Genomic DNA, 283706 nt, shown 5'->3' with positions numbered 1-283706 from the left:
TGGGACAGAGCCCGGGGGGGACAGAGACCGGGGGGGACAGAGACCGGGGGGGAAGAGCCTGGGTGGGACAGAGCCCGGGGGGGACAGAGAACGGGGGGGACAGAGCCCGGCGGGGACAGAGACCGGGGGGGACAGAGACCGGGGGGGACAGAGACCGGGGGGGACAGAGACCGGGGGGGACAGAGCCCGGCGGGGACAGAGACCGGGGGGGACAGAGCCCGGCGGGGACAGAGCCCGGCGGGGACAGAGCCTGGGTGGGACAGAGACCGGGGGGGACAGAGCCCGGCGGGGGCAGAGCCTGGGTGGGACAGAGCCTGGGGGTGATCGAGCACGGCGGGGACAGAGGCCGGCGGGGGCAGAGCCCGGTAGGGACAGACCCTGGCAGGAGCAGAGCTCGGCGGGGACAGAGCCTGGAGGGAACAGAGCTTGGGGGTGAGATAGCCTGGGGAGGGTCAGAGCCCAGCAGGGGCAGAGCCTGGGGGTGACAGAGCCTGGGAAGGGGCAGAGCCCTGGAGGGACCGAGCTTGAGGGGGACAGAGCCCGGCGGGGACAGAGCCCGGCGGGGACAGAGCCCGGCGGGGACAGAGCCCGGGGCGGCCGCAGTGACTCCCGCCCTGCCTGCCCTGGCAGTCGCACAGCCATCAAGCTTGGGAAAGACCTCCCAGATCACCGAGTGCAGCCTTTGACCGATCACAGCTGGTCAAACAGAGCACTGCATGACACGTCCCATCATTTCCTCAACACCTCCAGGGATGGGGACTCCATCGCCTCTCTGAGCAGCCCGTTCCAATGCTTGGCACCCTTTCCGTGAAGAAATTCTACCTGATGTCCAACTTCTCTGGCACAGCTCTAGGTTACATTGTCCAGACAGGATGAATCCCATGTCCACCTCATGCCTGGGGGACTCAGATGGGCTCAGGGATTTTCGGGGTGACAGGAACCCCAGAGACACCTGGCTGTGGGGCCATGGGCAGCACTTTTGGGCACTGATTCTGCTTTTCCACCTCGCAGTGCCGTGATGGAACAGGACAGGTCTATCCTGTCAGGACAGCCCCTCTTGGAGCTGAGGAGGGGAAGGTGTCCCCCACCCTCCAGCCTCAAGAATTGACAGACACACTCAGCAGCCAGCTGTGGCTGCACAGGAGCACCTCGAGCTTTGTCTTCTCTTAAAGAACGTCATCTCATCTCAGAGAGCCTCCTCCAAACACAGCCAGTCAATGGTGGCTTTTAAAGCAAGTGCTTTGCAGCACACTTGGACTGCTGAAGCCATTATTCCAACAAACATGATTTTTAAAAATATGCAAAGTTTCATGAAATAGTTTCTTCTTCCTTGTTAAAAAGTACCAAAATATTGTATAGACATGATCCTAGTTATCTCATTGAGTTCTTGAAATTCAAGTGCAAGGTTTCTTATTTAAGGTAGAATTTAATGACTCTTTTCTTCTTGCATTTCTTCTTCAGGTCATTTTTCACCTAAAGTAGTGATTCCCTCAAACTCTGTCACTTTTTCTCTTGATGGAGAAGTTGAATGAAAAATAAAGATTGGAACATTCATATTTCAATTACAAAAAAACCTCCTTTTTGTGCCACTTTAAGAAAGAGAATCTTTGTCTCAATTTTAAGGTTAAAAATAGATTAAAATATTTTCAGGTCATAAAATAGAAGTGTTTAAATTCTCTTTTAAATAAGTTTATAAAAAGGGATAAATTAAAGTGTATTTTTCACTTAATGTGTGGATAGGTATGCACACTGTGCTCCTTAAAAACGAATATTGTTTTCCTTCCCCCAGTCTCCCTGAATAAGACCAAACAGGCCATGATTTGTCACCACTGCAGTCCCAGCTCTGCCTCTGAGCTGCCATATGACATCAGGCAAGTCATTTCAAACTCCATTCCAGTTTTTCTTCTCTCCTTAGGTGACTGCTCCTCCTCTAAAGTAACCTCTGATCTTGTTTCCCCCAGCCCAGCCCGAGTGAAAAAGGAGCATTCCTAATCACAGCTCTGTGTGTTAAGTAGCATTGCTATTTATATTAAATTATATACAATAAAGGAAAACTTCTTATTTGCTCCTTGTGGAGCATTTTAATTAATGAGTGATGCACACAGTAGGACACACTTTTTTTTTAACATCACTGCAATACTAATTGCCAAAGATCACGAGTTAGAGCCCAAAATTCCACTCATGCAAGACATTTCATGTTTCCATGTGACATTCCCAGGGAGAAAACTAAACAAAATGAGATTCAACTGCTAGTAAGGACTGCATTAATTAGTGGTTAATGCATAACCTTGATAACTTATCAGTCAACACTTCCCAGGCGCATCTGTCTGATGCCATTTGGCTTTTTCATGAATTTTTGGAAGTGCATTAGAGAGTAAACTAATTATTTTTGCTGGTGGGTGTGTTTGAAGGACACCTTTTACAGCACTCAGATAGGATGATCAAACTGATCCCATCTCACAACTTCTTAAACTCTAAAAGCCAAATATTTGAAAGTACCTTTGAAAGTATTCAACATAATAAGGATCCAGAAATTCTGCCAAGTTTTGGAAAAGAGCTCTTCTCACAATATCATTAAAAAACCCAAAGCAAAACAAAGCAGTTTTGACAGACAGTTTGTAAATTGAAGATTGCAATTTTCCTGTCATAAGAGACAGGCAACTGATGAGCAAAAAGGAGGTCAAGTGGTGCAACTTCCCACTAAGGTCTGAACCTAAACCTGAAGGGACATTCAAAGAATCAGGAATTTTTGCCCAGCTACATATTTCTTTTTTTTTTTTTTTTTTTTTTTTTCCTGTGTTTACACAAGTGATTGAAGTAGGAAACAGTAGGGTACAGGATGGAGATCACCGTGCCACTGTTTTTACTGTCAGGTAATGAGGAATTTGCCTGGGGCACCAATAGGCAGAGGGGAGGGGCAAGGAAAATCATTGAGCATGTGGCTGGAAAGAGGAGAGATTTATGTTTAGGCTCCCTCTGAGCCTAATACAGGTACTAGTTCTCACAGCATTTGTGATCTACCCTGAAAAGCAGCCATCAGCATTTTAAGGGCAGATATTTCAAACTGCATTTGCATGCTCAAGAGGTCCAGATACATCTCTGAATACCCTGTTCTGTTCCTTTGCACCCATGGGGACTGAATTTCCTGGTCAGGAGTTTCAGTAAGTTTCCTTGTCCCAGGGAGTGAAAGGATCAAATCCCTCTCATTAGTAAACAGGAGCAGGAAAGAAGTACTGGATGTGAAGTGCAAAAGGGAAGAATTGTGATGAATATCAGGAGAAAATTAGGAGGAGCAGTTGTGCAATGGAACAGACCCCAGAATGTGGCTTATGGCCCTTTCACTGGTGATACCACTGGAATAGACTCTGTCCTGGGAGTCACCACTGAGTGACCTGTGTGTGTTTGTGAAGGACAAGGGGTGACCAAATGGCAGTCCCTTCCAACTCCAGCACTTCCATAATTATGGCTGGGTTATAAAACTCCTTTTAAATTGCCTTTTTGAACTGCTGTTTGAGTGGCTACAAAGTTTTCTGAGAACTAATAGCCTGTCTCTCTATTCATACTAGAATACACAGCACAAGTTCTTATTAACAATTAAATCTATTATTTTAGTTTATATTATATATTTATATATTACATGTAATTCTCTATTATTTATTTAGAGATTTCTTGCTTCAAAATGTGGTTGAGGGCCTAAAAGCAGAGATTGTACATTACAGAGCATCACTCCCCTCAGTTAGGCTTCTGCACTTCTGCAATTTTTATGTATTACTCTGAATAAAAAATATTTAAAACATGGACAAATTCTGAACATTCCCATCACTATTACTTTAATTTTAACAAAATGTCACAGTGTTACTCCCTACCAAGGCTCTCAAGAATATTTGGGCTGACAGTTTGGTGTGGGTCTCTTAGATTTCTTCCCAATCTGATAACAATGATTGCTGTTAACCAGGAGTCAGTACAGTGAAGCTGAATTTCAGCTATAGAAAATACAAAAATGAAATGCTGACCTTGCTGGAAGGTCAGGCTGAGCTTCAGGACACTCTCTGCACCCATCTCAGCTCCACAGTGAGTTTGGAAAACAATCAGCAATGCCTTTGAAGTAGAAACAGCAGCACCTTTCTTCTGCTGAGAAGTTCAAAAGAGAGGAAAAAAGTGTTATTTTGATGGTTCCCTCAGTGGAGGTGTCAACTAGCTGCTCACCTAGGATCTGTGTAGGGCTAAGGCATTGGTATTTTCAGTTTAAAAGTACGAAATAGAAATTAACAGCTTTTAATTTGAGAACAGGGGAGAGTTAATCGTCATTTGTCACTGTTGAACAGTTGATTTTGAAATTACAGAAATTATGTGTGGTAGGAGGAGTTACATAAAAATGTGAATCAACATCATACCTATGACTGAGGATTAAGTAACCATGATTTAATCCAGTGGTGGCTTTTCAGCTGAGTGTCGTGAGGAGCATGTGTAATGTAAAACCAATCCAGCTAATTAACTAGATCTTAAATGTTTTAAAAAACACTAAGGCACATTTAGTAATTCATCTAAGGCATTGTGTTTTGAAAAGCATTAAGTGGTTTCCTGAGGTTTTGATGTAAATTCCTCATAACAGGAGCTGCAAATAAATTGATGGTAAGTGTCAGAGAGAAAAATAAATTCTTGGAAAAGTCTGTAGATTTTTCAAGCAAGCCAGCTTTCAGTGCTGGATTAGTTTTCTCAGCATATTGTGTGGTCCTTCAGGTCAAAAGTGAGAAATGCTGATAGACTAGCACAGATATCCACATACTTGGCCTCTCCTGCCCCATTTCTGGGGATCAGGTTCCTCTACTCAGTATTTTTCATAAATTCAGGGTTCTCTCAGCTTTCATGGGGTTGGAGGGAGCAAAGCTAGCTACTTAAAATAGTTGCAGAAAGCATGCCCATGTGAGAAGCCAAGAAGCTTAAAACCCAAAGAAGAAAAAAGCATTACAAGAAGATAATTCTCTCCAGTAATGCATGAAAACACAGCTTGGCTGAAAGTGTTTGAGCAAGGAACTGGTCAGAGAATCAAAAAGCTGCTGCAGCTCCTCCCTATGGCTCATGCAGCTCCATCACACCCCACTTAGGCCACAGCATCACCTCTTTCTCCCCCACTGAAGGAAGCCTCTCCCCTGCCCTGTTCCTGCAGAGCCCACCTGGAGCAGCCAGGCTCCCTGTGCAGTGATTGTGCTCTGCCCCAGCTGCACTGGCTCACTCAGCACACAGAGCAGAGCAGGGTGAAGTGGAACCCCTGCACTCTTCTGGGTAATTTTATTTCTAAGCCTATGAACCTGGCTTGCTGTTTTGGTAAGAACAATTTCATTCCATTCTTCTCTCAATTTGTTTTCACAGCTTTAATGCTTCAAAGATTTGTGCTGGCCCTTGAGAACAGCACCTCTGAAGCTAGAAAATGGTTTTGCGGCAGGCTGCCCTCTGGTTTGCCCTTTAAAGAGTTTTCTGGCAAGAAGCTTCTGATTTTGCAAATAAAAACCTGTTGTTTTGCAGAACACATACCTATACTCTCCACAAAGCCAAGCTGAATAACAGTCCAGTTTTTTCCACTGTCTCACCCCTAACATTGCTTCTGCCACCACTGCCCAGCAAGAAGCTGCTGGAGCAGCAGCTGGAATGAGCTGGAGGGAGGCAAGTTGCTGGGAGTTGCTTCCAAACAGATCCAGTTATCAGCAGCTCTAGGCTGAAAGAAAACAAATCCAAGTTTCTAAAAGCAGCCCATATAACAAGAGGCATCTGGCTTTACCTCACACATTCAAATCTATTTGTTTTATCTATCTCTGTTCCCTAATCTGTCCCTGTCCCCAAATGCTGATCTGTCCCTATCAATCCTTCTAGTTGAGATAGGCATCAAAGGACTATATACATCTCTTCCCCTTTTCTCCCATTTGTGATTAAAATAAATAAATGGAGGAGAGCCAGATTAGGCTACAACAGTAATTTTTAGGACTGCTGTATTTAACACTGCAGCTTCAGTGCTACTATTTATTTTAGAGGAGGGTGAAAGTAAAGGACCTTAAGTCCAAGCACAGGTAGCCAAGAATTCCCCAGCTTTAATAAATAAAAAACAGTTATGCTAGATACATGATGCTGTTGTTTAGCAACTGATAGAGTATTGAACAAATCTCTTCTCACAGGTGAGTTATTTTCTGTCCCAGAGTCACAGCTATTCTGATGATGTCTGCTCTTGCCTACAGATTGTATATTCCTCCTTCTGAGCTTGACACAAATCACAGCTACAGCTTCTTCAAGTTGTTTTTCTAACAGCTTGTGATCTTGTTCTTTTGGCAGCTTATTCAAAGAAAAATGGCATTAACTCTGCTTAAATAGAAGCAGTAATTTTCTTTCACTGACAATTAATGACTCATCTACATCTCTGTTTCCAGGGGTTTGGGGTTATTAGACCTGCCATAATCTACCAATTGTCAAAATCAGGTTTGGGCACATCAACATTGGTAGAAATAAAGATATAACACACAGGGGATTCTGAGATAACTTTTCTATCACCAGCCATATGCAAAACCAGTTCAGTTTTTTGTGCAGTTCCTCTGTACTAGAGATTGGAAACACCTAAAAAAAAATAATGCAAAGCATCTGTTTGTTTACTACACACACAGCATTGCTACAGAACAGGGTGATAGAGACCACTGAGTAGAAGTCACAAGTTGATAATTAACAGAAACTGCTGTACAACCTGTGTAAGTGTGCAGGATGTTACCCTTAAGTTAGCCTGGACTGGAGGAAAAGCAGTGCAGTGAAATGGCATCTCCCCAACAGTGTCACCTCAAGTGCACATCCCACAGCACCTCCTCTGCTGCTGCTGCTGCCCCTGGGGCTGCAGAGTAAATCTGTCCCTGGCAGCATCTGCCAACATGAGAGCACTGAAACAGCTCTCATGACCAAGCTATGAATTACACTGTTTTACTGCCAGTAAAAATTCCATGTATTTTCTCTTTTTTTTTTTTTTTTTTTTTTTTTTTTTTTTTTTCTTTTTGGTTGTAAATATAGTTTTCCTCTATTAAGCAGAGGAATTTTGTATTACAGTAAAATTAGAAATCCCCTTTGGGTTTCTCTCACTCAGATGGACTCTATCTAGTCCTAACAGCTCCAGTTACTAAATGGATTTAGAATTTCATGTTTAGAGTATCCCATGAGATGCATGAAAGGATGGCATCCCTGTGGGGGTGTTTCTGCTCTTGCACTGCAAAGTTGCCTTTGGCAACTAAAGTTCCTGTGGTATTGTCATTGGGCTCTGGGTACTTTGGTCTGAACATACCAGATGGGGTAAATTGAGGATGATGTTTTGCTTCAAAACTGAGTTTTCTGCTTTTAGTAAACCTACAGTTTACTGGGCAAGTGGGAGACAAGATGATGGTTTTGATTCTCCACTTTCAACTGTGCTTCTTTGAGTTGTGTGCTGAAACTTAGCAACTTCTTAAATGTTTCCTACTTTTTCTGCAATTTAAAGAGAAAAAGTACTAACTCATGATAACTTGGACAAAATTTAAGGAAGAGATAGGGGAGTAAGTAAGAGAAGGCTGCTAGAAAACTAAAGAGGAATAGATGTTTCTGTTTCCTATATTTTAGTTACATCTTAAAATGAAGGGATTTACTCTTAAAAATATTCTCCCCTAGTCAAAACATCTGATTTCAATTCAAGTCTGAAACCTTTTTTTTGTGCTGTACATTTTGACAGCAAAGACAGTCAGCTTTCAACTCAGTTGACCAAAACTGGCTGGCAAACTTGAAACCCAAGCAGCTCAATCCATTATTTGTACAGCTGCAGGCACTGGGCTCTCCTCCACCCCCCTCAGATGATCGAGTTGCAGGACATCAACTCTGCACCAAGGCAGTAACCTCAGGGTCCTGCAGCAGGACATGGAAGGATCACAAGCCTCTTCTGTCCTTACAGCCTTCAGCAGCTCTGCCCATGTTTTGGAGAGAAGTATTGCTAAAATCTTCTAACCATAGAAATGTTCAAACTGGTGCTTGTACAGCTACAGGCACAGCATTGCTGCAGCCCAAGAGAGGTCTGAATGCAATACAGTCAGTCCAGGCTCAAAGCTTGGATATCTAGTTACTAATAATACACTTTTTAATACACTTTTTAAATGAACTCACACACAGATAGGTGTTGAATTAAATGGCCAACATTTAAGATGAGTCTGCACATTCATGAATCCACCTATCATGAAAATTTGAAATTACTTCTAAGCAACCTAAATGAATGCAGTTTTAACTTGGATGATCTAAAAATATCATAAGTTCATGAAAATATTTCAAATAAGGAACCACTGTATTTTATATAACATATCTTCTGAGTTCATTTACAAGAACAAGCAGTAAAACAGCTTCACAGTCTGTCCTGCATCTGCCACTGAAGTTACAATAAGAATTTCCATGTTGGAAACCAAGAGGAAGCATGTCATTTCACAAGAACCAGCATCCTTGGCACCAAGGACCAGAAATTTGCTACTTCAGCTTTGCAATGAATTCTGTGAAAGGTCGTTTGCTTCCTGAACTGTGTCATGTTAAGAAAATCCCAGATAGGGATCTTTCTCTTTTCCAAGAAATGGGGGATTATCATCTGCCATAATTACACATTACAGTTTATAGAAAAAAAAAAAAATCCAGTTTTGTTGTGTCTTAGTCACATTGTTTAATGGCTGTCTGAGTACAAGGAGCACAGATGTTGAATAACCAGCTGCAGCACCTTCTCTACGTATTAGATTTGAGAAGAGGGCTGCCAGGGGCTTAGCTAGTCCTTAGTCTAACTGGAGACAGTCATCATCCTGTCTGGACTGGGGCAAAGCTTCCTTATGACATCACTTCTGGTTGAGGCTGCTGTGACACACCACATCTGCTTCCCCATCTGCATGGGAGGGCAACACCTAACTCAGCCTGGAAACCCAAGAAGCCCAAAAATGAGAAGCAGAAACAGGACTTTTTAATTTTTTTTTTTTTTTTTAAACCAATTCCCCCAGTTCTAGAGAAATCTACCTAACACTTCTGAAGTCCCAGGCAATGCAGTTTTGTTAACCTGTATTTACCTGAGGCTTAAAGGCTTTCCCAGACCAAGGTGTGTGTAAACCACCTCGTGATTCACAAGCAGCACAGCTTCCAGAAGCTGGTGTTGAAACATCCTTTGCAGCAGATCACAGTGTGTGCTGAAGGATTTTAGCAGGAGAGATTCCACATGCCTGTTCTCTCTCCCACCTCCCCTTTCCTCATGGAAAGGCGGCTCTGTGTTATTTGTTACGGTGTTGCTTGTGCTGTCAGAAAGCTGCTGGCCCTGGACCAGAGCCCAGGCTCTCCCAGGGCTCAGCATCAGAGGAGTGTAACAAGATAGGAAATATTTGTTGTCTGAAGGATAATGGGAAGAAGAACAGCAGAGAAGGGTAGATGCTGGGGCACAAGATCTCTTGGAAAACACTCCAGAAAGAAGCTGCCAGGAGCTGAGACATTGCCATTGTCACCATAAAGAGCAACAAATCTAGATGGTGGGAATGGAGGAAAAACCTACAAAGTGGAAGAAACAGGTATGAGACTGAGAAGGGAGAGCTCAAGGCAGAGCCTGGCCAAGAGCACTGCCAGACCAGCAGCTGGGCTGGTGCCTGCCTTGGGAGGGAGCAGCACTCCTGTACTTTTACTCAGGCAAAGAATTTTTCACTCCTGCCAGAAAAATTCCACCTCCATCTTCTTCAAGGAAGTTGCAGTATTGAAATGCTGTATTCTGCTCTCACTAAGTGCATAGCAAACAAACTCAAACCAGTCTGCTCCTGTCTCAAGTCAGGATGTCCCAGGTTAACATTTGCTGTGCAGTTTCTACTCCTGAGCAGGAGAAAAAGTTCCTTGGAGGGGAAAAACTGCAGAGTTTGAACTCTTCAGTGAATAAATTAACATCAGTTCTCTGTCTCCTCCCCTTTCCTTTCTGAGGTTAGTACAACTGCAGGCTTTAGTTGGTGTTCTACAAATAAACCTGAATTCCAGAGAAGCTCTTAACAGCTCCTCTTCTCAAGAAAGGGTTTGCTGTGACAAATAAAGCAAACCAGGAAAAAGTAATTTTCAACTGATTTTCCTGTTCACTCACTTCTTAGGTGAAGGAGAGCAAAGAAACTCTTTAACACCCCTCACGATGAATTTTCAGCTCTGTTTGTTTTGACTTTTTGCAGCTCAGCCAAAAAATAATTAAGAAAAAACCCCAGAAAAATAACCCACGTCTGAAAATTTCCACTAATGAATTCCAGACTTTTGGACTGCAAAACCATCTGCTTTCTCCCAAGTCATGTTGTCAACAACTAAGCACAGCTGTATGAAGGGTAACAAAATATTGCAACTACTTGTGTTTCTACACCCCCAGATTTGCAGAGTTGTTGAGGAACAGCAGAGAAACCCACCAGGTCCAATGTAAAGTTTTATCTTTACCTTTAAATTTGCAAAAATCAGCAGAATTACCCTGATCACATTAAACAGACAGATTACATATGTAAACTATTTTCATTGTTTTAAAAAATTCTACAGTAAAGAGCCAGTGGATGGCAAAGCACTACCAGGGCTTTCACCATCCAGCCTGGGGAGCAGGGATTGGGATGCTGCTCATTACTGGTGTTAAACAGCTGCTCAGTTTCTCCTGTTGTCCAGGCAGCCCAGCAGCTCCAAGGAGACAGTAAATGTGTGAATTAGAAGGTCCATTGAGCTGATGGTGTCTCTCAAACTAACTAATTGCATTGACACTGCAAACAAGGCAAGCAGATTTGTCCAGCTGTGCTGCCATCAGGGCCACCCAAGCCTGCTCATGGCTGTGTGCAGTGCAAGGGCAGCAGCTTGGGCTGCTGAATGTGCTGCTGGCACCTGGAGCATCCTCTGCCAAAACAGCAGCCACCAGCCTCGGCCCCATGGCGGGGAGAACCTGATTAAAGCATCTGCACAAAGCCCTGTGCTCTTTGGGAAGACACTGAGGGACTTCAGTGACTCTGAGAGGTTCAGACCCACCTTCCTGTGCCTCCCTGCAGACACTAGAAGCTCCAGCTCCAGCAGCACAGGGATCCTGCTCACACCCTGGGCATCATCACTGGCACTCCACAGCAAAGGCACCAACCTGAGCCAGCCCCTTCCTGTGAGAGAACTTCCCACTACAAACCACACCAGGCAGCCTGCTGCTCCTCTTGAGTATCTCAGGGGTTTGTTTTTTGCCTTTGGAAGGTGGTCTCTAACTACATTTTCTTTAGATAGACACAGTTGAAGCAATTGCTTCTTAACTTCAGCCCATTAAACACATCCTCATCAACTGCAGAGGCAAATATTCTAAAGTAAATAAAGTTTTAGCTAAGTCTGATATTTTTGAGAGTTCCATCCTTAATGCCATCTTTTCCCTGAAAAAGTCCTAGATGCATTTACAATTTTAAAAGAAACACAAACTAATTGATCAACAGAATTAATACAGCAAAAACAATTCATTAATTAGAGGTGGAGGAGAGTTGATACAAGGAAGGCTTCCTACATGCTGCTAGAATGTTTTTAACTTTCAACTTTCCTCACTTCCTTTCTTACTTTTTTTTTATAAGGCATAGGGGAAAGAGAGGCTTTGAGATAGACATTTAGAAATTGAAACCAGATATTTAACATAGAGCCTGTCAAATATTTCAAGTCAGAAATACCCATCAATGCATAAATAGCTTGTGCTTCAATTTTTGCAGCCTACATGAAGATATTTTTTCCAGATAGGCTGGGAAAAAGCACAACTCTGAATAGAGCACATCTTTCCTCTTAAGGACAGAGCTCCTATAAATTTTCATGAAGAGAAATAAATATTATTTTGGTTATTTTTCTGACTAGCAAAATAAAAATGCCAATACTAAATCTTCCACTCTGTATACTGTTAATGGTGTAAACCACAGCTTTTTCACTGCCTTCAACCTGGTGTCTGCTAATACTTAACCAACTGAAGCTTCTTTCTTATCCTTTAAATTGATGGATTTAAAATATACAAAGAAAGCCCACAAAACCAAACAACAAAATAAATATTTCTCCTTTATAAGCATAATCAATCAGGTAAAATTGGTGATGACTACCTCAATAAATAATATAAAAATAATATATAAATAATATATAAATATAGCTAAGGGTCACCCATGGATAAGAGAAGTCCAGCCACACAATAGAGTGATTTACCTGATCTACAGCAGCTGAGTTAATTCACAGGTGGAGGCTGCCAACTTTTCAAGGAAAGATCCCAAATACACAGCTGCTTCAGGAACCTGAGTTCTATTTTCCACTGAGATGGTTTGAGGAGTTAGGATGAGATCTGAGCTTTTGGAAGCATGAACTACATTTGTGAGTGTAGCATCCATCAGGCCTTTCTGTACAGTGGCTCAGAATGAGCAGCTCTCACAGGAGTGTTGAAGAGCAGCAGGGACTGTGCCTGCTGCAGCACCTGGGAGTGGCTGTGCAGGACCTGAGCCTGGCCCCAGGGTCACCCTCTGGATTATCCCTTGAGTTAACATAAGTGAGGATAAATAGATGGAGCCTGTTTCTTCCTTTCTTATTCAGACAGGTGGATTCCTGGGTTTAACTGCTTCTTATCAGCTCTGGTGGTCACTGGCTATATCCAAGCCTAACTGTTGGCCTCAGGGAATCTTTTCCCACTGATAATTTGCATCCAATACCTGTGTGTCTGCTTATGCTCATATCTGTCACTTTTCCTTAGATAAGCAATGAGCTGCTAGGAGAATTCCTAAGAAAGCAAGTCTTTATTGCTAGAATTTCCCAAGCACAGAAGGGCAGTGCTGGGGGCAGTAAATGCAGTTTGGGGTTGGGGCAAGGGTTGTCTGCTACAGCTGCAGTCTCAGATCTGTGCCTGTGGCATTTAATGAACAGAGCTGTATGTAAAACAGATTATTCACTGCACCTACAAGGCAACATTTGCATTTGGTTTTAAAAGGGCAAAACATCTGCTGAGGAGATAAGTAGATATTCCTTCTCATGGGATAAAGGATTATCAAAGGTCCCAAAGAAAGCCAGAGACAGTGTGCTGAGGATGGAGCATCTGTGGTGTCTCACAAAAGTCATTCTCTCACCTCTCAGATCAAACTCGAAAACCAAAGGTAATGAAATATTTCATTTTTCCATACAAGAATTCTCTCAGATGATCTAGTCAGGTAGGACTTGCCCTTTACAATTTTTTTTTCTGAAGACTCTTCTTACCTTGCAATTCTTGCTGGTGTGTTATTCTACACTTGAGAAAACACATCAAAGAGGAGACTGAATGCTTTTTTTTGCAGCCAACAAAAGTAAAGAAGCAATTCCAGCACCCATGTCTTCTTTACCTGTTCCTACTGAACTGTAATGTGCATGCTAGTGAAGCAGTGAAATGCAGTAAAAGCTTTGGCAACAGAAAGAACTAAGAGGTATCCCCTGGTAAGCTACATCCAGTTCTTGTTCCCTTTTTATTGAAGGACCACCGCTCACAAATAGCATTTACTGACAACCTAGAGGAGGTTTCATTAATGACTGGCATGGTCCATCTTTTCATGGATCTGAGCACTCTTTCCTGGGCAGAAAATGAAAAAGCACTTCTGCAAAATTAGCAGGAAATGCATCCTTTTCTCGTTTGCAAAAATACAATTTCTTTCTATTAAATTTGGCTTAGATTTAACAAAACACTTTACACAGATAGAGATTTCATTCAAAAACAAATTAACCATCCTAAGATAACCAGGATTTAATGGTTCTGGTAGAGCAGTCAGATACAAAATAAACTATCAACCAATATTAGTTGCATTTTCTCTGTTAGGTTGATGTATTATTTGCCCATAGACTGTGTTTTATTTGGGCAAAATTGTTAGAGTAATAACACTAAAAAGCCAATTTCAGACTCTGATTTTATGAAAACGTCTATTTCCAGTATTTGTGGTTCCTCTGCTTTCCATGTTTTGGTTCAGGAAAAGAAAGAATTTGGGTTTTAATCCTGCTCAAAATGAAACTTAACCAACAGAGTTTTGCCAGTTCTTTTGTGGTAAAGCAGGATCCTCACTGTTTGCAACCAGCCTTTCTGCTTCCTTCACAAAGTGAGGCATCAGAAGGACACTGTTGGGAGAGAAGGAATCAAAAGAGAAGTATTTCAGAGGAAATAATTTCCTTCTCCAGACTGAATTTAGATATCTAAAAAGCTTCCAAGAAAATGGCTTAGCACATGCATTACATTCCCCAGCATCCCACTGTTAGCAGCTGCATGCAGAGCTTCAGCAGTCATCTCATAGAAATACAACAGCAATTTTCACTGAGACAAGAATTATCAATGGATGCAGAGTAGGAGCCCAATTTTACAAGAGACCCCCCACTCCTCATGACTTTCCTTTGAAGCACAATCCCCCTAGCCCAGATGTTGGAGTTCCCAGTCTGCACACTGTTCAGAACAGGCTCAGAGCAGCTGATTTCCTGACCTTCACAAAGAGCTGTGGAAGCACAGTGTACCCCTTCAGGGACATGAAATACCTATTGAGTCTGCTTTTTTTGGTGTCTCCAAGGTGAGCCCTAGCACTAAGCTTGTGGTATTTTCTTTTAGCTCTAAAGCCCCAGTTAGACCAGGGTAAGATGGTTCAGAGGTTAAACGGGCTTTAGCAGATCCTATTAAATCCCATACTCCATCACTGATTTTTTTTAAATAAATGTAGGGAAGTCACTAAAGTCTAGACCATTAAAAATACTCAAGTAACAGTTTCTTTGGTTTTATAATGCCTTGTGTTTTTGTGTTTAGGCAACCTGGGAATTTAAGAGCCTCTAAAAGCACCTCAGCAGCTCTTCCATCCCTTGGTAGCCACATTTAAAGTTACACATGGGAAGAGCACAGTTAAGGAGGAAAAGATGTCCTTGGGAAATAAACCCCACTGAAACATCAAATCTACCCATGAATGACCTAATATGAAAGATGATCAGATGATAAAGCAGATGCCCAATGTATCTCCCTGACCTGATGTGTGTATCTGAGACAAGGGAGAGTTCCCCCTGCCAGAGCCCTCCCACAGATGTGTGTACATAACATATCCAACCCCTACCAGCCAAACCCATCCCACGCCCTCCTCAAGTCCCCAGTTCCTCTCCAGCTCTTTCTTCTGTGGATGCTCTGTCTTTTTCCTTCTTGATGTAGGAGAACAGATTCAACTCTCTGGTCCCCACCAGTGACCATTTCCCTGACACTTTCTGCAGGAGCCATATGAGTTCAGATAATGAAGATCCATCTGCACAAGATGGGCTTTATTCTACTCTTGCTAGGAGCTTCTTCAGCTCTAATGCAAGGCTGAAAGAATCTGTTCCTTGCAAAATTGTCTAAATACTAAAGTTATGTCCTTAAATGGAAAATGCTCCACATGACTATGCCAAAAATGTCCCTAAACTCTCTCTCCAGTGAAGGGAGTGACATAAAAATTTTAATTCCTTCCTTGCTGCTCACTCTGCTGTCTGCCCTGTGCGTGGAAGCAGTCGGGTGACGGGCTCATGTGCGTCTCAGTGACAAATCCAGCTGAGCTAATGCAGGAAGGGGCTGTACCAGGACAGAAATGACCCACCCACACTGCAGCGTCAGGCCTGGCACCTTTGGGATCCACATTGCATAACCTCCTGCGAGAGACAGAAACTCAAGTGGCATCAACTGAGCAAGAGGCAGGGAGAACATAACCTAGAGAAAGTCCAAATCATTGTTTAGCTAACAAATTCAAACTAAAATTGACAGATTTGGACTGATGAGTAGAATTGTAGAATGAGCAGAAAGTAGACCAGATACAAGCATGCAGCTACCAAAGAGTTGTAAAAGATCCACAGAGATATATTGTGTCCTGTGTGTGTTTGCTGGAAAATTACCTGTAGTTTACTGCTGAGCTCCCTGTAGATCCTCAGGGCAGGATCCAGCTGGTTTCACAGAAAGGATGAACTGACTGGTGACATCTTCCTGACTTCTGCTGCCATGACTTGGTTGCCTTTGTGCCATAATTGAGGGAACCTGGCTCACCTTTTACTGGGTTATAAACCTGTCTAAGCAAACAAACTCGAAGTGTAGTTGGGTTAAACTAACAGTAGAGGTTAAAGACAGGGCCTCCAAGGAAAATAACTGAATAGCACAATTTGGGAAAGAGCTAAAACTGAACATTGTGTTTTGTTCCCAGTGCTCCTAATGAAGATCTAAAGTAGAAAACTTAGAATTGTTTGTATCACATCAGTAGGAAACTGGGTAGTTGTAGGATTCTGCAGCAGAAATGAATCCTAGAAGACAGCTAGAGAGGTGATTTCAAGTATCACCATTTTTAAAAGCTCAGTTGGAGTTACTATCCAGATGAAAACACCTCTGTAACCTCTGGTGTTTCCTTGTGAATCCAGCCCTCTGAGAACATCACTGCTTTTGCAGAAAAAGGTGTTTAAGATAACAGTGAGGACAATGCTTTAAACAAGACAGCAGAAAATAGCATTAGGTCTGAAAAGCTCCTCAGAGAGACTCTGGTTTATAGCTGAATGAGCCATACTTAACACTAATTGTAGCAGATTGTGACTTCTTCAGTGACATTACACACAGAGCTAGATTTTGGGGTGGGAGAGCTTGAATTATGACAGGTCAGTAGCTTCCATTTTCACTGCAAAGCCTATCAGAGCTGGGTTTTTAATTTGACACTGCAGATTACAAGCAGTTTTGACCCTCATAAAAATAATTTTCTCCTTGATCTTTACCTTTCAATTGAGCCAGTCCTACACTTCCCCAGCAGGGCAGACTGATGAAAACAGGCTGCTATTGGAGGTTCTGCTTTCTGTGCAAATCCAGACTCACATATTAGCTAAACCATATTTGCTGCTGGGGAAGAACTGTTGTTTTTTTTTTCATTCCCATTCCACTTTTTCTTTTCTCTGGGGCACCCATCCTAACATCTCATCCTAGCACTCTGAACATCAGGGCATGCATGACGCCACCAGTGAGGCAGGGAACATCAGCAGCAGCCAGAACTTTACCTCTGAGCAAAGTTACTCAGTGGCCATCTGAACATTTACACTGAATGTTTTCTTTTTCAACTTCTACCAAAGGGTGTTTGTTTTTATCCACTCCTTTTATTTCCTCAGTAGCAGCAGAGATGTTTTGAATAAGGCAAGGGGAATACTCCTGATTGCTTGGATTCTGTTCAACATAGACAGATTTATGTGTTTACCCTGGAAGTGACTTCTTGGATCATACTTTGAGCAGAGCCAGGGAGCCCCCTTGCCTCCACCCCCCAGCCAGTCCCCAGGGCTCTGCAATAATGTGGTTTTCATTATAAGCAGGAGCATTTTCTTCCTTACTACAGTATTTTTCATTATGCAGGGAGGAGAATAGCTAGGAAACTCAACCTCTGAAGGAAAAAATTGATTAAAATTATTAGGAGGGAGTGGGCAATAAAGGTCTTTTAGACTCATATGTGTGCAGTGGTATTAAAGATGTGATAATGGAGAGTGATGGAAGCCTTATCCCATGTCTGTAGTGCAGCAATGATAAAATAAAGATTAGTTTAGAACAGCCCTCAAGACTCAACTTAGATCTTTGGTGTGCCCAGGCATTGCTGCAGTTCAGGTGAATTTGTTTGATTTGGTTTCTTTCAGTGGTGATCTTACCAAGGGAACATTCCCCATCCCAGGACTGCCCCTTGCAGCTGTGTGAAAATGATAAACTTTTTCTAGACAGATGAAGATGTTGACTAAATTCCTCTTCAGTTTCACCTCTATTTGGGCTTTATTTTTTCCATGCCTAAATTATAGGAGGGTTAATCAAATCCAAGGTATCTCTCTTGTTTTTGTCATGTCCCTACAATGCACTCTGCAGGAATATAAGAACATAAACGTTTTTTGCCTGGAGGAGGAGAAGACAAAGATCCCCTGGGTGAAGAATTAATTGCCACTTTTTGGTGACAAAAGTACTCTTCCCAGTAACTTGCTGAGTGACTGAGCTTTTGCAAAACTTCTTTGCCAGCTTCATTCGCACCACATTTGCTGACTGTAAGGGATTAGAGCCCAACTGCCTGCTCAAAAAAACACTTTTGTGGTTATATTATCTGCAAGAGGAGCCAGGACACCAGCAGAGAGATCAATCTTGTGCATGTGAACCCCATTCACCCCAGCTCCCAATTCCTACACAACAGCAGCCCACCCACAGGAGACCACTTGCTGCAGACCCCAGGGCTGCTGTGAACATTTCAGCACAGTTTTTGGTCTCATGGAAGTGTCCTAATAAATCCCCAAAATAGCATCAGAGCTTGGAGGGATTCCTACCTCTGCAGCCCCTGGATATATATCAGTTTCAGAGGCTGATATGTATTGAATTACCAGAGTTAGCATCGTGGTAGAAGAGAAATTCCACTGGATGACAGAAAGATCTCCTGTTACCCTCCTAAGGGGGGAAGAAATGGAGGTCTGTAGGGCAGAACTGCTCTTTGACATGTCAAGTTCCAGCCACAAGAGGTTATCTCAAACATCTGCTGTTGATTTGCATCACCCTGGAGGCAGACACATTTCACATGGCAATTTTGCTTCTGCATTTGGTGTTACTTTCTTTAGCCTTCTCTTTTTCTTCTTCATCCTTCACTCCATCAGTGTGTGCTAATGTAGAGGAAGTTTTACTGACTGATTTCCTGGTTTATATGATATTTTTACTTTAATGAGGATGAGAGATGATGAAGCTGAGCAGTGAAGAAGTCTATCTGAAATTCTGAGGTTTCAGTGTGAATTCCTGGTGTGGGGTTCATGCACCCCTCCCACAGCAGACAGGCATAAGGAAGCTTTTGATGCATGAGACATGACACAGTCACCTTTCCACAAAACAAGACATTTCCAAATTCATATATTCTCTCTTCTGACACTTCCTTTTCAGCTGTGGCCTTGCATGAGATTACGCAGTTCCATTGGTTTCCAAAGAAAACACAAAAACTAGCAGATATAATGACTGAGGATATTGAGCAAGGAACCATTCACCCAATTGTGACCACTTGAACCATTCTCCAGATGTACCTAGAGCATCCCTACCATATCACATGGAATTTTCTGTAGCAGAGAAGACCAGCTGCCATGCCTGGGACAGAAACAGCACTGCTGAAGCTCTTCTAGAGGCATTTTATTCAACATTTTCAGTGTAATAGCAAAGCTTGGAGCAGTGTGACATTTCTTGCTTTGGGTGGGACAAATGATATTTCATTAATCATTGCTTGTTTTGGAGTTACATCACTGTCCATGAAATTGAAAAACAGAGTACATTTTGTAGTTTCAATAGGCTTGACCATCGAATTGCACAAGTCATTTGTAGTAGGGAAGTGAACAGGTCACTCTCATGGTTACAACGCCCAGTGTGGCTTTTTTTTCCCTTCCTAATGTCTTTTTCATCTGAAAGTAGCTGTGCCTAAATCACACTGAAAATGACACAACTCAAAAATTTTGTCAGTGACTTCAGCTCTACCAATGATAATATTGAAGATGCAGACTGTCCCAGAAAAACAACTTCTATTTTTCATGTGTTAAAAATCAGGGCTGCTAAAGTGAGGCCTGGTTAAAATTTGTCAGTAATATTTTAAATAACTGACATTAGGGAGTTTTGTAACTTGACATATTTATGCATGAGAAATGCACAACCAAATTTCCATCCCCTTTCAGTGTTACAAGGCAGGACTGGCCATTTCCAGCTGTGACCTTTGCCCACGCTGGTACATTGCTCAAGGACAGTAAAATTAATACCACAGGGATGGATGAATTCTTTGTGGGATCTAAGCTATGCTCTGCTGGGTACCCAGCTGCCCTGTGCAGCAGGGTCTCCTTGTAGACATGGGCTCTTCTAGGCAGAGCATTTCTGTGTGCACAGCACAAGTCAGGATCCTGCGGGAGATGCTGGAATTTTCTTGCCAGCTATAAGCCTGGGGAGGCACTTGGAGATTTGGCCAGTTCTTGCTCCTGTTGAAGATAATGGATTTTGACATCATTCTTGATGGGCAGCACAATCAGCCCTCCAGGGGGGTTTCTCCCACACGTGTGATTAAATACGTGTACAAGCTCCTGAGTCAGTATTTCATCGGTCATTCCTTCTATTGAGTTTGTGCTTTTCAGACATACAAAATAAACATTGATTTCCTTTGTTAAATGGAGAGCAATAAACAGGGGTTGCACACTTTTATTGTCAGGAAATAGTGTAATACTCAGGAATCAGGAGCGTGCGGGTTCGTGCTCTGTACCGCTCACCCGGGATGAAAAATTCCCATTGCTGGTATCAGAAAAAGACTCTGCACAACAGAGTTCATCCACACATGTGTTTATATTCCTACACGAAGCAAGATGTGGCCAGCCCATAAAAATGTAGAGAATGATAAAGCAGGAGAAACAATATATAAAATGATAATCTTCTCCATCTACAATATTCAACTACATCTGTGTTGGATCAGAGTTTGGCTGCTGAGGATGAACATTCAGATTATGTTGTTCCCGTTTTTGGTTCTTTAGGGAATTGGGGAGGTTTCCTCTGAATTTTCATAAGCTCTTATTTTTATAAGGCAAAGAGCTCACCAATTACAGTCACAGAGTGGTAGACAGGCAGGAGAAAATACTAAATGGAATTTTATTCTTTACATTTTTTAAACTTCATGTGCCCACAAAGTCTTGGGCAGAAAGCTCCTCAGCACATAACCATTACATGGCTGGGAGGCAGACACCCTCTGATTTCTGAAGTGGAAGAAACCAAGGTGTTGGAGCCTGATACACTACTTCAGAGGCCAAAATAATAATTAGTGAATAGTTACCACCCTGAAATTCCAGTATCCAAATACAGTCTGAGACCCTACTGCCACACCAGGAATTGAGCTAGGGAGTACCTGTAGTACCTTGTAACAGGAATGTCTACTGAGAGACAAGGTTTGAAGTAATTAAAGAAAATATAAGAGCCAAGAGTACAAGTAGCTGGCTACATTTAAAGATTTTAAGACCCAAGATACAGAATACACCATCTATTGTATGTTTCTTAGTGAATTTCTGTACAGTCCAGTTCTTATCCCTCTTTGAAGATTTATCATTTATCAGGTAAACAAGCTCATTCACTGCAGTTGTTTTTCATCAACAGTTCATGGCCAAGAGTTACCATGTCCATTGAAGCTGCTCAGAGTGAGCCTATAATTGAGAAATGGCCAATTTCTGTGTGCTTGAGGGCCCAATTCATTTCTAGCCCCACATTCTCATGGCAGCCCATGTAATCCCATAACCCCTGCAGCAGGCAAATTAAAATCCACAGCTTTTCTGCTTGAGATCCAGCTCCTTCTCCTAAACCATAACTACATGGTTGATTAGAATTTGGGGTTTCTAGTAATTGGGGTTGTGCACTGAAGACTCTGTCTAGGAGACCTCCTTCAGTGTGATGTAATCAGCCCACAACAAGCACAGCAGTGATGCTGGAGGCACCACAGCTGCTGTGCCACTCCTGACAGTGCCTGGGTGCAGGTCAAGCAGAAAATGCTGTCAGCATAACAGTAAACATTTTCAGCTTGGCAGTGAGCAGCCCAGGTAGTGCTGGCTGCCCTGTCCTGTTTTCTCCCTGTTATTTTTAATCCTTTGTTGCTATGGGAAATCTTGCTGGGCTGTTTCTGATTTGGAAAGCAGTGCTTTGCATCATTTCCCCTCTAAACCAGATTTGCTTTCTCTGTTGTGGTAAGCAGTGAGACATCATAGTAGTTCACATTTGTTTAGGTTTGTGGATTTTTTGATGGTAACTACTTACACATCCCCTTTTTGTAGCAGCTGTTTTTCTGTAACTTGCATCTGTGGCATATTTTTGAGGCCAGGAGATAACAGATTTGTTGCTGAATGCAGACATAGTGTATGTTGTCAAGGCTCATATGCAGTGAAAATCTGAATTGCTTCAGAATGCACCAGGGTTTATTTGTTTTTTCAGTTCAAGCCTCCCTCAGTGATCACTTGCTGGCTGGAGTTTGGCATAAATTCTGTGGCAGGATCAAGGGAGCTGATAGCTCAGGAATATTTGAATCACTAAGTCAGTTTGGGGTATTGAGGGGATGGGGAGGGGACTTACTCCTATAGCTGTGGGATTTTAAGGCAATAAAGTACAGGATTGTAACAGGACATTATTTTTTATGACACTTTAAATGTTCACAAGAGGACACAGGAGAAACCTTGGTTTGTAGCTGCAGAGAAGGAGCTGTTTGGGCTGTGTGGGGCTGTCATGCTTCACACCAGTGATTTGCTTTAGAGGATGTCCACAGTGGCCAGCACAGAGAGCAGAATGCAAGAGACACAAAACACATTCCCATGTCACTTACCCCAGGCTGGAAAATGGGCTGAGCTCTCCAAGTCCCACATTGAGCCCAACCTGGTTCCTGGGCTTTCAATCTGAATCTCTTGTCTCTGGCACTAAGCAGCTCTGACCAGTGATGGGCAGATCACATCCCTTCCACTCCCAGAGGCTCATCAGACATGGGCAGAGGCTCCTGCTGCTTATTTTGCTGTTCTGAAGTGAGAGCATTCATGTTTTCCATTGCAGCAGTCCTCCTTGCTCTCCACCAGCTGGCACCAAACCCCCCAGCTTGGCAGTTCACTAGAGAGGGGAAGGAAATGTGACCAGAGTGTATGAAAAAGGCAGAAATAATGGTCTTTAGGGGAGGGTCTCCTTTATCTGATCTACATACACCCTGTCAAGACTCACATGTCTTGACATGTGTCATACATCAAAAGAAAATCCAAAAGAAGGAACACAGATTTTTTTTGCTTACAACCCAACAGAATGGAGGATTTTCTTAAATTTAACAACCAAAGCATTTTCATTTGCTTTAAACCTCGTTTCCTGATGCTTTATCTATCTTCTGAAAGATGCCCACATCTATCTCCTTCAAATCTCTACCTTTAACCACTGCATTCCATACATGGAATAACCATTTTAGCACCTGAATGTGCCTGAAGTCTTATTTCACTTTCAAATCTGGAAAAAAAGGATGAATGTCTATTGCAAGTTATCAAAGGTAACAGCAATTACACTCTCAGAATCTTTCCTTGATATCTCATTTCCTAAAGATCAGGTATGTGGTAGATCTCACCAAGATTTCAGTAAAGGCTTTGGTTAGGTATCACCAGGAAAATCAAAGAAACTGGGGGAAAGGGTCATTAATAAAAAACTGCTGATAAAATAATTTCCCTAGCTAAAGAGAAAACATTTTGCATGAAAAATGGAAACACCAAGTCAGCAGCAGAAAAAGGAACTATTGACTGCTCACGTCACTTAGGGAGTTCCTCAAAGACAGATTTTGAGAAGTGACATCCTCAATCTGCCTAAGTGAGAATGGACATTGATTGCTTTCTATAAATACTTGGAAAGATAATGCCTGTGAGAGAGAAGAGTTATTTAAGAGCAATTTTGGCAGGGGAACAGATGAGGTGACCACAGACCAGTCCAGGCTCGGAATCGAGCACCCTCTGAGCAGTGGAGCTCTGGAACAGCCTCCTACAGGCAAAGAATCCAACTACCTGCACCACAGATTGTGGCATTCCCCAGGAGGGGGCTGTGCCAAAGGGGGAATTATTTATTCCCAGATTTATGGCACTGCAAACCCCTGCAGGATGTGCCACAGAGGTGGCAGCTGTTCTTTAGCCCTGCAGGTATCACTGTCAGAGCCACAGTGGGTGATGCTCCAGCTCCTCTCCCTGTGTCCTGTTGTACACTCTGGCCTCTGGGCATTGCCACTGAATCCAGGCTCTGGCTCCTGCCCCCTGCAGCACAGAGGTGTCAAGTTCCAGCCTCTGAAAACCTCAGAGAGAAACTTCTCTCTGAAATACAGCAAGACTGACCTCAGCAATGCCAAGGGGGTAAAAATCCTCATGTGCTGCTGGCATTCTGGGAGTATAGGAGGCTGGCATGATCTCTGGCATAAACTGAGGGTCCCTGAGCCCTTCATGAGGATCAGCACAGTGCAGCCAGCCCACACCCACCCTCTCCATCACCTTCCTCCCTCTGCTCTCCATCCTTCCTCCTGGTGTGCATCCCCCTAAGGGAAGGAGGAGGCAGACAGCACAGGGATGATGCCTAGCACACAGGTACACATGGGATTCTGGAGAGGTCGTTTTCCGCCTCCTCTGTGGTCTGTTCACCTCTATGTGAGTGTGTAGATAGGTGAAATGAAGTTGCACATCCTTCCCAGGCAGTGTGGAGCTGTGGCCAGTGCTGCCCAAGAGTGGCTTTTCTGGGCATGGTGTGCCTGGGAACAGTGGGTGCTGTTAGGAAGGGCAGGAAGAAGGAGATTTCTCTGGCTCCTGAGCAAGGGTCACAATTTGGCCCTTGAAACCAAAGAATGTGAAGTCAACTTGTGAGGATTAGAGATGCTGGATTCAGATTTGTTTTGAGTTTTTCTCTGCACTTTAGAAATCCCAAAAGCGCAGAGGGAAAAACTGTGGCCATGCAGTCTGAGATTCTTCTGGTTTGCAGCTCAGCTCAGGGTGACTGTGGCACAATGGATTCCAGATGCTGAATTTCCTGCAGTGGCTCACACACACACACACACACACACGCACACACACAGACACAAACATACTCACAGCTCCTCAGCTCCACAGGCTCAGACATAATCCCAGACTCCTACAGACAGCAGAGACTGGCAGCATGAGAAACAGAGACATTACAGACTCCCAAACTCATTCCCCCTGGACCTGACTAGCACACAGGCTAGTCAATATTTCGGGTATTTTTAGGAATGTGTTGGTGGGATGACTCCCCTGCCTGTGGCAGTCCTGGAGGAGCCCAGCACAGAGCATCAGGTCACTGAGTTTGGAGCAATGTCATTTCCAGCCCCATGGGTTTGCAAAACACCAGGATCAGGCCTCCAGTGGTGTAGCTCAGGAACACAAGTGGCTGGTTAACCTGTTGGTGCTTGTAGGCAGAAAATTAATGAACTGATTCCAATTATAAATATTCTGGAGAAGGATAATGATGATTAATCTGTTGTTACTGAGTTAGTCTTTTATGACTCGTTATTTATTGCTCATATGACTGTGCTCACTCGTGACACCTGCTCCTCATGGAAATATCTATCACCTATTAAATCTTTGTAAGTAATTTAGTAGGGTAGCTATCACATATAAATAATACTTACGTCACTTTTTAATATGATGAATGACACTAGAGCTAAACTGGAGATAAATGCATAACCCAAGTTTACAGAATCAAAACCACCAAATACATTTTATTTCTTGCATTTTGTGAGGCTGCTGCCTGTATCAGTAACAAGAAGCAATTAAACTGCAGCATCTCTTGGTGTGATAATGGAGAACATCTCTACTTAACCCCATGCAACACAAATCAGTCCTTGCTGCAGACAAGAGACTCCAGGAATACCTACAGGCAAAAGCCCTTGCTGGGACTCAGCACAAGGTCAGAGGAAGGCTAATTTTATTAAGAATTTTTGCTATGAAGATATAAACTTGCAATAAAATGTTGGCAACAGCTTTAGGCTGGAATTTTACAGAAACTTAAGGGGCAATAAGTCCCCAAATCCCACCAAACTGGTACTTTGCTCTTACAGGTTTCTCTGAACAGCCCAGCCTTCACTCTGACTCATTACCCATACCACTGCTATTATTTCTTCATAAGCTTTTGTTTAAGTTATTGTGCTCTTAATTTCCTGTTTCACAATCCTCTACTGATGCCAGCAAAATATATTAATTCAGAGTTCTGGATTTGCATTTGAGCATTTAAAAGATTAAAATTAATCACAGCTTCTCATTGGCTCAAGGCGATCAAAGGTTCAGCACACATATTTCAGATTAATATTTCTCCTGACTGTGATTTGTCAAAGCTCAAGTGAAGGCAAAAAGGCAACTGGATCTTTACCATGGGGCAAACCCAAGTCTAGCACGAGTAGGTGAGCCTCCATTAATTGTAGTGCAGATGTGCTAAGTCATGTCCAGCTCAATCCTAGACAAGGAAGAGCATGGACAGAAGTCAGGCTGTGCTCACAGTGAGTAACACACCCCCACAGCCCTCTGACTCAGGGCTGCTTCCCCAGAACCCTCATTATTTCATCACACTTTAATCCTCTTTTTTCCTTCAGCAAGAAACCCTTTCTCCCAGTAAATGGACAAAACCAGGTTAAGTGAATGTAAACTTGGGCATGAGCAAAAGATCTGTCAGCAGAAGTATCAGGTTTGTAGGAAAGGTTTGGAGACATCCCAATACCAGGATTTACTTCTGACTTGTGCCTCCAGAGCCTCTGTTATGTAAGATTCCTCTGCAGAGTGCCCAAAAGTGAGAAGGGAAAAAAAAAATCCAATAGCTGTGAAGCATCTGGGCTGCCAGGATTATCTAATTGTGGAATAATTCAACTGCCTTCAATGAGCCACAGAGACAAAGTTACAAAGTTACTTGCCCAAATCACTCAGTGGGCTCATGGCCAAGCTGGAGTGAGGATATCTCCATCTAAATGATTTTTGTGGACAAGATACATTTGCCTGGAGTTCTTCAAACAGATTTTTTCCCCTGCTACTTGGCCCAGTCCTCCCTCACCAGTTCAGCAATGGAATCTGGCCCTTTGAGTCTCATTTCCATTGCAGATTCACAAACATCTCAGTAAGGAGTCTGGTGTCAAGATGTTTGTTGGCTTTGGTGGTCAGGTCAGATAGGAATAAGGGAAGTTAATTCTCTAGGGGAATCTGTGTGCAGCCCTAATTCTTTCTTCTAACCATGCGTCCGGCCAGACAAATCCACAAACATGTGAGTTGGTAACAACTGCAGCCAACTGAATTTTTCTAATTATTTTTCTGTGCACAAGATCTAGTGTGTCTGAAGCTCAGATTCCCTTCCAAGTGTGTTCCAGTTGATGGAAAGGCTCCTTTTGGCTGCAGCAATCTCTGGGTCAGGGCCCTGGGACAAGAGGCAGAGCAGTGGCTCCATTTGCTTTAGAAATTGCATCCATCAGTGCAACTCGTGTTGGGGGAGCACCATTCCCTCAGCATGAGACAGCTCTCACTGCTCTCCCCTGCTGCTCCAGCCATTGCTCCAGTAAGTGTTCTGGTTACACAAATAATGATCTTTTGGACTCAGGAGGCATCACTTCCCCTGCCAGCCATCCCCTGCCCCTTTCCTTGTGTCTAGCACTGATCTACAGACCTTCTGTGAGCCTCAGGTATGAAAACCAGACCAGTTCCAAGGCCTGAATGGAAACTAGAAAACAAACCAAGCTAAATAGAATATCCAAGCCAGGCATTTTGTGCACATGTAGCAACATGTGCTGCTATCCAGAAAGCCTGAAGGCTCTCCTAGATTTTAGACAGTGAGCATCTTTAGTGAGGTAAGAGCCTTTTGGGCCATTTTCTCTTGCTGTACCCAGCACTGAAGAATGGGTATCAAACACCAAGAACCACTCATTTTCCAATCTGATCAATATTTATAGCCTCTGTTTTCTTAGTTATGGTATATGTTGTTTTCTTAATTTTAGGACACCTGGAAGGTGTTGATTGTTGAGTACTGAAGAGGGAAATGAGCTTTTTTTTTTTTTTAAAGTTAGTTGTTTTAAATTTATATTCATTTTAGTGGCTTGATAAAGCCAGCATTGCTGGAAGCTATTCATAAATCCAAGAAGGATAGTTAATATCCATCAAGGCTTTACTAGGCAGCATCCAAGCAGCTCAGGGTGAGTCAGCTCTTGTATTGGAAGTAGTTGTATGCAGGGGAAAAGGATGGGAGGGATGGAGCAAGGGAAGGAGGAAGGGAGAGGTGGGGACCATCATTTTGCCAAAGGATGGGGGCACACATTGTGCACCAGGTGATGCTGTGGTACAGATTGAAATCCTCCTGCCCACCTCAGGAAATTGGTGTCTGTGTTACTGCCAAATTCCTGATTTGTGGTGCTTAGGCACCACAGTGCCAATGCTGATCTGTGCAGGTGCAGGTGTGGCTCCAACCTGAGACCTGCCTGTGTTAAACTGGGCTGCATCCCAGGCAGGTGGGAAGAGAGTGGTGGTGCAGGTTTGGGGGAGGTGATAAACCTGTGGATGGAAAGGAAGGGATGGACTGGCCAGCCTGGGCTAGGTCCAGGTGACAGCAAGGAACAGGTATTATCCCCATGCTTGGAGAAAGAAATGAAAGTTGAAAGTGGACAGTAGGGGAAAGCTGACTCCAGCAAAGTTAATGGCAAAGCTTCCAGTGACTGCACCTAATTTCATAAAAATTTCACTACATTTCATAAAGATTCTCTTCCATGGCTTACACCCATGGTTATTAAATTCAGGTGTACTGCTCATTTCGGCAGATGCTTAAATTGATACAATTTATTGCATTTTTAGTATTAATAATGCTAAAGCCTATAAAAAGGAGGTATTTTGGGGAAATGACCTCCTGAAAATTTAGTTAATACAGGACAGATGTTTCTTCTCCTACTGACAGTCAACAGTTCATGATGATGGAATTTGCTCCCTTTTTAATTAAAGAGGACATTGTTCACTGAAAGGTGAATTAGAATAGATGTTTGGCAAAGGATCTTACAGTATATTTTGAAAGAGATCTGTTTTACTTCCAAACTTGCTGCTCATAAGTCTGAATCTCTGAACTGCCTCTGCTGCTTTCCCAATTAAATGTGATGTATCCCCTTATCTTCTCACTTTAAAAACCACCCGGCATTAAACGCTCCATTGTGCAACTTCATCTGCTCCTGCAGGGGTGGTTTTGGGTTGGATTAATTTCTCTTGCTGGAAAGCAACTGGAAACTATTTTGCATTAGAGTGCCATGATTTGTCACTAGACGTGGGGCGGAATCCTGCGACCCTCCCCTCCAGACGTCATGCAGAAAGTGAGACTGACCCTTCCTGGCTCCAGACTGGCTCTGTTCATTGCCTGCCTCCCTGGCAAACCCACCTCCACGGGAAGGAGCCGTGGCAAACGGGTTTTCAGTGTGTGTGGTCACGTTCCTCCTGCGCTGGAGCAGAAGGAACATCTCAGAGCTTTGGCAAAGCCAGGCTTGGTGTCAGGGAGAGAGAGGAGGGGAGAGGAGGGTAGAGGAGGGAGAAGAGGAGGGGGAAAGGCCAGTGAGGATAAATGCAGGAGAGGATAAAAGTCCCAAGCTGGCGTGAAGAGGCTTAGCTGCTATCAAGCACAGTCCCTCGACAATGAGGATGGGGCCAAAGGATTTGTCAAAGGGACAGAACTTGGCTGGGGACTGAGAGCCTGAGTTATTGGTTGGATAAAGGGAAGAGATCCAGGGCTGATGGGCTCCCCATCAAGATTTCCTGGAGAGGAAAAAATCTCTCCAAGAATCCTGCCCTGACCTTTCTCTGTGTTCCTGCACCAGCCCAGAGCTCACTGGTCTCTTACCCAAGCCAGAAAGGATTTACCTTGGCACCCAAGACTGGATCATGTTAGTTATTGTTTGGGCTTTTTAGACTTAGGGCTGGCTAGAAAACAGCATTATATTTAATAATAATATTTTTTTAAAAAAGAAATGGTGGCTTCAATATTTATTTTCTTATTTCTTAGAAATGAAATTGTTACTTTCCAAGAAAATTAGCTCCCCCCAACTCACCCTCATAAATTTTCCAGTCAGCTTGGCCTGAGGGGGAGTGTTGCTTGCTTGTTTTTTTTTTTTTCTAAAGTAAAAAGCATAATCAAAATTTCCCAGTCTTTTTTTCTACTGTGGAAGTAGGCAGGGAAAGAGATTGAGTGGATGTTTTCAAACTTTGTAAAGCACCCCTAAAGAATTTGGAGGTCTAGAAGTTACCAAATTTCCTTAGTGAGGGTCAGCTTTCGCCCCAGCCAGAACCAGCTGTGGCTGCAGTTAGAGACAACATGGTGTGACAGAAAAGCCCATGGCAGATGGCATATAAATAAATAAATAAATAAATAAATAAATAAATAAATACTTCTGTCTGTGTATACATACCAATCCATACAGTCACCCACCTTTGCCAAATGTTTTGTGACCCCCAGATGAACACTGATTTTTTAAGAGCAAAATATTAATATTGCTTCATTGTGGCAGCAAAGCAACTCTCCATCTCAAGAGCTTTATTAGCTAATAGGGAACAAAAATAATTTAACTGCTTGCTAGAAATGCAGAAATTAATTGCACTCAATTTCATTGAACTCCTAGGAAAAAGAATATTTAGTATTTTAACAGCTTTTAAATAAATGGACTGCCAACTGCAAACAGCTGAGCTCCAGAGAGGGCTTGGCTCACAGTGGGAACCAGCCCAGGGCTAACTGCTAACGTGGCTTTTATTCAGTGCTTTTTTCCAGGTATGGCTGTCATCCAAGAGGATGATAAACTGCAACACCTTATAATTATTCCAGCAAAAACAACTTGGAACAATGCATTCGAAATTAAAGGGTGCCTTAAAGATAGAAAGAGTGGTGAATATACTTTCAATACCTCTTTGTATTATTCTTCAAGGACAAAACTCTATCTTCTCTACAATTTATATGAAGTGGGAGAAAATCTGACAACTCCCAGAAGTGCTGGACACCCCATGTGCCAGCAGTGACTTTGGCTGGGTTGGTCTGAACCATTCTTCCCTCAGGCTTATCAGTGGAATATGGCTAGCTCCCCAAAAATATTCTATTTACACTTATATCTTCCAGCACTTCAGAGAGCCTCCCAGCAGATCTGTGGTTCTTCAGCAGCTGCAATTCATCAAATGCATTTAAGAATGAAAAAAATTGATAAGAAAAGCTGTGGATGAGATGCTGGGCTGGGAGTCAGGAGAGTTTGGTGCTGCTCCAGCACAGCCAGAGACTGCCAGGCAGGGTGGGGGAGCTCTCCCCACCCCCCCACGCTCCCCTCCCACCCTTTCCTTCATCCATTTAGGGCATGAAGCCTTTTGGGAAGGCAGGGTGTGTGTGAGGCCAAAGGCAGCACAGAGCATGAAGCAGCTACACTCTCATATTGGGCTTTGAGTGAAACATCAACAAGAATATATTGGCTGAGACAGCAGCACTCCCCTCCTCTCCATTTCCACTCATGCATGGCAAACACAACCCAAAACCTCAGCGGCAGCTCCCCAGACCCAGAAGTCCCCCCCGGGGCTGCCCCAACCCCCCAGGAGCTGGCTCTGGAAAAAGGGCTCTGCAGCTGTGCCAGGAAGGTCAACAGCTTCTGACATTTGTTCAAATAAAGGCTCAAATTCATTTGACTGCTGTGGTCTCTTAGGGCTTCCTGAAATTGTGTGGTGGGTATGTGAGGTGTGTGTGTGCCCCTGAAAACAGGATGCTGAAGGTACCAGGCTTGTGTTGGGCAGGAGTGTGTTCATCAGAATATTCTTCCTCGAGCTGCTGCTGTGCTGCTGCAGCCTTTGGAGAGCCTGAGGAATTTAGGAGATACCTCTATTATTACTGAAAGAGGAAAGGAATTAGGATATGAAATGAAAGCTGAAGACAGGATTAGGGCAGAGGGAACTAAAGGGTAGGAATGTTGAGTCAAGTGCCCTATTCTTAAAATCTTCTCCAATATTTTTTAAACAAAGTTAATAAAAATTTTTCCAGCCATAATTCTCTTTAGATTTTTATTTTCTTCTCCTATCATTTGTAGCATGCCCCACAGTGCACCTTGTTATTTATGAGAAATGTGAAGGCAAAGGGATATATGTGCATCAGGAGCACTGAAACTCAGACGAGGACTTTTCTCACAGAACCTCAGAAAATCTGTTTATTTTGTCACATCCAATTACCATGGAGATGTGAACACCCTGTGTTATTCACAGGAAGATGACATAGCTATTCTTCTGCAAAACAGAAATTGCTTTTTAAGTATTTCCAATCATAAATCAGGAAAACACCCAGAAATCCACGTTCCACCCATTGTCCAAAATACCACACCCTATTCTGTCAATTTAAAATAAATGAGTGTGATAACATTCAGCTCAATGTGATCATGAACTATTGATTTGTCCTTCTGGGAATATACAAGGAAAATTGTCTAGAGAGTGCAAGCTCCCCAACAGGAACTTCATTTCTCTCATTTTCCTTTCAAACCCTACTTTCCATTACCTCAGAGTGAGTTATGTCCTATTTGCATTACCTAAATGAGGGCATGTCCCATCTTTATTTAAAACCAACAAACCCCAGCATGGCTCAGTGTGTCACTGAGGTGAGAGCTGGTGTTGACTGAGGTACCACCCGTGGTGGCTGCACACCCCCCACATCTCAGGGAGCACCAGCACATCTTTGGAGTGGCTCTGTGAGCACTGTGGGGGATGTGTGTCCCCTGATCTATTTGGATAACCAGAACTCAGCTCTATTGGGAATTAATTCAGCACCTCCAGCTCTCACAACATTACAAGGACAATTGCAAGGCACAAGGTTTTCCTTTGTAAAGTGCAGCTTTAGTCTCATAATCCCAGCCTGATGCTTCACCCTCCAGCTATTTCCCACATTTTTTAATGATTAAAGTAGGCTTTCAATTAACTTGTCTTATGGATCAGATACCACCTGCAGATACAAATATAAGCATTAAAAAAAGAAAGGAAGATTGCTCGAAGGCTAGAGAAAAATCCCATACTTTGTCACTTGTTTAAATCCAACCAGCTTGATAGAGAGCAGAGGCTGCTGCTGGTGGCTCTGGAGGAGGTGAGGTTGAGTTTTCTGTTTGTTCACCATTCAGCACAACTTCCATAAGCACCAGCACTGCTGAGTTCTGTGGTACTGTGGGACAGGAAAGCAATCTTCTTATAGATGAGTGGTTTGTTTAATGCAAGAAGATTATAATCATGTATAATCATTTAAAAATATTTTAATAAACAGCTTCATATCTCTTTCAGGTTATTTTTCTGCAGAACTGTACACATTGGTGAGTGGGAGGGAATTCTGCTCTCTTACACCCTCACACCATTGGGAAAGCAACCATCAAAATCTGAAATGATTGGCTAATATTATCAGAATAAAACTGCACATTGCAGGAATTCCAGCTGATGCAAAATGAAGATGACTTATCTGGCTGCAATTTCCACTGGGAGAACCACAGGTTTGCACAGCTTTAGCTCTGGCAGCCCCAGCCAGGGGCACAGCCAGCTGAGCTCATCAGGGCCCTCAGCAGTGATGCAAAACAAGAATTGTGTAAGTTTGTGAGATAACCAGTCTGCTCTCCTGGGAGAGAGAGCAGTAAGGTTTCAGAAGGCTTCCAACCTGCAATGTAGTATTTTCTTGTGGAGGTCAGTCAGAGGCTCACAAATGTTTAAGGTTATACAGGCTGTTAAGTGGTCTGGAATACACAATTGTAAATGTTTGTGTACTCTTTTGCAATATTTTACAAATGAAAAAAATTGTATAATGGGCTATGTTTACACTAGAAAAATTTCAAGTGGTCACTAAGTTAAAAGAGCTTTGCTTGGCTTAGTCCTGAGTTTAGCTCATCAAAACTTGGTCTGATCAGCTCTCAAAGTTTTGTACCCACGTGTGTTTGGTGTCTGTGTGCCCCTGCCCTCCCTTGGCAGGTAAGTCAGGGTCTGGCAGGGCAGGGAGGTGACAGCTGGCACATCATCTGGTCACACATCTCAGGCTCCCAACACCTGCTGTGTGCACAGGGCAGTTTCCTGACTAACAGCCTATTCAGGCCTAGCAGTCACAATTAGGATCAAATCAGGATCCCACTGTGCTGAGGAGTGTGTTCTTCTGGAAAGCTGCAAATTTATAAATGATGAGAGCCAGGAGGACAGAGAACATAAAACATGTTAATGTTTTTAAATCATATAACATTCATGGAGTGTTTTTCTCCTAAATTAACACTAACTCTCCCTCTTTTTACTTTTTCTAGATGGCCATAGCTAGTCAGTTAGGTGACACAGCAGCAAAAATAAAAATCAGAGGCAGATCTGAGGAGGAGTCCTGGTCTTTGGAGTGAAGTAGGGCAGTGGATCAAGACACTAAAGCCAGGAGGGAGACAGAGGAATGAGCTGCCACATCAAGGAGAAAGAACCACATCACTTTTGGAAAAGAAGGGCAGGAACAGGTACAGGGGGAGGGTGACAGAAGAGAGAGGTGCTGGTTTACAAAATCCCTGGCAGATGGGCTCACATGTGCATCAATCAAAACACCTCTAAAGGTTTACTGAGAACTAAAGGAGCGACTGTTGGTTGAAATAGGTATTTATCCCCAAATCATCTTACCTTCAAATTAAGAATTTAGGAATTACTATTAAGTAATAATATACTTGTAACTGGTTCGTACAATGACCCCCTTTCCCTCAAAGGCAGCTGTGATAACAGAGTTGATTTTCCCTCCCACTTCTTACAAGCAACTGAAGGATTATGGAAAATCCAGTGATTTGTGTAAGCTCTGCTTCATGGCTGGCCCAGCTGAGCTGGACTTTTTATGGAGCACAATGTTCTGTGTGGGGAGCTCTGCAGTGCCTCACTGCAGGCACAGCCAAATCACAGGGCTCACCAGCCTTGCTCCTGCTGCTGCTGGTTTTGGAATTGGGACCCCAGTGCCCCCAGGATCCTCCTAAAATACCCCACTGGGCAACTATCCTGGGGCACTTCACCAAAGGCAAAGGCAATCTGGTTTGTAGAAAGCAAACTACAAATATTTCATACCATTTCTTCTTAAATTGCCTGTTCTCCAGTTCAGCTTCTCTGCTGCTTTCCAGGGATAAGCATCCAGGATTCTTCCTTTTAAATGCTTGGAAGTGAGTGGTCATCCCTTGGAGCTGTGATTACTCCCTCTGGGAAAGGTACCAAAGAGAAGCAGCACATCACAGCCCCCTTTCTAATATTGTTAAGTGCACAAGGATCATCAGTAACACTGTCAGATGCTGTAAGGCCAGCTATTGATTACAGGGAAGAAACAGATCTAAATGAGCAAAGGAGGAACAGTGATGACTTCGAGCTGGCATTCACTGCTGGTCTTTCTTCTAACCAGACCTCTGCCACTCCAGGAAGCTCCCAACCCTCCTCCTGTGTTCTGAGCCAGTTACACCTACTGAAGCTCAAATATCTTTATCTCACAGCTGATAGCTTGAACACAGCATCTGAGTGGATATGGAAAACTCCCGAGAATTCTGTGGTTTTGGTTATAAAGCAGGCAAAAATGACAATTACTCAGTCCCCTACAACATTTTGAAATCTACTTTTTATATATTACTAAGCTATGTATGAGGCAATCATCAGTTCTGACTGAGAAGAGCTGGAATTTTTGTGTTCAGCTGTTACTTGTGATATAGGAAGGAAAACACCTGCATCAATTCAGTCACCTCTGTGAGCAACAATGTAGATCAGACACTACAAAGTAGGGAGAACTTGTATTAAAAATCTGATGATTAGGACATATTTATGCAATATTTTTTATCTTTTAGTATATTTAAAAATATGATAAGCAACTAACAAGCAAAAAGCAAGTCTTTGACATCTGCTCACAGTGGTGACCAGCTAGGGCTAAACCCAGAAATATCCAGGGTTTTTTACAACTTGGTTATATGGAACATCACTTTTCCTGAGCACACCAGTGCAGCAGTTCAAAAACAGAGGTCTTTTATGGACAAGTTACAGGCCCTTCAAAATACTGCCCAACAGTTCTCCTGCCAAATGAGAAGGATTTTACACCATATAACATAGTGTAATACACCCAACACACCCTGTGACACACCAAGGAACTCTGTGTCACTAACAAAGTTACTGGAAGTGATACTAACAGAGGTAGTTTTCTTTAAAAGGATTTTTTCACCCTGAATTATCTGGGTTATTTTTTTATCTGACCTGGAGAAGTGGTCGGAGAAGCCTCATTTGAATTCAGTCGGTCAGCACAAAGGAAAATTTTCTTTTTCAGAAGTTTGAATGTTTCCATTAAATCGCTTTTTTTCTCTTCTATAGACTTTATAACCATGCAAAGCACTCCACCACTGAATTTATATAAACCACCAGTTTCAATAAGACCAATAAAATTATCCACACCCATTGCAGAAGCACTGAAATGCTTTGTAGGGCCTTATTGAGCCCATGCACAGTAAGTACAAACCAGATACTTTGATCTGAACCTCCACATCTCTCACTTGGAGATAGCAGGGTTGAGGCTGCAGTCTGCTTTGCAGTGATAACTGACAGAATTCCTGAGCTCTCCCATCCAAGAAACAAAGGGTGTTTCTGCAGCTTGGCTTTGTCACTGCTGGGACCTGGAGCAGATGTCCCCTCTGCATTCTTGCATGCTGATCACCTCCACTCCCCTCTGACTCTGCAGCTTGGGCTGCTCCTGCTCTTCCAGCTCTCCCGTGGTGATGAGCCAGAAGGTTACTTCACCTGCTGCACTGTATTATGATTTTCTCCAGCCAGTTCTGTGCTGAAGAGATACAGTTTGTGACAGGGACAGTGTGTTCCTTAGGACTGCACAAGCCTACAGGGAATGTACACTACAAAATTGTACATAATAAAATACCCTGAACCATCCTGACATCTGCAAGCACCACCTCAGCACCACAAATACTTAAATGAAAACTGTATAAAAGGAGAAAAACACAGGTATGTTTTGAATCTCTTCAGGCAAAGCTCCAATTCATCTTCTCTTTTTTTTCTGTCAAACAAGACTCGCAGGATCTGGGCTCTGTAGGGAAATTGGGCACGGCATCCTCTCACACAAAGGAAAACCTTCTCCCTTTGGCTGGACCCTACTAAACCCACACATCTCTAGAAAAACTCTAAATCCATTTTCAGCTTGCCCTTGTTCAGATCCATTTGGGAACACTCAGATTCACCATTTCCTTAAGTTAAACATTTTGCATCTGAAAGCTGCAGACATCAAAGGTCAGTTGTGGATTCTTATCAGCTTTACCAGAGTTTTCCACAGGAATCTCCCATTAGGGTACTGTATCTCCACCAAATAGGGTGGAGTTGCTCTGATTACTAATGCTCTCCTTAGCCCCATCTATATCTAATAGCAGGACACTGAGGGAGCTCCTGCCTGTCCTGGCCAGGAGCCAGAGGACTGAACCTCTGACATCCCACCAGGGAGCCAGAGCTGATGTAAAGCTCTGCTAAACTAGGGAAGGACACAGCCTTTAACCTGCTCACCCATCAGCAGCAACAGAGCAACTCTGTTCTGTGCCAAACTAAGTGAAGCATCACTTTATTCTCCAGGCATACACATGTTGTCACTTGGGCTAGAAAACAGCACCAAGTCAAGGGACAACTTAAGTATTACACCATGTGAACAACCACATGAATGGCAGGGCTTCCCAAATCAGAGAAAAACCTGTATCAGTTGGCCTTTCAGACTGAAGTGCTTCTGTTCCTGAATGAAGGTCTCTGACTTGTCTCTGAGAAATTCTATTTATTTTTTTTAAAAACAGGACTGAGAAACAAAATTAAAATCATTTACACCACTAAGCAAAACCAGGTTGTCCCAGTTCCACCTCCATGCTAGTGTTTATTCACAACTTGGGGTCTTTCTCTGGGAGGCACAAAAGACACCACACAAAGGAAGGATTTTGTCCTGGACCCTGGTCCAGCCCCTGATACCATCAGCCCCAGGAATGAGAAGATGGAAGAGAGATTGAGGTTTTAGTTTCTGTTTACAGAGCTGGGCAGGATCCTGCACATCCACATCCTTTCTCCAATGAATAGCATGTTCCCTACTGTACTGAAATTAAATAATAAAGAACTGACCTGCCTGCTGGGGACATCTCTAATAACATGAGCCATCTGCACTCCTACGATGGGTGGTGCCTCCCACGTCACCCCAGTGAAGGTTACTGGCAGGACACCCAGTCTACTTCAGGGCTTGTTCCCAGAGCTTGCCTATCATCCCATCCTGAAGGGAATTTTACTTACATGCTCTGATATTTCTGCAAGCACCACCCTTCTGAAGCAGCATGTTGCAATTACACATCAGAATTTGGCTAAGTTCTACCAAGAATTCATATCAGCTACTACTTCTACATTCACTTAGGAACAAAAAAGTCACTGCTAACAAACCCCCTTATTCTCTACTTCAAACATGTCTTTTGTAGGATGGTTTACTAGAGAGTATTTTTTTTCATGTAAGCTTTACAAAAAATAACTTTACAAAAAATGCAATGTCATTGAGGAGCCATTTTTGCTATTAGGAGTGACCATGTGATTTACCAGCTACTGAGACACAAAATTAATATTCAGTTTTCTGGAAAAGCTGGGGTTTGGCTCAAGTACAACTCTGGAAAGCAGGAGGACTGCAGAGCTAATTCATCTCCTAGATTATCCAGATGAAAATGAATGAGGTTTTACTGGTAAAAGTTTAATGAAACAAAAGGTTATATTGCCACATAAGGTAATAAGCACCTGCCTGAGTCAGGTGCTTATTTGGCACTGAAAACAAGTTCTTCAGCTGGCACTGAAAAACAGATGACACAGTGACTACAGTGTATTGAGAACCAATTTAAACTACTCAAATTCTGGAAGATTTCGAATTCTGGCCAGTTCCTTGGAAAATTGTTACTTTTTCTAAATTGGAGTTGGGAACAAAATCCCAGCCTGCTTCTGCAGAAGAAAAGTTTGGTTTGTCAAAATCAAGACATAAAAGCTCAAAGACAATTAAATTACAATAGGCTTATAGCTCCTGAGAAAACCTAAACAGTTCAAAACAAGTGGAGCCAAGTTGAATCACATATTCCAGTATCTATTTCCTAGAGCACAAAATGCTGGCATTTCTGCTCTCCCTGCTATAAATAGATATATACAGATATAAGAGATTAGACACACAATATTTTTACACAACAAGTAACACCTTGAGACACGGCCACGTAGGAGGGTTCAGCCTCCTGGAACTCATCAGCTGGGCTCTGGCCCAGGTCTGACAAGGAAACAACTCACTGGTTATCCCAGTGGCCAAACTGCAGGAGGTGTTGTCCACATGTGGGCATTTTTATGGGCAGTCTGAAAGCAATTATAAACCCAGTCAAACAAGAAACCCTAGGTTAGATTGTCTTAATTTCATGTAAGACATGTGATTGAAACTGTGCTTTTCAGGCCATAGTAGACTGTCATAACATGTCAGTTAATTATATAAGTCCAGTTATTAAAAAAACAAACAAGTTTTCACTTTTATTGGAGCTGAAATATTTCCAAGGCCAGCAGTAAACAAAGTGTCTGTATTAAATAAATCTCAGGATGAATGTATTGTTGACACATGTATTAACTGGGCTGGATATTTCAAAACCATGTCTGAGCCTTTGCCCATGCAGACACTCTCACCAGGCCAACAAAAAGTATTGTCTTATCATAAACCCTGCAGGAATATTTATCTAAAAATGCTTCCATTGCTCCTGTTGCCACTCAGCTTGCAGGGGAGAGGGATCTGTATATTTTGTCTGCCAGCTGGAGGGTGGACTCAGCCCTGTCTGACATGCTGCCCTGGTTACCTTCTCCCCTCTCAGGAGGGTTTTGGGCTGGAAGAGCGTGTTTCTCTTCAGCAGCTCTGCTAGCTGATGCAACCAGTTTAATTCAGCTTTAGTTCAGGTCCACAGAGTCTGCCCGAGCTCGCTGCTGTTCCCAGCCCCAGTGCTCTGCTGGCTCAGCATTACCTGTGCACTTCCACAGGGAAATTATTCAGGAAGGATTCAGTCAAGCCAAGACAAGCTCTCTCAGTCACACAGCAAAGGAGATCATGGAAAGAAAGTGTCTGTAGAAATGTTAGGGGCTTGAGCTTTCGTGGAAAAACTGAAAAAACTAGGAAGCAAGCCAGGTGCTCATCCTCTTCAGAAGCAGCCTTCCCACCCTTTCCCTTTCTAGAAAATCAGATGAAGTTTTGCAAAGCCTAATTCTTCAAAAAAACCCAAAAGTGATGAAATGAACATGTGCTACCACCTGCTGTCCGTTATTTGGAAGAGCAGGGACCCCAGCAGGGCCTGGCACCCAACATTCTCTCCACAGCCCAAGTCCCACTCTGGCCCCAGGACACTGAGAGCAGCTTCAGTCCATGTAGGGCCAGCCTTGGGGAGCTCAGGGGCACCAGTCACACAGGAAAGAAGGCATTTTGTTGAAATCTCATGAACAAAGGAGAGGAGAGAATTAGGAAATGAGGTTAAAGGGAATATCAGAGAAGTGCTCAGGCTAGTGCAGTTTCTTGTGGTGTCAGATCCATGGACAGACATGGAGGTACCAAGATGGAGAAAACAGCATTGGCAGCTCCAGACATCCACGTCCTGGCTGCTCTCCTGGGGCCCCTCACCACCCACTGGCACATCCCTGACAGGCAGCTGCTGTCACAAACAGCCATTAAGGCAAAGAATTCACCGAAAAAATATGGGTTTAAATAGACCAATTTCTGTACAGGTCACTTCACTTCCACACGTCCCCACCAGGGACTGGCAACTCAGATCTGAAGCAATAAATCACCTCGGGCTGGCGAGAATAACGGCCCAGAGCTCACGAACACAAAGAATGCATTTAATCCTTTTCTGTTGCTGTGGTGAGCAAACAGAGCGTGCCCAGTGCATTAGGCAGCCCTCTGTGTTAATGTATTACCTATAATTATTTGTAGAACAAAACAGAGACCAGTGGAGTCAGTCCAGGTACTCACCATTCACTGCAGCCAAAGGGCTCCCAGAAATCATCATCTTCCCCAAGTCTTGATGAAGAAAGAATTAAGGGAATAAAAGGGCTCGGTTCTGATTTTTCTAAAAAGAACCACTTATGTCCTGAACCCATGGCTACACAAAAGACCTTACAGGGAAAAAAAAAAGAAAAAAAAATTCTGGACACATGAAAAATCCTTTATCCTTCTCAAGCTGTGCAGAGGTTTCTCTTTTTGCAAGGCCCCCAGGCATCAGTGTTACCCATCTCAAAGTCTTTTTGCAACATTACTGGTCTGTGGTGATTCCAATCCAAAACCCTCAAAACACCTCTACAACTAATTAACCAAGCACATTGTTTTACAAAGATTAAATGAACTAATACCTCACATACGTTACACAGCTGAGCAGCAGACTTCAAACAGCAGCTCAGGGCAGAACACGTTACAGACCCAAACAGCTCAGCTGTGCTGGCGGAGACCACATGTCAAACAACTCTGAATAAGAAATTGGGAAGAAGTTGCCTTTTCCAAGAACATGTGTCAAAATAAAGTGTGGCTAAATTTAATTAATAAATGACTCAGATATAATACTTGATCAACTGCAACAGAAGGCTGGATTGCAGCAGATATTTCATCAGTAACTCTGCTGGACTTCCCCAGCCTCTTGCAATTTGCTCTGAAAGGAAACCCCACCAAGTCAGTTGGAAGGGATAATTTCCATAAGCAAGTGTACCCCAGTTTTATCTGTAACCATTTCTGTACACCCAACATGCTGGAGAAATGGAATAAAAAGGCCAATACAGCATAAGTAAAAGTAGAGAGGCAAAAGGTAATCAGAGAAAAAGCAAAAAGGCAAAAAAGTTAATGTCAATCCGGGCTTTACAAACATGTCAAGGGTTTTTCCTCTTACTTTCCATCTGTCATGAAGACAAGAAAGAAACATTCTATGGTGAAATAAAAATGAGCAAAGGAAGAAAACAACATGTGTGTTAAACCCATTTTTCCAAAGCCTCGATGGCATTTCTCTGCCACAGCACTCCACATCTCTCTGTAGGCTCGAGCCAGCGAGCGGATGCTGGGTTACTTCACTCTCATAGCATGAACTTGTACTCCTTGCTATTCTCAATCTGTCACATTCAACAATCACATGTGAAAATGACTCAGGCTGCCAGTTGTCTCCGTGTTGTGCTCGCTGAGCATTTGCCAGTTCCTCAGGAGTAGGCTTGATATTGAAAGCCACACTTTGGGAAATGTGATTTAGCCTGAGCCTGCTGCATTAGGCTCAAACACTTTGATTTTTTCGTGGGACAATTTTTTGTCCTTGTTTTAAATCTTACAGACCAACAATTCTGGACACAGAGGAAACAACAGCAGGTCAGATGAGCGGCTTGTTCAGCTTGGCATTTTGTCCTTCCCAGGGGTGTTTATTCAAAGTGCCTAATATTTTGCAAGGAGTTAAAAAGCCCTTAATGTACCACACCAATAATCAGCTGTGAACATTGGATGAATTTTCTTGCTGTCACCTGCAGTGATCACCTGGGAAGCAGGCAATGATTTTCACCCTTCTTCTGAGCAGAAGCTGTTCCGTGGTGCAGCCTTTTAGCTGGCATGGCTGCAGACACTGAGCCACCCTCACCCTTCACAGCTGTGAATACCCTGCCTTCCTTCAGCTCAGTGAGCTCTCCCAGTGCTTGGAAACAAAACTCTTCCAGTTTCATCGCCTCAGCCCCAGTGCCTGCCTTCAAAAAGAAATTAGAGCCCCAAGGTACTGCAGCCTCCTCTGAGTGCAGGGGCATCCTGTGCTGAGCAGCTCACACACACAGATGTGCCCACACTACTTTGGGTGAGCCTACTCCAGCAATGGAGTGTCCCAAAGCAATGGATCTGGCCCTACATGTGAGCAGCAGTCTCATATGAAGCTCCATGAGAGGTTGAAAGTTTTCATTTTAATTATTTTGGCTGTGCTGGTGTTTGACCCAATGTTATGTTGTCCTCTCTCTCTGGCTACCTAATGTCCTAAGGAAAGTATTTTGTCAATTCAGATAATATAGAAATAGCCACACTTAACTACCAGCTAAACTTATTCAGTAATTTTGTAATTTTTTTGCAACCAGCAACAGAAAAAACTCCAAGAATAGTAGGCCTATAATAGCCTCAAGATTAAAGTGTACTTTATAAATTCTCTGGAGGGTTTTTTTCCCCACCAGAGACTGCCCTTAGCCAAAATTCTTCAGATAAATAATAATAATCTCCTATACAAAACATTGGGCAATGAGGACATTCAACATCTTGGAAATGCAAAACACATTGCATAAAGAAGACTATATATAACCGTAATTAGAAATTTTATGAAGTTGCTCACTGTTAAATAAGCAAAATTTGGGCCTAAGATTTGACACAGTAAATAATAATATTAAGAAATTGATTCGAAAATCCTCATGCAACCATTTTATTGTTATTCTAAGTAATTAATCTAATTTGCTAATTTACAAAAGGTAAACAATGAATCACTTATTCTGACCCTCAAATATCAAAAGTAGGGTAATGGGACCACAAACAAAATTTTCTAATAATGTAGCAAATGGACTTTTTATTTAATGGGACCCCCAACAAACTTTGCTACATTTTCTAATAATGTAGCAAATGGACTTTTTCTTCGGGAAGCCTCTCCGGCGTCCCCCAATTGCACAGAGAGCTGTCTGAGAGCATACGGTTTGTGTAAAGCCTGTGTGCACCATATGCACGTATCACTTCACTTGCCACCGAAACAGTTGTGTCATGGGTGGAATGTGGCAACTCTACCCACACACAGTAATGTGATACAACAGATGAAGATAGTGGAAAGCCGTGAAACTGCATGGAGAAATTTAAGTAGATTGAGTCCATCTCTACTTCAATGGGAATTAGATCAGGCCCCAAATGAGAATTTATGCATGACAGCTGGATTAACATATATATTTCCTGAAAGACACTACCTTTATAAACTGAAGAGTTCCATAGTGTCACACTGGAGCATTAGTTCATTTTTTATTAAGAGGGAAACCATCATTTTGTAATTCACGGTAATTTCCTCCAGGACATAGGTCTCCCTTAGTTATCTCTTTTGAGTCCTGATCCTACTTAATTTGCAAGGAATGAGACTGCAGCAGGGACAGCTTAGTGTATATTTGAGTTATGGTCCTCATATATTCTGGTTCATGAGCAGGAAGCAGTGCAAGCACAAGAGACCCAATTAAATTAAAAGTTCAGCACTCTTCCATTTCAGGGAATGGTCAGGCAACAAATGATTACGGTATTATTGCATTTTCTTACACAAGAAAAACTGCCCACCCTCTTTTTGTTAAAAAACCCCATGCCCAGTGGGCAGTGCCCAGCCTGCCTGACCCACGGTGTGAAATCCTGGCACTCCGGAAGGCTGGAGCTTCCCACCCGTGGATGAAACTCCATCAGACATGCAGTGCCACGGCAGGGGGAATGCGGGAGCACAGATGGGATCAGCTTGCAAGTAAATATGTTTCAGTTGCTAGAGAAAAGCATAGAAAGCGACGATGAATAAAGATGAAAAATAAGATGCTGACAGAGGAGGGAGGAAATGCCACCAAAATGGTACAAAGGGAAGAGGATATGGCAGAAAACAGCAAAAATCCGGATGGGTAGTTTGAACACTGGCTTTCCACTAAAGAGAATCCTTCCATCTTACATCAATAACGCCATTATTTGGCATTTAACCTCTCAGTTGTGACTCCATAACTGGGCATTCAGGTATTTCATAGCAATTTGCTCTATTCACTCACATACATAAAAGCTTTTGCTGTGAAAGGTAAAGCCTTGTGCTCTTTTTGCAGAGCTCTGAATGCAACCAGGAGCTCTGCTCATGTAATGAATGCAGGCAGGTCATACCATTAACATTTCCTTTCATATTATTAACTTAGTTCTAACATGAAAAGATGGATATCTTCATGGAGAAAGGTAACCAAGAGTTTGAGAGGTGATTCTAGGAACAAAAACATGCAAGAATCAGCCTGTGTCTAAAAAATTACAATGAGGTAAACAACATCATGGTTCATAAATCCAGTTTCTTAACAGCCTTCAGATTTTAATATTTGATTAGGACAAGTAAGAATTATGGCATTTTAGATCTGTTACTTCACTGCTACAGTATAGCACAAATGTACACACTAGGAAATATTTATTAATGACTCAATGCTCCACAGACCTGCATGATTGAGATAGAGAACAAGATTCAATGCACATTTTAAACTGCTGCAATCCTGACAGTTTATCAAATATCTAAATAATTGTAAGAGTCATCTAAACATAGTACACAAGCATCTCAGGTGGTGGCAGATTTATACAGTAGTATTCGAAAGGCAAAAAGGAGTTAGAAACTCTTCTCTCACTGTGGAAGTCTTCCTACTAAATGCAGATATTTCTAGAAAGAAACCTTTTGATAATATTCAGTTTCTTTCAAAGAACTTATTCCACCTTTGTCTAACAATGCATATTAAAGTAATTCTAAAGCTGCAAAGCCCTTACCTACAAACTGTGCCATCCCAGGATTAAAATTCCTGAATTCATCTCTGTTGTGGATATGCATAAGGGGAGATTTCAATTACCTTTTTACATAAAGGTCTTCTGGAAACCACTGAACTCCATTCCACGCAGAGGAAAGAAGGAATATTAATTGCCTCAATGCTTTTTGTATGGAGCTTTCACTGTAGTTTTAATGCTCAATAAACATCAAAGATTTATCTTTACTATCCAGCTGTGAAAGAAGATGCTCTTACATTCACTGGGTAGATGGAGAACAGGCCATAAAACTTAAGGCTGAAATCATTAAAAATGCAATGATTTCAGAAGCACAATATGAGTACTCCAAGTCCTCATTTTTCAGACTACCTGTCATTTTAGGCATATGCCATGTTCAGAGCAGCTATCCCACTGATCTCAACAGCCATGGATGCCATCCTGCAGTTCAGTCCCCTGTATCTATACCCACACAGACTGAAATGCACACCATAATTAGGCTCTGCCCTCCTACTTGGGATCCCTCTCCATCTTCCTGTTACTCTTTTCCTCCCCATTATTTCCCCTGCAATATCATAACTGTGTTCTCCTCCTCGATTTCTTTCCTGCCTCCAAGTTACATTGCTTTTGTCCCATTTCCTGGGCACAGAAAGTGAGGGAATGGGTAGGACTGAACCTTTCTTTGGTCACCTCTTCTGTCACCCCAGACACAAGAAATCCCACAAGCCAGGACCCCTCTGTGCCTGCTCCCCGCAGGATGGGGTGATGTATGAGCCATGCAGGATGAAGGAAATCCTTTATCACAAAGAACTTAGAAGTCAAACAAGCCTCTACCGTGCAATGGTATATAGGTATTTCAAGAGTATATCTTCATCACCAAATTTAGCAATTTAAATAAAGCAAAAATGTACCATTTCTCAGCCACAAAGACAACTCTCTACCACAAGTTTCACATCCTTCTGTCAATGCACAGAGGCACCAGGACCTCGAACCAGCTGTAAGTGTTGGTCAAATGGACCCAGTGGCCTCCCTGAGGCCTCTCAGGCACACTCCCATCTCCAGCCTCAAACGTGTGAATTCAGAGAGGAGATGGTGAGGGGCACTGAGATTTTGTTAAACCACTCACAGCAAATACTTCTCTTTTCAAGAGTAAGGTGAGAAATGTTGTAGGACATTCACCTTCATAATGTGGGACACATGATAGTGTGGGACAGGAGATTTGACCCAGCTGAAGGCTTATTGCACAGCACAAAAAGTCATTTTTGGTTTAGAGTTAATAAATGAAAATTCACACTCAGAGTACAGTACATCTAATATTGTGTTTTAAACAGTGGCTAATTTCTGCTTAACCTGGTTGTCTTTGACAGAACTACTGTCCCAAACTCAGGACAAACTCAGCACTCAGTGTGACATGGCAGCTCCTGAGATGTATGGAACTGTCATGGGCAGGTAAAAGATTAATGGGAAGGGCTCTCTTTTGATTGATGAATCTGTGACCTTGAGCAACCAGAGCACTTGCACCAAGTATATCTGCCATGTGAGACAGACAAAATGAAAGAGGCTCATGTTACACTCTCAGATCTCATTAAGCACCCAGACCAGAAACACCGATACTGGCACTGGCCATCTGCTCTGCTGTTTGCCTGGTTACAGGTCTGATAACACTTTCAGGGAGCAAAAGTTAATCAGACATACAGATGAGCAACAGCACTTGTGCACAGGAAATTCAGTGGAACATAACAGTTTCTAAAAAAAACACCCCACATACCTGTTTTTACTTCATTCTGCTCTTTCAAACCACACAAGCTGGCAGTTAAAAAAAAATGTTGACATAAAAGGCTGTAATGTTAGGCTCTTCAAATATTTCTGGTTTTTTATAAATAACCTGTAAAAGTTCACTAACTTGAAATCTGCCAAATTGCTGTCATCTCCTGTTAATCTATATAATGGGCAATAATAAAAATATTTTTAATTGTTTTTAAATTATTTTCTCTAATGTTCTCATTTGCTTATCTCAGTTATTTGAGAATTACAGTATTTTCTGCCATTTGTTCTTCACTTGCAGCGTTGAAGGTCTTTGCCAGTAGACCTTTCCATGTTTAATGTAATATTACCCCAGCATCCATCCCTGAGGAATGAAGGTTCCCTGCAAGCATTTTTCGAGAGAATTATGATCAACTGAATTTTCTTTGCTGAGCAGCAATTCCTGGAAAATCCTGCAACGTATTCAAAGACTTTCCTACTGCTTTTGGAGAATTAGCTCTGGGCAAAATGATATAGTCTATTGAGGCCATATCTGACCCAGAAAGTATTAACTGAAGAATGTGCAGGACAGCTGCTTATCAGAAAGAAAAGACATGCAGTGCAGGAGAATGACATGCAGAGCGACTGGAGTTAGTTGTGAATGAGTGTCAGCTCTCCAGAGGCAGCCAAGACAGGGAAGCAGATACGGCATTCTGCCGGAGCCCGCGCGCATCCGTAATGGAGCAGGCTCGGATATCTTAGCACAGGACTGCACCATGTGGAGAGGAGATAGTTTATCATCCAAGAGCATTTCAGATATATGATATGATAAGGCTGAACAGAAATCTGAAGTATAGCAGGATTATTTCCAACCAAGTGTCAGCCTTTCCCTGGAGGACGTTCTGTGAGCAGGTTTTGTCTGCGGCATGCCAGGGTCATGTTCTCCGAGCACTGGCCTTGATGGATGGGGGTGGTGCTGCTCAGAAGCTGGACCTGGTACCATCCTCTTTCACAAAAGAGAATGCCTCGCTGCACAACAATGTGAGTGCCATTTATTTCCAGCTACATATCCAGTTATACCTAAATGGAGGCCTCAGCTCCTATTCAGCTTTCCCAGATCAGAAACAGGTTTCTGTATCTGGGACAGTGTCCTTGTCTTCACTGTTCCCTTGGATGAAGGGGTGTGTACCAAGGGCGCATTTGCTGCAGCATCATCAATGTTTCAGCATTTTAACTATCTGAAAAACTGACTAAATCCTTAATTTAGAAGTCATTATTTAGGAGTTTTGCTAATATTACACCATGGATGGCACTTCCCCACCATCATTTCGCTTGACATCTCTCATCATAAACTCTTCTCATGCAGGGACAGCAATAATAGCATTCAATGAGGAGGTACTTAATTTTTCTAAATATCTTGGTTTGCATCCAATAACCAGTTCATGAAGAAAATGACGTGACCTGCAACCTGAATTTCAGAAAGGTGCTGCTGGAGATTCTGGGGGACATTTCACAGTAAACATTGTTCCTGAGAATGTCACAGCAAAGGATCCTAGACACTGGTTTACCATTAAAGACACAAACATAGAAGACACATTCTCTTTCCAAAAAGGCGTCTGGCCTATCACCCACACCGTATCTGAGCTCATCCACTTGAGTTCCCCACTTGGACTTTTGCAGGAGAATTTAAAAGTTCTTTTCCAAACAAGCCACTATTCCCATTCGCCTTCCTTGGGCTCCTGCTAGGATCCCCTTGCCTGCCATACACCATTTGCACGGCTTTCGAGCCTTACACCGCAGCCCACTCGGGACTTTCACCCACTTTTCCCCGCTGGGGCCGTACCCCCAAACACGCTCCAAACTCCTCCCTGCGCATCCCCCGGCCCCGCCGCCCCCTCCCCGGGTCCCTCCGCGGCCGCGGAGCGTGCGCGCAGTGCGGGCGGCCTGCGCAGGTGGGGCGGAGAGCGGAGCGGAGCGGAGCGGAGAGGAGGAGAGGAAGGAGGAGGAGAGGAAGAGGAGGAGGAGGCGGAGGAGGGGGGCCGGCCTGCCCGCAGCCGCCGCCGCCGCCAGGCCGCCATGATGCTTGTTTGCTTTCAATGAGTGTGAGGAGGAGGCGGGGGGGAGCCGCTCTCCCGTCCGGCCCGCGGCAGGAAACAAAGAGCCAGGCAGGCGGCGGAGCGAGGGCGGCGGGGGGACGGGGATGCTGCAGCCACAGGTAGGGGCGGCCCCGGCGCCCGGCCCGGAGCGGGGGGCTCTGCCCGGGGGGGGGGCAGCGCTGCGGGGGGAGTGCGCTGAGGGGGGAGACCGGCGGTAGCACGGCGAGGGGAGGGGGGAACCCCGGGCTCGGCGGGGAGAAGCCCCCGCGCCGCCTCGCTTGGGGGTGTCAGGGGGGCCGAGGCCCCTCCGGGCGTGGGGGGGTCCGAGGGGGTGCGCTGGGCCTGGGCAGCCGCTGCTGCGGGGACGGCCGGGGGAGGCTCCGCGGCCGGGGGGGCGGCGGGGAACGGCGGCTCTCGGAGCGGGGGCGGCGGGGAGGGGGCTCCGACCCCCGGGCCGAGCCCCGCGGGCGCCCAGCGGCGAGCGGGAGGCAGGGAACGAGGCTGGGGGGGAGCCGGGCCGGGCGGCGCCGCGCAGGAGCCCGGCTCGGTTTGCATCGAGGGGCAATTAAGAGAAATTGGTATAATGGCATCTGGAAGCCTGAAGTTGTTTTTTTTGTTGTTGTTGTTGTTGTTATTATTGGTGCTGGTAGGTTTTGTTGTTTTTGTTGGTTTGGTTTTATTTTCCTCACCGTGCAATTGAGTTTAAAATAATTAAACAAAAGGCCGAGGGAAATGACATCAATCGGGGGAACTGCCCGTCCACCCTCCGCGCACGGCGCCCCGCGCCGCTGCCTCCCCGGAGGCCGATCCGCCTGGCTGGGCGCGCACCGAGGGGCGGCAGCGCTGCCTGTCAGCGGAGCGCTTCGCCTGCTCCGGAAGGAGCCGCGGCAGCTGCCCGCCTGCCCGCCCGCCCCGCCGTGCCTCCCCGCCCCGCCGGCAGCGGGAGCCGCGGCCGCGCTGGCGCCGGGGCCGGAGCGCCGCTCGCTCGTTCCGGCGGAGGGAGCGGCGGGGCGGGCGAGAGCCCTGAGTGGCAGCGGCGGCGGCCAATGCGAGGCCGCGGGAGCCGTGAGTGGCAGCGGCGGCGGCCAATGGGGAGGCGCGGGGGGCGGGCGCGCGAGGCCGCGGGACAGGCGCATGCAGGGATAAACAGAGGGAATTGGGGCGGGGGGTGGCGGGGCCGGGATCGCGGTCGCAGCCGTCCCTTCGCCGTTCTGTACGCGGGCGGGGCCCGAGCGGGGTCACCCCTCGGCTGGGGCACGGGGAATGAGCGCCTGGGCCGCCCGCGGAGCCGCATCGTGCGGCGGAGCGGGCGGTGGGCAATTCCCGCAGCCCCCGGTCCAGCTTGGTGCTCACAGGACAGCCTTTCCTCCTCCAGAATTGTATGGAGAGCGATAAGCCTGGGATCAGACAAGGCTTTAGAAAAGGAGATATCTATTGCACCTGTCTCTGTCTTGGTATCTATGGTGAACACGTATTTTATCAGCATTTTTGCCACAAACGTTAAAATTCATATAGAAACTACTAGGTTGTAGTCCTAGGTTGGACTCGATGACCTTAGAGGTCTTCTCCAACCTGATTCTGTGCTGCTTTGCTTTGTGTCATTCAGGAAGTATATTCAAAACAAATGCAGTAAGCTAAAGGTTTTGTTAGGGTTTTTGTTTTGTTTTGTTTTTTTGTTTGTTTGTTTTTTAATTCAGCCATCTGTATTTCCACAAACGCATAGAAAATTGTATCACTGAAAATAGAACTTCATGGATGGGTATTTGCTTTGTAACTAGAGCTGCAGATTGCCTGTTTTTTCATTTGATTTCTGGGGCTTATTTTCATAATCTAGATTTCGCCACAGTGGGTAACTAATTCAAAATCCAAGGGATTAAGAAATACCTGTGGTATTTGTCTGGCTTAAATACAAAGATGTGCAAGTGTTGACTGGTAATTGTATTGTATCTCGCATTTTTTTTCATTCTAGAGCAGGTCTCGTAATTGGGAATTTATCAACATTTCCACTGGGGTAATTTTACAGGATTATCCGCCCTCTGTTCTTCCTGCTGGTTCATCTGGACTCTGTGGAGTTTGCTGCTAGCAATGGAGCCTTCTGTGGGGGTTTATTCATGCTATTACTGAAATGGAGCCCTTCGCATTTGGATTAACTCTTTGTTCACTTTTCACCTGAATCGTTGGATCAGCCCATGTTTAAAAAGGATCCTACCATGCATCTCTTTTCTGTTTGCATTCTGAAGTTGAACTCTGAATACAGTCTCATGTTCAGGCTGTTTACTATGCTTGAATTTTAGAGGAAGAACTGAAATATAAAGATAGATGAAACTGTAATACTGCATGGGCAGGTAAATACATTTGACATTTTATACATGAAGACTTGAAAACATGTTATGAAGGGTCACAAATTGAATGAGCATGGTACCTTTTCAAGATAGGGCTGTACTAGGTATTGGGAAGACATTCTTTTAACCAAGTGCAATGTTTGTGATGGAAACCTCAGCTGTCTTTGAAATGGTTCCAAGTCTGAGCAAACTAAAAATTCTTTCCCAACATATGAACAAAAGAATCTATAGTTGAAAGTATGGCTGTGTAAACAAAAATGGTTCTGTTAATCTGTTACCAAAAAACTTAAATATTAGTGTTCGTAGTGCACTGTGCCATGCTGTTTGGCTCACCACTGTGCCAGAAGTCCATGTGGTGAACCAGAATTCTTTTATCCACTCATGCAGTCCCTGTTGCAGAGGCCCTGGTTCTGTTTGCTAACAGACTGTTGAGTTTTAAATTATTGTTATCTGATTTTGTCATGTTCTTTTGGCTGTACACTTGTGTATGTGCAGTCTGACCATTATATCCCAGTCTCGAATAGGACCACATTAGGCAAGGATTCTACACAGAATCTTTAGGAATGAGGATACCTTTCAGTCTTCAGAATTGAAGTGATGTACAAGAATTGACACTTTTTTCTACAGGGATCTTATTTTTCAGGAAATATATGTAATAAGATTACAGTTGTGTATGGTGGGCTTTAAAAAGCTGCCAGTGACCTTAAAACACCACAAGAATATTCTCAGCAGACCCAACCACCAGATTTTAGTTCTTGTTGCATGGAGCAGAGGTTGACTCATGCCTAATTGCTTACAAAGTATCTGGGGTTTTCAATCATGTATTGAGGTCTTACACTACTTCCCATGTCACAATACTGACGTTACTGATTCCAGTCTAAATTTAGCCTTCTCCATGGTGTAATTTTGAAAGCTTTATGCATAAATTGCTCAAACTGAGTCACTGCAGGGTTTAATCTGTTTTGTTCCTTCTAAAGTGTTGGTGCTTCACACTTGGAAGTGTGATTATTGTACAATACCCTGCAAGATTATTAGCATTGTGTTAAATGACATAATTTATGTTCTTACATTGAAATTGGGTTGTACAAGTCCACTCAACAAGGGAGTCTTGGCATAAGCTTGGGGTCCTGCACTCACAGTTTTTGCATGGAGCAATTTCTGCAGCTGACATCTTGAAGAGTTTACAGATGCTTAGGCAGGTCCCAAAGAAAAAGCTGTTTAAATGCTTAACATGTAGTTTTAGCTGCTAATTGCACTTCCAAGATGGTGCTTGCTTAAAAAAAAAAAAAAAGATTGGCAACAACTCAGTTTTTCCTTTTGTAAGACTGCAACATGAATCCTTTCGTTAATGCCTTGGAGCCCTTTTTTCTAGTGCATGAATCAAGGAGGGACTAGGAGCAGTAAATATATAGTTGTTTATTTTAGAACTAAAATACTTGCTGTTAGTATTCCAATTTATGCCACTATGGAGATCTGCAGGAAGAGATTGATTTGACTTTAGATTTTTTTAGACTGGGAATGCTGTTAGTTGTTCTACGGAGGCTGCCAACTCAACATTGTGATCACAGCCTGGATATTTGGATGGCTCTCTTGTGCATCTGAGTTCATGTTCCTGGTATGCAGCCTTTATTCTGCAAGTGAAGGGGCTTCCTACCTGAAGAGCTTAGTGAAATTTTTGTTCCATTTTATAATACCAGTTTCTCCAAAGCATCCTTTGAGCTTCCCCCTTTCCTTTGCAAGGCAGCAATTTCAATTGGAAGACTGGGGTTTTCCAGAACATGCTGAAGCAGTTTGAGTGATGGATCCTGTCATGAGGGTGCAGCATCTTGCCATGGTTAGGAGACCAGGAATATACAATAATGTCATATCCTGCATGTTACAAATAATATGTAACTTTATTGCTTGAGCTATTTTGGGAATGTATTGATGGGTGAGATGTGGATCCTGCACATTGAGCTGACTGAAATGCTGTTCCACAAAAGTATCTCTCTGCATAGATCTGTTTGCAGAGTCAGGGATCAGAAAAAACTTGCTTCAGAGACAGATCTTTCATGTGATTTTTGTAACAAAGGCCATGTTTAGTCGACACCTACAGAGACAGAAGGCTTGAAACTAAACTAAAACACCACCAGGGTTGGCTTTGTACCATCTGATGTGTATCACCTGTCAGAGCAAGGAAATGGCATCATAATAGCTGAATATCAAAAGTATTGAGAAATTTTATGCCACACTGACCATTAATACTTTTAAAATACTGTTTTAAAGAAGTTTTAACAGTTTTCATTCTAGAGATGAGCTTTTTCTGACAAAGCAAAGGTCTTGTGGATTAAGAGGAATTTCAGTTTTAATTAATGCAGCATTAATCACAATTCATCTGCAGAGTACTTTCAGGAATGAGAGCTTGTAGGGACAAGTAATAAGTGTGAAGAATAATTAAAACTAGTAAGGAATCCTATTTTGATGAGGAACATGATGAAAGATCCACCTCTGGAGATGGCACAGGTGCTTTGTGTGTAGGGAGCAGTGGACTAGATCACCTCATGGTTCTTCTGATTAAGTAGGTCAGGATTTCTCTCTAGTGGCAGAATTTGGAAAGCTGCTACTTTGGTTGCTCATTAAATCCACATCATCTGTGTCAGTACAACTGTTGTCAGAGTAATGCTCAAAACCAGCCAGTGACATGGCTGAGTGGTGATACTTCATTATTAAAAAAACCCAACCCCCACAACCTCTAACCCCCACTTTCTTAGCTGAGTATCATTGCTGGTTTTCAGTATTGTCTCACAAACAGCTCCATCAACACAACTGAGAGAGTTGATGCAGTGGAACATGGGGACAGGAAAGAAGCCTTAAGTTGTTTTTGCTGCACAAAAGCATTGTTGCAGAAAAACATTTTCAGCCTTGTTGGTTAAATTTGAAGTAAAACCAATCTGTGAATATTTTGCTTGCTGTCAGGATGTGGCTAGATGGGTAGAGCATCAGCTGTGTGATGAGTTCTGTAACATCCTGACCTTCAGTTAGTTTAGCAACAACAATGCTAACGAGCCTTTAGGTATCTAGAAATTGTCTTCTAGGAAGGCAGAGATTTTCAGATTTAGATATTGACATCTCTTGTCAAGCTCTAGTTCAGTTCTGTAGCAGGAATGAGCTCATGTCCAAACTTCATTTAAAGTGGCCAAGTTCTCTCTTAGTCCTTAGTTCTAAGACTAAGAAATAGTGTTTTGTGTGGTGACTTTTGGTTTTTCCCCATGAAACAACAGAAATGTGGTAAGCATTCTGCAGACACATAAAGGAAAATGTGGTAAGGAACGTGTTGGTGCATGTGCCAGTATTTAGAACAGCCTACTGAGTTGGACCAGGATAAGAAATTTTACACTAGGTCCCCTAAACAAGAATCAGTGTTCCGTGTATTGTGAAGAATTGTAACTAAATTGTCAAATATGATTGGATACAACCAGAGGAGTGGGAGTTGGTATTATATTAATGTTTTGGAGTGTAAGACTATTCTCAGCTTTCTGGAGACATTTGTAGGTGAAGCTTTGAAGCCTTGGTCTTTCTGCTTACGTTTATAAAACCTGAAGCTAAATGTTTTACAACACAACTCCTATTTTTTAAAGCTGGTCTTTTAAGTTCCATCTGTCTCATACAGTGTAATATTCTGTAATGCAATGCAATTTATTTAAATTCTTAAAGTAATTAGTGAACCTGACATCTCTTTAATATATTGGCGTTTCAGAATACACTAACAGAATGTGCAAAAAGCTGAATGCTGTGTAGTACTCATTAACTAGCCAGTGTGGTTCCAGGGGTACCAGTTAAGGTCAGTCTTTGCTTTGCAATTTAGTTTTGTGTTAGTGTTTGTTTTGTATACAGCAGCCTTTTACTATAGTCATAATTAGATGCAATTTCTGATAATTAAGAACTATTCTAATCATCTGGACCATGTTTGCAACACTGAGAACATTTGGACATCGTATTTCTAATGATTATATGTTGTGCAGGGCAAGGGGTGGGAATTGGAGGGTTGTTTTATCACAAGTCTGATAAAACAGGTCTGGTTTTAGAAGATGGAGCAGTCAAGGACTTCTGTTTTCAGTTGTGCCTTTGTACTCTGACCATTTTAGAGTTCTCTTCTGGACCTAAACTAATTTTTATAGCAGCTGAACATGGAAGTGGCAGTTGCTTCTTGGCATTAGTGAAATGATGGTAAAAAAGTTTTTCATACTGTGCAAGGGTTAGACAATTACACGTACACCATTAAAATAAGGGGCTGCACATTGCTTATCTGTGGGAAATTGTAATAGGTAGAGGTTGGGTAGAAAAAGTAGAAGTTGGCAAAATTACATCCTCCCTATGCCTGCCACTGCTAGCTGGAACCAGCCAGTTTGTGTTTCCATAAAGAAGCAGTTATGAAGGACAAAGACACCTTAATTAAATTTGAAATACCTGCAGGTCAAAATTTAATATGCTCTTCTTAAAAATATGAAATGACTGAGTTTTGAACTTAACAAAATTTAAGGCCTGTTCTACTCAGTGCTTCCTGGTCTAATGGAGCTCTCCTGATCTGAAGACAGCAAGTAAATCCTTTGACATTTATGGCCCAGTTTATCTGAACCAGAATACTTTGCTTGAGTTTCAGGAGGGTTATGTTTCATTTTAGTCAGCTTTGGCAAGATTAAGGGGCTTGTTGAACTTTAACAGCTGTATAGATTTTAAAAAGAATATTAGTTTTCTCTAGTAGAACTTACATATGTAAATTCAAATAACTGATCTGATTAGTAGTATTCCAGATACACTTTCATCAATTAATGGATGTTGACTTAATCAGTATAATGTATTTATTATTACACATGTTCACATGCGTGTTCACATCCCACAGCATTATCTTAAGTCTGAAAAAGAGGAAGGGTAACTCATGGGTTTGTATTGGCAGTCGTGTAAATTACAGTTTTAGAAGTCCTCAAAATAGGATGGAGAAGCATTACATCCCTGATGAAGCTAACAGCCACTAAAAAGTGATCTTAGCGAGTGAAAAAGTACTTGGAATGAATCAATTGACTCTGTGTTGATGCAACAACATTTTTTATAATTTTAATTTAGATGATTCCAACATTAGGCTATAAATTGGGTTAAAGGGATCTTGACACTTTCCCACATGTTATGCTTGAGTCTCTTGGGAGGGGGGAGTGTTTCAGGCATTGATCTTGTGCTGCTGCAGTTCTGCCTGTGCCCACAGCTGGTACATGCCATCCCTCCCCACACTAGGCAAAAGGAAATTTCTGACTTACAGCATGTGTTCTGAAAAATTCAGGTGTTGGCCTTTAGCTGATTTCCCAATTGGATTTTTCCTAGCCTTGTTTTTTTCAATACCAAATACTTACTGTAAAAAAAAAAAAAAAAAATTACTTGAAGAGCGTTTTTCAAATAAAATGCCAAGAGTGTTTGTACTAGTCCACAAATAATAAGTGTTTACACAACAGACTTGATATTTGCCTTGAAGTAGCATACTAGTAGGAAAAAAAATAAATATGTGGTTTCTTGCAACACTGGTGTTTTCTTTGTATATATTTCAATAGAGGAATCTGGTTCATGCCTACAAAGTTAAATGTAAGGTTGTATTTCAATAGATAAGCAAGTCCTTAAATTTCTGTTTACTCAGCCTCAGAATATTTGTGATTTTAGTTCTAATGTATGGATTTCTCAATTCTGAGGCAGTTTTCATTCTCTCAGATTTTTTTTTTTCTTTTGGGTGATGGCTCACACCTGCTTTCTTGAGCTTTGGTTTATCTGCTTGTGTATTGTAGCAAAATATATTTTGTAGATATGTTGCACGTTACAAAACATTGTAGCAAAGTACATTTTGTATAAAATACATGTATAAAATATGTGTAACATAAATATATATTTTATATTGCAACAAAATAAGCACTATGTAGCAACTTATGTTTCATTCCAGAATATATGTATTCTTCCATATTATGGTGTATACCTGCTAGTAGTTGGGAAATACAAAATTACAGGCATATATTAAGATTTATTTTAAAAAAAAAATTGAATTTCGTATGTTTTGAATAAGACATTTATAGAAATAAGATAACATGAAATTTGGAAGGCTTTGTAGGAACAGTATCAGGATACAGAAAAAGTATGCAATTTTCTAGTTTTGTGTCTTAGGTGGGTGGGGTGATGCCAAAAAATTTTAAATAAGAATTTAGCTGAAACACATTAAATGTACTTCACAGGGCACTTGAGGTTTAGCTGGGATGCTTTGGGTATTTTTTTTTTCTTTCCTCATCGTGGTATCTTGCCCATGAATATTTTCCCATCAGTTTTCAGTATTGACATCACTCTCGAGTTTGTTGCCCAGGCGTGGAACAGGCTGAGGATAAATTCAGTCATTGACTCAACTCATCAAGTCAAGTGTGTCAATTCTGCAGGGACTGACCTTTATCGTAAACCCTTTTCAAGCCACTGTGGCTTTTCTGTGAGAAGGTGCCAGATGTTGCACCTTGTCATCCTGGCCAGGGACAGTGTTGCTTATTTGCCTGTACTTCAAGCTGAAATGTAATTAAGTTTCTATAGAAATTCACGACTTGCTGAGTAAAGCGCTACCGGTGACAGGACAGGGAAAGCAGCAAGCTTGATTCATGTTGGAAAAGCACTTTTTAAAGAAGGGGTAATGAGTCTTTGAGTAGGAAAGGGCAAATCTGCAGTTTTACAGTAAAACTGAAATACAGCACTATGAAATTATCTCAAAGATTTTTTTTTTCCAAATTACAGTAGTTTTCTTTTAGAGGTACTTCTGTTCCCTTTGGAGAGGGTCACTGGAAAGCAGCAATTCCTGTTAATTCCAATAAAGCTCAACAGTAGAAATTAACCCTTTCAATACAGGTTAACACATCTGATTAGCCTATACATTGCTAGGCCTGCTACAGCCTTAAGTTATCTAAAAAGCAATGTACTTTGCCTTCAGTTAGGATTTCAGACTTTGTTCAGTGTTACTGTTTAACTGGGTGAGGGTAGCTGGAAACAAGAGTTTGCTTCCTGCTATGGGAAAAGAGATTTTGTGCCAGTGTGGCCAGAAGTGCCATTATGGTGGTGTCCTGATCTCAGCAGCTGCAAATCCACACATTCATTCCTTCTATACAGAATAATAACACAAGAAGCTAGTCTCCCTCAAATATATATATTTTTTCCTCTTCCCCCTTTAGCCAGTTTAATTCTCTTCACCAGCTCCTTTGTTATCAGACAAAAGTCGGTGCTGATGCAAGAGTGGAGTGGAAATACAGGGTCCTGGGGAGGAGGAACAGCAGCAGGGCCAGCTTAGTTCTGCTTCATGCATTGTAAAACCACATTGCAAGTGGCAGAGGGTGTGGAGGATCCTAAATTAACTCTGAATTCAAAACAGACCAGTCAATTTAAGAAACATTTATATTTGTGGGGGAGGTCCTTGGAGCCCATTTTTAAGTGAAACTTGGGATTGCATGGAAAAGAGCTTCAGGGTTAAAGGCACAAGGTTACAAAAGAATAGTCTGGGGTGAGCCTCCAGTTGAGGGTTTGGAGAGAGAAAGGGAAAAAAACCATCTCTCATATGTGCTATTGTTTTCTTATGAAATTTTGAGCAACTAATAGATTGCTTTCTATCCTGCTACTTTTCAGCAGTTGAGAAGTAATTTATTTGGCAAGTAATACTGTACAGCATCAACAAATGGAAAATGTTCTCCAATTGTCTTGTTACTTCTTTCTTTATTAGATCTAGATTTGCATCATTTATTCACTGTTTTTAATTAAAGTAGCAAAAAGAATGAGTGATTCTGCACTTGATCAGGTGTGTTGCTTTGTTTAGTTTCCCCTCCTGGCTATCTCCTGATCTGCATTAGTGTGTTAGTGACAAGTAAAAGCGAGTAAAGGGGAACGAGGGGAAGTCTGAAAGAGTCACCAACATGTTAGGAAGTTTCAGAAGCAAAGCTGTAATGCCTCAGCATTGTGATGTTGAAGTATTTCTAAAGGTACTCCCAGATTTGTAAATGGGTTTTATGGGTAGTTCATAGTAAGTATGGAAATAGTTGTTTCAGAATAGTTGATTGGATCAGTTTAAATTATGTCTGAGCACTGTATTGCTCTTACTTGTTCATAATTTTCAAGACATTTTTAGAATTCAAGTTTTCCTAATTTAAAGATGATGTTTTAGGGGCAAACTTGATATCTACATCCATAATAATAGTATGAAAGATTGTACTTGGCCTGCAGGAGTTGTCCAGTATGTTAGTCTTGAAATTGAGTTAATTTATCATGGTATTGTAGGAAGCATTTAACAAAATGAAGAATTGCTGTAGTATTGGGCTGCTTAAAAAAGCCAGGGATTTTTGTTTACCTCATTGGCCTTGCTTGGCTCAGTTTCTTTGGGGTCAGGGTTCTTAATTCTGTGTGGGGACTGAGTGACCCATGGTGGAAGTGGGCAGCCACACTCAGTACAACTCAAGCTTTTCTGTTTTTACAGCTATTAAAATGACAATTTTAATAACCTGGTACAAAATAGTAAATAACTTCATTTGCATTCAAACATACTTAAATGTCCTTTTTATTAAATTTGTCAGGAGTGTGTTCCATGAATCCATGTCATATCTTTGTTGTAAAGATTTTCTCCTTTACAAACTGATTTGCTGTGTTCAGTAAGAACCTAACATTAATGGTGCTTCACTGTTTGTGTTGATGCAAGTGAAAATTACAGGTGGTATAAGCTCTTTTGAAAATTACCATGATGATTTTTAAAAGCTGCAGTTATGAATGGTTCTAAGGATGTTTAACATTATTTTATGGATCTTACTATAAATTGCTTTAGCCTGACAAAATTCTATCAATCTGATGTTTACCTCAGCTATTACATTTTATTGTAGCAGTCCAGCATGTGCTACATTTGGGTTTGGGGAGGTGGAGAATGATTTTCTTGAACTACTCCAGGCTGTGAAGTTTTGAAATGCAGTTCAAGTGTTATGCTTGTATTTTATGCTGTACTAAGAGATACAACCCAAATTTAGCTTTCCTGTCAGTTCCTGAGAAATTTTGAGTTCTGGGTGATGAAGATGTGCTAATGCCTGGTGTGACAGTATCCTAGATGTGGCTGGTGGCAGTGATACTGTCGGGCAGCAGCAGCTTCTTCAGCCAGGAGGCTCTCAGGCATTTGCTGCTTTTTTGGCACCTGGTAATCCTAAACAGCAGGGATTCATCCTCTGAGAAATGCAGCAGTGAGAGGGAAGACCATTGAGAGCAGGAACTTTATTGAGAGGGAAGGTAGTGCTGTAGAACAACTGGGAGTCCAGGATCACCAGCATCCAGTGTTAAACCCCTAAATTCTTAAATCTCTAATTGTTTTAGTGTACATTGACAAAACCCACTGGAAAAGTATGTCATCCTCTTCCAGCAGTGAGCAGTGATACACTGCTGGTACCAGCAAAGCTGTTTATTAGTGCATGTGATTGAGTGTGCTCTGGGGAGTGTTCGTGTTTCTGTACTGAATGGGATTTCTGTCTTTGCTCTACCTGCTTCTTGAAAAATTGGAACGTATTTATTAATTCAGGGAGCAGCAGGAAGAGGAAGCATAAATGTCTGAGGAAGGTAAATGTTTCCTGACAAGCTGGAGCATTCCTACATGGTCTTTGTGAATTATATATAATTATACATAGAAATTTCAGAAGAGATGCTCTGTACTTTATTCTGATATATATATTTTTGCACCAGTTGCATAGTTACTGCAGGGAAAAGTTAGGATTTTACCTTTCTGGAGCTTATAGTACACTCTCCTCTCATTTAATTAGTGAAGTTTGATGAAAAAAAGTGTTACAGTTGGCAATTCCCACACCCTGGGTACTTAAATGCCTTCACTCTGGAAGGAGCCTCACCCAGCTGCTATTTATAATCTGATCCTTTTACCCACAATTCACTTCTTAAAGGGGAATTTCTTTTCACTGCAGAAATCTGGTTTTGACCAGTAGTGGGAGTGGGAAAGGAAAGGAGGAGTGTGACTTAGTAAAAGAGCTGTTATATTAAGTAAGCATGTGATACCTAAAAGCTTTATTTTAATTAAGATGCATATAACTGTGCAGAAAAGTTTTTAGTGGATTTTTGTTGTTTTGTTTAACATGCAGAGTAAACATTTTTCAGTAAAATCAGTAAACAGATTATAAATCTGGTTGATAGTCTTATTTACTAGTAATTATTCTTTGATTATTTTATATAATGACAATATTTTTCAGTTTTTCCCAGGAAATGAAAATATGAGAAAGCCTTAAAAGACTTGGTAGGAAGATGTCCTTAGAAATTTGACCAGTACAGCTGCTTGCTTACTGAGTGGGTTTGGATAGTATTATAATATTGCTGTAATGTATTTTGCTGAGTAATTGCATAATATTGCTTGTAAAGTGTTTTTGAGGGTGATCTGCGCCAGCATTGTTTAATTTCTCTATTTCATATAAAGAGATTTATAGCTTGTTGTTTGTTGGAGAGGAAAGCTTGCTTCTCTGTCATGATGCATGATTGAGTATGGTAAAAAGGACTTAGAAAAATTACTCTTATAAAGTTACTAGGAATGATGTGAAAAGCAATGAGAAAAATGAAGTTAAATTTCAGTATTAAATACCTGACTAAAGAAAGTGATAGAGATATCTACCTTGGGTGCAGTATTTTTAGGTTGTAGAGAGCAGGGTAAGGTTGAATTAAAACCTGTCACTTTACAGATTCAAAGAATTGAGGATCTTTTTGAAACTTTAATTCTTTTCTTGATGTTGATTTGTGTGAAAAGGTGAGAATTGCAGTAAACCTGGAACTGATAGGTGATCAGAGTTATTAGCAAATGTGTTCTCTAGGAATATGAGAGAGATCCCAGCAGTGGTGATCATCCCTTTTTGAAGTTTCATGGTTAAAGAAACAGGAGCTTGCAGTGGGATGTGTCAGTTCTGAGGGATACACAACATAGCCATGGAGGGCTATGGGACACAATTTTTAAGCTGCTTTGCAGATTCTGGTAAATTACTGGGAGGGAGGGAGGGGCTGGGCTGTTGTCTGCCATTCAGGGGGCATTAGGAAACTCTGTTTTTCTGTTTTCTACCAGTGTATTATTCAGCAACATTTATAAATGGGCACATTATCTGTAGCTTTGAAAAGTATTTGGTACTAAAGTCTAATATGAAATTTAACTGAAATGAGAATTACCATCTACAGAATTCTCAGTATACTATATCTCAGTTAATCACTTGCCTTTTGGTTTCAACAGGAATGCCCAAGGAAAAGTACGATCCACCTGATCCACGGAGGATGTACACAATTATGTCCTCAGAGGAAGCAGCCAATGGAAAGAAATCACACTGGGCAGAGTTGGAAATAAGTGGTAAGAAACTGAGGCATGGTCCTGAGTTATGAACTCACTGCAAGTAGTGTGAGCTTGGACAAGCCTGGGGTGGAGTTACTGCCTGCCTTGAAGTGAGCCAGCAGAACAATGGGATAGCAGCTGCCAGCTGGGGGGAGTGTGGAGGGAAGAGAGAGCTTGGGCTGGGATAGCACAGGGAGCTGCAGGACAGGTAAGGTGGGGTAAGTGGGAAATCCCCATGTATAGGAAAGTTGTCAAGGTGAGAATACAGATGTGAGCTCTTTGTGTTTTAAGAAGATGAAGTGAGGGAGAGCATGAATTTAAGATCTAATTTGTCAAAGAGAACAGGGTGAAGTTGGGGTTCATCTATAGTGGTATATTCTTACTGTAGGTAATGTAACAATGAGGTATTAGTCCACAAAGCAGAAGTTTTCTGTTCAAAAGCAGCTGTAAATTTTGCTTTGTTCTTAAGATTAAATACACCAAAACCTCCACAATCTGTGCAGGCTTTGAGATACTGTTGGACTTTGGAATCTTTTCTGAAAAGTAAGATAATGCTCAGAATTCATAAGCATGTGTTTCAACTGGTCAACCAGTCTCTTGATTTGCAGAGTAAATCCTGAGTTTGCTACAAAAAGTCTGTTTACAAGGAACTTCAAGCAAATATTTTAAGAATTAAAAAACAGTTTTGTGACATTTTAAACTTCGGCTGTAATTTTGTGTAAATATGGAGGTTCTTTAAGCAACTGTGAAAATTGCCATGTGGGATTTATAAATGACTGTTCAGTAGAGAAATTTGTGGAAGAAGGACTAAACAAACAATTCTTCAAATTGTGAAGAATCTTTCCATCCAGTTCACTGAATCTGTCTGTGCCTTGCTTCCAGTACCACGTGCCTCACCATGTGAATAGCATTCTTTACTGAAGGTTACAGATGCAGAAACACAGTTAAATGCTGCTTCAGGAATCAGCATTACATATCAGCATTAGGCTTGGAATCCTCTTGGACATCTGCTGCTCTGCATAGGAAGTGCATTAAGTGATGGCTCTTTCCCTTCATGCCTGGTAATCTCACTATAGACTGATTCCCACCAGGGGAGGTGCTGGAGTGGAGAGCCTGGATCAGGGATGTTGATTGGAAATCCTTTCAGCTACAAGGCTTTCTACCATCACAGTCACCTGTTTGCATTGGGGGTGGGGAAGAGGTGCTAATTCAGTTTTAAAATGCAAACAACTATCGATTTGTGTTTAAAACCTTTCAAAAGATTTCTTAACGAGCATTAGAGGAGCATCAATCCCTTAAGAACTGTATGCATTTGCCTTGCAAAATAAAACTGTGCAGTGTTTTTGTTTCATTAATGTTCACACTGTCCTTTCCTTGCAAAATACTTGGTCATATAATACAGAAAGCCACAAATGTTAAACATTTAAATCATGGTTTTTTTCACTACAGGCTTTTTTATGCTCCTTGTTTTGTTATAGCTCACTGGAATTTATACCAGTATTAAACATTTTGCTGCCTGGAACTGAGTCCCAGCTGCTCATATCTCAGTGTAACTTTCCCTAGGCACTACATATGAAATCTTATTTTGGAGAAAATCATTTAAGGAGAGGAATTACAAACTGTGTGTTGGTGTAATATTAACCAGACTGTTGTTAACCTTGATGAGTCACAGTGGGGATTTTAAAGTTGTTCCAGCTAACTTCTTTTTGCCTTGGAGAAGCTGGTGTTGGTACTCCTAATGCTTTTGGTACAGTGAGATGATTTATGTAAATGAAAAAGGATTTACCCTGGAGGAAAAAAGTCTTGGAAAGAATAAATATTTTGAGACCTTCTGATGATATCTCACATTCCTTGCATGTGTCAGTGTAAAAATCTTGATTCTGTCACACAAATCCATGTTTCCACCCTTCAGTTTATACAAAAAATCATACCTTTTAAAAAAATATCTGGCAATAGTTGATACTGCTTTTAGTTGAATGCCAGATGGAAATCCATGTTCTCAACTAAGCATCTTAGTCACCCTAAATATAGTGTTTCTATCTGTTCTTGGCTGGATTAATGCCATAGAGTAAAGATTTTTGGTTTGAAAGATGTGTGGAAATAAGGGATGAACCAAAGCACCGTCTTTCATCTCAGACATAAATTGTAATTGAAAAACATCTGTTTCTTACACCTCTGTTAATGATAAATTCATGGTCAGCTAGTTAATATGTTTTGTCTTGTATGGAACTAGATAAAGACAGATGTTTAAGTCTTAGGTATGGATTGGGAAAAACAACCTTAAGCATCCTTAGCAATATCTTTTATTTTCTCACACAGTGACAAATTTTTCATCAGTGATTAATGAAATTTACATTGAATAAAACAATAATAATAAAACCCACAAAAAACCCACGAGCAAGACTTACCCTCAAATTCCCCTGCGCCATACATACTTGAAAAATGTGCAATTATTGCCAAATACATGTATTTTAAATGTTCTGTTTTCTCTTGTACTTTTCTTCCACAGGGAAAGTGAGAAGCTTAAGCTCCTCGTTGTGGACACTGACCCATTTGACAGCTTTGCATCTCAGTGACAATTCCTTATCCCGTATTCCTTCAGACATTGCCAAGCTTCACAATCTGGTATATCTGGACTTGTCCTCTAATAAAATCCGCAGTTTACCAGCAGAGCTCGGAAACATGGTGTCACTCAGGTATGTAAATCTTAATGGCAGTTAAAATTGTGCTTTTATTATCTTTGTAGCAGCAGTTCAAATTTCAGCATAAGTAAATTCCCCTTTCCTCCCTTCTTATCTACCTCCCTGAGTACTTGCTGTGGGCTGTGCAGCTATAGCAGTACTGGCTTTTCTGTGATCTGCTGTTCTGATGTGTGACAGCACAGAATGAGCCTCAGAAGTGCTTGGTTTGATGGCAATCACCCATTTTATATTTTTACAAGTCAGGTTTCCTCTCAGGCATCTCTTTCCAGATTCTTTTACAAATCTTTTATGTAGTGTTTGTCTCAAAGAGTAAGTGAAGGGCCAAAAAAATATTGCTTTTATCTCACAGTAAGGTAGGAAAAAGGTCAGATTAAACATTTATAAGCATGTTAACTACAATGTTTTCCTCTTCATTCATATTTAGTAATTATACTTAACAATAGTTCTTGTTCTCTTTATTGTATAACAATTGCAACATGTCTAGTACCATCTCCTCCCCACCTTTGCTGTGATGTAACTTCATTCCTGTGCAAACTGGGGAGGAGAAAAAAATGTTCTAATCGCAGTTTTCGAGGGTTTTTTTTCCCTTCAGTTTTGCAATGCCAAGATGTACAAAGTTAGCATGGAATGAAAACTGCTTTTGGAAGTGAAATACGAATAATGATGCCAATTTAGATTGTACTTAAGGCTGCAGCATTTTACTTAGTAAAAGCAATGTTACATAACTATATAAATTATTGATATAAGAGTAAATATTTACAGGCAACAGTCTTTTGCCCTTGACTCAAAGGAAGAGCCTTATCTTAGGTTTATTAGACAGTTGCCAGTAATTGCCTTCATTGCTATTAATTTAGAAGATATTTCTGAACAGCTTTCTCAAATCCAGAAAATACAGAGTCTGAAAGTAATGAGAATGTTATTAGAAGTAAAGACAACGAGAGAGAAGTGGACTGCCAGCACAGCTTTCCTGAAGCTGAAGGCAAAGCAATTTTGCACATAGAAATACCTGCCATTGCATTTTCCTTCCCTTTAGAAAAGTCTGCTCTATTGGAGAGGATTAAACTAGCTGATTAAATTGGTTCTAAAAGCTCAAATTCCAGAGCAGTTCAAGTCTCAACCTTGGAGGCTGAGCAAAGGGACCTTGCTTTTTGAAGCATAATTGGCAGCTCTGTTTTGTAGCGTGTTGTATAGTTGCTTTCAACTGGAGAGAAGTGTGTTCTAAGCTCTACTTCTTTGCATTACTATTTCAATTCAAAGCAGTTATTAGTAATAGGTTTCTTCCCTTCTTTATCCAGCTCCTTGGATATTGTGAGCTAGCAACCCTAAATTTACTGGAATAGTCTCAAATTCATCTTTGTACTTCATTAGCCTCCTTTCAGTCTTTTTAAAAAACTTTTGTAAATGTAACGCTTGTGACATGGAGATAGTTCAGCAGTGCAGAGTCATCAATAATGTCAAGTCATTATGCCTTCTTCCCAACAATTCTCCTGATTTATTCTGGCTGATTCTGTGAATCTTCAGTCCTAAGTTTGTTCTGAGCAGAGAAGGGTAAATCTTGTAAATGTGAAATGTGTGGCTAAGGTCTAGGATCACATAAGCTTTTCTATTTATGGCCAAAACACAGCACTGGAGCCCAGATCTCTAGATGTGAAAAGCTGTGCATGAACCCACTGTTCTCTCAGTAATTGCAGCTGCTCTGGTTTTTTTTTTTCACTGTAGTGAAAGTGAAGAAAAACCCACAAGCACATCCTATGTGAGAGCACATTGCAGGTCCCAGCTGGGCCAGGGTTTTGTGTTCCAGGCTGGCTCTTGCTGCAGACACTTCCCCTGGATTCTGGGAAGTTGTTCAAACTAACAGTAATTCAACCCTGGGCATTGCTGATATCCTGAGCCACAGAAATCATTTGTGCTCTCAGCACTGAGAACTGATAACAGCTCTCCCAGCTCCCACATCTGGAGCTCTGGGTTCAGTCTGTACTGTAGAGCTCACCAGGACTCCTTTCATCTTCCTTTTTACTGCAAGTAGTTGAAAAAAGACATGTCAGAGCAGTAGGATTTCTGATCTTTGCAGAAAAAGGAGAAAAAAAATAAACAGTGTAACATGTAATCTTGGAAAGCTCAGCTGTAAAACAGATTCTCTTGATATGCTTGAAAAAAATTGAGTGCACCCCCAGTACATTTGCAGATGGCACAGAGCTGGGTGGAAGAGTTGATCTGCTGCAGGGCAGGAATGCTCTGCAGAGAGATCTGGACTGGCTGGATCCATGGGCTAGGGCCACTGGTGTGAGGTTCAGTCAGGTGAAGTGCTGGGCCCTGCACTTGGGTCACAACCCAGCAGTGCTCAAATTTGGGGAAACTGTCTGGGAAGCTGCCTGGTGGAAAAGGACTTGGTGTGAGTGGTCAACAGCAGCTGAAGGTGGGCCAGGTGTGCCCAGATGGCTGAGAAAGCTGATGGCACCTGGCCCAGACCAGCAGTAGTGTGGCAGCAGTGACAGTCCCCCTGTGCTGGGCATTGCTGATGCCACACCTCAAATCCTGGGGTCAGTTCTGGGCTGCTTATGGCAAGAAAGACATTGAAACCCTCAAATGCTGTTCTCTAGAAATCAACAAGAGTTAAATTAACACTTACTCTCCAGGTTTCCTTTATTTTTTTTTCTTTTTTTCTTTTTTTTTTTCTTCTTTTTGTTTCCCAGCAATACTTATCAAGTCTCTAGGCACCAAGTTCTAAATACTTTGGAGCAGCAACTTCATACTGATTGTTTCTATGAAAGTCTTCACTGCTTAGTGGGAATTCATTTAGGAAAGTAAAAAGTCTATTTTCTCTGCCCAGTTTGTTGGGATATCAGAATTCAGGACATGAATTCTGTTCCTGTCTGTATATTGGTTTTGTGAGTTACAAAACACGTATTTTGTCTTACCACTGAAATTATGAAAAGAAAACCATTCAAACCATAGAAAATTGCTGCTGTAAATGACTACTGCATGGTATTGCCACAGCTGTAATCCTACTGCCATGATCCTGGATTTTTTTATTTGGTTTCAGAGATATAATTTCCCTTTATTTCTTAATTACAGCTGACCTGTTTCATGGTCTGGTTTGTCTGAGCTGTTACTGCATCATCCCTTGTAGATATTAAAGTGTTTAATTATTGCTAATGTTCACAAAATGTCTGACTGTTTAAGATAAACTCTCCAAACAGCTCCTTTCCTCTGTACTTCAACATAATGTGTTTTGTCTGGGTGTGTGTGTCTGAGTACAGCAGGATTTCCCTAACCATTGCTGTTTAGTCTCTGAATTTTTCAATATTGTGATTTGCTACTATACTGGTTCTCTTTTGTTCAATTCTTGTACTGCTGCAGATAAATGTTGCTCTGTTTTCAGACCCATATGATTCTTGCTCTGTCTACAGGGAACTACATTTAAATAACAACCTGTTACGAGTTTTACCTTTTGAGCTGGGAAAACTGTTCCAGTTACAGACTTTGGGTCTGAAAGGTATTGCTGTTTTTTTCTTGGTCTCTGTGCTTGTTTAGTGATGCTGCTGCTGAGCTGTAATGGCTGTAGTCTGCTGGTTCATAAAATCTACTGATTAGCAATCCCAGATGTAGCTATTCATTCCACATTTATAAATACTGTTACTTAGGGATTATTTAGAAAAGTAACAGGATTGGGAAAGCAGTGCCCATAGAAGGAGGTTTGCTTTTCTTTTTGCAGAGTGAGCAGAAGCTTTCTGTTGCTTGCATGGGGGTTGAATGCAGTTCTGCTTTAACTAAGAAATAGTCTGTGGTTAACTGTGGTACATCTCCAGCCAGAAAGGGAACATCCTTTGTATGGCTGCAGGGTTCTTATGCAAGCAGCAATTTAAGTCTTTTCCCATTTTTTTTCCCTCTGAACTTTATGGATTCTAGTTATAAAATTGCTGACCTTGAGGAATTTTTGAGCTGCAAAATCAGAAGCACTGAGAGATATAATACCTCTAAATACTGCTAAGTCTCAAAATTCTGTTTATCTCCCCCTTAAAACTAGGCACTTGCAGTGTGTGTTGTCCATGACAACTTCTGCAATCTGCTTGTGTTTAGCAGATGGCAGAGTCTCTACTGAGATCTGACTGTCAGATCAGCTGCTGGTGGATGTTTCACACTGAGCAGAGGTGCCTCCTGTGTTTGTGCTCATCAGCTCTGCCTGTTGTACCACACAAGTTCTTCACTGCTCTTAGTCCAAGGGCCACCTTTGGGATGCTCAGTCCCCCAGAAGAATCAGCAGGGAGAGTTGCTAAACTTCACTAGGGCTGTCCACACATCTAGGGTTTTGTGGGATTGAAGACCTGAGATCTGAAACCCCAAAGAAGTTCATAGTAGATCTTGTCTCCAAGATGTCAGCTTTCAACACTGATATGCAAGTCTGCAATAGTTCTGTATATTTTATTCAATATTCCTGTGAATTGGTTTGTAGGAAACCCACTTACACAGGATATTCTGAACCTGTATCAGGAACCAGATGGGACACGACGGCTACTGAACTATTTGCTTGATAATTTGGCAGGTACTGCAAAAAGAAGTAAGTGATCATTCTTAAAACATTTATTTCTGCTGTGTAAAATAAATGTGATTATCATTTGTATCTCTATTTTAAAATGTTCCCATAGTTTCAACAGAACAGCCACCTCCAAGATCCTGGATTATGTTGCAAGAACCAGACCGTACAAGACCAACAGGTACTGTAACACTTCAAGGGTTTCTCATTTCTTCTGTTTTCCTTTTAATAAAAGCTGTTGATCTTTACTGGAAAAGAAGTTAATGCATAAATTAACCAATCAGTGCTGACCAGCCAGCTGAAGTCATTCAATCCAAATTGGAACACCTGTTCCAGATTTACCCATCTTTTACTCTAAAGTAATTTATTTTTAATTAGTGTCCCCTCACAGGATTTGAAACTGTTGTCCACAATTAGTTAAATGGCAGAATTATAATAGGCTTAATTTAACATTTGTTGAAGAATAAAAATGGAAGCATTTGAGCATGATTTCCAAAAAATGCAGAATTGTTTTAAGTAACCAGAGTATCATCTTTGATTCAGCATTTTTCTTGCTGCTGGGATTCAGGTCATGTTTAATTCTCTACTTATTTTTTTTCCATGCATAAATTGTTTAAAATACTGTCTTTTCTATTTACCTGCACACCAAAAATCTTAGTGTATTTCTCAATGATTGCAGTGCCTTCTCTTTCAGGACTGATTATTCTCCCATTATTGATTTCTTCAAAGATCATTGTGTTAATGCAGCTTCTGTTTTGCTGTCACCTGTTTGTTTTCAAAATGCCAGACTTCAATGCCAGTCAGCCCAAGATTCTTTTCCTCAGTTCTCTATAACTTCAAACAATGGTCTTGTTTCTTTTTTTCTACATTTGAGAGGAGCTTCCAAGTATCTCATTGTTGTATGACAAATTCTTTCAGTGCTTTTTAAAAACAAACAAACCTAAAAACCCAACAAAACACCCCCCAAAATCCATGCTCTTGGATTACCTGTCAAGTTGCCCCAGGCTGTCTCATTATTACTCCTGTTTCAGATTAATACAGAGAGGAGATATTTCTTGTTCTGTGCCTGAATGGCTTTTTGAGGTGGAAATATTGGAGGGGTTAATTTGCCTACACTTTTTCTTTGTGTGAAAGGATCCTCACCCTGCCTGTGGATCTGTTACGGTTTGTGGTAGCAATAATTAGGGTAGATTTTAAAGAATCTAATTGTATACTTGCAGACCTTTGTGTAGCTGACAAATACAAGTGTTCAAATACACTTACTTTATTTTGGGTTTTTCACAGTACTGAGCCATTTATCATAAAACACATTTTTCTGCTCTTCACTGTGTTAACCATATAAAAGGGGGTGTTTGTTTCCTAATTAAATGCTAGAAGACAGCTGCCATAAGTCCAAACATGTAATTTGTCTCCCTGGAAGAACTAACAAATTTTTTTAGCACAGATACACATGCTGTGTTTTGGTTGAAACAAATGAAGCATGAATTGATAAATTCCCAGAAGACAAAAGTCAAGACCATAATTGTATTTTTTTTTTTTAATCTATCAGTGTGTAAGTAAAATTATTGTTCTGCAGCCTTGTTCTCTGTCATGTGTTACAACGTCCTCTGTGACAAATATGCCACCCGGCAGCTGTATGGCTATTGTCCATCCTGGGCCTTGAACTGGGAATACAGAAAAAAAGCCATTATGCAGGAAATACTGAGCTGCAATGCTGACATCATAAGTCTGCAGGTAAAAAAATCACACCATTATTTCTTTTCCTTTTCTATTCCCATGTGCTGGTTTCTTCACATTTATAGTAAATGGTCTGTTTTCAAAACCTTTCGCAAACAAAAGAAAAAGAAGTGATGTTTAGAACATTATTTGTTGCTTGACATCAAAAGAAGGCTCTCAGCCCCCGCAGTTGGAATGGAAACCAGCAGCCCCTGATCAAAGCAATGTTCGTGGGGGTGTCTTTGTGCCTGTGTGTGTATGTGGGGCTGTAATTGACACATTTTCAAATCAGAGGCTTGAGATAATCATAACTCCAGGGATTACAGAAATTCATTTATATTTTCTTAAAATAGGGATATTGCTCTTGAATTTGCATTCTCTGATGTACTTAATTCTTAGATTTTTTCCCCTTAAATCTCATTTGAAAGTGATTTACACTTCTGAAGAGTCTAAATAATAAATCTTCTATATTTTGCTAATAGTATATTCATGCTGTGCTACCTTAACTTTACAGGAGGTTGAAACAGAGCAGTACTACAGTTTTTTCCTGGTGGAACTGAAAGAACGTGGCTATAATGGATTCTTCAGTCCAAAATCTAGAGCTAGGACAATGTCAGAACAGGAAAGAAAACACGTTGATGGTTGTGCAATATTTTTCAAAACAGAAAAGTAAGTGATGTGGTTTGCTAAGCCTTCTGTTGTCTCTTGCTGTCTTTTGCATAATTTCTGAGGCTGGTCTATAGTTCAAACAGTTGGGCTTTAAACTGCCCTTTTGTAGCCAGGCAGGATTTCATACAGAGCATTCCTACCCCTGGAAAGACTGGTTTATAAGAGAGATTGTTCTGTGTGGAGCTAGCAATAAAAAATTTAACCTTGAAATATGGAGTTGAATGAGATTTCATTCTGTTTGAGCAGTGCTGGTTGGGAGTTCACTAAATTATCCTTCACTTGTTGAGTGTGGGTGTCCCAGCCATTTGGTGGTAATAATAGAAAATTAAGGAAATAATGAAAAATGAAGCAGATTTTCTTGCCTTTTGTTTCTTTGAGCAAAGGAATTTATAATCCCCCAAATTACTGAAATAAGGCCTCATATCACATTGACTTTTTGATAAATTAGCCTTTGGTAAAGCAAATGATAAGGTACCACCACACAACTCTGTAAAAAAAAAAAAACCCAAATCATTTAAGAGCTGCAGAACTTACTAGTTGTGTTATATTACACTTGTACAACTTTGGATTGATGGTAATAATGTTCCTTCCTGCTTCCATTCTTGTGTATCCACAAGTAAATGTAGGTGCCAAGTTTGCTACATAGTGGCTTGGAAAATTATTTAGTCCATCTCTGTTACATTTACATATTTGAACTAGGAGCAGATGCCAAGTTTAGAAAAATCATGCTTGTTTCTAAATATCACTCTCAACAAAATCTTTTAATTGTAACTAAGGTACTATAAACTACATGAAAATTGCTAGGAAAACTATATAATTTGATTTCACTTTAGGATTTTATGAAATTACGTGACAAGTTGAGATTTTCACATCATAAATATGTTTGAGCTTTAATTAAAAGGAGAATTACTGATAACATTTCCAACTGTATCTGGCTGCTGAAAAAAATTACATATGATGTTTTTCTTTCAGATTTACTTTGGTTCAAAAGCATACTGTTGAGTTCAATCAACTAGCAATGGCAAACTCAGAAGGTTCAGAGGCTATGCTGAACAGAGTTATGACAAAAGATAACATTGGAGTTGCTGTTCTGTTAGAACTGCGAAAGGAATTGATAGAGATGTCATGTAAGTCCCATTTCACTTATTTTTTTAAATAGATGGTATTTTGTAAATGCAAAAAAATTACTCTTGTTATAATAAACAAGAGAAACTAGGTTCTGCAGGTGAATTTGTCTTTGCAGGTAGTATGTTCAGACAACTTTATTTCCAAAGAGCATTTTGGGGAAAAGTTTTATAGTTAAAATGATGAGGGCTTCCTCCTCCCAAACTCAAGATATAAAAACTTGAGTTTGAGTGATTTTGTTGTTTGGTTTTGCAGTTTTTTTCCTTAAAATGATGTACAAGTATCAGAGAACCAGGTGGTGTTAGTTGTGTGTTTCTGGATCATGTATCTCCATCTTTTTAACTTATTTTCTTTACTGTCATGCTTATACGACCTGTTTGTTTTGCCCTGTCATTCTTAATTCAGGAAATGTAAATTGGGTTTGTAAGTATCACAGTGGGAACCTACTCAACCTGTGTTATATTTATCCAAATGATATTTTATTAGTTCAGATTGTAGCAAACAAGCCTTTTAAGAAACACTTCTAGCAAGAGAGATAACTTAGAATGTGGATGACTTAGAATTCAGAGCTTGCTGCCTAATAAGATATGAGCAGAGCCTGTTTGCTATCATAGCCTGAGGAAAGCTGCTGTAATATTTTAGAAAAACATTATTTGCCTGTAATTAGGATTATCCATTACTTATGTTAATTTTCAGTGAATACAAAAGCATTACATGTAACAAGAAAGTCTGTTAGTGGTCTTAAATGTGAAATATCATTCCTAAAGCTTTATATCAACTAAAACACTTGTTAAATGTAAGAGGAGTTATCTGACCCTCTTCATTCAAATGATATTAACCCTCTTGAGGTCATACTGGTGTTTTATTTTTTTTGTCCCCTTAAAAATTTTGTATACATTTCTGTAATAGTGTTTTCTGTTGCTGACTGATTTTAAATAAATAACTGATTTGAAATTTTAGCTGGAAAGCCACATCTCGGGATGGAAAAGCAGCTAGTTCTTGTAGCTAATGCACATATGCATTGGGACCCAGATTATTCTGATGTGAAGCTGGTTCAGACTATGATGTTCCTGTCCGAGGTAAAGAACATTATTGATAAAGCTTCTCGTAGTCTCAAACCTGGTGTTTCGGGAGAGCTTGGAACCATTCCACTTGTACTGTGTGCAGATCTCAATTCTCTGCCAGACTCTGGTAAGAGTTCTATTTCTTATTCTTTAGACTGTTTTAAGTGTGTTACAGTTTTAAGTTGTTCAATTTCAAGAATGCATTGTTTGATAATACAAGCTGTACAGGTGCTAAGGGAAGAGAAGAAGGAGAGAGAACTGTTTCATTTGTGAGCAATCTTATTGCCTGTGCTGTAGTAGAACTGTGTCTGGTCTTTCAGAAACACTTCCACTGTGATTTAGTTCCCTCTTCATTCCTGTATTTTAAAGTGTCTTCCAAAAATAACTGGAAACATGAGTGTGTTGCTGATAATCCAGTTATCTTAATTTTAAGTGTGAGAAGATAATTTTTTTATGTTTAAATTTGCTACCATACAATAATTTTCTGTCATGTTTTAGGACTTCTAAAATTCAATACATCCCCTTCAAAAGGGGACTTTCCAGAACTCTTTACTAACATGGAACTTCGTTTCTTGACTTGGTAGCAACTCTATAAATGCAAGAAAAGAGCACATTCAGTGGCTGCCACCTTGCTTGCTCAGGTACCCACCCAGCTGAAGTGCTGTACTCAAGAGCTACCCTTCCTCCTTACTGTGGATTGATCAATATAATCATCTCCATTCCTGGTCCCCTTCCTTCTGGCTTCATCTTGGCAACTCTTAACATCTGGTAGGGTTTTAAGGAGCAGTTATTGCTCAGCAGTAATGGAAGTGGGATTATTTTTGATCCCAGAAAGGCCAGTATCACTAGTGCTGATTGCAATGACCAGTTCACATGTCTAGTTGTGTCTTCAGAACAACTTAACTTCTTCTTTTACCTTCCAGAACTTTAATCTAGCTATTCTGAAATTGAGGCACAATCATAGTTTCTGTGACACAAATCTAATCAATTTGGCTTTGCAGCCTCTTTAAAGTTAACTTCTTTTGAAGTAGTGTTCCAGAAGTTGGCTTTTTTGCAGCACTTTAGCTGAAGAAGATTGAATGGCAGGACCTGAGCATAAAAGCAAGAAGGGGCAGCCAATAGCTAGCACTGATAGCATTTTACTCCTGATTTTTTTCATCTTCCCCTTCCCAATCTATGCCTTATTTTTTCTAATCAAAGTATGTCTCTCTGTTCTAGGTGACATTTGCTCTTGATACACACTGCCCTTCAGTATTTTAAAAGAACTACTGTTGATTGTACTGTGTATTGTTAAGGTTTTGGTTATATAAAGCCTAAAATGACATGTCTGACTTCAAGTACCTACACACACTTATTTGCTGAATGTTTGTTAATATTTTCTTGTTTATAATCTGTCTCCTCAGGTGTTGTTGAGTACTTGAGCACTGGTGGAGTGGAAACAAACCACAAGGATTTTAAGGAACTGAGATACAATGAAAGTCTTACTAACTTCAGCTGTAATGGAAAAAATGGGACAACAAATGGAAGAATTACACATGGTTTCAAGTTGAAGAGTGCCTATGAGAATGGTCTAATGCCTTATACAAATTACACATTTGACTTCAAGGTAAGGACTTGCTTATATTTTGGAAAAGTTTTCCATTTTCAAGTGTGATTTGCTCTATGTAATGCTCTAAGTTAATCTGTGTAGCTAAATTCACCAAGTTTATACTTAAAACACAGCAAACTAGAATGCCCAATACTTCAGTCTCCTAGAAACCATTTTATTCTTTTTGATAACTTGCAATAGCTTTACAAGAGTTGGGGTGCTCTTAACCTTACTTGTAAACAGTAAGAGTTTGTGTTTTGATACTCCAAGCTAAATGACAGGGGCACTTCAGCTGTCAAGTGCAGTAATAGTGAAATAATCCATGTTGCTTCTGGAAAAGTCTTAGTTCTCTGTTGCCCAGGGTAAACAAAGATTGGTTTTTCCTCTTCAAAATCAGCAAAATGTGATTTGAAGCTCTGTAGGAGGTTGGAAATTGAAACCCACAAAGCATAGTGGAAGTGATAAAGGGTGGCCTTTTCTTTTGTTTTCCTAATCTATATTGAGCATCCCATAGGATACAGGAAGAAGAAACCTCCTAAATTGTGATGTGCTATAGAGAAGGAATGGGACATTTCATTACTTGTAACCCTGAGCTCACCTCTTGTTTGGAATAATAACTTGAGACAAGAATAAATACTAACAATACTTTTTTTTTCCCCTCTTGTTTTAGGGTATTATTGATTACATCTTCTACTCTAAACCTCAGCTAAACATACTTGGCATTCTTGGACCTTTGGATCATCATTGGTTAATAGAGAACAATATAAGTGGTTGTCCACATCCACTCATCCCTTCTGACCACTTCTCACTTTTTGCACAACTGGAGCTTTTGCTGCCTTTCCTGCCTCCTGTAAATGGAATCCATCTCCCTGGCAGGAGGTAGTCAAATACATTTTAGAGGGCAACCTCAATCTAACTTGTACAATTGTAAAATCTGAATATAGAGGAGTGAGGTATGGCCAACAGGGATTTTTTTTCTTAATAATCTTAATCTTAAATCTTAATTATTTGCTAAAGACATAGTAAAAGCCAGGTGCTATCAACAGACACAATTCTGAGCCCAATATACTTTGTATACTGTTCCACAGCGATTGGTGCATTTGCACCTTTCTTTAATACATTACAATTAACCTTCCTGTTTCTTTTCTCCAACGTGACATTTTCATGCCTTGAAATAGGGAATTGTTATACAGTGTATTCTCTTTGCACAGTTATCTGTAGCACTACTTTTTTGAGGCCAGTAGGAACATCCACAGAACATTCTCCGTACTTCACTCCCTCCTTTTTCAGACTTGTTTGTAAAATATAGAATTTGAATTTAGCCTTTATTGATTGTATATGAACAACAGAAAACCTGATTTATGAGATTTTGTACTTTAAAAAAAAAAAAAAAGAAAAATCAGATTTGGAAAATGATTGTATTGTAAACTAAGGCTAAATTTTTATCTGTTTTCATGTGTTATAAAGGCCAGCGTGTAAAAGAGGTTGTCACAGGTTTTCTCTGCTAATGATTTGCACTGTTAGGGTTTTGTTAGCCCTTTTATACTACTTTTTATGTTCCATTGAGAACGTTGCTTTCAAAATCCAAACCTATAAAATCTTAATATCTTACAGAGATAACAAAATACATTCTATTTCTGATAAAAAAAAAGAGAGGCATAGAGTTCTCGCAGAACAGATAAGCTGAGCAGTGAATATAAGTAGACCTGTATGGATTGAAAGTTATTGCTCATGTGTACACACTCAGACATCTCATCTCTAACTTTTGAAGTAAAATCTAGGGATACTTGTGTACAGCTTCTTCATTTCTGTTATAAATATTCGTCCTATCTCCACTGTGCCTGCTTAAATTTGTTCTCAACTAGCACTGCCTGTGCATGCAGAGAGATCCTGTGCATCCTCTTTTATTTTTTTAAATAATGTTAACACTTGTGAAAATTTTATGAAGATACTTTTGTATAAGCTGTGGCATCTTTTTTTCCTTTGTGAAGCATTGAATATCACACTTTGGAACATGTTCAGGTTATGGGTACACAGTTTCTAGCTTCTAATGCCCATGCACTGCTTCTTTCAGTGTCATTGCACAGTGCTGTTTTTCCCACTAAGAGTTACTATCATGTGGATTCTCTTTCGTTTGTGTGTTCCTCAGTTTCTGAAAGTATAATTCCTTGAAGATAAAAACCTAGCCCTACATTTTCTATTAATGAAGCAGTGTAAAATAAATGCATCTTCAATACAGGTCCCAAAGACAATTCTTCAGATCATATTTTAAAGTGACCAAGTCTTATTTTAAAGTGTCAAGCAAGACCGAAGTTATAGTGTACCCTCAGTGCCATTTGTGTCATGAAGCCAAGTATAGAACAGCTTACAAATTTAGCTTGTCTATTTGTATCCTAAAAGGGAGAATTCATCATCTCCTTAAACTAATACAACTTGAATAATAAATGTAAAAAAAAAAAAAAATTAATAATGGAGATAGAGCTTGGTCTTAAACAGCTTTTGTTTCAGCTGCGGGCAGGGAAGCAAAAGGACACTGAGCATTAAGAGAAAACTTTCTAAATATTATGAATTTTTTATATATAAAAGAGTGAATTGGTAATAATGATGATTCAAAATTTTATTGAAAAGTAGTCAGCACACAAGTGTGCTCAAACCGTTCTGTTTCAGGCTCAAAGTAAACATTGCAAACAGTTCGGATGTAAAATGTAGATTTTAAAATATCAATAGGAGAAATTTTGATCTTGAATCCTTGTCTGGGACCTGATCTCTTGGGGTTATCTTGTTTTGGTTTTAGTTGTAAAAACACCAAACATGTCCAGTTTATAATCAGTACATTGAAATGCTGGTAGTATTGCTGTAGTAGATTTAATGCGTAGTGTTATTTTTTTTTTCTGTTTGTTTTTTGGGGTTTTTTTGTAAAGTGTGAATAAAAGGTGTTTTACTCATGTTTCCTTAATGATGTCTTGGTAATGTACATCATGACAATTTCCAGTAATGATGAGCCAATTTAGCTTGTCAGACTAAGCAAACTATTTTTCTTTTCTGATATCTGGATTGTGTAAGGAGTCCAGAAAGCTTTACAGAAGGGGAAGGGAAGCACTTACTCATTTTGTATTTTTTTAGAGGGGGATAATTTACTTTAATAGATGCTGGAGCTTGAGTGCACTTGTTAGATTCTAAAGGTTTGAGCTTTATCCAGTATGTGTTCTCCTCTATTGCTTAGTCTTAAAAGATATCTGAATTTATGACAGCATGTGAAAATATGGCCCCTTTTGCTTTTGGAGACACAACTGTTCCTGCTTAGTCACCTTATGGTCTAAGGGTCCATTTGAATAACCATTTCCTCCAGCTTTTATAGTAGTCCCTCAGGTCCTGATTGAAAACCCTTTGAATCCATTGAAGACACTCCTTTGACTTCACTGGGTTTTAACTGGACTGCAGCTGTGACTTGGGGGCTGAAGGAAGGAAGGAGAAATGTTTTGAAAATAGGGAAAGACCAGATGGCACCAAAACAGAGCTGAGATAAACAATCTTTCAAAGAAAATACATTCTTGTGTTAAACAAATCTAACTCAAAAGTCTCAATTTCCAGCTATAACATAGAATAAGGCAATAAACCGTGTCTTCACAAAATCAAAATGTTTGCTTCATAGTTTTTAACATGAAATGGTTATTTGCAATATTTTTATTCGAGGTGGTTTTGGGTGTTGCCATAATGTACCTTCAGTGTTCTTGTTGTAAAAGCACATACAGCAGAAGTCACAGAACATCCTTGGGGTTGAAAGGATTTATTTTGGTAAGACCAGGCTTTTTTCCACTTAAAGTACACTCTGCCATATCTTGTCTAGTTTTATTTACATTTACCAAGAGTTCTGGGTGTCAAAGTGTAAATTGAACTACACCCTTAATGAAAACATTGTTTAGAGTACAAGACTAATACCACAAGTTACTGCTTTTAACATAACACAAGTAGGGGGGGAAAGAGCATATAAATTGGTGTGTGCTGTAATTATTTTGTCCTTTTAGCAGCTTTAAATTAAAGGTCAGTTTGGCTAGCATTTGACTGAACTGATTTGAAGAACGTTGTATGCATCTTTGATGTAACTTCAGCAAATCTCTCAAGGTTGTTTGTTTTTGGTTTTTTTTTTACAGCAGGCTTAGAAAATAGCTTATGCTTTGCTTTTTCAACCACACAAAACCTGTATGAAAGACAAAATAATTGCGACACCATTGTGGGGGAGGGGGAAAAGGAAAGCTAATTACACTGTAAAAGTTTGAAAAGCTCAGTTAACCGCTTCAGTAGCAAAGCCTTTCTCATCCAGCCGGACACAGTATTTTTAGTATGTTAACTGCTATTCTTTTCTTTTGGTTGCATAAATTTGTAACACGTAAGTGTCTTGGTATGTTTAAGTAGTGTCTAAAATAGAATATCTTAGTCTTTATTCACAGTACTTCTGTATAATGTGTAATGCACTGGACTAACTCTTGTTTACCATTCATGTAACAAAAACCAGCACATTATCTGCACTAAGCTCAAAGAATGTTGCATTTGTCTATAGGCAGCTCTTCAATAAGATAAATGGGAAACTGAATATGGTCTGATGGTAAACAAGGGCTTTTACTGTTCTCTTCAGTGGAACTTTCTTCTTGGTCAAATTTTAACTAGTTAGTATTATATTTATATACAGGGTCTTCTTTTTCTTTACCAATGTATTTTCCTACTCATAGCTGACCAATAAATCCAGTATCTGTTTCAAACCTTCTTGAAGTCTAATTCATATTTTAACTTGATTCATAAAGCTCTTCCTCAAGAGTCACAGCCAAAGTGAGTGAAGTGTGTGAAGGGTATGATGGAAGCATAAGGAACTTGATAATCCCAGAAAGACCTTGCTGTGGTTCCTGCTGCTTTTGAGAGCTGCACACCAGAAATCTGCTCCAGTCAGTTGGGTTTGGGTTGCAAAGTGAAGGCATGATCAGAAATGCCTCCAGAGCTTGTGGAGAACCCTGTCCAAACCTACTCAGAGCTCAACCCCTTGTTCTCATAGCTGGTTCATGCAGTGGAGGTTTTGTCTCAGTCCTGTAGACCCCATTCCTTCCTTCCTCTTATTGCTCCTAAAGCACAAAGTAGACATGGGGTCTGGCAGCAGGAAGGGATGTGAATACTCAATTTACTATGAGGGGGGAACAAAGTGAAGACTTTCAACTTTTTTTCAGGAATGAGATTCAGCAAACTCCTGTCATTGGTGTATTTTCATACCCTGTTCTTTCTCTGCAGCTGCCCCTGGCTCAGTGTCTGTAATGGTGCAGTCTCACCATGTTTGGTGTGATGTTCCCAGCACTGGCAGCAGGAAGCATCAGACACCTGAGCATACTTGTGTGTGTGGAGCACTGAAGCACCCAATGCCTCTCCTGGCACCACTGCCCTCCTCAGAGCCCACATTCAGTATGTTGGTGCTGCTTTGCTATGAAATTATCTAGTTCAGTGTTCCCATAAATACCACAGGCCCTAGAATGTTCAGCTTGTTTGTAGGTTTAAAATGTAAGTTCCCAGCAGTGTGATGGGGCCGTTGCAGGCCTAGCTATGATTTCTCTTTGGTTTTGTCTCTTGGCTGAGATGTTAATTCCCATCACATTTGCAGGATTGCCACTAGATGGTGTGGGACACACAGACTTCAGCTGCACACAGCCTGAGCCTATTTCAGTGCCACGCACAAAGGGTGGCTTGTAGAATTTTTCTGAAGAATATTTGTAGGAATTCAGGCCAAGGGATGAACCTTTTCTAGTGGCAGCAGTTGTTTTGGTAACATCCACGCCAATTAATACCAGTTTTATAAATCCAGCTGTCAGGATGAGAATGAAAAGGTCCTACTTGGTCCTCAGTGACATTCAGTAGGCCCTTCTCTTGTTGCATTAATCTATTTAACTTCATGTTTTCAGGTAAGTACAGTTGTTACATGGTTCCAGATTGGAGTTTACATGTTCCTAAATAGTATCTGCAAACCTGACATGTCAGTAAGGGAAGAGCTGTTTGGAGAGAAACTGCCAAAATTAACTGGCCAGTGTCCTTGTCAGAGAATGTAGAGAGAAAACAGCATCTCTCCCTCAAAGGCAAAGGACTGAGCTGAGCCTGTGTCCTGTCATCCTCAGCCACGTCAAAGAAATCTTGTCTTTGCCTAGCTTGCAGTAAAATAACTGGAGTTATTTTAATAGATTTGAGTACACAATCTCTGGACAGACTCTGGTTACTGGCCCTTCATACCCCATGTCCACTGGCTCTTCAGTGACAGAATTGGATTTGGGTCTTCTAGGGTGAGAATGTCCCAAATCAAAGCAGTTGACAGTGTGACTTGCCTTTTCTACTGGCACTGGTGAAGCAGAAGAACCTTAAAACCTGTGGAATTGAGCCCAAAGAGAATAAGGTAAGTGGAAAGGACAAGACTACACCAGGTGCATGAAGTGACCTCTTGGGAGAAGCCATACTTCACTAAAGGTAGCACTTCTCTTCCTTTTCATCCTCCCTAACATGAGGGCAGTAGCAGCAGTGGTTTAATCTGAATGTTCCCTTACTCTGTATGGAAAGCAGTAAATCTAACTAAGCTATTTATAGGGTTCTTTGGTACACTTGAATATTTTCTTATTCCAAAATAAGCCTGGTGTTCTCACAGATTATCAGTTTTTAAAAGGTAAGACAGTACATTTTGGCCAAATTGTCCTATCAGTGGACACTACTGGTTTATTTAAACATGCTAGATGTTTATCATCAAAAAGCACACTACACAAAATAAAAACATACATACCCTCTTGGGTTTTAGTGACCACAGAGATTGGAGTAGCACTTGATGACTTGATGAGGTTATGCTTTTTTTTTTTTTTAGTTTAAGTTTTCTGTGCAGTTTTCTGGTCTCTGGGAACGTGCCAGGCTCCAGTGGTCTGTGAGAGTGCTTCATGGCCAGCATAGTGCTGGGAACCCAGTCCTTGCCACACTTGTGCACTCACATGGGGTGCATGTGCTGCCAGCCATGGAGCAGCTGCTGCAGGCTCAGAAAGATGAATTACAGGTGACTGTGCAAAGGAAACCAATGGAGATAGTGAATATTTACCTTGTTAATACCTCTGAAAACTGAGCTTCAGGGGAAACCTCATCCCACTCTCCAGCTCTCTGGAAGGAGGCTGTAGCCAGGTGGGGGCTGGTCTCTTCTCCCAGGTAACCAGCTACAGCACAGCAGGAAATGGTCTGTCTGGAAAAGTTTAGATTGGGTATTAGATTTCCCTAGAAAATTTCTTAATGGAAAGGATTGTTAAGCATTGGAACAGGCTTCCCAGAAAAGTGGTGGAGTGGCCACCCCTGGAGGGGTTTAAAAGATGTTTAGCTGTGGCACCTGGAGGTATGGCAGACTTGGTAGTGCTGGATTAAGGGCTGGCCAGTTTTCCAGTGAATAATAACAACTACACCCAGTAAAACTCTACATGCATTGCCCAGTGAGACAAGATCAAATCAAACATGCTTTTCCTTCAACTGCTCTTTGATTTTCAGTTTCTGACTTCACAAGTTTATGTATTTTCATGTCCTTTGCAGTGTTCTAAGTTGGTGTGTGAGGCAGCTGAAGGTTTTTAGAGCCTTAGCTGCTCTCTGAGAGGCTGTACCCCTGTGTAAGTGGGGGATATGCCTGCTAATGCTTGCAGCTAGTAAACTAGGAGTATTTCTGCTGTAAGTTGAGATAATAGACAGGAAGGATTGGGATTACCCTGTGTAACATTTTCTCTCTCAGGTGGAATCATTTATCCACAGACCAGTGAGGGAAGAGGGAGATGAACAAAAGAGAGAAATTTGGGTCTTGGCACAAAATAGCCAACAGAAAAATGAAGTTACCACATGTGCATGTAGAGCAGCCTGTCTTCCATAAGACCTGTCCTCACCCCAGAGCCCTGCAGGCACGGGGACAGTGTCTGACCTGTGGCACCCAACAAGGATTCACATTCCACTGAACTGAGTTTGCATTTTTGCTGAGTCCAGTGCCAAGTCTCTGGTGTGGCTGTACAATTTAATTAAGCTTTCAATTTGATGGTGTGAAAACTGCAGTTTCAACTTGTTACATCATCCTCAGGAGTCAGCCAGCCTTTCCCTTACATTTGTCCCTGTATTACTCATGTCCTGTAGGAACTGGTGAAATGAATAAAGAGAAAGAATACCTGGCACTGCAACACAAATTCCTCTTTTACCTCTGTGATTCTTTGCTTGCTCTGAAAAATATGTTTCTATATAATTAATTTTTTCTTATGTGTTTGGCTAATCTATGAATCTTCTTCCCCTAAGTAGGAATGATTCCCATTCTACAGAAAGCAGAACTAATTCCAAAAGCCAGCAACTAGCTGAAGGTCCTGGATGTCTGGATGGTGGAGCAGATTCCCAGCTTGGACTCTGGGATTGGTTCTACTCCCTCTTGTCCTGCAGGTGAGAATCTCATCCCATGAGCTGAGGCACTTTAGCAAGGGTAAAACTGCTCTGCATTCAGGCAGATCAAATGTCTGAGGAGGGTACAGAGCCATGGCCTTGTCCTGCCTGCACTCCTCTCCACAGCAGGATGAACAATGTGCCTTCAGCTGGGTTGGTTCCCTCCTGTCCCCAGGAAAAGGAGTGCCTGTGGTGCAGTGCTTTGTTTTCATAGTGATTTAAAAAGTACTGTACTGATGGCCTGGAACACTCTGTACAAGGTTCTGTACAAGCAATGACTTCTTAAATACATCTGAAAGGTTCTGATCCATAAAGACACATAAATCTGTGTTGTCTGTTGAAGTACAGTGGAGCTGAGAGACCTTGGGAGCTCGTGTGGGTCAGGATGTGAGTGCTTGTACCAGGAGCAGTAAAATCTATGAGTCTTAACTGTTTTATTGTGGCCCAATCAAAAAACACTTTTCTAAAAAAAAAAAAAAAAAAAGTGTGACACACTACTGTGTAGATGTGGTGCTTAATAGTGTTGATGAGAAAGGAAAGTAGTCTAATAAAGGCTAATTACAATGTTTGATTTGATAGCTGGGACCTCACAGCCCTTACAGGTCTCAGAGTTTGACAAAGTGGGACAAGCCATATTAGCGATTTCTATTTCTGGAAGAAAAGGGAAACAATTAAAACATTTTGAATTTCCTTTTGAAATTAAATTGCTAAAATTAGTACTAGATGCAATGAAATGTGGTAGGGCAGTTTGTGGAGGGTTTGCTTCTTTGTCAATTTTGCCAGCAAATATGAAAATGAGTGGCTTCAAATTGACAGAGGGCAGGGTTATATTGGGTATTAGGAAGTTCTTCCCTGTGAGGCCCTGGCAAAGATTCCCAGAGAAGCTGTGGCTGCTCCATCTCAATCAATATTCAAGGTCAGGCTGGATGGGACTTGGAGAGACCTGAACAAGTGGAAGGTGTCCCTGCCCATGGCAGGGAGGTGGAATAAGATGATCTTTAAGGTACAAACCATTCTATGATACTATGAAAATTGTGAATACAATGGGCATCACAAATTTTGCCAAGCCTAATGGGGTGATGTTTAAATGCTGACATGTTTTCCTTTCTAGCCTGTGTCCTTTGCAATGGTCTGTAGGAAGGAGGCTTCGTCTTTGGGCACAGAATCCAAAGATTTCTGCTGCCTGTCTGAGATCACCAGGTAATTTTCTGTTGCTAGCATTAGCCTCAGTGATACTTCCCTCAGAATCCTGTTGTTGAAGCCAGTGAAATTTAATGAAGTGAACTGATGTGCTCAGAGCAGCTGCACTGCCCTTGCTGTCACATGCAGTGCCTTGTGCCTGCTGGCCAATTGTGCCAGGAGCACTTTTACATGTCAGAAAAATGTGCACAGATTATGGATGTTTGTCAGCATATTTCTACTGAAAAATAAAATCTAGCAAAAGGTTACACTGGATGCCCCAGCCTCCACCTTCTACCTCCATGGCAAGTCCCACTTTAGAGCACCTGGTGCAGTATCTGCTGACCTGGAGAGTGAACTCTATTCCAAAATCCTGAGGATTTTCATCCTCTTTTTCCTTGTTGCAAGACCCAATCTCTTCTGCTCTCATTGGTGGTGGAAACCATAACTCCCATTATCCCCCTGATATTTCACTATAATCCCACAGCTGGCTTCTGGATCCAGCTATTTACCCTACATGTTTTTCTGTTTGACAATACTGTACAGTTACATAATTAATTTGGTTAATTATGCTTAGAAAAGAGCTTCAGGGTGGAGACACAAGCAGCTCATCTGCAGACAGTTTATTGTGTGGTTTATTCCTTTCTTGAGAAATGGTTGATCTGAAGCTTAGAGGCAGCAGAGAAACGAAACTTTAATTTTCTGCATTTAGAATGACAAGGGGAGGGTTTTGCTAGCATGGATCAGTTGTTACTTTGGTCTCGAGGACTTCCTGGAGCAGGCAATGCTTTATTATTCCATGGGAAGAGAAGACACTTTGCAATAGATCCTGCTATTTGCTTGTTGCTATAAAAAGACTGGGAAAGGGAGGTGGGGAGGAATCTGTTCTAAACCCAGCTGGTACCAGCTCAGCCCTTCAGGGAAGCACAACGCTTAATTTCTCTTGTTTTTCTTTGACCCAGTTAGCATTGCACAAATGTTCCTGATCACAGGACTGTCTAATCCTCTCTTGAATCCTGCTGAATTTTATCTTGTTGACATCCTGCAGCAATCAATTCCAGGAGCTGACCCTGCACTGCAAGGAGGCTGTGTTGTTTTCTGTCTGTATGCCCTTGTTCCAGCAAACAGGCTTGAGCAGAGGCAGCATGGAGGAGCAAAACAGAATTTGGCATCTGAGGCAGGGATGTCACCATCCCTCGAGGGCTGGGGATGCCTCACACCCCAGCACACCTGAAGGGAAGCTGATCATTGACTGAGCAGCTCAAATGTCACCACAGCCTAGCTGTGCTTGATGTCACCTTGTAGTGCCTGAAGGAACAGCTGCAGTGATGTTTTGGAGAGAGCTGGGACTGAAACAGGCTGGAGCAGCAGCAGAGTCCCAGCTGCAGCTGCTCTGGCCCATCCCTACCAGCTCTTCTGGGCAGGAGCAGGAGCTCACCTGCAAGATTTGTACCACCAAACTCTTACCTGCAGGCAGTGCCAGTTGTTAGACACCCATCAGTAGGACCTGGATGTTTCTGGATTCAAACCTGGGCATGATCAGGCCTGTGCTTGTATTTGCTTCCCCTAAAAAGCAGTTATGTTTTTACTGTTTTCCACAGCTGGTTCTGTGAGCAAGGACCATGTGCAGGTTCCTTTGCTCTTTGTGCAAATCAGTCTCAATCTGAAGGTCCCAGCTTATCCCACTAATGAGGCTGGAATGGCTTGTGGGCTCAGCAAGTCAGGGATGGCCACTCTGCATTTACACAGCCCCCAGCGCAGCAGGTGGGAGGCTGGCACTGCTAAACAGCCATGAAGGGCATTTGTGAGCCAAAGTCACCATTTATTCTGTGCAGTTTTTGATGCTTCTGTAGCATGACCTGAGGGGGAATGTGAAGGACATCTGGAGCAAATTTGGTATTTCTTGTGAAATTGCTTTGGAGCCTGGACACTCGAGATGTGCCATCTCCTTGTTCTGAGGCTGAGCTAGTGGAGCTCAGCCAGTGCTCATTGAGTGAGTTGGAAAGATATAAAACACAAAATAAAATAATTAAGGTTGGAAAAGCCCTCTAAGACCACTGACCAGCCAAACCCACTGCTAAACCATGTTTCCAAGTGCCACACCTACATGTTTTTTGAACATTTCCAGGGACAGTCATTCCACCATTTCCCCTGGCAGCCTGTTCCAGGGCTTGACAAATCACCCAGAAATTTTTCACAATACCTAGTCTCAACCTCTTCTGGCACAGCTTGAGGCCATTTCCTCTGGTCCTGCCACTTGCTACCTGGGAGGAGAGACCAAAACCCACCTGGCTACAGCCCCTTGCAGAGAGTTAGAGAGCAACCCAGCATCTCTGGTACAAACCATTTTCTCTCCCACCATCCAGGAAAAAATAACAAAACATTCAGCTAAGCCCAGCTGACTTGCAAATGTCCCATTGTGGTGCCAAGTGAGATGTCCAGTGTCCCTGCTGGCTCCTCTGCTCTCCCTGTGTGTGGCCACCCTCTCTGCAGAGCAGGATTTGCTGATCCCGAGGGACAAAGCCACTGCAGGTGTGTGAGGCACAGGCAGATAAAGCCTTGTGGGTTGCACACAGCTTTTGCTAAGCTCACAGCAGGCTGTTGGGCTTTCAGCTAGGTTAATTTAAAAGCAAAGACAAGAAACAGTTGATACAATGCTAATACACGCAAATAAATAAACTCATAATTTGATTTTCCTCATCAGCTGCTATTAGAAATCTGTGCTTTAAATGCAGCAGAAAATGATTCCCATTACAAGCCCATTCCAAAGCACTTAAAGGCTCCCTTTGATTTAAATGGCATTTGGTCAAACTTTATGTAGAAACAAGCTGGTATTCTAAAAATGCCCAGTCTTTCTACAGCTCTTTGCAACAGTCCTAGGAAGCATTGCCTCCAGGACCATTAATTCCAGGAAGGCTGCAATTACCAGGAACAATATCTCTCTATTTACACAACATTTTGCATCAGCTCTAGCTCCTGTCAAGCAAATTAGATTATACTTGAGGATCTCTGAGCATGGGGAAAGGCCACAAACCCCTGATGTGGCACCCCAGGGGTCATCCCTGCTGTCAACTGTGGCCCACATAAGTGATGCCAGCCACAAAAGCACATGTGGGCCCTGGTGAGCAAGGCAGAGAGCTGTGCCTGGAACTTCTGGCTCTTCAAACACAGGCACTAAAGCTTTCAGCCATCATTTCAGAGCTCTCTCCTGCCCACAGTTACAGCTGCAAATGGAAAATACAAAAACTCTTTGCCATTAATCATGTTGCTGATGGTTCAGTCAAGGTTTTATTCAAAGCTAAGGGATTCCTGCTTAGTCACTAAATGCAGTTTAACTTCATTTTCGCCATGATAAATGAAGTTAGTCGCCACTTAGGAAGGCTCAAAGTTAATTAAGAAATGTCCTCAATGAGCAATTAGGCCCAGATGCAGGCACTTCAGGGCAGGGGGAGAGCCTGAAGCATCACCCACAGAACCTCAGCTTCCAGCTGAGCCATCCTGGGTTTTGCCTCGGGCTCAGGTCTGACCTCCTTAAAAGGTGGGAGCTTTAAGTTCTCCTTGGAGCTTTAAGAGTTGGATTTTTTCCTGAAATCAAAAATAGCTGCTTTAATCCTAACTCCAGAAACTGATTTCCTAACCTTGCTCATACCCCTCCAGCACATCCCTATTTGTGTGCAGCCCTTGGATCTGCTCCCTCTTGTCCCTTGCATTACAATCCCAGGCTGGGAGCCCCATCCATGGCTGTCCCTGTCTGTAATCAGGCTGCACTGATCTCAGTTTCACTGATATTTCAGTTTGTTTATCAGCATCTCTCTCTCTTGCTGGCTGTCTGTGTGAGCACAGAAAGCCCCTCCTGGCTGGGGAAGGCTCTCTGGCTGCTCCTTCCTCGCCTTTGCTTTCAGCTGATGGGTATCTTTGTCCTTTAAAAGACAAGAATCTGAGGAAAGAGTGGGACAGTTTTCTTTCTGCCTTGCCATCTCTGGTTTGTAAATTCTGGTCATGATTTTCTGTGTCCAAATGCATTTACTGTTTGCAGCAGGAACAGGCTGCATGATCATGCAAGCAAAATTGCCATGTTAGCTCACAGTTTGCTTGTCTGAGACTGAAAGCTGCCAGTGGGATTTGGATACCAATTCCCCATTCAAATTAATCCAAATCCCTTCGGCAGTTCTGATGATCTCAATAAATGAGATTTTTCTGCCGGTGACTTCAAATGCAGAGCCTGCCATGAGATTGGCCATGGAAGCAGCACAGCTTTTATCTGTCTCTGTGACCTAAATTCCTAGATAAGGTTTTCTTTCTTGTCTGGAAGCACTTCTGAACAGGCAGCACCTTCTGCAGGCTTATCCTGACCAGTGATTCCTCAGGGGCTCTTCTGCAGACAGGGAAAGAGAGGGAGCATTTTCTGATGGCCCAGGTGTGCACCCATGGGGTGAACAGGGAGAAAAGTGCTGTATAACTACAGACCACATCATCCCACCCACAGCATCCAGTTTCTTTTACTCTGGTAGGGCTGCAGGCTCCCTCAGCAGCTGGGGGCACAGAGGCTGTGACAGGGGAGTGACAAGGCTGCCCCAATCTCCATCCCCTCCTTGAACCAGCCCAAAGTGCATCTGCAGCAGGTGGGTGATGCAGAACTGCCTTATCCAGGGAAGTGGTGCATATTTAATTGTGCAGTGGTTTCACAAGGACCAACATAGCCATTTCCAACAGAGCTGATGGTGAAGAAGGTGAGGACTTTTCAAAACGGGATTTAAGTGAACCTGAATAGAAACAACCCTCCCTATCTGCTGCCTCTGTCCTGTGTTAAACCAGCTTTTCTTTTCTTACCTGTCACAGCTTCTACTGCAGAGCTGGAATTCCACAGCCTGGGGCTCCTGGCCCCAGCATCCCTTTCCTGCTGGGAGCTGCCCTGCTCACCCACTGGCACCACAAGCCCCACATTTCCCCCCTCCCTTTCCTGCCTTGCCACTTCTATGCCTGATTTGCCCATGTCTCTTTGCCCCCATCTTTGCTGCATCCCAGCATCTTTGGCTCCTCTTGCAGAACCCAGTTGCTTGAGTAGAATCTCAGTTTTGACTGAAGAAAAATTATTCTCCAGAAAGAACCAGTTCACTCCAAAGCTTCATTTCTCCAAACCTGGCTGGACCTAATTCCAAACTCCTGGTGCTCCATGGGCACATAACAGCTGCTGCTGAGCAAACCTGGAACTAACACTGTGTTTTTGAATGTCCCCAGCTCTGAGCCCAGCCCCCACAACCTGCTCTCAGTCCTACATGAGAGGAGTTGGAGGCTTTTCCCAGTGTGTCCTGGGTTGAGCTCTCATCTGCTGCTGTGCCTCTCTGCTCTGAAAAGATGGTGGGTTCAGGGTGTAGAGACTTGCAGGATTACAGCTCAGAGTCCTGTAAGTGTGGAGGCTTACAGGATTCTCAGTGGCAGCTGAGAAGGAATCACAGTCCTGGGCAGCAGCTGCTGGAGGGGTGAGGTGTGAAGGCCTTTGGTGACCCAGTGGAGTGAGAAGGTGTTTGCATGGCAAGTCAGAGCTCATGTGCTGTGGATCAGCCCACCACTAAAAATAATCCCCTGTGGAATACAGAATGGAAACAACAACTGGATGGAAGGATTTTATTTGTTTCCTCTGTCAAAACCAGTGATACATGCAGTTGGCACAAGACTTGTTAGGCATTAGAGTCATAAATATTCACATGGAGAGAAGTTTAAATGACAGCAGAGCAATGAGGACAAGCATCACTTAAACCCTGCATTTACCTGAGAAGGGAGGGACAGGTGTGGTGGAGGCAGAGCAGGCTGGGACCTCCTGGGTTCAACTTTCTCCATCAGCTTTAATGAATGCTGGAGCCACCTTCACTTTTGTTCTTTCTATGTGGTTAGTTCAAAAACAGAATTGAGAAGCAGCTCAGCTCCATAGCACTAATGAGTTTTAACAGGAGAAAAAAATATTTGAGGTAAGAGATGTGAGGATGAGAAGCTCAAACACTCTCACCTTTTGATCTTGAGCATATTTACACTCATGTTGGTACTGAGTAGAAGTTGCTTTTTCATTTAATCTGCTTGAGGGTGGTTTGGAAATCACTTGTGAGCATTTTTATAATTGCAGCTTTCCAATGCTGTTTCTCATCTTAGCTGCTGTTGAGCAAACATCCTGGTCCCTCTGCTCTCCACTGTGCCAAAACATTTATTCCTGGTAGTAGTAATAATTAGGCTGGTATTGCTTTGCAGTTTTCTCAGCTACATCTCCTGACTGGCTACAGAGACAGGCAGGACAGGCACCAGACACAGGTGGGTGAGGTTTCCCTGGCTGCAGGATAAAGTGTCAAAGGCAGCTTCTCTGATGGAGAAGTCTCTGTGTGGCAGTGGGGGATGGCCTGGGCATGTGCCCACCACCCCCTGCCAGGACCTCCCAGCCTTGTGGGAACGCTTCTCGTCCTACAGACATCCCATGCAGCAATACCATCAACAGTAATTGTTTGTATATGCTGTGTGCTGGATGGTTGGAACATGCACATTTGTTTTTTCCGTGTTTCAGTCTCACAGCATGAAGCAAAGCTCAGTCAACACCGTCAGCATGGTCAGGTAGGTGAGAATACAGAAGCACAGGTACGAAGGGAAACACAGGTTATTATTTTACAGTCAGGTTCTGTGAGCACCAGCCCAGCATTGCCAGGCTGCCCCTCAGCCAAGGCTGCTCTTCTGAGCCTGCAGAGCTGTGTGGGCTCGTGGGGCTCCCACACCTGAGCAGCAAATCCCGTGGGTGCCTGTGTGTGCAGCCTGGCTGTGACAGTGCAGAGTCCAACATGATGCCTGTTTCTTTACAGCTGGCTCCACAACAGCCACAGCACTGCCACAGCAATACCCACCAGGGCTCCCAGCTCTCCTTCTGCCAGGGACAAGTCCAGGAGTAAAGGGAACAGAGCTGTGCCAGGGCAAGCACCAGAAAAATCCCCAACCAAGGAGTTGTAATATTCTCCACGTTGCCTTCCAGCAAATCCTCATAACAGATTTCTATGATTTAAAAGAAATATTTTTTATGCTACTGCTGTAATGGATGACCTCTCCAGTGGGATCCTGGTGCTGAGGCAGGGATCTATGATGGATCTCCCAGTAAATGTCAGAGAGAGCGCATTTTGTACTGTCTGAGCCTTGGGCAAAGGGTTCCTTATTGAATAATGTACCCAAGTGTCAGCAACATCTGGCTGCTTGGCATTGGCTGGAAAGCACTAGTATTTCAATGTTCCCACTTCTTCTCCAGCACAGATGGGATTTGTGTTCTCTTCAGCTCTCTCCAGCTCTTCTTCGTGCTCAGGGCAATTCTAGGCAGTAGGTGGGAGGAGATGCTTTATGAACTGTTGCCTTTCCAAAATGAAAACTGATTGCTGTTTCCTTAGCAGATGAGACTCTGAATTGTCCCTTTGCCCACAGATGAGGGATATGATGGATCACAAGAGTCTGCCTGACTCGCATGCATGTTCAAGCCATGTTTTCTGTGAGAGGACTCCAGGGAGAGCCACTAGAGCACAGGGTGGTTATATCTTGTGAATAAAATTATTCTAAGCAACTACTTCTTCACACTTCAGCAATGGCTGGGAGCAAACAAGCTTTTATCTTTGCTTCTTTCCAGATGCATCTGTGCTCTGAAATCCAATTATGGATAGTGGCTTTTTTAGGTACCTGGAAAGACTCGAAGTATCTCTGCTTAGTGAGAACACCACCCATGACATTTTTGTCACAGTGAGAAGTTTCTCTTCCTTCTTTTTCATCTATACCTGCTGTATTGAACAAATTCTGCCTGCCAGAGCAGGACAGGTCTGGGTTTCCTACCACCTTCCCTCTGGCTGAGGGTGCCAATGGCTCTTCAGTGTTAATCAACACAGGGCCATTTTCTTTCTGACTGTGGATATTCCCTAAAACTGTTCCCTCATCCCTTCTGAGATACCTCAGCTCTGAGCATACTGCTTCTTTCTGAACTGGCCTTGGGGAGGGAAGCCTTGGAAAACTGAACACTCGTGGAAAACTGGTTTTCCCTGTGGTTTTTTTTTCCAGGTTTGTGGGATGGAGGTCACCATTTGGGACAGAAGAGTTGCACTGTGAGTAACTGACACTTTCACCATAGGAAGAAGCCTTAGAGGAGCAAAGATTTCCTGCATTGGTGTAAATTTGTTCCAGGGGGTCCTCTCTGGACCAAAAGTCCGTTTCTCCAGGTGGGACTCTTCCAAGTGGCACCACATTTGAGATGAAATTGGTCAGTTTACATTTTGACCTTTCCTGCTGTGCCCCCACAAGCGATGGAGAACCTGACACCTCTTCAAGGCTCTTCAGGGTCTGTCTGTCCTTATGTCTGCTCTCCAGAAGGGCTGGGAAGGTGGGTCTGGCAAGGTGGCAGATGGATTGGATGTAGTCATCACTGGAGTATGAGTCTGGGCTGCCTGCAGCACTTTGCTTTGGGTTGCTGCTGGGATCCTCCATCGCTTCCTCGTGGGTTTCCCGTATGGTTGGGAGAGGTTTTGAAAGGCTCAGTCTGATCCGGGGTGCCATGGCTGCAAAGAACAGAGCAGGCATGACCACCATGTGAAATCCTGCTGTGGTAAAGAAATCCTGGGCTTGTTTCTACCTGAGCCACCTCAGGTTTTCTTGTGGTAAACACGGCACTTAACAAAAACTGCATTTTAAAAGTTTCCTGGCAGTATTTTTATATCCATGGCTTCATAAAGAGTTTCATAAATGTACCAAAGAAGCCAAGCCATTAAATGTGGCAGTAAATAGGAGGTTTATTAAGGAGGTCAGCAATGGTACAGCTGGAGAGGTTTGAGCAGGGGCATGAGCTTGTCTCATTGCCCTTGTTGGGAAAGCAAGGCACAAACTACTCTCCTTATTTAATGCTCCATGTCTTTTCATTGTGACAGGGCTTTTACTTTACCCTAAGTCCAAGCAGGCAGGAGCTGAACCCAACAGGAAGGGAGCTGCCCTGCCCCTGTGGGGAGCACCACCTAAGTAAAGCAACATTACAGTGGTCTCTTCTAGAAGCTGTAGGTGAGAATGTACAGAGACACTTTTGTCCATAGTTCACAAATGTAGTTATGGAGAGGTAGGTCCTCCCTGAGTGCTTACATAGAGTCAAAGGGATTTAGTTCATGTCCTTTATATTCCAGTAGTCATCCTCAACTCCTTCTAGGATGGATTTCCAACAAACTGTTCAGTTACATATATTGAATTACAAATATTTCAGTATGTTTTGTGCTGCAGTGTTTTCTAACTGTACTGATTTTTTCTTTTCCCTTCATATACTCCCCCCTGTGCTTTGCTTATCTCCCCTTCTGGCAGAAATGACTACATAGCCTGGATTTTTTTTTTTTCTGCTTCCCCCAATGAAATTTGTATGTGACTAATCTGCAGACACAATATAGCTTTGTTGTGTGATTAAATGCAGAAGTGCATTACTAGCTATTTTAATGCCTTGCTTGCCATTGCTGGAAATAAATCTAGCTTTTTTGAACCTCCCTGCAAAGCTGCAGATCACACAGGGAGCACAGGGCAGAGCTCTCTGGGTGCCCATCCCTCCTCAGGCTGCTGCAGGCCCTCGCTGGTTTTTCTCGGGAGCTGCTGGTAAAGCCAGCCAAGCTGGGATTTGCTGACCTGAGAGTAGGAGATGCTTCTTTTAAATCTTAGGGCCTTTTTATTATCCTTTTTCCTGCCTGCTCTGTTTCTCTCTTGCCTCCAAGCCATAAAGAAAAGGCTTGTTCCCTCCTCGCTCCCAGCCCTTGCCTGGGCTCGGCAGTGTCCGAGCCGGGCCCGGCAGCGGGAGCAGCTGCTGCTGGTACGGGGCAAGGGCGTGGGGTGTTAAATCACCATAGCGCTGATCAGGACCTGAGTCCTGCCAACACGCCCTTCCTCCGCAGGGAAATCAAATTACCCATTTGCGGTAAAACTCTTGGGATGATGGGATGGAGCAGGTCCCGCCGGACGCGATCCCCTTCTCCCCGGGCACCCGGCCTGGCCGGGGTCACCTCCGCATCCCCTGCCCCGGGAGCGGGACCCGCTGCCCTGCAGCCTCCCTCCGCCACGCCCTGAGCATCACTGGCTGCAGCACCGGCTGTTCCAGACCCCCCGGACACCGCCCGTGGCCAGCCCCCTCCCTTACCTGGGTGCTCTGTGCTCTGCCCGGCCGCCGGTGTGCCCGCTCCTGCTGCCCGCTCCCAGCCCGGGAGATGGATGTGCTGTCTAACACTAACCCATGCGCCAGCTCCTGCCTCAGTCAGCTGATCGCGCTGCCTGTTTTGTTGCTGTTGCTAAATATACCCGGCTGGCTGGCTGCCCTGCCCGAGCCGCAGCCGCCGGGCGCCGGGGCAGCCGCGGCCCCGCCGGGACAGGCGCTGTGCCGGGACCGAGGGCTGCGGGGACGTGCGGGAGGGGACGGGCTGGGCTGCGAAACAGGAGCCGTGGTGCCTTCATGTTTATTGCTGAAAGGGGAAGCTCTAGGGTTTGGGGCTGTTTTTCTTCCTTCTCTGCCTGATTTTGTGAACAAATTTGTGCTGGTTTGGCCAAGCTGTGTTTGCAGCTCTGTTAGTGCTGCTCTCTGCTCTCCTCTGTCCCTGCTGCCATTCTGCTCTGAGTCGAGCATTGCTGGGCAGAGCTTGTACCTCACTGGATTGAGCCACATATCCCTGAGCCGAGCTGTACATCCCTGGATAGAGCTGTGCATCCCCTAGGCTAGGCTGTACATCCCTGGATTGAGCTGTGCATCCCCTAGGCTAGGCTGTACATCCCTGGATTGAGCTGTACATCGCTGGGCAGAGCTGAACATCCCTGAGCCGAGCTGTACATCTCTGCATTGAGCTGCACATCCCTAGGCTGGGCTGTACATCCCTGAGCCGATCTGTACATCTCTGCATTGAGCTGCACATCCCTAGGCTGGGCTGTACATCCCTGAGCCGATCTGTACATCCTCGGATAGAGCTGTGCATCCCCTAGGCTAAGCTGTACATCCCTGGTTTGAGCTGTACATCCCTGAGCTGAGCTCTACACCCCTGGCCAAGTCACACATCCTTGGATTGCGCTGTGCATCCCTGGGCTGGGCTCTACATCCCTGAGCTGAGCTCTGCTCTCCTGGGCTGCTATGTTCATCCCTGGACTGAGCTCTACATCCCTGGACTGAGCTGTTTACACATTTTGCTGTGGAGGCACAGCAGCAGCTGCCCCTGCCACAGCAGCTCCCAGGGCTCTGCTCCTCCAAGCCCCCTCTCCCACTGCTCCCAGCATCATCCCCGTTCGTGTTTCTCTGAGACCACACAAGTGCATTACAGAAAATTGCTTTGCCAGGAAGACTGGCAGCAACTGACCTTGTGGTTCCCTGGGCAGCAGCAATTTGCCTTTTTTTCCTGGCTTATAAAACATGCTGTAAATTGATTGCAATTCTGGAGTAACCTTGGTGTCCCTGTCATAGCCTCTCTTGCAGCATCATGTTGTGTGGGGAGATGAATTGTTATGTTGCAGCAGGATCTTCCTTCTATACTTATTTCCCAACACTGTCCTTGGAGGCAGCCCCAACAGCTGCTGCTCTTTCCTGGGGAATAACCATCCCACACAACATCCCTGTGTGCCAGGCCATGGAGTACAACTGCATTTCTGAGCCTTGCTGCTCCCCACAATGCCTGTCCTGACCTGTTGGAGGGATGGAGAGAAAAGCAGAAATCCTGGATTAAAAATCACTGCTTTAGTTTTAATGCAAATATTCTGTGTTACAGCATCCAGGCTGGAATTGGCTGTAAGAGCTGATTTAGTCACCCAAGCCCACATTCATGATTCAGGTTTTTTCTTTATCTCCAGTAAAAAGAAATAAGCAGCTCAACAGACTTGTGCATCCCTTCAGGATACGGTTCCAAGCAGGTTATTTTTTTCTGGAAATAGCCATTGCTTAGCATTTCAAGATAATAGGTATGTATACTTAAGCTGTTTTTCTGTACTTCTGGTGCCAAACAGAATTTAGCTGAAATGACCCACAATCTTCATTCATTAAATTCACTAACAGCTGGGATCATGCTGTAGTAACTCAGAGCTTCATTTTTTCCTTTTTATTTGCAGGAAGCATGATTACCATCAAAAGGAAAAAACACCCTCAGACACCAGCCATGCTAAGCAGCTGCAGTAGTGAACCTTGGGAAAAACATTTTGTGAAGAAGAACACTGATCTGGAAACAAACTCTATGTATGCAGATGTGCATGGATACATTCTCTTCTAAAAAAGTCTTCAAGATGGTCCCTGGTAAGTCCCTCCTCTCTGCTGGAGCTGCCTCCTTCTCAGAGGTCTGATGGAGTGAATAGAACATACCAGATAGGAGAGACAAATGCAATATACTTTTTTTTTTTTTTTTTTTAAACCTCAACCACAGCCCTTTAGGTTCCTCTTTCATCAGCTGCACCCTCAAAAATCTTAATTTCAAAGAAACAAGGTGCAAGTTTGAATGCTTCTTGCAAGAATGCCATAGGTTTCTCCCAAGAACTGGTGAAAATGGTTCTAGATGAATCATCCCAGATTCCTGTATTTATACTCTCCAAGGGTGCAGTGAATCAGCATTCCTGGGTGCATGAAAACTGTCACCAAATGGGACTAATGGCAAAAGAAAACAGCAACAGCAGCAGTGTCTGAGCTGCAGAGGAAAACACCAGTTGTTAGTTCTGCAGGGCTTGGTTGAGTGTCTGGGATAAAAATGCTGACAGTTATTTTTTGGTTTGGCTTTATGTTTGTTAGTTTTGGGTTCTTTTGGAATGCTTCCAGTTTTGGGGAAATCCACACAGTTTACCATAGTTGGGTAAGTGTAACAAGGGACTCTTCTCTGGGCATTTTTGATGCTTATTGGCTCTTACCAGGGCTGGGGAACAGGGTTAACAAAACACTGAACTTCTCCATGCCTCAGTGCAGGTCCTCCTTGAAGGTGCATCAACAACCTGGAAGAGCTGCTCCTCTCTTGCATGTGGGAGAGTGACTTTTTACAGATATTGAATGGGACAAGGGGGAACCATTTTAAATTAAGAGGAGAGATTTAGATTATTAAGAAATTCTTTACTGTGAGTGTGTTGAGGCACAGGTTGTAGGTTCCTGGAAATATTCAAGGCCAGGTTGGACAGGGCTTGGAGCAATCTAGTTTAGTGGAAGGAGTCCCTGCCCATAGCAGAAGGGTGGAACAAGATGATCTCTAAGGTCCCTTCTATTCCATGATTCTGTGTTTCCATATTTGTCATTAAATGTTTCGGAAAGGAAAATGTTTTGACCTGATTTGAGCCAGATTCCAGATGATTTGTGTTCTCTAATTACATCTGTCAGCCCATTAATCTCCTGTGCATTACAGCAAGCAGCCACTACGGTACCAGTGAAGATATTACCATGAAATATTAATGAGCTGTTTTTGTATTAACTAGACGGAGTTGGGTTGGAATTGGTGCCCCCACAGCTGTTGCCTCGACTGCAGCTCACACAGCAAGTGGTGGTGGCTACGTGTGCCAACACTGTCACTGATGCACACAGATTTTCTGGGAGTTCCTGGCTATTTCTTGCCTTTTGCAGGTGAGGAACCAGTTGCTGCAGAAGCTGGGTGGCTGTAGCACATTGTCACAGGGCACAAGGCTTGTTTGCTCTCCATCCAACTGGGAACATGGGTGGAGTCATGTCAGGAGCCTTTGCAGAGGCTCAGAGGGATTTAGGTACTTTGTTTCATTGGAGGTTAATTAAGCTGGAAAATTACCCAGGAGCATTCACTGGGAGTTTCTAGCCCATGTCATGGTCGTGGCTTCATTGGCAGTGGTTGCTCACAGCCAGCAGAGAGAGGGAGTTCTGTGCCAGTGCAGACTTTTCTTAAAATACTTTGAAGTCTCAAACCGTGGTGACAACTCTCTGGCAACCTCCCCTGGGAATCCGGCCCAGGCTGTTTATTTAAAATAATATAAACACTTCTATTTATGTTATTACTGATCTGTCTCTGATTAAATAGTATCTTTGCATGGATGGATTTTCATCATCATCATTTTAGATTATACATGTCTCAAAGTGCCTGGACACTGGTGTGGATTGGTCCCTCCTGGGCACACCACACAAAGAGGCTGGAGCTGAGCACTGTGAATTGTTGCAGGTCTCAGTGAGGGCAGCACTGCCACCACTTGAAAACCTTCCCCTGTCCCCAGGTCACCTAAAACAGGTTTATCTTTCCACAGCTGTTGTGTTTCTTTAATAAAATATTTTTTAAAATTAAATTACAATCATCAGTGGAACCTCCTGTAATGTTACTGGCCTCTAAACTTTCTTCCGGAGGGACTGGGATGTGTTTAGATGCCCTAAGAAATAACAACCCCAGAAAACTTATTCTTATTTTCGGTGGTTTGGGTGGTAGGATTGATCATGGCTGTATTTCTGCACTGCAGGTGCTGTGTGTGTTTCTCTCCTGCAGGATTCCTCCTCCAGCCCCCAGCCCCAGCCAGGGCACAGCACAGCAGCACCTTCCATTCCATTCCATTCCATTCCATTCCATTCCATTCCATTCCATTCCATTCCATTCCATTCCATTCCATTCCATTCCATTCCATTCCATTCCATTCTCACTCTGATGGGGACTGAGCCGGGCGGGTTTTATTCCATCCAGCGCTTCCTGAGCGCATCTCACCAGACCAGGGGATTTTCCAGGCTGGGATCGCAGTTCCCTCATCGCTCTCCTTGTGCCGTGCCACCATCTAGCGGTGACTGCCCCGAACCGGAGCATCCCCCGCTGCCAGAGCATCCTCACTGCCGGAGCATCCCCCGCTGCCGGAGCATCCCCCACTCCCGGAGCATCCCCGGCTGCCGGAGCATCCCCACTGCCGGAGCATCCCCGGGTGCCGGAGCATCCCCGGCTGCCGGAGCATCCCCACTGCCGGAGCATCCCCGGCTGCCGGAGCATCCCCACTCCCAGAGCATCCCCGCTGCCGGAGCATCCCCACTGCCGGAGCATCCCCGGCGCCGCTGGGGCTGCTCGGTCCAGCTCCATCTCTGGGGGGACGCTGCTGATGGAGCACAAAACCCAGCAGTTATAGGATAAGGCTTCTCCCACCTGTGTCATCCTGCTCTGCTCCTTCCTGCAATGAGATTTTAGAAGTGCTGCTGGTGTTTGTGTTGCTAAAGGAGGAGGGACTGGGAAAGGTGGTGGGGAGGGGCAGGGGAAGAGCAAAGGTGAGCAATACACACACACACACACACACACAGACAGACACACATCCACATATCCACACACAGCCCAAATGGAGTTTCCAGGAGTTTATCTCCCAGGAAGCTCAGCAGCATTTTTTGACCCTTGTGAGCAAAGCCAAGTGTTGAGCCAGAACACCCTGTGGGAGGCTGGAAATCATCCTGTGCCCCCCTGGCTGTGGGAAAGGGGAGTCGAGCTTGCACAGCACTCTGGAGGAACTGCCTTCTGCCTGGTGTAAGCAAGAATAAATGCAAAACTGCTTTCCTGGCCTGGAATTGCAGCTCCTTGAACTGCCTTTTTAAAAAATATTTTTTCTCAGAGCCAGATGATGGTGAAAAGGGCTAAAAATCTGCTGTAGGGCAGGAAAGGAAGAGAATGCCTCCTGTGGGTGTCATCTTTTGGCATTTGAGAGAGAGAGAGCAAGACCAGGGGGAGGGAGAGGTGCTGGACATGACTGACCCCACCTTGAGTGTCCCTTGTGTCTGTGCACATCAGACCCTTTGCCATGGCCACTCTAAAAATCTCAAAATCTATGAAAGCAAAAGGCAGTTAAATATGACTCTTGCTGCATGAATTATCACAGTAAATGAACCCCAGGTTTGGGCTTGTCCACTGTTTTATTGGGGCATTAAAATATGTAAATTACTTTTCCAGATGGAAAATGTTGAGGTGGCTCGTTAGCTGATTAAAGAACGCTGGACTTGAATGCACTGCATGGTGCTCACTGAATAATCACAGTAAGCAGGGATTTTTCAAATCCTCAAGCAACAAACTTCAATCAGATGGGAAAGATTCAATTATGCTTTGAAGGGAACCTGGCCATGAGTGTGCAGGATATGGCAGGAGAACGTGTGCAAGAGAATTTCATGGAAAGGAGCAATTACCTTATCAATAGGACAGGCAAAGCAGAATTCACCCATCAGTCCTGAGCAGAAGCCCAAATAACTGAGCCTTTTAAAGAGATGATACATGGACCAGGGTGGATTTGGGCAGGTTTAAGCAGGTTTAAGTGAGTTTGATTAATTTCTGTGCAGTTATCAACTGAGGTTTTGGTCCAGTGACTTTGTGATATTTAGCCTTGGATAATGGATGTTGTAACAAGGATGTAGGACTCTGGCAGCAAGTGCATCCCAATCCCACTTCATTAAGTTGTAGAAATTGAATTGGTTTTGAATCTGAAGATGCTGGTTCTTCATCCTCCAGCATCTCTGCATAAGATCAACTCAATGAAAAAAAGCACAGGGAAAAGCCAAACACTTTTTTTTTTGCAAAAGAACACAGACATTTGAATTTAATAAATTATAAAATTAAAGATTCTAATTTGTATATACATTTTTAATATACAAGAAATGGCTATTTATTGCAATTTCTGTTAAGGCATATGTAAGTGAATGGAAGTTGCATATAGATATTCAGCTGAACATAGCAAATACTGTGCATTGTAGGTGAGTAAATAAGATATTAAATGCATTATGTAATAAAATAAAACATAAACCCCTTTGAGTACTGGTAAAGCACCATTTCTAGAATTCTCAAGATATCTGAAAGCATTCTATGGAGGTGTTGTGAGACTCTAAATATGGAATGGATATATGAATATAAAAAGTGATGCATTCATAATAGATAACAGAAATTTTTAAAGAAATTATGGTGGAAAAAAAATGGCAGATGACTGAAGCCAAAGAAACCAGAATTTGTTTGGGATTTTTTTTTCATTAAAAGCTGTCACTTGGATTTTAAGTTCAGACAGCCAGAAAAATGACAATTGAGAAAACTATACTTGCATGGTTAGATTATAAATACATTGCTTTGTGGAGCACATTACTTTATCTCTCAGCTGTCTGAGATGGTCTCTGCAGGAATATATTTGTCTATAAACCTGCTTTAGTTTCTGGGTCATATCAAAATATCACTTTTGGCGTGTTATGTCTGAAAATGCAGTATCTGGGCAACAGCAAACTGGTTCCAGAAGACTGATGATGCTCTTGCCCAATTACAGCATTGTAGAGAAGATGAAACAGTTGTCAAAGTTCAACCAAACAAAAAAAACTACCAAATTTTCCACTGATGACACAGAAATGAGATCAGCTCAGGAGACAAACCCCCACCTTTTGTCTGGGGCTGCTTTCTCTTTATCAATAGAGCCCTGTGTTGTGTTTTCCAGTAGAAGTGATGTGTGTGTTCTTGGGGATCTGCTGAAAACATCCAACCTCTGAAGAACCCATGGCAGCTGGAAAAGAAGGCAACTTCCCTGGTCTAAAGAGACTTAATTCCCCCTTCTCCTACAGGAAGAGTGTGAACAGAAGGCAGTTGGAGGCTCCTGCTCCTTAAAGAGATGGTCCATCAGCATCTCCATGTCTTGAGCAATGGAGACTGAAGATGCTGCTTCAAGTAGTTTAGTGTTCCCCCCAAAAAACAGATACAGAAATATTCAGTAGAATTTAAACTATTGAATAACAAATTAAATTAAATCTCCCAAAAGGTGAGACTGAGAGCAAGCCTTTCCAAAATGCAGATGCCACCAGGCATTGCATAGGGTTCCTAATGAACACTGGACTTAACATAGCACCAGACCAGCCTTCCAGGAGGCAGCTCCTGCTCCCTGAGGCAGCAGAACTTTCCACTTTCTCTGGAAAAATGCTCTTTTGAGCTGAAGGCACTGCTTCCTGTGGTATTTTTTCACACTGCCTGGTTGACTAAGCCTGTTCCAGAAGCTAGAGCAGAACAGAATCTATTATATGAGTTACCTCAGGGGATTGGAGCAATGGGTCTCAAAAAAGTCCCAGAGGGACTGGTTCCCTCCAGGCAGCAAACTTCTACCTTCCCATCTGCGTAAATCCAGCTCCAACCCTTTCTATCTTTGGGTTTTTAAGGGTTTTTCCTAAATTTCATATGCTTGGATGAGCTTCTAGACTTTAAAAAACTGGGGGTTGTGGTTTATTTTTACTGTCCACAGAGCTAAAAGGATATTAACTTGAAGGGGAAAAGATGAGTTTGATACTAACCACATCTGTTTAAAGGAGATGTGGAAGGCAAGAAATACTATGACTGCAGCTTGTGTCTCCCATGGCACCGCAGCTGGAATGATGCTGATTTAGACACGTCTTCCTTGCTTATAAATAGAATGGTGGGGTTGTTTTCCCTTCAGTGCTCATTACTGCTGCTGCTGCTGTGCACAGACATGACCTGACCCTACACTGTTATTAAAACCTGTTCCATCTGGAGGCAACCACAAATCCCTCAGCTCGAGGCTCCTGTCGTGTGATGATGGCATGGAGCAGGGCTGGGACAGGGCACCAAGGGCACAGGGCACCAAGGGCAAGCACTCAGGGCACTAAGGACAGTCACCCTTGGGCTGCAGGAGAACATTCCCTGTCCCAGGAGTGAAAGCCTGTGGTGGAACTCTTCCTGCTGTGCTGTCAAACTGCAGAGCCTGAGTTTTACTTCTCCAAACCAGAACAGATTTTTGTTTTGTGCTGGCTGCTGCTTCTACATCTGCAGCCACATCTGCTTGGCCCAGGAGATGTTTCCTAATGCTTTGGACTCTCAGCAGGCCTGCTGGGCTTTCCAGTTTTCATGGTCTTCAGTGTATCTCTCATCCCTGTGCTATCTGAGCTGCTCCAAGTGTAAATATATCACCTGGTCCTGTGTAAGAAGGGGCACTTGATGCCATGACACCAGCTGAAAACATTCCTTCTCTGCTTGGGCTATTATTTCCATGAAGAATTCTTCTTAGACCAGGTCTTGTGCCTCAAAAACTTCTGGCCACAGTTCAGGCCAAAACAGTCCCACATGTAGGTGCAGTAAAGCTTGAGGATCCTGCAGGCTCTTGCCTGCTTTCCAGCAGCAATGGCTGCTTTGGAAGAGGACGCTGCAGTTCATTCAGTCCTGGTGGTCAAGGGCAGAAGGCAGGGGACAGGGAGTCACATGTGCTTCACCCTGCAGTGCCTGTGAAGCTCTTTGCCAGCAGCTGGGCCAGAGAAGAGCTCACACATTGCTGGGAATGCAGCACATTCCCAATAATTTTGTGACTTTATATACGGGATTATTGTTGGTGCTGCTTCAAACCAGGACCAGCTCAGGCTGGAGAGTGAGATCTTCCTCTCAGACTGGAAAATCTGAACTTGGAGCTACCAGATGTACCAGATGTACCTAGTAGTAAAGAAAGGATTTCAGGGAAGCCCCAGGCTCTGCAGGAGATTTACCAGCAAAGAAGAAAGAAATGGAAGAATCCAAGCCAGGAAAAAACTTCTCAGATGCTACCCACAGCAGGAACCAGTCCATCCTCCTTGTCTCAGCAGTGTTAGAGCCAAGCTGAGTTCATCTGCTCTCCAACCAGGAATTCAAAATGACCTATGAAAACCATGATGACCTGAGGGGGAAAAAGTACTCAAAGGGTTGTCAGGTTACACATCTTAAAGTTTTCTAGCAGACCAGGTGCTGTGAATACATGTGTGTGTGTGTGTGTGTGTGTGTGTGTTCATGTAAGGGCACAGCAAACAGTTGTTCACTTCTGCACCAATAAAGCTGTCCTAAGGAAAGGAAGATAATACAAAATTAGTTCCTCAAAAATAACTGCATCCTGTGGAGGTGGGGGGAAAATGTTTGTCTTAACAAAGCACCAAAGAACAGACAACAAGAAATCAGTCATCTTTAAGTTAACCAGAATGTGGGTAGAAAAAAAAATCAGACCGATAAAAAAAGCACCACCAATAAAGATCACTGAGGCTGTTGCATTACAGGAACTTAAAGACTATAAAAAATATGGATAATTGTAAACAGAAAAACTAGGATGCTGTCAGTCCAAGTTGGCCAGATCTACCCTACTAAATGTCTTGCATGTATCCAAAAGTTTAGGAGAATCCTCTGAAATTGTTTATGGAAGTATGTAAACTACTGTTTGTCAGTTTTAAATTTACACATAAATATATGGCTACAGGATTTTCTGTGTATTTTCTTACACAGCCCTGGTTCAGGAAGCTACGTGAGGACATGCTGAGCTGTGACCACAGAGGCAGCTCTGCCAAGGTCAGCCAAACCGAGCCTGGCATGTCCTAAGGACCTTCCCGAAGCAGGCTGTGCTCGTGCCAGGCTTTCTGCAAGGCACAGAAGCATCACAGGAGCACTGACCCCTGCTTGTCAGAGCTAAAGGGATTTATTATGTCTTGGGACTGCTTTCTTCCATAGTAAGTGTGACTCCCATTATTGTTCCCAAGCAGTTTTATGCAGGCATAGAAGACTTTAAAGAGCCTGTGACTGAGAAACCTGCTAACCTGACCTAAGCACTATGGTTTGTTTGGATTCAGTGGGACACTGTAGGGATATTGCACTAATACTCTGCTGTACCCTGTACACCTAACCTAGCCATCAAAGTGTTCAGATTAGCACTTATGAAACAATCTGTCATTTCCATTTATAGTAGGCTTGAGAATTTGGTATCTCTGCCATAGCACCACTTCGATTTTTCCCATTTTTAGTCTCTACGATGGCCAATACTATGATGTTGGTAACATCTCTGTAAGAGAAAAATGTTGTTCGTGCCACATTTCCATTTTAGTTTATTTTCCTAAGAGTCTCTCTTTTCATTTTCTCAGCGATCAGCTCCTGGATTCTTTGATTCCTTGTCCTTTCATAAGGCCTCCTCCGTGTAATGATGTTGTGCTGTGGAACTTCGTTATCCAACCCATCAACTTTATAGGGAACATCCACTGCATTGATTTCTGGGTGCTCCTCAGTTGCATTGGAAGGGGGTGCACGTGTTTTGGAAAGCAGAGGAGGGCTGGTGGCAGACTGGGTGGTGGGTACTCCCACAGGAGGGATGAGGGTTGTCAGGAGCTCCTCCTCAATGACATTATTCTTATTTACATTGGTACTGGTTACATTGCCATCCTCTGTTGCATTGCTGTACATGTTGCAGGACTTGCAACACAGCTTATTGTACCCAGGAATGGAGCAGTAACGGGAGAGAACTTCCATGCGACAAAACATTGACTTGTCTCCTTGGCAATGATCTTCTGAAACAGAAAAAGGGAACAGATAAATAAAGAGCATCTTCACATTAATCAGAAAAAGAAACACAGCTGAAGCTTTGGCAGTGGGCAGAGGGTTTGATATTTAAAGTGGGATGGGAAACTGGCAAATGAGCCTTCTATAAGCAGAAGCAGGCTTGTATTCAACCTAAAAGTCAACTCACTTCAAGAGCTGCAAAAGCTGAGCTGTACTGTTTGTACCAGTCCCATCCAAGCTCTAGACCACTACACTCCAATTTTTGCCTTCACATCCTGGAAGTACTACCCTAAAGACCATCAAGCCACAATGAATTGTGTTACTGTCTTGGTTTAAACTTCAAAACACACTGATTGAGCTGTGTTGTTGCTGAAACTACATTGAACTCCCACAAAGTCATCCAGTTTTATATTAAGAAATCTATTTTTTCCCTCTTTGCTCCTTTTAATGCTTTTCTGCAATCAAACAGTGACTAACCATGGTCAGGGTAACATATATTTATCTGTACTGTCTCAGGAAAGTCAAGTCCTATTTTGATGTGTATCATGTAACTCTCAGAATTAATCCATCTCCACTAACTGGAGTGATATTGTTGCCAGGTACCCCTACTCTGAAAATAGCATTGTTATCTCAGCATGTCTCTTGTTTGAGAGAAAAGTGGTAGGTTTACCATGAGGCTTTTCTACTCCTCTAAGAAGGGAGCTGATATTTTTGGAAAAACAACCTCCAGTGCAATGGAGCCAAGCCAGTCTATTAATGACTGGGAAGCTCAGTAAAAGTCCTGATTTTTGTGTCAATGGCTGTAATAAAAGAGAAAGAATGAAAATCGATAAGCTTTAAGCTGTCAACAGCTGTTACAATCTGCACTATAGTAAAGGTGTTAATGGCAGATCCTGATCTTGCTGAAATGCAGGTGGCAAATTGTAGGCTGAGGCATTAAATGTGAAGTGGTCAAAGGGCTCCTGCCTGAGAAACATAAGCAGAAGTCTACTCAGAGATTCCTCAAGCCCCTGTGATTTCTGCTCAGGGCAGGCAGAGGACTGTATGAATTTGTGGCAAATGGGTGGTGAGGGTCTAGCAAGCTCCTTGGAGAGAAATCTGCCTGTCCTCTGTCCTACACAGACACCCCTCAGTTCCTGTGGCTCCAGCATGAAGCAATGGAGCCAGGCACTGCAGTGAAGGAAAAATCCCAACGTGCAGCTGAGACAGGAGTCAGAGGGTTTGTAGGAGAGCAGAGAGGGCTGAGGAGAAAAGCAGGCTGACCAACACCTGGCATCACCAGTAACAAAACATCTTCTCTGTGACCAGAGATGAAATCACTTGTCTCTCTCCCCCTGCTCTTACTACATTTCCACCTACTCTTACAGTAAAGGGTAACTCCAATTACTCGCCTTTATTTAGAGACAGTGCTCTCAGCCTCAGCTGGAGCTCACATTTCACCCTCCTGCTACGAGCACTGCTTGTGTCAGCACCCTCACAGCAAAGGAGAGAAGCAGAGCAGGTTCAGAGATACCAAGGGGATTTGGAAAGCGTAGGTGCCACCTCCTCACTCATCCTCAGTTAACCAGACAGGGCATCGTGGGTGTTTCATTGGCAAACATATCAGTCCAAAATAAACTAAGAGCTGGTCCTGCTGCTTTAAAATGCTAGTGCTGGCTGAGGCAGGTGGAAACACCTCCTGAACATTGTATTTATGCCCTGATTGTTGCTTTTGTTGCAGAAGAGCAAAATTCTAGTTCCTGCTTTAGAATGTGTCAGGTAATTTTCATATTTTTCAAACTCTAAACTGAAATACTTCTGGATATTAGGAATGACTCCTTCCTTAGGAATCTAAGAATAGTACCTTGGTTTTGGAGAGCTTTTCAAACCAGCCTTTAAGAGCTGGAACTGTTCATACCTGCACTCACAGCTCCATACAAAGGCCTGCATGTGCCTATAAAATTTGTATATTTTTTTACATACCCCATAAGAGTCCCCTCTGAACTTTTTGCCTGGTGATGCATGACCCTTATGCACGTTCCTCCAAATGGCTTCCATAATAAAAGCCAACAGATATAATATTCAAATGTGGTTTTAACAAGGCAGGTCTGTTCTTGGCTTTGTAAGAATCAGTAACAGCACCTTTAGAAAAATGCCTTTTTTCCTAATAAAAATATGCAATGTCAAGCTTAACAATACATGGAAATAAAACTGCATTATGTAATAAGATTTGTGACATCGGATAAGTTATATAAATAAACTCTGCAACTTCCCAATGCCAGAATGAAATTTTGATCCTCTATCCAAACAAAAATATCCAGATTTGCTGAACTTTTATTTATTTTTACTTGCAGTATGCATGACAGACTGGAAGTATATATTCAAAACATCAGTAAGAAAAAAATAAATCAGTTTCACAGTCACTTTGGTACACATTAGTCTCATAAAAAAATATTGAAAAGCAAACTGAATTGGCACATCTTTAATATTATGTTAAATACATACAAAACACTAATAAAATATCCCTGATAAACCAAAGTGCATATAGACATAGTGCACAATGCCCAGATACCTTATTGCACCATTCTCTATAGCCACCCATCTCTTGAAACATCACTAAACATTGTCTATTTAAAGGTAACAGTCATGAATATATTTATACAGTTAAACACCGATTATTTTACATAACAGTATTCAGTGCCAGATACGTGTCTTTGCTTTTTCACCTTGTCATGTAAATTGTTAACATGTTTCAGGAAATATTAACAGCAAAATTTAAATATGTGATCACATGATAATGACAAGTTTGAAGTGCTACACTGTTAAAGACCCAAAGATTCAAAAATGCCACTTTTCCAAAAAATATGATCAAAGCAATAAGGTAGTAATTTGCTCCAAGACTGCAATTTTACTGCAATTTCTACTATTAGTACTGACTGTCACAAAGAAGTTTATGACTTGTGAACTCCAAATCTTCCAAACAAACACGGAAGGTGAACACGACTGCCAGTTAAATTTCATTAAGTCAGGCCACAATCCTGTCTTGATGAAGATATGGATATACACTGTGCAAATCAACCTCCAATTCAATTTAATTTACTGCCTTCCAGTAGTTATCGTTCAAGTAAAAACATTCCACATGAAGATTAACTCAAGGTACCAGTGTACTGTTCATATTTAAAGCTGGATCTGGTAAATTAATGCCATTTACATTTCAACATTAAGGCATTTTTCTAAAATTCATCTCCTAAGCAAAAAAAGCAATAAAAATTGAGGTAATTCTGTAGTAGTTCACACTGTTATGTTTGCCAGTTGACACATCTAAGAGCACACACACGCACACACACACACACAACCGTACCAGTCAAGTCAGACATGCACATGGTGAAAAAAGACCAGAGATGTAATGAGTATAAACAGCTCCATGCTGAGCAGTGGAGACATCATAGTCAATGAAAACACCGTATTGCCTCCGCCACGTTGAGAAAAACACCACCACACCACCTTCACCATGGACCATGCCTGCTCTGCTTTGGGTTTGTTTCTGAAAATGCTCAAAACTGGCAAAAATTGTGCGATGATAAAAATGAACGCAGCTTTTCTCAAGAAAAAAACCCACCAAACAACCACTGGGAGTCTGGTGAGAGCAACTGCATCAGCAGCATGGAAAGTACCGACAGAAACTCAGCTTCTGCTTCCCAGTGAGCCCTCCCCGGGTCACCAATGTAAAGGTGAGGGTCAGGAATAAAAAAATGAGCAGCAAGGGTGAGGAAAGCAACAGCACCACAAAGGAAAATGGAATGAAAAAATTCTTCCACTCATCAGACTACCCTGTCAGCGAACTGAAACCAGAGACTTACGAGATTTCGGGCTTTTAGATAAAGGAGAACTTTAGCACTACAAGGTGTCATTATTGTGATGTGATCACATTCACAATAAGTTCTCAGTTTTGCTATCAAACTGAACATCAGGAGCCATTAAGAGCCTTTTTTCACCACCACCAAGCAACAAGCAAACCGATCCCAGCTCCCTTTCAGAGGACTGCAACATACTGTGGAGATCCAACTTCACACATCCAACACTTCAAGACCTCCACCACCAGTGCTAGGCAAGCTCCAGAGAAGAAAGACACCGAGCACCGAGTGCCTGGTGTGAAAAAACAGATTCAGCCCAAGATTTAAACTTGCCAAAGTCAAGGGAACTTTCCGCATAGAGAGAAGAAGAGAGCAAAAGGCAAAGTCCACACTCGATGTGGCATGCATTTAAGGGCAAAGGCAGAGTTATAAATGGGTCTTTTACTTGAAGATATTTTCTGGATGGGGTAGTCTGGATCAGGTCTTGACAGCCATTGTATCATGTAGGTTTTCTTTGAAGGATCAGAAACGTTTCCTTGAATAGAGGAAAAAAAAAAAAAAGATGCAACACAACACATGTTAGGAAGCATTAAATTGTTGCCCTGTCAGAAGGGGACAAGTTCAGAGAATGAGTGGGCTTCAGTTGTGAAGGAGCCCAGGGAAGGATTACAACCAAGACATGTGATTTTGGGCAAAAAATGGTGTTTGGGGAGGTTGCTACAACTTGTGCCCAGCACTTCACAGACAACACTGAAGACAGCCCAAGGGCCAGTTCTCCAGCAGCTCTTCTCATGGCAGTGTCAGGCATCCCCAGAGACATGCAGTCTAGTTTAGTTACAGTGTCTCATTAAAATCTTTGTATTGGACACTATAATTGACAGCTTGCTTCTAATTAATTAGAAATCAAAAGCTACCCTGAGAAATACATCAGGAAAAAAAGAAAAATATAAATGACTTAATAATAGAAATATGTGAAATGATCTCACAAGTATAATTTGCAAACAGCTGAAAAGCTAACAAGGATAAAGGCCTTATTGCCCTGGATTAAGCAGGAACAAATTAATTACAGCTTCTTAAAACTGAGTTAGATAACCCCTGCAGATAATTTGTGTTTGACAGAATGAAAAAGAAGCCTGGAACTGTTGGCAGAGATGAGGAAAGCAAAGAGACATCCTTGCTTAACCACAGCCCAGGAGGTCTCAAGGGTGCAGGGCTGGACCCAGGCACTGCTCCTCTCCCAGGGCAGCTGTTGGCTGCTGGCCACATCCAGCCATCAGCACTGTGCTGAGCTCTGCCCACACTCAGGCTGTCCCAGGCCAAGCAGTGCTTCCCAGCAGAAGAATGCCCAAGAAGCCCACTGGCCACACAGCAACTCCACATTCAGAATTCTGCTCAAAACAGGGACTGTGGAGAAGTGCCCCCCTGGCAGACGTAGCACACAAATATCAACCCAATGAAGGCATTGCAAATAAAGAAGTAATTCTTTTTTTATCAACAAATAACAGAAGACAAGCCCTTACTGGGACATGGAGGTAGTCTGCAAATCCTGACAGTGTCTGGCCTTTTCTCCTTGCACAGCCCGATGGCGTTGTCCCTGGTCCGGCACAGCACCGGGCGATCCTGGGTGCCATTGCCACAGCTGACAGAGCACTGAAAGGACAGGCAGCAGTCAACCCCAGCCACCCTCTGGAAACAGCAGATTAGAAATTAGCTTTGCAGTTTTAAACTGCCTTTGATTTGAGCTGACTTGGTACATTGTTTGAGCCACAGCAGAGCCCACAGTAACAAAGCAAGAGGGAGAACCACTCACTGCTTCTTGTGGTACACCAGGAATTGTGACATACTCCAAGAATGAGCTATGGTCTGAGCAATAACAAACAACTGTACATGTGAGCCACCTATTCACAGAGCCATCTATTCACAAACGCAGGGGTGACATTGCTTGCCATGCTCCTTCCACCCAGAAATTAGTTGTTTGAGAGCTCCATAAAGAGACTGACCTGTGACCAGGGTCCTGCTCTCCACTGTGCTGGGCACAGCTCCCTGTTGCAGGGCCTCCTGCCCTCGGGGCGGTCGTTGTTGCAGTACTTGGTGTGCACAGAGCGGTTGGTGTTGTCCTGCAGGGGCTGGATGCAGCGCACAGACCGCACCTGATACCCTGTCTTCCCACAGGATTTGCTGCAAGGCTCCCATTCTCCTGTGACCCATCTGGGTTGGTGAAAAGAGAGGGAGCAGAGTAAAATTCACACTGTTGATCTGACACTCTTAAACACAGGTTTAAGGTGATGCTAATACTAGTTCTAATATGGAAAAAAGGAGAAGATATGAAAAAACATAAGCAGTTATGGTGAGGGTTATTTGACTGCCCCTGAAATATCACTAATAAGACTCAGATCTTCAATATTACTCTTTTTCATTATCTCCAAGATAAGCATTATTCTTACTTTTCTGTATTTGCTTGGATTTTAAGCAGCCCTTTCCAAGGCAGCATATAAAAATATGGTCACTTTTATGTCAAAAACAGCCACCCAAGGGTGCTGCTGAGCTTCCCAGGTCTAGCTGCATGAGATGTGCCTTGCCTCATAAAGCAGCAAGAACCAGCGGGTTCCCATAGGAGTGAAGCCAAAACATCTGGGCTAGAAATGCAGCTCCTGCCTTGCCACATCTGGGCACTCCATGTACAATACCCCTGGCCGTGTTGGACTCAGTGTGCTGAAGCACTGGCAAACCCAGTGCTGTGAGTGCTGAGCTTGGGCAGGTCAGGGTCCTCATCATCATAAATGTTTGGTTTGGGGGAAGGCAACACTCCACTGAAAACCAGAAAGTTTGAGTTCATAATTTCTAAATCACTGAGAAATTAAATCTACTCTTTGTAATGTGGTGTAGTTGAAACCCTCACTGATCACCCAAACTAACTCATGAATTATAGCTACAAATTGTAAAGAACTTAGAGAAGAACAACAGGGACAGACAGCACCAAAGGAAATTTACCTAGACTGCTGAAAGTTTGGTTATAATTAAGTGAAGACCTACAGCAGTCTATCAATATTTACAGAGTGCAGAGATCTGCAAGATGGAAATATTGTTCCATGTAAACAGTATTCATGGGATAAACTTAACAAAAAAATATACATAGTCTGGAGAGACACCCTGAGCTTGAAGGATTTGTCCTAAAGTACTCATAAAATCCCAGGTTTGGAAATAGTCAAAAAATAGTACAAGGCACTGTGCTACACATTCCAGTTAAACAGAAAATAACAATTTCTCCCAACTTTCTCTTTGTAACCTACAGAAATTACATAGCTGGGAAGAATGGCAAGAGCTGTGCAGCCATGAATCCTGAGGTGACTTCTGAGACAAAGATGAGTTTTTCCCAGAAGTGAAGAAGCAGCATATTAGTGTAGTGAGTGTCCCAGAGTTTTGTAAAACCCCTTAATAATTGCCTCTCCTATGCACAAGAGCAAAATGCTTGGATGACATTCTATGGAAACAGAGCTAAGTGAAACTTCAGGGATCCAAGTACAATTTAGGATCCTATTGAGTCTTTGTGGTACTTGGGCCCAATTACATTTGCAGCTGAAAGGAGGATACAGTCCTTTCCAGAGAGCCTAAGATATGATTAGGTCATTACTTCAGTTTTCCAATAAATAAACGTTCAACCCTGACCCATGCAGAGTTTATGGGGCACAGTTTCTTGCCTTTTCTCTCTTTCAAATTTTTTTTTTTTTAAAGGAAGTTAGGAAATATTGTGTGGTAAGTTCTATTTATTTGCTGTGATTCCTGGAACATATACTCTGTCCCCAGAGATAAATGCTGGGATCAACACACTCCTTTCTTGTTGCAGTAGTAGCACAAAGAATATGTTAGTCCTACATGTGGCAGGAATAACCTGCTGCCAGTCAAAAAAATCACCTGTGAAATGTGAATTAAAATATTTATATCATTTGACTATGTAGAGCAGAAATGAAGGTATGTCAGGCATTTCATGCTGTACAAGGGCAACCAGAGAAATCTAACAGGCCAAATATTTTCCTGTGTTTAAATCTCAAAAAATATGCTATGAACTTTATGAAGATTTGGATTTGAGAGACTGGATGACATTGGTTGTCTTCTGTAGCACTCTGTCCATTTGTTCTGACATGGTTAACTCACACTGTGTAAAATCTGCTGGTATAAATTGAATTTATGTCTATTTTATATCACCTCAACATGGCCTCAACACAAAAGTCTGGATCAGGACAGCACTTCTTTTCTAATCCAAATTATTTCATAAGTGAAAGGAACCAGCAACCACAGAAAGAATATTTCTATGAGCAGAACAGAGCAGGAGATCCTCACAGCCCTGGGTGTCTGCAATGGTCATGAAGGTGGAGCTAAACCACCCTCCTTGAGGTGACAGTGCTGGCTGGGTTGATGCCCCTGCAGCTGCAGGGAGCAGTGCTGGGGCAGGGATGCTTACATGGGCTGGGAGCACTCCTGGAGGTTGCACACCCTGCGGATGGGTTTGGGCTTCTGGATGAGCTCGCAGAAGCTGCGATGAACCATCTTGTGGTCGGTCTTCCTGCGGCAGCCGTACTTGGTGAACTGGTACCCTGGGGAAGACACTGCTCTTACCCTCAGAACTGGCAGGTCTCACACAGGGCTCCAGCCCCAGATGAACTGCACAAATCCTGTCAAGGGCTGCAGTAGGAACTGCAGGTGAACATGCTACCAAAGGAGGAGTAAGCTGCACTGAATAAATACTTGCAACACAAATTTAATGCCCATAATTGCTCAATCCCTGTATTTTCACTCCTATAATCACAGAATCACAAGGTTGGAAGAGACCTTTAAGATCATCAAGTCCAACCCATGCCCTAACACCTCAACTAAACCATGGCTCTGAGTGCCATATCCAATCTTTTTTTAAACACATCCAGGGATGATTACTCCACCATCTCCCCAGGCAGACAATTCTAGTTCTTTATCACTCTTTCTATAAAAACTTTTTCCTAAAATCCAGTCTATATTTTCCTTGACATAGCTTAAGGCTATGTCCTGTCATTCTGTAAGTGCTGCCTGGAGAAGGAGACCAACTCCACCTAACTACAGCCACTTTTCAGGGAGTTGTAGTGATAAGGTCACCTCTGAGACAACTCCAGCTCCCTCAGTCATTCCTCACAGGACTTGTGTTTCCAGCTTTGTTGTCCTCCTCTGGATGTGCTCAAGTCTCTCAATACCCTTCCTAAACTGAGGGGCCAGAACTGGACACAGCACTCAAGGTGCAGCCTCACCATGAAAATGAAAATAACATTTAAATAGAATTAAATGAAAATAACAGCCAGATCCAGCAGCTCAAAAACATTCTGCAAACCTGCCCAGCCACAATCCAACCTGACCATCAGCCTGGGGAACAGCATCAGCATTCACATCTGGCCCAAAAAACGAGTCTGACATTGCAAAGCCACATCACAGGGTGTGGATTTACAATGGGCTGCCTCATGGCACCTTGAGGTTCAGCACCTTCACAGCTTGGAGACCCTCATCACATTTTTCCAATTCTTCAGTTTCATAACCATAAATTAGAAATTAATCAGCCCATATCTGCCCTCAACCATTTAAGTCAAATTTTAACCCCATTCACTATTTATCTATTACTTAAATAAAACTCCTCCCATACTCTGATCTCCTTTATGCCTCGTGGCAATGAATGAATTTTGAATGATCTGCAGTTTTGTTTTTACCTCCTCCACAAGGTTTTGAACACTGAGACCATTTCTTCAAAGCCCATTCATATGACTCTGAGTCCTCTTCTAAAACATTATTGTTGTCTACATTCAAGGAATCTTCATGGATCATGTACTTGTAAGTCAAAGTTATCTTGGCACCACCATGAGGAATCACCTAAGAAGCAAGGGAGATGTAAAGAAAAAAAATATGGAAGACTGATATGAGATATCATCTGTGAGATGATGTGAAATAGTGACTATGGCTCACATATAAAAACATCCCTGGAGGGATTTCAACCTTTTAGCTGCACTCAACAGATTTTTTCCCTGATGAAAAAGTATCTCCATCCTTATGACACAGAGTTTCTAAACTGCATATTAAGAAAGACTGTTGTTGATTTAGACTTATTTTCCTTGCCAGCATTGGCCTGACATCATGATACTAAATTTTTTCCATATCCCATCACAAAGGAAGGAAATTTTGTACCAAAATGATAACAGATAGTTCCACTAAAAGACAAAGCAAATTCAACTGCAGAAATAAGTAAAAGTGGCAAAGAAAATTGCTTATATTTCTGATAAAACAAAATATTCTTATGATAATCTTTGAATTCTGCAAAGCTTTTTACTTAATCTTGACAGAAATATAAACTATTTGAAAGAGGTTTTGTTATCATACTGCACCAAGACAAATGCAAGAAAATGGAAGTCAAATGAACAAAGTGCAAAATACTGGTCCTTTGGAAACATAGTATTTATTCTTTTCTTTGAAGTTCAGCTGGTGTAGATCAGCACACTACTTTTCAAAGGATTTTACATCAACTTACCCCTGCTAATTGAAGTCTATTTTTTGCTAGTTTGCAGTGAAAAAAGAATCTATTTGGGTGGTTTTGGGAACTGTGGAACTGGTTTTGCCCTGAAAAAGAGAGCCAGGAAGCACAGGAATCCTGCACCTGCCTTTGCAGGATACATTTTCAAAACATGGATGGGAGAAGGAGCAATTAGATCTAGCTGATATGAACCATTCTGGCTTTTTTTGATTGGTGCTCACATGTCAGATAGGATAAGTAAGCTGCAGTCTTTACTGCTATACCATCCAGAGGAAATAACCAGGACAGCTGGCTGCTCAACACATAACCCTGAATTGCAACAGCTCTCATACAGAGCAATGAACTGGGAGACAGGAATTAAAATACATCTTCTATTGCCTTATAATTGAAGCAGATGTCTCCTTGTAGCTCCCAAGAGGAACCTGACTGATATGCCAGCCCGTTCTGGCTCCATGGAAGGGGGTTTCCCTTGACTCACCAGGATAACGATTCCGTGCCGCAGCGGCCCCATGGTCTGCACCGTCTCCCTGCCGTCGTCATTCCGATATTCCCACTCCACGCCCATGTCAATAAACACCTTGGAGTCTGGCACATAGTTGTCTTCACTCAGGATGAACTTCCCCGTTTCACGGTTTTTAATGGCTGGGAACAGCACAAGAAAAGGGAATATAAGAGGTTCATTCCTCATCTCCAGTTTTGTTCTCATGTCCCAGAGGACGAAGCTGAAAAGGCCGGTGTGCATTTTCCCTCTGTTCCCTCACAGGTTTGGAAAGACTTTTTCAGGTGTTTCACCGAACTGTCAGTGCTTTTCTGCTCAGCTCCAGGAACATCAGTTGCCCTTTTTTTCCTTTTTCATAGCCTGCCTTGCCAGAGAAATGAGGCCAATGCAGCTGCACCACAGGGGTCCAGCTGCCTGCTCCCATATAACAACTTCTGGCCAAATCCGAGCCAATCTGAGAGCCAGTGGGGGTCCCAGAGCTATTCAGCTCTTTCATATGTTGTAAGGCAGCTCAGGGGGCTGTTACTGCTCCATCAGAGAAAGGCTACTGAGCTAATCCACAGCAGGTCCCACAGTGAGAAAGAGACTCTAGAAACAGCATTAATTCTCCTGCTCAGATCCATTCCTGACACCAACACAGCCCTGTTAAGCTCCTGCTGCTCTGCAGGCACCTGCCATGCACACAGAGCCTGGTTCCTCTCTTCAGCTCTCACCAGTGCTCCATCCCTCACCTGGAGAGACTTCAGCCACCTTTGTGTGAGGACAGGTTTTCACCTGAGATGGAAAATTTGCCCTCCTCGTTAGAAGAAGCAGGGACTATTTGTTATGTAACGCCAGATGTTAACTCCATTCTCTCTCTGGCAGCTACCTGAGCATGCTGCTCCCTCAGCAGTGGCCTCAGTGAGCCAGCTGTGCATGTGCACAGCACTCACCCCACCCTGACAGAACTCTGTCTGAACAGGGATTGCTCCCAGGCCCACAGGGCCAGGCTGCCCTGAGCAGCAAGGCAAGCATTCACTGGGGAGAAGCTGGGATGACCCACACTAGAATTAGCAGAACCATTGGCTGTGAATCTACTTCCAGTTAATAGCAGCCAATTAATAGTCATTACTTCCCACTGATTCCAGGGCCATGGAGGAGTGGATTTCCATTACCTCCTAAACTGCTGGATTGATTTGGCAGCCCCATGTCAGTGCTGTCAGCAGTGGGGCAGAATCTGGTACAGATCTGGACATGGCTGGGAAATTACTGAGGGTGGGAAGCACAAAGATGCACACAAAGACCATAGAATGGTTTGGGTTGAAAGGGATTTTGAAGATCATCTACTTCCAACCCCCAAAGACAATGCACTGTGCTCCATAAAGTAACTCAGTGCCTCTTTTAGCAGTTTTCACACATGCACATACCAACAAAGAGATCTGGCTGGGACACCCTGGAATACAGCACAGGGAAATCAAATTGCCAAACAAGTTTCCTAATTTAACATACTTAGAGAAAGTACATAGTGTGGGTGGGTAACGGGTAAACAAATCTATAAACACATTGTCAGCCTCCAGAGACAAAAATAAACATCAGAAAAAATTATTTTGACTGAAAATTTTCCTACTTGTTACTTACCAAGATGATGAGCAGTGGCATCTGTTTCCTGTATAAGTAAATGCCTTGCACCAGCAGGAATTTCAAGCATCTTAATGTACCCTATATTGAGGTAGAAAAGACAGCTATGGATTAATATGCCACAAGCAGGGAAGCTTTGTCTTAGGTTTTTTAACAAATTTTATTTTCTGAAAGTAGAGTGTATTAAACAAGATGAACTGAATCCAGCATTATTCCCATTCCCATTTCTGTGTCAGGTGATGGAACATGGCAGGGACAAAGGGCTTTGGGTCAGAAGAAAGATGCATGAAGTATCATCAACAGGCTTTGCTTCAGACTAAAATGGGCTTTGAGAGCTGTGTGCACCCACAGAGACCACACACCCTCCTGCCTGCCAGTGCCTGATGATGACACAGTACTCAGCATGGAGTGTCAGAGCAGCTGGGAGACAGCAGCAGCAGAGTCCACAGCTCTCCAAGGAGGGGCAGGGAAGCCCTCTCCCATGCACAGGCCTTGGCACCAGCAGCTTTAACTGCTCACTGGACAGAAGTCTTATTTTCAAACTGTAAACACATCTGGAAGTAAGTCCAGATTGTTTATTGGAATTAATGATGCTGCAAATTATTTGTAATTGTGCTGGCACTTTCCATGAAACATAAGAGATCAAGAAAAAGTACCCTGAATTCCCCAGGACAAACCACACTGGATGTACTGACCTTGCTTTTTTGGTACTTTTGAAAATGTTCTTTTCACCACTTTGCAGTGGGAATTATCTCCTCCACAGACACCACACTTATCTTCCTGCTTTGTGGAACCTATGACCCTGTCACACCCAACTTTCTGTGCACAAAAGAGAGAAACAGTAATTTTATTTTTCCACTCTTCAAGTCAAATGAGCCTTCACTTTACATATCAACCCCCAGATTCTGCTTCAGCAAAGCAGCACATCTTATAGCATTCTCCTGAAAGATCAACACCTAAACATAATACTTCCAGTTCCTATAATAGCTGTCAGCTGGGTGATTATATTTTTATATTGTGCTTCACAGTGGTTCTCTTACTGAAGGAAAGCAGAATGGTCAAGGAAAAGCTCTTTAAGCCTCAGCTTATTTTAAGACAGATACTTAAATTCCAGGAGAATCTAGGCATCCATATGGGGATAAGCACCTCCACCAGTGCTTTGCTAGTCAGAGACTAATTCCTTTGAAAGATGACCTGCAGCAGATCCCAACTTAGAGGAACTGTCATTGATTTTTTAAAAATAGGATGATCAAATACTGAGAGAATGCTCATCAGCCATTTCCTAACACCACTTTCCTTGAAAGCTGCTGTGTGCTCCTATTTCATTGTACATTCCACCCCCACTAAACCTCAGCAGGGACAGCTTTCCTTGAAAGCTAATTGTAATAGTTTATCTTCAAATACTGCATGAGCTATTACTTGTGTAGGAAGATGCTTTTGGAATCGAGTCACACTGACTTGCATGGCAACTGTGAATATCACACATAATATTGTGACAATAATCCTAATGAAACCTCCTTATTGCCCGAAGTGTTATTATACTTAGTCATTCTCAGAGAGGTACTCGAGGTACAATTTGAGTTGTTTTCACAACACTGAGCTCTGAAGAAGCCCCAGGCACTCACAAGGCAGTCCCCCCTGACGCAGATGCTGTAAGCATCCTTGTAGGAGCAGCGGGTCCCGTCGTGCACCATCCTCTTCATGTACACCACATCTCCTGTCTCCTTGGATTCACAGTACAGGTGGCACCTCTCCTTAGCTGAAAAACAAAACAGACCAAATTGTTCCTGTTCAGCTCTCAGTTTAGTTGCTGATGTTGTGAGCAGCACTTTCAGAGAGTGTTGGCTCTCCCTCCTTGCACACATCACAGAGCCCAGCATGGTACCCATAAATCATTGATGCTTATCCCCTTTGAAAAATTCTGTGATCTCTTGGAAAAGGCTGAATCATAAAGCATCCACGTGTCACCATTGGGAGACAGGCTTAAAAATAACAGATCATTGACTTTGAGAGGGGATCTATTTAATCCTTTGCAGATGATGCAATCTGGCAGAGCTCTCCTCAGCTGCATGACTACCTGTGGGAGATGCTGGTTTCTCCTGCACTGCACTTAAATGAAAAAAAAGCCAAAGCAATTTTCCCATTAAAAGCAGCTGTTTGACACTGAGTGAACCTGGCATTCAAAATTTCTTCAGAGACAGCTGCGCCATAGCATTTCATCCTAACCACAAAGTTAATTTTCCCTCATGGTTGTACTTGCATTTATGATAATTTAAACCATTAAACAAGATGAGATGTCAGAAAGATTCAGACAAAAAAGCATTTTTTTACTGCTAACACATGCACAAACAGCCAGACAAGCAGTATTTTCTCTAATCTGTTCCAAAGAGCTAAGAACAAAAAATAAAGCTGAAAATGACTAGTCAGTTGCTGAATAAAGTTGTATTCCACTAGTGTATTTCATTTTATCCACATCTCTTGCTGTCCTCAGTCCCGTAATAGGATTCACTATGCTTTCCTTGGCACTGAAAAGCAGATGGCCTTTCTGCTAGATGAAACAAATAGAGATTCTGCTATTTTAACATGATTAAAAGTTGGAATGCTTTTCCCACCATTTAAAACAATAACAACCTTTCCATTATAGCAGTTCAGCTGAACTAAACCTTCACAGGCCCTTTGCATTCTTCCCCTGTACGGTTCCCTGGCCTCTGCCCTCTTTTCATAAAGTCCTTGTTATTGCTGTTGATGTCCTCAAGGCCACTGGGTATTGGCACATCAGAGACCTCTGTTACTGCTCCCAAACCATGCAGAGAAGTCAAGCTGAAAATCCAGGGTCTAGTCCACTAAAACAGGTATTTTTTTGGTGCAAATTCTTAATAGGAAACAATTAAGATCATAATAATAACAGACCTACTGTATATATGAGAAACATTAAGCTGTGCACAAGATAGATGTGTGCACACCAGCCCTGGGCATGCACCCACCCCCACCCCACACATACCATGCATTCACTGCATGTCATTAAATGAAAATATCAGCAGGTCTGACTGGGTGCCAACAACTCTGTACAAGGGCTTTATTTTAGAGATGGTTCTGCTCCCATTGCTCCATGGGAACAGTAAATGTGCAAATGCTGTTAAATTAGACCCTGTTATTGCAAAGAATTATTTTCTTCCTATTCACTGGTGCTGGACAGTATAGGAGCATGGATGAGATGGTGTGCCTGCCCACTCCCTGCTCTCTGAGTCCCCATTTAACTGAGGCTGGGAGCTCCCAGGCAGGGTCACTCCCTGCTGCCCTGGCAGATGCTCAGTGCAGGAATCTGAGCATGGTGGGGCTCCTGGAACAGCAGGGCATGGGATGCTCAAGGACACACTGGGGTGTACCCAGCTCCCAGCTGAATGGCTTTTCTCTGCCCACAGCATGAGGCACTCCTCTCTGCTCTTGTGCCCTGCACAATGTGTCAGACGTGTCCAGCTGAGCTGCCTGTGAAGTGTATGGATTTATGTCACTTCTGAGCCACAGCTGCATTATCCTCACAAGTATGTCACTCATATGCCTTATCCTTACAAAAGGGAGTTCTGAATAGATTTGATTTCAAGCATAAGCTTGTCTCTTGCCCTTGTTTTCACACAAAAGCTGTTCCCTCTAATCACCCTGCACAGGTAAACCTAACTCTCAAGGTGCCTGCAGTTATACCATAGTTATATTGAAAACCAGCAGAGCCCAGGGATCAGTGCTCAGACATCAATGGGCTGGTTTCTGACCCAGAAGCCATTGAATTTAATTGAAAAAAATCTTTTTTGTTTCACTGGTCTTTGCAGCAGACTGCTCCAAAAGCTAAAGCATAAGCAAAGGTCCTGCAGGCCACAGCCTTCATCCCTTCACCCTGTGCCACCAAAGCTATTTCATGAAATTAAGCTGTGAGGCTGTGTCTGTGCCTTTGAAAATCCCAGACTGACCAAGATGGCATGAAAAGAATGAGGGAACTCTGAGAACTGTTTGGGAAGAAAGTCAGGCAAATTAATTATAAGGAATTTGTTATTAATTTCTGGCAGTGTATCCTCTCACTGGAATGCAAAATGATTCACCCAAAGTGACCCTTCCCCTGCCAGTGATGGGAGCTGGGCTGAAGGTGGGGTGGGAGCCCAGAAGCTGCCCCTTGCTAGGGCAACCCTGCCCTCAAGAATTTGTCAAGTGAAGTGACAGGGCTCAAAGCCAGGAGCAGCTCACACTGCTCATTCAACAAGTTGGGACTCATTGCCCTGTGCCTTTTTGTTTGCTAAAATATCACAGTGTGTTTTCTGGCAGGAGCAGACATGGCCCAAATCAACAGCTGCACTTGCATTGGCAGTTAAGCCGAGGCATTAACAGGAACAGGAACATTTTTGTTTTAGGAGGTGATCTCTGTCAAGAGGCCACAACATCAGCCTGACCTTGCTGGTTGAGAGCCAGCACCCATCCAACCCAACAGCATTTGCAGGAAGACACAGGAACTAAATGGAAACTTTTCTCAGAATAATCTCCCTGTTCCTCCCACACTGCAGTTTGGGGACTTCCAAAATCATGGCTGGAACTTGGTGTTCAATGGCTCTTAACAGACTGTAGAACTGTCAAGAATTTTTCAAAATAATTTCTAGAACTTTCTGGCATCTGCAACTTTCTGTGGCAGTGAATTTCAAGATAATTAGATGCTTTGTACTAATCCTTTGCTCTTATTTGTTTTAAATCTGCCACCCGATAATTTTATTTGATGTTCCCATGCTCGTGTTATGAGAAACTCAGTAATTATTCCACGTCCAGTCTCTTTGGGCCACTCACAACTCTGTAACTCTATCTTTTTAATCTAAATCCTTGCTTTTCCAGGGTGAAAAGTCCTGGTTTATCCAAACCCTCCTCATCCAGAAGTCATTATTTATGTTTGCTTTATTCTGGCCTGAGTTCAGCTCTGGGTTTTTGAGCAGTGTGGGCAGCAATGAGGTGGGGACAGCCTGAGCTGCACTGGCTGGGTGTTTAAAGTGCAGACACAGCGTGCAGGTACACAGGGACAGGTCAGTGTTCTCCATCTCTCCCTGCACAGTCACTGAACTGATCTTTTCCTAAAGCTATTTCCAGCCTTTCTCTTCAGAGCCCACCATTGTACAGATCCATACACACACACATGTTTTTACTCCCATATCCATTGACACCAAACTTCCTTTGCCTTCTTCTGTCACTCAGTGTCACAAGGTCCTTCTGCAGCTCTCAGAGTGCAGATCATCCTCCCATGCACCATTCCCTTTTATCTCATGGTAAATCCATTTAACTGCTGCCATTGGGGAACAGTGTCCAAGGTTTTTTTGAAAATCCAAGTACATTGTGTAAATTGAATCACTCAAACACTGATACTCACTGATCCCTCCAAACAACTCCTAACAGATTTAGGAGGCATGACTTCCTGGGAAGACATTTTACCCCTCCCTACATCATTTTTTATTCCTATTTGCAAGTGATTTTAGCTTTCACAGGAGTGGGGCTGCTCACCATCAACATGTTCATAGGGCAGCCAGTGGTGTTTGGTGTTCTGGTACTCGAAGTAAGGGTCCCACTGCCTGCACTGCTCCTCTCTGAAATCCTCCAGCTCCTTGGGGCACTCCTGGGTGTTGCACAGCTGGAACTCGTAGCTCGGCCCCACACACGTGCGACCTCCGTTGGCAGGGCTGCAGCAGGGAGAGAAACCCCTGGTTAGTTCTGCCATTATTTCATTAATCAGGTGTCCATCAAATCTTTTGAGGAGCAATTTGTTTCTCAGTCATGTGATGAAGCCAGGGCTGTATTTCTGTATGTACAAGACATATTTCCTTTTAAAACTCGCTGTCACTATTTAGCTGTTAAAAAGCAACTTCTGCAAGCAGAGGTTCAAACTACTTGATAAAGGCAAGAAAAGCCATTTTCTTGGTGCAGGCAGGAAAGGAAAGCCCAGCAGAACTCATTCACCCCTAATGCAGCAGCAAAGGCAGAACAGCCCAGCTTGGTGCTGTGCTGTGCACCACATCCCTGGCAGAGCTCAGGACCTGAAGCTGGGTTTGCACCCTCTCCAGGAAACACAGAAAACGTTTTCAATAACACATTGGGCTTTTCTGACATGCAAATAGGTTTTACAACTAAAACTGTGCCCATGATTATAAAGGTCACTTCTCTGTTGCCAAAGTAATAAAGGCTGAAAAGAGAGCTGGCAATTTTTTTCTTAATAGAACAATTTCCGTTGGAAAATGCTGCTTCATACAACTAAAAAAAAGAAACCCAAATCAATGATAAGATGATTTTTAATACTAGTCAAGTTCAATTGCTTTACCAACAAACTAAGAAATTCAATGTTAAAATATTCTCTCTGTTAAAATAATTTAATTCTGACAATTGCTTTAGTTCTTGCTGTTAGGATCTTGACATTTAATGATACCACACTAAGATAGCAATAATTACACATTTCATATCATTTGTACTAACTATACTTTACTTCCATTGTTACTGAAATGCAATCATTCTACATTATCTAGATGACCCATATGTAAGTTATTAAAGCAAGACAATTCAAAATTCCTAAATTTAACTCTGAGGAAGTTTCTGATCACAGGAGCTTTGTTACAACTTGGAATGAAAACAGTTCGAAAATATTTTAAGACCTTGTTGAAATATCCTGAAAGGTGGATTAAAGAAAACTTTTTAAAAGGTAAAAAAAAAAAAAAAATCCAGTAAATCACTGCTATTATTTCATACCCACATTTTAAAATGAGATATATTGGACCACAAACTTTTACTTATGCTTTACACAGCACTGTATCAGCACTTTCAAGCCTAACCAGTTTAATGGATGAATAAACTGAGAAGTAAAGATGATTCATGACTTGCTAAGGGCCAAAAGTAGAATTTCTGACAACTTATGCTATAGGTCAGATTTAATAAGCACCACTCAGCATCCTTTACTGCACTGCTGCACTGGTCATGCACTGAGGATCCTCCCCGTGCAGCCTCTGCACATCAGCTATGGGGTGTCACTGTGGGTTGTCACTGTGGAATGTCACTGTGGAGTGTCACTCTAGGGTGTCACTCACTGTGGGGTGTCACTGTGGGGTGTCACTGTGGGGTGTCACTGTAGGGTGTCACTGTGGGGTGTCACTGTGGGGTGTCACTTACTGTGGGTTGTCACACTGCCGTGTCCTGTACTTCACCCCGGTGCCGCACGTGCGGGAACAGGAGCCAAACTTGCTCCATGCCCCCCAGTGTCCATCCTGCTTCAGGATGTCTGGTGTGAGCCAGATGCAGTGACCTTTAAAGCAATGCTGAAAGAGAGAGTCAGATGTCACAATGATTAGATTATTTACTTACATCAGATGAGAAGCTGTTTACAACACACTATAATTTTCAGCACAAGTTCTGGATTTTTTTACCTCTCCAGTAGAAAGTAGAGGGACTTGCTGTCAGATTGTGCCCATGATCCCAACTCAGATTTTATAAACATACACGTGCAACATGCACATGTGTGCACGCAGGTTTCAAGCCAACCAAGTTTGTTAAACTGCTCTCAATGTTATATTTCCTCATCACCTGTCTGCAGCAGGGATATTGTTTAAGGGAAATGGCAGAATCCCAAATCTTGGAGGCTAAGAGTGACATCCTGCCTCCACTATTGCCTGCAGCCTCTGCAGGCAGCACTGGCAGGAGCTCTGCCACAGCACCATCCTGCCCAGCCACTCCCAAATCCACACACATATTCCTATAATAAATGCCATCAGCAAAGTGTCATGGAATTCAAGAAAACTCACATTGCAGACATTAATGCTATTAAATAAAAAGTTTTTAAGTGTCTCCCTGGAGATCTCATGGTAAACCTGACCAAAAAATCAGGAGGCATTCCTTAGGGACAGCCTTGGACAGTCCTACAGCTGCACAGTTCATCATGCCCTTCTCGCTTTCTCCTTTCTTTTACCTGGTTTTTCACACACTCATTTTACAGCAGTTGAAACACAAAATTTGCTACATTCCCCAAACCATTAAGGTATTTTTTTTTATTTCTTTGAGAGCCTTCATAGCTCCAGTACTGATCATCTCTACTGTCATTTCCTGTTACAGAAACCTGTTAATGTCTTTCTACCAATTTCTCCAGTCTCTAATCAAGGAATTTTTTTTCTCAGCTGAAGTCACAAAGAATTCTTCTTAAGGATCACAAGATTCTGGTCCCTTTCAGTACTATTTCTGCTTTCATAAAAGTCTACTGATGAAGTGTGGGTGCTGGAAAATATATTCCAGCAAACAAATGACTTTGCATGAGACTGCCACAGTTTGTCTGCGTTAACGGTTACTGCTGGGATGAGAGCTCTGGCTCAGGAGCACAGATGGCTGCAACAACAAGTGAAATCAGTCACTTACTTTCCTTAACATTCAAGTCAACAACAACATTTTACACAGCTTAACAAGCCCTGGAACGCAGGAATTTGGCAGGCTGCACAAGACAAGCATATGGCTAAATGCATGCTGCCAGCAAAAACAAAATCAGAAGATATATAACAGGAGAGCGTTCTTGAGCATAGAGCGATTAGTGATCTGGAAGGCAAATCTAAGAGTGAAGGATAATCATTAATCATGCTGAATTTAAAGAGAGAATCATTAGTAGAATGGTGACAAGGCACAGCTTACTGATTCGCTAATCTGCTCAGTGACTAGCTCCTTATTCATGCAATTTATTTTGGGGCTGATTTGGTTGGACAAGAAGAGAGAGTAGAAATTAGGTTTCAACTATTTTTTTCTTTCCCATGACTTCAGATATTCGAATTCAAAACCTATGAAATAGATGAGTTACCATAAAGCCAATTATACCAATCCTGCTCCAGAGCTGTAATGGGCAGATTTTTCTTAGATGTTTGACAGAAAAAGAGATAATTCAGCAAAGTGTGAAAGAAATGCAAAATCCTGATATGTCCTTTGCTTTTTTTTTGTTTAGAAGCTCAGGGCTGTACCCTTCGGGGACTGTTTACTTATGGCTTTAGAGAGGTTTGTTTGAACAAACAGTCTTAGTCGTGGGGCCCTGGGCAGCCTGGGGACCATTCAGCGGTGCGGGGGAAGCTGGCAATGGTTCAGCTTGTCAAGAGACATTTCAGCTGGCCTTGGAAGCAGATGTGAAGTGACAGCTCCTGATCTAGGCTTGCTCACACATCCTTTTATCAGGATGCTGCACCTCTCAGGTGTGAGTTCCACAGCAGTCACCAAAACCATTTCAGGAGTCATTTCACCTCTGTTCATTATGTGCTGATCCAGAATGCAGCGCTTGGACTCAGGGAGGACAGGGAGAGATGTGATGACACTGTGTTTCCCAGCCTCTTCTCCCTGTTTTAGTCAGGAATAGCAGACAACCTCTAATAAAGCCCCTCTCTGACATTAAGACTGGTTCCTGAACAGGAAGGCAAACATGGAAAAGTGTTATTGACTTTGCTGCATAAAGGGAAGAGCAGCACTGGTTTTTAGTGGAGAAGCTGGTCAGATGGTGATTGTTGGGAAGCTGAGGCAGAGCTATTAGGAGAGAAGCATTTGAGTAAAATGAGTCACCCCCAGCTCTGCCCTTTTTTGTGGGTTAAGATAAAAGAGTCTACAGAAAACAAAATGATTCACTAACAAATCTTGCTCTGGGCAGATCCATGCAAGAAAATGCATGAGAAGGTAAAACCAGAGACAGAGCAATCTCCAGTGTAATAAAGGAAGTTAAAGCCAACCCTTCCATTGCTACTACATTATCTACATAATGAGGTGGAAAAGAGCCAATTTCAAGTGCTATTCCCTTCATAAACAGGGGGTTTCACTTAAAGAATGAAGCATATGAAAGCAATTTTTTTTTAAATGAGAAAAAATGGGTAAATGTAAATTGTTTTCTTAGTTGAAGACAAGATGACTTCTTGCAGTCTCGCCTATTTTTCTGGCAAACAGGGCAGTCCAAAACAAGTGCAATTTCCAGGACAGGGAGCTTAAATTTCTTGCAGTAAAACATTCCACTGCTGTTTTCAGCAGTTCTTTGAAACAACTGCTGTGGATGCCAAAAAAAGAGCCAGTGTGTTCCTGTGGGCTTAGCACATCTCCAAGTCAATTTTCCAAGAAAAGACTTGAAGATCTTCTGTGGGTATCTGTAACTATTTTATATGGGGCAGCAGTGAGCACCTCTCCAACCTCCTCACTGGATGCTCCTCATCCTGCAGCATGGCTGGGGGTGCTCAGTTCTCCTCTCTCTCCTGAGGTCCCATCAGGATTGGGTTACTTATTTATTTGTATTCCCCATCACACACAGGCTGGCTTGCTCTGCTCCATCTGTTTGAGAATAATTAGTTGCATGGGATGAACTGAAAGTTCCAACACTGAGGACTACTCTGAGGCAGTAAAAGTTTCTTCAGTGGAGAATCAAGTGCTCTCCCTGTTTCTGTGGTGAGTAACACAGCACACACTCACCCATCTGTCTCCTGTCTCCGAGAGAAGCTGAGGTCAGCTTTCTCAGTGGGAAATTTACTGGATTGCTTTGAGTACACATTAGTGTTTTCAGAAACCTTTTTTCTTGGTCCATTTTTCTTCTCAAAAAATATCTATTTATTTCAATATTTAATCATTCCCTTCCTTTCCTGACAGAGTAAAAAAATCATTCCAAGTTTCACTTAGATCATCTCATTAGCACAGTGCAAGCAAAGAGAAGATCTGCTAGGTTTGTGCTGGATCCTTGGCACAGAAGCCAAATCCAAGATCAACATCAGCTTGGTTGGCAGGGGCAGCTACCAGGCTCTTACCTCTCTCCAAGAAAATAGAAAAAAAGGAGGCTCAGGTGGTGCAAACCTTGATGTTCACTGCAGCAAGCAGATGGACTCTGGCATGTGATCTCCCTGTGTGACTGATTCTGGGTTTTATTTCTACCCTGTGGAGAGCAGTTAGCTTCTTCAGCTGACATAAATGTCCCCCAGAAGAGTTTTATGTTTAAAAAATGAAATAACAAAATCTGATGATAGATTTTTGAAGTTTTCCTGCATTCAGAAGCTTGAGGCTAATGGTAGAACTGACAGAACTGTGTACAAGTAAATAAATTATCAGCTGACAGCATATGTTTTCTTTCCATCTACAGAATGCCGGGCAGAGTTAAGATTTGCACAGTTATGTCTTGTCTGCATGGTTTACTATAGCAATTTATGGAGTGTCTTTGACTCCACAGCAAGACTCTGAACCTCCATGTGCTTAACTTTACACACTGGAGTTATTTCATGGAAGGTAATGTGACCATTGCTGCATGATCAAAGCTTCACAAAACTGATAGAAACTTCCCTCTTGCTATTGAAAACTCAATCTGGTTTTAAAAAATCAAGCTGGGAGCAATATAAATTATTCTATTTCCTTTAGGATTCTATCAAAATAGTAGTTTTCTTTTCTCACTGGGAAGCTCCAGGAGAATATGTTATTCTTTTATTTTTATCTTTAAACCCAGCAAATTATTAGTTTGCTGCCAGTTAACGTAATGGTTGCTCAGTATCTCCATTTGCACAAGAAGACTTACTAAGAAGTTTTCAAAATGGCAGGACTTCACTCTTTTGGCAACTTAGTCCAAATAACCACAGGCACAGAAGAGCTCACAAACATTTACATAAATATACACTTATCTGTACACATACATACACACATATAGACAGCATTAGAAAGTCTCATCTCCCCTTTCAAAGGGTCAGGGCACAGCCTGGGTGTGCAGGCACATGCCCCTTCCCACCCTTCCTGCTGAAAATATGCTACAGATTTCATGTCTCCCACGTGGCTGTTCTTCCCCCTTGACCACCAGTTAGGAAGGAGGCAGCTGGGCTGGATTCTCCTCAATGGCACCTTGCTGAATTTGGGATCAGTTCTCAGTTATGTGAAGACCAGCCCAAGGTGAGAACATCCACGCACGTGTTCCCTCCCCAGCACCATTGACATTTCTGGCATCCTGCCCCCTCAGCTGCAGCACAGCCAGGATGTTTCTGTGACACATCAGCAGAGCTGTGATTGGTTTGAGCTTAAAATAGGCCCTGGGAATTAGTGGCATGAAATCATGAAAACTGCAAGTCTCTAAAGCGGGAAACGAATCTTTCTCAATCGACATCTTTAATTGCTTATGTTTCTGTACTTTTCTGGCATGATTCCAAAGAAAACAGGAGATCGTGTTTGAAAGTATTTTCATTTTTCTCAAGAGCTGATGAGGTATCCTGGGAGATGTACCTGAAAGGAAGCTGCCCCACAGCAACTGAGTCCCAGCTTTGGGCAGTAAATGCATTTTACAGCCCTATGCATTCAGGCAAGAGCCTCTGGTATTGTCCCAGTTGGTGAAGAGAGAGGACAGGGGAAGACAAAATCAAGGGCAGGGATGAAAATGAAAGGAACAGATGTAAAAGCATTGATCTGATGTATCTGTATTAAAAACACCAACATCTAATAAATACACTGGTCAAACACTGAGCTCAGATACATAAAGTCAGCTATATCACCTTCAGAACTCACACAATTTAAAAAAAACCCAAAACATTTTGTTCAGACTGCTGAGCCTTATCTAATAAAAGGGTTTTCATTTTACAATATTTTCTCAGGTTCTTCTGGAAGGTGGCAGCAAGTTTATTTATCAAAAAACTGGGACAGCTCCCTTGAGAATAAAACAGTCGGAGAGTCCTATCATCTACTGAAACTTCAGAATGTGCACATACTCTCTTGCATCTCTGCTGAGCTCAAAAGCCTGGCTGTCTGCACAGCTTGCTGAAGCCTTGGATCCCAAGTTCTAGTCCAAAGAAAATTTTTACAGCTGAGTTGCATAATATCCTGACAAACTGTTTATAATGGAAGCACTGACAGATCCTTAACTGTAGAGTTACAAATTCCTCTTTTCTCCTCATTTCTGTTCAAATACTAATATGAATGAATAGCTCAGGGAAGAGAGTGATGCAACAAAATGGAATATAACTGTATTTTTCAGATGGGGGTCATGAATATTTTTAATATAAAAATCAAGATAAATAAAAGGTATCCAAATATATTGTCTATAATTTTGGATTGGAACCTAATTCTTTTTTTTTTTGTTTTTTTTTTTTTTTTTGTTTTTTTTTTTTTGTTTTTTTTTTTTTTTTTTTTGTTTTTTAATAAGAAACAAAGCTTTTATAACAGGAATAATTTAATGAACAGAAAACCAGAACTGAGTGGTTTGCATAGGGCATGACTTGCTGGGGAATTAATTTAACATAATGTTTTCATAAAAAAGACTTTTCAAACCATAACAGCAGCTGCTAATATGGTTCATTTATCGCATAAATGATGTCATACACTGGGCTGTAAAAAAACCTTTCCAAGTAGCGACATCTTCCTCTCCCCCTCAGTCACTGCATCCAAAGCCCAGGGAAGCCAGATTTCTTTCATCAGACTTCAAAGGACTTGGAGTTTACAGAGCCACAGTGAGCAGAGTGTGATCTCCAGGGAGGATCTCTGGGGCTGGGAGCAGAGCTGAGCCTTTGCCACCTCACCCCATCCCTCACTGCTCCTCCCTGGGCTCTCCAAGCAGCCAACCCACCCGCACAGACCTGCCCTTCTCTGCTCAGCCCCTCTGTGCTGGGGGGGTTCTCTCTAGCTGGACTCAGCTCCCACATCCATCCTTTCCCTCTGGGAAGCTCCAGGGCTGTGGCTTGGCTGCACCTCCAGCCTCACTGCTCTCTGCACCCTGACCACAGAAGAGCTGTAGGAGAGTGGAAATTTCCCCATTTTTGTCGTTGCCATAGAGACTTGTGTGGTGCAGATACTGCCATGAGGTGCCAGAGTTTAATGGCCCCAGAGTGGCCATGCAGGACATGCCAGCCCTCATCCTTCCACTGCTCAGAATCACAGAATATTCTGAGTTGGATGGCACCCCCTGGAGGAATCATCAACTCCAGCTCTTGAGTGAATGGCCCCTACAGGGATCAACCCCATGTGCCATTAGCACCATGCTCTAACCAGCTGGGCTAATGCTCAGCACTTCACTGGCACTCAGGAGTTTGCCCCACATCTTAGCAAACCTCAGCTCCTCCAGACAGGTTCTTCTCTTGCTCCTCTCGATTTTGAGGGGAACATCCCCAGCAGTTCACAAACACACATGGACACACGTGGCACCCAGGGCAGCAGCTCTCACCTTGCCTGGAGCACACATGGTCCCGTCCAGCGGAGGCCCTTTCTTTGTTTTGCAGAAATAGGGGTTCTCAGGGTGGCTGCACCACAGCTGCTTGCAGGGATCAAATGTACGGAACTGGAACACAGGAAAAATCAGAGTGGATGATGTTTTGGGAGAGCTCCTGCTGGAAACTACTACAGAAGCTGCAGATGGGGGGTTCTGTCCCTAGGTATAAAATGCCAGCTGTTAGTGCTGATCCCTGAGGAACACGGATTGAATATTTGAGCATTCAGATCATCACTCTGAGGCGAGATCCCATCTGCATGCAATGGAATAAAGTCAGGCAAAAATAGTTTTACACAAGTGACCAACCAGTTTCCTCAAGCAGTGACACACACTGCCTTTTCTTACAGCTTCTCCAAAGTGGCTTCTTCATTCAGCAAACAAAGCAATAAATCCTTCTGCACCCATGGGAGATGGAAATGAGCTGTTCAGACTTTAGCTCAACTGTTGTAATCCCCTTCTCAGGGGGATGGAAATTTGAGATCAGGTACCAAATCCAATGAATAAATCAGCATTTTACCTACAAAGCAAAGGAGAGGATGGGAACCACCCACCACATAACATACTAAATCATAATGTCTGGACATGCTTTTGGCTATTCTGAACAAAGAAGAATAGAAAGCCTCCATCTCCTAGGCTCTGTAGGATGGCTGTAAGAAAAGATTATCTTTGGCTGGGACATTCTTCCAAGGCAGCATCAGAGGGAATTGTGTCAAGACACAATACTGCAGCTCATGCTCTAAGGGTTCTCATCCATTATCAAGGGACACTGCTCAGCACATATATTCCTGCAGATGGGAATGAAAGCAGAAATGTTACGTGTCAGCAGCTGCCAGCAGCTGAAAACATCTCTTTCAAACTAGTATTTTGTTCTACTTGAAGAGCTGGGGGTGGGAGGCACAGCCCTGCTGCAGAAGACTTTATCTTCTGAGGCCAGTCCCTGAGAATTGCACTAATCTTGCCTTGCTTTAAATTTAGACTTTGTCTCTTGTTTTCCTCATACATGAGAGCCAACCATGTCATCAAGAGTCCTTACAAGTTGCTTTACTCGCTGTCACACATATTTTCTCTTGCAAAATATCAAAATGCATCACACTTTCCATAAAATTGGATCATAAAAGCATGCTGCCCTGTGCTAACATCACAAGATGTGGCAGCAAATCCATCTCCTCCATCCTGGTGGGAGTTTAGGAGTGAAATAACCAGCTGCCAGCAAGAGGAGGCTCAATAACACAGCAAGTTTGTTTGCTTGACAACTACAGATTTTTATGAAACTACACAATAATTACTTCTGTAACTTCAGTTAAACAAAACAAGCAAAAACAAACCAAGAGATATTTAGAATAAAATGCATGTCAACATTCAGTTGTTAATCCTTGCTTGCAGCTAAGAGGGCACAATATCTTTCCCTGTGGGCTTCACTACGCTGTCCCTGTTAAGGACGTTTCAGAGCACTCCTGGATGAGAAGGAGCAGGAGCTGAGCTCAGCACTCACAGCTGTGCACATCATGTATCCCAGCCCGAAGTCGAAGCGGCACTGCTCGTTCATGGAGTAGTGAATGCCCGGCAGCTGCGGAAGGGAAGGCCAGTCGTGCTCGAAGGGATCGTCCCGCAGGCAGTCGTAGGAACTGCAACAGGCAAAAATTACAGGAACAGATGGGGCTGTGAGGCTTGCACACTGTTTGTGGTTTCATTGCCTTTTTGTTCCAAACAAAATAGAGCCTACAATTTCTCAGATGCTCGTCCTGAAAGCAGCTAATATTGCATTTACTCTCACATTCACTTTAGCATGTTGTATCCACCTTCAATGGATTCTATACATCTTTTTTTGAAGCCCTTCCATTGTAATTTCCATTTAGCTTGCAGGTAAATTCCTATCAGTCTCCAGGCTCCTTATGTGAAAGGAATCAAAGGAAGAATCCACATGAGACCAAGAAGAAAAGAAAGTTTAATTAATTTTCCATTTGTGGAATTTCTTGCTGCCTGCAGCTGTCTTTCAAGTGCAATTTCAAAAGCAGAGGCCAGGGTAAGCAGCCCAGAATATCATTGAACTTACAGTTTCCCTTTGTCCTCCCTGAGAAGCAGTGACTCATTTACAGACTTAACCTGTATTTGTTCTCTCCCTCTGCTTCTCCTGATTGCTCCCAACTCCATCCATAGTTTAAACTAAACTTACTTTCTGTGTGACCAACGTAGAGGTTTCTCCTCTGCTCCTAAGGAGTGAGGAGAGCCTGTAGAATTACATCTGACCAAGTCATGCCAGCACAAAGGACTGAAGCTAGTGCCACCAAATGGTTAACACAGTGTAAGTATTGGTTCATTCACAACAATCACAGTCCACAGCATCTCTGAAATGTCTCCCAGTTATTTAACAGACATGAGGACACCATACACGAGCCCATCCTGGCAATCATTAAGATTGCCTTGAAATTACCAATAGCTGAAAGCAGAATTTTGAGGTTAGATTTACTTCAAAGCAAATAATTGTTCTGCTTTGTTATAAGACATTTTAAAAATAGTTGTATTTAAAAGAAAGTAAAGCAGCCCTCTAGGCCAGATGATTTTTATTTAATGGCTAAAGCTCTGGAGGATCTTGCTAATTGAAACAATCACACTTCCCTCACAATGTTTTTATTCCTTATTGCCACACATAAGATATCTATGATAATACAAATACTGACAAAAAGACTGACTCATGTTTACTTAATGTATTTTGCTGCACTTTTTTCCTACTCATTTTCAGCTTTTGTTGGTTATGCTAGTAGCTTCCCCATATTATTTGGACAACTTTCACATAACAAGGGGAGGTTTTATTTTTCTGTAAGGAGGAAAAAAAAAAGATCATAAACAACAGAATTTGTCAGGGAACTCCTCCACAGGTCTAATGCCTGAAGTGTCAAATCCAAAAAGGAAGGCAAGGGGCATGGATGAAGCTGTTTAAACAGAAAGAAAAATTAACTGAAGAACTAATTCTAGAACCGTGTGTGCTCTTTAGATATCTACTAAAGTCAAGAAAAGCCCTGACAGTTAAAGGGCAGATTTTCCTCTCTAGGCAGCACCATCCTGTCACTGACAGATATCATAAGCAACAAATGGCAAGACAGACACAACAGTGCAGGGTAGCCAAGGCAGCCCTCAGTTAGAGGTTAGAGTAGGGAGGGAGGAAAGCTAGAAATGAGATTCACAACAGGGCCTTCCACCATCCCTGAGAGGAGCAAATACAGCCTTTTCAGTGGCCAGAAAATGAACAGACATAAATGAAATGAGAATAGTTTAGAATGGACTGACAACAAACAGAATGCGAGATGCAGAATTGTGGTAGAATTGTTGTAGAATTGCTGTAGAATTGTTCCAGCATGCTCCCTCTCAGTGTCCAGAAAATGAACAGACATAAATGAAACGAGAATAATTTAGAATGGGCTGACAGTGAACAGAACACGAGATGCAGAAATGTGCTAGAATCGCGGCAGCATTGTGGCAGGGCTGTTCCAGGATTGTCCCCAGGTGCTCCCCCAGGGAAGGGGAAGGGCAGTACTCACTGGAGGTAGCGGTTCAGCTCCTGCTGGCTGCAGCGGGACCAGTGGAAGCGGTGGAAGGCAGCCTGCACCAGGGGGGCCATGATGCTGCCCAGCCGCACCTCGTCCCCGCAGCGGTTCCCTTGGCCGTCGTGCTCCATCCCCAGCCTGCACACACAGAGACACAGAGCTGCCACGGGGGGCTCTGGCTGCCCCCGTGCTGCACCTGCAAGGTTCTCACCTCCCACGGCCCTTGTCCCCACCAGCAAAGTCATGAGGAGTAAGGCAGGGTGAGGCTGAAGCTAAAGAGCTCATCTGGAGTAACTCCCATATAGAAGGATTGACCCTTGAGGGTACTTTCATGTCATTAGCACAATCCACTTTCAAAAAATGCCCACAATCCACTAAATCCACTACAAATGCCTTTTTTGGACTTCTGTGCACATGCACATTTGAGAATCACTACAGCTAAATGTGAATCCATTTCTGAATTACTGAGCCTGCCCACCCTCCAGGAATACTAACAGAAATGTAGCCAGGCTCTATCTGGAGCTATTCAGGACTTTATATAACTTCTAAAAAAAATCACACTTTAGCTTAATTCAAAGTATTTTGCAACTGCAGACAAGTCCTTTGCATGGAAATAAAGAAAGGCATCACACAGAAAGCTAGTTCAGACAAGCTGCTGCTGCTGCTCAGGAGCAATCCCACATTGTTTAAATGTGAAACAGCCTGGAAAGTGGTGGATGCTTTCTAGAAAATTACCCCAAATTACAGATACTTTAAAATTTCTTTTTGGCTTCATTATGAATATATTTGTTCCTTTCCTTTGTTTGATCTTTTATTGCATTTTTAATTAGCACTATTGAACTAATCTGGGCAATATCTGTCCATGGTTAAACAAAATTAACAGATTGGGGCTGAATATGACTTGAGGGTTTACAAACTTTCTGCAGTGGTGTCTCTTCTAAAGCCCATGCTGTGTTCTTTTTATTCTTAATTCAAAAATTCTAGAATCAAATACTATCTGAGTCTCAAATAGGTGTCCCTGTCTAAGATATGCTTATTGTGATTTCAATAAATTGTGGCACTTTATTGTTAAAAAAAGAGAAAGGGCCTGAAGGCTTTCTTAGGAAAACAGAATAGATGGAAATTGTTCAGAAAAAGCCTTCTGGTAACTGTTACTCTACCAAAGAGAAAATGGGAAATCAGTGGGAGTTCTCTGCAGGGAAAACAAGGAAACTAAAAAGATCTGGGAGAAACCAAAGCTCTGACAAATGCTGCCCAGGCATTGGTTCAAATCACATCAATAGGTAAAATGATTACATTTTTTTATATGAGATATATAGAACAGTTGTAACTGCAGTGCTTGGCACCTTGCTTCTATACAGTACTGTTTCCTTTATCAGCAGTAACATATATAGATTATGTGCTTATTTCGTATGGATTGCTTGCAATGGTACTGTGTTCCACTGACTCTGTGAAATCATATTTCTTTATTATGGGCACTTTATATTTCCACCAGGAGACTACAATACATCATTCAATCTAGTCCCACAGCAGCCCTGGAAGACATTTTGGTATTAGTTCTTTTTTTCCCATTTGGAAATCCTGAAATATAAAGCTTAAGATCATAAAGAAAGCTTTGTGTGTGTGAGCTGAGACCTGAAACCAGAGCTAACCCTAAATATTGTTTCTTAACAATCAATTGCATCTGTCCAATGTCATCAGCATTTGTCTGTATCAAAAACCATTTAAGGTACAACCCAAATGTCCAGTTGTACTCACACATGACCAGTTTCATGAGCCACCACAAATGCAGATGAAAATCCATCTTCATGGTTGAGAGTGCAGCTTCGGACAGGATGGCACATCCCAGTGACAGGAGCATAGCCTGTGAGAATCACCAAGTGTTTCAGAAAACAAACAAAAACAGAAAAATCAACATGGTGGGAAGCTCTAGGGAGAGCATCTGTCCTTTGCTGTGACACAAGTATAGTTGAAGTGGTCCTCTCAAGACCTCTGCCCCCAAACATTTAACAATGTGCTCCTTCATCTATGAAACAGATGAAACCAGCCTGTTGAACAAATTAAAACTTTCTGGCTCACCAAGAAAATTATTGTCACCTCTTGGACTGCCCTACAATTTTTCTACTGCCTTTTCTAAGGGGATAAGACAACAGAGGCAAAGGACACCACATCCAGCTGTGTGGAGGAGCCCAATACCAGCCCCCAGGGAGCAAAGCCCCAGCCAGCTCTGTGTTGACAGCAGTTCTGGCCAACTCAAAATGAATGGAAAAGCTCTGAGATTTCTCCCCTCTGGTGAAAAACCTGATCTCACAGGAGGTAGAGGTCTGAAAAAGTGAAAAAGTGGGCAGCTCTTGGCCCTGCTGATCCAGACCTCTCCATAAAAACATTTCTTGCAATTCACCTGTAACACAGCAACAACTTTAGAGCTTTTAAAATACAAAATCTCTTTTTTAATCTTTGGGTGTTTTCAGGACTATTTACACATGGATCCCATTTTCTTGGTTTCAGTAAGAACACAGAAATGATCCAACAGGTAATCAGTAAGAAAGGATAAAATAGTAAGTGAAGCAGTTACAACTAAAAATGGCCCAACGCAGAGCTCTAGGGGAAAGCAAACATAGAGCACAGCTCAGCAAAAGATACACAATTAAACTTTACATGACTAGCCTGGCTTGGTGATAAATGCAAATGCAAAACAAGGCCAGACACACACCTTGCATGCCTGATGGACCGAAATCCTGCCTGGTGAGGAAGATGGCATGGTCGTGGTACTCGGCGTGCCCGGTGTCGGGTTTCTGCTGCAGGTACGCCCAGCGACACACGTTCTCCAGGCTTTGAGAGGGGTTCCCAATCTCTATCAGGCTCATGGACTGCAGTCACACAGGGGGAAAAGAAACACCAGGAGTTATTTATTAAAGTGGGGGCAATTTTTTTCCCAGTTTTTTCAGGCACTTGGCTAAACACCCCATTTCCATTACAAGTTTGTTCTTAATTAAGAGATACTTACATTTCAGAAACAAATTCTACTGGACCAAGAAAGCAAGAAAATAGCTAAGGTTCATGGTTAGACTGTGATTTCTGCCTTTAATGAGATCTAAGATATAAGTATATAATAGACAAGAGTATAAAATAGACAAGAAATAGAAAGATGGGTATTTTAATGACAAAACTGATACCTGGCTGTGCACTCTTATTATTTCTATGCCACCCTGGCATCAGCTTTCATCATTTTATCATCTCTTTACCATCACTTCCAGTCTGGATATACAGCTCCTGATGGGGCCCATGCCCCTTTTGGGACCACAACAGGTCTCAACCAGGAGAGACTGACCCAGTGCTGAGGAAGATCAAAGCCTGATCTTAGTGAAGCCTATCCCAACAACTGCAGAGAGCCTCTGTCCTGCTCATCAGCTGCTTCTGTCATGAAACAGAGCTGGTTAGGCTGTTCTGTCAGACCTTGGCACACTCCTGGATGCTCTGTCAGTGTAAAAGTAAGTGTACGTTTTCAGCTGTACTTGAACCATTAATTCCAGAAATGGACTTTTTCAGTGACTGTCTTTTAAATTGCATTTTCTTTATCCCATTACTCAGCTGAGGTTCATTCAGAAGGTAGAACACAACTTCCCCCTGTGGGATGCCATTCTCCATGTAAACCACGTTACCTGGGTGGTGAGCTGACACAGCCTGGCTGAGTCCAGTGAGCTGATGTGTTAGGTGAGGTGCAAAGGACAATTCTCTTGAGCAAGGAAGAGAAAGGCATTTTAAAATCCAACTATTACATTTGCCTCCTTTTTTTTTTTTTTTTTCCTTTGTTGGTTTTGCAGTAGTACTTTCTTAATGAGTTCCCAGCTAATTCTGCTCGATATTGTGCCCCTGCTAAGACTTTAGCAAGCCTCTTGTATGTGGGATACTCTAAAATGTATGACTAACTGACCTGTCCCAGGCCTTCCAGGATTTGTAAGAACTACAGATGTGAACCTGGCTTTTCATTTGCAAAAATTATATTACCATGACAACACTGTAATCATAACAAAAACCACTACAGTTTAGATGCTATACTGTACTGCAAGCTTTTGGCATTCCAAAATACTTAATGTAGAGCAAAACTTTGCCTAGAGCCAAAAATAAGAGAGAAGTAATACAATTCATGTTTAAATACAGATGTATTTGACGTGTCCTCTAATTGAATGCATGATGGAGTACACAGAGTATTGACTACATGAAAAAAAATCCTCAAAGGGTTGTGGAAGAACAACTGGAATTGATAAAATAAGTGTCTGCCAAACTGAGGTCTGATTTTGGCAAAACTAAGATATTACAATTCTGCAAATGTTCAGAAAAACAAATTTATAAACCAAATAGAGGCACAGTTTGGATTCTGATACCACTGTGGAATGAAAAAGTTGTAATATAATCCTGTGCTGGACCATGCTGCTTCCAGCCATAATTCCCTTGGAAATTGAACTAATAACTGTATTTTAAATGGTGGGACAGTTGTGGTGCCCTAATTGAATCTTTGTCTATTTATAAGAACAAACTTAAACAAACTTTGAGTCACTAATACAGGGCAAAATCTGGCTCTTCATGCAAAAATCCTAGTCAGTTAAACAGGGTTTGACTATTGCTGAGGTCTTTATTAACATCCATCAGTGGTAAAACAGAAACAAACAAGCAAACAAACACAACAGTTATCTATATCACCTCCACTCTTATTTCTCCAGAACTGCACAAAAAAGATCAATTCCTTCAAGGAGCTCAAAAAAAAAAAAAATCTGACTGCAAGATTCAGAAGCAAAGCACGCTGTAAAATGAAGTTGAGAAACCTCAAGTTTTCTAATATTTTCTGATGTTTGCTAATACTTCCTTATTTCATAATAACCTCCTTGTATACATTCTACCAAATGAAAAATCACATCATTTAAGACACATTGTTCAGCAAACAATGAAAACACACACCCCATCAATATATGCTTTGTTTAAGGGTATCCAATTATTTGCAAAGAAGTCCTGAATTTGCATGATCAGCAAAAAAGCATAGAAAATAAAATGTCAATTATTTCCTAATAACCACTGCTTTATAGCTTTCCTCTGTCATCTCTTCCCTGCCTGCTAAATCAAACTGTTTTCGGTGGAGTCCATCACAAAAGCAAAATATTTGTCTCTGAATGAACAAAGAGAGCAGGTTACAGCACTCCTCTGATGAACATGGAGTTTGCCAGAGGCCAGAGCAGTCTGGCTCAGCAAACCAGCAGCTCCTGTGGCTCAGGCACTGCACTGGCATCTGCAGTGAGCCAACACCTCCCTCACTGCACACTGAGCTCCACTCCAAGAGCAAAACCACAGGCTCAGTCCTTACTGAGTGAATGCCTACTTATCAAAACACTGATTTACAGTTTGTCTTCAAGCTGGTTGGACCAGCTGGTTAATGTGGAGCATTGTGGGGTTTTTGCATCCAACATTATAGAGACAAAAAAAAACCCTTTCACATAAAAGGCAAAACTGAGAACACACAACTCCTAGAAAACATGTTTCTGTTGGCCCAACTTTTTTTGCCAATGACACAATTTTAACATCAAGAAACTGAGCCTTATTGCTCTTTAAGTTGGGAAACAAGACATCCAGTAGGAAGTCAATTGTTTTGAGTGTCCATGTGCTACAAATGTAAGTAGCAAGTTGAGGGCCTGTAAGTGAGGAGGACTTCAAAGAGCAAGAGGAAACAGTCTGGCACTGAGCACTCAAATCATCAGGTCACTAATCCCTTGTCTTTCCTCACTGTAATGCAGCAGCCTGAAAAGAGAAACCCACTTGACTCATAGCAAATTTTCACCTGAACAAAAAAAAATTTACTTTCCACAATTTTCCAAAGACTTGAAAATCAGAAAGGCTTCAACAGTGCTAACAGGAAATATTGGATGGCCGGGGAACCATCAGTCTGACAGTGAGTCAAGCTCTCTGTGCTGTGCAACTGCACTGGCTGAGACCAAGGAACCATAAACACCATGGTCCTCTCCTCACAGTGGGCACTGGTATGGCCAAGGAAGGGAATTAGATGTAGTGTTTCCCTCCAAAAAACCTCCAAGGCTCCAGTGGTCTTTGGATCAAAGATTCCTAAGCCAGGCATGCCTTTATATAAAATTTTACCCACTTTCCCAGCTGCCTTGCCTTTACAGATAAATGCTGCTGTCTTGAAGAAAGTAGCTTAGGAGATCATAGGACCAGGCAGAGCTTGTTAGCAGGCAGGGCAGATGTCATATGTTTTAGAAGGATGTTGTCCAAAAATTACTCTTGTAGAGATATCAGATAACACTTAATAATATTTTCTTTTGGAAGTCAATGTGTGTTTCCTCAGAGCCAAACCCTTTATTAAATAGACAAAGCAAATGAGAAAGAGGAAAAGAGATGAGCTGTGTGCAGTAATAAGGGCTGAAAGGGAAAATCCCTCTTTGTCACACTGCAAACAGGGGAAGTTTGGGGGCCAGCATGGAGAAGAGGTGTAGGTGTTACTCTTGGCCAGCAAAGGGAACACACTGGCAGGAACTGCAGGTCCTGCAGCTGGCTGGGAGCTCTGACCTGGCTGGAAGCACCTCTTTCCAAGCAGGACAGCAAGCCTGTGGAGAGCATTACTCAGCTGATCAGCAGGAAAACTGCCAATGGAAAGAGAAACTTTCCTTCTCGCAGCAAGAAAAGCAAAAAATCTGTGAACTGCTGATGGAAACAGATGGAGATGTTGGCTAAGAAGTGGAAAGGGCTCAGCTGGGAAAACACCCCCCAGGCGAGGAGACACCACAGAGGGTGAGGAGGACAGTCTGCCCTACAGAACTGGCCATGGCCTTTTCTCTGGGAAACTCAACATCCACCAATGCTGCACATTTTCCTTCCTTTCTTTGATTCTGCCTTCATTTCTTCTCCACTCCCTTCCTTCTCAGATGGAAGTAGAAAAACAAAAACAAAACAAAACAAACAAATGAACAAACAAACAAAAAACAAAAAAATAGAAGACAAGTGAGTTGCTACTACCATTCATACAAAGAGGCAAAGCAGGCCAGTGAGAAATGGTTGAAAGCCAGAGGGGTCTCTGAACCTTCTTTGCTATCTGTCTTATCCTTTGGGAAGTTATCAGTTTTCTCATATGAACACACTGAAGAACAAGTCATTCATGAAGCTGACTGGAAAGCCCTTCAAATGCTTGTGGAGATTGTGAGGCAAGGAAGAAATATGTAATTTTTTTTTTTCTTTAACAATCTCAAAGATATCTTAGAAGAAAACTGCAAATTTAGCCTATACTCTACCAAAACTTTCAAGAATGTTCAAGCTGCCAGCCCATGTGAAAGACACACTGGTGTCACACATGGGATGGAATCTCCCCTTCAACAGCTGCTTTATTTATCTGATATTTGGCATCCCCCGGTACCACTTTGCAAAAGTGATGATGAGCAGGTACTTGATGATAACAAATTCAGAAATTTAGACTGGTCAGAAGCTTGGGACCTTTCCTAACTCATCCATTAGGTGGTGCTCCAAGAGAACCAACGGAGAAGGCTTTGCAGCTCTTCAGCAGCTCCAGGAGGAGCAGAAGTATTCTTAACATGACAGGCTTCAAACTATAGTAGGAAAAGTTGGACCACAGCAGTGCACACATTCAGGAAACAATTTAACATATGACTTTCTCCTCCTGAATGTGTAAAACACACTGTTTACATTGCTTCTACTTGGCACTTCTATTGTTCATTGGATATTGGATTCGAACTTCTATATTCTCTCATCCTGAACAAGACAGGCAAAAGATAAATAAATACAATTATTGAATGTCCATGGTAACCAAACTAACAAAAATAGCTCATTCAGCAAACTGTCATTTTGCATTCAAAGGATTTGTAAAGCTTTCTTATGGCACCAGTTTGTAAACATTTTTCATTCTCTAATTCCGTATAAATGTAAGCAGATCAGGAATACAAAGCACTGTTTATGCTATCAGCCAGCTCCACATTCTTCAAGGGCCCAACAAAATATACTGGGAAATTATAAGCTATAAGTCTAACATATAAATAAGGGAATTCAACAATTCACACAGATAAAAAAAGGAGGGGCAATATCTCTTTTCTTTATCCCATACAAAACATATGGAAACAGTGCAAAAATTCAAACAGCTGCCAAAATGCTACATCATATGTAGGTCCTGGCCTTGCAACTCAGCCTGTGCAGAACTGGTTACTGGATATGGCCAAATGCTGGGGTCAACAACTCCATCTTCAGAAACATTTGTAAGGTCAGGGCTTGATTCCTACTGATTCTTTCAGGTCTTCTGCATCTACCTGTGTCAGTGGAAGACTAGGATACTCAACTCACATTCGTGACCTAGTACAGGGAGAGGCTGGAGGGGGCTCAGGAAGATCTCAAAATATATAAATATCTATTGGGCAGGGAATAAAGATGACTGAGACAATCTTCCCAGAGGTATCCAGAGAAAGGAGATGAGGCAAAGGGCAAGAAAAAAAGCTTTTAGGAGTGTTACTGTAGCTTTGCCCTAAGAGTGGCCAAACGTTGGGAAGGGCTGTCCAGAGAGGTTACTGAGTCTCTGGAAATATTAAAAACCAAGCTGGACAAAGTCCTGAACAACCTCCTCCAGGTGACCTTGCTCTGAGCAGGGCAGCTGGACTAGATGATGTCCAGAGGTCCATTCCAAGCACAGCTGTTCCATGACCCTAATGTGCAGCTAACAGGTGCTCTCAGCCAGAGCCTTTCCTCCTTCCTGGAAGAGGCAGAGGTAAGTGGAGGTGCTCATCCCTTTCCCTCCAGGGAAACAGCAGGGTCAACTGCAAAATAGTAAGGACAAACACCAGATTTGAGGAATAAACCTGATTTGTGTTTCCAAGGCTGCCCTCTGGGAAACAGAGAGAAAGCAGAACCTAACTCAGACTGAACCAGCACTTCCATCCTGACTGAACCAAGAACATCTCCCCTGCTTGCCTCAAGCTTAGACATGAAAAGGTCAGATGGCAGAGACAAAGAGAGCATCATTTCATGAAAAGATCAAAGGTAAAGTCCTGTCCCACACGAAGGCAGCAGGGGCCCTGCTAATATCTCCGACATACAAAATTGAAAAGTCCTCACTTGAACAGTCCTGTCCTATGAGGTTGCAGGCATCCACCCCACAGTACCTTCTTCCTGAACTGCCATCTCAAAGTCCTTTAGGTTTTCTTCCCTCCCCTAAGCTATTTGAGAGGCTCTGCAGTGGTAATCTGGTTCTTCTTTACTCTGACCAAGTTAACACATGCTCAGAGTCCAACCACTTGTAAAGGTGCCAACACTGGTTCACAGTTTATGTAGGTTTTCTCTCCCTGCTGGCTGCATTTCCAGATGTCACAGAGCAGAGCCAGCATCCCTCAGCCCATCCCACCCTGCTCCAGGCTGAACCCAGGCCACTCAGGCTGTGCATGGTGCCAAAGGAGAGCTCAGGGCTGTCCTGCACTGCCACATTCACATTTCCCAGGAAAAAACCCTCACAAATCCTCCAATGGCTGCATTTATTGAAACCCCTGCAGCCCCTGCAAAATTCTTTCCAAGTGTTTTTTCATTAATCACTGTATTAATTACATCCATCCCTGGTACCCTGTGCTTTCCTCTGCACTGTGCAAGGGCAGCTCATCTGCACACAGAGTCACCATTGTCAATGGACAGAGCGTGGGGCTGGAGCCAGGAATTTATGAGGTCTCATCCCCAGCCTGCCAGTGGCCTTCCGTGTGGCCTTGGAAAATAACACTTAACATCTTTGTTTTTTTAGCTGCAAAATGGGAATAATAATCTTTATTCATCCACCTCAAAGAGGCGATGAGAGGATTTTATGCAGTGCTCAGTACTTAAATGTTTCCAAACAAATTTTAGAATAACCAATGAGGGTTTTTAAATGCATGCTCAGTTCATCTCTTGCAACCTCCTCTGCACTTGGTGCTCATGGCTGCTTTGCTTATTTCCTTGAGTATTCTAGAGCTAGTTGGATTACAGAGCTGTTACAACCAAAATAGATCTAAGTGGAATAATTTGCACAAACATTGAATTATATTAATCTCAAATGTATCCACAGTTGCCAAAATTTGGAACCAATCTTCCTACTACTGAAGTCAAAAAGGCAGAAGCAAACCAGCTCATTTTTTTCCCATTTGAAGAAAAATGCACTGCATGTACCCTATTTACTTATTTGCAGTATCCCATCACATCAGAACAGCTAGTGAATTTGGAAGTTAATGTCAAGAAAATGCAGAGAAATGCATGGTGGCTTCTGAGGCCAACACAGATATGGAGCAGCCTTTGCAGAACACATTTTTCTATCCTAATGATGGAATTGGTAAATGAGTGGGCAGCAGCAAGGCACAGCTGAAGCCTTCACATCAGCCTGTGGTACATCATTTGTTGGAAGTACCAAGAGAAAAGTGGGGAGTCAGGGAAGGGCTGGCAGCTCCTGCAAAGTCCTGCAAAGCTTCCCCAGCCCCAGCCCAGCCACACTCTGCCTGCTCCCCAAACTCACCACCCAGCCAGAGCCCAAGCTGGGGCTCTTGGCAGGGCCCAACCTGCCACCCCCTCAAAGTCCACTCACACAAAGTGCTAACTCAGTAAAACCATGCCAGATCTTTTGAATTAATCCCTGAAGTAATTTCAGCATGTGATCATTAAGGAATATCTTCTGTTTTTCCATCTTACCAGGGCAATTAATGCTATTCCTGAAATTACTGAAACTTCTGCATGCACAGCTGCCTGTGTTTCAGAATATTAAAAAATAAGTACATTTGAAAGAGTGGAGTACCTTCAAGCAAGAACCAGTGGAAGGTTGGTTGCTATGCAACTCAAGAATTGTCCATATTATTCTTATCAACAGATGACATATTGTATAAAATAATATAATCATCTAAAAAACCCCCACAATACAGTGGAAGGCTGTAGAGCCTAGGGTGTAGAATGGAGGGGTGGAGAATTGGCAATAGCTGAGAGTGCTGTCATAAACCTGACGTTGATGGTACATACTTCATCAATTACAGAACCATAATGTAATTATTATGATTATTTAAATGGCACCCTTGATAATATATATAAATTGCCTGCAGTGAAGCAAATGAATCTGAAGATATTAACTCCATGCTTTCAAAAGAAATGCTTACTCAAACAAGACTCAAACATTTTCATGTTGTGAAGCCAATCACGCTGCTTCATTCATGCACTGCCTTAGCTTGTACACACACTCTGCTTAATACTATGTATTTTGAATATGTATTTTCCTAAAAATTGTTAGTGATGGTGTGTGGGATAGTAAAATATCCAAGGCTTTGTTCAAATTCCTCAGAACAGGTTCAGAAAGTAAGAACTATAGACTGCTTCTCTTTGCTTTTCCACTACTAAATTATCCCAAACCTTTAAAGAAAAATCTCCTCACCTTCTACTCCCTGGTACTAATCCTCTGATCAGGATCTTTAAAAATATGAACAGGATGTATTCTTATAAAGCCATGGTATGCAGGTTCCCACATAATAAAGTAGAGAAGCTCTGGAACTACATGTTTTAGATCTACTTTTTACTATTTTTAGAAAGCTATAGATTGTCTTTCATGTAAACAAGAATCAGATATGGAAATGCAAGAAAAAATATCTTTAGGGCAAGCTTGTGATAGCAGAATTATTCCACTGAAACAGGACAACTCAGAAGCTAAAGCATTGTCCCCTGCAGACTGTGTGTGTAGAATCCAGCACAGAATATCCACAAGCAGGTTACATTAAAATCACACATCCTTAACCAAAGCAGTTATCAGCATACTTAAAATGCCCTGTTCCTTTTTCCATGGAATCTGATGTTGACTTGGCAATAACAGGACACCGGTACTGAACAGATCAATATTTTGAAACCCTTTCCACAGAAACTGAGAGAAAGGACACTTGGTATTTTTAATTACAGATTTGATCTGCAGAGCTCTTTCCTTCTGGCCCCTATTCCACTGAACACCCATTTAACTTTAAGCACATGTGTAGTTCCACTGATAATAAGCACAAGTATAAATGAGTTCTTAGAAAGACACTGCAGCCCACAGCATTTTGCAGAGCTGACCTTGTGTTTACTGTTACTTACATACAGTTGAACCAGAACACGTTGTGTTTTCTTTAGGAACTAAAATGTTCTCTATGATTTATAGACTATTCCAAACAAATCTGAAAAGACAGACTGCCAGAGCTAAGCAGTAACTTCAAATGACATAGGGAAAACCCAGAAGAAATGGAAATTATTTAAAATGTAAAGTTTAAATGATAAACATATATATAAATGTGGAAGTTCTTTAGATTCACAGACTAGTAAGGATAATTTACATAGACTAAAATACAAAACAAATACATGTCCCCAGTAACTGCACTGTTTATTAAAGAATGAAGTCTATAGAAATTGATATCCTCCATTTAAATTAACCTTTCCTTACCTTGCCGTAGCTCAGCAGGATTATCCTCACCAACACAACGTTAATGTGAGCACCCAGGGACTCATCATGATAAATTTCATTAACCTGCAAAAGAGTTCAGTGCTTTAACAATGGTAACTGTGAAGGCAGTGATATAGTCAGTACTTTTTTATGCTCTGTCATTAGGCCAGACACCACTTTGTGATCATATTTAAAACATGAAAAATTCCACTAATGAGAGAGGGAATGTTTTTTTTTTTTTTTCAAACTCTGTTGTAGTCTCCCAATAGGCCATAATTTATGGAATCATTTAAAATAAATATAATACTCAGAGATCTCAGATTAACAGGTGCCAGTCTAATTGCACTTGGAGGTATCATGGTGCACCCACACAATGCAGCTGAGCTGACCCATGTGTGCCCACTGGAGTCTGGAGCATGGCAATCCAGGCAAAATCCCAAATCTCTCTCTGCTGAGCAGGACCATGCACAGGGAAGGGGATGAGTGAGCAGAGAAACAGGACCTCTCTCCTGAGAGCCATTCACCAGCTCAGCTCAGCTGCACCCTGCAACTCTTCCATCTGGGACCCATCACATCACACTCTGCCAAGAGGATGTGCCTCCCCCAGAAAGCTGGTCAGGCACACGGGCTGGCTTTATTGTGTGTCAAAACTCATCAGTGTTAAACTTTGCATGTAGAACATAAGCTAAAAAATGCCAGCAGATTTAAATTTTTTGTTTGTTTGTTTGTTTGTTTTTTATACCAGAGCTACATAACTGAACACCCTCATGAGGAAATCACCCCAGAAGCACTGAAAAGAAAACTGTAAATAAAGAGTAGAGAATGAAATGTGAACGAGTTATTATTTCTTAGGAAACACTGCTACAAGCAAGCTGGGCAAATATTAACTGTTAACAAGGCTGATTTAAGTATTCAGTGATGAAGACTGCATGAGACTTGGCCAAATGGCAGGGGTTTAGCTTTACAAATTAGAAGAGGCAGATGAAATCCCTGCAAGGCAAGTTCCTTCCCTAAAACCTCCTTCCCTTGGTAAAGGTTACACCAAACTGAACTGTTTTGCTGGCTGGACCTAGATTTCATTTATTCCTGCAAACTAGATTCATTACTTCAAGCTAATAAATAACTTTCAGGGAACCTTTCATTTGAAACATGGTAAATAATGTCCTGCTACTTCAATCAGCCCCAGTTTTAATGGCCCATATTTTATCTCTTCAAAAACCATTAAAATTAAATACATCAGTGTAGGTTTTGCTAAGCAATCCCCACTGACATTTTAAAGTGAATTTTAATTAATTTCATCAGTATTTTTTGACAGAAGAGCCTTATTTTATGCCTGGTAGGCATCCAAGTTTTCAGCAGTCCTGGGTGTCCTGCTGAACCACAGCTCCAGGAGGAGGCTCCCACCCTCCAGGGCACCTGGGGGACATTCTGGGGGATGCCTGGGATCCAGCTCGTTACTGGCTGATGAACAATCAGATCTTCAGATTAGGATGGTGGATGAGGAGCCCATGGCTATGAGTGGCTCCAGGGGCTTCTGTTTCCATTGTGGGGTAGCAGGAGCTGATTATGTTCAAATCTGGTTTGTAAACAACCCCTCTAGAAATCAGATCATCTCTTTGCATGTTTAAAAAAGACTTCAGAAGACTAAGTTTATATTCTGAAATTTTAAAAACTCTCTTATTTTTAGTTTGAGGACCATTGCTCAACACAGATTATAAAGAGGTAAGACATAAACACATTTTGTTTTACAAAAATTCTTTCACTCAGGAAAAAGACCCTTGAATGCTGTCAAGGGAGGCAGGGATATTAATTTGTCTCCCTCTTTGTGTGATGGGAAGAGAGCACTTACATCAAGGATATAAGGTTGAAATAAGCTGTAAATTACCTGTACATGAAATGAGTATTAAACAAAAACTGCTGTGTATAGAGGACAGTAAACACAGCATGTAAATAAGCATTTAATTAGTTCATAAGGCATAATCCAAATTGGTGCACAGCACTCTCTCATTAACTTCCAGAATTTAACCTAAGCCTCTTTTAACAATCGTTGAGTAACTGAACAACTGTATCGCTGTTGTGTGCCAAAGGGAAACTTGGCTTGAAAACATTGATGGAACAGAATTAAAACACTGTTTGACTATTCATGCAAATGACATCTAACAAACAAACTGTGAATGAACAGAAAAGCACAGGCACTGTAAAAAGCTGCTTGGTTCTCTTGGGATCCTGGATTTTCTGGAAGACAGCAGGCCAGTTCAAAGCTCTGGGTCTAGTTTCATTAATAAGGATGATTTCAAGCCCTCTTCACACAGAATCTTCCTCTGAGCTGAACTGTGGTTTGCTGGGATTGTCTCACTGCCCATGAAATAGATGCTTTTCCTTTTTTTCCACACAGTCTAAATCACACCTATTTGTTTCAGGAACCTGTTAGAGATACAAGACCCAAGTCAATGTTGTGCTCTCAGAGGTTCATGAAAATGCACACACTGAAAGGATCACCACAGTCCTGAGCTCAGATTATCCACATTTCTACCTCTTATTTCAACAGGAGAGCAGAGTCAAGCTAATGCAGCTCAATGTATAAGGCAGAAAACGACCAACCAGCCTCTGCAATCAGAAAGCTCCAGGCTTGAGAGCAACTCACAACTTTGAGACTTACTGTTTGAAAGCAGAGAGAGCCAGACAGTGGAGATGCATGTTCAGATGTCTGTGCAATAAATACACACAGCTTGGAAAAGACTGCAGGTACTTTTCCAGCACTGCACCTCCATGTATTTCACCAGGACATCCTGGTTCATATCAACAGAAGAAAAGCTGGAGTTAATCTCCTGTTGTTCTCAGATCAGTAAGTCTAAAATTAAGTTGCTGCATAGGAGAAAAAAAGTACACAGAGACCATCCCATAATCACAGCTCCTGAACTGAAGGCAGTGAATGAATTCAGTCTTGATAGATGTCCTACAGTGATTCAGCATTTGTAGAGGGTGATGAAGAAGGCTGGGTAAATCTCAAAGAATTCAAAGCACAGTGGAACACTGTAAAGAGACTTTTATCATGCCATTGTAGTTCACTAACTATTTTGGGATATCTTTGGTTTCTTTTTCTGGGATATTTCAAAGGAAAACATGCATTTCTATTTAAAGTTTCTGTGTAGAAATCAGGCTGGCACAGATTGGTGCTACATAAGAAAAACAAAGACTTTATTTACTTTTTTCATCTGTCCCTCTCTCCTAATTGTATAATTCTTCTGCCTTGAGCAAGTTTCAAGTCAGCACAGTAAGCACATAGAACACATCAAAAAGCTAAAGGCAAGCCAGGCACCTGTGAGGTGCCTCATGCCTTGTAAAAGAAGCACTGGAAAGTTTGGATTACTGAGCAAAGCATGGCCTGATCCTAAAAAAGAATTTTGAAAGCTCCTGTAACACAAATAGTAATAAACAGCCTGCAGTTCTGCTAGTCCTGGTGCAGAGCAGGTTACCTGTTGATAGAGCTGGCAGGATTTTTAGGAAAAGTCAGGTGGTTCCCTGGACCCCTAATTAAACCAATGCACCATAGGAGAATAACCTGAGTATTTTGGCAAATCATCAGCAAACCCATTCATGCAGTTGGAAGGAGTTCCCAGCCTTGCAGAGTTTGTTGGTATCTGCTGTGCAAAAGGCAGATCATTTCACCATAGAGCAGCTGCTGAGCCGTGAACCATGGGGCTGGTCCTGAGGCAGCTCCACGGGCTGCTCCTCACGCCTGGGTGAGCTCTGTTCAGCACCCGTTGGACATTGCACAGCCTCAGCCTCGGGCTGCATCCATGTCAAACAGCTCCATCCCAGCCCAGCAGCCATCAGAGGGCACAGCTGACCATTTGGAGAGGGCACAAACCAAGAGGCATCTGGTTCTGCAGCCACCACACATTGCTGATCCATCCAAGCTGATTAGCCTGCTCTTTGATCAGCCAGCATCCTCACACAAGTACTGCTGCAGCAACTCCTGATGGCTACATGCTCCCAGGCAGAGCTGGGACCGTGTGTGGATCTCTGCCAGAGCACAACTGGAGAGGCTGGAGAGCATCAGCTCCTTGCCTGTGGGATGGCAGAGCTCCTGGCAAGCCATTGTTAAGAGCCCAGCCCGAGATGCAGCTCATTCATCAGATCATAATTATCTGCAGCAAAGCCTCGGTGCCTGGTGGGCATCCAGTGATTGTCTGTTTCTGTAAGAAACATCTGGTTTGAATTGCAGGATAGGAACCAGAAATGTCATGGTGGATACTGAACACAAACTTCTGTAATCTGACCCTCCCAAAAGCATTCCCCTCTCACTTTATTTTTCTGTGGTCCCACTTCAAACACCACTGTGCTCTTCTATTTTCATCACCTTCTTTATGCTTTTGAAGATCCCAAATGAGCATTTCTGACATTCCCAAGCTTTATCTTAATCCCACAGGAATAACATTTACATCAGCTCCTCTGGTGGATGTACTATGGTCACACAGAAAGCCATAAGGCTAAATCGAGGGCTCCTAGTCCCCCTTTATAGTCCTTACAAGGCATTTCCTCAGAGAGGAACTCTTTTTGTCCTGAAATCTTTGTTGAGCATCACAAGGAAAAAAGAACAAAAGCACACAACACACATGAAACTTAAAGGTCAAACTGTGATCTCACATTTGGAAAACAACTATCATTCTGCTCAAAACCACATACACCAGCAGTTTCAGAAGAGCTTGGCAACGTACATTGCAAAACAGAGATAAGAATCTCCTATTTTCTATGCAAACATGAGTCTGAGGCCTGATTTACCTTCCCTGGTGTCAGAGTCAGTAGGTGTTACCAAGTCCAAGTTAGCTGCTTCTGATCAAAATGAAAAACATTCCCCAGCAGATGTGCTGGCAAGGCACTAGGTAGCTTCATGTTGCAGGTCTCTATCTCATCTTTGCCTGTAACATTGGCTTTAGAAAGGTCATAGACTTTGTTTTCTGAGTTCATGACTAATTTATTTTTCTTAGTTTCTCCCGCAGGCTCTTGGAACTTTTCATTCCTGCTGATAAACCACTGCAGTGAGAAGTTTCTCTAAACACTGTAAATTACCTTTGCACCAACAGGCTCAGTATTTTTCTGAATTACTGTCTCAAGATCATGTTAATAAAATCAACTATAGCTTCATAAAATAATTAAGCAGAATGATTTATCACTTTACTACAAGGGATAGGGGTGTGGTGTCAAAGTAATAAATATGGTGACCTCTTCAAATCTAAGTGGTTTGCTTAATAAAAGCATCCAGAATTTGAAAGCTGATCCTAATTATCCACACTCCATCACACAAACCACACTGTCACAACTCAGAAGTCCCTGGCTGAAATCTTTGTGGCTAAAGCTCATGTTGGTATTTGGAGTAAAGGAAAAAAAAAATCTATCCTTTAACAGTACCTACCCTCCACCTTGGGGACAGCACCAAAACCTGTGTGATAGGGCAGCAAGGCACATTCCAGGCACCAATAATGAGCAATGCTCACCTCATTGACACTGGGAATAAAATCCCTGTGAAAATGAGCACAACCTGTGAGAGTTCTGAGAGCGTCTTTCCTGCAGGAGCCCCTGAATGCCCAAGCACAACTACAGCTTCTACTGTAGGGTGGCAATCAAGATAATGAACAAAAATAACCTCATGGAGGCCTCTTCAGACACTGCTCACACCAGTCACAGCTACTGGTTTATAATGAACAGTCAAAATGTGGAGTTAACTCACATACATATATTTAAACTTTCAAACAAGTTGTAATTCAGCCACAGACAGCTGAAGTCCCTCAGATGAACAGAGTTGGACTTACATTTGTTATTTGTGGAAGTTCTTAAGAGTTAGTTCAAATTTAAAGTGCCCATATTAAAATAAATTGATTTTAAATAATGAGCATTGGAGCTTATGAATTATTTAATTTTCAAAAATCCACTCAAATTCTACACTATTGAACTATCCTTGCTGTCTAAAAGAAATGCCTTTTAGTTTAAAAAGCATGATTCTGAAGACAGGGAGCACCATTATTTCAATGTATTCAATCATCACTTTCTTTTTAGCAGCTTGAATTAGACATGCTTTCAGGTTTTTATCCAACTGTCAGTTAGAAACCAATGGCATTTCTGCCCTTTTCTCTCATTAGGGACTTGCTGTTCTGTACCTGCAAATCTTCATCCCTCATCAGCCAGAGATACAAGAGCAGAAATCTCATCTATAACAGTAGTATCATGTACATCCTATTAAAGAGGACAGATAACACATTCAGCAGTGCCTCAGGGCCACAATTTCAAAGACATGTGTAGTGCTGAAAGATGCAGGTGAAAGACTCCAGGGACTTTCCAAAACCCCCAGCTGCATAACTCTCATTGATTTCAGTTATTCAAATGAAAAGTTGTTTAATGTATTTGTTCTGGAGTTGAAGTTTCACTTGAAGGCTGGGGGATACATAATCCCATGAGCTAATTTTTAATACCAATTCTCACTGATTTCAAAGGCAGGTAAATGACTAAATACTCAGATAAATCTAGCCCAGAGAGAGGCATAATTCTTATTTAGGGTCTATCTGCCTTTGAAATAACAGCAATTAGGCACTTAGCTGCTTTGAGGAGATGGGCTTTAGAATCATAAATATTTTGGTCATATATCCATTACATTAACATATATAAATATTTTAATATCAGCCCTTTTACAGAAATGAATGGAAAATAAAGATTTTTACCTCTGAAAATTGCTTAATCCTGGGAACTACTTTTAAGAGGGTTATGAAACAGAGAATTTCAGCACCAGGACTGGGTACCAACACCACCCATTTCAGAATCAATTAACCCTTTAGATTCCAACCATCAACCCCAGTACTGCCAAGGACACCACTAAACCACATCCCCAAGAGCCACATCCAAATATTTTCTAAACACCTTCAGGGAGGGTGACTCCATCACTACCCTGGGCAGCCTGTTCCAATGCTTGACAACCATGAAGAGATTTTTTCAAATATTCAATCTAAACATCTCCTGGAGAAACTTGAGGCCATGTCCAGATCCCACTGGAGAGCCAGATGAACACCTGCCTTGGTGTCACCTGCACATGAATTGAGGATTCACCCAATTCCTCAATCCAGATCACTGATATTGAACACTGCTGCACCTGGGGAACACCACCTTGGACTGGACACCAACTGGATTTGGTTCCATCCACCACCACCCCTTGGACTTGACCACCCAGCCAGTTTTTTATCCTGTGGTCAGCACACACATCCAAGCCATTCAGCTCAATAACATCCATCCTGCAGTGGAAACCTTTTCTTTCCTAAGCAACAAGGTAATTCTCTAATGCCCTTCTAGCCTTGCACTTTTCTAGTATTTCACAAACAATTGTACAAGCAGAGACAATTACTGGGGGGTTGAGAAGCTTTCTTGTTGAAATTGAATTACCTTCTATGTTCTTGAGTAACCACAGAACTACAAGATTCCACCCAAATATCTCTCCTCTGTGGAAATGCTCCTGCATGCTATAAATACAAAGTTAATTTGTGCAATGTGTGGGCTCATGCTTGGAAATGCAGAGGACTGTGCAGGCCAATATCCTTCCCAGGAAAAAACACAGCATGACGTACAAATGAAAATGGTGCAGGCGAGAGGCAGCCGAGGGTCTCTAAAGCAAAAACAACAGCATGTTTTCCAAAGGTGATTAAAAGTCCCGATGGTGCTGAGCAGAGAAAAGAGAGGAGGTCAAGAGAAACCAGAGTTTTGTCAGAGGAAATGACTGAGGAGGAAAAAGGGGAGGCATGAGGCTGAGCTCGCTGCAGTGGAACGGCTGGCGCACAGTCAGACCATACGTGGCTGCAGCCCAACGTGTTAAAAATCCTCTGGCATCTATCACCATTTGTTTGGGAGTGACTTCATTTCCAAACTTTGGGATAATTATTAGCACAGCTATTCAAGATAGCCAGGACACCCAGCCCCTGTTTTTTCTCACTTCATGGCTTTTAGGTGTGGACTGTAACACATCACTTAAGCTGCACAAAACAGATTTTACTGAATTTACAGTCATTGCACTGGGCTTGAAAAAAAAAAAATTGTTTTGATTGGGTCGGTGGTAGGGTTCCACCCAAGGTCCCTGGGAAGAGTTAGTTGAGGACAGCTGCTCACGCCATCATACACAAGTAGATCAAGCACAGTGGGAGAAGCAGCCATGCTGGGATTGCTTCTGGGAAAGTAATGTCTTGTCCCAGGAGGAGCAATTCACCTGAGATTAATTTCATTTTTTGGAACCTCAGAAATTCAACTATTTGATCACCCATCTTATCACCAGTAAATACCTTCACAATTACTTTATTTTGTTACCATGCGTTCTTGATTTTATGCTTACTACCTTGTTACCACACAAAACTAATTGATTCTATGCCTTGTTGCTACAGGAAACTAATTGATTACATCCTAAACCCAGCAGGATACACACAATCTGATGGTTATGAAAGGATCCCTGATTAGATTTAAAAATACAGCTGGAGTTGTTTGTAGCTGTCTCTTCTTTTCCAGTGACCTTGGAACCACATCTCATCAAAACACATGTGACCCCTAACAGCCAGGAACCCCAAGGTCTCATTTTCCAAAGAGAAACCCCCAACTCTTCAAAGAGGGAGAAGAAGGGCAATGGGAGAGTCACTGTGAATCTCAGGAAAGGAGACCAAAGCTACATTCTACACAGAATTACACCTTGCACCCATCTAGCAATGAGGGCAAGAGCTGGAGCTGCCCTGCTGTGGGGAAGGAAAGGTTCTGAATTGTGCTTGGCACAACACAGGTCCTCAGCACCATCACCTGCAGTAACTCCTCCTGCCTCTCTGATGGAGCTGCAAACAGGACTGGTCCCCATCACACCATTCTCTGCTAAAATACAGGCTCTAGAAACCAGCTGGGTTTTGAAAGAAAGAACAGGACAACACTGATGACTGCCAGCAACTATCCAGGGCCTTTCAAGAGGCCTTGGGGATTTCAAACAGCTCCTTGAATTTGGGCACAAGGCATGGGACACATCCTCAGTCCCCAAAAGACATGTGTCTACCTCAGAGCTCTCAACAGAACAATTGCTGCCTGTGCCAAGAGCAGCCATGCCCTGCAGGGATGGTTACACAGGCTGCACTTTCTAAACCACTTGCAGAGACAGGCTGCTGAAGAGTTGTTATTTCTTGCAATTTGTGTCTTGGATGGTTTACTATAATTAGGAAAAAGTATATTCCAGAGCTGGAACATTTATAGCTTCTTTACCATTACTGTATATTTTAATTCTCAAAAATAGATGCAAGTGACATGATAAGTAAAGAGTCCTGTTTAATCTATTTTGGCCTGTTTGCCACATTCCTGGTTTGGCCTGTTTGACTTGTTAATTTAGAGATGCATAAAACCATCTGTTTCACTGTAGACTTTGTTTTAAGCCTCAGAGGAAACAAACCACACAAATAAATGAAATTCACTATGTCATTTCTGTTAGAATATATGCATTTACAGCCATCAGAGCAGACACCAAGTACCCCATAACTCTAATGTCAGGGCAGGTTTTTAACTATTTACAATGCTGTTATAAAAAGTCATAACTGAATTTATATCACACAAGGGATTTTCTTAAATTGTATTCCACCTCTCATTTAAAATGAAAAACAGTGATATTCTGCACATTGCTAAAAGAACATAATAAAGAAAGAAAAAAAAACCAAGCTTCATAATTAAAAAAATATATCTTGGAAAAACTATATCCCAGACAAATCTACCTAATAGCCTGGATTTCTGCCTCTGTGGTTTGCAAAGTGAAAGGAGTCATCTCCAGGCTCATCCTCTTGACACGACTGGAAACTTCAGCAGTCAGACTCCATTTGTCAAAAACAGAGCAGACCTACAATTTTTTACTCAACACTATTTTACTAAGAACACACATTCACTGAGGCCAAAGCTTTTTTCAGAAGTGTGTTTTATTGAGAAAAGACTCCTGCTCCAGACAAGAAGGAGAAGGAAGAAAGTCATCCCCAAATGACTTGCCTATGAGGGGGGCTACCACTTACTTCTATTTCTTCGGCAAAAGAATAAAATATATTTTGATTTTTTTTGGTGCTAGGGATGATTTTTCAAGTTTTCAATTTTTTCCAAAAACCAGTGTCCTTGCTTACTGTCTGGGGTACTAGAGGGCTGCTGCATTGATACTTAGAAATAAAAAGTGATTTTTTCAAACAATATTCCCTTGTGTCTCCTTTCATCACTCCTACACTATATAGACTGTTGCACAGACTACAGTCCTGAAGATTAAATATTTAACTAAGGAAACCTAAAGATGTCAGTCATGGAGTTAATACCAAATCAATTTAAGAAAGCTCAGTGTTACAGTGCAGAACATTTTACTGCAGTGTGAACAAGTAGCAGGGAGGTGGCCCAGGACTTAAAGTGGCTGTTGAAAAATCAAAGAATTTAGCAGAACAGCTTTAAAAATGTAAAAGCCAATTGTAATTTCTGTTAGAACCTTATTTGAAGACAGTTCTCCAAATTGTGTCCCTCAGCAGGAAGCTTAGGTTAAGGGAATATACAGCTAAAACATAATGACTTCCAAAACCCTGAGCCCCTGACCTTGTGTCCCCACACACCACAGCACATAAGCAAGACTTTGAGCATTTTAAGAGTTCCACACTCAGCTTCTGTCTTGGCTCCTTTTCTTTTTTTTGTTTTGTTTTTTTTTGCTTCTCCCCTATTGTATTTTCTGAAAGTGGCCTGGATTTCCCTCCTAGAGTCATTTTATCTCCTGCCACAAGACAAATCTGCTACGTCTTATTCAAGTGGCTTACCCAACCTACACTCCCAGCCCTTTCAGGGCTGTACTCACAATATTCATCAAGGTCAGCAGGTACTTCTGAACGTGTTCCTTGCCGTGGAACTGAACAACTGAGTCATCCACCCCCAGGAGCACCTCGATGTTGTAGTCGTCGTCGGTGGCGTGGCGGCGCCGGCGCTGCCGCGGCTGCTGCTCCAGCAGGCCGAGCCCGCCGCCCAGGCTGTCCCAGCCCGTGAGGTTGGAGCCTGAAAGCAAACACACAAACAGATCAAACAATCAAACAGAGCCACCAGAGCTTCAGGCTTCAGTCAGATAAATCCCAGGTAGCAGCGCTTGTTATGTTCTGAGTGTTATGTAACAGCACAAGTTTCACGAAATGTCAATTAAAAACTACCTGAATGAGAGGGAAACTACAGAGTAATACTGCTTAATAAATACAGGCCCAAAAGAGCAGCAGGTCATACCAATGTCTTGATGAGAAGAATGGAGCTGTTTGCACTAAAATACTTGTTGCTTAAAAGTACTGCTAACAGAAATACACTGTCCAGGGATCCTGTGCCCTCCAGGATAGCCTCTATTTAGAACAGTTAAAGATAGATATGTTCTTCAAAACCTGATCTTACAGCACACAGACTCCTATTTCAAGGTAAGTGCAGTTGTCAGTACAGCCTTTTGTTATCCACCACCAAACCAGTCCCCCCAGCCTCAACCCTTTAGCTCCTTTCCTAGTTACACACATGCAATCCAACAGTAGTGACATGGATCCTACTTTCAATACAGCTCAGCAACACAGTTTAGATATGAGATTAATTAATTTATTGCTACGTCCACAGTTTTTTAAACAACTTTTCATCCTTCATTCCAAATTTTCCATGTCACTTTGAATTACTGCATGTTAAAGACCAACCCATCAGGCACAACAGTTGTCTCCTTCATCACTAATGATTTCTAACAGTTCCTGTGATATGAAAAGCATGTTCCCTGACAGGATGGACATGCTTAATGTGGCACTTACCATAGAATCTTGACATTTCATCCTACAGAACAGCAATGATTAGCATTCATATCATTATTACCATTTGCATTACAAGAGACTGGAACCACCACCAAGAACCTCTCGATTTTAGCAAATGTCAGGAAAGACTCACTTAGATCAGCAAAAGTACAGAGAAGGCTGTGGGTTGAATAAAGGTCCCAATGATTCATTCACAGAAATATAATGGGAAGCAAAGGGATGAAGCCCAAGCCCTCACCTTCAAACCAGAAATGAGAAACAGCTCTTGGAAATGTTACAAAAGTGGATTCTCCATTTCCATTTATTGAAGTTTTTACATCAAAAGTGTCTGCTTGAGAAGGGAATGAATCACCAGATCACTGAGCTCATTACAAGAACATCTGTGCTCTTGCCTGAACTCAGCTGCCTCAGGCTGCTGTGTCAGCAGGTCCTGGGTGATGTGCAGCCTGAGCAGAGTTTCCTCAGCTCCCCACTGAGGTGACAACAGCACACCGACCTGCACAGCCTCTGGCTGCCAGGAGGGACACACAGCAGGCATCCCCAGTCCCCATGGAGCAGTCCTTACTGCCTTGGGCCCCAGGCTGTGCCTCCTGCTGTGAGAAGCTACTCTCTGCTCTCCTTGAAGAGACCTCCAGGCAAAGGACAGCCCCTGAAAGACACAGATTCCTGCCAGTTTCCAGCAAGCTTCAAGCTGTCCTGAGATCCACAGCTGCAGGGATCTCCTCTGCACTGCCCTGGCAGGGCTCCCCTTGCTCAGTGGGCAGACAGGAGGTCCAACACCCCCATGGAGCCCAGTGTCCTTCTCCCCAAACTGCAGAATTTAATGTAGCTAACAAGCACAACCAACATCCACCATGCTCTCATTGCCATCCTCAGGGCTCCCAGCAGCTTTTAGAATCAGTGTGGTCAGAATCCTGGATTCAGCATGAGAATTCATTGTTCACAGAGCCCAGCTGTCTCTCCCAGGTGTGCCATGGAGGGTGAACAAGCCTGGCAGCACTGGGGGCAGCTCTTTATCTGACTCCAGACCTGCCAAGCAGCTCCAGCCCTGCCTCATGGTTTACTCCACCTTGAAAACATCAGTGTTAAAATTTCCTTGCCAGTGCTCAGAAGTAGTGACCAAGCCATTACAGTGGAGACTCACTATGGGAACATGGAGCAATCATATGTTAATGATTTATAAGACAAATCACAGTTACTATAAAATATGACCATAAATCTTAAAATTCTGTAGAAAAGTGAGCCTAGGCTGGCAGGGGCTGCAGGTTCTGTCTGCTGTGCATAAAAAGCTAAAGCAATCAGCAGCAAGGCAAAGCCATCAGAGCTGCTACTGCAGAGCAGAAGTGCTGAGCAGGGGGAGAGGCTGAGCAGTGCACTGAGGTTGTGGACAGGAAGCCCTGCTGGCTGGGGGGCTGTTATTTGGGTGGGTGATTGGCTGTCAAGGTATCTTGAGCTTTTGTGCTTTCATTTCTCTCCCTTATGTGTCAAACTAACTCCTGGCATGGTACCTTTATTCCTGCTGTGAGTAAATCAGCCAGAGGCAAAATGTGATCCTACCACCCTGCAGTGAAAACTGCCTGTCCTCCCTCTCTGCTGCTCACTTCATCACTGTCACTCTCTAGTCCCTACAGTCCTGCCAACTCCTGAGAAAAGTTATCAGGAGGTTCCCTGGAAGTCATCTCACTGCCAGTAGGCACCAACCAAGCACTTTAAATTTTCTTGGGAGCATAAAAATTCTGCACATACACAATCACCTTCAGCCCTCCACTGCTCCCCTCAGGACAACACGCCCAGTGCTGGGCACTGGTGCCTCTGAGGCACCAACCCCATGCGCTTCCCAGCAGAGGGAAAGCCACACTGGCTCCAGCTGGTGCTGGAACCATCCCAAAACCAGAAACAGCTCTAAACATTTACAACAGTAGCTGCAAGATTTCTGGTTTATATCCCAGCTTGCCACCCAGTGCTCTTTCCCAGAGGCTGTCCCTGGACAGGCAGGGATGCCTCCACACACCCCTGACCACAAACCCCACAGAGTCCTCCTCCAGTGCTGCTCTGCCTCTCAGCCTCCTGGATGATGAATTGCTGGATTTGCTGGACCATGCAATGTTATTCCCATGTTGGATTTGCTCCTAAATGACAGTTACATCCAAGTGAAATTAATACCCGTATCTTAGCAAAGAGGAAGGGAAACAAAGTTCCATATGTACTAAATGAGAAATTTGTGATGTTTTGGCATCTCAGATTTCCTTAGTTAATATCAATAACTTTGCTGTATCATTGTATATGCTAGAAGAGCTCAAGAGAAAGCACAAAGAACTAAATAAGACACCAAATTCCTCCTTCACATTTTCCACATAACACTCCTTCTGATCGCCCTTGCACTTTGCACAGTAACATCACAAAAGGAATCTCAAACTGCACTGTTTTACTAAATCATCCCAAGACCTCTCCCTCAGATGTCAATTTTCAGCAACTTTTGCCAAATCAGCCACTAATTATTGGTGCCAACTTTGTTCTCCATCTCCCAAGAGCAGACACTTGGCATTTGCAGAGCCTCACAACAGCCTGTGTTGAAACCCTCTTGGTCCTGCTAGGAAAAATTCACATTTGTGAAAATTAACAACTCACAGAGAAGCTTCCATTTCTCTCTTTTGCTGTACATTCATAATAAATCAAATGACAGCAGCACTCTAATGGTTCAACCAAAAATCCCTCAAACCCCCTCTTTATTTCTAAAGCCAGCTAAAAACTCAGTAATATTTCAGTAATTTTCTCCTACCACTGCAGACCGTCTTTCAGAAGAATTCTCCATCTGCAAAAGTATGGGAATACACCACCTTATTTTCTGGGAATTTTTGCCTTGCTCATGAATGTTAGATATCATGCTCTTTATGGAAACCAGTTACATGACATCTCCTGATTCTGCCTCACCCATCATGGCAGGCAAAGCTCAAACAGATGCTCTGAGTTACTGAAGCACAAACACACTGCCTGCCATAAAAACTTCCTCTCCCTGTGTTTTCTGTCACTCCCTTTAGGACATTCACCAAATACACAGTTGCTGGCTCATGATCTTGTTTTGTTTTTTTCATGATCCCTTTCAAAAAGGCTCAGGAAAACATGGCTGCACCTACAGACCTTACAAAACAACTGGACTTTAACAGTACAAGCCTTAGGGTTCCCCAGTCTCACAGCAGCAATATTGTCCTAATAATGCAGTTTCTAATATTCTATCTCCTCTTTCTCATAAGGAGAAGGGAACTTTCTGGCAAGCCCAGAGCAGAGGCCAGGATGAGCAGCTGGGAGACTGAACTGTGTGTCATGCTCACAGCCATCATCTGCAACGAGCTGGAATTTCATTTCATTTCAAACCTGAGTGTGCAGCATTCAGAGCAGCCAGGCACCATTGAAATGCAGCTGGTTTGCTTTTGTGGACACTTCATCTGTCAGAGGGGGAGCAGACGGACGCCTGAGCCGACTGCTGAGCACCTTCTGTGCAGCCACACGAGGATCAGCACTTCTGATCTGCTGCTCTACCACTCATCTCCATTCCTGGGACACACTGCTGAAGGGACTCCCAGCCTCCCATCCCTTGCTGCAAGCCACCAGCTTTTGTGCTGTTTTTATGTTTGTCACCCTGGTGGCTCAGACTGAGGACCTGTGAAGCACAGCTGGAGCCTGCTGTGCTGTGTGGCAAACCCATCAGTGACAGCACAGGAGCCTGGGGCACCCAGCCCTGCCCAGCCACACACAGCTGGTGGCAGTGCCACTCCAAGCCTGGGACTGCAATCCCAGCACAGGGATCTACCAGCCCATCCACCCTCAGTGCTGCAAATGCAGGGGGAACAGGCTGGGAGGGAAGCAGAGGCAGGTAGGGTGGACTTGTTTTAGCTCTCAGCCTCCAGTGCTCAAGTACATCTGCACCTCTGGGAAGCACCAAACCCTGCTGACAGCTTGACACAGAACTGCTCTTTTGGGAACTGCACCTTAAATCACAAGCCCTCTTTCTGCATTACTCCCTGCACTTGGATCCTGTGGGCTTCTCTTGTGTTAGTCCTCTGGGATCAACCTCCCTCATTAGCCTCCAATTAGCCTGTTCATGCATTTTACCAAAACCCTCATTTGTCTTCCATGGTAAATTGAAACCCAACCCATGGAGGTTCGAGTCAACAGTGAACAGTCATCAAACCTTGGATTTTAACCCCTAGTGATTTATTCTCCCATTTTTAAATTCCTCCATTTCAGGTTTTGTTTTTCATTACAGTTGCACACAACCATGTTGTGTTATGTTCATTCCTTAATCAATAGTTTCTCTGATTTTTAATTTCTTTAAAATCTTATGGCTGGTTTTACAGCCATGTTCACCTTCCTCTGCTCTCTGCTTTATTTTCCAAATGTCCTCTACTTGTCTTTCTTCTCCCCTTAACCATCCTGCTCAGCTACATTGGTGTTTCATAATTTATAAATCCCTTTCCCATACTACAGTCTGAATTTGGACCCTTCTGCTATAGATCACTCGTAAGAAAACTGGGTAAAGCCAGCAGGGAATTAAAATGGGAGAGAGCTTCTGTGAGGTGAAAGCAAATTGAAAACAGCCTAAACAAGAGGAAATCCACAAAGTGCACTGGGTACATGATACCAAGTCAGCCCTGTTTAAAAGGCATCTCCAGGAGGACACTGCCTCAACACAATTTTAACTTGGAGCTCAATTTTCATGGGATCCTTTCTTGAATCACAAGTTAACAATGGCTGCTACTTGGTACATCCTTAACCAACAGCAATCACTGCAGCAGAATTCCCTTGAGGAGTGGGATCAAATTCCTCCTCTCACATTCTTACATAAACCAAACGTAAAACCACACTAGTAAATTCAAGACTGGTTATCCACCAGGCAACCTCTCCTTTACAAATCCTTGTCCTGCCCTGATGTGCAAAGAAGCAGCCATTTAGAAGGAAGCTTTAAGGCTCTGTGCTTTGCTGACCATATGATCTCATTACAAGCTCCCTGCCTCTGAGTTATGGCAATGCTGTTTCTGGTCAAATCACATATTAACAGAGAGCCTGCTCCACCTTTCATCTGGCCAGGGGCAGTTTGCCATGGCTGGGGTAAGTTGGGCTGGGCTCTCCAAAAATAGGTTCAGATTCCAGCTGTATGAAGGCCTGCAGATAGAGCAGCTGAATTCCTGCTGGAATGATCTGGTCCTGGCATTTGAAATCAGGAGTTCAGAGTATTTAACAGTATTTTATATAGAGAGCAATTGTTGTAAACTGCTTGGGGCAGAACTATTGTCCCCCACTTGCAGAGTGAATGCACATTCTTGCAAACACACAGGCACAAGAAATGCTCCTTTTCTTTCTTGCCACCTTTGCAACAGCACAGTGACTTTGAAACTTGGGACATGCCCAGGTGCCTGCCTGAAGCATAAAATCACAAAATGGTTTGGGTTGGAAAGGACCTTAAATCTCATCCCATTCCACCTCCCTGCCATGGGCAGAGACACCTTGCACTATCCCAGGGTCCTCCAAGCCCTGTCCAGCCTGGCCTTGGACACTTCCAGGGATGGGGCAGCCACAGCTTCTCTGGGCAACCTGTGCCAGGGCCCCATCTTCCTCACAGGGAAGACTTTTTTCTTAATATGCAATCTAAACCTAGATCAGAGAATCAGGGTTATAACGAAAAACAAAGATGAACCTACCAAAGTTGGAAAATAGAGACTCTTAAAAAAAAAGAAAAAAAAAGTCTTTCAAAGGACAAACCAATTAGTGCAGTAAAAATGGCCAGGTGGACACAGTAGCAAGTGGCCAGGCCAGAGGCACTAAGAATAACCACAGCTAGGTGTTGCCAGGGAGATCTTTTCTGCCATATCACAACAAAGAGAAAAGATATCACAATACTAAAAAGAGAAGTTGAAAACTAAATTGATCTCATCAGGGCCAGAGTCACAAAAAGAATAACATAAAGATGAGAGATAATTGCACTGTTGGAAGATTAAGTGAGAGCAAGGTAATAGAATACCCCAGGCTAAAACTTTTTTTTAATGGTGAAACAGTGTGTTAAAATTTTAACTTTCTTCTTACAACATAATAGTCAAAAATGGGAAATGAAAGAAATGGCAAACCAGCCAGGAAACAAGTCTGTGTGACCTGGTTGAAATGGAGCTCTCTGAGAACAGAACACAAAATTTTTCCAGCAGTGAAACTTATCCTTTGGAAAATTTTCAGCTATCAGCCTTCCTAATGCAAACACAGGTTTCACAATTTAGCACCAAATAATGCATGAGCAAGGTGTCCAAAGTCAGTGCTTAAAGGCAAGCTCAGAAAGGGACAAAGAAAGCTACTCTAGAAAATTAATTTAGAGGCCAACTTCTAAGTTTCACTGACTTAATTGATTGCATCTGAGAAGTGCTATCTGGCGAATATTTTGGCAAGTCATTGTGAGCTGGCCTGTATTGCAGAGCCTGTGACTTGCAAAACAAGGTGAGCCCACATCTGGCCTGGGACAGGGCTCCATCCCTCCCCAGCCCTGCAGTGCTCAGTGCCTGGGCAGAGCAGGCTCACAGCCACAAAGGGAGCTCCATCTCATTTGCAGCTAATGCATAATTAATTAAACTGCAGAGTGCAGCCACAGCTCCACAGAGCCCCAAAGACCCACCTGAAGCCCCAAAGGCAAAGGACCAGGAGCTGACCACAACTCACTTCTCCCAACCAGGCTTTAAAAGTGTTTATGGGCTGAGTCCAAGTCTGCCACCAAGGTACTCAGAATGTCCAATCCATATTCCAAGCATGATTAAATTACAGCAAATTAGCACATTAAGTAAGCTGCCAAGCTGACCCCCTGGCTTTGTAGGTGACATGTCTAACAATCCCACTTGCATTTTTAACAGAATGAAATGCCAAGCCATGGTACAGGACCTGAATAACAACAGATTACATGGGATGGCAGTTGTCTTTCCAGAAGCCAAGTATTTTTCAAGAAAGGGAAATGAAGCTTAACTACAGTTTAAGAAAATAACATTAAAAAACACACAGGTAACAAAAGTCAAATTCCTAGGTAGTAAGGTGAGATGAGGGAGAAAAGGCAAAGAAGTACACAGAATAACCATACATCATTGGAAATATTACTGAAAAATAATGACTGAAGCAAATATGTATCTTTCCTATGCTTTTTAGCCATAACCTCAAGTTTTGCCTTTTGGTAACATTTTAAAGTAGCATTATTCTATCCTTTTAAAAGACCAGCACTTTTCTCAGTTATAAAGTCTCAAAAAGTTGTAAATTATACAATTTAATGTTCTCAATGTCACGTAAAATATAAAACTCATCAGTGTAAACAATGTACAGCAAAAATGACAATGCAAACAGCTCCTGTTCCTACATAATCATAATGATCTTTTAATTAGACAAAGTAAACAGTCTGCTCATTTCACCTTGTGAAGAAAAGCATAGGAAGAAATCTTCCCAAATGCTAAGGTAAAAAATGTCTGTATTTTGCAATATCAGTGAGTTCAACAGACTTCTTGCACATCTCAAAAAATTTTGCCATAAATTAGCAGTCAGACAAAAAAAATGAGGTTAAATTGAGTATTACAAGAAGAAAACCTCATCCAGACAGGCTGAGCAAAGGCAGGGCAATACAGGATGCCTTGGCTACTTCTGCTGGCAGGATTTAAAACTGAGAGAGAAGGAGTTATAAGTTTACCTGTGTTTTGAAAATACCCTTGTTGCTAAATCTGCTTGGGCCTTCTGCACTAACAAACTCAGCTGCAATTGATTAGAGACTGCAGGAAAGACAAAACTCACTTGGAGGATGCAGGAGTTTCTTGAACTTCAAAATGACAGTAAAAAATCCTGAAAGAGAGAATCAGTCTCTGCTCCTGTGAAAGCACATGAGGTTTAGTCCCAAGGCATTTCAAAATCAAGGGCAAAAGCTTCTTTTGTTATTTGTACAAGAGCTCTGAATCTGTCAGGCCCTACAAAAGGCAAACTGTGAAATGCTGCCCTTCTGCTGTGGTGGGTGGGTGGGAGATGGGTCCTGGCAATGACAGCAGAGGAGAGATGCTTTAAAGGGCAATCCTCTTCATGAGCATGGACTGGGGCTGGAGAGAGGGGAAAGGAAGGTAGGGAGGAAGGAAAGAGGATGAATGGGTGTGAGGATAACAAAACCCTCTGGGGAAAAGGCAAACTTAGTGGCAGAAGTTGAGAGGACACAAATGCAAAAGAGGAAAGTGAGAAGAAATCACTGTTGGTTTTCTCCCTGCAGTTCCTCACTGGCCCTAGGAAAGCAAAGCCAGGGCTTCCTCCCACATCCCACTCCCCATCCCTGAAATCTGTGTCCTGGAACAGCCCCTGAGCTTCAGGGAACACAGGGACAAGCACCAAGGTTTGCCAGGCACACCAGCTCCCCAGCACCTGCATGCAGGGCTTTCTCAAGATAAATTTAGCATTAATATCTGGGAGCTTTAGAGGGATTAGAACAGGTCAGCATGCATTTATTTAGTTTTCTGGCAGGTCCAAAATATTTTTAATTCCTTTCAGGTCAAATGAACTTGAATGCTGAACTTTTTTTTAAAATGAACAAACAAATGAAACATTTCAGTTTGTCTGAAATCAGGTTTTACTCATTTGATACAAGATCAAGCATTTCAAATCTCAATGCAGAGAAGAATTTAAAATTATAAGATATCTCAAGGGAAAGAAGGGAGATGGTTTGTTTGGAATGCACTGCCATGAAACCCTTCTACATTTTCAGGATTTTTCCTTCTTTATTGATGTGAAGTTCAGTGAAAAACACACGATTTTTATCATTAATAAAAAATTTCACCCAATTCAACTGTATATGCCAAGACTAAAAGGAGTTTCCATTTCCTCTTTCCAACATCTACTCCCCTTCTTCCAAAGGAATGATCATCATTTCAGGACCTCTGTATTTTTGTTGAGTTATTCACATATTGTTGATAAACAAGCTGTACTCAGCACTGAATGCCTTGTCCTTCAAATTGGCTTGTAGCCTAATCAAACTCAGGTCATTTTTCTACCGAATGAGATGTAGTTGGTAGGATGTAGTGCTCCTTGGCAGGCAGCAGACAACTCTCCTATAGGGACAAATCAGACCTACCTCAAAATAAAAGCCTTTCAAGAATTAGGTAGCAAGGAATTTATCTCTTGAATTAAAGATATGATCTTTGTGCAAATAAGGCTTAAGGTGGTCAGAAACTGCATTTGTATTCCCTTTGCAGAGTGCTATAAAATTGTTTTAATAGTAATGTCTGCTCTGCTCTTACTACAGAGAATGAAATCAGACTTTGAAAAGCACAATGCCCAGTAAGAAGAGCTGAGAAGTCTCTTAAATATATATATACACATGTATAGATATACTTACATGTAATAATTCTAAAATGAGAGAATTGTGTATTTTAACAAGGTACAAAGGTGGCTGGAGGGTTGATGGATGAACAACTCTCTTGCTGGCTAACATTTCTATTAGAAATGTTTTTAAATTAAGTCAAACATTAGAAAACCATCAGAAACAACAGAAAATTGAGATACTAAGTGGTTTTTTAAAACTCAAATTCTATTTAAATGGTTTTAACCCAATTGGAGGCTTACAGGACTAGACAAGTCAATGGATGTTAGAGAAACAGTGGATGCTGTTAGAGATAAAAGCAGACAGCTGTTCCAAAGCTCCAAGTAGTTTCTGCCTCTGGAACAGTGTTTAAAGACCATTTAGCCTCTAGCCTATTACTTTTGCATAGGAACAAATGGAAATGTTAAAGCCAACACCAAAAGCAACCAAAAACAACCTCTTTCAAATTGCCTTAAAAAGCAGTTGCTAAAGTAATCAAGAAGTTCACTGGGAGCAATGCTGATATACATGGTAAAGGCTTCCAGTAATTAATACATTCTCTCTAAAACTGGTAGAAACAGAGTCACTCCAGATCCAAGTTCCTGCAATGAATTATGGGTTTTATCCAAATCCTGGACAGGATTAGCTGAACTCTATCACCTGCTTCCACCTAGTTAAGAACTGGCTAACCAAGCTACTCCTAGTTTACCTGATTATAAAGATAACTGTGATCAGTTGAACAACAATCACAGGAAAAAAACAGAAATACTAAAACCTTCCACAAGTCATCAGCTGCAACACCAGAGTTAATGTTCCATTTTGGGAATCAAGATGCAAAGATATGCCCATGAGTATATTCATCTTCTTTATTCTTCCAAAAACCTAAATGTTTAGGTAATAGATTATATAAACTCTGATAATATTAATTATTAATGCATATTGTGCTAACAGAAGTAATAACGTGGTTCCCTTATTTGAAGTCGGAATAGGATCCATCCACTTTCCATTCTTGCTGAGCAAGAGAATGTTATTTCTTCAGTGTTTCAACATAGAAATTCTTTATGTTTTCCCATTACTTCAAAAAGAAAAATCTACAAAGATAAACAGCAAAGTTAACACTAACTGAACTCACTTTAAGGGAATAAAGTGACATTTTAGCAAAGGGGAAGCAAGGCTGGAGGGAAAAGTAATAATTTTTGGCAGCTAAAGAAGACACCTGTTGGGTGTCAGGGTCTGTCTCTCCAACAGATTATTGTTCCCCAAGAGGAACTTCCTACCTGCCTCCTCAGCAACACAAGTCCCACAAATACAGTCTCCTTCAGTTCACCTATTGTACCTGTTCAACCAGATCTGAGACCACAAATCAGTGCTGAAAAAGAATGTTTTTGAAAGTCATACAAAACAGCATTTACTTTCCCAACAACAGTGCTACTCAGTTATGAAATAAGACATGAAAGCACCACAGTCAATAAAGACTCCTCTTTGCTGTGGTGCCCTGGAAGCCCCCATGAGTCCTCAACAATTACTTTGGCCTTGCAGGACTCTGAATGATCCTGTGCTGTGTGGGAGCTAGACATGTATTTATTGAAGCTGACACTAATCAATACCCATCACTTTCTCACTGGTTTCAACTTTATTAGAAAAATGATATCAACAGCTGCTGCTGCCCCAGTGAGCATCAGAAGAAAGCTGAGGGATGATGGCATCCAGCTGCTCCCAGTGCCTGCTTCTCCAGCCTCTCTGCCAGTGAGCTCCAGGCTGCCTTTCACTGCAAAGCTTTCCATTCGACCTTTCCTATATTTCTCTTAGGATCAGAGAATTTTAATGTATTACTTTTTTGCTCTTTTGAATCTATTTCTGGCTAATCTTCTCTAAAATTTTGGAAACACTCAAAAAGGTTTCTTACATTCTGGTTTTCGTCCAAGGTGCCTTGGTTTCAAATACTGCAGTGCAGCTGGGCAACTCTTACATTTTGCTGAATAACTGGTTCACCAAAAACAAAGTCATGATTGTTTTGAAATTATTTTCAAATCAAATCACAGGGGGTTTTAGGGATTAAAAAAATAAACAGTGGAGTAAGGACTCACACTTTGTTTTGGTGAACAATATGAAAGCTCCCAACCAGCTCAGGCTACAGCAGAGAAGAGGACACAGAATCACAGAATGGTTTTGGATGCAAAGAACTTCTAAATGTCATCTAGTCCAACCCCCCTGCGATGGGGAGAGACATCTTTCATTAGAATCAAGTTGTTCAAAGCCTCATCTAGACTGACCTTGAATTGTTTCCCTGGATGGGGCATTACCACTTCCCTGGGACACTCTTGCCAGCACAGGGGTGTTCATCTCCCAGTGACAGGAGCCAGCTCTGCCCTGAGAGGCTCCAAGCATGGCAGAGTTAGTCCATGCCTTAGGTCTTGAAGGTACAATGTGAATTAAAGGAGTTGGTTCACAGAAAGAGGCAAAGGGCTGCACCTTTTCAAAGGACTGAGTCTTTGGGAATTCAACCAGGAATATGAGGGAGATCCTCAACCCTCACAGTGAGAGCTTGATTTTTTTTTTACTTTTTTTTTTTTCTTTTTTTTTTTTTTTTTTTTTTTTTTTTTTTTTTGAGACTTGCCTCACTTTAAGCTTTGAACTTTTAGCCTTGACCTTAACTTCTTGACTATTTGAATGGGAGATTGTTCTCCAACTTTAGCAATAGATCTTAGCCTGGCTAAAAATCAGAAAATACCAATTCTGAGCAATCAGCTTGTGGAGGGAGGGAAGAGGAGGGAACCCACACCAAACAAACCCAACTGCAATAAAAAAAAATTAAAATTAGAAAAGAGGGGAAACAAAGCAGCTTGTGAAGGGAAAAACCTTTTAAAGGTTTGGTGGGGTTTTTCTCCTCACAAAGTTAGAGTGTCAAACTGTGGTATGAAATTAGGGCAGCAGCCACTGCTCACTGCATGGGTTTTAGCTGTCTCCTCTGACCAAAGGTCAGCTCCACAGTGAGGGGAGATAAAGATTCTCGGACAATTCCACTAAAATTATGGTTTAAAAATTCATCTGGAAAGCCAAGAAATGCCGTGGGAGACAAAAGAGAACACCAGTATTTGGATCACCTAAAGTACAAGGAAAGTCAGCAAAGAACAAATTGTCTGAAGCATTAACCTGCCAGGATTATATCTTAACGTCACAAATTTCAGATCCATTTGAAGTCTCACATCAGAGAAACTAAAGCAACTGATTGAACTTCCTTGTGCAAAGATTTTTAAAAACCCAAAACCTATAGAGTACAGCATGTGGTCTTGCCTATGTGTCCCGAATTTACCCAGGGAAACCAACTCCTCTTGCAGAACCCCTGAGCTGCCATTAGTCAGGGAAAACAGAGGGTAAAAAATAGTACTGTCTCATCCAGCTGTAAAAGTAGCTCCTGTCTCTTTGTTTCCACCTTCCACCTGTAGCATTTGAGGCTATAGGAGAGTGGTAAAAAGGATAATGCAACATAGTTCCTCGTGTAATGGAGAAGCAGAAGAGAGAGTTTTATTCACAGAAACACTACACTTTATAGGGTAGTATGTGAAAACAGAATAGAAAAGACTCATTTGTCAAAGAAGGCAACACCTTTTTGAAAACCTACTTTCTGCAAAACATCATGAGACACACAGCTCTCATGCACCCTGCAGGTGTATAATCATTGTTATAAATCCTTGTCCCTGTAAAGCCTGGGAAAGGCAAGGCTTCAAGGCTGCTTTTTCCCTGGTTCCCAGCAGCATCCCACAGCATCCACCCTGGACCTAGCTCAGTCCAGACATTACTTACAGCTATCAACCTCAGCAAGGCCAGGGCATGCCCAGGGGCCTGTGAGCAACATCCTGCCCCACTGGTTTCACCACCTTAATTTCAACAGGGACAAGTTTCCACCTTCTCTCTCCTTACAACTCGGAATAACCTCCAGAAAACCAACCCACTTCCCCAAAGACAAGTCATGGCAAAACCCCAGCAGGTTCTATAGATAACTGAGCAAGGAGAGGTTCATGCCAAAAAGCATGTGTGAGAGGGAGGAAGGGCTGTTTAGGTTTGGAGAGAAGATTGCTTTGTTTGGCAGATACTTGTAGAGTGTGACCATGGAGCCAGAGGATTTTGGGAAAAGGCTTTTTAATGTGCTTTCAGGTGCTGGACCACTGATGGAAACACTGATGAAGAACTGCAAGAAGTGAGGTTGACACTGAACTGAGCCATTTAATGTACATGGGACCTCCAGAGCTCAGCTGGCAGCAGCACAGCCTTCTTCCTACCCCTGCCTTCCTGACACACTTTAGCTTGGAATAGCACCCATGTCAGTAATACCAGCTCTCAGCTTTTGAAGTTTCCCCAGATTTACAGATGCATGGGAAAGCAAGAGGCCAAGACAAGAGGAGACACCCCAGGAGCTTCCCAGTTCTTCCCCTGGGCACCTTGTGAGGAAAGGCAAAGAGGCTGGGAAGACACATGCAGGGACAGAACTTGTAGCAGGGCAGGTAATGCAGGGCCAGAGCTGGCACCACAGCACGTGGCTGCTGCTGCAGCTCCTGCCAGATGTGCTGCCACTGGAAACCCTGCAGGGCAGGGAGTGCCCTCAGCACTGCTGGGTCTTTCCAGCCCAGGCTGGGAATTCTGTGTAACCATCATAAAGCAGCTGATAGCAACAGGCCATTTTCTCCCTGGAGCCAAATGCTTTCCAAAACTTCTGTAAATCTCTTAACATGAAGCTACCACAGCTCCATAATTATGGATGTAGCAGAAAGGGTAGACAAGCTGAATTAGGCTTCCAATTGCATGTCTAATTTATGTACAACTGCTGCAATTATAGATGCAAATTAAATAACTGTGCAGAAAATGGGTTTTATTAGCCATAACTAAAACCCAATAAAACTCAGTAACTCATGCACATCTCTGTACTGAATATGCCTCTTTAGAATGTCAATTGGAAATGTGAGAAAAGATCAGGATTTTCTATTTCCTAGTCTGAATAAAAGAAAAAAAGTATGAACTGTCAGAGCATGTCTTTCCACCACAACAAAACAAACAGGATACCTAATTGGCAATTTCTGAGCAACACATTGTTTTACAGGCAGAAGTTCTGTACTGCTTTTAAACACATTATTTATACTCAGTCTTTCATGCCTGACATGGCTGAGAAAAGTCTCATCTAATAAAACCATATGCTAAATGTAATTCAGTTGCACAAGAGGCCTGTTGTGACTGCCTGGCAGGTTGGGATTTAAAAGTTTAAACTCTAAGTGGAGGAACACTGTGCCTAACTTTGCAGCCCTTCTGAGATTTGGGAAGGTGGGGGCTTCTTAGCATCACATCAACTGGGTGCAGGGCTGTGAAAAGCCTCTCTGGATGCTTTAATGCTGAAACCTCTCAAATCTTCTGTCATTCAGACTTAGCATGGGAGCTGTCATGTCTAAGGAGCCAGCACTTACCTGTCAATTTATTTAAAAGCAATAAAAAAATTGTTCCCATTAAATCAAGGTTAATCTTCCTGCACAGTTCTTACACAATTCCCTGCTATGTGTGATTAAACCTACTCCATGTATTTATAACACAAACACCTGGATAAAAGTTTATATATACCACAGTGTGTCTCATTTGAATCCTTGTTTTTCAGGGGACAGGGGGTTTTCCTGGCTGGCTGCAGTACACAAATGGAAATTGTTCACTGGGAATTACCATTGGCCTCACCCCAGGAACCCAGGGGTGCTCCTGTACAGCCACCAATACACTGCAGGTCAGAGCAGGCCATCCATGCACAGCCAGGATCTCCCCCTTCAGCAGAGATAATTCCCACACACATCCATCCTCCTGCATTCAGCTGAAGGCAAAGGCTTAGGAAGGCTCTGTTATCCCAGCACACACATCCCAGGGTGGGTGGGATTGCAGGTCCCTTCCCCAGGGTGCTCTGGCAGCCACAGGCAGGGCCAGGAGGAGACACAAACACCCAGCTCCTGGCAGGGATGGGCAGCAGACCCCAGGAGCAGAGCAGGCAGAGTGCCACAGTCTCTTGTCCCCTTGTCCCCAGTTCCACTGAACGTGGCTTCCACTGGCACCTTCTTCTCCCACAGGTATCCATGGACATTCTCCACTCCTCAGCTGTCCCACTCCATGATGGATCACTTCCAACACATCTTCTCCAGTGCACACAGCAACACAGAGGATTTAGCACAGAGGATTAGCAGGAACATTGTTATTCCTATACCTCTTCCCAATGGACCTGATCCTGGATTCAGTGTCCTACCAGTCATGACCCTCTCTTCCAGGCCACAGCATGGACACTCCTGGATGCAGAAACCACCTTCAAAATTTAAATATACCACCAGCTCTGACTTCCCCTTATCTCTTGTGGCAGTTATATCCTCAAACAACTCCAGCAAATTACTTAAACATGACTTCCCTTGCCTGAATGTCTGCCAGGTAGTCTTAATTAAACTGTGCAATCCCACATACACTCTCCACAACACCCTAAGGGATGTTTCCAACATTTCCTCATTTTGTGTATTCCCTTGAATCATCTATCATTAAACAGCAATAATGATAAGCAAAATGAAAAAGACAAGAATAGTTTTGTATCGGCAGTAAGATAATGCACAAAAATAACTAACTAGAAGTCAGTTATTAGATGGTTCACTGTGCCTCTCCCAAACACAGATCCTGAGATGCTTAACACTTCCCTACAGCTACTTTAGAATAAAGTTTTCAAACCTCTAAGTGATGAACATGGAGTAAAATCCATGTACAGGTTCAGATCAGGTCTTACCATAAGAAGGATAATCTAAGTTGCTAAAAGAAAAGGACCAGAAATACTGGTTTTTCTTAAAATTCAAATAAGGAAGAAGTTACATGGAATCATCTTCAGCTTTCTTAACCAAGAGATTAATATCAAAGGCATTATCATTTGATAATTAATTTTTTATGCTGCAGTCCTAGATGCAGATGTTATAGATTCCATTAAAACTTTTAAAAACCCCAACCCTCAGTGAGCCCACTGCTCTCCCAAACCTGGTCCCTCCTCTTAAACCAATGTTACATCTGCAGGAGCATCCTGAGGCCACTGATTGCAAACAGCTCTGCAATGAAGCAAAGGGCTCAGCACAGCCAGCCCTGGCACTCCAAACAAACACCTTCTCTGGGAGGTGAACTGCTCTGGAAATGGAGATTTCCTAACACTGGGAACAGCCAAAGGACAGAGAATGAACTGCAGTCTCCAAACCTCCAGCTGAGTCAGTGGGGCTGTAACAACAGGAGCAGCATCCTGGGCCCCAGGAGCCTGTGACAGAGCAGATGACATCCAGAGAAGGTGAGGAAGGTAATGTAAGGCACAGGTTTACTAATCCCATCCAGAAAAAAATCAGTTTAAGGAGATTTAGGATTTACACTTATCCCATGCCTGATTTAAAAAGATATTTTAAGGTATCATGCATTTGTTTCTAGTTGTATTTTGTAGCTGACCCATTTCTCCTCATAATTAATTGGGGTTTTATTTTACTCCAGGATCAAGATAGATAGGGAAAAATGACCTGGTCTGAATCTGGGCTGACGTAACAAGGTTACTTAAATTCTGCATACAAGACTGTTGTTGCTGATAGGTGGAGAAGGAGAGAAATCACCTTGATTTTGTGACCCAAGCTTGACTTCACATAGGTCAGCACTCAGAAATACTCTATTTCCAACAGTACAATGAAATCTGGCAGCATTTCACAGCAATGCATATGGAAGTCCACAATGTCATATCTGCAAAGTCATCTTTCAGGAGAGAAGTACACCCACAGCTGCACCATGCCATTAAAAATACCTCCACTGCAACCTAGACCAGGTTATGTTGGGCACTAAAAACATTGGAATTTTACAGCAGGGGCAGAATATTAAAAAAAAAACCTCAAAAAAACAAAAAACCTCCCAACAAACTTTTAATTAAAACCAATATTGTAATAACTCAATAAACTACTTGATCCTACACCTGCTGCTGATGGTCAGTTGGCTGAGATTACTGATATGAGGTGGAGGGTTAGGATGTTGGGAAAGGAGATTAAGCAAATGATGGAAAAATGGGAGGAGGAGAGTTACCTTAGCCAACTTTGCCTCCCTAAAATAGATGAAAAAAAAAGGGGATATGGAGCAAAGGATCTAAGAAGAGGACAGTTACAGTCATTCACAGTGCTCTAGAGAACAGGAAACTCTGTGTGAGATAAATGACTTATACCACAGGAAATACACAGGTACATCCATTTCGGATTTGGACCTTGTATGTGCAACTGGTGTGAAACCACAGACAAGCTTGCTATTGACAGCTGTGGTTTGTGGGCTGTGCTCCCAGCACAGGGGCAGGATGCAGACTCACTGCAGCCAGCAGACCTGCTGGGATCGTCTGCCTGGGAAACATCATTTTCTTGCATTGCATACAGTGCATCTGTGTTAAAAATTAATGAAGACTCGGGTACAGCTATCAATAAAGATGGACAAAAGTGAATGCTGTGTGCAGGAGGTCCCTGTGCAGCTGAGAAGAGTCACTTTCAGGCTCACAGGCAGGACACCACACACGGGTACTTTGCTAGAGCAGCATCCCCAAGAGCCAGCACGTCACCAGATGCCATCGATCCCTGCCAGGTTATGCAAGGTCTGGAGCACCCTGCCTACAGAAACTTGACAAAGTACAGATCCTTTCAGTACTTAACTTGAGATTTTGTTAAGATTCACTTAATCTGTTCTCTTAAAGTACATTTAAAAAGCAAAATTAATCGATAACTCCACCATTAAATTGCATTACTTTGCATAAGTAATTTGGGACAATGCATTAAGTAAATGAATGAATAATCCTTGAAATCTACATTCAGTAGGACAACAGCTTTAATAGCAAATCTCTGCTGGAAGGAAAACCAGCTATTCAGATGACTAAATCTACAAGGCAATTTAGGAAAACCCAAAAACAATCAGTTTCATATTGGAAGCAAGTGGATTAACTTTAACAGACACCAGCATATCAATTTATAGTTATTACAATTTTTCTGACAACATAAATCTCCAATTTCAGCAGCCAGAGTAGGTGAAGCTTTAAGAACAAAGAGCTCATTGATTCAATATGTCTGTGCAGTTTAATTCTGAGAAATCGATCATCGTGCATTTCCTCCAACACTTTTTTTTGTAGCATCCTCCTAAAAAATTTATTATTATTGCTTACTGCTAAAATAGAAACGGTGATTCCACCACTCGCAGCCCTAGTAAATCACAGTTTAATGCTGCATGGCTGCCCTACTTATACAAAGGGATAGCTCAGTTTATTATGAAAAAAATTGTTATGAAATGTTTCTCAGTGTTTATAATTGGTGGCCATTATTTTAAGAAATCTGTTTCTTAGACTATTTCCTTTGCCCCACCTATGTCATGTCAAGCTCTTGGAATCACCTCTAAGGGAAAGGGTCACTTTTGGTTTATGAAGTATCCCCAGGCAAAAGCCAGAAGCTATAAACATGAATTTTTCATTATATTAATTGTCCTAGTTTAACTATGCTACATGACTCTTCAAGATAACCGATACAGAATTTTAATTGTGTGTGAAATATTCAGTCTTCATAAGCCTCCTTCCTAACCTTTTTTATACTGGAGGGAGCTTCTGCCAACAAACAGTGCCTCTTAGCTAATGCTCAACTTTCTCTGTAATTCACTTTCCTGACCTTTTATTTTGACATTTTCACCTCATATATTAATTTCTGCCTGTGCTGAATACTGCAGCATTATAATTACTTACATATAAACCTTTCATCACATCTTTCTTTGGATTTTGTTAGAAAATGCTGTATATCAAATAACAGCAAATTTCATGATAATCAGCTGGCCTTTCAGCAGGACAGGGAGATGGCAGCAGGAGGAGATGATCCCACCCAAGAGCTTTTGTGCCTCCAAGGCTGGGTCAGAAGAGTCTTCTACTTTGGGAGAGCAACATGGGGCACCCAAAAGAGAAGAACCAGCCTTTCCAGACCTCCCATGGGCCCTGTGGATGTGTCCTCAGCCTTGTCCTTGCTAAGATTTAAGGCAGCAATAAATTAAGCAGGATACTGAGCATCCTTCCAAGCACATCCCAGGAACCACCACTGCCTCATTCAACATTCAGACAAGCTTGAGGATTATCCTTGTCATCCTGCTCCCTCCATTAATGGGTATTACTGGTAATCTAAACCACATTTTCCAGTGAGTTTATTGCCAATATTAAAAAAAAAAAAAACAATTAGGAAAAAAAAAACCAAACCAAAACAAAAACAAAAAAGAAAAGAAAAGAAAATAAAAACAAAAACAAAAAAGAAAAGAAAAGAAAAGAAAGGAAAGGAAAGGAAAGGAAAGGAAAGGAAAGGAAAGGAAAGGAAAGGAAAGGAAAGGAAAGGAAAGGAAAGGAAAGGAAAGGAAAGGAAAGGAAAGGAAAGGAAAGGAAAGGAAAGGAAAGGAAAGGAAAGGAAAGGAAAGGAAAGGAAAGGAAAGGAAAGGAAAGGAAAGGAAAGGAAAGGAAAGGAAAGGAAAGGAAAGGAAAGGAAAGGAAAGGAAAGGAAAGGAAAGGAAAGGAAAGGAAAGGAAAGGAAAGGAAAGGAAAGGAAAGGAAAGGAAAGGAAAGGAAAGGAAAGGAAAGGAAAGGAAAGGAAAGGAAAGGAAAGGAAAGGAAAGGAAAGGAAAGGAAAGGAAAGGAAAGGAAAGGAAAGGAAAGGAAAGGAAAGGAAAGGAAAGGAAAGGAAAGGAAAGGAAAGGAAAGGAAAGGAAAGAAAACAAAACCAAAACAAACAAACAAAAAAAAAGAAAAAAGAAAAAAAAAAAAAAAAAACCACCAAACATAGAATCCCAAAGAACCCATGCAATTTTATTGCATATTTTTGTCTATGGCACATTCACACACCATTGCAAACAGGTAAGGTGCAGTGGTACCAAAGCAGTCACATTGCATAAGTGTTTTTCTCACCTGGTTTCCACTCTAGAAAAAAGGGAAAGTGCACAAGCCATGATTCAGGTGATCAGCTTTAGCAAGGTGGTGTCCATTGCACCTGACACCTCCTAAATCCAGCCTAGTGACTTTCCTGAGGCTGTTCCACAGTAAAGACAGCACAGAGCAAACAGATCTTTGTGCCTCCCTGCAGGGACCACACATCCCCAACAGAGCCTGCCCTGCCTCAGCCCATCAGAGGGGACCTGTCCAGCTGGCAGCAGGCACAGGGCTCAGCAGCTGCTCTCCATGGTATTTCTGACTTCCAGGATACAGATGGGATTCTCCAAACTGCCCAGTGACAGCAATATCCCACAGTGACTTCCACACACTCTCATGGATTTCAGCCCTCCTCTGTCTTGCTGGCTCCTCTTCCCAGCAGTGTTTCAAGCATCTTTCCAGGGACAGGCCAATGTTGGGATGACAACCCATGAAAAGCAAGAGCAGGATTTAATTTCTCAAAACCCCAGCCTAATTTTTTTTCTACTTCTGTTCCATCAGATATCATAAAAAAGCTTTAAATTCATTCCCCAGCAGCTGCCTTTAGAAAGTCTCTTGGATGTGACTGTTTTAAGTACAATTCCAGACTTTTTTAGGCTTTTCATCTTTTAGTTGCACTGAAGGAATTGTAGGACCTTCACAGCTGTCACAAATTTTTGATACGTAGACAGAAGAGATTTTCAAATAACGTGTGCAAGCAGCACAGATGTTCTTGCATTGCTCTTCCAGCTTCCATTCAGCCAAGGCCCTTAGTTCTGTTATTTACCATGGAGACCAGTGAAAACCTAATCCAAATATGTGGGTGAATTGAAGTAACCTTGTCAATAGTTCTGAGAAGCGGGTATGTGCTCAGCTGAGCAAGAGAGACAGAAGAACAAGCCAAAGCTGTTTCAAACATCATGCAGTGCGAGCTGCAGGCACACTGAACTGTGCATTGGTGGAAAATCTCCACAATTCTGCTACCCAGCCTTTTATTTTACTAGCTCATAAAGATCTAACTCAACATGTTTGCAGACAGGAACAGCTGGGTGCCCTTTATGTAGAGGTCTAAGTCATCTTCTAGTATCCTGAGCATTAAACAGACTGAGATTCCAGTGAGATACTTCACGTTCAGGATAAAATGGCACAGAAGAGAAAAAGAAAGGTGCAACAGATTATGTTTGGGCTGCCATATATTAAATACATTTTCTGCAGTAGAAAAGCATTTAGGAGCAACACCACAGAGATTATTGGGATGCTCTGCCTTTCCCATAAGGCATTTCATATTTCTTTTCCTTCCCCTTATCAAGGTCCCATCGTGCAGCAGACAGTTTAGTGGCAGTCCAGACCTCCATTCCAAAATGTGAAAGCACATTTTCAACTCCAGACAATAATGAGAGATTCTCCCACTAACTAAGAGCACCACAGTTTCATCCTAATCTTTGCAAGATAACCAAAATGCAACTAAGAGCAAAAGCATTACTAAGCAGACATCATCTATGCCAGAAATAATCCTGTCGCTGAGAGGACTGCGAGGGATTTATTCTGTATTTTAGCTTTCCAAGACCACCAGAGCAGTGTTTTGTTAGCACACTTGGAGATATCATTAGCTCAACCAACATGCAGCTTCATTGGTCTCAAAATCAAAAGAGAAGTCAGCCCAAAACCCCAACCACAGTTTTTGCTTCTGACTCGCTAGGAAAAAGCAGAGAGCTCACAATCATTGTCCCACTATTTTTTAAATACCATTTCAAATTTCTGAGCAGATTATTTCAAAGCTTGATTTCAGCTCACCACAGAGTGATGCTTTTGTGGAACTCCTGGTAATGGGAAAAGAGCAGGAACACAATGGCTATTTATCAGAGCACATTGTAGGAGAGAAGCCTGTGCCCATAAAAGCACAGCTAGGTCCCTTGGGGCTGTCCAGACACCAGCACTGCTGGAGGAACATTCAGAATCCTGGAATGCAAGTCAGTAAATTGAACAAGTGAAGTTGCTTTCTTCTTTAACCCATTCCAAGGAATTTTCAGCAGAATTCTGAAACCCAGACAGTATGGATGCTTTATGCCCAGCACAACCAAATGGTAAGAAACTTTCCCAGGCTTGTCAAAGGGAGAATGAAGTTAGTTGCACTGGAGTTTGCTGTGTGTGTTCAGTGAGTACCTGCACAGTCTGGAGGATGCTTCAGACTCCAGACTTCAGATGGCTCCAGCCATCTTCTTGTGAAGGATACAAAATGTCCTGCCTGAAGTTACACAACTTAATCACTAAGAATAGCATCCTGCCCTGAGAACATAGATGCAAATCTATTTTTTAACTTAAAATTTTAAGTTAAAAAAAAATCATTCTTCCTTTATATTTTTATGTCTTTACTTGCTAGGATTTCTCTGGCTGTAATCTCAGTGTTGGATATACCTCATTTTTTGAATCCTAATTTAGGGATAATTTAATCATCTAAGATGTATCATCTTTTTAGATTACTCCCAATTGTAATTTCAATATACATAGCCTTTTTTGGCAATATGCTATTACTGATCAAAAATTACTCTGATTCTTTTCTATCAAGGTTAGGAATAACTAAAGGCAGATAAATTTGTACTAGGGAAAACAAAGGTTAAACTTATCAAACTTATAATGCAGAAAGATGCTGTCTGCATGGCTGATCAGACACCATTTAAAACCAGGAATAAATCCTGTGCTATCCCAAACCCAGGTTTTAACTAAAATTGGCTCAATAATAACAAGCATTTTGTTTTATTTAGTGGAAGAATGGCCCCCAGTTAAGTGCAGTAACAGAGATTGTATTCTGCAGGGAGGGTAACAAGTCCTGGGAGAGGCACACACAGAGCCAGCACCATAAAGCAAAACTGTCTGCAAGAAAGTTTGTTAATCTCTGCTATGGGACATTTCCATTAAAACATGTTTCATAAAGCCACAGGTTCGTTCTGCCAAACCCAGGCAGTGAGACCGACCCGTCAGCAAGCAGAGCCATGGAAGACCTCAGTCTCTGTTTAATGAGCATTTCAACAAAACTTGCCTTTACCCAAAAACCAACAGCAATTCATGTTCTGCACCATTTCCCAAGCCAGCTACCTGAATCCAAACCTATGTGCCCACAGACTTTACTTTTTACAAGCAGGGGATAAATTCTTCTAAAACCTGAATACTCATGTAGCAGTTAGAGCATTCCAAAAGCAACTGGATTTTATATTCATAATAATATTCAAAAACATCTTTAACGTTGCCTTTATAGTAGGAGACAGCATAAATTTAAGAGAATAAATTGAGATAAGAATAAACAAGACAGAAGGAAAGGCTAAAGCCACTTATTACAAATACACAAAAGAAATATCACTACAACATCTCGAAATGATAGATTGCTTTTCTTTCAGCAGACCCCAAAGGTCAGTTGATTTGAATGACTTGGGGAAAAAGGAACACATTAAGTCTGAAGCTGAAAATCCACTGCAGAGAATGTCTAGACAGAGAGTCTTGAATCTCACTCCTAAATCAACTGAGCTGCAGCTCAGCTGTCCCTGCCACGCTGTCATGCTGGGTGAGAGACAAGTCTTGGTGAGGAGCAGTCCCCAAAAGCAGAGAGGTGAGATCTGAGGGCCTGGGATGTGCCCTGAGAGCAGGGGACAGCCCATCTCACCCTGCACAGAGGTGCTCTGTGGGAACAGCACCAGATCAGGGTGGGTTTTAAAGGAATCAGAACTGTTCTGCCTGAGCTTCCAGGTGGATTTTACAACCACATCTGCAGCAGCAGCACCAGGAGCGGGAGCAGCTGCCAAATTTTTAATCTACAGCTCTCAAAACACTTACAAAAGAGACTTTTATTGTTACACCATGGTGCAGAGAGGAAAAATGCAGCTCTGGGAAGGGAGGTGACTGATGGAGAGCAGGCATCCTAGCCCAGTGCCACCACCATACCCTACCTGCACCCCTTTGCTCTCTGGAGGTGCCCACCAGCTATTCTGCACCTTTAATAACAGCAAATCTCCCAACTCTCACTCTTTTCAGGCATCCTCTGACTGCAGGCATAAGAAAACTCAACATCATCAGAAGTTTAGTCTCTGTTTTTCCCCAGAGAAAAGAATATAAAACTCCTTTCACTAATTTCTGATTCTACTGTCTTTCTGGATCTCCTTCAAAGACTCAGCTACAACATTGGGTTGTATTTTGTACACCAGAGGGTAAAAGATGTAAATTGATTCACTTTGGGTGCTGTCTTCTTCAAATATAATTTATCAGACCCAGCTCACTGTAAGGAATGTTATGCAGGGGAGGAAGAGTGATAAATGCCATTAATGACTGGCCTGAGAACATGCAGGATAGAAGGACAGAGCAGCAGGATAATGAATAGTGGGGGACTCCTACCTCCTGGTCATGGCTACAGATCATTAGACAAAGATATTGTTTTATGCTACAATAGGTTCAGACACACTCCATTCTTTTGTTTAATCCATGGAAAATAGATTTAGCTGAGAAACAGATATGCAGTAATTAACATATAACAGGGAAACTTCCTTTTTACTGCCTTTTTTTTTTTTTTTTTTTTTTTTAAATTTCTCTCTTTCTTTGCTTATTCTTCCTCCTCTTCCACTCCAAACATTCCTTTTTGTTGTTTTGGGGTTTTATTTCCTCCAGATAGAGACAGAAAGAAGTCACATCATCATAACTGGGCCTTTGTCTTTGCCAGTCCTTGGTCTGACTCTCTCTCTAATTTCAGAAAAGATCCTGGAGCTAATAAAGAATTAAACCACAGTGGAAAGCCACCTGGAAGATGTACAGGAATATTTTTTGTTTTGTTTTGGTTTGTTTTGGTTTTTTTTTTTTTGTTTGTTTTTTTGTTTTTTTGGCTAAGCAGACAGAAATTGCAACAAATATTTTGAGCAGTCTAATGTCTTTGGGATTCACGGGGTGATACTTCAGAATTTGGTAGCAACTGCATGCAAATATCAGTAATTTCATATAGCAATTCCACTGAGGAGAAAAATTAAAAAAACTCTTTAAGAATAAATGGGGAGAGAAAGAAACTAAGGGGTGGTGCAGAAATGGAAATGTCAGAGAATGTCGCAGGCAGAGGGTAGGTATGGGAATTACAGATCCAGAGCAAATCTGCTGGAGATGTTAAGAGCTGGCAAAAGATCAAAGTGATAAGAAGCAGGAATGGAAATAACCTTTAATTCTGTGCCTATAAGAGGATGTCAAGAAAACATTGCAGCAAAGGCCAGCCAAGGTAACATGGAAAGGGGCCTAGTCATGCTCTGGGAGCTCTGCTCATCTCAGTCCAAACCTACAGCTTTGGTCCCACTTTAAAATCATCCTGCTAAAACCATAGCACAGAGAAGCTCTGAAACAAAGCTGAAATACTTGGGGGTATTTAGTAAACCAAGACTATAACTGCAGCTGTGTAACTCTTTAGACATCCCAGCTCTGCAAAGCTGCATTTTCACTCCTCCTCTCCCAGACATGGAGATGAGGCAATTCCACTGCCCTACGTGCCATTTGTGGCACTGTGTTTAATTAGGTGACAGAGCAGAGACAAAAATGGCAAATGGGCCTCTGCTCCCAGAACTCTGTGCCCCTTCTGGAGACATTTGGATATCCACTGTACCCTGCCCTGGATGATACTCTGGGTTTACTCAGAAGACAAGTAATGAGCAGATGTCTCCTCAGTGGAAACCTCATCATTACTGCCTTGCTCCAGAGCAGGTACAACCTGCCCAGGTGCTCCCAGTGCAGGTCCTACAGCCCAAATCCCCTTCTTGGAGGACACACAAGCTCAGCTAAACCCTTATCTGCTTGCACCCAAAGCTTTGCCGGAGCACTCTCTAAACTTCAGATTTTCCTGAATTGAGAAGAGTGTGTGGAGCAAACATAATGTCATCCCTGATCCAACCTTGTTTTTGTCTTTTGAACACCTGTTTATACCTTCCTCATCCTCATCCCAAAGTGCCAAAAACACTGCCAGGAAAGGCTTGAGGATATTACAGCTTGTTCCCAATCTAGAGACACCAGAGAAGTCTTAACATTACCAGAGTAACAAAACCAGCTTTGCACAACTTGAGATGCTTAAAAAACTTGGCTAAAACCTGGAGAACTGCTCAGCTTTTGAGCAGCATCCGAATTGAACCACAGGGAAAAACTGAGGTTCGTTCATCACTAATTAAGGGCTTAACTGACATTACCAATGCTTAGCATATGTTCCTCCCTATTAGCTTCCAAGAACAACAACAGGCACGCAAGATTATTTTGAGCTGGAGTTGAAATAAGGTGAAACATACCTTAGGCCAACAAAGTTTTCCAGAAGGAACAAACATTTTGTTTACTCTGAAGTCAATTCTAAGGCACAAAGTATTTATCCAACTTCAGCAAACACAGCCATGGATCAGCCCCATTTCCAGCAAACTGAAGTCAGCTTTATTCTTAATTCTTCATTTCAGCAATTTCAGTTTGTTAATATAAACCTGAGTGGTGATAAACCATATAATTACATTAAATTAGCACATTTTTTGGAGTTGCAAAGTTTTTCCATGGATAGTTGTACAGATTCTCCTGGTTACAACAAGGCTGATATCTTGTGTGTCTGCATGATGTTTTCTCTAATGCACATGGGTGCAATATCTAACATACAATATGTGCAATATATATTTGTGATGGGAACTACCCACACTGAGCCCTATCAAAGACCTCAAAAAGGCTAAAGTGAGGGTCTGTGGAGCACAGAACTTGCTCCACAGAAGTGTAATCCTAAAATGGATTTCTTCCCATATTACGGTTTCAAACTACACAGTGCTCACTAACATCCTTATCTGCAGGCACATATGGAGTTCCAGAAAACTTGCTATGATGCTTTTATATTTAAAAGTTTATAGGGTCAGAGGCTCAGATGTCATTATTCATGAGCAAATAAAATTTCAGAACTGCAAGGCACTATGGAAAATGTCAAAAGCAGTTCATTTCATTTTCATATAAGTTTTTACCCTCATCATTTCATCAGCATCATTTAATGTTATTGTTTGCTATACAGGGGGAAAAAATATCACCTCTATTGGTAAAATGGAACACTCAGTTAATAAAGCAGCATATTTATTTATTACATTTTAAAAATCAATCTGGCTCTTACTAAAGCCAGCAGAAAATTCCATTGATTCCACTGGGAAATGGGTCAGGCCTTCAAATATAGGCCAAAACAATAAGGTTTCCTGCAAATGTAGAAGAGGTTATACCACTGAAAGGCCTAAAGCCATCACATCCCAGCTCTCCTACAATTACTGGGTGGAGGGACAGGAGGTTTCTCCCACTTGGCTCTGGATAACTCAGTTCAGTGCAAGGGGAAGGGCTCACCCAGTGGCTTTTGGACCACAACCCAGATTTGGTACCTGCACCTGAACAAGCAAGTGAAAACATTGTCATTTTCTTCAGGGATCAGAATTTTCATCACTGAAAGGTGCTGCTATTTATTTCCAGTGTCCTGTCACATGGCAGTTTAATACTTTAGGGCTGAACTCCTGCCAGCTCTCCCTTCTTACCACCACTGGTAGCTTTTGCTAGAAAACCAGTATCACTGGCTTAAAGAAACAGCTGGCAGCAGGCAGATTTCCACCCACTGTGAAAAGGTCAGATGCATCCCAGACTATTTTTAGTGTGTATTTAGGGCCCATTCAAGCTTGATTTATGCCTCCTTTTAATTCAGAGAGTTAAGAATAGTATGAAGTTGCAGTACTTTAATACTCATTAAGAAAACATCTAAATGGAAACCTAATGACCTTCCAGTGACCCAAGACTGATTTCAGTATGATTAGCAACAGAAATGAAAATTCATTTTCTTGCAATAAAGGATAGTTGACTTCATCATTATGTTAGAATTTAGTCTTAAACCAATTATATTTTCAAGGCATTGTTAGTGTTTTACACTTTCTGGTGAAGTAGTTTTATCTATCAAAATCCAAACACAATCTCAGTAATTGGGATGTTCTCAGGCTACAAATGCTTTCTGGTGCCTAAAATGTCTTCAGTAAGCCTGACTTCTCAAGCAAGCATGGATCAGCAATTTTTGAAAACAAGGCCTTTGCAAAGTATTAAAATTGTAACTTAGCAGATACCTTCAAAAATGTAGGTCACCTGTTTCCACCTGTCAGTGGAAAAATAATCAGGATGCTATTCTCTTCAAGCTACCCAAACTGGCTGTGAAATTTGATTTTCCTTCTATAGATTGCCAACTGTGTAAGAGATGCTCAGTTTTGATGTTGCTTCTATGTGGAAAAATGATGTGCTAAGAACAGTTGAAAGGGACTAAACCACAAATACACTCAGGGCAGAGCCCTTCATGAGAAGTGCTGTGAAGGGGGTCTCAGCATGATTTCAGGGGCTGAGGGGAGAAAAAGAGGGAAAACACCTTTGTGAAAAAGAAGTCCTGCCTCTCATCAGGACCTAAAAGATCAGGTAGGAAACATCTTTTTCCATCAAGGCATAAGAAAGTTTTGATTCTCATCAAACACATTTCAAAGTAATGTAGAACAGGAAAAAAGAATCTTGGTTGTACTCTGTAGTGGGGGAGGTGGAGAAAAATTGGGATTTAGTCTTTGAATAGCAACTGTCACACTAAGAATTTAGCAGTCACAAGTAAACATAATGAAGTGGACCAAAGCAGTTATTTACTACTTCTGGTCATGAGTTTGTGCATTTAGCTCTCCCTGAAGATAGATAGATAGATAGATAGATAGATAGATAGATAGATAGATAGATAGATAGATAGATAGATAAACAGGAAAGAGCCTTTCACACATCCAGAGCAACAAATGCCAACAACCTAAAAATCTGTCAGTGTAGACTTTACCTGTCTCCCAGAAACTGTAATTGCTTTCTTAGTATCACTAATGAACTGAATCTCTGTAACCTACATTCAAGCTGTCAAATCTTGCATCCCACGAAGAGTCACAAAAGCCAACATATCTCTTTGCTCTGCATAAAACACACACTATTTTCACTAATTAAACTGTGGAATATAGAGGCAATTTAACTGTCTTTTAATTTCTTAGACATATGTTGCTTTACTTGAAAATATTTTTTAACTGAAAAATCTAGATTAACTTTAGAAAAACGGCCATGAGAGCAGGTTGATAAATTTATATCATGGAATATAGATAAGATTTTAAAATAAAATAGAATTTCTGGCAATGAACAAAAAAAAAGTAATTTATTAAATTTTGTTTTCCCATATCCACATGAAGCATAGCTGTACTGCCCTCCCATCCTCCCAAACATCCTTCTACCACTGGCATCTTTACAGGTAAATACAAGAAAATTTGGAAAGGTACCTCCTAGCCCATATAAGCTCTAAAAATTCCTCAATATTAGCTCTGTGAATTAAGAAAGAAACTGAAACTTTTTAACTCAGCAAATGAGATAGGGTGGTTCGCCCTTATTCCTTCCAGGGGAGTAAACATTTCTGCTTGACCTCTCTGTCTTTTGCTACATCCACAGCCTTTGCTCAGTAGCTCCAGGAAACTGGCCTTTGAGTTGAAATCCTGCACAAAATTCATGCACCCACCACAGTCAGAAACCTTTTATATATTTCCATATTTGTGTATTTGTTGCACATCCTTAAGAACCATCCACTCACAATATACAGTAGGAAGGTCGAGTCAGTTGTCTACAGTTTAGGAAAGCTTCTCATGAACTCCTTTCCATCCTGGAATCTGCTGTACCAGAGGTCTGTCCTATAAAAACACTACACAGATGCAGTGGAATTTCCCTGACACACCCAGCTCCATGGCTGTTGTTATCCTTACAACACCCCTGCATCTCTCACACACCTTCCCCTGCAGACAACCCAAACTAGGTCACTATCCATGGGGTGAGTCATGGTGCCCAGCTGGAGCAGCTGATGCAGCTGGCTGTTCAGGAATCTGCTCACCTGAGATCCTCCAAACAGCCAACAAAGACAAAAAGGCATCTCCTGACAGTGATTCAGAAAAATATACCAACAAAATGTTCCGAGTCCTTTTCCAGAGGAAAGCAGTGGTTGTCACTCATATTTCTAGAAAATTATGAGGGCAAAGGAAAAGCTCTGTAACTAAATATTTGAATGCACATACTTTGATATTGCATTTTGGACAGCAACATTTTTTTGCAATGAGGAAAATCAGTCAAAGAAGCCCTGATGCTTATAATGTGACATTTGCAATACCACTTATCCATAGTATAACTATAGATTATTTAGGCTTTCTCCAGCAGTCTGGTGCTAGAGAAGACCAATGATTTCACTGAGCTGTGGATCAACTCCCACTGGAAGTACTTCAAGAATCAATCACTGCCCAGAAATCCATCAGAAAACACTTTGTATCACAGCAATGGGAAACAAAAATTACAGATGATCCTTTCTGCTTCCTAATACCAAAAAATATAAATCCTATGTTTAAATAGTATTTCTAAAGCTGCAGTGTTAAAGGTTTTCTCAGCTACCAAGGTTGCTTACTGAAAATGCTTTAATAATGCTTGTGTGACCCTAATCCTGACCCCCAGCCCTTATGTATTATGATGCAGATTTCTAGATCTTCACATACCCTTTTTTTCCATTGAACCCTTGACTGTGCAAGCAATAAACATGCATAGACATGATTCAGGAGAGGACAGTGAATAATTTTCCATGGAATATCTTTTATCACATATTGCAAAAGATGAGAAGCATGTTGAAAAGTGTGTAAGGAAGAGATACAAAGTGATGGGCTGGAGAAGCAAACTCTGCTCTATCTATGTTCTGTTTAAAGCAGTCAAAAAAAGGTGCCTCAAATGGGCCAGTCAGAACACAAGGGAAGTTCCAGCTCCAACCACTGGTTATTTGGTTCTCTCCTCTGTAATATGTGGAAAAAACACTCTCTTGTTGTGGAGGGCTATAAAAACAGATGCAGTACTGGCTGTGAAATATCCAGTTAGAGCATCAGAGAAAAACCCTGGAGAAAGTTCAGTCATCAGAGAAGGGATAAAGGGAAACCCTGGAGAGCAAACAGAAAACAAAACCCAAAGTAGCTTCTCCCTGGAGAGGCTTTTTTACTCCATTCATCAGTTATTGCCAAAAGCCAGTCTGGCCCAAGCCTCCAGTGCAACTCAGCCCTGGCAGACACCTGACACAAAAACCTTCAGCCCAAACCAGGAAGGTTTGGCAATTTTTTAGCAAAATTAAACCCGAGTTCAATAATAGGAAGCATCATGTAAACTCAGTGCTAGCTGACACTTCCCACTCTGCTTACAACTGTGCCATCTCTGCAGATAAACCGCCAGCTCCCAGCTGCCCACACCAGACTCATTGAGGCGCCCGCAGGAAGAACCGCGCTGCTTTGTTCGGGGGAAAGTGTGAAATTTATCATATGCCTTTTATTTTTTGCTTTCCCTTTTCCCCTCGCTTCAGACTGACAAGTGCAAATTAAAATTTCACACCCAGCCTCATACAGGGAGCATGAAATTCTGATTTGGAGGATTTAGGTAGATTTCTCCAGGATTACATGGATGGCAGCTGCCCAAGTCAGTGCCACCGGGCCGGTCCTGGCCAGCCTGCCCTGCCCTTGGGCAAAAACTTCCTGGTGCCAATGTTTAAAGAGGAGGCAGTGCTGATGTAGCACTAACAGAACTACTGCTTATGCATCCTTTTTATTATTGATAAAAACAGAACATATTCATACTGGGAAGTACCCTCAGAGGGATTGATTCATACTCTGTGCAGAGATGTCTGGTTCTCAGTGTCACTGTAACAGAGCCACTTACAGGGTAATCTCAGATAACCAGAAGAATCTCGTATCTAAACACCTAAAACTTAATGCATGATTAGCACTGAACACAGATTTTTAATGTGCCACTTCTAGAAACAAAAAAGAATTTATTATTTTGAATAAAACATTTTTTAGATAATACCTATCCTTTAAAGCTTATCAACATTCATGATTTAATAAATCATTATTTATTAAATCAAAGTGGTGAACTGTTGAGCAAACCATTTAAAGAAATAGGTTGGTTATATTAGCTAGGAATTTTCTGGCACCAGTTCCTGTTTCAATTAGTATACACCACAGCAAAGAGCTACTTTTCTCTTCACAAACAACCACATTCTCCCCATTTTTTAAGATAATCTAGCACATGGAAAAGAAAATGGTGGGACTAGAGTCAACTTGCAGTTGTGCTGGTAGATATTTAGTGCAATCTCAATAAGCTCAATGTCCTTGAAGAGTTCTGGACCATCACCAGTGTAATTAAAAGAAGTTAATGACTCCAACTCTTAAAAAGTCTCCAAATGACACAGACCTAGGAATCCAGCACTCACATTATTAGGGGTTTTGGTCGTCATTGCATTTGATTAACTCTGAAACCTTTTTCTAATTCAAAGTCAGGGCGTGACAACAACACACAGCCACAACACTTCTGGAAAAGCATCCTTTGCAGAAAATAACTACACCCAGTGTCAAAACAGCACTGCAGGATTAACAGCGGCCTCCACATTTGAACATTACTTTGTCCCAGTTTTGAATCCATAAAAAACAACTCTGCTCAGTCAGGATGTTTTAATCACTGAGACTTATTTGGGAATACAAATGTATGAATAAGAGTCATTCCTCCATCCAACACCACCAAACCACAGCAGAACATGAACTCTGCTCAAGGACACACTTTTACTCAGCTGAGGACTCTGCTGCCAAGCTGCCTACCCATTGCTATATTTTTCTTGTTTTAAGGGTGTGGAAATCTTTGTTCATTTAAAGGCATCCTTCTGGTTTATTGTCCTAGATCACTTACCTTCTGAGTGATAATTATCAGTACAAGCACTAGTGTGGGTATTGGATAAAGGTGCCTTATCCCAAGCAGAGTTTTGTCTTCCCACAGAACTACGTTACACAACGACACCAGCAAGGTTGCATCATTTTAACTACAGGAGGTTACATTAGTACAATTTCTGTATTTACATAAAGATGAAGAAAAAAAAATAATGATCTACAGGAACTAAAAAGTACATCTTGATTGAAAGATGGCTGAGACAACCTGATAACAGCTTATATGTCTACAAAACACTGGCACATGGAAGAGAAGGAATTTTTTAAAGAAGAAAGTGGGGGAGGGTTAGCTACAAAGGCTAGATTGTGAAAAATTATTAAACTTAGACCCAAGAAAACATTTTTAAGCAGTGAGATCACTTAGACTACAATGTAGGCTCCAAGTGCAAATTGTTGAATTTCTCCTTCTGGAATTCTGCTAAATGAGTTTGAACAATGCTGAGGAGGGAGTGGTGGGACAGGGGCTCAGGGCGCACCAAAGGACCAAGGAGATCATTTCCGTAGCAGACAGAGGATACTGACCCTGCTGTACAAGTGACTGCAGAGAGCTGGAATATCTGGCTTCTGAACCTAAATGATGATAAACAACTCACATTCTAACTGCATTTCTACCCTTTTGCTTGGCTGGGAAATCATCCATCAATGGAAGGCAGGGAGAGACAGATGTGGGGAGAGCAGGGCGGGCTGTGAGCACTGCACAGTGTCCCTCCACAGGGAATCCTGCATTTCTGTGGGTTACACACAAATTGAGCACTTTTCCTGCCCGTTTGGCCAGAGGGAGTGGATATGCAGAATAAAAAGTAACAGCCTCCTAAAGACGAGTAAAATTTGAGAATACTGCAGTCAAGAAACAGATTGCAAATATCAAATCAAAACAGGCCTTTGATTTTAATAAAGCAAGCCATTATCAAATACTCAAAGCAAGGACAAAAATACAGACAGCTTCAACTAATAGCAAGGCAAATAGCTTGCACCAAACTGTCTGACTAAATGCTTCTCCATTTCATGTAGACAAAGGCTAATATGTATGAATTTGTCTAAGCAACAACTTGGAGCCTTGGTGATAAACCATTTGCACCAAATCCATAATTTTATTTTTTAATTTTTTTTCCTTCAACTAATTATGCACTACTTGGAAAATTCAAGCTACATTTCAATCCTGCTTTGATAAGATAGGCTATAAAATCAAAATAGGCTCTGATTTTGGCCAAAATTTTTCTGTATTTTTCCAGAAGGGAAAAAAACAAAATCAGAAAGAAAAAAAAAATAAGATATACCTTTGTGGGTGGCCTCCTGCAAAGCTGGCAGAAGAAACCCACTGCTTTCCAGTTTCACTTCTATATTCAGACATGTTTGCATAACTTTTGCATTTGGAAAGGATCTTTCATATTTCAGGGGAAGATGGTTCTAGTAAGAAAAAAATTCTTTACCCAATAGCAACTTCCTTTTGTCTTCTTCATTCTAAGTTTAGCAAAGAACACTTCATCTCGTTCAACAACACAATCCAAAACCCACTGAAACTTGATTCTTATCAAGCACAATGCTAACAAACCATGCTTGAGACCAAGGTTTTGGCATTATTTTGTTCATCTGGGTTTTCTCCAGCTTCTGCTCATTATCTTCCCAGAAATTTCACCCTGGTGGAACTAAAGAACACTGCCTGTTTGCCTCACATTTCTAAATGTCCAGATGCCTGACCAAGCTACTGATGCTTTGAACCACTCCTCCAAGGAAAAGCACTGGCCACAAGGCAAGCAGCTCTAGAATCCCAGTAAATCTGGTACAGCTGCAAGGTTCTGAAAAAAGTGAGTCACACATGTATCCAGTAAATTTGGGACATCTTTCAGCACTGTCTCACATGTTAATAGCATGTTTTGAAATCTCCTGAGCACATGCAGCAAGCAGGATGTAGCTGGCATGTACTGGGATTACAACACATAGGTGGACCTGTGCTGCAAGACATGCAGCACACTGAGCCCCAGTCTTGCATATTAAATCCCACACAACTTGGATACTGCAGATTCACTCTGGTCAAAGCACACACAGATCCCTTTTTGGAAAATCCTGACAGAATGATGATCCACAGAGCCTGACAGATTTGTCCAAGTCCTATTAAAAAATCCATCAAAAATCAGGTGACACTGAAAATTTTCATGCAACTCAATCATTTAGCCATAAGTATACAGACTTCTTGCAAGATACAGCTAAATCAGCAAAGAACAACACTTCAGATTGGAAGGCAGATTGGAAGATTTGAGTATCTGACACTGCCTAATTAAGCTATGCTGCTTTTCACACCAGAACTGCCAGCAGAAGGAAAAACATATTGCAAGCATACAGTTCTCTGTACAAGCAGACACTAAATGGCACTCCTGCCTTGCTTCCTCTCTCCTCTCCATGCCATTCCACCTTGCCTGCTCCCCATGCTGGCAGGGAAGCCTTGCCCAGGGCATGCACCAGAGCTGCTCTTCCCCAGGGATCAGGGGGTTTGTGCTCTTGTCCTCATCCAGCCTGTCCAGGAGCCAACTGGGCTGGCAGGGACAGGGCACCACATGGCCACGCTCCAAGCACACGAGTTTCCCCCTTGCAAAGGGCAAGAGCCTGGAGCAAAGGAAGCACCTGCAGCTGTGGAGTGTCTTTAGACCCCTCTGCAAAGGGAGAGCAGATCCCAGCTGGATTTCCACAGCAGCCTCCTCCTGCAGCCTGAGGTCAGCACTTCCAAGGGAAGGAAGTTCACCCAGAGCTCTTGGCAGTGTTTCTGAAACATCCTGTTAAGCATTTTGTGGGTGTTTTTTAAGAGGAAAACGTGAAATGAAGTCCAAGGGTTTACAGTCATTGAGATGATTGTGAAAGGGAGAAACAAGAGGAGAGCAGCTAATGGGAATACAGAGGTCAAGCCAGGAACTTCAAAACCTGTGGATGCCTTATTGATTCTCCCTTCAGTTCCTGAAAACAATAAAATTATCTTCTTGAGATCCTTTCTATAAAGGCTGAAGACAGTGATTTCTCCTGGGTATCTGAAGAACTTGAAGCTTGTTTTTAAAAACTGGAACTTTATTATGAAGGAAGTGAGAAAGGTATTTGCACATGACCATGACTTCTGGAAGAATGTGGAGAGACCAATACTGCAGAATGTTTTTGGTGTTAGTGCCCAGGAAGTGTGTTTCTATCTTGTTTGGCTATATCAAATTTAGGAGATGCTTTGCTTGGATTTAATGGTTATTTTGGGATTTGGGGAGCAAAGTTTTGTGTTTCAAGCCAAATTTGCCCATGAATGAGAAATTGTTCTAAATGCTAACACGATATCAAATTCTTCCATCGATTTCACTATAAATGAATGAATGAAGAATGAAAAATGAGTGTGGTAAAAGGCCTCATGCATCATGATATCTTGGCATAAAATGGTCAAAATACTGAGAGGGCATGATGGGTTCCTTGGAAGATGTGAATGAGAAGCCTGGAAGATACTGAGCTATCTGGGAAACATGGAAATCACCAAGGCATCACCTGGAACCCTAAATTAGACCAACTGTTGTTAAAAATAAATAAAGAAAAAAAAAGTAGCTCACCTGGACAAGCCAGAAAGGAAGTAGAAGGACAACCAGTAACAACAGAGTTGATGAGTCAAAACTTTAGACTTCTTGCAGATACACTGTAGAGCTGAAGTAATTTTGATGAATTGAAGAAACATACAGAAGCACAGCCCAATGTGAATTCAATCAATTATTGAAATCAGTTGAGAATGTTCAGCAAATTGCAGCAGAGGAATGAGAAGATACTTCTACATGCACAAAAAGCAGTGATTTTTGGAAAGTACTACAGGAAAAGAAGGTACAATGTATTTCCTGAAAATTGGATTAAAAACAGAGTATGAATGGAATAATGAGATTGACCATGGTGAAGTGCATATCCAAGGAGAGAGCTGTACAAAGAAAATTCAGAAAATTATTTAATTGGGAAGCACAAGGAGGAATGGAGGTGCAATTGTTACTGGGCTAAACAAAATTAGACCCCACCTCTGAATGCATCTGACAAAGGCTGTACCTGACCAGGTGAGAGAAGAAAGACAGTACTCATTAAAACAAAAAGGAGCAGCACTGAAATCCCATGACAAATAACCTGGTCACTTATGATCTGGGAGCTTCTTATCTGGTTCATTAATGACAAATTGGCTGAACTAGTTGAAACTAATGATGTGTTTCTTGATAAAAGGGAAGGCATTGACAAAGCATAAGGGGGGGAGGGAAAAACTCATCTCCTGGTGGCCAAGATGTTAAGGGCAGGAAAAGACTCTGCCTGAATTCTGTGCAAATGAGATTAATGTGTATGACATTGTCACAAGTCTTTGTCTGTGTCCTGGTGAAAACACATCTGCTGCAACTGGAAAGCAGCACAAAGCACACAGCCCCTACAAGCTGTACAGTGGGAAACCAGGGAAAAAAATAAATACATTTTCGAAGGGGCTCTGATAATTCTTCATGAGCAAGGAAAGATGCTGCTGTCTGAACAGACATGAAAGGAATGTTAGAGAGCAAGCACCTGTGCATCCTTAAGAATGCCTGGGTCCATTCTATAATGTCTGTCCATGCATACACTCAATCATCAGCAATACACAGGTCATGTTTCCAATGCTCAGCTCTTAACATAACTTCAAATTACAAAATCTCAAAGTGAATCATGAAACCAGAAGGTACAAAATTAATCTAAACAGAAGCAAAGACACTTTGCAGTTCATGCAAATTCATCCAGTTTCCCACAGCCTTGCACTGGGGTCTGGCCCCACTAAACTCGCTGGGAATTTTTCCATTAAAATCAATGTGAACAGGATCAAGTGCATGGCTTGGCTGAACCCTATACACTTGCCAACCAGTAATTTATTATTACAAAGGCAGTTCCCAGAAAATGCATTCATATAAGGTCTGTGAGAATTAGCTATCACATAGCACGCCTTGCCTACAGGGATTTTGAAAGAGACACTGTAATTTATTTGGTGGGAGTACAGTTCCATCTCACGTTGCAAATACTTTAAGTTCTCCTTTTAAAAACTTAAAAAACCTGAAATAATCTTAAGGAAGAAATGTGCCCTCCTAGCAAAGGGGATTCTTTATCGCAAGGATTCCCAGAAACGCCTCTGCCATCACCAAGAGGCAGTCAGGCTTCCCAGCTGTGTGACCTGAGACCCACTGGCTCTGTAAATCCCACCAGTGCCATCAATCTGATCTGCTGCAAACCTCCAGGTACCAGAGACACTCCAGTTTCCCTGCAAGGAGGGCTCTGCCCTTTGCCAGTGCTTTTCTCCAGGGTTTCAGCAGCACAAAAGAACATCTAATTCTCTTCAGGATGTCTGGGAAGAGGCTCCCATGTGGAACAGCAATCCATCATCATGGACCAGAAAACACCTCCACAGAGATCTAAGGCTTAACTAACCCTGGCCATGTGCCCTTCCCACCCATTCCCCACCTCCATCACCAGTGATCCAGGGAACAGCAGCACAAAGCGCCACCTCAGGCTCCCCAAAGTCTGTTAGCACCTGGAATTAAAGGACAATAAAAGTTGCTACAACATTTTTGCAATTATCCCGCCTCTATTTCACACCCAGCCACAAATACAGACCCACAGCCAAGAAATGGCAGCAATTAACCCCTTGGGGCTGGAATGTGATGTTACTCACCACCAGGGGAGTCTTGAACAAAACTTCCACTTAACTTTCAAGCCAAGATTTTATTCCAAAGCCTGTGTTTTCTCATCTGCATTTTGTTGCTATGCTGTTGCCTGCATATTTTGCAGTAGACTGATAGATTTTGCCAGTCTTCCAAAAATGTTCTGCTTCAGTAATATATGACCTGCAGGTTAATATCTGAAATGCTACAATGGGTTGCCATGGAAATGTCAATACCATTCATTTCTCTGCACACATTTAATTAGGATATCCTAGAAAAATACCTGGAAATTTAGTAATTATATTCAAGTCATCTTAGAGTGACTCAAAATCAGATTTACCCCTTTCCTTATATTTTACTCCATTGAAGTTGAAGCAGCTTTTTTGGGCTTCCTAAGACATTTAATACCCTCAGCTGGAGCCTTTGGGCTGCTTTTTTGTAACCATTTCATAGTTTAACAAGCCTCAAGAGGCTCTGCTTAAAGAAAAACAAAGCAAAAAATACTTCAGCTTGCAAGTAGAATATAAAGTTAACATGTATGATTTTCAGCCTGTTCTTCAGTCAACACTTTTTTAAGAGGGACTGGGAAAAGGCTACATTGAACTGGCAAAAAGAACAGCCAGCAAGTCTGTGAACAAGGACTCAAGCAGAGATTTAATCTATGGCTTTAGAAAAGATAACATTTTAAGCTCAGGCCCCTGAAAGTTCTGATTTCCCAACCTCAATAAATAAATTTTTTGATGTATTTAAGAAAAAAATCTGCTTTAAAAGCCACATAACGAATAGATACAATCCCCAAATATCTAGGGTTTGGCATTCCCAGTTTCATTGTGAATAAAATGTAAACGAGAGCTCTGTAAAATGAGATCCAAACTTCTGCCCTGCTCCACAGGGAAAAAGGCATGCACGACTGCAATGTGTTCATTGCTATATATAACAGGGTCTCTCTAAAAATGGAAAACCCTAGAAAGAAACCCAGTATGATGAATGAACTCTGAACACTATGATCTAGCAAAGCTCAATTAGACAAACAGGATTGCTGCCCACTCAGCAACAACAAAACACAGCTCACAAGAGGTAATTGCCAGAGCTTGCTAATTTCATATATTTTAATAGTCAGGCAAGGGCAGCTTCTCACTTCACTATTTAGGTAATGTTGCTACCAGTCACACCAGATTCTCCCATTAAGTGAACTGGGTTTGCTGGTCTGTGGAAGAACAAAGTTTCCAAATGTCATGACTCCCTATATCCAAAGACCCATTGAAAAACCTGCATCACTTAAAACCACACCACCCATTTAAGAAAGAAAGAAGGAAAGAAGGGGGAAAGAAGGGGGAAAGAAGGGGGAAAGAAGGGGGAAAGAAGGGGGAAAGAAGGAAAAGATGAGACAGAGAAAAGAAAAAATATGGTTCATATTTATTTAAAAGTTAAAAAAAAGCCCTGCAGCAGCAAGGTAAACTTTCCCTGCTAAGCATACCAGGTGGTTTTTGAAGGAGGTGCAGGGATGGGCGTTCTGGAGGCAGCTGCTTCAGGCACAAAACATTTTTCAGTGTCTCTCACCATTCAAAATCTGCAAACACCTTCCACAACTGCAATATGCCTCCATGTGTACCACAGGAAAAACGATCTCCTTGACAGGCAAACAGACATGGTCACAAAGTGCACAGATACCTGATGAGATTACAAGTTTAAAAAATTCCCACAGGTGGCAGTTCACAGAAACCACTATTAGGCTTTCTTTTTAGGTTACTTTTAGACTGAGCACGTCTTGTGTGCAACTCACTCTTTGGGTAAAAGAATCTTTCCTCAAATGCTCTGTAAATAATCCCTGCAATGTTTACAAAGCTGTGATTGTTGAAGGAATGCTAAAATATTAGTGTTACCAGGAAAAAAAAACAACCCATGTCTCTTAAAATTGACAGACTGTAATGACCAAACCCTGCGAAGTGGAGCAGAGCCCAGGGAAATTAATTTTGATCCAAGGACAACTTGGATTGAGCCCAGCAGTGCTGAAGAAGGTGATCCTCAGCCCTGTGAGGCTCCTGCAGCAGGACAGCAGCGAGGGGCTGGGGGCTGAGCTGCCAAGGACTGCTGCTCCCAGCTCCTCCCTGGCACCTGCTCCTGCGGGATTTCTGGCCACCCTTCCTCACACACCCACTGCCAACGCTGCAAAAGGCTGCTGAGAAACCTCCCCTACAGAGCTGCCTACCTGTGGGACTGCCAGCTCTGGAGTGGAACTGAAACCCACCCCTAAGCCCCTCACCATCCAGATTGTGATTAATAACTTTTCCCCTTGAAAGCGGCAGGCTGACGAGCCGTGCCAGATGGTCCAAGCACACACGGAGAGCTGGAACAAGGAAGCGACTGCACAAAAACTCAGAGATAAAAGAAGAGCAAAGATGCATCTCAGGCTTCTAATCAAAGAACCTGCTGACAAGTGAAATACACAGCATTTAACCCATTAACAAGCATTGGGGTTCCATGAGCTGAGCAACCATATCATACAGAAAATGAAGAACCTGTTGGTCTGCAAGAGACTTCACCTTTTGCACGGGGATGGCACAAGTGGACACCAGAACCTGGTGCCACTCTGTGGGTCTCTTTCAAGAAATGCAGGGTCTCCATGGGCATTGAGGAAAGCAATGCAGTGATTCAATTGCCTGCCTTGGCTCTTGGAACATCCAACAGCTCCCAGCTGGTGGCTGCATCCCTTCCAGCAACGAGGCTCAGATAGCAACAGCTGGCCAGAGACTGTGGGCAGCAAGAGAGGGACTGGTCTCTCATTAGCACACTGCTTTAAAACCAATTACCAGACCATGCCTTTGCTCTTATTACAATAGTAAAGTTTCAATAATGGAGTATCAGAATGCAGGTGTGTGCAGGCAGTGTTGTAGGGATCAAGAAAACACCTCTATATTAACAAACAGCCATTGTTTTGGCTTGAAAATACATCATGGTCCAAGCCAGTCCTGCTGACAGGCCATTTGTAATCTGATATGCAAATGTAAACAACTGTTTACAACTGTAAAACAACTCCTGAGGTTTATATTCAAATGAAGAATGACATTTAAATTCAAACTATTAGCAGCAAGCATGTATGTGGGGCTTTATGATCTACACAGTTTGGGACAAAATATTTAGAAAAACAATTATAAATCATTTGTAACATGATCATTTAGAAAAAGCAGAGTTTGCACTCATAGTTTGCAGTAACAGTTTCTGTTAGTGCTTTACTCCACTTACTCACTGTTTCAAAACAGTGTTTCTGCTCTATGAAAAAACACAAATTTTCAAGAAGAAATTCATTCAGTACAGTAACCAAACTACAGATTCAAAGCAACTATAATAAAATCTTTGCTGTTTTCCTCCTGGGCTGAGACATTCTCATTTTTAGAATTTCAGGAAAGCACAGGGGAAAAGAGCCCTTCAAAAACTGAAAGTTAACACTGCTGTTGCTTGTTCTTCAAATGAAAGTTATTTTACCTAAAAAGTCCAAGCAGCCGCAAGCACTGCTTAGGTAACTCAAAACAAATTAAAAAAAAAAAAAAAAAAAACAAACAAAAAAAAAACAAACCAAAGCAAAACAAAACCAAAACAAAACAAAAAAAAAACATAAGGAAGAGCCACAAAATGGTTATGGAAAGTTATTACCCAAGACAGGCTCTAGCTATAAACCAAGGCTGGGCAGACCAGGCACCTCATTCATACCAACCACAGCTTACCACAGGTGCTCTGCCCACCTCCTGCAGAGTGCAACACATGCTTGGCTAAAGCATAAACATCCAAGAAGCACGAGCTTCATCCTGCACTGGCACACACCAGGGGCAGAGTCTGGTCCAGAAACTCCTCTCACCCTGTCTACAGAAGAGGAGAAGTGCTGTGTGTGTCCTCCACCCTGCCAGCTCAGCCAGCAGCAGTGCCTGCCCTGCTCAGGGCAGGCAGGACAAGCAGCACCCCTGGCTCTGGCTTGAGGGCAGGGGGAAGAACAGATTTAAAGGGAACAGTGCATAATGCAGTGATGAAATACACTGTACACTGCAGAACTCTACACATACAGAGCCAGCTAAAGAAACTGCTTCAGCTCAGACAGTGGCTTCTGCTTTGGAGGTGCCCAACGATGTCTGACTGCAGCACCAGCTCTGGGGCACTGAAAGGTTCTCCTCTAAACCAGCACTGAGCCCATGAGCAATACAGGGGTGTAGGGAAGGGTTTGGTGGCAATCATGAAAAATCAGTGCAGAGAAAGACCAAGCCATTTGTTTCTCATTCTCCAGCTGGGTTCACACCACCATAAATGCAGAGACTCTTCCAGTGGCCCTTCTGCAAGCACCAAGATAACAGCACCACACAGCACTGCTGCTCTGGCCAGCCCACGAGAGAACCAGAGAGAATACATTTTTAATCCTCAGACCACTTCACATGTGGCTCTCCTGTTGCAAGAAATTATAGAAATGTAGATATTTGAAGGATATGCATCTCTCTTGCTCTGGGCTTACCCATCACTTTCACTTGATGATGACTTTCAGCCTCATCAAACCACTGCATCACCATCATCATGGACAGCAGAAAAAAATGTATGTGACTTTTTGTCAGAAAACATTTTAAACTGAAAACACTTATTGGCTTTTTCTACTAGAGCTTATTTTAGTAGTGCCTACCAGATGCTATTCTATGTATTGTCATTAAACACAGAGTTTGAATCCCATGGTACAAAACAGCAAACACTACATGCTACCCATATTTCTGAATTCTCACTTTCAGAATCCATTTCCTAAACAGAGATATGGGTTGCAGAACACTTTCAGTTTGTCAAGACAGAATATTAAGGTCTTTCTGTGAACAAGTTTCTCTCTCTTTGAGCCTGGCAGGACCTGCTGGATCCTCGCCATCCTCTGTTTTTCTCAGCAGGTTGGACAACACGAACACAGCTTGTAAATAAACAAACCCCAACAGGATGACACTTCACAGAAAAACACACCAGTAAATGTGAAACTGCAAAAACCTTGTGGGTGTGCACATACATTTTCATAAGGCAAACCTCCCCACACGCCTGTGGGCGGCTGCACACCCTCACTGAGAACTCTGGCTGGGGCTCTGCAGGCAAAGTCTGACTTCCCAACTGCTGCTCCAGTGAACTGTGCCCTTGCACAGGGCTCTTACAGCAACACACAGGGGCAGCTTGCAGTGAAAACAAGCTTTATGTTACCCTCATCATAAAAGCAAATATTTTGTTCTCTCTTTCCTCACAGGAGACTGAGAGGCAAAATCCATTAAGGATTGTGAGATCAATGGATATTAGAAGGAAGAAAAAAATGAACTTTAATGAAATCTGTTGAAAATGCTTTGTCTTTAAAAGCAAGTGTTGACTAAATGTAAACAAAAACATGTGATTAATCAACCTCAGTTTCACTCACCCCCAAAGCTGAATGAACTGATAGAAGGATGGGAAAAGTAAAATGAGCACTTTCTCAATACTTTCATCAGAGCTGATCACAAAAATTTTACAGGAGTATTCATATGAGAACTGGAAACTTGTTTTATAGACCAGTATCAGCTTTATTATAATTTTGTTATATTTAGTAACATTTGGTAATATTCAACTCCAGCTGTAAGCTGTTCACAGCAATCATTTTGGAGAGCCTTATAGAGCTTTGAACTCAGCACAGAAGCTAAAATGAACTCATCAGTTGAGAAATAAATTAATTTTATTTTTATATTAGCTGTTGATACAGGCAAATCAGTGATATTTAAACAAGTGCAAATAATTAAGTCCTTCACCCTTAATTGATGCATATCTGAATGGAAGTAACTGTTCCAGTAACTTGCCTCATAATCACAACAGAAACCCATTTAGAATAAAAAACCATTTAGCCTAAGGTATGTACCTGAATCCCACTGAAATCAATTTGATTTAAGTACCTGCTTAAAGCTGAGCCTGCACTGAAGTGTTTCCTCAAAGTCTACATGGATCCCGAGCTGCCTAATGAGGAAGGCAGGGATAAATACAGAAACTGAGCTTCTTCACATACTATTATTATGTTCCTGTACTCCAGGAAGATAATAATAGTTTGGCAACAGTTTGTTACAGTTTGGTGGGGTGTATGGGAGAGGGAGATGACAGCTCAGTGCCACGAACCTGTAGTGGAGCTGGCCCAGGTGGCAGCTCTGCTCCAGCTCCAGGCCACCCCACCAATTTTTACCTCTGTACAAGAGGATTTGTGCTCCTGGTGAAACAAAGTGGTGCAGCAGCAACTACAGATTTGATATCATGAAGAAATAATGCTGAGAAACTATTTAAGGAGTGTTCAATAATTCTGGAAGCAATTTAGAGCACCTGGAAGAAGGAGATGTTTAATTAAAAGAAAAATCCTTTGAAGATGCAATGTACTTCCCAAAGCACACGAAAATTCAGAAAAGCACACTGCAAAGGTAGCCCACACAGCTTTGCTGTGGCTCTGATATGCATATGCCTCACCACGCATCATTAGCTACATGAGCACATCCCCATCCAAAAAACAAGCAAAATTACTGATATGAAGAAAAGAGAAATTAAATCCATTTCGTAATAATGTTATTTCCAGGCAAAATAAAACTGACTACCCCAGAAACACTGGGAGGGTTGATTTTTTTACCTGACACCATCCTGTGGCCCAGCTAAGGCCACCCACTGAGGAAGTCCATGGCAGAAAACTCCATCAGCTGTGGGAAAAAAAAGGCTGTTCCTTGCATTTCCCATCAAGTACATTTAAGAGCATTGTTCATTAGCCTTCAGGTGAAGATCATTCTTCACATTTACTGCACTACTGTAAAAGTAGAAACCTTCAGGTTTTTCCCCAAAATTACTGCAAGGATCTCATTTGCCTGTGCTGGCAAAGAACTGCCTCATCAGCTGTGATGCAGATGGCTGGGAAGGGTGACATCCCATGGCCTAAAACCACTTTCTCTGGAGACTTGTTCTTGCCATGAGTGCATAACCTTGCTTCTGAATCAAAAGCTGATTTGCAGCTGAATTCTCATTCTTCCTCCTCCCAGAAATCCCCATGAATCTGCAATGTAGAATTCAGAGAAAACCCAAGACAGGAGAGAAAGACAGATGTATTTATCATGCACAGATGATGTAGGAAGGAGACAAAAAATATTGTCATCAGAGTCTTACTGACTGCAAAATAAAGGAGCAGTAATTAATCAGCAAGAGTGCAGGCTGAGAGGAAATATTGATTGGATTTGGGGAAACTTCAGTTTCCTGAAGAAACTGTTCCCCTGAAGAGGTAACCAGGAAAGTTTGTGTAGATTAAAATGGCAACTGGCCAGCCAGCAGCCAATCTGAGCCATTTCAGGCAATCCAGAAACACACACACCAGATGCACGTTGGTTTCTACAGAGTAATTTAAATACATTAGTAAATCAATGGCATTGACAGTTTGATGGACTATGATGGAGGAGTCTTCCTCTGAAATATCATCTCCAAAACCTGCAAAGCTCTGGCAAATGAGTTGTTACAACTTTATCATATTTTTAACTTTCATCTTTTCAAAAAATTTCAAAAGTGGGATTGTTTCAGCTTAAATTTATGTGGATTTTTCTCCTGCTGAATTGGCCCCTAACTTTTCAGGGTTCCTGAATGTCAAATGTCCTTTTGCATTGGGGAGGGCCAGGAGATGCCAGTGAGAGGACTGAGGAACAGCTCTGCCCTGATGAGGTTTGGGTCTGTCAGAAAGAAGCTGGCTACCACTACTGAGTAGAGCAGCAAATTATTTCTCTCTTTTTATCTGACTGGCATATACTTATGGCCAGGAGTATGTTAGAACTGTTAGAACTCTTCAGTGTAAAAAAAAAAAAAAAAAAAAGGAAACAGTTGAAAAATTTACAAAAAAAAAAGTAATAAAAAACTTTTGGAGATTTGCCTCAGGAAGAACATCAAGGTCACATTAAATGATCACATCATTCAGCACCAAGGCACAACCCCTCTGCAGGTCTGACCTCCAGCAATCCCAGGTATTGCCATGGGAAGGGGTCACAAGTCTCCAGCAGAGGCTGTGGGTTTGTCTACCCTGCCAGCCCAGAGCTATTCATGATGGGACTTGTGTCAGACTCTGTTTGGCCATTCCAAGGGATTTAACTGGCACTTACAGAAAAAACAACTTTCTGGTTTCAGCACATTTGGGGAGTTACCTTACTGTCTTCATCAGTAATAAACTGTTCTTGGCTAAGGTCATCTTTCATCTACACAGTAAATAAAACTGTCACTAAAGCTGAGTTTCTGTTTCTCATCAATCAAGTAATACAATAAAACTCAGAGCATAGTACTTAAACAACAATTTTTAGAGAAAAGGCAAACCTTAAGGAAGTTTTAGTATAATCATTTGCTCTCAGCTGATCGACATAACAGACACAGTAATTTAGCTGAAGAAATGTGATAGTAAAGCATACAAGCCTGATAATCAGATTGCCTTCAGAGACAAAATCAAGCTAGCTTTCCAGGCCTCATCATAACCATTAATTAAATACTTACCATCTCTTCAGTTAACATCCAAAGAATGTTTAAGCAAAAACCCAGCAGTTTCGAGAAAAACAACCCACTCTACCTTATCTATTTAATTCCAGTTCAATTATGTAGGTAGCTTTACTGCTATCAAGGAACATTTCTCATGTTTATAAGAAGGAATTCAACTGAAAATATTAAAATATGTTCAACATGCTGCTTATTTTTATCTAGAGGAAGATAAATTATTATATGTATGCAAGCACTAAAAGCAGTTGCCAGAGAAAATAGGATTTATTCTCGTCACACCTGCAATATTTCAGCCACTACATGAAAATATTTCTCTTTCTGAAACAATTAGCTTAATTTGTAGTGAGCTCACACAGACTTTCACACTACTACTCTCCTGAAGATTATTGCTTGCCTAAAATATGATGCTCAAGTTTTTTCCAGTACATTAACAAATAGCATTGTTTGAGGGGGAAAGACCAGGAAGAAATATTACACCCTATACTCTGCAATTCTCCCAAACCCCAGATAATCCCACACCAGTCAAAACAAATGAGTCAGGTTGCCAAAACAAGTAGTTACATTTCCCAATCTTCTGATAACGTTTTACGTAAATGCAGAAGCAGATCTGGCACAGTCTGGAATCAGGGCAGGGCAGATCTCTCCCAGCACATTCCACTTTTCCAAACCCAGCACATCAGCAGAGCCTTCATAACACAAGATGCACACCTTGATCTCTGCAGGGCTTAGGAGCTTGTGGGGTTTGTTTGTTTACAATTTTTAGACAGATGGAATCTCAGTTTTTCTTATTATAATATAAAATAAAGATAATGGTGCATGGAAAATACTAGAACAGCCCTGCTGTCAGGTCCATCTCACATCTGTTGACATAATTTAGAATTTATTTCCATGGTGTGGAAAATGAAATTTTTTTTTTTTTTTTTTTTTTAGGTTTTTTTTTTCAAGTAGTCAATGGATCTCCCATTAGTCCTGGCTGTCTTTTGGGGAATCCCCAGCCTCAGGGACCTTTGTCCCACTGCCTTGCAGCCCTTGGAGCTCTCTGCCTGTGGGGGATGCACATTGACCTGGGGCATTGGGTTCTTCAACAAACCACCCTCCAAAAGGACTGAATTTAGTAATGAATCCCAAACCCTTGTGCCTTGTGAGGTCCAGCGTGGCCACTGCCCTCTGCACACCCAAGACCTTGAAATGTGTCTGACCCTCTGAACTCCAAGTTCATAGAGTTTTCAACTCCTTCACCTCCTGTTTCACTGAGAACAGCTTGTCCTACTTCTCGTGAAAAGATTGCCAAAGATAGGAATATTTATAAGGAATTTTTATCTATCTATCCAAACCAAAACATTCAAAAATCATGACTCACAATCCCCTCCCAAATCATGGGATTAAATTAACATATCATGGGATTTTAAAAGATGCTGTTTTAAAAATTATGGAATATATAAACTTTGTTTGTCACGCATCACCTTAAAATATTTACACAGCCAGAAACTACAAATTTTTATCAACAGTTGAGAGAACCAGAAGCTCACCTAGGGAAAAAAATAATCACATATTCATAAGATTCCTGGAGGCTGGACCTTTAAAAATAGTCCAACTGTAACAATTCATCACATGTAAATTTATGGGATTTGGCAACAACGCAGTTGTCTCCAGGGATGTTGGAAAGAGAGCAAGTGCTCTTGGTTAACCTTTTTTTCTTTTTTTTTTTTTTTTTAATAGATACAGCATGCTGAAAGTGCCCTGCTAAGTATTTCCTAACTCAGCCCATCAATCAGTTTAGAGCCTTATGAAAACACACAGCAAAGTGTGCTTATCAATGCCCAATCACTAAATATTTCAGAGTTTGTTAACCAAAACTCAATGCATTCTGGAAAAAGACCGGGTGGAAAAAAAAATTACAATTTCTGAAAGCACATCCTGTCCATGCCTTTTGCCTAGAGCAATCAGAGGTGGGAAGCCAGGTTTAATAAAACGTAGAGAACAAACCATTTTCGAGTGGTTGTTCACTTTTTTTGTTAAAAGCAAAGACAATTTCATGGAAAAAACTGCCCTTTACAGTACAAGTTTTTGTTTTTACTGATTTTTGGTTACAGTGAGGGGTTTTTTCAGAGTAAAAACTAATTTTAGTCAAGTTCACAAATCAAAAGGTGATAGGGTAGAAGAGAAGATTACTACCCTTAGCATTTTTTCCTTAGTTTAAAAATTCGAAATATCACAACTATTCCTACCTGTCTCCAACACCTGCTGTACCAGACAAGGTCACTGCTCCTTCTCAGCCCAGCCTGCATGAGTTCAGCCTCCCTTTGCTTTTCAATCCCACAGTGCTGGCTGGTGGCTGTGATTGCTTTGTGCCTTTTTACCACAGTTTACAAACTCCAGCCCTGGCACAGGTGAGGTGACAGACACCAAGTCTGGTGGCATCAGACACGGCGTGTGGCTTTGCTGCCAGGTACAGGCTGCATCTCAGCCACTGCTGTCAGAGCCTGCTCCAGCAGGTACCAGGTGCCAGTAACTGGAGCTGATTTGCAGTTTGTGTTTTCCTGTGCTCCAGACTCCTACTCCTGAGGAATATTTACCATCCGAAACCAAAAACACTGCCATAAGGTGTGAACAACATCAAGTCTCTTTTGTTCAAGAGGAAACACAGTCAGTGGCTGGTGTTTTCCAACATGCAATAATTTTATAAACATTCACTAACAGAGCAACTTCCACCACACCCAGCATCCCATCCTTCTGGGATTGTGGCACTCAGACTCCTGCATTACCCAGATCTCCTTCACAGTGAGTGCAAAGCACTGTGTCAGTCACAAAGCTCACAGGTCATTTCCAAAGTGGAGAAAAAAAAGTTGGTGGAATGCTATTGCTCACTTTCTTTTTAATCCTTGTTCCAACCTGAACAGTGAGAAGCTGATATTGTTCACGTGGCCCTAATTTCAGTGCCTCATCCCTGTGGCTCCCTGTTCCTTCCTTCCTATGCTTCAAACCCCATTATACTGAAATAAGATAATACCAGACAAATAACTCTGAGTTTGGTACACACATTTGGAACAAAAATGTAGCTATTTTGTTGTTTCCACTCAAATGACCCAGTTAATTTCAGTGTTAACATCAGCTGTCAAAACATCCACTTAGCAGATTTGCATCCCTTATTTATTCAGAAAAAAAAAAGGTGCAATAACCAAGCAGTTATCAGAGAAACAGAAAACACAACATAGAATGGGTGTTTATGTTTAATTCTTGTTATTCCATCACTGTCTATCACATACTTAGTACATTATATTTCACACTTGGCAACACATAAATTAATCAAGACAATTTGTGATCATACTGGAGATACCATTATTTTTTTTGGGGACTAGTGCAGCCCAGTGAAGCCCATGTCAGACTCAGTGTTCTGGTTGCAACCTTCCAACACAGCCTCTGCAGAGCCAGCACTGCCACCTGTCCCTCTGCACTGCGGTGTCTGTGTCACCCACCATCCCCTTCCCCTCTGACCCAGGGCTTGGGGGGACACACAGCTTTATCTTGGCCATCTCTGGAGCCATGGAAACTCCTCAAGGCAAAGACAGTGACACCATCCCAGAGATGGTTTTGGCTGCTGTGATGTTTGCTTAGCCCATACAAAGTGTTCAGCTCCTTCCCTGCTTTTCCCTCCTTGGAGGGAGAAGAACACATTTCCACTCTGAAGGGCAGAAGATCACATTGGCTACCTGGCTCCAGCTACACCCAGGCTGCCTTACCTGTGTACACAGCATCCACGTTCTCCACAGGATGCTGCTTCCTGGCAGCTGCTCTGCGGTACACCACGTGTGTTCTGCCTCCTCCCTCCTCCTCCTCCTGGGCCCCCTTCTCCAGAGGTTCGATGAAGAACTCGTCCTTGTCCGTGCGGATCATGCCAGCCTGCAGCACAGGGCAGAGATGGAGCACTTTGCATTACTGCACATACAGCAGGAGCTGCAAGTAAACAGCTACAATATGCTTAAGCACACTTTAGTGCTCTCTAGAGAGCAATCAGGATGCAGAGAGGAAACCAGGTGAATTCTTTATTAGAGCAAAACAAAGCATCGTTTTCCCAGCTTGACAAGAAAGGGCAAAAGGTACAACTCTGAACCAAAAGGACTTCTCCTTGAGCCACACAAGCCAAGTACAGCTCTAAGAATCTGTCTAGGAAATCACCCTCTCCGTTAAAAAACAGCTACAATGGAAGTTACTATGACCTTAGCTATCCATCAGGCCCAGACCACTCCAGTGTTTACTATTTCTGCTAAATAAAGGGTCAGATCAGTGCCATAAGCTGGTTCTGATGTGCAGCTCAACAGTCAAAAGTTGTAGAGTCAGCTTTTCTGTTCAGAAGGAAGATAGAAAAATACTGCATCTTACATTCAGGCAGCTAAGCTTTGTGATTATTTCCCCTGTGACACAAAGAGCTCAGCCAACAAAATAATCTTTCAAGAATTGGCCACAACTAGTTTGAGTGTCAGTAGTGCACTGTTAAAAAAAAAAAAAAACTTATTCAGACTGGACCAGATACTCTGGTATGAAAATAGAAATTTGCACTTCTACAAAGCACCTCAAAGGAACATCATCTAAACAATGCTCATTATGCTCAGGAGAAACCCTCATAAAGATTGAAAACTTTAAAAAAGAAAAGGACTTCTCATCATCTTTATGCAGGTGAAACAACTTGGGCATCTGGGTCACCTGGGCTTGTCTCCTCTTGCAGTCCTGCCCAACTGCAGGAGGTCACAGCAGCCAAGAGCTGCTTGCAGAGATGGTTGGCTTGAATCAATTTTTTCTGCATGTTTGCACATCTGTGTTTGAGAACTCCAGCTAGTGAACTCTCAGCCTGCAGACAAAATCTTACTATTGACACTAATTAAATTGTTCCAGATCCAACCTGCTCCTTCATCACATTCTTTCCCACTGTGCCCAGAGATGATCCTGGAGACACTGCAGTTTCAAACTTGCACTGTGACACTCTCCATCCTGCTATCTGAGCTTCTGGGAGCCTAAATTCCCTGCTCAGTGCAGCCTTACCTCAAGCTTCCAGGAGAACCAGTTTGGCTCCTTTGAACCCAGTATCCTCACTTGAAACAAGTACATCTAAACACACTTATCATATTCCAGCACTGAAGTTCTCATACAGCACATATTTTTCTCCTACAAGCAGCAAACTGCATTCCTACTGCTATAAATACAGTATGTTCACTGGTTGCCTCCTTGGAAAAATGTCAGGTTCATTTGTCATGTCTTAACTTACATTAGGCAAGATTTCCAGACCCAGAATTCATATATATAATGTATACAAAAACAGATTGGAGAGGAAGAATTAAAGAAGCAAAATTATATCAAAGCAATTTAAGCTGATGCCATCCTGCCTGAATAGAGGAAACTGAATTTGAAATCATGTCCTGTTTCTTCTTAACTAATTTAGATTCTACATCAGACACAGAAAAGGTGAGACCAGCTCAGCAGCTCAAGGAAGTCAAGACAACCAAGAAAATAAGTGCTGAACCCAAAGAGACAGCAACTGATCTTTTACTGTAAAGTGGAATACATGAAAAATTCAGACTTGATGTTACTCTCCTTTTAATGCTATTCTAATTGCATTACACACACCTTTCTTCTGGATATTAAATATTATATTGAGAAATTTGGAAATCTTTTTATGATAAATGCACAACTAAACATCAAGAAGGAACAAGTATTTACAAGTTCAACAGCACAGGGTACGATGCACATGCCATGTACACCCAGGAGAAATACAGTGAGAGCTTGACTGTCATGTGAAAAATACACGTTTTTGGGTTTTGCAAATGAAAAAAGCATCATGGTTGTGCAGATTCCTGTGCATTTTTTGATACATTCAGCCTAATATTAACTAAGCAGCTAATGCCAGACCTTAGTTTGGAATGTAGACCATAATTCAGGATACAGGGGGAAATGCTGCTGTGCACTGTGTGCAGCAGGGAGTACTGATGGGACTTTGGAGGGATTTAGACCTTCTAAGAAAATTAACAGAGAAGCAATTTCTGCAATCAGTAGTTGAACTGATTGGACACAGGAACAACTGTTACAGGTGAACTTTAGCTTTCAGGGTATGGTGGCCTTTTAGAAATGAAAACAGCAGATCAGAGTGAATTCTCCTCTCTGAGAATACGATGGTGACACCCTGGGACAGGCTGTAAGACTAAACAGAAAGAGATATTTGAATGCTGGATCCCAAGACATAAAACAGTGCTTAAACACTGACATTTCCTGCAGATCATTGTACTGCAATTGCCCATTTTTGGTGCAGGGTGATTCATGTGCCACTGGAAGCTGCCAAAGAGCAGGACAACATCAGGTGCTCTGAGTCCACATTCTGCTTCTTGGATGGACATGACACCATTCTGTACATCCCCATGGCAGCATCCCCTCTACTTCTGTAGGGGTGTAGAAAGGAAGGAATTTTACCTTCAAAGACAGAATCACAGAATCTCCTGAGTTGGAAGAGCCTCCAAGGACCATCAAAGCCCAACTCCTGGCCATCTATGGCTGAATATTCTTTTTCTCATTTTAATCTTGGACTACACTGGAATTTCTCTTTTATTGCTGAGAAACACATCAATTATTTTTGATCAGAATTATTAGAAAAGATTGTATGTTTGAACTGTAAAATAATCTTGCATCTGCATATATTGCGTGTCCTACACAGTCTTTGATTTAGCCAATATATTGTCATGAAATAAAATAAAATAAGAAAGAATGGCTGTTTCAGACTTTAAGAAGAAAATTCATTTAGATGGCAAGGCAGAGTTCCTACAGCAATCCACAGTTCAAGTCATCTGCCTAATAATATAACCACAGCCATAAATGATTCATTAAGAAATATGTGGGGCTCCTGAAAGTCTCCACCACACATTTCCTTACTGCTTTGGGCAAGACATTTAACCTTTTTACTTCCATTTCTCCACCTCTGAACCAGCAGAACAACAGTCTTGCAGGATAATTACAAGGCCTGATTTGGGGGGTTTTTTTGGTCAAATGCTTTGAACATGAAATGATGAATCTCCTAATGCATTTTTTCTGATACTACACAGAACACCCTCAAAAAGCCACCATGAAAGAGAGATTGCTTTTAGTCATCAACTCAACATGTGTTGTGCACAGCCAAGCAAGCAATGGGGCAGTACACAAGGAGCAGGGGTTTGCCCACATCCTTCGCCTCCAGCTTCCATCAGTCCTGTTCTTACCCATGGCTGCCACCCCCCTGTGCCAGCCCCCCATGCCAAGACCACTGTCAGACAACCACCAAGTTTGTGATGAGACAGAGAGCATTAAAGTTCCTGCAGTTTGCTGGAGAATGCCTCTGGATGACTAAAAGAGAAGTGCTGCATTGTTTGAGCACAGCCTTCTCTTCAACTGGAAGGGCTTCAGAAAATCTTTGCACTGTCATCACTGGACATTTACCCCACAAGACATGAAAACAGATTTAAGCCTTTCAATTACCTGTTCCCCCAAAACTTCTGAACAGAATCACAGCAGGTGCTTTCACAAAGTAAGAGCTTGAAAGTACCTGCTATCTAGAGGGTTTTCTATACTGATCACCACCCATCCCATGAGTGTTTGCTTCCAGGCATTATGGGTTAGCAGTGATCACCCTGCACTACCACCCTGCAGCCACATACACACTGTGCAATCCATAACCAGCCATGGGATTGTGCATCTCCATGGAAAGTCCAATTCTGGAAAAAATGCTAAGCTCTTACCTCTTCCTCTCCTCTTCTGGGACTTTTAACCTGAAACTAAGCTGAATATGGGAATATTGATGATGGCAGCTGCAACTGTGTCCTGTGACTAACAAAAATATAAATTAATAGAAAAAGTGTTTGCCTTTGAAATGCACCAAATTGTAGCAAAGAGCCTATAATATCCCACTATTTCCCAAAGCAGGACATCCCCAGGCCTTCCTTCCAAGGGCTTTTAGATCCCAGCTGCAAATTACTCAAGTCAAGCACTGCTTGGCACTCATTAATATGCATTAAAGACTAGAGCAGAGAACACTTAATCAAAAGGAAACGGCAGTTCAGAGAATCAAAACCTCTGCTAAGGTTAGCAAGGCAGTTATTTAGAAGTGAAAGCCACACAGAAAAAGAATTCACAAGGAAGACTGAGAGTGACTGCCCTGTCTAATTATGACATGAATTACACTGATAAGCCGCAAATCACTCCATTTGTGGATCACATAAAGTTGGGGTCTAGAGTTCCACTAATCTCTTTTGAGGGTAACAGATCCTGTGCATCCCTGGACACCTCCCAAGGCTTTCAAGGACCACAGGATCTCCATGTACTGGCCACATCCATATGAGCTTTCTGCCCAGGTAAACGGCACTAATCCCATCCCACACAATGGAGATCTCCTCTGCAGGTTTCTTCTCCCATCTCAACATCCCCAGCCTCTCCTGCATTTCCAAAGACATTCTTCAGAAGCCTAATTTGACAGAAAAACTGCCTGGCATATTTAGATCTGCAGAAAACTCCAAGCATTGGAGCGTTGGCTCCTGTGGATAATTAAATGTCTTTCTGGCTCTGCACTTGGTGAGCGACTTAATTGTCTCCTCATTGCATTCACATCACAGCTCCTTGTTCTGGGCTGTAATGAAGAAACCCATCCAGGGGCTGCTGCAGGACTCCAGAGCCTCAGCCCATCCTGCAACCGCAGCTTTAATTAATGTTCATTTTCTTCCTCATTAGTACAGATTTTCAAAGTTTCTCATTGCCATATAAAGGCAGATTTACATCCCAATCTCTGAGCACAATACAGATAGGAAGATAAAATTAAATGTGAACAAACACGAAATTAGTATTTTTTAAAAATCCATGTAACTGGTTAATTAATTAAATCAGTAACCTAGAAAAACAGTGTTTCAGAAACTCTTAGAAATAGCATTTCTCTAAATAGAGAAAGATCTAATTTTTTTGAGTATTTGATTCTGAAAGAGGTAACTAGCAAAATTACATACTTGTGTATGAACAAATCCTAAACAGAGTCTTAAAATACAGGCTATTTTCTTGACACAAAAGCGACATACAGACTATCTGATATTTACCCTCAGTGCCTGGGTTATGAGCTGGCAATCCCTGCAATGCCAGTGAACATTCCAGATGGGAACTGGCAATATGGGATTCTCCCAACAATCAATCCACAGAGAATCTGAGAAAGACTTGCATTTAAACATAGAGCTACCAAAAATACTCTGCAGATGACTTGAAAGGGAAAATATTTCTATTTTCAGGACAAGATATTGGACAAAGTCTTATTCCATGTTTATATCAATGTGCTTTTACCTTAAATACACAACTGCTCTACATTAGACCAAAGTGTCACTAGCAGAGCAGAGAATTTGCAAGCAAATCCCACATGTAACTTTCATGATCCTCCTCTAGGTCTTGGAGCCACAGGAAGATGCTTTTTCCAGACAAACACAGATGTGTCCTTCCTCTGTGCAAGCCAAGTACAGAAATACTCTTTGCTCAGTTACAGTGGAATGAACCTGATGCACCAGGAGCTCCAGTGACTGGTGCAAGTTCACCCAGGAAGTCTGTGGCAGAGCTATGGATTTGGCACAAACCTTCCAAATTCATCCCTGCCCATGTGGGATCTCTCAATATTTTCCTTTGTGCAATGTGCTCATTCCCAATCACACAGAACATTGATTCAGGAACAGATGAGTTTGGAATTTTACTTCCATTAACTTAATTCATGTAGATAACAATACCAAAAAAAAAACAAACAAAACAAAACAAAACAAACAAACAAACAAAAAACACTAAAAAAAAGACCCAAAACCTTCTTATGTTATATTTGATTCTTTGAGAACATGCCTCCAACTACTGAAGCATGGCAGAGGAAGAATTGTGCAGTGCTGCAAATTCATCTTCTTTTACAGGAAGTCAAGGGAGGTACTGAAGGAATTGTGGCAAATATTTGGAATATACTGTGCTGCATGCTGCTGCTGCCCTCAATCTACACTGATCTATTCAGGCCCAGACTGGATGGGGAAGAAAGTTTCCAACTGATCATATATATTTTTTTTACTGTTAGTATTTTTCAGCTTTTTTTCCAAGTTTGCAGTGAAGTCATGTTATTTTCACATCCTCAAAAAAATTAAAGGGGAAAATAATTATGGATACACATAAGAATTACACAGCCAGACACTGAGAGGCAGAGCCTTCTGGGTCACTCTATGGAAGCTGTGTGTCCCTTAGGGCCCCCATTTATCCTCTGCATGGGGGTAAGGTCACATTTCTACTGCACTTTGAGATCTACTAATGAATAGCACCATACAGGAATTATTGCTACTAAGAGCTCTTTCATGACAGGCTGCTTTCTATAGTCCTTGCTGCTCAGGGGAGGATGGGTATCCATCCATTCAAGCATCTACAGACTTCCACTGCTACCAAAAATAAAATTTTGTCCCCAGAGCCCAGCTTAGTCACTACACAATTGCAGGTGTGATTGATAACAGCAGGGGTTCAAATCTGAGCCAATATAACCTGAAGTTAAGAGAACTGCATTAGTTTATAGCAGATGGGAATCTGAACCCAAATCTTGCAGTTTTATGGTATAATTCATTTTAGAAACTCAAAAGGGTTTTCTGTGTTTTTTAAGAGACACAATAGTGAGACAGACTGTGTCTCATTCTCAGGGAACCATCGAGAAAACAGACACAATTAAAGTGATTTCACAAAGCAATGCCAGCAGCTTTCAAGACAAGGGTCCTGGCCAAAGTGCCTGGCTGTCACCAGTGAGCAATGCTGAAAACATTGCTTTCAACTTCTCTGCCTTTACAAGAAAATTACCAAATTCTCACCTCTGTCACTCAGCGCCTGCCCAGGGCCAGCAGCAGCAGCACACCAGGGCACAGCCCCAAGAACTCCCTCCAGGAAATCTCCTGCCTCTGTCCCCACAACCTGCCCTGTCCTAGCAGCACCTACGAACCCTCAGATAGCCCAAGAGACAAAGCTCATTTTCAACAAGTTTAGATAATATACAAACCCAGAACTTTCTGCATTTGCCACAGACACTCCTCTTGCAGAGCACAGCCTGCAAAAGCCCAAGGAGGCTCTGAAGCAGGCAAATCCAGAGCAGATCTCCCTGCAGCTGCTGCACAGGGAATAGCCTGGCACCTCTGCCAGGTTGGCTCCACCTTTTGGATACCCCCACCAGTAGGAACCTCATCTGCAGTGAGCCCAGCTGTGAAGGGGTTACAAGTGTGTCACTTTTCAGAGACAAGCAGCTCCTTTAGCTAAAATAATGCATAAGCAAGAACATTTTGGAAATTCTGTAGGCTTGATGCCCACAGGTATGTAGAATTCCAAGTGGGAAAGAGGTGAGTTATTAAATAGCTGTTAAGAATGAAAATGACAAATGTGGCAGATCTTGCAGACTCAGGGGATTGTAAACTTGATTGCTGTTGTTGCAAGCAGGGAATAGTAATTGCTGTGCCCTGAAACAGAGTTTCTCAACTTTAATCTTGCAGAGAGGAAAAGTATGAATATCAAGTCCATGAATTTGCTAACAGCAAGATCCAAAAAGATTAACTTTCCCAATTTTGACACACAGAACCATTTGAAATAAAGCATTTCTGAGGACACTTTGACAAAACACATAGCTGAGTTCTACCCTCAGCAATAAAACTTAATTGACATTCTGCAAGAAAACAAAACAAGTCCAACTGGAAAACTCTTCAGCTCAATCCCTCACAAAATGGGACAGTTGCTACACAAGTTTCTTTTCAAAAATATCTTTGCTTAAGGCACAAATCACCACCCACTTAAGTCAACGGGTGTCACATTCATAAGTTTCAAGGCCAGAATTTATAAATGGATTCATAAATACTAAAGCAGTTTAGTCTGATATTCTATATAAGACAGGCCAGAGACATTTTAGCAAAGCACCACTGCAGCCTCCCAAAAACTGTCTGCAGCAGGGCTGGAACAGATCCATTAATGGGTAGGAAACAGAGTCCAGGTCTTTGCTACGTAAACAAGATAAAAAGATCCAGACCACAGAAAACTGCAGAAAATGGTTTACTATATTAAAAAAAAAAAAAAAAAAAACAACCAAAAACTTTAATATATTAAATTCATCTGAGTGGAAACTCAGCATTTAAAGTAATTCCAAAGCATCTTATAAAAGTCCTGACTCTTCCCTTAGGAAGATGTTCTGCAGCAGCATCTCGTTCCAGGGTGTGAACTGCAGAGCCCAGGCTGCAGGGCAGCAGGAGCCAGCCCTGCCCTGGCCATTCCCACCTCCTGCTCCTCCCAGGGCCACCCCACCTGCTGTGGCACAGCAGCCCCAGTGCCCACACAGCCACACCATGGGCAGGTTCAGAGAGCTCACCCCAAAATCCCCACCCTAGGAAGATGTGCCCTCTGGCAGAACCCAGGGCTCCTGGTCTGCAGTCTCTGACATTTGCACCACAGGGGAAGCAAGACCCCCAGCAGGTAAAAATTCCCACCTGGGAGAGAGCATCTTATCCCACACATGCTTCATTCTGTTCCATGCAACAGCTCATAACCCAAAGCCAGCCACAGGTCTGGATTCATGGCTTGGAAATCAGACTGGGTCCTTCTCTGCTAAATGTCAGTTTTAGTCTAACAGGATGCCCACAAGAGTGAAGGAAAACAAAAGTAACAAAAGGTTGCTGCAGCTGGGGCTTGTTTTTCTTTTCACATCCTATAGCCAGGCTTACTTTAACCTTCTTTCTCTTACCCTGTATTGGAGAAATGAACCTGGAAAGCAGTTTTTCAAATGAGAGCATGAAAACCTAATGAGAGATGAGCTTTCAATTTTATACTGCACTCAGCTGTAGGCTCCCAGTACAAGATGTCAACAAAGTGCAAGATACAGTACAAAAACTAAAATAATTAATCCCTGGAGGAACAGGCTTATTAAGAAGGATTAAATCAAAGAACTAATGTGCACTATTTGTCTGTGTGACAAAGACGAAGGGAGGCATATGATAACTCTCCAAGATCTGAAAGCATAGAAAGAATAAGAATTGCTGATGAGAAAAGCTTGGACATACCAGGAAACAAACAAAAAAATAAACTCTGACAAGAAATTTTAGCCTGCAATATTATAGGCTGTCTTATGCAAAACCAGCTCAAAACTTGTCCTTAAAAATCTTTAAAAACCTTACAGCTTACACTGTGCTGGTACCTTCAGTTCAAGGACAAAGGTTTAGGCACTGCACAATAACAAAGACATTTTAGCAGACTTCTGCAGAGGAAAAAATAAAGAACATCAGCTGAGCCCAAAACAGGCTCAGGGAGCTCAGCAGTAGCTGGTGATCTACATCCTTCAAAAAGCAAAATCAGACATGAGCTAGGTTCAGCCACCAAAGACAATCACCTGCTGCTGGCTGGTTTTGAATACAAGGTAAAACCTCACATGGACATCTGGTCAGATACAGTGTGGCTTATGCCATTTTCTTTCCTTCTTTTTGACCACCCCCATTTTTTATGGTTTTTGCTGTTTGTGTTTTTCCAGATATTTTTGTTCTCTCCTCCCTCCAAGGCTGCAGCTACTAATAAAACAATTCAATAGTGTGTGAATTGAAGGATAAGAATGTTCCTTCTATTGCTTTGACTATGGCTCCAGTAACCATAAACTTTCCCCACACTCCAGGAAGCACAAAGGGATTTAAATATCACATACAAAACTCTAAAGGACAAACCCACAGTTAGATAATAACTGTAGAAAGCTGAAAAAATAGGAAGTGTTGCAGTAGAAGGTAGAGTGGTAGTAATGTTTTATTTTGGAAAAGCATCTACACTCTTGGGCAAAAGTTAAAAGAAAATAACTGTTTCCCCAAAATTAATAGAAATTAATATCCAGCAGCACTCAGGTAGTTGGAAGTTGGACACAGCATACATTGAGTCAAATAGAGCCTGTAAAGGAACATAAGAGAGTATGGAAAATAAAGGCAAAGCAAGAAGCATAAGTCAGCCTGTAAATTTTTCAAACTACTAGAAATCAAATTACACACCATATGTCAGTGGGCTAATGTATTAACACCAGTAGAGCTGGGTTAGCACCACCACACATTCTGGTAAGTTTACAACTGGTGTGTGTTTATTTGGACAATACTATTACTATAGAAGATATTAAGCAAGTTTTTCAAGAGGTGGAGTGGTTTCCATAATTTACATGTCTACTATAAAATGACGTGACTTTCTCACTTAAAGTTGCCTTTAAAATCTCATGGGATTGTTTTATAACAAAACAGTCGTTATTAATTTAGATTACTAGGCAGAGAGAAAAAAATAAACATTTGTAGTTCTTGAGCCAACAACAATGATCAAAAACTTCTCAAAGCCACTTGTCCAAGCACAGCTACAAGAACTACAAGCTGGGAATATGGGTCAGAGGAAATACTCTAGTAAGGGTGCCAGTTATCTACCTCCATAAATGCAAAAATTAGTTTTCAAAATAAATTATCAGATAATCTGCATCTCTCCCCCACCCCCCCACCCCCCCACACACACACTCTAAAGTCAATTATTGCAATTGTGTCTCCAAGCTCTGTCTAGAGGAGGACCAAACATCCAGCACAGGACAAAACAACTGAGGCCACCGAGGGTGGTACTGAGGGCACCCATGGGGGCATCCAGGGCCTGACAGAAACATCCCTCATCCAGGAAACAGAGGCTCCAACCAACTCCTGCTATCCCAGACCAGACAGGTGAACTTACTCACTAGTGGTGAGTTGTGACCAGCTGAGCTTCACAACGAATTTCCAAATTGAATTTGCCAGCTACACAATTTAGATTAGAGATAGCAGTATCAGAAGCCCAAGAGACAGAACTCAGGAAGATCAAGGAATGAAGGCACAGGAACCTGTTAAATGGAAGATAACACTGACAAAAAACTAAAATGCTTTGTTAGAAACATTTAACCAACCTATGCATCTCACCAAGTTCTAAACTAGCTACTTCCAACTCAGGTGAGGGATGGACAGCTATTGCAACAAGTTCAATAAATATTTCCTTTCACTTCAGTCTACAAACTCAATCAGCACCAAAACAGAAAAAAAAAAAAAATAGAAAAAAAAGAAAGAAAAGTGTGTTTAAATACAGGATAAAAAAAGACAAGACAGATGGCATTGTTTTGTTGTTACACAAGTCAGTCCTATAGTTGCACTGAAAACACTGGATGCAGGATGATTGCAAATACAACCAAACTGAAATGTTCCCAAAGAAGTTGAATGGGAATGACCAGGATCTCAAACCCATCCTCATTTCAACAGAGGGATTGAAAACATTAAATATTTGTTTTAACATGAATGAGCAGGAGAGAGAAACACAATTAATGGTGTGATAAGGATTGACTGAAAGTCTTCACAATAAAGAGGTATAAATTAGATTAAATATTCTTTCCCCTGCCTCCTTCTGCCTAAAACAAATCACAGAGTAACTCTACAGTTTTTCTTCTCCAGCTGACATTTTAGAGCAAATTAAAGACCTTTAATACAAACAGTGAGGAGCCTCAGAAGCTCCCGGGTGCCCCAGAAAGAGCCAAAGCAGGTCTGGACTTCTTGGTTTTGGACTCCTGCCAAACCAAGAGACTTTATTAAATGAAAATGTCCAGAGGATCCTAAAGAGAAAATCTCTTTTAGTTTATTTGTTTAACTAGTGATATTACTTCATATTTACGGGCTGACTTTGTGCTAGTAGCTTTTTGTTTTTACAACTCAGTGTTCCAGATGACCCAGGTTTCACAGGACTTACACCTACTGTGACAGCTTTACAACCTGTTGTAGCTGCCCCACACAACACAGCCAAAGCCAAGCTGCTCTTTTGGTAACACTGTCAGGTTTCCAGCTCTCCTTCAACAGGTTTCAAATTCTATTTAGGTCCCTCATCTCTATGGTAACTGCCAACTCCACGGAGCCTCCCAGCACCGAGCTGGAGGAAAGCCATCCCCTCTCCTCACTGGAGAAATGAGAGGAGGGTAAACTGCATGACTTGACAAGGACATGTAGGAACTCTGTGGCAGAGATGAGAAACCAAATGTCCTGAAGACCAAGTCCAGAGCATGATCCACAAGGTGCCCTTTCCACTCCTGCCAGCAAAATCTCTCAGCATCAGTCACTTCCAGCTCCATTCTCTCAGATGAAAAAGCAGGAGAGGTGTGGGATATCTCATTACCTGCTGCTCCTGTTCTACTCTGCTGCAAGGAGTTGGTGAAGGGATGACCCTCTCTGCCAGCTGCTCACCACCAGCACAGCCACCAGCCCTGCCTGGCCATGCAGCAAGGAGCTTCACACCAATGGATTTCCATGGGGTTCATCTGAACTCTGGGGAAGCAGGAATTCCACAAAACTATTAAGGTGGTTTTAAAAAGTTTTCCAGATTTTTCACACAGTCTGCAATTCTCCTTCCTGGCTTTTGAAAAATGGCCCACAGCTGTGCTTTGGATCACAGCTGGGACTTCTGGCAGCAGGCAGAGGAGGCCCCAAGCTAGGCTGGGGTAGCCACTGTCACCCTGAGCTATGTGGGCTTCTCATCAGCCAGGAGGGACCAGTCCCCCTCACTGCCATGGCAGGGTGAGGCACTCTGGGCTCCTGCACTGCCACAGCATTTCTGAGCTGTGAAATACCCTCTGCATCTGCTCTCCTGAGTGGAATTACTGGGAAAAAATTACCACATGTATGAAAGGCAAAGATACAAGACAAAAAATCCAATCAATGTTGTGTTTTCTTGCACTTAAAGGCAGTTTTCTTTCTTGTGTTTGCTCCTGCAAGTGTTTGTTTTGTTGTATTTGGTCTGTTTTGGTGTTATCCAGGCTCCTTCCAATTCTCGGTATCTTATTTTCACATCCATCTTTTCCACAGATCCTGAAAATATTCTGTGCCTTTTCCAAAGAGCTCTCTGGGTTTTGTCTCTGCAGAACAGATGGCACCAGACTCATATTTGCTTTAGTAACTGGACAAATGCAATTGCTTTGTTCTGCTCTGCTCACAGCTGCTTGGTGAGCTGAACCTCTGCAAGCCAAGGACAGGGATGCTGTGGCCATCAGGTGGCAGTGGGCAGGACCTGGCTCTCTCCAGACCCCCTGGACCCAAACTGGCCTGTGGGCAGCCTGGATGAGCACACACATGGCACTTCCCAGCTGGCAGCACAAGGATCAAACACCAACAGACACCTTCCTCCCAGGTTCTCAAGAATAACAAACCTTGGGAAAGCATTGAAGTGCAAGGGGAGCTAGGGAGAACTAGAAGAACAAAAGAACAAGATATGCTGACTCTCCCAGAAGAGCCTGAGGATAAGTACTGTCATTTTTGACCATATTTCAACTTCTTAAGCAGCCTCCCATCAGTCAGAATTACAGTTTGTGGAAGGAACTTGTTCCATCTTGGAAAGCCAGAGGCCATGCAGCCTTGTGGGAGCAGACTGGGATCACAGCTTCTGAGCAGAGCCAAGCAGTGACAATTAACCCCTGGCCTGCCAAGCACTCTGCTGTGTTGGCAGACACATGGAGCAAGCCATCTCTGAAAGCTGAGCCTGGTGATGTGTGAAACAGTCTTTAAATACCCTGCTGTGGCCAGGACATGTCGTGCTTACAGACAGGACCCACTCCTTCCTCAGGTGGGCTCTTGTGCACAAAGGGCCCACAGTGACCACTCCAGTGGTCCAGATTTCTTCTGGGCACAACTGCCTCAAAAGAAAGAAGATGATGAGTTCACACTTCCAACTGATCACATCAGCAACCAGAGGTGTGTTTGACAGAGCCTTTCCTCCTCATCCACAAACTCACCATCCCATTTCAGAGTGACCACAGGGAAATATTTCAGGCCACTTCAATTCAGTAAGGAATTTTCAGATACACATTTTTGGTTTCCATTTGGGATAATACCCATTAGAAATGTGATAAATTACCATGGAGAGGGAGATGTCATTTTTCAACCCATGGAGATAATCCTAGAGGAGGAAGAGAGGAAGCATAAGGAAGTAATGAGCTCTGAGGTCTTGCTTTGGGAAAAACACCTGTGTAGAAGAAAGGGATTAATAAAATACCTGTGTGTTCCCAGAACTCAGACTCCTCCTGGATTTACATTGGACTTGTGATCCTCAAAGCATTACGTTTGGGATGTCTTTACTTTATCAGCCAATATTAACACAGACAAAACTTTAAATGTATTAACACATCCTTGGTTATTAAGCACATCACTGTGCTCATGGGAACCAAATGATTTTAGCATGAACCAAGTCCTTCACCCACTCACCAACTTCTACATTCATTCACAACTGTGTTGTGTTTGTAACTGGTCACTAAAGGTAGTGACACTTAATAGCTCTGACAGAAACAGTCTTTGGGATCTACTTCCCACCTTGGGCAAAGAGGCGGCAGAAATGAGAGCAGAGTAGTAAAGGCCAACAATTTCCTACAAGATTTTAAGGTTTCTCTTATAGAGTTTATGTTGATTTTTTTATAGTTTATTGGAATAAAAGAAAAAAAGTCATTTTAATTCAGTCTCAGAGGAACTGAAAACTACTTATTTTTTATTTGACTCTTTCCAAGCCTCTTTATGTATCCCTCAAGAGCGAACAAAAGTTCACTTTTTTCCACATCTTGTAGAGATTTTTTTATAAATTAACATAATACTTTAAAATTAATTGCATTTTTAAAATAAGAATAACTTCAGCTTTCTTGCAGGCAGCTAGTGTAACACATGATTATACAAACCACAACCAATATTTTGGTGCCAAAAATACAGCTCAGCAGAGAGACGTATAAATACTGTCCAAACCTTGGAAAGTTCGAGTTACAGAAGTAGATAACAGAGCTCTCCTTTCAGCAGCTATTCAAATTCCCTTAGTTTTAAACTTCCTTGGAAAGGAATAAATTAAAAATCAAACATTAATACAACTTCTGCATCATTTTTTATTGCTTCTATCTCATGGGGTAAACTAAATCACACCTTAAAAATTCTCCCTAACATCTCCTTTCAAAAAGCAAAATCACTCACCATGGCCAGAGCTCTCTGTGTTCAGCTCCTGGGGCTATAGAAGCAAAACCTCAAAAACTACAAAATTCAGGTAGCAGAAACTGGGCTTTGGAACTCTGTTCTTCTCCAAGACTCTGCAGCAACCAAAACACTTGGGACACATGAAAGATGTGGGCAAACAGAGGGGTTTCCTCTTTTACAAGTAATTCAGAGGGGAGAAATTGCTAAAAGACCCACTTACTTCCAAATTCCTTTTTGCTCTCTGCAAAGGCAAACTTGGGCATTTACAGATTTCCTTATAGATAAGTACTTGTACAAATTTTATAGAGGGCTAAAATTAACATGAAGGTATTCTTAACTATTTATTTAAAAAGAGCTGAAATATAATCAAATATTTGTATGCATCAAAAAGTAACTTGCTTTTCAAGCCTGAACCTAATCTTTCTTCAGTGAAGCACACAGACAAAGACCAGCCAGGTACCTGGCATGTATGTCTAAAACAATAGCCAGGGCCTGATACTGGGAGGCCCCTGGGAATTTTACAGGGAAAAAAAGATCATTACATTAGAATGTAAGTACAGCACAGACCATGTGATTGCATTATCTAATGTGACTACAACGTTTTTCAAAAGCATTGGATTCATATGGAAACATGTGGATAGAGAAACCTTGGAAGAAGCTCCTCCATCCTCCCCTGAGTGCTGTCCCACTGAATAGTCAGGGTAAGCCTGCAACTCTTCTCAGCAAGGACTAACCATACTCTAAATTCTCACTGGAAATGCCTGACCTGGAATAGTTGCTGCTCTTAATATCAGTATCCATGGCTGTAGCAAAGACTTAGACACTGTGCCTAAAAGAGAACATCCCTCCATGCAGTCCATACCTGTGGGGATCTGGTCTCATTCTGCTGTTCTATAGAAGACAATGGGTGAATTAATGGGCAGATTTTCTTTTTGTTCTCCACTCGTCTGTTCTGCATCTTTTTAGTTAAGCACTATGTCCTATTGAGTGAGTTAATGCTCATTAATAATACACATAGGTTTACTGGAGTTTGGCTTTCCTCTTTCCTTTGACCCAAGTATAAGGAACTGCACACTGAAAAAAAAAAAAGTAAATAATTGGGGGGGTTGCCTTTGTCTGCATTTCAAACAGCACATTGTGCCTCCCCTACATACCTTTTAGGGATGCATAATGTCAAATCTAAACAGGTTATGTTCATCCCATCTATTATTAACCAAGAATCTTCTGTACAAATTTCAATATATGTTTACTCTTTGAGAACCTACACAGTACAATCTACAGCTAAGAGAAAGAGTAGACACCTACAGAATCAGAGAAAAAGAAGGAAGAATTCTGCAAAACAAATGAACAAAAGCTAAATAGATCCTATTATATTGCTCTGACTCTTGTGGAAAAGGGAGAACAAATATTGAACATGCAGTATTACTATTTATTTCAGCTGAAGTCGCTCAGGAGTAAAGAGGCATTGTGTAAATATACAACCCACAAATTGCTGATGATCAAACTACAGCCCTGCACACAAGGATTAGATACAAAAAACAAACCAGGAGAGGGGTAAACACAAGGTAATCAGAAAGAATTACGATCTGCCAATCCACAGCAGCTGGAGAGCTTGGGTGTGCCCAAGCCAAGTGCAGTGCTTCTGCTTGCACATGAAATCATAGAACCATCCAGGCTGGAAAATACCTTTAAGATCATCAAGTCCAGCCATAAAATACAGGATCCAAAGCACACAGCCCCAGGGGCTGACTCCATATGGGAGGCACATGTCAGGCTGAGGGCATGAAACCATGCAAGAAATGATGAAAAAGCAACACAGGTTACAGCAGATTGCCAGAGTTATCAATTCAAATGCGACAAACGATCCCTGTGGGCAAAACTATTTCAAGAAGAGTCTACCTGGCACTACCAGGGGAGCAGCTGACTCCAGCAGCATGGGCTGCCAGCCTGTGCTTCCCTGAAGTTGCACTTCCAGGACTCCTCCAGCAACAGACAGTTGGGAAAAACTACACACATTTCTTCAAGGTCTTACAGGATTTTAAATTGCATTTATAGTGACAACTCAATCACCAGTACAGACTAGAAAGAGAGGCAGAAAAACAGGGTGTTTGAGAAGGTCAGTTCACTTGCCAGCCCAGCACAGTGCAACAAAGTGCAGCCTGAGCCACTGCAGCCAGCAAACCTGGCACAAGGAATACACAGCACCTTGGCAAAAAAGCAGCATGTACAGGTCTAATGCCTTTAATTTTGTATATTGGAATCTGGTGCATTAATAAAGCCTGTCATAACGGGCACAAGAAAGTTTGGAGCAGTTTCTGCACATCAGTGTTATGTTAGCTCCCAGTTTAAAAAAGTGTAAAGATACAAAGTTTTCATTAGCTGACAAGATTTGCAAAAATTATGGGGAAGACAGTTGAAGGGAACTAATTCTTGCTACTAGGCAACTAAGTCCATGTTTTTAAAACAAAATAAAAAATAAGAAAACTAATTTAAAAGAACAAAAAAAAAATATCCAACCAAAAAAAAAAAAACCTACAAACCAATCTACTTACAGCCAATTTTATACTCTCTTACTCTCTGAGCCTGACATGGACTTGCTCTGACCCATTATTAGGAGTAGAATAACACACAAAAAGTCAGAGTTGTTCTTTATTCTTCCAGATTAGCCCAGAAAAAGTCAACACTAGAATTTTATAATATTGCATTGGTTACTCCCAAAATCAAAAGCTCAGTTTCAAAGTAAGTAGAAGACAGAAACAAATGTGACAGTCCATTTTTAATGATGCAATTGCTTCATCTGACTTATAATTAAATAATTTTTGGCAGAATAGCTAGCTGAAACATGAAATTCTGGCAAATACTACAATATTCCCATAAACTTATGAATCAGAATACTCTGGAATTTTAGTCAGTTCTTTCAACAAAGCAAAACTTAGCAAGTTATGATAAACTAATTAAAAAATAGAAAAATAAATCCTGGGATTTCTGTGTCCAGTGTAACACATGAGCTTCTAAACATCAAGTGCTCACAACAAAACTCTTGTAAATGAGTTACAAAGTAAGGATTACTGACAGAAATTATTTGGTGTATAATTTTAATTAACAACTAAATTCAAGTAAGCCATGCTTTATTCCCAGGCAATTCAAAATAGAAAGAGGTGACATTCATAAAATAAATTACTCTTTATGAATTATTCACCCAGTTCTAATATCTTTTTCAGACTTTCCAATCTGTTCACTAAACCCTACTGTGAAAAGCTCAATACCATATTCATTAAAATACACTTAACTGAACCCTGAAGGAAAGCACACACGGATTGGTCATTACAACCAACTGCTCTGCATCTGAAATTCCTGTTTTACACAAATGCAGAATGGCTTCTCTTACCTGCAGTTTAAAGGACACTCCAATATCTGGAATATAAGTGCTATCCTTAAAAAGAAACTAAAGATATCTGGGCATGACCTACTGACCTACTTCCTAGACAATCACGGGCAGACTTAGAAGATGTTGCCTCTCTGACAGTGGTTGGATGTCATAAAACTCAGGATGAAGCCCCAGTCACAGACTGTTCCCTTGGCATGTGAAAGAACATGCTTAAGGTCAGGTGAGTCACGGGTTAAGAGAGTAAACTTTCCACATCCTAACCTTCCCCTTGCACTAAATCATCACTTGGGTCTGTCCAAGAGCAGGAGAGGGGTTCAGGCTCCAGGAACAGCAGCTCTCTTGGTCCACACTGCCAGGATGCAACCACAGACCCTCTAGTGACTCATGACCTAAAATCCTACAAGAGAGGAAACTCACTCGTTGACCTTTGCTGGGGAACACAGTGCAGTGATGAATGAAGAGAACTGGGGCTGCTGCTGTCTGCATTACTCACCATGGAGAGTTCACTTCTCCCATATTAGTAAATACAAAAATATGCAGTTTTATCATCAGCCAAATAGCCAGGCTGTGGTCCACAGAGGATAATCTGGCAGTCATTGCTGCAAGGTTTCCCCATTTGGTTTGCAATTACGTTAAATAAGATGTCTCAGATCTCTCTCATAGCAGTCATCTGCTGTGTTATCTCTCATGTATATTAGCAGGGCTGTTTTCCCAAAACCTGATGGATCATTGTAACCAGCATATGTCAGGGAATTGCAAACCAGCACATTACAGAGCACTGCTGTAGTCCCAGCCCTGAGCACAAAATGCAGCTCCACAGCAGAGGACAGGAGCACATGTGAGCAGAGAAGCTCTGAGCACATCCTGCTCTGGGCACACGGGGATCCCAAATGCCAGGCAGCACTGAAAGAAGGAGATTCACAATGCAAATCTAATGTTTATATTCTTTCCCCGTGCCTTAACCAGATTGTCAATGGTTTGTTGGCAGCTCAAGTAAGCATGGAAGTATGCAAAAGCAGGAAAAGAAACACAATTCTGCATTTCAGGACAATTAACAACAGCAGCCAGGACAGGTTGTGATGCACCTCAGAGCAACTCCTGTCCCTCCAGGTTGCTGTGACAGAGGGGAAGCCTGTGCTCAATGAGGAGGGGTTTGTGGCATTGCTGTGCTTGGTGCTGATATGCACAGGGGATGGAGAAACAGAGGACAGCAAAGGCAGGGTGGTTCTTTGAAAAGCTATAAAGGGTGTCCCCATTCCCTTTCTGAGAAATATGTCAGCATTAAATAAACTAACTCTGTTCTTAAATCCTCTGTTCTCATTTGCAGTGTTTGAGTTCTCTACAAGTCCCAATGAAGTTGCTGCTTCTCATTTTTGAAGGAAAATCTAAATCTTACACAGATATTTCTGAGCAAATTTAGGGCTTGGGAGGATAAGGGTAAGTGTTCTTTTCAGAGGGAAAATAGACTAAAAACTTCCAACTAACCCTAATGGATCTACAGCTGTGTTCCCTCTGCTACATCACCACCCTGACCCTATGCAGCCACAGCCTCCTCTTTGCATCCAAGGAACATGACTAACATGCTGGAGGAGTAGTCTGATAACTCAAAATGCTGGACAGTGACCTCTCATGTCTACTCTGTACCAGCCTAAAACCCCAGAAAACATTTTCCTTGAGTGTCAGATGACCTGCAGATGAAAAACACTTAAGATAAATCCTCTGCTTGCTGTGAGCAGGAAGGAAGATGGAATGGGATGACCCACAACTTAAAACTCCCAAGGGAAGAAAGAAAAGAGAAAGATATGGCAAAGGCAGAATGGGAGAGAAAGCAGAACCTGCAGTAAATGGCATAAAGGTCCAAGAGAAAAGGATGGAGTGGCAAGGAGGAGAACAGGGTTTCAACTGAAATTTCACAAGTGTTTTTTTACACAGCTGCCACCAGTGAATTTTTAGAAATGAGAAATTTATATCACAGGAAATATAAGGTGATGAAAACTGATTATGCCAAGAACATAATTCAAAGTCTCTTTCTCACCATATACCTACCTGGAATTATTTCTTATTAATCTTATGTCTTTAAAGGAGAGAGAACCAAGTCCATCACTGTTCTGAGAGATCACTGCCTGGCACAGCAATACAACATATCCATCAAGAATGACCCACATCAAGGGAACACTCATGTGCAGTTCAACAGCTGCACATTGTTTTAAAGATGCACATAAACAGACAAAATACATTTTGTGCTATTTTAATATCTACATATCTAAACATATCTAGTAAGTAAAGGAAATCAAAATCCAAAGTGCTAGCAGACTGCCAAAACCAAAAGAAAAACCCCATAGTGTTGCTGTTGGCTCCAAAGAAAATGGTTTGACCTTTCTTCCAAGAACTTTAAAAGTTAGTGATAGAAAGCAAAAGGAGGGGAGAAAAACAGATCTAAAAAGAAGAAAATTACCATGTGAATGGAAACCACATACTGGGTCCCATACTGTATCACATATTTCTGCTCATGGAGTGTATCAGCCTTGTAACTCACAATTTCAGGTCAATATTCTCCACTGTCACTGTTCTCTTTCTAACACACACCTACTCTGGGCATCAACTTCCTCTGTGGCTTATTTTAGTTTGTGTAGAGATAAAGGGAAAGACCATCTCTAAGTAACAGTCAACTTACATCATTATTAGAAAATTAGCTTCTGAGGGGAGCTTCACAGATCAGAGACAAAGTTCTGATCTCTCTGGCAATGAGTTTTGCACTGCCTGAAGGAGCAGGTGGGGAAGGCTTTGAACACAGAAGAGCCTCTCACTTGTGATCAAGGAGGAGAGAGGTGACGGGTTTAGGGGACCCCATTTTCAGCCAAAATCACATCTGTGCCAGCATTTTTTGTGGACCAGGTTATTTAGAAAGAAGACACTCCACCATGTAGATGTTGCTGCAACTGACGTAAATACAGGATTGCAGGCAACAACCAGGAAAGCAGATCTCAAAATACATGAAAAGGGAAATGTGGATGATGAGATCTGCATTTGAGACATGTATAAAGTGCTTGAAGCAGTTTGGAAAGAAATTCTAGCTTTGCAGGCTTCCTACTAGATAAAGAGGCATCACACTCCAAAGCCAGAAAGATGAGCAGAAAAAGCAGAAGCAAATGAATCAACTAATTCCACAAAGTTGATGCACATAAATTAAAGCTCACTAAGTGCTGGGGATTATGCTCATCTCAAAGAGGAATTTGTTTGTCATAACATAATCCTACCCAGACAAGCATTCAGCAGCTACACTCACTTCACTGCCAGACAAGACCATTCTGGCAGAGGCTTGAGATGCTCTAGCTAAGTTCCAGTAATTTCACAATTTTAGGGAGTTATGACCAAATTTTTGTGTTCTTCAAATAAACCATCCTCAAGCATTGTTAAAGAAATCTTAAGGCTATTACACCAAATAAATAAGTCATCATATTTCAGGGGAAATAAGCACAGCTCCAGAGTGGGATGACTTTACACCTGCTATTAATCTGTGGCTGGGACTTTTGTCTTTGACCATTTTCAAGACAGAAAAACCTGATTAATGGGAAAACAGATGGTAACTGATATGATAAAACACTTATTGCTGCCAGGCAGAAATAATGCAATCCCATTTACATCCAGTGCAACCCAATTCCCCCTGCCCTCCTCAGAAGTGCAATACAATCATGGGTCCTGCTCCACAGCTGTGTTTCCTCAAGGAAGAAGAGAAGAATCAAGAATGTGAACATGGAGAATTCCTGTTAGAGAAGCAACAAAAACAAGATTGTACAGTCTGTGAATTTAGACTGATAATCTAAGTTTTTGCTACCACTTTTCCTCTTTGCACCACCAAAATTAAATGAACCTGGAACAAGTTTAAAAATTGCCTTTATAAAAACAGGATTTGTTGTCTTTAAATGCACAGAGCTCTGTTGTCCTGCAATGCATGAATTCTGCAGCCTTTGCACTTTAAGGGACATTAATTCAGACGAATACAATAGCAGACCACTGCCATATATTATACTCTGTTTTTACAGATGTACCTAGTTTTCCAATTGAAAGCTAAAATAATGCAAACCTAGGCAGGGGAATTAGGCATGCAGGCAGAGTCAATGTACAGGTATGAAATACAAAGCAGGACTGGCATGCTGACAGGACATTGCAATTCTCTTGGGAAATCTAACATTTTAAAAGGGTAAAGCATGCAGCTTAAGAACATTGAAATGGCCAAACACAGCTTCCTGTTTACATAAATTAATAGAAGATTAGTCTTTTTCAAGCTTTGAGTTCAGTAAGTGACGTGTAAATTCCATGTGACTCACAAATCCTTTGCATATGGCCCAAGTGCACATGGGATTTTCCATCCCGAGTCAGCACTTGAGTTCAGTATTTTCCTGTAATGGTGATATCTGAGAATTGAGATAGAAACTCCAAGATCTTTTTCTCAGTGCATCCTTCTAAAGACATGTGGTAACTTTGTTTTGCCAAGCCTGGTAAAAATGCAGACCAGATGGACATACATGGCTTTTGTGAGCCATCCAAAGAAACACACATTATCTTCTCAGTCTGAGGCCAATGTCCTGCAATTTGTCCTGAAGAATGGTGAGTGATCTTACCCAGCACAAGTTTAGAATAAAAGTCCTCTACAAATCTCAAATAGTCTACAGCATGACCACAAGATGGTAAGAAAGATGGAAAGCAAATTCAAATTGCATCTGTGTTCCTCAAGGGAAATACTCAAACCCACCTCCACTGCGTTTTCACGCCCCATGCATGCCACAATAAACAAGTAAACTCTGAAAAGCCTGAAGGCTTCGTTTTCCACTGAGGCCAAGTGCTGTCTAGTACAAAGAGGGACTGATGATTGCCCCACTGCCAGGGTGGGAAAGGCACACTCCCAGCAAGGGTGGGCATCACACTCGCCCCACACTAATTGGAAGAATCATCTGCTGCCTGTTTCAGCTGCCCTTGCAACCTCTTCACACACAGTCCAAACACTCCTCGCAGGAAAGCTGGCAAAAGCCCCAGAGAATTACAAAATGATGAATTTTGCTTGGACAAGAGAGATTGCCAGAGTTAATTATGAGCCATTATTTAGACATATTGGTGAAGAAGACATAACAATTCTCAACACTCAGACTTATTATGAGGCCTGCCAAATTCTTGCCTCTGGGTTCAGCACTGCACATAGAGCAAGACATTCCTTCAGAAATTGGCATTGATGAGATTTTATGATTAAGCAAAGCATCCCATTAGCAAGGGGTCTCTGAACACCCATTAGTCAGAGCAGCAATAAAAGCATGGGATGGAGCAGCCTACATGGTCACTTCTCACCCTGTCCCAATAACACAGATCGTGAGAAATAGATTTGCAGCCACTGGAAGGAAGACCCAAGAATGTTGATAGCTTGAGAACAGGCTGAAATTTCTCCCTGTTAAGTGGAAAGGCTGGGGAAATGAATTTTCACATTGCCAAGAAATTAAATCAAATTTAATTTCCCATCTTGGGCTTTTTTGAATCTTCTCAGCTTCTTGCAAATCCGTCATTATGCCAAGAAAATATCTTAAAAATATCACAATGAACACAAACCCCATACTGCTAAAGTAAATGGTGAGTTAGAAAAAGAAAACATTTTCTCCAGTGTCTGAAAAGCTTTGATGCCAACTAACAGAAGATGGGAGAAGTATCATAATAAGAAATGGAGATTTTATTACATGGAGAGTGATGGGATATTTGGGCAATATAATATAGGAAAGCTATGAGAACTGCATTAACAGCAAAGCTCCAAGCCACTCCTAACTGCAATAATGAGATGTGCCGATGGGATTGTAGAGAAATATGAGGGGTTTTTTATAATATATGATGCACAAGAGCAAATGTCTGTCCTCACTGGGCCAAGACAGACACAGAGTTTTTCTGTCTAAATAGAGGATGGATAGAGAAAGATATGTCAGCAGTGTTTGTGAGCCAACTGATTGCCTGTGAAGCCCCAAGGGTCCTCAGTTGCAATAAGAACAAATATTTTCAGTACTTTGAGACTCCCAAATAAAAGTTCAATATCCTGTTTCCAAAGGTGTCCTGTAACTCCTTCCTAAGAAACTATGTAAGACTAAGTGGTATTAAACATCATACCTCCTGCAAACTTGCAAGCAAGCAGTGATATTCTGCAGAATACACCTCCTACTTCCAGCAAAATTCTAGTCTGGGATTTCCTGCAGCAGTACTGGTGAATGGATATTTCCCAGCCCTTAATCAATTTTCCTTCTGTGAGTCTCTGATGATTTTTTGAACTCTTGCAGCACTTTACCATCCACAGTATCACTCAGCAAATAGCTCCATGGCTTTATTGTGCTGAGATGGCTTCCTTGTCTGAAACTGCTTTCTCTAATTTTTACTTGATGTCTCCTAGTTGTTACATAGGAAGAGACATGGGACCTTCTCCTGATCACTCACAATTTTATAGCTCTTGATCTCAGTATCATTTTCCATCTCCTCTCCCCTGGAACTGTTCTGTCCTTTGCAACACTGCTTAAACTGCACTTGGAGACAGGTCCATCACAGTCCCCATTCCAGTCTCAAGGCCCAAGAACAGTTTTGTTTGGTTCACATAGTGCCATACAAACAGTCTGGTCTTCCAGAGAGATGAGGAAGAGTTTTGTGGAAATGCTACATATTACCATTGCAATTCACTGGCTGTTCTACTCTACATCCTCAGTTCTGCAATAGTACCACATTCCACAGGTTTGTTTTATATTATTTTGGTATTACACATCGTACCTCCTGCAAACTGGTCACAGAGGTCCCATCTAAAGGTTTAGTCTCAATTCGAAGTTAAGCTCCAATATCAATATAAGATTTGCAAGTTATAATTCAAGCTGACAGAACACTATTGTTGATGAAAAGTGACAGACAGCAAAATTAGTGGTTTATCCTTACACGACCACAGCTTCTGCTATCCTAGTGAAATCTGTTTTCTACCACTGTAAAGTTCAAGCAATTCATGCTTAGAGGAAAGAACTCATTTCACAATTTTATCACTGTTGTTATGATACCAGCAGGGGTTTCTTTTAAAGCCTGCTCTGGCAGGAGCATACCTCCCTGCCATTCTCTCCCTGCACTTAAAACAAAACAACTCGAGCTGTTGTGCTTGCAAAGAAACGTTTGAACTTTAACACAATCTTAAAACCTCAGGGGAGGCAGCAGATATAAACCCAAACATGATGAGAAATTAAACAACAAATCTGAGGATTTTTCACCAAATCTCATTTTCTGAGCAATTGGATTTAGCACATGAACCTCCCTCTACACCCCACGGATTATCCGTCTGTCTCCTGACGCCTGCAGCTCGTGCAAGTTTAAAACTGGTTCCTTGGGTATTCACTTCACCACAAGCTCAGCTCAGACTCACCAGCTTTTTTGGCACGAGGGAGGCTGCAGTTACAGGTTGTTTCAGAGGGGTTGTAGCCTCTCCTTCAAGCTCTTGGTGTCTCAGCAGCTGCATGTGGTCTACACAAGCTGCAATCACACCCTTGACCCAAGGGCCACAGAGCCAAATTGAGTTCAGAAGGATTCCAGGTTGGATTTAACAGCTCAGAGCTTCACTCTGCTGCTTTCCACAGTTCAGAGTACAAGTGAAACATCTTTTTCATTCTGCACAACACACTAAGTTACAAAATAATACTCACATACTGGAAATTCATGTTGCAGTTTGTATCCAACGTCCATGTATTTATGTCTGTTTATATGAAATCGTTGCATATTTTAAGTCTTTACATAAGATGGGAACCTAAAAATGGTAAAAGCTGCTCCAGGAAATTGGTATTCACTTACAGTTTGTTTACACTTGATTCAGAACTTCTTTTCTCTGAATTATTATTAGAGCTTTTACACAACACTGAAAACATACAGATCATTTTATTCATAATATGAAGAATATTCTCTGTCCTGAAAACATAACAATGAACTGAGTTAAACTGAAGTCACAATTGTCTTCTCAATTTGAAAATATAAATGGCAATGTTTGTAAGTATAAATATAAATGGCAATTGTCCTTGGCATGACAGGGGGTTGGAACTAGATGATCTCTAAGGTCCCTTCCAACCCAAACCATTCTATGATTCATTCCATGAATGTGTCCTCATTTGAACAAAATGGCTTAGAAGTCAGCTAAATACATGCTTGGCTGAAACAAGCAGGCATTTATTTGACAATCTTGGCATGTACAAAACTTATCTACAGCAAATGAGAAAAATGGGGAGTTTGAAGATAGAGAGCTTCTAACACTGAACATTATAAAACTGTTCCACAATTGTTCTAGGCACGATCAGTGGAGGCTTACCAGCTACATTTGTGGCCAGCTCTGGGAACTGATCCTACCCATCCCCTTTCATTTATTTGTGGCTTTGGTCAGCTCTGAACACTGACGTGCTTCCCTCAGCCCTGCACTCAAGCTTCTCATTTCCAACCATGTCTGAACATATCCCCAAACACTACTGGGAAATCCCCTCAGGAGTTTCCAGAGAGGATAAGGATGCTAGTGCTGTTCCATGAAGACCTTGTGGTGGGTACTTCTGATGGTACAAGAGGAAGAGTTCTCCCATTCATCTTCCAGAAAAGTCAGCACTGACACTCCTGAGTTCCTGCTTTGGTTTAAGTCTCAACATCTCATCACCTGGAATCTCTTGGTAGCTGCACAAGCTGCAGCCAAAGCAGTCCAGGCCTCTGAGTGTCCAACTACCACCTGAGGTCCCTGACAGTTTCTAGTCATTTCCATGGAAGTCTGAAAGTAAAAGAAAGGAAGAAAAAAGCCCCAAAACCCAATACACTCATGCCTTAAGAACCAGCCAAAATCCTGAGACAAGCAGTATCCCATTTATCTGGAGAATCTGACAACGACTCCTGACATGTAAAGCTGGACCTTCTAATCTAGCCAATTTGTAAAACTACAGGAATTCATTCCAGTGCTGCACAGCAGGAACACTCCAGCAGAAAATCAATTCCAACAAGCAAAGACTCTGGAAAGCACAGAATACTTATTTTAGTATTTGGTGAAAGCTGAGGTGGTTATTAATTTTTGTGTGGCCATTGTTATCAATATATTTTCTAATGCATACATCTAACAATTTCCAGGGAAGCAGGGCACCAGATAGGCTTGGTGGGTTTAGTGCTATTGTGACCCTCTTCAAAACATATTGCAGATGATGGACTGCAGAGAGAAAGACACTTCCAGTGCATTCACAAAAAACACACAATCCAAGACACTGAGCCTAACTTAGTGGTCTTTTATGGGATATATCCAAGCATGAAGCCATTCCACTATCCTACTCTTAAATCAGTTTTGCTGGTTAACACACCACTATTCCTCAAAATTTTACAGGGAAATCTTGGGCTTACAACAGCTCAGATCAGAATCACAAATCCCCAAACTCCAGATCCTGAAAGCAACCAAAACCTGTCAGACTGGATTCTCACCTCGAGCTCACAATGGGAACTGAAACACTTACTCAAAAGCAGATGGTTTTCTCTACCTCATTAAATATTTAAAGCACATATTATGGTGGGATGTTGTGTGCCTTGTCCATCCACAGCAAACAAATGAGAGCTCAGGGGAAAATCCTGACACTTCCTAAATATTTGCTGGCAGGCTGAGAAGTGCCACTGTCCATTGATGGGCTCTTGAAAAAGCAGAGCTCTGGGACATTTGACCCATCCCTGTGTCAGGGAGAAAGTCCCAGGGGAAGGGCTCTGCCTGCAGGGTGGAGCACAGAGCCATGCTGGGAGCACTGGAGATCACACTGAAGGACTTCTACAGCCCCTACTGATTATTCAAATTACAGCAGCACTTTGAGAATCAACCAGAGTGCTTGCTCCTCCAGTTCCCAGTGGGAACAGGATTTGGTACAGAAGGAATCTAATATACTCCTAGACCTAAAATCAATTACTGAAGTTTTTGAAATCTGTTGCCTTTTTAATTGTAAGCAACTGTAAATTCAATCTCCTGGTTTTATCCAAAGCCCCACAGGATCAAGTTTTAGTTCCCATGTTTAAATTTATATGTTCATATTCATACAGTGTGCTTTTTAAAAAAAAAAGTAAATAAAAAAGCAACCACAACTTGTAAACAACAACTTAATACAACCAAAAAGGTATGCTCAGCATCAAACACAAAAAGAGAATGTGAATAATTTAAAAAACCATCTTTTTTATTTTTTTTTTTACATTATTCTTTACTTGGAGGTAGAAGAGCAGGATTGAGCCAGAATGCTTTAAATTTGCTTTACTGCAACACATCCCCAGGAGGATTTAAACCCAGAAAATAAGAGCAGAAGCCTTGGTGTTCAGCCCAGGAGCTGTCTGGATCAAAGGTTACAGAAGAAATCATGAAACCCCATAAGCATTTGTACTTTGACATGTAAGACCTCTCCTAGAGCAGATTCTGCCCAAATTCTCTGCAAAATAACTGCTAGCAGTAATGGTATCCATAAACTGTGTTCACAAGACAGTGATATGGCAGGTTTTGAGCTCTTCAAAGGGATTAGTGAATTTCACGCTTGCCAGAAAAGCAGATAAATCTTAATATTCCTCTTTGTTTTGCAACCAAATATTGACTGTTTAACAATAATTCTTATTCCTTTGTGCTTTGCTTGAGTAATGGAATATTTTATGCACATGAAATTTGTCCCTGTCTGTGACCCCTGCTACCCCATATAAAGTGCATATTTTAATGGAATATTTAATTATAGGCAAATAATTCCAGCACACCACAATGAGTTTATCTCACAATCCCCACTTGTATTGCAATTCTAATCAGTTGTTTTTCACACATGCTTGGTGACAAGGCTGCAGCTCCAAGGACTCCATCAAATACACCTGCCAAGCCACAACAACTGCAAGCAGTGAGAACAATATTAAATATCCTGTTTTTAGCACTAAGTGTATATGTGTAATGGAGCCTAAATGGCAAAGGCTCATGTCTCCACATCCTTCCCTGTAAAGTCAGGTGAGTGTTAGAAGTAGTTTGCTTGTCTGGAAGGGAAACATGCATTTTTCTACAGCTGCTTATCTTAAATTCAAGCTTTCAACCTTAAGGGGTAAATAGTGTGAGGATTTAATAATAAATCTCAGTGAAACACATGGAAGATTTACTACAGACAATTTGAAAATGTAAAAGGGAAAAAACATTCTGACAGAAAATTATTTAGGTCACTGGGATAATTCATTGTTATGTGCCCTAGAATTTATAATGCCATTTGCTCACTATAGTATTTATATATATGCATTAGCAGTTACACTGCACATCATGATTCTGACACATGCACTTCACAAACACTTTTGTATCAATAAACATCTTTATATTGAGAAGACATTTTTTCCTGTATTTTTAAGAGCCAACAATTTTGACTCCTTTTCCCCACATCATCTCTAGTACAGATGAATGAAATCAAAACAGTTTCAAACCACTCTGTAAAATTAGCTGCATAACCCTTCCACAAAGAAAAGGGCAGACATCCTGCAGAGTTTTAAATTCTCCTCATATCTTTCTACCTGGTGACGACACCAGATATTTTCATTCCTCAGTACCACTTCTATCTTATTCAAAGGTATTCTAAGATCTGAACTGAAAATCTTTCCCTCTGCTTCCCAGTCCCATTGCCAATCAGCTTCAAACACTTCTAGCAGAAAGAGAATTTTGTTCCATATTTTTTCTATTAACATCTTTGGGATTTTGGAGTGCTTCAACTTCCTAAAATCAGGTCCAATGTCAACATTCATACCTTTGGAGACTAAGGAAATTTCTGTGGCCTGATCCATGCTACTCAAGTGTTGTGCTGAGAGGTTTGCAATCCACTTGAAGCCACAAGTTAGGGTGAGAACCTTTCTCACAAATAATAGTTTGAATTGATGTTAAAGGAGCATTTGCTGGTAAACTAGCTGCAAAAAACGTTTATCAGAAAAATTACTTACTAAATGCTTTGCAAAAATTTATTACCATTTTCAGCTGTTTTCCAAAAGCACTAGTAATGAACAAAAGATTCTCATCTCCTCCTTCTTTTGCACTTAAACTTACAAATTACTCTCAGCCCATGAAGCAGCCTCCTAACTAAGAAGTACACTCTTGGCTGGAAAGGCCACCAGCCAGTAACTACTGCTGCATGTTCACTTTGATTAACTGCAACATTCCATGATGTTCATCAGCAATTTATTTGCCTTTGCATATTTATTCTTTGCTGTTTTCCTAACAATGAGCTACATGTAGGAAAACTTCTCTTTCTCTTAGACTCCTGCAGAAAGTGGCTGCAAAATCAACACAGCACTGGGAGCAGCACGATTCGGTTTCTGCAGTTTCTGAATTAGCAGGAAGCTCATAATGACTTGTGGCTACACATCTGTGAGACAGAACTCTATCCTCTAGCTCAGCCAGCTTCCTAAACAGACACCAGATGATAAAATGGGCCCTTAGGCTCCTTGTGTTAATGTAACAATTTCACTGATCACAACAGAGTTAGTGCCTGTTCCCATCAGTGCATGGCAGGGAGAGGTACCTTCCAATATCTCCATTGTAAAACACCAAAGATCATTTTCAGAATAAAATTGTTTAATACATGTATCACAAAACGAATTTCAGTTGAATTATTCCATTTGCTTCAGAAATCTACAGTAAAAAAAGTTATTGGCATTGTCCCATGCTATTTGTAATTTTCACAGTCATAACAGTGATCGTAGAAACTGGCAGAACTGCTATGGGGACCTCTACACTTGGTGAGTACTCTGTTTAGAGGGCAGCGTAGTGGAACTGCAAGACAAAACCCTGGCTTTGTCCTAGCCCTGCCACTGACCCATCTGTGTAATTGCCACAGATTGCTGGTCTGTGAAACGGAGATGAGAAAGGGACAACCTCGCACGTGCGCGGCGCCCGCGCAGCGGCACAAGGCACACGGCAGCTCTGCAGGTTTCTTCCACTCCAGGCTCTTAAAAATCCTTAATTACATAAAGTTCTTTGAGGTCCTTAAATAATTGAGGCTCTTTTCATAGGGCACTTTGCATCAATTCCCTATGAGGCATAAAAGGGAAGGAAATAATTTTTGGAAATACTAGGAATATAATCTGACCAGCGTTCTTACTATTTTAACTTTATCCAGATTTACCTTGTACAAAGCAGACCAATAAATGTATTCTACTGCAGTGGAAAAGTGTAGGCATACAAAACAAACTGCAACTTAAGTTCTAAAAACAAATCAAACCCCAAATCCAAGATGGATCTGTCCATATCTGCAGCTTACCATTAGTCCAGATACCACTTCCAACCTGTTCACCTGTTTCAGTAGCTTCCACTGAAATTCCATCACAGTAAGCTGAGCTACACAGAGAAGTTACAATTTAAGGAAAGTGGTAAATATTATCTTTCAGTTCCTCACCTATAAAAGCCAGGCTTATCTTCAGCTTTGGTTGATCCAGTTCCAGAAGCTGTTGCAGTTTACAAGGAAACTTCCATTGCACAGAGCAATGTCACGCTGGAGGATGACACCAAACACAAGAGTACATTCTGTGCAGGGCAAGTAATCTGGACAGAGTGGATGCCAGAATTGGGATATGTGATTTGGCCATGACAGCAATTATTTCAAAATTCAGGAGCAAAATAAAATATCTTAAGATGAAAATTTTGGCAGGTTCAATAAAATAGATAAATAAAATAGATTGTGAAATCTCAGTTTGTGAATCTTACTAATAGATTAAATTCTTACAACTGGATTACAAATAATCATTATAAAAAGCATGTCTTTGAGGGGAAGGGGGGATTACTATTTTTTTTATTTTGGAGAAGGATCAAAGAAGAGGACCAGGATGAGAAATTGCCTGCAAATCTCAGTACAACATGAAAGAAAGACAGAAAGAAAGAAGAAACACCTCACACAAAGCCAAGAAACAAATGGATAACTGGAGAGAAAAGAATCCTTCCCTCTTTCATCATCTTCTCTGAAGTTTCAGGCAAATTTCTCTTAAATTGTAGGCTGGGAGCAGTGAAAAAATAGATGGGGCATTTGTAATCACAATGGAAGCAAGGGAATATATCAAAACAGCTCCAGGCATAAATGCATTAGCTGGGACAGCAAGCCCACTGCCTAAGCCTGCTACCACAACTCCCTGCCTTGGACATAAATTAGTCTTAACATAATGGGAAGCATCACCATCACAGAAGAGGTAGACCTTGCCTCTGGGAGCCAAACAGCAAAACCTGCCAAGAGGAGAGAGGAGAAGAAATTCCAGCACTGATCTCCAGAGATGCTCTGCTGCTGGAGCCTCCTGCAGGTCTCTGAGCTGGGACTCTCCAGCTCCTTCTGCCACTGGCACAGATGCTCCACGTGGCCCCTGGCAAGGGGAGGGACACAGGGATTTGGCAGTGCCTCATGGTGGTCTTTTTAATGTCACTTAAAGCCTTTCTGAAATCTCCTTCCAAACCACGGCAGAGCAAGGAAAGTGTAATTAAAAATAAAAGGAAGTTTTCATCTGTTTCATCAAGATCAAAGGAGAATGTAAAGGAGTGTGTGAGACCTGAGGGACCTGTGCTCCCCACCATGGCAGTCAGCTATTGTCATAAGAGATGGATCTGTATTTTATTCAGACAGCTTTGCTTAACAGAATAAACTAAGATGCATCATCTCATTTTCATAAGGAGCCTCAGGGGGCAGAGTAAAAACACCCATCCTGAACAAGAGTATTTAAATATAAAAGTATGAGGGGCAAAAAAGGTAGAGTAGAACACAGAACACTCTGTCCAGCTACAGAGACTAATGAACGATGACCCAGGTCCATTTACCATCAGTTAACTGAACTTCCTTAGTGTAAGCAGGGCTTGGGATAAATTGGGACATTTATTTCAGCTGACAGGACCAGAGTAAACAAGTAGATGCTTTTTAATTTCTCCTTTTAGTTAACAGGCCATAAAAAGTCCAGGGAAAAGAAACCACATAGAAGATTTAGACCAGCACAAGAAATTTAACATTGCAATCTGAGCAAAGGTCTGCCTTAAGAAATGAAAAGAAGCTTTTTAAGTTCAGAAGGGCTCATCCTTAAAGAAAAGAACATCTTTTACTCTTGTACACATCCCTGCTCTCTTTTCTGCCTGCATGCTGGTGTCATGAGCACCCCTTTTTATTCTCTTCACAAAAGTAGCAGTAGTTTAAACTCCTCTTGCATTGTGTGAGGAAAACAAAACAAACATCATCACCACTAGTTAAACTAAAACTGGAACACTGAGCTCTGTGTGTAAGTTTGGCTCTTCAAATCCTTAACTAAACACTTAAAAATGGCCTAATTTTAGACACTCAACTTCCTTTCATTCCATTTAAATTGCAGAGCTGGACTAGCCACAATATCAACTGCAGCTGCCTGTACCATCAACCCAAGGAAACTACAGCAGCACTTCTAATTGGAAGACAATTAAAGAAGGGGTTAATAACACCTTAGGTATTTTATCTCAGAGTAAAATAACACCACCCTGTCTCACACAGAAAGGATACACCAAGCACAACCAGGTATCAGAATGCCATGCATGAGTCTATCTGCCAAATAGGATCACAGGGAAGAGTCTATCCCATCATCATTTAAGAAAATTAAGCAGCTCTGTGACACATATGTAATGTAACCAGGACTTTACACACAGCATTAAGTTGTGCTATCTATTGGAAGTGCTCCATTTATGGAGGTTAATGCCTTGGCTCTCATGACTTATATCAGTTTTTCATCAAATTTGATCTCACTTTTTATTGCTGTTGTTTAAGCCTTTAGGAATCAAAGTTTTTCCAAAACCTTTCCCTGATACAGAAAAAAAGATAGAAGCCCTAGGAGTCTTCTGTATCCTCTACTTTCCTTGCAGCTATCTCTGTTGAAGAGTTTTTTAATTACAAAATGGCTTTTGGAAGGCACAGGAGTGGTTCAGCAAATTACTGCCTAGAGCACAGCATAAAACCCAATGCCAACAAGGGGGCACATTCAGAATTTCAGTCTTGAAGGTCAGAAATACCAATTGTAATGAAAGACAGCTCGATTTCAAAGTGCTAAATGACAGCTGTGGTCCAGAGATTTTTTTGTTAGATGTGCAGGAAGGCAGAATCCTAAAGAGGAGAAATTGGTGCATGCACATCTGGTAGAACAGCATCCAGTAATTTCCTAGTGCATAATAAGGTTTTAAAAGGCAGGTTTCAAAAATGCACAAAAAAAGATATCAATGCAGATGAAACTTCTTTATAAGCAGTTAAAAAATTCACTGTCTTGTTCTTGGATCCCATCCATAGCCTGGAGACAACTGTGGAATGCCTCACTCAGCATCAGTGATTGAGGTCTGAAGAGCTGAACTATAGTGAGAGAAGAACAGGAACTCTGCATAGAACAATCTTGCATATACATAGATTTAAATCTCATTTTTCATATGGGAGGAGGGAGAAGAGCTCTCTCACTTTGAAAGAACCTGAGCCAAAGATATATACTACTATTAAGAGTTATACTAATGCACTTGATTGGTCCTGCAGAATTCTAGTCATCACAAAAAACATGTAAAAAAAAAACAAAAAAAAAAAACAGTGGAGACTCTGGAACTTTGCAGTATAACATGTATACAGCCTTTCAGACTTTTTTCCTTTATCATTTCTGATCATGACCAGATGTATGAAGTATCTCTGATAAGTGCAAAGCAATTTTTTCAAATTAAAAGTCATGTTTTCATTCTAGATACAGCCCAACATACATTTTGTGTTAAGAAATGCTGCCAAATTTTATCACTTAATTTGAAAAAATTCTCATTTTCCTTAGTGTACAAACTGCTACATTCCAAGCACATCCTACACAGCCTGGCCAAATTAAAATATTCTAATAAAGCTTAGCAGATATCATTTTTACTTGTCCTGTAAGTCTATATGGCAAGGATGAACATTGTCTATGATGCTATTAGAAATATTTTAAAAAGAAGGTACAAAACATGGACATGAATAACTCAGTGGTATAAGACTTGTCTATTTTTCTTCTCCCAAATTATATTCTCAGTCACCATTCTTTAATATCAGAGCCTATTTATCCAACAGATCATGTGTAATTTTTGCCTTTTAATTGCAAGTTCATCTCTTTTGCATTTTCAGTCCATACTTTTTCAAGGAGTTCAGCTCCAGTCTTTCCTCACCCTGGTTTACTTAGTTGCATAATACAACCTTATTAAAGATTACAGTCTGCTGCAAATGGCTTTCTTCTGCCTGGAACTACAGAGAGAACTGAACTAAGGCGGGCAGCATTTCAACAATAAGTCAGACTAATTCCAGCAAGGCAAACTAAGTAATTTTCTGTCCCAATTACTTTGGATAATCTTGAATTTAGTCTTATGCCATCTCTCTATGCAGTATTTTGCCATGAACTGGAGACTTGCTAATGCACCCTGACCTGCTTAATTGGAAGCTGAAGCATAATTGATATCAAAACAGATATCAGAGGAAAACGTTAGCCAGTTCACCAGATTTCCCATGCCCAAAAATCTTCAAATGACTCATTAAGAAATTACTGTAAGAAATGAGATATGGAAGAGCAGTGACATCCTAATTAACAGAACAGGAAACACATAATCAGCAGGAGAACAGTTTTGTGTAGTGGGTGCACTGAGAGATTTTTCAAGTAAATAAGGAAAATGCTGTGCCCAAACTCACTCTTCCCTTCATTGATGGTGCAGTTTTCTCAAAGCCACACACTACTGAGAGTTTAAATAAACCTGCCCAACAGTCAAGCCTTAGTAATCTGCCTATCAAAAATAGATCAGTTTAAAAGATGTTTGAAATCTTAACCTTATCTCTTGAGATTATATCCGCCTCCTGTCTGTTTCATTTATTTAAAAAAAATACTTTTGTTCCATTGCAGAAGAATGTATTTTAACCAGAAATAGGCCAAGACTAAAAGATTTCTTCCAAGTCCTTAACAATTCAGGTGGGGCACCCATCCAAATCTGCTTTGGATGCAAGTCAGATGCAAAACTGGAGAAAAACTGTTCTCTTGTTCCAGTTCAAATATGGACAAAATCTCAAAATCTGCCTTGAGACAATGAACATGTGCCTCAGATGAAACATAATTAAAAATACTGTTCTCCTTCATCTCCTGTTTCAATTCTTTGTAGACAGTCCCAGTTTGCTCTCTTGCACCATTTCACCCAGCACTGCTGATGGTCCACGTCAACTGAAGCAAAGCACTCACCTCTTCCCAGCTACAGACTTTCCACCCCTTTCTCAGGTTCAAATCCAATTCAACACTTCACCAAAATATGGTGTGATCCCTTCCATTTCCAGAGTAGATTCCACAGATTAATACACGTGGATTTATGAATCAACATATAGGAGTTTTTAATGTGAAAGGTTCCTCCCCTTCTGTAACCACACTCCATATTCTCAGACACATGATCTACAGTGGAATAGATTTATATCCAAAATCATTAATTAATGCCTTAATCCATCCCACAGGAAACTAGCAGAGGATTTATTTTCTGCAAAACCCTGCTATAATGAAGGCTGATCTACACTTACCACATGTTTAAAATCAACAGCTTTTCCCCCTTTGTTAACTCTCATTTATTTTCACTTCCACCTCATAAAAAATCACTTGCAAAAACCCCCAAAAATATCAGATTAATAAAAACACAGCAAATCTGACTTGCACAGGGTTTCTTACATCATGACCACCTTCCTCACCCCAGCAGCTGCCTCGGAGCCTGAGCAGAGCAGAGCACACATGGGTGATGCCAGAAACCTCCCTGCTTCCTGCAGCAGCTGCTTCCAGCTCAGCCCAGCCACGTTCCAGGAGTGGAACAGGTAAAGGGACACACACCAAAGTCATTCCTCACCCAAATATATGAGCTGTACACAAAAAAAACCATGAGCAACTTGTTATCTGGGTGGCAACTAACCTCTCCTGTAATGCTATAGGGAAAATGGGTAAGTTCAATTCCTTAAAAGCTTAAGAGTTCAGCATAACATATAAGGCACAGTTTTTTTCCCTACAACAATCTGCTCTTTGGCACTGCCTCAGAATTCTTTACTGCCACGTCTTACTTTCAAATGGGAGGATGCCAAGAATGAGATAAGTGCAGACATCCATGACTGGGAAACACAAGTAAAAGGCCTTCTTCAGAGCCAATTACAGCCTTCAACGCACAAGCACTTGAAAAAAAAAAATTAAACTAAACAAAGTAAAAGTAACAGTAAATTTCTCTCTCTGCATTCAAGTAGAAACTCAACATTTATTTCTTTAGATTAAAAGGCTCTCCTTTTTTCTTCATTAAAAGCTTCAAAATATCCAGCCAAATTGAAAAAAAGCATTTGTTTCTTCAGAACACGAGTCTTAATTCTCAAAAAAATACAAATGCCTGTATTATTGCATTAAGAAGAGATTATTCCTTATCTGCTATTCAATGAATGGAAACCCAGCTGACAGCTGAGACTTGCATGAGATACAGCTGCTGTAGTGGCCAGATTTGTCTCCTGACAGTTCCATTTGGCTTTTGTCTTCCTTAAATGTCTGATAGCACTTTACCATATAATTTTATCAGCAGTTTTTCCACTACTAAATATTGTAATCAAGATGACGAAAAAAATGACAATGTTACCACAATCTTCATTTGAAACCTTCTAGTTTGGCATATTTCCTTTTGGAAAAAGAAGAGCTAACTTAAGTCAATTAGGGAAAACGTGGTATGAATACTTTATAAATCATCAGGGAAAAAAGCTGAGTGAAATTAAATAAGCCACAGCAAGTAATTGGTTATTTAGATTCAGCTTCATACACACTTAAGGCTATCAAGGATCCCAAACTGACCCATTCTGCATCCACCATTCCTGCCTGATTAGAAAAATCCAAGTGCATGAAGCCAGTGAGCAGGGGAAGGTCCCTATAACAGAATGATGGCACCAAGGTATGAAGTCACTCAAATGAAAAGAGCTCTGAAATCTCTAAAATCAAGCAAGCTCATGAGTGGATGTCTTTCCACCAGCCAGACCAAATGAAACTGAAAATTACCTTCAAGTCACAGTAGAAATGTGCTTTAGCTGCTCTTTCTCTTGCTTGACCTGTTCACATTGCCTCATCCAAGAGCTCTAGCAACTTCAAAGTCCTTGTTTCCACTTTTCCTTCTTTGCTAAGTACAGTGATGCTCACCACTGCTGTTGCAGAGGACAGATAGGGATAATTTATTTTATTTTTTTTTTAAAGCATAAAAAAAAAGCCCTAAACAAACCATTTTGAAAGGAGTTGGGGTCAAATTCAGAAGAGGACAGTGAAGCCCAGCACATGACTTCATTTCTTCTGGAGCCTATGAAGGAGATGGAGCAAAAGCCAACAGTTCAGAAACTCATCTGTGTGGGGTCACATAACCACAGGTATTCACCCAGCAAAGGGGCAGGTGGGATCTGCAAAGCTTCAGCCTCAGTGAGTTAGATACTTACACCCCTCGAGGTCAAGAGAATTAAAACCACAGCTCAGGTGAATGTGAAATGTCACTAGGTACCACATATCTTTTTTAGTTCCCTATATAAGTCTACAGAAACTCAAAATCCACCATAACCTTTGGTATCAGTGGAAGTTTCAAGCTCCTGCTTTTCTGAGAGGGTTGATTTGGGTCTCAGCTACTTTCTTAGTCTGGCTGCAGCACATCTTCAGGCAATTTTGTGGTTTGTGTTGTCCAAGAGGTCAATCAGCAGCATCATAAACATTCTTGGTGATATTAGAAATAAAAGGCAAAGGACCATAGCAATATTTTTGTGAAGATGTGCAAAAACACTCCAAAAGAAGCTAGGGCAGAGCCCTCACAGCTGCTGCAGCATTGGCACAGCAATGGTAAAGGGGCAGGAACCCTGATGAGAGGGAGAATCTGAAAAATGATTAAATTTGTTTTATTCAAAGTTTCCACACAGAGGAGAATTTACCTTTGGCCTAAAACCAGGAATGAAAAACTCAGTCCAAAAAGAATGCTTTGGCCAGGGCCACATACAGCTTGAAAAGGGGGCTTCTTGTGAGAGCTGCAGCACTGTGGTTTGTCTGGCATCTGCTATCACATGTTTTGCATTTTCCTTTCTTAATGACATTATGCTCCCTGTAAGTACTGGAAGTAACAGAGATTTACTTATTTTACCCATTTTCCCCATATGTTCTAGAGGTGCACTAGCATCATTTGCCAATTTATTACATTTTATAAGTATTTAAGTAGTCTAAACTATTCAGCCCAAATTTCATTTCATCAGTGTTTTATGTTCATTTTCTGTGAGTTCCACAAAAAGAGTCAATTCTCTTTTGCAAAAGGTGGTACTTGGACCAATACACAATATAAGGCTTCAAGCACACTGAAATATAATGATATACACAGACTACTCCAAGAAACTTCTCTTTTCCAGTATTTTCCATAAATCTTAACCCAGAAACTGAGAAGACTTTTTTTTAAAGGAAAGAGCAATATGTACGTGGTAAGGTCTATGCAGAAGATTCAAATAAAGGTTATATACAAATAAAAACATGACCCGATGCCTGATAAAAAGAAAATTATTATTAAGTTAACTTTCATCTGTTGGCTTTTAACTTTGCTGGTCCAAATAATTGAATAACTCTCAATTTCAAAATTGGTGCAACCACTTCAGTGTGAATATAAAGTAATACTACAGTCACTTTTTGCTGGACTCAGCCAAGCTGACCTCTCCAAAACCACCCCAGCATTGCCACTTCCACTGATTTCCTACAAATGGGAGAGAGAGGGATGCTTTACTACCTCTTCCTCACATGGCTCATGTGTATGGCCTGGGAGGGAGATCAAGCAGCCACTGCATATGCCATGATTGGTCCATTTTCTCTTTATGATCCAAAAATTGTGTGTCCAACCACCCCCAACTTTACCCTCTCCTTGTGTGGGGAGGCTGAACCAGCATCCTTCAAGGGTCTACCAGGCAGAAGGAACCCAGGGAACTGCAGCTCTAGCAGCAGCTCAGAGAGGGTGACAGTTCCAGCAAGGGAGAAGGGCAGACATAAATGTTGGGACACTGAAGTCCCAAATTTCCTTCTCTCAGAAGCAGTGGGTGATGCTGTATTCAATCCGGGCCTCAACATGCAGAAGAGAATGAAATCAGAGAATGTATCAAGGAAGGGACAAACTCTTTAGAACTGTTCATGTAAGAACAACTCTGGAAAATAGTAACATTCCTTACAAACCAGGGACAAAAAAAGGCAATGCTGAAATCAGTAATTCTCCCAGCAACACAGAACAGAACTATCCCAGTCTTCTAAAGAGGATTTGAAGATGGTATTTATTGTTTTACACTTTAGTGAGCAAAAGATGCAGAAAGCTAACAGAAAAGAGCAACAAGTGTATTTACACAGCTAGATTTTTCAAGAGGAGCAGCTGTATTTTGAAAGGAAGGAAAGGTCACTTTCTTCTCTGAAACTGGATTTAAGGAACATAGAAAACACTGTGCTTTATGTTATTTGTCTTAAAGATTTGGTTGGTTCAGAAGCAAATTCTTTATCTAAAAATTAATGCCTGCAAAGTGACCAGAAGGCTTCAAATTTTTTTCCAAAAAGAGATTTTTTAATATGAATTATCTCATTTCCTGATTAGCAAACTAAAAGTATGAAATTGTTTTTCCTCTGGCTATATCCCAGATAGATCAAAGCACTGGCCCAAGAACATACTGTACCAGATTAGCTATGAAGAAAGTCCACAAGAAATTCAAGCATCTACTTCTCATCTCTCCTGATAAAGTTATCACCCCAGAATACAAACATGGGTTCTTCATGCCCTGTACTGACAGATACCTGCCCAGATGGTTTCATAAGTGGGTTTTGTTGCAGTTATTACTTCAGCACAAACAGTAACTGCTCTGCTTTGGGAGAAGAGCTCATGCCCAGTCCTAGACAAATCACTAAAGCTCATTCCACCATCACTTCTCTTGCCAGGTCTCACAGAGAAAGTTCTATTCCATTCCTGGAAAAACCCTCCCTTCTGATGAATACCAGAAGGCCACAGCTCTCCCAGGAACTGGGACACCCTGGAAGGAGCAGGGCATGGGGGGATGCTTCAGCACAGTCCCTAGGAGTTAAACATCACTGGGATATCTATTTTCAGAGAAGACAGAGGAAAGAATGCACAGTCATCAATAAAAGGAGTCTCCTGCTCCAAGCCATAAAGTCATAAATCAAGGCAAAACAAGCCATTGACCTGTTTGTATTCTTATGTGGAGATGCACCACTGCAGTGAGGGTTTAATGCCATGACAAGTCCAGCTGCATAAATCAGCTCTCTCCTACAAAATGGTGTGAAGGATAAATCCAAATACACTCTGACAGCCAAAACAGGGGAGTGGTATTGTGGCTGGGGGCCACTGGCTGAGTGCCAGATGCCCACCAGAGCCAGTCCATTACTCCTCTACTCAGATGGACAGAGGAGATAAAATATAACAAAATATAAAAGTCTGAGATAAGGATAGGGAGGGATCATGCACCAATTACTGCCACCTGCAAAACTCGACTTGGGGAAAATTAATTTAATTTATTACCAACCAAATCACAGTACAGTAATGAGAAATAAAACCAAATCTTAAAAGCACCTTTTACCTGATCCCTCTGTTCTTCCCAAGTTAAATTTCACTCCTGAATTCACTCCTCCTTCCCCACAAAGGTGCAGTGGGATGGGGACTGGGGGCTGTGGTCAGTTCATCACACACTGTCTGTGCTGCTCCTGCCTCCTCAGGGGGAGGATTCCTCACACTCTGCCCAGCTCCAGTGTGGGCTCCTCCTTGGGCTGCAGATGGATCTCTGCTCCTCCAGGGGCTGCATGGGGACACTCAGCCTCACATGGGGAATTGTTGCATTTGAGGCTATAGGAGAGCAGGGAAAAGGATAATGCAACATAGTTCTTCATATAATGAAGAAGCAAAAGAGAGCTTTATTTAAAGAAATACTACACTTATATAGGGTAGTTTGTGCAATACAGAATAGAAAAGGCTCATTGGTCCAAGAAGGCAACACCTCTTTGAAAACATGCTTTATGCAAAACATCATGTCTCTCACATCTCCAGCAGGTGTTTAGTCATTATTATAATTTCTTGTCCTTGAGCAGCCTGAGAACAGGCTGCTTTCTTGGCTCCCAGCAGTATCCTAATGACAGGGAATCTCTGCTCCAGCACCTACAGCACCTCCTCCCTTTCATCTGCACTGATCTTGGGGCCACTCAAGTGCTGCCCTCACATATTCTCACTCCTCTGACCACTTTCCCCTTCTTCTAAAATATGTTATCCACCACCACCATCACTGATGGGCTCAGCCCTGGCCAGCAGTGAGTCCCTTTTGGAGCCAGTGGCACTGGAGGACATGGGGGCATATTTTAGCAGCCGCTCACAGAAGCCACCCCTCTAGTCCCCACACACAGTATCAAAACCTGGCCTCACAAACCTGATACAAATGTTCCTCTCTCTTTGGAAAAGTAGAGCTATCCTTCAGGAAGGTGTCTGTATAAATACTACAAAGACTGAGAAGCAATTATTATCTTCCAGAGAGCAGTGTTAATACAGGCTTTAAAAAGAGATCAATGAGCATTTTTGTATTAGTCACATTTTTGGCAGCTTGTCCATATCTGCAAATATATTTTTTAGAAGATCAAATCAGCAGCCAACCCATGCTACAGACAGAAAAAGGAAGACAGTAAAAGCACATATCATATAATTATATTAGTGCTCCCTCCTAGAGAATGTTTTACAATTTCTTTTTACTGCTCACTGGAACACCATCTCTTCTATTTCCTCCAAGTTGACTAGGGCTTTTCTGTTCCCCTTCTTCACTTCTTTTATTTCACAAATGTTTAGCAAAACACTGTCACTTGGATTGGGCTGCACTTAACCTGAAAAGGGTTCACCATTCTCTGGGTTTAAAATGAAAAGCATCAGAGCACTGAGAGAGAGATCTGGTGTACATCACTGTCCAAAGCCTGTGCTGTCCAGGGTCGAGAACAACTCTGCTGAACACAGAACAGAGAAGCAGGTGCACCTGAGAAAAGTCAGACAAAAACACACAGTGCAGAGAATCAGACACAGAACCCACTGACAAACAGTCCTGGGGGAAAACCAGACTTTGAGTTAGTTGTTGACCTTGGAGCTGGGAGCAGGAATCTGTGTCCCCCTGCCTGAGTTCAGTGAGAACCCAAGAACTTCCCCATTCTTTGTAAACAAGCAGGAGGTACAAAGAATGTCTGAGTCCATCCCCTTTCCCCAACTTCAACTGTCTGCCAGAGCCCAGTTTTTGGCAAATCCCACTCATGTCCCAAGAGGCAGCAGTACATGCAAATGCTTTGTAGTTTAAAATGTCGTATGTTGATGCTGACAAGTTCAAGACATGAGAAGAGGTTGCTATGGAAACACATGCAGTATTGCCTGGAACATAAGGCAACATTTTACACTAGGAATTTTTTCAAAAACCAGCCTTGGACCAACAAATTAGTTAGTTGCCAAATTAGGTTTAGGATGGGGAAAAAGTAGTTTGTCATTTGTTCTCAGACAGAAATATTTTTGCCTAGAAACAATAAAGCTAAATGTAATGAAAGCATTTCCCTTATTTTTTGGATTATTTTCCTTGTCTCAGAGCAAAAAGTAATTTTATATTGGAAGAGTTTCTTTTGAAGCAAATCCATCTCTCTATTCCCATGTGCTGGAGCCTCTATCTAATTTTCTTTTTATAATTAATTAAACCACTTTAATGAATGGTTATGTTTTTGAAGGGTTAAACCTTTAACTGTTATATAACCTTACTTGCCTGTGTACCCACATTGGCCAACAGAACAAATACAGAACTGATAAGAAAAGAGCAGAATTACACTCTTGGGCAGTCTGGCAGTTCTCAGTTGCTTCCTAAGCCCTGTTTCATAACCCTGTTTGCAACCTGTCACCATTGTGAGGTGACACCTGCCCTTCTGGGGTATTGCTGTGCAGTGGCATCTTTCAATGCCAATCTCTTCTGCTTCATTCCCTGCCCTCCCAACAAGCACAAGAACAATTTTGAATTCCCCAAGTAACAGTTTTACTCAGAAGGTCTCACGAAAAGCCTGATTCTAAAACACAATTCCTACACACCCATGTACTCAAGGGGAAAAAAAACCTCTCTCCAGTTAATCTTTCTTACATAAAGCATAAAGCCTCTTGTTTTTTCTTCTGAAAACTTTCTATTCGTTATCCACTGGATTTGAAAGTGAAGATTTATAGAAAGGGGACACAGGGTTCTACTTCTGACACTTTATTTTTGGAAGCACAAAAGAGCATTTGAGCTGCTGGGCCTCAGACTGACTCTCTCCTTTAATCTTTTCCTATTTTGAGTATTCTAGAAAATTTCAGTCTACTAGAACATTTATTTGTTTGGGAGTTTGGGCCATCACAGAATTGAAAAATGTACTAATTTACAATTCAACTTAAATTACTCTCCAATCTGCAGCTGCTGCTGACAAGACCTCATGATTTTTGCAAGTAGAAGGCCAAGGTACACTTATAAATACAGAAGAGGGGGTCATGGTATGGGCATGGCATGATCAACATTTTTGCCTGATTACTTTGGTAAAAAATCTAAACTAAATTGCAGACTTCATTTCTTCATAAATACCTGAGCAGTGAAGGTGGGAAAACCTCTTTTTTGCTAAGTTTAAGAGAGAGGGTGCTAGGAAACCTGATGACAATATCTGAAATGGAAAAAAACCTTATGAACTGGTGTGAGAGCCCTGTCCTTCAGTAAATGCAGCAGCAGGCAAACAATGCCAGCAAGTTGTTTTTAGAAAACATCTCATTTAGGGTTGTGTTGTCAAAGACATCTAAGGAGAACTGACAGCCAAACACAGATGGGCTCCTCATGTCCTCCAAACCTCAGCTCTCATGGTAACAGTTGAATCCCAACACATCCAACTTGTTTCAAATGAGGGTGTTTCCAACCATCCCACTGTCATAGGGAGATTCCCAGAAATGCTTTTTGTGAGTGCAGACCTCCTGTCCCAGCAGGGCTGCAGGCTACTGAATTCCAGGGCCACTGCTGCCACCCAGGCAAAGGGGATCACAGCAAGAGGAATGAGGAACAGCATTTCTGGGTTTTAAATGCCAGATCCTTTTAACATCCACCCAGCAGCCCATATAAATTCATTATTTATTACTATGTTTTTAAGCTGTCTGTGCATGGTTGGGTTTGGCCAGTTCCAGAACAGCCTTTTTTAATTTTACTTTTTAAATAAAACCCACTTTTTATGCAGATCTTCCAGACCCATAAGATATTAACTTTTACTTTACCTTCTACTTACAACATCAATAACAGTGAAAAGCTGCTTCTCTTTTCTTTGGAATCTAGTGAATCTGTATACTCAGGCAAATTATTAGTACCCAATTTCAATGTTGTTTAAAGCATAACCTTTTCCTCTGTCACACCTCCCTTCCCATTTTTTCTTGAGTAAGGTAATATTTATTGACTAAATGTGTCTATGAAAACTTGTAAATAGGCAGGATAAATGTAAGGATCTTCATAAATTCAGTTCTCTTAAAAATCCACCGTGGATCTGTGTCAGAAGGACGGATGCAGAGAAATATGGAAAAGCTCATCTGTAAAGATGCTGAAACTTTGGCTGCAGTTCACTCAACTTCACAGGGCTCATCACAACAGTATTTGGCTCTCCTCTCTTCTGTTTTCTTCACTACTAATGGATACTTTACTATTTAATTAGTGCAGCATGATCCAAATCCCATCAAAGTCAATAAAACTCTCTTCATTTATATTAACGGGCTTTGGACCAACTCCTGGTTTAAAACCAGAATCAAATAAAACATCCCTAGGAAAAGAACAGATATACCAAGCTTACACTTTAAAGTACAATCTTAAAACCTTCCTAAGGTTTTTACCCTCTTTAAAGTAAATCACATTATTGAACATCTTACAAAAACAGCTGGACACCTCTTTTTTTGCCAGTCTGATTAAAGTGTGAGAAAGCAGCGTGTGCAGAGCTTTGCTGTGAGAAACCTTCCCACAGCAGAAGGTGATGCCTTCCTGAAACTTTCCTTGGAGTTCCTGTGCTGTGCAAGGAGAGGAGGGTTCACCTTGGGAGGACAGACCTGGCGACAGAACTGTTTAAAATGTTCTGCCCCAAACACTTGTTCTTCCTCTGGCACCACCAACACTGGATCTGTTGGGCTGCTCTGCAGAACTCTTCACCTGTGTGATTCACCCACCAAGGCTGCCTGGCCAGAGACATCCACACCAGGCCAGGGGCACCAGGACAGGCAGTGCCCAGCTGATGGGAGCTCTGCTCAGCAGAGCAGCTCCAGTGCAGCACAGCTGAGCATCCATAACCACTTTAATCAAGCCAGCAGGAGAGAGCACCAGCTATTTTTGTCACACAGAGAAGAGAGGCTTCCTGCTCTTAGACTATACCCCAGTCACTGCAAAAAGCAATGAACCACAAAGCAAGCAAAATGACACTATGTAAACAGGGAGATTAAACCTTCTCCTGATACTTTTGACCCATTTTGGCAATACCAAGCAAGCCACACAAAGCCACCACATCATTTCTAGCATAGCAGCATGCTTTAATTGACTGGCACATGAAACATCAAAGATCTGTGTAAAGTTTGACCACAGAAATCACGTTCAGAAATCACATCCAACCAGTGCTGACTCAGCAGCAGAGCCACAGGATCCTTTTTTTAAATTCTCAAAAGCCCAAACAAAAAAACCAAACTCGTGCTGTTGGTTTCAATGTGTTTTTTTCATTTCACACTACTCCAACCAGGCAGCACTGTAGGCTGGGGGACAAATTTCCCTGAAAACAACTTTGGTAGAATGTTAACAGAAAAAGAAGAAAATTCAGGGTGAGGCTGAGAGGTGCTTCAGTCCCTTCTGGGCTGGAGCTGTGACCCTTCCCATAGAATCAAACACAGCAGCTCTGGAGGGGACTGTCCTGGATCACACCAGAACACCTTGGTGATGTGGGCAGGTGTCTCCAGCTCGCTGCTCCCATGTGCCCAGTGCCTCTGAGCAGCCCTGGTTCACCTTGTCAGGTGCAGAGCTGGGAGGTGCAGGAACCTCTGTTTGCTCTCCCATGGAGAGATTCCAGCCCTGCCCTGCAAACTTGCACTGAGGACTAATGGGGACATTACTTCTTGCTTCATTCTCCCTTCTAGAGTTACTCATTAAAAGAGAATATTCCCTGAGCAAGGATGCTGTTGTGAATTGAGCATTTTCTGCTCCTTCCTGCTGCATGGGCCATTTGCAAGCTGTTCCCACCACCTCAGCACTCCAGTGCCAGTGCTCAGCATCCTGCCCTGCTAACACTGATCAGATGTCTCCAACTGCTCTTTCTTTTGGCCTTCTTTCTGACACATCCCTTCCTCTCCCCCAAATCCCACACAGAGACAGTCATCTCACTGCTCTGAGCACTACACTTCTCCACAGGAACCACAGTACATTTTTCCCCTGTGAATTAAGTCTTTCCAGCTCGTGAAAAGGAGAGCAGAACTGCCCAGCAGCCCAGCAGCAGCCAGAGGGGAGGGAGGTAGACTTCCACACAACCTGTGCAGCTTTGGAATCCAAACTTGTTCACTATGGTGGAGTGAATTCACCAGCTCTTGGCAGCAATTTCAAAGATGGCCATTTGCTCCACATTCCTCAGCAAAGGAGGGATGCTGACAAGGTCCCTGGCTCTGTGAAGGTGAGGAGTGAGAATCTACAGGCTCAACCATCCCCTAGAACCAGCTCCAGGGAGGGCATCATTACAAGGTGAAAGCTGCCTCCACATAGACTAGATAACACAAGTATTAGGGCTAATCTAGACAGCACACTGTGAGATATAGAGGATTAAGTTTGACCTGATAGGTCTCTGACGTCAGTGAAAAGTGGTCTTAATATAAACAAATATAAAATGAAAAGAGAGGAAAACAATGCTTTCCCACAGTGGGATAGCTAAACTCTACTGCAGAACTTGCAAGCAGTGATTCATTACTCCAAAAATTATATCCTTGGGTTAAAGACTGCATGGAGTTCATTCTGGAAGTGCACTGTAAAAGCATTACCTAAGCACAAATATTTCTTAAACCCACAAGTGAAAGCAAACACCTCTTCAAATCACCCAAAAGGAACACAAAACTGCCAGAAGCAGCTAAATCCTTCAAAGACCTAAGTATATCCATCACAGATGAATTTCACATCACTAGCATCACATTTATTACACAGTTTCCCCAGTCTTGTCATGATTCCTACAGGCTTGCATAACAACATGAAAATGTCACAAAAATTACATCAGAATGGCAATGCAGAGACAGGGAGCCACAAGGCCCTCAGTGAGCTCTGTGTGACAAGAAGCAGTGCCTGGAGCTGTGTCTTTAATCCATCTGCCCATTCAAGACCAAGGACCATTCAAAGATCCTGGGATTCCTGGTCTCCCTTTCCAATGCACTTTGCCATTTCCAAAGAGCAAACCCTAAATATGTTACTTAGTGAAATCTCATGAAAACATGTACACAGATCTGGCATGTCCTGCCTCCCAAGAAGGAGTGTATCTCTTTTCAAACCATGGGAGCCTGTAATCCAGACTGTTGGAGGAGGGCATATCTCCACATGAGTGTGAAAACATCGAATTACATAAGGCCAGGTCCTCAACTAATGCAAAGTGACAGAGCTCCCAGAAATCCGTGGAGACACGATGATACAGATTAACAGAGGTTTGGCTCATTATAATTGAATGGACCCAACTTCTAATTTTCCCATCTAGTGACAGATTGTTGGAATCCTGACCACCAGAACCTCAGAGTGCAATGGGGAGTTGAAAGAAGATAGCATCAGGGAAAGTAAACTCCAGTTTGGCTGAAAGCATATTTATGATCCAGGAGTTTCAATTAGCTGTTGCTGAGTTATCACAAAAGTCTGTTGAACAGATGTGCAATTAGAGTTTTTCTCATGTTGTTCTCTCTTGTGACTTGGGGTTTTTTTGTTGGGGGATTGTATTTGGCATTTGGGTGGAGTTTTTGCAAGTGATGCTAGTTTTATTGAGGCCAAAGCTAACATCTTAGCTAACATCTTCTCCTTTTCCCAACACCACGCCTTCAGCAGTGCAGAAGCAATGAGAGGAAGTCTCAGCAGGAAAATCTTTCTCCTTTCTGGCCTCATCTTCATAGGAAGATGGAGACAGAAAAGTTGTCAGAATGAGCCTGCAAATTCAAGGCAGCTGGAATTGCCTCATTCTCCTGGCATGGACTGGAGGGTTTCTCCTGATCCCTCCCCCTCACTTAATGCACCACCTCTTCTGTGGTAGGGATGTGGTGTGAGGCAGAAGGGGAAGAAGGTTTAGCAGAGCTATTTCAGGTTTAGAGGCACACAGTTCTGTCCTGTTCCATCCAGCACACGGGATATAAACAGCCATGGGAAAAGCTGCACTTGAGCTTCTCATGCTCACCTCCCTCCCCACCACCAGTGCACCAGGGGATGGAGAACAAGGTGAAAAACAAGGTTATGATGTGGAATCCTCCATGGCCTGCTTTTTGTCCCAAATACTCTGCTAATCAACCTGTCCACACAAAGCCAAACAGAACCAGTGAAACTAAACACATTCACTTCAGCAGCTTTGGAACAGACCCAAAAATCAGCTACTTGCCATGGGACCTCCCTGGCCCCTATGTAAAATGATGCTGGATCATGACACAAAGGTTGACAGAGATCTGGATTTCTTCCTGTGTGATTTTCTGTTTAGTTAAATGCAAGATTACACTGTATTTTCGTAGGTCCAGAATCTTCATTCTATTTTACAAGATGTGTATGATTATTGTTGGGCTTAATTTGACTGCAGTGAACTAAGCACTTTATTTTCACAGAAATTCATTACACTCTCCTACTGAGGAGCTTAAGTTAATTCAAAACATCTTGTAAATGGTTTTGTCTTTCTTTGCTTGTCTATTACTTATCCAGACTGAGTTTCATATTCTTCTTTCAGAGTACTAAATCATCCTTTGATTAATCCCATTTTTACACTTGCTGCTTATGTCAGCCTTAATGTGCTGTAACTTTGCAAACAAATATTGACAGACACCTCTTAGCCCTTATTTGGGAATTAAATATTTTGGTTTACTGATGAATGGTGGATTTACCATTTTTACAATGAAACCTAAAACTATTAGAAAACTCTGGTTTCAAGCTTGGTTATAAACCTGAAATCAATCCAAATTTGCCTCTAAAAACTTCTTTATCCCTGAGATCCTTAGTGGTATTGAATGGAAGTGGCGTAAAATTTCTGCTTCTGGGTTTTAGGGTGGGGTTCTTTTGTGACCTTATGTATGTTCATGGTGCTCTGCAGAGAGTGTTTTGAGGTCTGAAAGACACCATTTTATCCAGCTATTACTTTAGGTATATAAAAATTTTTAGACATTTTCAGCTTCAAAGCCTGTCATCTTCCAATATAACTCCTGTCATGTTGGCACATGAAAGACTCTTGGCCCAGCTCTGCTGTCTTCATCATCAGGTAGTGATTTATTTCTCACAGACTGTTTCTTAAATACATTATGAACAACATCCCTCACATTCCTTCCACAGCTCCTCTGCTTGGAGAAAGAGAAAAGCCTTGCAATTTTAGCACTCCGAAAAATGAAGAAGTATATTCTTCTGCATATGAGTTGGATGAACATGATTTACCAAAAAAACATGATTTAAAACAAAAAAAAACACTATTAAAACACCAAACACAGCCTGTGCTGCCACCTATCCTTGGTTAATCTTTGTGTTTTCTGTAGGCTCTTTTTCCAAAGCATGGGCTCTCTCCTGGGAATGGGAATGCCCTGCAGGGGATGTGCTGGCCATGGGCACCAGCCTTGGGAGTCACACACTTCACCATGGGAGAAATGCAAAATGCAGCTGCTTAGGGCAGATGTTAGTTCTGCCTTTTGCATATGGGGGAAGGAGCAGAGAAATGAGAATCACAGAACCATGGAATTATTTAGGTTGGAAGAGACTTGGAGGATCTTTAAGTCCAGCTGGTAACACAGGACTGTGTAGTCCACTCTAAGCCATGGCCCCAGGTGCCACATCTGTACTTCCCTGAGCAGCCTGTTCCAAGGTTTGACAGCCTTTTTGGTGAAGAAGTTTTTCCTAACATCTAATCTAAAAATTCAGCAAGTTCTTGGAGTAAAATCTGTGCTTTCCTCTCTTCCTAAATTCTATTATTTTACTGTATTTGAATTAAAATGTAGATGGTGCATTACTATGCTTAGCTCTTGAAATAGTTTTACTCCCAAGAAAGTAAGCCTTTCTTTCCTGTTGGACTCAATGTATTATTTTGACTTTCTCCATTCTACACTCTACAATTCTCATTAAATCATGCCAAAAAAACACATGTTCAGAAATAAAACTTGAAAGAGAAATCCCTCCCACGGAACAAACTGTGCAAGAGTAGCCCTGAGTCTGCAGTGCCCATCTTGGGTGTGTGGTGTGAAGGTGCCTGTTGCATTTGAGGCTAGAGGACAGCAGTAAAAAGGATAATGCAAGATAGTTCTTTGTGTAATGGAGAAGCAAAAGAGAGAGATTTATTTAAGGAAACACTACACTTATATAGGGTAGTACATGCAAAACAGAATAAAAAAGACTCATTGGTCCAAGAAGGCAACACCTCTTTGAAAACATGCTTTCTGCAAAACATCACATATTCAGCAGATGTTTAATCACTGTTATAATTTCTTGTCCTTGAGCAGTCTGAGAAACCCAAGGCTTCAAGGCTGCTTTTTCCAGGGCTCCCCTGAACATGCTGGAAGTTTCTGCCCAGCAGCCCCCAGGGCACAGAGGGGTGAAAGAGGGACTGCCCACAACTTTGGGAAGCAGCAGGCTGAGAGAGCTGCACTCAGGGCTCCTGTAGAAATTTGCTGTATCATTCACAAAAATTCAATGCCCCCTGCCATTTCATGGACTGCTTCTTGTCAGGATTGTAAGTGATGGGGTAAAAGAAAAGAGCTGCTGGCCTGCTCATTAGCCAGGCAGGTTCTTCTCCACACTTAATTATTCTTACAGTGACAGTAAAACAGAAAACACATTAATAAAGGCTTAAAGACTCAGGGCCTACATCAAGGTGTGGCTCTGTGCTACCCTAAACTCAGGTAGGTATTTTGATTTCATGTTTTTCAAAAAACAGCTTAAATGTTCACCATATGCCAGGTATTCCTTTCCAGTTTTCTTGCCTCAAAAAACTCTAAAAATCTTTCACCTTCATTACATGGCAATAACAGCAACCTGCAGTCCACACACTCAGTGAAAAGAAATAAATTAAATGCATAAATTTGCTGTATCCAGTTACAGGTAGAAGAAGCTCTTCTTATCCACAGATATCAGTGATGTCCACTGACTTTCTCATTACAGGATTAGTTGGCTTCACACTTAATTTCAGTGGAAAATAGATTGTAATTTGTCCCCTGAGGTCCACTAGGCTAGAGGTTAAATGCTGGGAAAAAGCAGTCTGACCATATAATGAAATTCAAACACAGAGGTGGCAACTACAGGAAAAGTTAAAGAGAATGACAGTAGGAAAAAATTTAAAGTTGCTGTATTTATAGCACATCAAAAGAAAAGTGGTAAAATTGTACTTTGCAGGTGGAAGAGTCAGAAAGTACTAAGGACACTGAGCAATTCCAAGGTCTGAATTCTCCACAGAGAGCTGCATAAGTGAAGAATTAGTAGTGTTATAGAATTAATATATTTTGAAGATAAGGGTCACAAATGCAGCAATAAAGAGGCAAAATACTAAATTTTACATAAACCAATTTAAAAGGAATTAAAAAAATATAAATTTGATGGTTAACACTGAAAAACTTGAACACACTTGGGTTGCCAAGACCAAAAAGTAACAGCAAGTTGTACAAATGGGACTTCCATTTCAGCCAGGCAAAGATTTGGAAAACAAACAGATCAGTAGATGCAGTCCTACAAGGGGCATGAAGAAGAGGGGAAAAAGCAAGTATAGGAATTAGTGGTGAGGGCAGGTTCTCTCTGTGGCATTAGAGAGGATAAAATGATACTGAGGTCACCATGCTCAGTAAATGAACCTCCCTCACTTGAGGGGCAGCCAGCCCACAAAACCCACACCAGTGCACAAAGTCTCTCAGAAGCACACACAAGAAAAAACAAGGTGCAAAGAGAAACTCATCTGTACTGTAAAATGACACCTTCAAAACAACATACTTGGGATGATTTTCACTGGCCTGGTGGTTTTCGAGACTTCAAGAAGAAGAACTGGCATCTCTGTCTTTTCCTTGAGGGAAACACTTTAAAACCCTTTCTTTAAACAAAAAACAGTTACTTAGAAGAAAAAGCAGAAACATTAATGCTGAGATTCACAGTTACAACTCCAAGAACTCCAGATCTGAAGAATGTACCAGACGTTTGGAGATCTGGGAATAACTGAGAAGATCTGTAACAGAAGCTGGGATTTAGCTATGAGGAAGCAATGTGCTCCTCTGCACTTGAAGAGAACACTCTTCTTTTCAATGTTACAGTTTAATAGAACAGTGCTGAAAATAGCGTGTGAAATGTGGGCCTTTCATTTGCAGACTATTAAAACTGGGAACCCGCTGTGTCAAGACTCTGCAAACAAAGATGAATTTAAAACACACTCAGATAAAGGGGCTAAAGGAACCAGATGTGATGTGTTAGAGAACTTACTGAAACTTTGCAAGAAAGAAAGAAAGCAATAAAGGGACAAGGTGATCCAAAAAAGGAGGGTGTGCACATCAGAGCAAGGTTGTGCAACCCCCTGCAAGACACTCAAGACCTGCTCCCTGGTTCTGTTTTAATCAGACCCAGTATGAGAAATGTCCTAGTGTACCATTAAGCAATGGCATGACCTGCTTACAAAGCAACAGTCACCCATAAATAAAAAGTACTCAGAAGTAGGTCGAATAAAACACTGGTGTGATCTCTGGAGAAAAGGTCCTGCTCCATGCAAGAGCTGGAATTCTGGTTGATAAAAAAAAAAAAAAAATATTTTTAATCTTCTGCAGAAAAAAGTAAACATGTAACTAACCTGAAATGTGGTAATGCCTTGCCATTTGCAGGAGCCTTGCCATTTGAACTCACCCTTGCCACACCACCAAGAGGCAGCAAACTGGCAGGTAAGTGAGCTAAGAGCACTTTTTGAGGGACACACCTTTGGAAGCTAAGGAGGGACAGACTTTCTCAAAATAGATGTTCTGCTTACCCCAGAAATTAATTACAACCTTATCAAAATGAGTTCCTATATTTGGGTCTTTCAAGACGTGAAGCAAGAGACACCAGGCACCTTTGCTTGCATGTATAGAGTTTAATGTTCTGGTTACAAAATTAGTTTTTCTGTGGTCAAAGGGTATAGTACAGCTGAGACACGACTACAATGAGGACAATGCAGCACAAGGTCAAACAGAACATAAAGAAATACTTATATTTTATCCAAAGGCCTACAACATACCACAAAGATACCAGTTTTGACTGCCTGAGGATACTCTGTCCAGATGGTGTCCACCTGTATGATGTAGGAAATTACTTGCTCTGCTCCCAGATAAAATATAGGTGAGATGATCCATGCACAGAAGATGCATAGAAAAAAAAAATAGTATTTACTGATGACAGAGTCTCTTTTAAGGACAGCAGAGGATAATTTACTCCAGTCGGAGGCTGAATCATAGTGTTTACACTCTGTCTTTCACACCATAACTTTTAAAAGGGAAAGCCTGTGCAATTCACACAGCAGAAGGGACTGTCCAACTAGGCTTGTGTTGGCCAAGGAAATGAACAGCAGAAACCCAGAGAATGGGCTACAAAGCAAAGTCTCTGTCCTGTGAAAACATGGACATGCTGGAGTGTTGGGCATGAAAACAGCACCATTGCTTTGCCAGGCAATATGGGTCTTTTAAATGATGTGTGTAAATGGGATTGTGCAGTCAGCCTCTGATTGTGCTAGAATTCACATTCATGCCTGGTTTACCCATGTGGAAACCCCAGCTGAATTCAAAATGCCCTTGATAAAGGGTTAATGGTGATCCCACTGATCATCTGCAGAGGAAGAGCTGCTGTTTCCTAAATGAGAATGACTTTTACATTTTGTTCTATACTGTGTCACAGAAATTTGCACTTCCTCTGCCATTGTATTACAGTTCTACTTATCAAAAAATCCCACAGTAAATTTTGCCATTTCACTAAAAAATTGAGAAAGAGGGAAAAAAAAAACCAACGCAGATGGCAACTTTGGTTTGATTTTGGTTTAATTTAATGAGAAAATGCTCCCAAATGAAAAGATTATATATGCCCAATTTTGATCTCCTTAAAATGGAAGCAACTCCATCATAATGTAAATGCTAAGAATTTAGCATACAGAAAAGGAATTACTGGAATTATTGGTAGCAGGCATCTGTTTTAACTGTCAGGCACTAGACCTGACCAGACTTTGAAGATAATATTGTGCTACCTTGAGCTCTGCTTTTTTGCTACATCACAAACCAGTGTAATCCAAAAACCAGATCAAAAAGAAACACGACTAAATTGTAAATCCATATGAAAGCAGGAGATGGATGCCTAAAAGGAAAAATAACACAGTTACATAAGCATGTCTGTCTTCTCCTGGTATATTCATTGTGAGCAGCTCCTTCACCCTCTTATCCAGGTAAATTACCACCTAAGGTGAGTTAGATTCACCTTCTACTCTGTGGGCAGTTCCAAGAAAGCACCTCTGTCAGGACAGTATAGAACAATATAACCTTAAAATTCACTGATTTCTAAGAGATTGAACTCATATTCAAAGTGAAGAAGAACTATACTAAACAAGGCTAGACTTCACAAGGAGTCTAAATGCCTTTAGGAATGCAGGGAAGATAGAGGAGAAAGAGGAGAAAGATGAGCATTTCACATGGGTAGCTGGAATTGCTCCTAGGAAACACCATTGACTGGATCTGAACATGAGATTCTACATTTACACTTTAGAAATTAGATTATATTAATATAACTGTGTAAAAAAGTTTTGTTCTCTCATTTAAAACAGGAAAGAAAATACCCATAATATAAATACCTAACAACACCTTGGGACAACTGACAGATGTGCACTTGTATTGACAGCAGCCAAAGCACCAGCCAGTCCCTGAGGATCCATGAAGGATCCATGACTGCTTGGGAAATGGATCACCACAAACCCACCCAGGTGAACCCAGGGCTACAGATAATGTCACATTGGGCATGAGTCAAACAAGCCCTGCTGGTGTTCCAAGCATTTCTAGAAGAAACAGAGTCTGGGCAAGCAGCCAGCCAGCCAGCAGGCTGCTCTCTCACAGTTTGGGAGGGTTAGCACAGAGCACAGGGAAGACTGAAATGTTGTAGAGCAAACCCTGCCTGGTTCATCACAAGAGAAACAAGTCCACTGCACTTTTAAGGTGTCTGTCTTGGTGCCCCCAACCATGTAATGCTTACACCTCATTTAGAAAACAACCACCCAGAGATGGCTTGAAAAGCTCAGTTTCTACATATCTTCTTCTAATAACTTTCCATTTTAATGACAATACTGTGAAATTCTTGGACAGCTGATCTTCTAGCTTTAAAAAGGAAGATTATACAAGTTGAGCCAAACTAGGACAACATGATGTGTTACTGAAACTGATGTTCCTTCCTTTGCTTCAGTGGGTGCAATCAGACCACATTGATTGTTCATCATGGAGTAGTGAGTGATCCTCAGTCTTCTCAGTCCTGTCAGTACATCTGACTCTGCACTGCAGCCTAAGTTAATCATTTGTTCATTATCCACTTCAGATGTGGTGTTCATGTTGTGTTTTTCCTGTCTGAGCACACATTCTAGCTCACAAACTACTAATGTCATGAGGAGACTGGGAGTGAGTTTATGCCTCTGAATTTCCACAACCAAATAGTGCCATCCTGTCAACCTGAAAAAGGCATTTTTGGCACATCTGCCTCAAGCACTGCAGAAGTGTTTATCAAAAATCTGTATGTGTAAAGAGTTCTTCTACAATGGCAGGTTCATATGCTGAGGTGAAGAAGGACAGTTCCCATAGTTAGGCAGTAATCTGGAAGGATTAATATAATCCTAACTTTTTGTTGTTTGATAGCATTTTTTTAAAGCCTCCAACCACTTCTCCTTCACAAGCCTTGGAGAGGACAGCCAGCTCCTTCATCCTCCTGCTGCATCCACAAGTAAGAATCTGGCCAAGGACCAAGAACATACTCAAAGCACAACACCTTCTACCACAGCCTGCAGGCCAGGAGAACTGACCATGCTTGTTCTGTCCACTCAGTGGAGACTTAATTTGAATGCTATCAGGCCAACCAAGATGATAACACGTTGTCCAAAATGGTTATAAGTGGGAAATTTTTCTTTACTAAAAATCACATTCATAATTCAGAATGCTGTTAAAAATCTATTGATTAGGTTTAACTTAGATTCTTCACCCACAGTTTTTAGTGACCCACTCCATGCAATCAGGTGACAACACACCTAGATTGCATACTTCAGAAGTTCTCTTCATCTGACTCAAAATCAAGATTTGATTTCTAGGTCAATAAATGTTTTGTTTACTTCTGATACAGGAAACCATGAGTACCCTAACTAATGTGTATCTCCTCAGTCAGGGCAGCAGATCTTTATCATTTATAGTACGGTTCAAAAGTCCCTTCACACATTTACTATTTTCATGTAAATTCCTTCCAACAACTTCTCATTTGGCACTACCAGATCCACCAGCCAGACTCTTCTAAGACAAAAACTGGAAAATAAGACATAATTGGCAGTGCAGTGCAAACCAGAAGGGATGTTCAAAGGAAATAACATCAGAAGTTGGCAAGGTGGCAGATGCATTTGCTGGCTTAAACCAGATTCAATCAACAAAAGTTTGCAATGTAAAAATCAAAGTAGGACACTTCAAGACCAGTGTTGCTTCAGCCCTGATGGTTGATGCAAAAGACAGGAGACCACAAGAAGCATAGAGGGATGTCAAACCACCTTCAAAAGCAAGCACTTCAAAAATAAATACTAGGAATTAAATTAATCACCTTTAAAATGTAAAATTCTAACACTTGTCAGTTGACAACTCAGTTGTAAGAGAGGTCCACCATCCCTATCTCCAGAATAACCTAGAAAAGATGGAAAAGCTTGGGTCCACTGAAGAAAACCAGCTGTGAAGTAAGAAACAGACATAGAAAAACAGTTGAGAATAGCCTTGTCCATGTCTTTATTCACATCCAAATATCAAATAACACCAGAAAAGCATACAGCCCAATTGTCTCTAAGTATGACTTGCTGGCAACACATTGCTCCAAGGACTCTTCAATACTCCTTGCAAAAAACAAGAAATAAAAGGTAAAGGGAGAGACAGTTACAAGCAGTATTAACTTCTTTTATACTTGCTTATTTCTGTCCACAGAGCAATGGCTTTTGAAGAAAAATTGGTATAATTCCTTTGAGTTTGTGTAATTCTATTGATAATCTGTTTTATATATTCACCCCACAAGAAAGAAGAAACTGAGGTGGAGGGAAAGGGTAGAGATGGAACATGGTACCCAAGGGACTGGAGTTCAATTTGTTGTTCCAAAACAGATTTACTGCACAATCTCAGGGAAATCTTTACAGCCTAAAGGTATTGAGGCGACGCTTCCTGCAGGAAGCCTTCAGTGACCTGGGCAAAAAAAACATCTCTGCCCTGCAACATCTACCATGTAGATACACCCTGAGGAAGCAGAAATCCATTTCCAAATGTATTAACAGAACCATAGAAATTGTAATTCCATGTGAAAATCATCCAGATTACAATGTGGCACCTCCCAGCCCAGCCCAACTCTCCAGCTGCTTCTAATGAAATCAAGAACTCTGGAAAAAGTAGGCACATGGGTTGGGCACACAGGTTGAAAACTGCAATTCCTTTGGTAGCTTTCTGGATTCCAGTCATTTATGAGTGTATTTACAAATGTGCAAATAGCAGTAATTTATCAAGCCATTTCATTTATAGTTTCACCTCATTTTATAAACTATTCTCATTGTTTATCATGTTTGCACGCAACATGAGGCCTTGGACCTTTAGGGTCTCATCCAAAGTTTGGCTTAAACTTCTGTTCTATTTTATCATAACTCTTTTTCCTAAATATTAGGAGACCACACTCAACCAAACACTGAAAGGAAGCAGGAACAAGCTCCCCCCTGCCCTTACAGTCAACACCTGTGCTGAGGAGAAGAGCAAAGGCAAGGAGTAGCCATGAACAGGATCTTCCTCCACCTTTCAGCACAGATGAACAATGAAGAAGAGCTTTGGCTCTGCCCCAGTTCTAAAAGTAAAGAGCAAGTAAATCCTGAGCAAGGATATTTGCCTTACACAAAATGATCTGTGTTAGACAGGGAGAGCACAGAACTTTTGCTTCCCCCCCGAGGCAGAACTGCAGGCTCACACTCTGCTCTCTGAATGGCTTTTCTTGCTCAGTCCTGGTGCTTCTCTTACCCTCAGCCAGCTGTCCACATCAAACAACTGCAACATTAAAACCTGCTTCTCAAAACAGGAATGCACATGGCTAGGAGAAACCACAGGAAAGGAAAGACTAAGGGGAAAAGAATTTGATTCCCTTCCATTCTCAGATAGCCAACATACTATCTCCATACATGTCATTTTCCTGGCACAGCAAATGAGCAACTTCCTATGACTAAATAAATAGAAATACAACTGACTCCTACTGGCTCTTTATGCAGAGGCAGAATGAATTACTATTAGGCAATCTCAAAATTACAAACTCTAAAGGCTATAGCAAGGAAATACAGGCTGGATAAACTGATCATTATGATAAAAAATATAGCCCTCTTCTCACTAAACAAATTGCTGTGCAGTAATTACTGCTCAAATGACAGTGTGACAGTTTAGGATGTCAGGGACAAACAGTGACAATCTGAGTGCTGAACATGCACTCCAGAACAGAAAGCTACAGCCAGTTTTAAAACACGCAGCTTTGACAAATGTATCACAAGGGGCTGTTTTGCTCATAAAACTCAAAGTCTTCTGCAACTTTTCATCAATCACTTGATTAGGCAATGAAACTCACCAAGTGAAATATCCAAGAAAACAGACTCTGAATAAATTAAAATTTTCCAGGACAAAACCGTATTTTACCTATCAAATTTGTTTCCAAGGTAGTCCAGCCCATTATTTAGGATTAACTCTTTCTAACAGTTACCACTGGAGGCTGGAAGTGAGAAGTGGAAGAAGATGCTGAGAACTTGTCATTTAACCTTCTGGTTTAGAGCACCAGACCCTTCAAGTAACTTTACCACAAATTAACATAAATGCTGGTTTCAGCTGTTCCAGAGCAGCTACCTCAGAGCACATACTCAAACTTCTAGTGCCACTGTCTGTAAAGCAGCTCCTGGTGCAGCACAGCTATTCCCACACAAGGGAACATTAGTTAATTTGCATTCACAGTTACCATATGAGGTGTGAGTTTCTGACAGTCCACACATTTTATATCTGAAGACTGTAGGAAATTAATACCATTATCTTTGATATAGTAACAAAAGTAACTTACCAGTCCATCGCAATTGCTGATAGCGACTGAAGCATTTGGCAGGTCAGTGATATCCCCAACATAGAGGCAATTCCCATAGAGAGGTTCAATATGAGTCTCCTCAGAGTCCTCCTGCCACTCAACTGTTGCTCCAGGGGCCACGAGCCTGGAGTTTGGCCGTAACCTGAAGTGAAACTCTCTTCCAAAAACAGTGACATTGTAAAATATCTGCTCATTTGCTGCTTCATGTTGCAAGTCCTCCACAGCTCTCCTGAAGCGTCCTTTTGGCGGCCCAGACACCAAGTGGGACAGGAACCTGCCCTCTGAATCGGTGCTTGTGGGGATGACAAGGCTGTACTCCTCTAGATTCCTCAGGATTGAATCTTTACAGGGAGAAAGCAAGAGAGGACAGAGATACTAGAACTAAACATATCCTGATGCCGCGGGATTTTTATTCCATTATTCATTAGCACAGCAGACACTTACATAAGGCAGATGGACACTGCACTCTTTGCAGGCACTTGGTTCACCTGCATGAAGTGTGCAGAGTTCACTCAAACTTGCCTTTTCTTCCCCAAAATACCAGACGGCAGCGTGAGCCTTTTACCCCTGCCAGAACCCCGCACTCCTGCCCCTGCAGCGAGGTCCCGCTCCCCTCCGCCCACCCAGCCCGGACCCCGCATCCCTGCACAGCCGCTCAGTGACCGGGTCGCCTCGGGGACTCTGGGGGTTTCCCGGTGGCCAGCGTTGAAGAGAGGGCTTTGATTCACTTCGGGACTGCTGAGGGGCAGGGGTAGGGGTAGAGGCTGGCTTTGCAGGTGGCAAGCCCGCAAGGCAAAGGCACGTCCGTCAAACTACCCCCGGTGCGGCGGGTTTGAGTCGGGCGGTGATGGGGACACCGCGGGCAGCGATCGGGAGCGGTCTCAGTGGGCAGCCCGGGAGTTTTGGACAGAGGCGATGGCCCGGGCAGGAGGAGGAGGAGGAGGCAGACGGACTGCCATGTGTTTCAGCCCGCACGGGGAAGCCCAGGCACCGCTCCCTGCCCGCCGGGGCTCGCCCGCTCCGCGGGGCTGCGGGCAGCGGCGCGGCGCTGTCACTGCCGGGCGCTCCCGCGTCCCTTCCCCGCCGGCCGCTCGGCTGCCCCGTCCCCGCCTGCCGCTCGCAGGAAACAACTGGAAACCCGGCAAAAGTAGCCGCAGAAGAAGTTCAAGGGGAGCCGAAAGCCGCGGGGCGACGAGCCGCTACTTGGGACGGGCGGGCTGCGGGCAGCGGCGGGGCAGGGCGAGCAGCCCCAAGGCGTCCCGGCCGAGACCTACCTCTGTCCCCGGGGCGCCGCAGGGCGCCGGCGGGCAGGGCGAGCGCGCAGCAGAGCAGGACGCAGGCGATGCCCGCGGGAGGCTCCATCGCGGCGGTCCCGGGCTGCCCGCAGCCGGGGCGGGCCAGGCGGCAGCCCCGCTCCGCGCTGCTCCGCGCCGCTCAGCGCTGCCCCGCGCCCCGCCGCCCGCGCATTCGCCCAGCCGCAGCCGCAGCGGCAGTGGCGGCCGCGCTCCCGGCTCGCAGCGAAGCAGAGACACCAGGAGGCGGCGGGGGTATAGTACTGGAAGCACAGGGCGTGCGGAGTGAAGTCAGGCTGATTGACAGAGGCGCTGCCACACGGCGCAGCCGGGCCGCGGGGAGCGGGGACGGGCCGCGGGCAGCGGGGACGGGACCGCCCGCCCCGCCGGGAGCCCCCGGTCCCCGCCCCGCCGCGCCCCGGGCAGCCCCGGCCGGCAGCGCCCGCCCCGCGCCGCGCCCCGCTCCGGGACGGGCCCGCCGAGGGGACGGCAGCTGGCAGAGCCCGTGGCGAGGCGAAAAGAAACGCCCCGCGTCCCGCCCGGGAGCCCCCGAGCGCTGGGCAGCGTCCCCATCCCGAGCCCCGCGGGCCGCGCCGTCCCGGCTCTGCATCCCTAACGAAACGACCAGACACACGAGGCTGGCAAACTTAACCTCGGCATGAGCTGTGTTGCAGCCTTGGTTTCCAGTTCACAGCAGGGACCCAAATGGAAAAAGTGCCACCAGCAGAGGCAAATCACGGTCAGAGATCTTAATCTGATCCAATAAATTACTCTAAGCAGACATTTCACAGGAAAAGTTGTTTCGACTATTTGCTAATAAGACTGAAATTGCTTCTTGCAATCTTATATTAAATGTCTGCAATCAGAGAGATAGATCCTGAAAGTCTTTAGGAATACTATAAATACAATATAGAAGAAGGATTTTTAAATAATTAAATACTCAAGAGTGGCCTTTATGGTAAAAAACAAGTTATATTTGTTTCCATATGGCCAGGATTTATGCCATACTGCTTATTCCCTTCAAATAATATATCTTTTTACTCAGCTTTTACATTACTGGGATCATCTTCTGTTTTCACCACTTTACTCTTTAACCTTGCAGAATCCTATTGGCCCTTCTTGTGCTCCCTCTGGCCCTGCCAGCCCACAGCCCTGCCTCCCCACGCTGATTCTCACTGTATCTGCATGTGTTAGACCTCTCTGGAAAGCTGCAGGCAATGGCTTCCTGCAGGAAGCTGGTCTTCTGCCAAGGAATTTTCCTGGGTATCCTTGACTATTCTTGCTCCTTTATGACTAAGGGTCCAGATATTACCTTCCACCCCTACATTATGGATACAAATGAAAGGTATAGAAGAAAAATAACAGCAAGCCAGCCCTGCTCCTTGCCCAAGAAGAGGTTTTATGGACCCCAGCCCTGATCAGTTATGGCAGTATATGATTTCTGCTTGCTTGGTTTGGTGTTCTGGTTTGGCTTTCCCATTTTTTAGGCTAAGGATATAAAGGGAAAGATTATTCTGAATGATGAGGTAGATCAACTTGTACACTGAATTCAAATATCCCTTTTCTTATCTTTTCAAATGACCCCTATTTGGAATTGCTGTCTGCACCAGGCTTGGTTTGGTTTGGGTTTGAATCCATATTGAGCAGCTTCTCTTACTTAAAATCTCATATGCTTTCATCAGTACACAGCTGGTAAAGTTCCAACTTCATTTTTATTGGACTTGTATTTTAAGCTGATGATGTGGCTTTTTTATGTTTCATCCATCCCATCCTGCTCAAATTGAAATAACTTCTGCACATAAACTTGAAAGGGAGAGGGGTTGGCCCTCTATATTTGAAATCAAAGTTTTTATTTGTATATGATTCATCCAACAAAAAAAGAGACAGAGTAGATTATACAAATACAAAACAACCCAGCCATTAGTTCTACTAATTAAGATGGATTTTTACTCTCAAAAATACTGGAGGTTAGAAAATGTGCTTTAATATGGATAACAGCTGTACTGCAGAGTAATGATATAAACAAAAAAATCAGTAACTGCCTTCATGCAGTTTATTTCTATGCAGAAACCAAGCTCTATGTGCACGTTGTTACCTTATCACATGGAGACAAAAGCTCCATGAGCTCCAGGGCTTGGGAGGGACTCTTTTACAACCTCCTCTAAAATTTTAAACAGAACCAAACTAAGAACCAGTGTCAAACAGTGGAGCCAGATCTGCAGTTGGTAAGAACTGTGCTTCCACTGCACTCACTGGAACAAATCCTGATGCCCACTGAAGTGGGAGTTTTGCCATTGACTTCAGCAGAGCCAAGATTTTCTGCAATAAATTCTCAGTGAGATTTAGACCAACTGAGGATATGCCACATGGCACAGCAATGGCCCTGTTATCCTTCCACAGGAAAAATGGCACATTTGACCCTGAGGAGGTGGTCCAAAGCATGCCAACCACCACAGAGCCCCGAAATTCAAGAAAAGTCCTTACATCCCTGCCACTACACCACTGTAGCAGAGAAATTCAGGGAAATATCCTCCTCAAAACTAGTTCTTCATTTCTTAAACTGGGATTCTTGCCACAGACAGATGAGGTTGTGGCCTGGGTTTCCTTAGTGGGGCATTGCCATGGCTGTTTCCAGAACGATGCTTCTATACATTTTAGAACCAACTAGAAAAAAGTCATGGTATGTATGGACTGCTACATTAATAATAGTCCACAACCCTCAAAATTAATTGGTGTGAATGAAGTCACACCATATTTATTTCACTGGAATGAAGAGAGAAGGACTAGATACTGCAACTGTACTTGGATAATTCAATCTGAGAGTATGGCTGTGCTGCTGCCAGCCATGACTGTAGTCACACAGATGTTTGCCTTCACTGGATACAGGCATACAGAAAGGAGAAAATGATGCTCTGGATGTCCTGAATGAATGCCCAGAATGAAGGAAAGGTGTTCTAGCAGCTGAAATACCTGAATTAGTTTTAAAGAAGCCAGCAGGGGTATAAACAGCCCTGTAACTGAACTGATATGGGGCTCAGCACAGATTGTGGAGTATTTATTGGATTAACACATTTTCTAATCCACACCAAGTTTGTGCTATCTGTTCCTGTTCCAGCTAGGGTACATCTGCATAAACTGCAGCCAGACCTTCCCTTGGAGATGTTCTCACAACATTTAATTTTGCTTAGGAAAATTAATAGATCCTAAGCTTAATAACCAATACTGCTCTGAAGGTGTTTTTAGCACATATAATTGCACATTGCAATGAGAAATTTACTGTATCCAGAATTTCTAAGACCTCTTGCTGTTTTCAAGGGAAAATCTCTCATTTCCTTTTATTAGTGGGGCTGTAAGGGGAGATGCAGAACTGCAGCACTGTGCCTTCTGCAAAGGGCACACCAACTCATAAGCAGGTAATTTTGAGTCTGCTTCTGGCTCAAAGCAGTCCAAGCTCTCAGGTGAAAGGTTCCCCAAAAGGGGAATTCTCATTCCTGACCTCCTGGTGGGGAGGATGGTGCCTGTCTGCACAAGGACTGTGTTTTGCAGTGTTTCTCTTGTGTTTCTCATGCAGATGATGGTCTCTGCTCCCACCCTTGACTGCTGTGCTCACTTTGTGGCTATGCAACCTTAAAAAGCTTAATAAAAAGGAAGAAAAATTAAAACAGTCTGCCAGTTCATTTCCTTCACACTTGACATTTCCAAGCTTCATATTGTTGAGACCCTTTTGCCATTATGCAGCACTATGATGTACTACCTAAGAAAAAAAGCATGTATTTAATGCTGATTTTAAAGCATTGCAAGCTAAAGAGCAGTAATTAAAATTTGAACAGTCCTACCTTCCCCGCCTTTTACTTTAGCAGAGTAACAAAATAATCCATCACAAAAAATAGACAAATGAAACTATTAATAAATTATCATATTATTCAGCACTTGCTAATAATTTCACTTCCATTTTTTTAACAAAGTGCTAATGAAATATTCTAAGATAAGCGAAGTAAAAATTAACCAAATTAAAGCAGTAATACCCAGGCCAGTCCCTTAGATTCTTGGAGTAAAAAATCAGGTAATATTAAAAAATATATTAACATCTTTAACTAATAAAATCCTGCCTTCAACAGAACACTAGTGACTGAAGGTATAAAAGCAGGGCATCCCCTCTGCCTGTCCATCCTGAGATTTCTGAGAACCAGCTCCTGAGCCCTTCCCAGGCACGCTCAGTGTGCCCAGGCTCCCTGGGAGACTTGGTGATTCTGCTGAGCCAGGAGCAGCATGGGACATACCCCAGAATTTCAGGGGCTTTACTTAGAAGAATTTAGGCAGTTTTACATTTTGAAGCCTGTCACTGCTGGACCATGGGACTTAGCTCTCCCTTTAGCTGTCGAAGATTCAAGTGTCCATTCTTCCAAGACAGAGCAGCCTGGGACAGTAAAAAGGTGATGCTGCCTGCAATTCACTCAGGCCAGGAGATTCTCCTGTGAGGGGCTGCTCACACAGGGACCAGCTGTGGGCACCTCCTCGGGTCTGTGCTCATTGACAACTCAGCTTCAAATTCCTTCTGTGCTGACCCAGAGCTGCTGCCTGACCCCAGCCTTGCACCTGAACTGTCCACACACACAGGTTTGCACCCAGATCCAGGGAAGGACGTAACAGAACTGCAGGGATGGATCCAAGTTTCCTTCAACACCTTCAGAGTTTGTTTCAGTCACTTTGTCCTGATTTTGTGGCCTATGTAGATGTTCCATCCTAATTCCCCTTTATGTATTATGCTGACAGAGAAAATGCAAAATTTCATCGTTTACCACTTCTTCCACTAACCATGTGTATTTATCAGCCAGTGTAATTGTCTTTTGATAAATAGTACAATCCTTCCCCTATGTTTTCACCTTGATTCTTTCTGTTCAGATTTATTGCCTCACTATTAATCTTCCAGCCATGTGATTTATCCCAGCATGTTCCCGGAATACTTGCCTTCTCTATATAAATATTTGAATGATCCTAATTTCAACTAATTAGTACTGGGACATTTGATTTCCCTCTTGAAGAATTCTCATTTGCTACTAACCAGTTCCTTCCCAGTATAAGAGACACCTATTTTGAGGGGAGAGAGCAGAGCCACTGAATGAACAACACTTTTCAATACTGTTCTACCCTTCTTCATATTGCTCATGTCAGTCTGATGCCAAAATAACTCTCGAAGGTCCAAAATCTCTAAAACATCGAGCACACAGGCAATGGCAATAAAGCATTCCTATCCTGCCCATCAACATGCTTCCAACCTTACAGAAATACAGGCCTTATTTAATATCTTATTATGCAACAAATTGGGACAAGTCACCAAGTTCAGATTTGTGGAAGATCTGGGAAATATAATAAAGTTTGATGGCCCTCAGATCTGTCACTTTCCCTGTCAGCTTCACCTCTAAAGGAAGTTAGGCCCCAAACAGGGATCTGAGGTTTTTTTTCCCCCAGTGCAAATCCAGCCATATATAATTTTCTCTGAAAAACATTTAGCAACTTTGGCCAAAATACATTGGCTTTGTGCACCATGACTTTTTATAAACGGAAGGATCAACATCTTCCAGAGGAAACATTCCTGGAATAAAAACATGTTCCTAGTCAACATACTAACTTATTGTTGAGAAACAATTTCGATGGACCAGTTTCAACCAACCATACTTACAAATTTTTCTGCTAGGAAGAAATCATTTCAGAAGCATTTCAGCCATGCAGATTTCTTCACTCTCCAGAAAAACCACACCACTCATTCTCACTGATTCACCCACTGCTGATATTAATAGGTCATTTGTTCAGTTTAAGCATTGTTTTTTTGAGTAAAGATGCACATAAAGAGTATCTATTAAGAAACAAAGTAAAAGTATTCCTAATATCTAGTAGCAAATGCCTCTGAAATATTAATTAATAAATCTGAGTACAACCAAAAAGCAAGATTATTCCTAAAACAGAGAAATTTTGAAAATTAAAATTTATCAATATGTTTGGATTCATTTCTCTCTTCAAATAAAACAAATTTTACTTTCCTATTGCCTGCTTCACAGCTGCAACTCTGATAAAAGGACATCTTAGTAATTTATATCTCCACTAAAAACAAATACCTATTTAAAATAGACTGGGAGATTTTCCAGTTTCAGAATCATTATTTGTGTATTTGTATTGAAGTAATGCCTGGAAGGCCCAGCTGAGACTGAGGTCTATTGAGTTAGTGAGACAGTGAAGAAAGTGACCTCCCTAAGTACAAAATTCAATATAGCAGTTCAGTAAAACAAGTACAAAAATAAGGATTTCCATCCCAAAATCCCAACAGGTTGGATAATATTTTAAAAAATCATCTCTGCAGTCCTTATGTATTACTCGTAGGCACACTTTTCAAATAGTATTTATTCTTTACATTTGCAAACAGTTTATCTGAATAATTTTATCCTTTAACAACAGAAGTCTTAAGCTAATTCCCTTCTCACCGCCTACTCCATCTCCTTGAGAGAAGCCGCGCCTTTGCAACTTAGCCTTTTTTATTTTTTTCCCCTTTAATCATGCTTGCTGGGAGCCATAAAGCTGCAAGGGTGAAAACCGTAAATAATTGCATCTTCAGAGATGAGTTTAAGCTTTAAGCAGTGGCAGAAATACTGAATTCATATGCTCCACCACGCTTCATCAGAGAAGGCCTTCCAAATTAGAGTAGGGAAAACTTACTACTACCCAAGACCCTTTATTTTAAGAGGTTTTTCATCAGTCACAGAAATGATAGAATTTCTGTAGCTGCTGTTTCAGTATATAAGTAACACAGAAGGAAGAGCACAGCAGATTACTGGGATCTTATCCAATATGGAATATCTGCAGCCTCAAGTCAAACAAGCTCAGAAGGTTCATGGAATTCAACTCAGTGAGAACTGCCAACTCAGGGGGAAGGTCACAATCACAGTGCCTGAAGGATAAAGGAAAACAATTCTCAGGCTGTTGGGAAATGGGAAGCTTTTGGGAATGTGCACTTTCTACTTTACAAAAAGAGAGTTAAGATTGTGAATTTTGCACTTCCTCTAGCTCCAGTCTCCAAGCCTGCCAAATGATGTGGCACTGCACATGGAAGCTCTACCTAATCCTTCACTCATTCACATGAGGAAATGAGGGCAGGAATTCTTTAGCAAGCCACTTGCATCATTTGTCACTAAGAAAAATTTGAGACAAGGACTAAGAATAGAATAATTTCTGTTCACTTTTATCATGCAGGAATTGATTCCTATCCCTGCCTTCTATTTAATCCCTGAAAAGAACTTACTTGAGTGTGAACTGGTACTCCTAAGAGTGAGCTATAAATTGTGTCACACTAGCATCAAAGGAAAATAGCATGGAAAATCTCTAGTAAGCCCAGGGCTATTATTGAAATACATGCAGTAAAACAACACAATGTTTCTGGCTGTTCTTCAGCTTATTCTTCAAATGACATGTCAGGGTCTAGCCTAATATGAAGAGCTTTAACTTGGGTAAGCCTGCTCTATGTTGCACAAAAAGAATTGTTGCAGCTTCAGAATGTCCAGTTTAGTGGAAATAATAATAGAGCAAGCTCACAGAAATGGAAATTTAAGGAAGCACATTCAGAAAGTATAATAAGAAATAATTCTCACCTGAAAATTCAAAGCTGCAGAAAGCTGTCTTGGTGCAGTAAGTGCAAATCACACACTAGGCATTTCAGTGCCCCAAGGCAACAAAGGGAAAATCTTGATGTTTCTAATGACCTTCTTCATTTCACAAATATAATAAAATCACTTTCAAATGGACACCTTATGTTTAGAAAATTTATAACTGGCTTTTGCTCCACATTCAACCAATGGTTGACAAGCAGACTGCAGCTCTCAGTCCATGACCTGAAAGCTTGTTAGCAGCCTTCCTTGTTCTTTGGTCCTTTCTATTGATTTCAGAGTATCACAGGGAGTACCTTATGATTGTTCCTGTCCTTTATAGACATATAAATCAAGAGTAAATTCACTGAACTAAAAGTTGTGACCCTCATGTGAAGGATGTTAATACAATGTGAAATGGATGTTAATACAATCAGGATCACCTACTGACAATGTGGTTTTGAATCATTTCAGCCTGCTGTGCTTACAGCAACCCTGCCTCTAACTTGTAGTTTTGGGCAATTACTTAGGGTGCATTTCATATTCAGACAGCAAAGAATCCCTAAACACAAAAGCAGGAGAAAAAATATGAAGTATATCTACTAAATGTGATGCCCTACAATTTATTTCCTCAGGCATCATGGGGCAGTTTGGGGGGTTTTGAGCTGCTTGAGTTTCAGAATAGTTACCCAACTGCAGTGGAGTATTTTATCGATCTGTTTTTATGCTCACAATAATGATGTGATACTACCTAAGGGATACTGCATCAATGATCAAACTGCATGTGCTTTGCATTCCCTGACAACTTTTTCCACCTGAAATAACTTTGGGATTCTGTCTTCTTTAGACACTGCTGTACGTGGATTGCTGAACTTCAAAAGTGGTCCATGTATCTTGTCTATGTCAAAGATGAGTTCTTGAAAAGCAGAAACAGCTCTAGTTTCTGATCTGTGTTAATGAGTGCAAGGCCTTTCTTTTCTCCAAAGCATTTGTGGAAACACCATGATGGACATGCTGGACTCCCTGCAGCTTTCTCCATCTCGAAGGAGTGTTGTGGTTGAGTGGACAGAGCCCTCAGCCACTAGAAATAGCTGTGCCTTTCCCTTTGTATA

At 42.0% G+C, this 283706-nt stretch overlaps 4 protein-coding genes and 1 long non-coding RNA gene across 9 annotated transcripts; 2 read left to right on the top strand and 3 right to left on the bottom strand.

The window, feature by feature from the left end:
* The first annotated feature begins 48805 nt into the window (after positions 1–48805).
* CNOT6 (CCR4-NOT transcription complex subunit 6) lies at positions 48806–80748 on the top strand. Of its 4 annotated transcripts, none has more exons than XM_056502143.1 (13): positions 48814–49001; positions 50906–51227; positions 62494–62607; positions 65099–65285; positions 68702–68787; positions 69745–69849; positions 69938–70006; positions 71402–71559; positions 72056–72210; positions 73183–73337; positions 74296–74526; positions 75803–76005; positions 76658–80748. In XM_056502143.1, exons 3-13 carry the CDS (start codon positions 62496–62498, stop codon positions 76868–76870), a joined length of 1674 nt encoding a protein of 557 aa, XP_056358118.1. In that variant the 5' UTR covers positions 48814–49001; positions 50906–51227; positions 62494–62495; the 3' UTR covers positions 76871–80748. The 4 variants fall into 4 exon arrangements, with proteins under 4 accessions (XP_056358120.1, XP_056358117.1, XP_056358118.1 ...); XM_056502141.1 differs by having other exon boundaries at positions 48840–49001; positions 50852–51227; XM_056502145.1 differs by lacking the exon at positions 50906–51227 and having other exon boundaries at positions 48806–49001; positions 69745–69834.
* Positions 48880–49437, bottom strand: LOC130258939 (uncharacterized). The gene has a single exon (XM_056502687.1). The coding sequence runs from the start codon at positions 49435–49437 to the stop codon at positions 48880–48882; it is 558 nt and encodes a 185-aa protein (XP_056358662.1).
* A 10480-nt stretch (positions 80749–91228) lies between the features above and the next one.
* On the bottom strand, positions 91229–96006 carry LOC130258881 (uncharacterized). Its single transcript, XM_056502616.1, has 2 exons — positions 95774–96006; positions 91229–94172 (listed from the first exon to the last, which is right to left on the bottom strand). Exon 2 carries the CDS (start codon positions 94168–94170, stop codon positions 93202–93204), a length of 969 nt encoding a protein of 322 aa, XP_056358591.1. The 5' UTR covers positions 94171–94172; positions 95774–96006; the 3' UTR covers positions 91229–93201.
* A 1257-nt stretch (positions 96007–97263) lies between these two features.
* Positions 97264–100131, top strand: LOC130258879 (uncharacterized). Of its 2 annotated transcripts, none has more exons than XR_008841553.1 (3): positions 97264–97566; positions 97714–97894; positions 100071–100131. It is a non-coding gene; the product is annotated as an uncharacterized LOC130258879 (long non-coding RNA). The 2 variants fall into 2 exon arrangements; XR_008841552.1 differs by having other exon boundaries at positions 100045–100129.
* A 1284-nt stretch (positions 100132–101415) lies between these two features.
* Positions 101416–275325, bottom strand: ADAMTS2 (ADAM metallopeptidase with thrombospondin type 1 motif 2). Its single transcript, XM_056502810.1, has 22 exons — positions 274946–275325; positions 273651–274012; positions 212412–212571; positions 160404–160597; positions 149543–149626; positions 139805–139961; positions 138850–138955; positions 137086–137229; positions 135042–135174; positions 133505–133618; positions 126508–126653; positions 124858–125033; positions 120960–121093; positions 120030–120153; positions 119335–119415; positions 117697–117860; positions 116404–116563; positions 115140–115272; positions 112681–112888; positions 112201–112330; positions 111126–111215; positions 101416–106855 (listed from the first exon to the last, which is right to left on the bottom strand). Exons 1-22 carry the CDS (start codon positions 275031–275033, stop codon positions 106395–106397), a joined length of 3549 nt encoding a protein of 1182 aa, XP_056358785.1. The 5' UTR covers positions 275034–275325; the 3' UTR covers positions 101416–106394.
* Positions 275326–283706: the final 8381 nt, after the last annotated feature.

This window comes from Oenanthe melanoleuca, chromosome 13 (genome assembly GCF_029582105.1).
Source record: "Oenanthe melanoleuca isolate GR-GAL-2019-014 chromosome 13, OMel1.0, whole genome shotgun sequence".
NCBI lineage: Eukaryota > Metazoa > Chordata > Aves > Passeriformes > Muscicapidae > Oenanthe > Oenanthe melanoleuca.
The sequence above is the reverse complement of the archived record's forward strand: the minus strand, read 5'-3'. Positions and strand labels throughout refer to the sequence as shown.

Coding starts and splice junctions, on each gene's coding strand:
- LOC130258939 (XM_056502687.1), bottom strand. CDS start 49,437: ATGCAAACCGAGCCGGGCTCCTGCGCGGCGCCGCCCGGCCCGGCTCCC.
- LOC130258881 (XM_056502616.1), bottom strand. CDS start 94,170: ATGGCACCCCGGATCAGACTGAGCCTTTCAAAACCTCTCCCAACCATA.
- CNOT6 (XM_056502142.1), top strand. CDS start 62,496: ATGCCCAAGGAAAAGTACGATCCACCTGATCCACGGAGGATGTACACA. Junction 74,527..75,802: donor CAATTCTCTGCCAGACTCTG/GTAAGAGTTCTA, acceptor CTGTCTCCTCAG/GTGTTGTTGAGTACTTGAGC. Junction 76,006..76,657: donor ATTACACATTTGACTTCAAG/GTAAGGACTTGC, acceptor CTCTTGTTTTAG/GGTATTATTGATTACATCTT.
- ADAMTS2 (XM_056502810.1), bottom strand. CDS start 275,033: ATGGAGCCTCCCGCGGGCATCGCCTGCGTCCTGCTCTGCTGCGCGCTC. Junction 138,956..139,804: donor CGGTCCATCAGGCATGCAAG/GTGTGTGTCTGG, acceptor TGATTCTCACAG/GCTATGCTCCTGTCACTGGG. Junction 126,654..133,504: donor CCATGTGTGCTCCAGGCAAG/GTGAGAGCTGCT, acceptor TCTCTCTTTCAG/CATTGCTTTAAAGGTCACTG.